Source organism: Nyctibius grandis, chromosome 30, assembly GCF_013368605.1.
Source record: "Nyctibius grandis isolate bNycGra1 chromosome 30, bNycGra1.pri, whole genome shotgun sequence".
In the NCBI taxonomy this organism is placed as follows: Eukaryota; Metazoa; Chordata; class Aves; order Nyctibiiformes; family Nyctibiidae; genus Nyctibius; species Nyctibius grandis.
In genome coordinates, this window is record NC_090687.1 from 5,507,883 (window position 1) to 5,772,653 (window position 264,771).

Genomic DNA, 264,771 nt, shown 5'->3' on the forward strand with positions numbered 1-264,771 from the left:
CAGACTCTTCTCAGTGGTGCCCAGTGACAGGACAAGGGGCAACGGGCACAAGCTGAAACATGGGAAGTTCCATCCGAATATGAGGAGGAACTTCTTTACTGTGAGGGTGCCAGAGCCCTGGCACAGGCTGCCCAGGGAGAGTGGGGAGTCTCCTTCTCTGGAGATATTCAAAACCTGCCTGGACACGACCCTGTGCAGCGTGCTCTGGGTGAGCCCGCTTTGGCAGGGGTTGAGACTAGATGATCTCCAGAGGTCCCTTCTGACCCCTAACCATTCTGGGATTCTGTGTGATTAAGGGACCGAAGCATCTCTCCTGTGAGGAAAGGCTGAGAGAGCTGGGACTGTTCAGCCTGGAGAGGAGCAGGCTCGGGGGAGGGGTGGGGTGTGGAACTGATGAATGTGTATAAATATCTGATGGGGGGAGTGCAGAGAAGATGGAACCTGGCTCTTTCCAGTGGTGCCCAGTGACAGGACGAGAGGCAATGGGTATAAACTGAACCCCAGGAGGTTCCCTCTGAACATCAGGAAACACTTTTTTACTGTGAGGGTGACCAAGCACTGACACAGGTTGCTCAGGGAGCTGGTGGAGTCTCCATCCTTGGAGATACTCAAAAGCCATCTGGACATGGTCCTGGGTAACCAGCTCGAGGTGTCCCTGCTTGAGCAGGAAGATTGGACTTGATGACCTCAAGAGGTTCCTTCCAACAACAACCACTCTGTGATTCTATCAGGAGTGCAGATCCTACTACTGTTTTTGCAGCTGTTCTCCACAGTAACTAATTTCTGTGCCTCAGTAAAGTGCAAACACTAGTATTTCCTTTGTCAACATCACGGCTGAAAGGTCATATGTACATTACAGACAATTTAAAAGACACTGAACTAACTCCCCAAACCTAGATCCAGCAATTGACTTCAGCAAGTGCATAACCTGAAGCGCTACAGCAGTCCAGAAGAAATCATGTGGGTAGTTAACATTCATCCTTCTTGAACTGAGGAAACATTTAAAAAATGCAACTGTGCAATAGCGAGGAAAGTCCTTGCTTTACTTTTTATGATGGATATTACAACTTTCTAACATAGACACCTACTTCTCTGTCAACAAAACCATAAGGATTTCAGTCCAGAAACTAGTAAGCCCTACCAGGATAGATCACTTAGTGCCCTGGTCTAGTTGACATGGTGGTGTCAGGGCAACGGTTGGACTCGATGATCCCAGAGGGCTCTTCCAACCTGGTTGATTCTGTGAATTCTGTGAATCAGTGCTACATCTGCCCTAGGACTCCAACTGTAGCAGAAGGAGAAGCTATTCAGGCACAGCGTGTGACCCTGCCCACTATCTGCAGTTCATTACCCTTTGATTCCCCAGGACCAAAACCCGTTGAGTCAGGAAACAAGACATACATGCTTGCCAAGACTTTGGGTATCTGCTTACAGACCTGTTGACTGTGAATTTGCCTGATCCCTTTTTGGATCAGCTGCTACTCCCTGCCTTCACAGCCCCCTGGGATAACAGCTTCCAGAAGACTGATGCCCCCTGTGTAACGTAGTATTTTCCCTTCATCTGTTTCAAACTGATCTGCTGGTGGTTTCATCGAGCTCCCCTTACTTCTCAAACTGCACTGAGTGGTGAAGAGGAGTTTTCACACTTACCTGATCCACGGCCCCTTCCCCCCTTTCTTCAGCAGGAACACCAGAACACCTGACTGTGCCATTTGTTATTTATTTATTATTCCCTGCTCCGTACTTAAAATCCGTTGTATGTCTGTTCTTGTTAGAGGACAGCCCGTGTAAGAAAACCTCTTCAATTCACGTGCACGTAACGCACCACTCCAGACCAAATCCCGTACGGCCTCTTCTCCTGCGGGCTCCAGGACGAGCCGTCTTAGGCACCAGTATTTCCATGGGTGGAGGGCAGGGTGCAAGAGGCAGCCCCCCAACCGCACCGCCAGCCCTCAGGCCTCCAGCCAAAGGGGCAGCGGCCAGAGCCAGCAGCGGGTCGGATCCCCAGGGACAGCCCGGGTCACAGCGGGGGGCAGGCGGCCCTGCCCCTCCCAGCCCGGGTGCCACGTAGCAATGGGACCCTTTGTGACGTAACCTCGTGGCAACCAGTGGTGCCCAGCACCGGCGCAGCGGCAGCCTCACACCATCCGGGACTCTCACGAGAGAAGGACGTGAACCGCGCGGCTGGTGCACGAGCCCCTGCGCACAGGGGACGCGCTTCTGTGCACATGGATCCCCAGAGTTTCCATGCCCCGCTCAGGTTCGGCGACGGATCCACGGCCAGGGTGTTTCTCCAACGCCCAGAAAGCCCTGAGCAATGCCAGGAGCAGAGCCACGACTTGGGCTCTGCCAGCCCCTGCGTACATGCGGAGGAGGACGAGAAGAGCCCCAGTACCCCTGGCACAAGTGGGTATCGACCCGACCCCAGGGGACCAGCTCCTGCCTCGGGGCACGGAGCAGGGCAGGCAGAGGCAGCGGGGCTGCAGGGCTGGGACCTTTCCAGACGGGGCACCCGCGCCCTGCCCAGGGCTTGCTGTGTGCAGGGCCGCGGGTGCAGGGTTGGAGAGAGGGCCCCTCTCTGCCCGCTACCTCCTGCCCCTGCCCACAGCTCTCCCTGCTCTTGTTCCGAATCAGGTGCTGCTGCCGCCTGCAGCCAGCCGGAGGATGAGAAGGAGGAAGCCCTCCATGAGGAGGAAGCCCTCCACGAGGAGAAGGAAGCTCTCCACGAGGAGAAGCAAGCCTACAACACCTTGTTGACCTTTGTCAACGCCACCGAAAGGGTAACCACAGCCCGCCGGGCTGCTGGCTGTGCGGCGCTGCTCCCCTCCCGGCCCCCCGCGCCCTCGCTGCAGCCCCTCGAGCCCCTGCTCCTGCTGGCTGTGCCTCTGCCCCCTCACCCTCCCTCTCTGTCTCTCTTCTCCCCGACACGCAGGACGAGCCCTCGAAGCTGCACTTTCTGGCCGCCATCCACCAGGTCTGCAGAGCCCGGCTGCAGGGCACGTACGTGCTTGGCTACCAAGCAGCACAGGAACTGGTGGATAAAATGGAGGTGAGGGGACCCCAGCGGGGCTGAGGGAGGGGGCAAAGGTGGCCGAGCACCGGCCCAGCGGTGAGGACAGCACTCAGGCGCCTGGGCATGGCGGGAGGGGGAGACAGGCCCCCGTGGGAGCAGCCCTGCCTGCCACGGGGTGCCAGTGCTGGCCCGGGTCAGCGCAGCTCTGCCCGCCCTGCACACTGGTGCCGGGCACTGGCAGGTCCCATGCCCCATCCCGGCCATGCTCTCCCCCTCCAGGTACTATGGCAGAAAGAGCCTCCTCACAGCGTGGATGCCGTGATGTGGCAGCAAGCCGTGCTGGCCGTCGCTGCAGTCAGGTACCTGTCCCAGACCCTGGCCAGGCCAAGGCCTCCCCACCACGGTGGCACCAGGCATCCCCCATCCTGGCAGGACCCTGGCGGCACTGTCTTTGGGCCTCTGCTCTCCCTCGTGCTCGGCCCGTCATTGGGCCGGGTGGGGGGTGCTCCAGGGCTCCCCGGTGCCTCCTGGCTTTTCCCCTGAAGGGAGAGGCAGGAGACGGAAAGGGCTTGGGGCTCCAGTGGCCGGGACTGCCCTCTGTCCCTGGCTCAGTGGCACAGGGGAGGGAGGAGGTGCCTCCACGCATCCCTTCCCCACCGCCTACGGGTACCACCCTGGGGACTGCCAGCCCCGACGTCTGCGGCCACCTTCCCGGACGTGGAAGCCCCGGCATCCAACCGGCACCTTCTCTCCTTGCAGCCAACAGAGGGAAGCCCTGCTGGACCAGCACCTCAGACCCTGCCTCGAAAGCATCTTCTGTCTTCCAGCGGCAGAGAAGGAACAGGACGGCCAACGTGCTGCACTCATCGCTGAGGTGAGCGCAGGGCGAGCTACGGAGAGCCTGCCAGTCGGTCCCCGGGCACGTTTTCCTTGCTGGCTGTGGCTGCTGGAAGGCGGCAGCAGAAGGAAGTGCGGGGGGACCCTGAGGCCTCTCCCGGGGGGCACCGGAGGGCAGCTGAGCCCGGCTCCAGTGCAAGGCGTTCAAGCCAGCTTCCTGCAAGGAAGAAGGGCCAGGGCAAGCGTGCCAGCTGCTGTATCTCCTTACAGATTCTGAAAGCTCTGGACAGCGTGCTGGAGGTGCTGCTGTGTGCTGTGATGCCCGTCTTCAGCATCCCCACAGTGGACAGAATCTTGAAGGTCAGGCGTTTGCCAAGAGCCGAGCTCACGCGGTCTCCTCCTTGCCTTGTCCTGAAGAGGCGCAACCTCCTGCAGCATGCACGCCCCAGCCCAGAACCAAAGCAGTGCGAGGAGCCCGAGTGTCCTTCTCAGGCCCCCTGCTCCGGCCGCTGCACTGCTGAGCCACTGCCCTCGCCGCCCGCCCCGGTCACGCTCTCCTCCCCAGGGCCGAGATCTGCTGGGACGTGGCCATGTCAGCCTCACTGGCTGAGGTTGCCCAGAGAAGCTGTGGCTGCCCCCTCCCTGGCAGTGTTCAAGGCCAGGTTGGATGGGGCTTGGAGCAAGCTGGTCTGGTGGAAGGTGTCCCCAAGGACAGGGGGGTTGGAACTAGATGATCTTTACAGTCCCTTCCAACCCAAACCATTTGATGATTCCACAGTGCAAGGGAAGTCCAGCCCTGAAGCTCTCTTCTTCTGGCCTCCCCATGGGCCGCAGCCCAGCCTTCCCGCTGCAGGCCTCCCTGGAGCTTCCTGTCCTCCTGGAGAGGGGATGAGCGGCCATTTTTGGAGAAGCATGTGGAAAGGGGCAGAGGTGTCTGGGGGGTCCCCGAGGTCATCAGGCGTCTGGACCTCGTGCCAGGCCTGCCTCCTGTCCAGGGGAAGCCTTGGCAGCACGTTGCGCAAACCCCTCCAGGTGCGCGACAGAGCCACCGCTCCGGGAGCCACCGTCCTGTGCCAAGGCAGACCAGCAGCTTTTCCCTTCTCAGGTCCTGCTGCCCTTCATGGCATGCTGCGACGTGGCGAGGCGCCGGAGGGCCATGGGGACGATTGTCAGCCTCAGCCGGTTCATGAAGGTCTCCTCCATGCTGGAGGTAAGGGGCCTGCGGTGGAGGCTACCTCTCGGCACCCCTCGCCCCTTCCTGGTGCCCCAGTGTAGCCGGTCGCCCTGGGCTCCCTGCGAGGGAAGCCGGGGCACCGGGCAGGGGATTCAGCAAGGCTCAGCCCTGCACCAGCGTCTTTGCCCCTCTCTCCGGGAGCTGCTCTCTCCCGCACCGTGCCTGTTCTCTCGGGAGCCAGCTCCGTCCCCAGCCACGGGAGCACTGGCTGGCCTGGCTCTGGCTCAGCCCTCCGGAGCTCTGGCTCACGCCACACTCGGCCCGGGGCCCGCTCTCGGGGGTTCAGCCGTTCGTCCCTCTGCCGCAGCTTGGCCCTGCTACCGCTCCTTCCTCTCTCCCGCAGGCCTTGCTCTTCACGGACAGCAACAACCTCTCTGACGACAAGCGTGAGCCGTTCCTGGGGCAGGTGATGGGGCACCTCGTCCTGTCGTGTGCTGAGGAGGACCGGGAGATCAGCTGCGGGGCTGCGGAGGCGCTGCCTGTCTTCCGCAGGTTCATCCTGCTGCGAGAGGGTAAGAGGCGCCGGGCGGGCTGGGGCCTTCCAGCCACAGGGGCCCAGGCGAGGCGCCGCACCGCCTCGGCCCCGCTCCTCGGCTGGAGGAGGGAGCAGCAAACTCCTGCGAGGCTGGAGCAGGGGAGCAGCCGCGCCATGCTGACCCCAGGGCCCAGGCAGCCTGCCTGGGAGCGGTGGCCTGGGGCCCGTCCCGAGATCCCTTGGTCTGGAGAGCCTGTGGCAGCAGCGTCCTGGTCGGGGCTTCTCTCCTCCTCCCCCGGGAAGCGGGCCCACTGCCACCCGGGCACGTCCCCGGCTCCCCGCAGAACGGAGAGCCAGGCACAGGGCTCTCCTCGGTGCCCTCGCCCGCTGTCTCCAGCTCTCCGCTGTTCCTGCCGCTCACGGTGTCTTTCCCCTCCCTCCCAGCCTGGCAGGCACCCGACAAATACCCAGAGATAATCATGGAGTGGGAACGCCCTAGCAAGTTCTGCCCCAAGGAACCCGCCAAGATGATGATGGTAAGGAGCTCCTCCCTTGCTGGGGCCTTGGCCGCCGGGCTGGCAGGAGGCTCGCAGGAACCAGTGCCTCAGCCATCGGCGGGGACGGCACGGCCCCCTGCCCTTCAGGCTGTGGGGTCCCACCACCTCTCCGCAGGGAGTAGCCAAAGGCTTTCACCCAGCGTCAGCGCAGCACCTCCGGCCGTCCCGGCCACCGGAGAGCTCTGTGTGCCGGCAGAGCCAGCACACGGGGACCCTGCCCGCCCACCCCCCTCCTTCAGCCCGCGGGGCAGCTCCCTCTCCACACCCCCGTGGCTGCAGTCGCCCCAGACCAGCCCCTGCTGCCAGCACTTGTCCTGGGGCAGGGGGCCAGCGCTGCCCCGGGTCTCTCACTCCAGAGCCGCCCCCGCTGCCCCGCCGTGCCCCACCACCAGGGCACTCAGCGTGACGCCTCTTCCCTCCCTCTCTCCCTCAGGTATTTGGGAGCTTCCTCCTCCAGACCGAGAGGACAGACTTCCTCCTCGCCGTCTTGAGCAACATCGAGCACCCCGGCATCTCCGACACCCGGCCGGTTGCCAAAATGCTGGAGGCGGTCTTGAGCGACCCGTGCTCGGAGCTGGACAAGGTAGGCGGCACGCAGCCGGGCTGCCCCGTGCACGTGCCCTCTGGGGCCGTTCCCCCCACCCCGAGTCCGGGACTCAGCAGTGCCCCACAGGGGGCCTTTCAGGCCAGCAAAGGGTGACAGGAGGGCAGCAGTCCTTGGTGGTGGCGGGGCCACGGCTGCGCTCCACCCTGCTCCACCCTGCGCCTCCCCCAGGTGCACGAGGTCGTGAGGACCATCCATGGGCAGCTGGCGCGCGTCAGCCAGGAGCCGCTCCGGGACATCCTGATGTGGACCCTTCTCCAAGCGGCCCGCCTGAACCCTCAGGAGGTGACCATGGGCCTGCTGCAGGCTTCCCCGCACTGTGACAGGTACGCGGCCCATCAGGCTCGGGGGCAGCTCAGCACCTCCAGGGCCTGCCCCGGCAGAAGGGCTGGTGGCTGAGGTGGCCCCGCTGATGGTGTGCTCCGGCTCTGCAGCGCTGCCCGGGCCATGTGGAGCACGTTGGCCTCCAAGCACGGCATTGTGACGGCCATGCTGAAGACGCTGCTGCAGGTCCAGCAGAGATGCACCAACAACTGGTGGAGGTGGAGCTCTTTGCTGGCCGTGAGTGTCTGGATGAGGCCTGCTCTGTCCCGCCTCGGGCTGCGCGCCGCTCTCCAGCCCTTCCTCCCCTCTCCACCTGCCCCCAAAACCCCACCTCCCCAGGGCGAGGGGACCTCCCCTCCATGGGGCCGCTGGGCTGCTCCCTCTGGACCGCCAAGGCTCACGTGCCCGTGCTGCAAACGGGAGCCAAGCCCTGGGCGCTGCCACGGGTGGGCTCCAGGCCAGGCAGCCCGCCCGGGCTCTGCCCTGGCATCTCCCTCAGCTCAGCGCTGCGCCCGAGCCCCCCAGCCCCGGGCACTGCTGCAGGGACATCTCTGCGGTGACAGTGGGCCCCGGGTGTTTCCTGCAGGTACCCTACGCCATGCACGAGATCTTCCTGGAGCCGTCCAGCCAGTGCAGCGTGCGGCTGCTTTTCGCTGAGCTCTTCATGGCCCTGGTCTTCCAGATTTCCTTCATCTTGGAGGGCCCAGAGCAGGGCTGCTGCGGATCTGGCAGCGAGAACAGCGGGGCCGAGCCCCCTTCAGTCTCCCCACTCAGGTGCTCTGTCCCCGCTCCCTGCTCTCTGCCCCGGGGCCGGGGCCGGGGCTCCACGTCTGACCGTGCTTTGCTCTGCACGCAGGGCCGCGGTGAGCGCCATGCAAGCTCTGTTCCAGTGTTTGGGTGGTGACTCCCTGGTTGAACACATTGAGAGCCGGGGTGCCTGGGACAAGCTGATGAGCTGCCAGACCTACCACAGCGGCATCACCGAGCTGACCAGGTGAAAGCCTCGTCAGGCGTCCTCATCGCCCCCAGCGTTCCTCCCCTGGAGAGGAAGGGCCCCCGCAACATCCCTTCCCCTGGGCGGTGGGGCGAGAGCGGCCAACACAAGGCGCAAACGCCGCCTTGCTCTGCAGGGTGACAGCTGGGGCTGGCAGTGCCGTCCCGCAGAGCTTTGCCTGCCCAGCCGGGTGCCGACAGTGCCTTCTTCCCCCGGCCAGGGTGCTGCAGCGTAAGGCACCGGACTGCTGCTACGCCGTGTCTGAGCAGGCGGTCCTGGGCCTCCACCAGAGAGAGGCCTACAAGGACACCAGCGCCATGATCGTATTTGAGGAGGTGGGGCTGGCGGCAAGTGCTGCCTCTCTGAGGGCAGGCGGGGGGAAGGTGGGCTGTGTGCGGGAGGCGGAGGGCAGAGGGGAGGCATGAGGGTCCTCTGCGGGCCCCGCTGCCTCCCGCCTGGGCTGTGACTGGCCCGGTGCCTTGCCTCAAGCCGTCCGGGAGCTCTGCTGCCTGTGCAGGACTCTCACTCTGCTGCCGGGTGCCTATCAGCTCCTCGACTGCACCAGCTTTGAGCACGTCGATGAACACGTCCTCCACATCCTCCAGATCCACCTGCAGAGCGAGAGCTTGGCGCTGCGCAGGAGGGCAGCCAGAAGCCTCATCACGCTGTCTGCGAGACCCGAGATGGTGAGCAGGGGCAGCGGGGCACAGCGAGGGCGTCCTCCCGGGGCCGGGTTGCAGGCGGTGGTGCACGCAGGGGCTTTGCCCGCTCGGGAGCAGGGGCTTTGCTTCGCTGGGGCTTTGCTTCGCTCAGGCTTTGGGAGCAGCGGGAACGGTGCCCGCTGCCCTGCTGCCGCATTCAGCGGCCCCTGAGCGCTTCATGCCGGGCCCTGGGCTGTGCCGCACGCAGAGAGATCTCTGCCCGGCCGGCGCTGCGCCCTCTGCACGCAGGCTGGTTTTGCCTCCACGGTCCTTGACTCAGTCACAAAATGAATTGTTGTTTCACGTAGGCAGCGACTCTGCGAGGCCTGCTGCCAGAGGTGATGCAGCGACTGCAGGATGGTGACTGCTACACTGCAATGGTGGCCCTGACTGTCCTCGGCAACACGCTCCGCCTGGAGGCTAGGTCCAAAGAGGGCCCCTTCGCTTGGCAGCTGCTTGACACGCTCCTCCCACTCTTTGACAATGTAAGGCGCGGGGAGAGCAGAGGCTTGGGTAGCGTGCCTCGGGGGGGCACGTTGTGTGCGTGGCCCGGTGCCTCTGCGCCTGCGCCTGCTGGCCCGGGAGTTCTCCTCACGGCAGCGGGAGAGCCACCGGTGTTCGCCTCCTCACCACGGGCTTGGAGGAGCCAGCACTGAGGTCCTCCCCTCCTCCTTCTCTCCTTGTAGGAGTCCAGCGACGTGCGAGTGCGCTCCATCCAGCTCTGGAGAGATGCGATGGCGGTTGCTGTCAGCACCGTCGACAAAGTGCAGGTAGGGAAGAGCAGCAGAACCACCAAACAGCAGTTGAAGAAGGATGTGCAGAGCAGCCTCGTGCCCCTGTTCTTCCACCTGCATGACAAGGACCGCAAAGTGGCTCAGGTGGGGATTTCTAAGCCCTTGCAATGTGCCTCAATCGGGGCCCAACCTCCGGAGCCCCTGAGGAGGGCTCAGAGCCCCTCCCTGCCTGCAGCCGCAGAGCTGGCAGCAGCTGACAAGGCGGGCAGGGACATTTCCCACTCCTGCCCTGCCTGAGCCGGCAGAGCTCAGCAGTGCTGCATGGCCACGAAGACCTGAGCCCTGGAGCCCCCGTGGGCTTCCCAGCAGCGCCTGCAGGCATCCGAGGCCAGGCTTTGGACTCACAATCCTTGCCGCCCCCCTGCTCTGCCCAGGGACCCCCAGGTCCTGTCCCCGGGAGGCACTGCCATCTCCCCGTCTCTGCTTCTCTGCAGGCCTCTCACGAAGCCCTTCTTGGAGCTGCCAAGGTCCTGAAGCAGAGGCGGCTCAGGAAGCAGCTGGAGAAGATGCAGAGATGGAAGGTCGGTGAGTGCCTGGTAAGGATGGCCGCCGAGCCCCACAGCCAGCCTGGAGAAGCCCCTCTCCCCTAGTGCACGGTGCCTGGGGCTAGCAGCCGTGCCCCTGCCCACTGCGGCAGCCCGGCGCTGCCAGCCTGCACCGCACACAGGCTCCCTGTCCCCCGGGGCGCCCAGGGGTGCCAACGGCGGGCCTTGGCTGCAGGGTGGCACCGCAGCACCCCAGGGAGCACCCTGCCCTCTGCCCCCTCCAAACCCCAGCACCAGCCAGACACTGGCTGGGCATCCGGGGTGTCCAGGCAGGGGAGGGCAGGGGCAGCCAGGCCTGGGCACAGGGGAGGTTCTGCGCCAACCCCGTGCCCTTGTGCTCTCTCCAGCTCGTGAAGGAGAGCAGCAGAGCAGAGGAGTGCCTGGACCAGAGCCTGCCCTACCTACAGAGTCCACAGGAGCCCTTGCGCGAGGTGGCCATCAAGTTCATCGGTGAGCCACGACCCCGCCGGGGGTCACTCCCTGCCCCGTGGGTCTCCCTGCCACCCTCTCCCATGCCTGCCCGCACAGGGGTTTTGGGGGGAGCCTCACTGGGTCCCTCACAGCCTTCTTGGGCTTCATGCTTAGGGACCGCCCTGGGCTCAGCCTTGCTTCAGGGGAGGAGGGCGTGGGGCTGGTGGGGGGAGCTGGGCTGCTGGGGCGGGCAGGCCAGCGGGATGTGTGATGGGCTGTGTGTGCCTAGGGCTCCTTGGGCGGCAGATGAGGGATGAGCACTCGGAGAAGCTCCAGGTCATCTGTGGGGGTGAGTGAGGGCAGCGGGCTGTCTGTGGGGGTGGCGGGGAGGAGGATGGACCTGGGTAGGGAGCGCCAGTCGCTGCCCAGGCCGGGGAGGGTCTGCTCCCTGCATGGGGGGCATCGGTGGGCAGCACCTTGCGGCTGGTGCCCGTGCCCCCACCTCCCTGCTGGCCCTGGGAAGAGCTGGGGGGGCAGGGGTGGCCCTGGCCGGAGGGGCTCCGGAGGTCCCCGTGGCTCCGGGCTCTGACAGCGGCTCTCTTCCTTCTCGTCACAGCCCTTCAAGAGGCGGAGAAGGACAGCACGCCCTCAGTCGCCTCCCTGGCCACCCAAACCCTGATGATCCTGAGGCCTCCAGCGGAAGAGCCTCCCTCCGCATTCAGCCTGCGAGGGCTGCGCTGCCAGCTCCGGCAGGCATGGAGGAGGAGGAGGAGGACCCCTGCCCCGGGAGACGGCGGCGGGAGCTGCGAGCAGAGCTGATCTCGGGGTGCTCTGCACACTGGCACCACCCGAGCAGCTGCACCTGCCCCCCTGCCAGCAGCCTGGGGCCGTGCAGGACACGGCACAGCCTGCATCGTGGCCCCGAGGCTCCAGCCACTCTGCCGGGCTGCGGAACCCAGAGAAGAGGTGAAGGAAAGCTTTTGCCCACCCTGCCCTCTCCAGCGAGTCCTGGCCTGGACAGGCGCCCACTCTCTGCAGCGCTCCCATTTCATGGGAAGGGGACAGGTGGGCCGTGCCTGGCAGCTCCCGTGGCTGTGCCAGCAGCTTGAAGCAGCAGCCAAATTCTGTTGCAGGGCAGTGAGAGGAACGCTTCGGATGGCGGCCCACGAAGGAAGCGGGCATCCTGCAGGCGGGAAGCAGAGGCCTCAGCGCCGCCGGCCTGCCTGCGTCTCCCAGCCATTCATAAAAAGACTCTGGACCTTCACGTGCCGTTTGAGCTCTTCTTCCTCATCGCGCACTGCCCTGCTCCCCCAGACACCCGCAGGGCACCTACTCTGCCGGGCCCCTGTCAAGAACTGATGTGGTTCCCTGGGAGGGGGAGGCTTTGTCAGCTACGACTGATCAGGCCGCAGCCCTCCTTGGTCAGCGCTGCCTGTACGGGTCAGAGCCCCACGAATAATTCACCACCCAGGATCCAGCGGCATCCCGCAGGTCCTCTGTCCGTCCTCAGCCTTCTGGTGGTGGGCTAGCACCGCGTCTCAGGGCTGCTCTTCCTTTATACCACTTAGATGAGGAAGTGGGTTCCCTGGTTACAGTTTTGCACATGCGCATACGTCCCATGCGCAATTCACACGATTTAGGTCCCGCTCATCACTGGGCCTTCGTGTGGTCGTCTACAGTAAACAGGATGTTCTTGGTGGGCTGCTCACTTATGGGATGGTCGAGGTGATGGTCGGCAACTGATGAGCACCAGAGCAGTGTGTTGCATAAAGCAGCCTGTGGGTTCCGCAGTTCCACCATCTTATTTGTCAAACCGGTGCACGCAAGCAAGCTTTGAGACAATCACTTTGTATTTCAGTCTGTCACAGCCCTGCACGAGGCCCTGCGCAGCCCTGCTGCCTCCCCGGGCCCCCCACGCACCCCTGCAGAGCCCTGCTGTCCCCCAGCCCCCCACGAGGGCCCCAGGAGGGTCCACACATGGCCCTGTGGAGCCTTGCTGTTCCCCAGACAGCTGGAGGGGCTCTGCTGGGCCCTGTGCAGAGCCCCAGGTAGCCGTGCTGCTCCCCAGGCCCTCGCAGCAGCCCTGCAGCACCTGCCATGGGGCCCTGCGAGGCCTGGGAGTGTCCTGGGGCTCTCTGGAGTGGCTGCTCGGCCCCACATGTGCCCCTGAGAGGGCTGGGAGAGGCCCTAGGGCTCTCAGGAGGGTCTCCTTGGCCCCACATGTGCCCCTGAGAGGGCTGGGAGAGGCCCTGGGGCTCTCTGAGGAAATCTTTGACCTTGCACAGGCCCCTGAGAGGGCTGTAAGAGGCCATGGGACTCTCTGAGGGGTTTCTTCACCCCGCACAGGCCCCTGAGAGGACTGTAAAAGATCTGGGACTCCCTGGAGGCTCTGCTTCACCCCACACGTGCCCCTGAGAGGGCTCCGAGAGGCTCTGGGGTCTCTGGAGGGACAGCAGGGCCCTGCCCGGGCCCCAGCCAAGCCTGGCAGCCGTCTCCAGCAATGAAATCAGCCGTGTCGGAGCCCTTCTGCTGACCACTGTGGCCCGTTTTCCCAGGTGCACGGGGCCTGCCTGGGGTGCAGTTCATTTTCTGCAGAGCAGCTCCAGTGGTGCTGTGGTCTGGGCTTGTGACCGACACAGCGCTGACAACACACTGATGCTCTGGCTGCTGCGGAGCAGGGTTTGCACAGCCTCGAGGCCTCCGCTGCGTCTCGCTCTGCCACCCCCGTGAACAGACGGCGGGGTACGCAAGGCGTTGGGAGGGGACGCAGCCAGGTGGGTGAGCTCAACTACCCAAAGAGATATTCTGTGCCACACCATGCTGTGCTGAGCCACAAGAAGCGTGGGGAGGGGGTTTTGTGAGGTTAGCCAGCTTTTGCCTGGGAACTGGCTGGGCGCAGGTCTACCCACGGATGGTGGTAGCTGCTTGCCTCTTGCCTTCGCGTTACTTGCTTTGTTTTACTCTAACTTTACCTGTTGGAGAGCAGCGTAGGGGAAAGGGACCTGGGGGTCCTAGTGGACAGCAGGATGACCATGAGTCAGCAGTGTGCCCTTGTGGCCAAGAAGGCCAATGGCATCCTGGGGTGGATTAGAAGGAGTGTGGTTAGAAGGTCAAGAGAGGTTCTCCTCCCCCTCTACTCTGCCCTGCTGAGGCCGCATCTGGAATATTGTGTCCAGTTGTGGGCCCCTCAGTTCAAGAAGGACAGGGAACTGCTAGAGAGAGTCCAGCGCAGAGCCACGAAGATGATTAAGGGGTGGAACATCTCCCTTATGAGGAGAGGCTGAGGGAGCTGGGTCTCTTTAGCTTGGAGGAGACTGAGGGGTGACCTCATTAATGTTTATAAATATGGAAAGGGCAAGTGTCAAGAGGATGGAGCCAGGCTCTTCTCAGTGACATCCCTTGACAGGACAAGGGGCAATGGGTGCAAGCTGGAATACAGGAGGTTCCGCATAAATATGAGGAAAAACTTCTTTACAGTGAGGGTGACCGAACACTGGCACAGGCTGCCCAGAGAGGTTGTGGAGTCTCCTTCTCTGGAGACGTTCAAAACCCGCCTGGACGCGTTCATGTGTGATATGGTCTAGGCAATCCTGCTCCGGCAGGGGGATGGGAGTAGATGATCTTTCGAGGTCCCTTCCAATCCCAACATTCTGTGATTCTGTGATTCTGTGATCTGTTTTTCATGGTACGGATGAGTCTCCAACCAGCGTAGCATTTGGCATAGTGGAACACAAGGTTGTGAGATTTGCTTATTTCCACACTACGTATACCAGTATTTTGTTTTTCTCTTCAACCTCTGATAGCCAGTCTGCTAAACTTACCTTGGTGGTTACCAGAAATTGATATTCGTTCACTCTTCATTTACAATATTGTTCTCCTAAAGTTATGTGAAAGATTCACATGGATACCACATTGTGGCCATATTCGTACACTGAACCCCTGGAAGTGGCAGAACATAGGACTTTTGAGTAAAATATATCATCAAAGCACGCCAACTACACGTTGTGATCCATCTGCTTAGGGCCTGGATGGCCAGCTAATAGCATTACTATTAATACCTTTTTGAAGATAGAAAAACAAACTAGAGACAGTTCTCAATTTTTGCAAGACATAAGGTGCATTTAGAAATGAACAGCTCTGAAATTTGTCTCTCTGGAATTTCTGTTGCAGGTGAAAGAAAGCACGTTACTAAGATACATTAAGAATGTGAAAATGCAAAGATGCAGGACACAGTGAAAAGAGTCTTTGGCACGTTGCTGATTGACCTAAGACTTTTTTGGGGTTTTGGTTTTTTTTTTGGACAATACAACAGATGTGATTTTGAGGAACAGAACTGAAGGACAACGTACCGACTTCGTGAACTCTTACGGGCAGAAATATGAGAGAATCATGAGAGAAATTACAAAGGAGCTGATGGGAAAATGGAAGTAATGAACAGTGTATTTTCTTTTTTCTCCTGTGAAGTTGTTGAGATGAACTCTGCTGATGGCCATCTTCAACTTGGTTCTTCTCACAGGATCAGATCACAGAATGGATGTGGGTGGACTGCACCTTGGGAGGACTCTGGTCCAACCTCCTGCCCAAAGCAGGCTCAGCCCAGGGGTCAGCCCAGGTGCTCAGGGCTTTCCCCAGCTGCAGCTTGAAACCCCCAAGCACAGAGATGGCAAAAAACTCTCTGGGCAACCTGCCCCACTGCCAGACTGTCCTCACGGAGGAAAGGTTGCCCCTGATCTCCAGCCTCAACGACTTTCAGCCTATGCTGTGTGCTTGCGGGGGCAGATGGCCCACGGTGACGTCAGCGAGCGATGCACTGTGACGTCAGCGAGCGATGCACTGTGACGTCAGCGAGCGGTGCACTGTGACCTCACGTCCCTCGCTGCTTATGTTCGGGCGCCGGCAGAGCCTGGGCCATTCTGGCTCGTGCCTGGGCTCCTGCCGAGCGTGCCTGCCAGGTGTGGAGGGTCGAGCCAGGCTGCTCCCGGTGCCGGGGGTGCTTTGGGGGCTGCCGTCGGCAGCTCTCGGTGCCCGTCGCGGAGCCGTCGCCTGTGTTTCCCCGGCCCTGCCTGCTTCAGGCAGCCGGGCACCGCGGGGCACGCTTGCAGCAGCGGAGGTGAGCTGTGCGGGGAAACATCCCCCCGGGGCGGGCGTGGAGCGGGTGACGGGGCTCGGGGAGCCGGGAGGGCGTCCTTCTGGGGGGGCCTGGGCGTTTCTTCCTCCCCTGCCCTCTCCGGGACAGCGACTGACCACGGCCTCTCTCCATTTTGCAGGGTGCAACAGCCTTTGTCAGCGCCAGCGAGGGGGAGCAGCTCCTCGTCCTCAGCTCCCCCCAGCTCACCGCAGAGCACAAACATGGCTGCAGAGGGAGAGTGGAGCTGCCCCATCTGCCGCGATGCTCGAGATGACATCGCTTACGCGCTGCCCTGTCTGCACCAGTTTTGCCTGCGCTGCATCCTGCGTTGGGGAAAGAGGAAAACAGAGTGCCCCCTCTGCAGAGGACCGATAGAGAGAGTCAGGCTTCCTGTTGAGGGAGATGAAGATGTAGAGTTCAAAATCAGATGCTCCATGCAGTTGCGAGATGCCAGCAGCCAGGCAGACGCAGCTGTGGGGACTGACGCCAGGCCTACTGTGGGTGGTCTCCTGCCCGAGGTCTGGGCAGAACTTTTCCATAGACAAGAGCATCTCCTTGACCCTGTGCTGCCTTGGCTGCGCCGGCAGCTGAAGGCAATATATGGGGCCCAGTGGTGGGTGGCAAAGTCTGCAGAGAGCATCATCGTGCACAAACTGTGTAACCTTGGTCCGGACAGGGAGGTCATGGTCCAGATGCTACAGCCTGTCTTTGGGGAATTTACAACAGTACTGGTCCACGGCATCGTCAACACCATTGTGTGCCGGTGCAGCGAGGAGGCCCAGAGGCTGCTGCGCTCCCGTGCTGCCGGCGAGGAGGACGACAGCCCTGCGGACAGCTCCAGCTCCACCAGCTCCAGCCCCACCAGCTCCAGCCCCACCAGCTCCAGCTCCACCAGCTCGAGTCCCACAAGCTCCAGCCCCACCAGCTCCAGCTCCACCAGCTCCCGGGAAGGCACTCCTGGATCCATCCCAGCCCCCTCCAGCAGCCCTGCAGGCCCCAACGTGGAGGAGGAAGCCGGCACATCGGAGGCTGCCCTGCGCTGGGGTCCCGGCCGCCCCCCGTCTGCGCCAGAAGGTCCCTCTGCCCCGGGCTGCAGCCGCAGCCCCTCCGCTCCCGGCCAGAGCAGGCACCGCTCGCACGGGGGGCCCCGGCGCCCCACACAGAGGAGGGCAAGCAGCCCCTTGGACTCTCCCCAGCCCTGCAAGAGGCCATGCCGCCGGCAGGACTAGTAGGGCTTCATTAACTTTTTATTCCAGAAAAATGAAATAAATTGCTGTTTGCATGACACAGTCTCCGGGTGCTACTTTCTCCCCCTCCTCCTGGTGCCTTTCCCTGCCCCCCATGCCCCACCATGGGTGGCACCAGCCTGCTGGGGGCAAGTCCAAGGGCCCCCGCAGCCCCAGGGCCCCCACAGCCCCAGGGCCATGTTGGCAGTGCCTCCTTCTGCACGAAATCCTGCTGTAGCCGCACACCCGCAGCGCAGCAGGTGCTGAGGGCAGAGCGGGCAGGAGGGGAAGCTGGTTTCTTCACAGATCCGATGCCCTCAGCCTGCATCCAGCCCCCCTCTCTGCCCAGATACCGACACTTTGCTCTGCTCTGGTTTCTCTCGCTGCCTGACGTTGGCCAGGGCAGCCTCGCTACGGGGAGGGTTGTCAAGGACGCATGGACAATGGGCAGAGGCATCCAAGCCAGAGGCAAGCCTTGGGGTAACAGTATTTGTCAGGTACAGAGTGATTTCTACCAGCTCCAGCCTTTACCAGGAAAAACAAGTCCTCCAGCTTTCACCTCACACAGGCTGGCATTTCGCTTCTCATTTGGGCAACAGAGAAAGTGATGAAGGAAGGTCCCAGAATACAAAACAACTCCTTCCTAGACCCGACACTCAGCTTCTGGAAGCTTCTGACTCCTATTCCTGGGTAAAGTGATTCATGTGTCTGATAAGAGCTCCTGAATAGGGAAGCAGAAGGCTTTCTTTGCATAGGGGTGGTGGGACCAGAGATATTTCCAACAGTTTGTATAACATCTCTACTCCAGGACAAAGGTAGAGTGAGAGTAGAAACGCAGGAACGCCACCAGAGGAGTGCGTATACTCTGTGCATTCACACTCTCCTAAAATCCCAGTTCCGGTACCAGGAGGGCTTTGGTAGGGAAGTATCATCATCTGGGCTGAATCCTATCAGCACTAGCTCTGAGAGAAAGCACAGTGGTGGTTCGGTTTCGTTGGGTTGCACTGGGCTGGGTTTAGCTGGTTTTTGACCCCAGGCTGCAAAGCTGTAGAAACCGCAATGCCGTCAACCCCGCTGTTGTCTTGTCTCTCCAGCCTCTCCAGGCTCATTGTGGGGGTATTTCTGGGGAGAGCTCTGCTGGGTTTTCGTCTTTCTGGTTTGCTTTTCAAAACCAGTGCCTGCAGACAGAAAGTACTTTCTCTTTGTAGCCCTGTAGGATTTGTCATCTTCCAGGGACTAAACACAACCATCTTCACTCCTGTTGCTTTCCCGCCAGCCTTTCTGTATTTATACAGTGATTCTACTGAGAGGTCTGCAGCAGCAGGGAACAACCTCTGCCCTGCTCCCCACTCCCATCTAACAGCCGGTTGACACTCTAAGGTGGTGCAGAGCCACGTCTCTCGCGCACCACTTTCCAGCAGGAACTCCGACTCTGTCACACTTCCCAGGAACACAAGGACCACCAGGCTCTTTCCACCCTTCCTACCTTCGGAAGGTGCAGGAAGGTCTGTTGCAAGTGCCGGATCCAAGAGCAGCCTGATTCCAAGCTGGATCAGACACAAATGCAACCTGCACTGTGATTAACCCTGCCAAGGACATTCATCTCAAAATCTCTGCTGGTCTAAAGAGCCTGCTTATCACCACTCCTGGACTCAAACAAGACTGCACTATTTCCATTCCTTTTTCCTCGTGGGTTTCAGACTATACGGTCATACGAAGTACAAATACTGCGCACAACAATATTAGTCCAACTCAAAGGGAGCGCTTACCACAGCATAGTTCAATCATTAATCTATAGTTGAGTTAAGTAGTGGAAGCACTAACTAGTCTGCTTACCTCTGGACAGAAGGCAGCTCCAGCCAGCTGTGTTCAGGGGAGAGTAGTGTCTCTAGAGTGGACACAGTAATTCAGTAATCCCTTAAAAGGAACATTTAAACCCTCCACTTAATGAAGTGATGGGTTGCAGGGATAACCGAGAGGAAGGAAGCTTTGAAATCTTGGGTAAGAGCTAGGCGTTTAAGGGTGCAATTGTCTTTAAGTCAAGATCTTCTTCACTAAACACTGAACTCGGGGCAAGACATTTTCTACTCAGAGGCTGGAACCCAGCCACAGACTGCTGTAAGGACAGGCTGTTAGGTGGGCGACAGAGTGAGAGACCTCCTCAACGTCTCAGGAGCAGCTGGGAAGCACGCACAGAGAGAAGCAGGGCTTTTATTTCCACGGGGCTGTTTCTGATCTAGCCTCTTTGGTGTCTGGGTTAATTCTTACAAGTAAAATCTGTTTCTACCTTTCGCTATGCCTGGTGTCATGAGAAGTGTCACAGTAACTAGCAAACAGCGCGAACATCTCTCAGACACATGAGGGGTGGAGGAGTGCCCCTCTCCGCTTACAGAGGTGGGCTTTGCATGGAGCTGGTGTGTACGGCACTCGCGGGCTTTGCAGTGGGACGGTCTGCACGGCAAGTTTGTCCGTGAACAGCTCCGGGCAGAGGCTCCTGAGCATGCAGCAGGACACAGGCCACGAGTGACAACGTCACGCTCACAGGCCTGTCTGTAAACGCGCAACGCCTGCAGCTCCGTCTCTGTGAGGGGCAGTGCTGGGTGCTTCAGAGGAAGGTGCTGGACCCCACCCCACCTGTCTGGTCCGTAAATGTAGCATCAGCCTGATTTCTGCGTAAGAGCAGATTGAGTCTAATGGCTAGATATGAGCTTAATACCTGAAGGTCAGGGTTTAACAAACCATGTAAAATTACTTAAGGAAGGAAAGTTACTCCAAAAGCAGTCCAAAAGTGTTATAAGAGAAATAGGAGAATATGGGAATAGGAACATGAGAAACAGGACTTCTGGCTGAACTTATGCATACCACCAGATACTAGATGACAGTGAACCTTAACGAACATACCTAGTGAAGATGCCTTGCCTCTCGCCTACACTTTTTTTCTAAAGCATTAAAAATCCGTGCTACAAATACAGAGCTGGGGAGATGAAAGCTAGTCTTCAAAGGCATTGGCGTCGTCTAGGAACCACGCCTTTATGGATTTCCATAAATGCTGCGTATCTATTCCATTCTCAGCTTTCAAAAAAATCCTCCCCATTAGTGAATAACGATCGCCCCTGAAAACAGACACCCCCAGAAATAAAGGCCTGTACAGAGTACTTGGCCTAGTTTATCCCAAGATATGTTTGAGCCTCAAGCAATAGCTCCATTTCATCAAATGCACTGTTCTTCTCCTCTAATTTAATTTCCAGTGCAGGTGTCCATCTAGTTCACATGCAGTTCATTATAGCTTTTAAATTTTAACAACGCTCTTGGGCTGGATGCGTGAAAAAGAGAATGGATAGGCATTTGTCGTTCTAGTGGTAATGGAAAGACTGTCCTGGCTATCCATTTTTAATTCATTTTTAAACATTAACGGTTTTGAAAAGAACAATTTGGCCATGGTTTATCTTCCCAGGTGCCAAGCTGGACAATCACACCATGTCTTGAAAAATACTTACTTTGCTTCTACAGTATGTGCACAACTTCAAGACTTGCAAGCATATGCTAGCAAAAAAAGGCCTGGGAAACTGCAGTTGCACGTAAGTACAGAGTTATCCACTGTTTTGCCTCTCAGAATGAAATGTTTTGAGGGAATGAATTACTAACCAGGGCCTATATCTTCTGAAGATAATTAGGAACCCGGTGCTGACTGACTTCAATGGGAGTTAGTCACCCAAGCATCTTTTAAGAATAAGCCATGATATGGCATTGCAAGATAATGTCATAAAATAATTGCATTTAACGCAGTTTGGCTTTGATCTATGTTTTCTGTGGAAAACCGTAGGCGTGCCACAGTCCACCTATGGGAATAATCATGTTGTGCTTCTGCTGGTTGAATGTGCAGGCAGAGACAGCAGGCAGAGACACGTTATCTCAGGTGCAGCGACAACACCTGAGATAACGTGATGCCAGTGGGTAATTCACTCAAGTGCTGGAGGGGATGCAGGAAGTGGGCCAGGTGGGTGAAAAATAAAAGAGAGAAGGCTAAGCTCATGTGAAAAATCACAGGAATTTCCATGAAAGTCAAAAATAGCTAACACTGACTCATACTCATCAACCTGCATGAACTTTCCAACAGGAGGCATGTTATCAGAGAAACAACAAAGCAGCCATTTGATTTCCAAACAGCAACCAAAAGTCCACTTTCAGCACAGTACTGAGACATTCAGGGTAAGGATTAAAATTTAATAAGTTCTGCATTCTGTTCTTATCTTCTTCCTGAAATGTAAGAAGTTGCTCTCATGGACAGAAGGGATTTTAAATTGTTGTGAGGGGACATCAATGTCTCTTTGCAAACTGATGCAAAATTTTCTTCCTTCATTGATGAATAAAAGAGACATCACATATGCTTCCTGAAGTTTGATAGAACTTAAATAGGATCTGTTCACATTTTAAAGACACTCTATCTATACAACAGAATCAGACAATACCAAATAATTTCAATACACTCTACCATATTAAAACAAAAGAACAATGATGACCATAGGATGGAGGTAACAGAGTGATAGAAAAACTGTTATTGTTTAGTCCTGGGTGCAGGTTAAATGAAGAGAAAGGGCAAGAACCACGTACAGATTTTTGGCCTACACTTCTACTCTGCTCAAAGGAGACTGAACTAGCTCTCTATTTTAATGGCAACTGAGTGTCGTGGGGGGAAAGGTATTGATTTCACTTTAAAGATCCCTCAAGCCTTTTATCACAAGATGAAAAAAAGCCATTGCTCATTGACTCCTAGAAGTATTGGTGACACAAAGTGTTACTTTGAGTTTTTTGCAAGCAAAAAGAGGAAGAAAAGTCCCACAAGGCCCCACTGAAGCACCATGATCACAGATAAAGCTTCAACAGCGATGGTCAAGCAAAACAAGCGTGAGTTTGCCTGCTCTGTGGGCAACACACTGCAGCAGTGTGGAACAGTCAGCTAGGAGGCATGGGTCCAAAGCAGAAATTCTCAGGATGAGGCAAAACAGATTCATCAGTGGGCAAAGGATTCACGTTGCCCCGAGTGTTGCTGCGTCAAGACCTGGCTGCAGGAACAGGTTTTAACAGAGCTCAGTCCTGCAGATATCATGAGCCTCTGGGAAATCACATTATTTCCAAATATCCTTGCTTCACCTTCTCCCCACCTCCCTCTTCCATGTAGTTTAATTTTCTTTGACCCCTCCAGGCCTTGATGTATTCACGGCTATTCCCCTGTGACTCAGCCTATTGTAAGATCTAGAGAAAGAGAGAACAGGGGCTGGGATGATGCATGGTTCAGGGAAGGTTGTGTGGGACAGGGTTCAATTTCTGCTCAGTAGGGCCTCTGCTGCGTAACTCAGCAGTACGGGCTTTCACCTCACTACTGCGGGAGGCGTAACCTTCTGGCTTGGAGCAGCTGGAAACGCAGCATCAACGTGGATGCCACTCAGAGCAATTGTGGCTGTGCAGTGAGGGGCAACACTTGTGTACAGTGGCAAGGAGTGGAGGAGCAGGAGCACTCAGAGAGTCAGACCCTGGACTTAAGTGGAAAACAGGTATGAACAGTCAACCGGCAGCTTAGGAGGCTGCTCCTGCCCTGCTCATGGCTCTTAATCACAGCCTCTCAAATAAGGGATGTTCGCGAGGAGCAGCACTGCAGCGACCGTCAAGCGAACTCAGATAGGGCCAAACACACCACCTAGACACAGCGTCAGCAGGGGGGTGGAAAAGACCAGCACTGAGAGGCAGATCTGCCATCACACCTGCTCCAGCCAAGCAAGCTGTGTAAAACATGCCCTTCCTCACTTTTAACTTGCACATACGCTGCTCGTCGCTTCAAAGTGTCGCAAAGAGGTAAAGTATCAGACAGCACTGTCTTGCAATTGGGTTTGATCTTCCTGCTAAGGAGGTGGGTAGAGACATCTCCAGTCCAGACGCTGACAAACAGAACTTCTTGTTTCATGCTCCACTACCCTTCTAAGTAACGTACAACATGGGGAGAGAGTTCAGGAGCTAAACAGTCACACAACCACCAGCTAACAGGTTTCCTTTACGGCCTTTTCAGAAAAAGGGTGGGGTGGCAGGGTGGGAATTTGAAAGGTTTAGAAATCACAGTCAACATCTGGACATACCAGTTTACCCTTGCTTCCCACCTTACCTCTCTCTTCTCTCCTGTGTAGTGAGATCATCAGTGGCTCTGAGGCAGGACTGGCTCCAGACCCCGGGTCTGACCAGCGTTGAGCTCCGCGCAGTTGCAGCAATACTGACAGTCAGCAGGCCCTGCAACAACATTGATAATTTTGAAGAAATGACACATGACAAGAGAGTAGTAACAGACACTTGCATTTCCTGCAGGTGTCTCAGTCATTTAGATAGCTGCGATACTTTGAGGTCGCGTGATGTATCATTTGAGAGGGAAAGCTGTTGAGCTGATGATTTCCATCTTTTCTTCATCAAGAAGCTAAACACACTTCCAGGGCTAAGGTTGTGCCAGCAAAGAGTGCTCTTAAATACTTCAAAGACTGAAGATTAATTTGTCTTAAAGAACAAAAAAATTAGGCTTATCTCTGGTTTCCCAAAGAAATTTTTATCCAGCATTGACCATATATTTCTCCCGCCTTGGTGTCTCTCTACATTTTCAAACTTTTGTAGTTGTGCATACTTCATTCCTACCACAGAGGAGCAAAACATGATGGAACCTATCACTGTCAGAAATAGAAAGGCTGAGAGCTAAATGAAATAGCTACGCAGAGCATTACTCAAAAACATAAAAAAAAAAAAAAAACAGACCAGCCATCATTTTAAGTAAAAAATAATGGAACCCTTCTTTGCTGTGCTCCTAATTTCTTGATCTCAACCAGCACGTGGAGTAACAAACATCTCTCTTTTGCAAGGCATTCCAGATCTATCTGAAAAAAGTAAGTTTCTCAGCCTGGTTGAACTCTCAGATTTCCACCTAGACTTGTTTAAGGTAGAAGAGTTAAGGGTTTAAAACCTTAAAAAAACCTTTTAAACCCTTGTTTAAGGGTTCAGACACAGGTCCACCCTTGCTCCTCTGTTTTGTCTGTCACGTAAACACAGTTTACTCAGTTTCAGGACCCATGAAATTTTCCAGGCTGGAACAGAGCTTCGGTTGTCTTTGCTCTCCATCTCTCTGGAGCAGAAGGACTGAATGTAGAAGGAATGCAGGAGCACCCTGGGTCATCTGCAGTAAGTCAAGTGACTGCTCCGTTACACTTCTCCTCTACCCATGCATGATACCTGTACAGTCCAATGCAAGCAAAAAACTAGCAACGACCATCTCTGAACACAGCCAAACACACGGCAGGAGGAACAGCCTGGCTCCCGTACCACTGGACCATTGTGGGCACAGGGCTGTTAAAGGCACCTCTTTTTGTCATACCGCAGCCTGTGCTTCCAGCCCTCAAGTAAGACAGCACAGTCTTGACACCAACAGCTTTGGTCAACAAGAGCTCTTTCAGTGGTGGAACACAGGATCGGACACATAAATTTTCTGCCATTCCTATCAAAAGAAAACTCAAGGTCACACTTGAGCAGTACAGCGGGAGTGTTGTTTTTTCCAATTACCATTAGAAGGCACAATGCCATCTACATCTGTGAAGCACAAACACCCCTCTGAAGGTTCTGGCACTCTCAACCAGCAAGCTGAGTCCTAGCTGGCACCCGCTCCTTGTCCTTGAATACCACCTATACCAGCCCACCTGGGTCTCTAAATTTGAAAAGAAAGCTAGACAAAGCACCTGACGGTGGGTTAGTGCTGGGCAGAAGCAATACACCTGGATTTTGGAAAGCAGCATAATGCACACCATACCAAGGACACAGCCACCAGTGGGAAGTAATGGACCTACTGACGTGCTTTAAGCGAAGCAGGAACGGGATGCGTGCAATGATGGTTGTTATGAAATCAAGGTCTGACCAGTTTCTTAACTGACAGCATTTGAATGTGTTTCAGATTATACATTAAAAGAAAACAGCATTCTCAGTATTTTTTACCAGAATTGAGGCATTTTCTTGTGCCTCTTGCCGAGAAGCTGAAACTACCTCAGCTTTCACTGGGTTTTGGTGGCAGGGTCTCCGTCCGCAGTTTGGAGAAGGGGACAAATGAAGGTAGAGTGCCAAATGCTGTAGCTGGAGACAGTGGGAGGTCTGTAAATGATGTGCCGAGGGGTATTTATTCCTCTGAAATATTCAAACAGAATAGGCTGGTCCCCTTAAGTCTGACAACTGGTCATTGTTTCCCAGCAGAAAATGACTCAAAATATTTGCCAGAAACCAGTTTAGTGGGGAAATAATTATCCTGCCTTATATTCTAGACAGAACTGCTTAAAGTTCTCTTTGACCTGAGATTTTTTTACTTAAACTCCTTCTTTATATGTATAACCTGGATGTCACATACACATTTACTCTGTGTCAAAGACGATCATGCATTCTCCTATTGCCTTCCAGCAACTATGGTCATTATTTTCTCTCATATAAAACTATAGCTATCACCAGGCTCAAACTTGCTTCCACTCCTTCTGTATAACTTGGGAAAAACTCCAGGAAAGGCTTATGTGCTTTTACCTTATAAAATTGATCTAAATGGAGACCTGAAGGCTGAGGCACACCACTACTCGTCAAAGAGTGTAAAGGTGTTGCCCATGCCCAACATGCTGAGCGTGAGGAGGAAATCCCCTTGCTCTAAGGAGCGTTGGCCCCTTCTGTCTATCAAATGGTGTAAATTTCAAGCAAATGTCAGAATGCACCAGCTGAAGGCAGCCCAACAATTACTGTTCTTAAGGAGCTTGGCAGCATATTCTGCAAACAAAAGGCATTTTAAAAAATGCTGGAAACCTGTGCTCGTAAAATCTCTTTATTCCCTTCCTAAAAAGCAGGTGTTTTATTCCCATCTTCTGCTCTTACTTTTCCCTTTCTGTTCTTGGGTGAAAAGTATGAACAATGTTTAGGATTTAGGTTCTCACAGAATACCACTGTTTTCTTGTTCTCCCTTCCTTTTCCATTTTCTTTTCCTATTCCTTTATGTGGCAGGAGGGGGACACTTTGCGATTTCTAGGACAGAAGCAAAAATTTTGAAATAACACATTTTTTGAAAAGTGTTTCACCGGGAAAGAAGAAGAGGAAGGAAAGTAATACCTTCAAAAAAAAAGTTCACATTTTTGCATTTTTGAAAACCCAAATGAAAAATATTTCAGGTAGCAACGAAACTACACGTAAAGGCTGGGTTGAGAAGTGGTGAGAAGTGTTCACCTACAAAATTCACTCCAGTAGACAAGTCCCTGTAGAGGGTTACTGCACCTCCCTTACAAGATGTGCTTGGGGGATTTCATGAACCTCTCTGTCTGCAGGTTACAGGAGAGAAGATATTTAGCTCCACTCTAGAAAACAGGAATGTTTTGTCATGAGATTCCCAGCTTAACCTTCAGTTCTTTAACGGTGACCTAACAAATCTTCATAATTCCCCTGAAAATTTTGTCTGTCAGATCAGGAGCTGACCACTTGAGACAAAGATAGAGCGTGTTGTTTGTGCAAGTTAGGTGTAAATCTGATCCTGACCACAAAATCTCCAAGTAAGTCCCACCTAAACTGAGATTAAAGGAATTTTTCCTTTTGTCTTCTTTCTAATCTCTGATTCTTGTTTCTTCCCGGGTGATTTTGATTAAGAACTGTAGCCAGGCAGAAGAGAACCCAAGGTTGCTGGATGGTAGAAACGCACCTTGGTCTGCAGTAGAGGCAGAATGGAGACCTCAGCTCTCATCTAAAACATGCAAATACCAAGTAAGCCTGGAGAGAAAGTATCTGCCACTTGGCTTTCCAGACAGAGGCAAACATCTTCAGGACGTACATGAGATCTGAGGACTTTGACATCTTGTGAAGCCCCCTACCTATTTGGAAGGTTTGCAGAACCTACAAAATGTCCTTCTGCTCTTTCCAAAATTCACTGCAACACCTCTAAAAACCTCCTAGTGTGTGATCTCCTCCTGCTTCCATTTCCTCCAGTGATGGCGCACCACCCAAAGGAGGGAGAGTCCAGCTGAGGACATGAGTTCTCCCTGATCAAACTCACTTGCCTGTATAGCCTGTTAACCAATTTAGTCTGACCCCTCTGCAGTCACCCTGATGGGCACCGTGCTTTGCAGTGCACAGCTGTTTGCAGGAACCTTCCTTCAACACTTCAGCCGTAAAAATAATGGACAGACTTCTCCTCCTGACGTGGGCTGCTCTTTCAGTGCTTCGTCCTATCTGCAGCCATTACCTTGGCCGTGAGATTGTCATGTACCGTTTTCAGCCTCCATCAAAGACTCAACAGGAATGTAATGTCACATGTTCTTGTTTATTTGTGTATCTGCCTCAGTTTGATGGTATTGACAGCTCTTTGAGATCACACGATGATTCAGGTCTGCCGAGTTCATTTGTGCATCCTGTTCTCCCAGCTCTTTTTTTAGGTCCAAAGCTTGATTCTTTGACAAAAAGACTACTAGAACCATAATCAGGGTCACACTCTAGAGAAATGGTACTTTTTGCAAGTGTTTCCTTCCCCAAGAGGGTTGATTTCAACCAAGATTTTTCAGAACTCACCCATGGTTTGGCTCCTAGACAATGTACTTTTTCAGGAAGTACGCTAAGCCACCTCCTCTGGGAATCCTCAACCACAGCCTGCATGAGAGCAGCCATACGTGTATTCACCATTGTATTTATTTCATCCTGTACATTTATGTGAAAGTAAATGCAGGTGGGTTGAACGTCTGAGCATACTGGTGAGGCAGGAGTTTTACAATTCCTTTACTGTTGTCTTCAGTAACAATGTTGGACTAAGATGTTCTTGCATGCACCGGTGCCTACTCACTAGCAGTTGGTGTTTCACACTAGGTGTTGCCCTGTACCACCAGTTGTGTCAAGAACTGACCATCAGGACATAGTCTAACCAAGGTCACTCAAATGGTTTGGCCTGGAAAGAGCACCAATTCTTTTTTCACAGAGTCACAGAATGGTTGAGGTTGGAAGGGACCTCTGGAGGTCACCTGATCCAACCCCCCTGCTCAAGCAGGGACACCTAGAACCAGTTGCCCAGAACTATTTCTGGGTAGCTTTTCAATATCTCCAAGGATGGAGACTCCACAACCTCTCTGGCTAACTTGTTCCAGTGCTAACTTTTTAAACAGTTAGTAGCCAGCATGACAGCATTAGGATAATTCTATCAGGATATCTTTTGGGGAAGAAAATGGTGGTATGGAGGCAAAATGAGTCACTACAAACACTGAAGGTTGGCTTTGCCACCAAACTGACATGGTGTGGAGCGATACTAAGTTTAACCAGCACTCTGTTTTTCACTGAGTTCTTATGTATGGATGGAGAATGAGGAAAACCAGATAGCAAGAAACATACACTTAAATAGAATATCTGACCAGCTACATTTCATGGCCCTTCAAAGTAATTTGCTTATCTACCTTAGTTCAGATAGGTTCTGGACGGAATTAATCAGACAGGTCTCATATTTTCAGTAGGAATACTGAAAATCACAAATTCATTTTCAAAGAGAGATAATTCACAGTCTGACTTCCTACTGTTTGTGGTTTGGGTTTTCTTTGCGCTGAGGGAAAAAACCTGAAGACAATGCTATGAACTATTCAGTAATACAGAAAACCATGCTGCAAAACTGTGATGAAGTCGTTTATATGCAGAGAAACAGCCCATATATGAAATAGTAGTTCTGCCTCTGCATGAGTGAAGGGCATCTCTCACAGCAGAGCTTCATTTCTATGCAGGCACTGAAATAAGAGACCAGCTTTTGAAAAAAGCTCGAGATAGTTAACCTCCGGTGAGTGGGATCTTCGCTGACAGAGGGGTACCTATGCAGGTTTTGAAGCGGATGAGAAATATTTTTATATCTCTGAGGACCTGCACTAGTCTGGTCATAAATTCTTCTGCCTAAAATACGTGAACTTCAGAAAATTCAGGTCTTTTTAGAATCTGAAAGAGGAACTATCTTTTGGGAAGACCTGGTTTGCATCTGAGCTAATTAGAAAAGAGTTTCAGACTCCAAATAGAACATAAAAAGTGTAGGATGAACTTTTAGCACATTCCATTTAACACAAGAATACTTTCTTTGCAGGCTATGCCATTCCCATGGCTGCTCAAAAATGACCTTTATTTACAAAACACCATTTCCTCTTTTTCCTTTTTCCTTCCAAAAACGGAGAAGATGTCACAGAAGATGCACATACAGGAAGTCTCTTACAGCCTAACAGGCATACACATGTACATATACATTATATACATCTACTTACACACACATACAGGATTCTTAGATAAGAACTGCAGCCACCTGAACATACGGCAAAGCCACGGGCAACTTTGCATTCAAAAGGAATGGAGGTCAGCAGAAAACAGAGCAACGCTGAGGGGAATTTTACAGCCTAGAGAACTCATCAGTGCCAAAGACAGCCTGCACCCACAGGAGAATCAAAGGTGTCTGCTACCAGTCACGACAAAGAAATTATAGATAGCTGGCTAACCTGGGAGGCAGTAGCTTGGGCAAGGGCACAGTGCAGCCCCATGCTTACGCCTGTGCCAGTTGTAGGAAATCCTGAAGGCAGTAAGGCCACTCATTAACGTCAAGTCAGATGGGTTTCAGCGCCTGGCTCACCCAAAGCCTGGAGAGTAGCAGCTGGTATGAAATGCTACCGTGCTCCTTCAAACCAGACGGGCAGAGCGCCAACAAGGTCATTTGATCAAAGGTACAAAGACAGCCAAGTGCCTTACAACTTACTCTCCACCATCCCATTTGGACACGGAGGCACCAGAGAACTCAGCCACCCGCGTAGACCCTTCTCACTCCACCAGTGATGGAGGCAGAGGGCAGAGTACAGCAAATTGGAGCAAGAAGTTATCACAGAAAAGTTTTCAGTGTTAAAATACTTGGAGAATTAAGAAATGCCAGGGAAATAACAATTCCACTGCTCGTGTTCTTCCTGCAGAGCTAAAAGTTTTATTTTAGCATCTTAAAATAAAAATGCTTATTCTCTTCAGGACTTCCTGTCAGCCGTTCCAGCAGTGGGAATAGAAAGCTGCTTAGAGCCCGGGTACGTTCTAGGGAATCCCTATAAAACCATCAGCAGCTAAGCTTTGCTTAGAAATGACAGTTGAGTGGAGCGGATGTGGTAGGAGTCACAGGAGTGTGAGCTTGGTCCTCCCCTCGGGGTGCTGTGCCTGAGATTATGGACCCAGGGAAAAAAAAACCCTTTGTCATTGCCTTACGTATTTTCTTGGAAGGTGCGTGTCCAATAAACAGAAAACAGATGCTGCTGAATATTTGATTACTTTTCTCACCCCTCAGCATCCACAAATGTTTTATAATTAATGGGCCCAGAAAAAAAATCTTTCTACCCCTGTGCTTTTGAAACAGGAAGAGATGGGTTTGTTTAATGCCATGTGACAGAGGACTTTTATAGGTAGAGTTCCTTTTCTTGAAAAGGGAAAAAAAAAATCTGTCTGGAAGCTCACTGAAGAAAAGGGTCACTAGGGAAGGATTCAAGCTTGAGGTTAATCATAACATTATGATTTTACAGGCTTGGAACTTCAAAAGTAGCAGTAAAAATGACTAAATGAATAGAATGAAAATGCTACTAGAATAAATTCTATGAGAAAAAAGTGCTGATAAGATTTCTTGTCTCTTCCTTTATTTTCATTTTGTTTGCTTATTTCAGTCTCTTTCTTCACAGAGTCCTCCTGAGCCTCTCTCTGACATTGTCACAGTGTCTCCCACAGACAGCACCCAACACTACACTCTCCAATCCCAGCAAAAAATTGCGACTTGCTAGTTTTGTAGAGAACACGCAGAGCCAGACTGCCACGAGACTGCAGCGTGCAGCACAAACGCAGAATCTATTGATCCGGAGGGACGTTCTTTTGGCAATCTGTGTTTAGCTGATCCATTCTGCTGCACTACTACGAGTGCGACACCTTACTGCGGAACGAGGCAGTGCGAAAACTTCACACTTTGCCAAGGAAGCAGATGCTAAACTGATGAGTGCTGTGGAAATAGAGAAGATGAAAAAAAATGGTATTTTCTTTTTTCTCCTGTGAAGTTGTTGAGATGAACTCTGCTGGTGGCCATCTTCAACTTGGTTCTTCTCACAGGATCAGATCACAGAATGGATGTGGGTGGACTGCACCTTGGGAGGACTCCGGTCCAACCTCCTGCCCAAAGCAGGCTCAGCCCAGGGGTCAGCCCAGGTGCTCAGGGCTTTCCCCAGCTGCAGCTTGAAACCCCCAAGCGCAGAGATGGCAAAAAACTCTCTGGGCAACCTGCCCCACTGCCAGACTGTCCTCACGGCGGAAAGGTTGCCCCTGATCTCCAGCCTCAACGAGTTTCAGCCTATGCTGTGTACTTGCAGGGGCAGATGGCCCACGGTGACGTCAGCAAGCGATGCACTGTGACGTCAGCGAGCGATGCACTGTGACGTCAGTGAGCGGTGCACTGTGACCTCACGTCCCTCGCTGCTTATGTTCGGGCGCCGGCAGAGCCTGGGCCATTCTGGCTCGTGCCTGGGCTCCTGCCGAGCGTGCCTGCCAGGTGTGGAGGGTCGAGCCAGGCTGCTCCCGGTGCCGGGGGTGCTTTGGGGGCTGCCGTCGGCAGCTCTCGGTGCCTGTCGCGGAGCCATCGCCTGTGTTTCCCCGGCCCTGCCTGCTTCAGGCAACCGGGCACCGCGGGGCACGCTTGCAGCAGCGGAGGTGAGCAGTGCGGGGAAACGTCCCCCCGGGGCGGGCGTGGGGCAGGTGACGGGGCTCGGGGAGCCGGGAGGGCGTCCTTCTGGGGGGGCCTGGGCGTTTCTTCCTTCCCTGCCCTCCCCGGGACAGCGACTGACCACGGCCTCTCTCCATTTTGCAGGGTGCAACAGCCTTTGTCAGCGCCAGCGAGGGGGAGCAGCTCCTCGTCCTCAGCTCCCCCCAGCTCACTGCAGAGCACAAACATGGCTGCAGAGGAAGAGTGGAGCTGCCCCATCTGCCGCGATGCTCGAGATGACGTCGCTTACGTGCTGCCCTGTCTGCACCAGATCTGCCTGCGCTGCGTCCCGCGTTGTGGAAAGAGGAAAACAGAGTGCCCCATCTGCAGAAGACCGATAGAGAGAGTCAGGTTTCCTGTTGAGGGAGATGAAGATGTAGAGTTCCACATCAGATGCTCCACGCAGTCGCGAGATGCCAGCAGCCAGGCAGACGCAGCTGTGGGGACTGACGCCAGGGCTACTGTGGGTGGCTTCCTGCCCGAGGTCTGGGCAGAACTTTTCCATAGACAAGAGCATCTCCTTGACCCTGTGCTGCCTTGGCTGCGAGGGCAGCTGAAGGCAATATATGGGGCCCGGTGGTGGGTGGCAAAGACTGCAGAGAGCATCATCGTGCACAGACTCTGTGACCATGGTCCGGACAGGGAGGTCATGGTCCAGGTGCTACAGCCTGTCTTTGGGGAATTTACAGCAGCGCTGGTCCACGGCATTATCAACACCATTGTGTGCCGGTGCAGCGAGGAGGCCCAGAGGCTGCTGTGCTCCCGTGCTGCCGGCAAGGAGGACGACAGCCCTGCGGCCAGCTCCAGCTCCACCAGCTCCCAGGCAGGCACTCCTGGATCCATCCCGGCTCCCTCCAGCAGCCCTGCAGGCCCCGACGTGGAGGAGGAAGCCGGCACGTCGGAGGCCGCCCTGCGCAGGGGTCCTGGCCGCCCCAAAAAGAGGAGGGCAAGCAGCGTCCAGGACTCTCCCCAGCCCTTCAAGAGGCCATGCCCTGGGGCCAGCTCCAGCTCCACCAGCTCCAGCTTCACCAGTTCCAGCTCCACTAGCTCCCAGGCAGACACTCCTCACTCCATCCCGGCCCCCTCCAGCAGATCTGAAGGATCCAACGTGGAGGAGGAAGCCGGCATGTCGGAGGCCGCCCTGCGCGGGGGTCCCAACCGCCCCCCGTCTGCGCCAGAAGGTCCCTCTGCCCCAGGCTGCAGCCGCAGCCCCTCCACTCCCGGCCAGGGCAGGCACCGCTCGCCCGGGGGGCCCCGGTGTCCCACACAGAGGAGGGCAAGCAGCGTCCAGGACTCTTCCCAGCCCTTCAAGAGGCCATGCCCTGGGGCCAGCTCCAGCTCCACCAGCTCCAGCAACACCAGTTCCAGCTCCACCGGCTTCTGGGCAGGCACTCCTGGATCCATCCCAGCCCCCTCCAGCAGCCCTGCAGGCCCCAACGTGGAGGAGGAAGCTGGCACATCAGAGGCCGCTCTGCGCGGGGGTCCCGAACGCTCCCCGTCTGCGCTTGCAGGTCCCTCTGCCCCGGGCTGCAGCCGCAGCCCCTCCGCTCCCAGCCACGGCAGGCACCACTTGCCCGGGGGGCCCCGGCGCGCCACAAAGAGGAGAGGAAGGAGCCCCCTGGAGTCTCCCCAGCCCTGCAAGAGGCCATGCCGCCGGCAGGACTAGCAGGGCTCCATCAACTTTTTATTCAAGAAAATGAAATAAATTCCTGTTTGCATGACACAGTCTCCGGGTGCTGCTTTCTCCCCCTTGTCCTGGTGCCCTTCCCTGCCCCCCATGCCCCACCATGGGTGGCACCAGCCTGCTGGGGGCACGGCCAAGGGCCCCCGCAGCCCCAGGGCCCCCGCAGCCCCAGGGCCATGTTGGCAGTGCCTCCTTCTGCACGAAATCCTGCTGTAGCCGCACACCCGCAGCGCAGCAGGTGCTGAGGGCAGAGCGGGCAGGAGGGGAAGCTGGTTTCTTCACAGGTCTGATGCCCTCAGCCTGCATCCAGCCCCCCTCTCTGCCCAGATACCGAACTTTGCTCTGCTCTGGTTTCTCTCGCTGCCTGACGTTGGCCAGGGCAGCCTCGCTACGGGGAGAGTTGTCAAGGACGCATGGACAATGGGCAGAGGCATCCAAGCCAGAGGCAAGCCTTGGGGTAACAGTATCTGTCAGGCTCAGAGTGATTTCTACCAGCTCCAGCCTTTATCAGGAAAAACAAGTCCTCCAGCTTTCACCTCACACAGGCTGGCATTTCGCTTCTCATTTGGGCAACAGAGAAAGTGATGAAGGAAGGTCCCAGAATACAAAACAACTGCTTCCTAGACCCGACACTCAGCTTCTGGAAGCTTCTGACTCCTATTCCTGGGTAAAGTGATTCATGTGTCTGATAAGAGCTCCTGAATAGGGAAGCAGAAGGCTTTCTTTGCATAGGGGTGGTGGGACCAGAGATATTTCCAACAGTTTGTACAACATCTCTACTCCAGGACAAAGGTAGAGTGAGAGTAGAAACGCAGGAACGCCACCAGAGGAGTGCGTATACTCTGTGCATTCACACTCTCCTAAAATCCCAGTTACGGTACCAGGAGGGCTTTGGTAGGGAAGTATCATCATCTGGGCTGAATCCTATCAGCACTAGCTCTGAGAGAAAGCACAGTGGTGGTTTGGTATCGTTGGGTTGCACTGGGTTGGGTTTAGCTGGTTTTTGACCCCAGGCTGCAAAGCTGTAGAAACCACAATGCCGTCAACCCCGCTGTTGTCTTCTCTCTCCAGCCTCTCCAAGCTCATTGTGGGGGTATTTCTGGGGAGAGATCTGCTGGGTTTTCGTCTTTCTGGTTTACTTTTCACAACCAGTGCCTGCAGACAGGAAGTACTTTCTCTTTGTAGCACTGTAGGATTTGTCATCTTCCAGGGATTAAACACAACCATCTTCACTCCTGTTGCTTTCCCGCCAGCCTTTCTGTATTTATACAGTGATTCTACTGAGAGGTCTGCAGCAGCAGGGAACAACCTCTGCCCTGCTCCCCACTCCCGTCTAACAGCCGGTTGACGCTCTAAGGTGGTGCAGAGCCACGTCTCTCGCGCACCACTTTCCAGCAGGAACTCCGACTCTGTCACACCTCCCAGGAACACAAGGACCACCAGGCTCTTTCCACCCTTCCTGCCTTCGGAAGGTGCAGGAAGGTCTGTTGCAAGTGCCGGATCCAAGAGCAGCCTGATTCCAAGCTGGATCAGACACAAATGCAACCTGCACTGTGATTAACCCTGCCAAGGACATTCATCTCAAAATCTCTGCTGGTCTAAAGAGCCTGCTTATCACCACTCCTGGACTCAAACAAGACTGCACTATTTCCATCCCTTTTTCCTCGTGGGTTTCAGACTATACGGTCATACGAAGTACAAATACTGCGCACAACAATATTAGTCCAACTCAAAGGGAGCGCTTACCACAGCATAGTTCAATCATTAATCTATAGTTGAGTTAAGTAGTGGAAGCACTAACTAGTCTGCTTACCTCCGGACAGAAGGCAGCTCCAGCCAGCTGTGTTCAGGGGAGAGTAGTGTCTCTAGAGTGGACACAGTAATTCAGTAATCCCTTAAAAGGAACATTTAAACCCTCCACTTAATGAAGTGATGGGTTGCAGGGATAACCGAGAGGAAGGAAGCTTTGAAATCTTGGGTAAGAGCTAGGCGTTTAAGGGTGCAATTGTCTTTAAGTCAAGATCTTCTTCACTAAACACTGAACTCGGGGCAAGACATTTTCTACTCAGAGGCTGGAACCCAGCCACAGACTGCTGTAAGGACAGGCTGTTAGGTGGGCGACAGAGTGAGACCTCCTCAACGTCTCAGGAGCAGCTGGGAAGCACACACAGAAGCAGGGCTTTTATTTCCACGGGGCTGTTTCTGATCTAGCCTCTTTGGTGTCTGGGTTAATTCTTACAAGTAAAATCTGTTTCTACCTTTCGCTATGCCTGGTGTCATGAGAAGTGTCACAGTAACTAGCAAACAGCGCGAACATCTCTCAGACACATGAGGGGTGGAGGAGTGCCACAAGTCCCACAAGCTGGTCTCAGTCACAGACATGCTCTTGCATGGGCTATGATACTCGTACAACGGTATGTTGAGCCAATAGGAAGAAACAAGCCCTAAGCTCACCCCTCCTCCCCGAAAAAAAAAAAAAGAATAAAACAAGCTGGATTAACTTTCTGAACTGTCTCCCTGCATGACTCTTAAGGAAGCAAAATATTCAGTGCAGTCACAGTTGGGGGGGCCAGGAGAGGCGCTGGAGAAGGGAGGCCCCTTGGCAAATCCTTGGTGAGGAGACCCATCACCTGGCCATCACGTCTGGACTGCTGCCGACCAAGGGAAGTGGGAGCCACCTACGTGCCACCTTTCTTTCACACAGTCCTGAATGCTTGTGAGGTTGAGTGATGGATCAGATCAGGAAAATGGTCTGGCTGACACCTAACGTTATTTGGAGAGTGTGTGAGGGGTGAAGGCAACTTCACACAGCGAAGCCAGGGTGAGAGGAAGACAGCACAAGTTAACCGGGCCACACAGAAGGTCCAGAGTCACCTTTGTCCCCAGGGATTGCTCCTAGTTGGTAGCACTGTATCCCATCCCTAAAATCTCTGCTGATTTTAGGGGTAGCATACAGTGTTTAACCACCTGCAGTTCTATAATAGTGTCTTAAAAATCTTATGTACACCAGGCAATGTAACATAAAGTAAATAGCTTTTAACTGGAACAGATATGAATACTGTAATTAAAATAAAGCCAAAACTTCCAGGGACTTCACGTAGGCAATGGCCTACCATTCACAGAAATGCAACAGCAGAAGCAGGTGGAAATCATTGTCAGGGTTGTCTTTGACCCGTAACTAATGCTGATCAAAACATTACATCCACTTTCCTACATATGCCCAGGTGAAATCAGGTCACTGGCTGAAATATTCATGAATACATTGCTCATGCCCAACGTGAACAGCATGGATTCCTCAACAGTCACAGCCGTCTTTCATTTCGGAAAGTACCATCATGTTTGTTGTGCTAAAAATAAGCATGTATTACTGAAAGGAATACGTGTCCTTTCACTGGATTATAAAGGATGACGTTTTTGTGCGGTGGGATATCAGTCTGGCATAAATAACAAAGAGAATGTGATGCTGTTCTGAACAAGTGGAGACAAGGCATAGATAAACTTACGTAGGATAAATCAATTACCCATGAAAAACCCTGTGTGGACATGCTGCAGTCAAAAATTTGCAGGAGTTGCCTCTCATTTCTTTTGGCAACAGAAATGACCTAAAAAATATATCTGAAGCCATAGGGGACATCTGCAGCTGAGTAATCACATGCTTTCCCTGTGCCCATAAAGCACTCTAAACCTGAGTTATCATTTCTGTGATGAAAGTAGGAGTAAAACAAACCATTTCAGTCATATCTAGTTATTGAGTGCATTTAACTGCTTCCATATCACCTTTCAGTGGAAATCCTTACTTCAAATTTAGTAAGCTTCAAGGTTTATTTGGGTATGAAAAACAGGATGTAGCTGTATTTTACCGAAATATTTTTATCCTGTTATTAGTTTAACAGTTTGGCAAAATACTTTTCAAATTCCTTTCTTTATAGGAGCTTTTAGTAGAGCAGTGTGCAAGTTAATTTGAGGAGAATTATATCCTGGTTTTAACCGTTGTATAGGGTAAAAAACGGTCAAGCTCATGACAATTTAGTTGGTGTTTAAATTAGTTCAGTACAATGATATCCAAATGTGGCAACGAACAATCACATTTACAACTGGGCCAGGCCATTTGAATGACAAGAAGGTACCGTCAGGGCCAATGAAGGATATGCACGTGGAGACAGCGCAGCAAACATCTGCAAACTGCTTGTTTGAAGTCACCAACACGCTTCTGTGCTCTGCTGGCTTAGCAGGTGTTCCCAGTGCTACTGTTACCCACAGAACCCCGAGTGTGTCCTGCTCTCTGTGCTTTGCTTACAAATGGGTGTATGTAGCTAAAATGTAGGGATGAAACTGGGTTGTCCTTACTATGATCGTACCTCTTTAGAATCATAGAATCATAGAATGGTTTTGGTTGGAAGGGGCCTTTAAAGGTCATCTAGTCCAACGTCCCAGCCCTCTTGTCAAATTAGCTTGACAGGACTCATTTTGCACATACTCATTCTGACTGGCACATTGGCCTTCTAACATGTTATTGGGAATTATATCGGATTGACAAAATTAAGTACCTAGGTCATCTCACAGAACTTTTAAAGTTGTGATAAAACCCCAGCTTTTCACTTCCAGGTCTTCCTCACTATTTCAAGACTTATCGAAAAACAAAGCTTTGACTTTTTCTCCAACTGTAGTTGGAGGGTAGTGAGGTGGATTGTGAACTGGCTGAAGGAAAGAAGCCAGAGAGTGGTGGTCAATGGGACTGAGTCCAGCTGGAGGTCTGTGTCTAGTGGAGTCCCGCAAGGGTCGGTTCTGGGACCAGTTCTATTCAATATATTCATTAATGACTTGGATGAGGGATTAGAGTGCGCTGTCAGCAAGTTCACTGATGACACCAAACTGGGAGGAGTGGCTGACACACCGGAAGGCTGCGCAGCCATTCAGAGAGACCTGGACAGGCTGGAGAGTTGGGCGGGGAGAAATTTAATGAAATATAACAAGGGCAAGTGTAGAGTCCTGCATCTGGGCAAGAACAACCCCATGTACCAGTACAAGTTGGGGACAGAGCTGTTGGAGACCAGCGTAGGGGAAAGGGACCTGGGGGTCCTAGTGGACAACAGGATGACCATGAGCCAGCAGTGTGCCCTTGTGGCCAAGAAGGCCAATGGCATCCTGGGGTGTATTAGAAGGGGTGTGGTCAGCAGGTCGAGAGAGATTCTCCTCCCCCTCTACTCTGCCCTGCTGAGGCCGCATCTGGAATATTGTGTCCAGTTGTGGGCCCCTCAGTTCAAGAAGGACAGGGAACTGCTAGAGAGAGTCCAGCGCAGAGCCACGAAGATGATTAAGGGAGTGGAACATCTCCCTTCTGAGGAGAGGCTGAGGGAGCTGGGTCTCTTTAGCTTGGAGAAGAGGAGACTGAGGGGTGACCTCATTAATGTTTTTAAATATGTAAAGGGCAAGTGTCAAGAGGATGGAGCCAGGCTCTTCTCAGTGACATCACTTGACAGGACAAGGGGCAATGGGTGCAAGCTGGAGCACAGGAGGTTCCACATAAATATGAGGAAAAACTTCTTTACGGTGAGGGTGACTGAACACTGGAACAGGCTGCCCAGAGAGGTTGTGGAGTCTCCTTCTCTGGAGACATTCAAAACCCGCCTGGACGCGTTCCTGTGTGATATGGTCTAGGTAATCCTGCCCCGGCAGGGGGATTGGACTAGATGATCTTTCGAGGTCCCTTCCAATCCCTAACATTCTGTGATTCTGTGAGTCTTGTTTTGGCTTTTGTGTGATTGGTTTGTGAAAATACAGCATGTGTGCCGTGCGGGAGAAAGAAATGGGAAGGGAAAAAAATCTGTTTCAGTCTGTGGTTTGAGACTGTCCTCCAATTTTTGCTGTTTCCATCCCACACAGAGACACTCTGCTGTGAGTGATGGCAACACCAAAGGGCAGGCAGTGCAGGTAGACATGAGTGGAGCTACAGGATTTTCAGTGCTGGCAACTGTGGCTGTACAGAGATGCAGTAGAGAAGCATCTGCGATGCAGTTTGGACCATCCTTCACTTCCACTTCCTTACCATCCCTGTTTTGTCTCTCTCAAACGTTGTTATGTGTTACACTAAAGGCCACCCCTCACCCAACGCAGCCCTCTCCAAAGACCACGTGGCTAACATGGCTCAGCTTCCCCATGCCACCTTCCTACCTCCCCTGAATCCAGGTACCCCGACTTGCCCCCTCAAGATTTTCTTCATAGAAAGGCAACATATAGTGACTGTGCTGAGAGCGGCAGATGGGACATGGCAACTCTTGGCGTTACTTTACTGATAACCCCAATTGCTAAGACAGAGCTGTAAGACTGTGCTGCATCTGAGCGCTAATTTATGGAAGTGGCATGGGAGGCATGAGTGTGAACCTTTTCATGTTTAATTTCAACCAGAGTCCCTCCATGGAAGTTCACCTCACACAGACAGAAGGTTTTGCTTTTACAAAAGATCCTTCTAGAATTGTCACCTTTCCCCAAATTACCAAGAAATTTAATTTTTGTTTGAGTATTTGCTGTGCCAGGTTTGAAAACTAAATTGAATAGCCCAACATAAGAAAGGCAGCTCATGCCTTGCCCAAACAAAGAACCTCAACTCAACGCTGCCTATGGAGCAAACGACAAAACCTCCGCAGCATGCTGCACACATACAGGAGGAGCCTGGGGTTTGTCTTCGTGCACACTGTCCTTCAGCCTGGTGAAAAGCAGATGTGGCCAACCACCGTTCCCATACGCCAGGTTTTTACACCCCGTATGAGCGGCTGCAAAAGCGATGGTGTGAATAGCTCTGTCTTCCCTTAATGGGTGACTGACTAAAAGGGCGCCTGAAAATGCTCTTAGTAGCCTCTCATAAATCCTGACCAACGAACCTAAAATTCTGCTGATGGCACGAATCAGTACACTCCACTTCCAGGCAATATTCGAAACAAAAGTAAATGACATAATAGTACCCCTGGGGAAGAACTTCATACTACCGGTGTGCTTTACCTCAGTTGTTCCTATTTTCATTTTTTCCCATCTAGCTACAGGGAAAACTAGTAGCATAGAACCATCTGCGTGTTTTCTGTCCGCTCAGAGAGCGAATTTTCGAAACAAGGATTTCTGTTTAATTTAAATAATTACGTTTCCTTCCAAAATTGATTTTGTATATAATAATTAAAAAAATCAAGATCTTTACGAATAAAAATGACAAAAAATTCCATTTCATCAAGGCACTCATTTCTAGTACACGTCAACTGAAATCCATGTATCCCTTCAGAAAGTTTCAGTTTCAAACAGAAGAGGAAAGTATTTTCTGAAGGAAAAATGCTGAAAAAGTTAAAAGCTTTTTAGATCCGCTTTTCAACTCCTTGAAGCATTTCAGGATTTCTTTTTATTAACCTCAGAGATTTCAAAATAATTTGAGCTAATGCTGTCTCTGCAGCCCTGGTCTTCCTCAGCAAGGGATTTTGAGGACAATAAGAATATTTCACCTTGAATTGGGAGCCTTTCACCGCTTTGTACTCGTACTTTCTTTCCTTTAATTCCTGAACTTTCTATTTTCCATGGTCTAAGAAACACTACACAGTAAATATCCTTCTGTCCAGTTCTTGCACAGAGGATGATTGTGCCTGGACCCCTAGAGACTTTCTTGTGAAGCTTTCCATTGCTGTTTCTCGGGGACCTGGAGCCTGTCGGGGGTATAAATCAACTGCATTTTACAGATTCCCAGACATCAGGGATGCAATTTCCAAGAGACAGGAGGGGGGGATGTCTCCCTTCATTTTTCAAAACCTTGCAGTAGAATATAGTTATTAATGGGTTTCCATTCCCTTTCATATTGGAAAAAGCCTTTAAAGAAGCATGTTTTGCATCCAGATTAGCACAAGATCTGTCATTAACTGGTATAGAGAAAGGCTGTTTTTTCAGTACAGCTGCTGTGGCTATTATTTTTAATTACAGTCCTGCTGTTGTAAATTGGTTGTGGTTTGTAACCACAATAATTTAAAATAGAAGGTGAGACACAGAATACACAGGGGTGCAAGAAAACACGAAGGGATTTGTATCAACAGGAAATAAAATGTTCTACCTGAAACAAGAGATTTGGTATTATAAAGGTGAAACAAACAGCACGTGAAAGCACCATTAAATACAGGCTAAATTAGAAATTAAATTATGCATGATGCGTGAGCAGGCAAGTTGTGGTACCTGCTGGATTTCATGTGCCTGAGAAGATAAACTTAGAGCCTGGTGACTGGAGACAACGCTAACACATCACTACACAAACCTTTTTTTCTGCGTGCTTTTGGAGCACATCTGAAATTGGATCAGTTCAATGTCTTTACCACTGGACATATTTTGGGAATGCTTCTATAAAAAATACATTGAGTGGTTTTGAGGATGAGCTTTCTGGATCATCTTTCTGGATTTTATGAGATCTGGATACCTGGTTCATGCAAGAGCACACTCAGGACCACAAAACAACCACGGGAAGTTCAGCCTTAAAAGAGACAGATTTTAAAGCTGTATGTTCAGCCACACCTGGAAGCAATGATTTCTGATACACCATACCTGCTACATTCTTATTTTCTGAATCACTGTTTAGAACTGGGAAAGGTCCAGCATTCCAGGAATTTTATTAATATTTTTTTCATTAAACTTCGTGTTATTCTTTCTTCTTGGAAGCACTTTACAATTGTATCATGGCCAGACATGACAGATTTTTTTTGTTTTGTTTTGTTTTAAATAAAAGGCTTTTTGACAGCAGACCTTGCAGGGAACCTCCCCATCAACATACTGGTCTTCAAAAGGCAGCGATGCTTCATCTCTCTCACTGAAGAATGGGCCAGATGAGCTTTTCAAGTCCATACTGGGTGAAATGAAACACAGATCTGAACTTTACAACACTATTCTCTAACTTACAGAAGGTTGGGGATTTTTTGTTCCTTTGTTTCACTATCTGTTCGTAGGCCCATTGACTCCAGACACGGGTTTGTCCTGCTGCTACCACAAGGAAGCTACAGCATCAGCTGCCCTAACAGCGGTCTCTCGCTGGGTACGTGCTGCATTCCTGTGGCAGAAGGCGGGTTATGAGAGCACGAAGGGACAAGCAGCCAGGTGTTGTGCTGTTAAATCAACCTCACGCTAACCCGGAACACGTTGCACTTCTCTTGACCACGCTATGCAAGCTCTGTTGGTGATAAACGTCCCTGGCCAATTTTTTTTCCATTTCTCTTTGCTTCAGTCAATGGTAATTGAATCTGATCAGTAACTGTCAGTCATTTCACCACCAGGCATTTATTATAATTTACTCTGTAAATACAGATGAGCAATGAACTGCAACACTGGATCCAATCACACTGTAACGCAGGAAAAGTCTAAATTTGATTCAGACTCTGCCACATGAGTCCACACGTACCACAATAGATATGTGCGATCTTTCACATCTGGCAAGGGAATTAAACAATATTGCTGCATGCAAAGTTTTAAGTCTCTAAGCTGGGGCCTGTGGAGTTTTCACTGGAATCTTTCTTTTCTTAAGAAAAAACTTTTACAAAATAAATCTTCCTAACACTTTCTAATTCTTCATAAACCAACAGTTTTTCTGGGAAGAAGAACAAAAGGTGTAAAATAAAAGATGTTGAGGTGTTGGAGCGAGTCCAGAGGAGGGCGACCAAGCTGGTGAAGGGTCTGGAGGGTCTGACCTCCGAGGAACGGCTGAGGGAGCTGGGATTGTTTAGCCTGGAGAAGAGGAGGCTCCGAGGTGACCTTAGTGCAGTCTCCAACTACCTGAAGGGAGGTTGTAGTGGAGTGGGAGTCGGCCTCTTCTCCCAGGCAACTAGCGACAGGACAAGAGGACACAGCCTCAAGCTTTGCCAGAGAAGGTTCAGGTTGGACATTAGGAAGCATTTCTTCTCAGCAAGGGTCATTAGCCATTGGAAGGGGCTGCCCAGGGAGGTGGTGGAGTCACCATCTCTGGAGGGGTTTAAGACAAGACTGGACATGGCACTTAGTGCCATGGTCTAGTTGCCATGGTGGTGTCAGGGCAATGGTTGGACTCAATGATCCCAGAGGGCTCTTCCAACCTCATTGATTCTGTGATTCTGTGAAAATTAAAGTGGCACTTTAGAAAATTAGGGGAGTCACGTGGGTAGGAACTGTTTTCCAGGAGTTATGAGCACACTGTGAAGGCTGAGAGAGGTGGCAGCAGTTTATTACCTGCATTGCAAGGAGCACAAGGCCCCTGTGACTTGCTCTGACACATGATGCTAGACAGCACGTGTGTCAGGGTTACGACGTTTTTAGTTCAGGGACTAGCTTTGCTTGTCATGCCAGCCACATCTCTCCTATACTTTAGTGTCCCTCGAGGCTGTGCCTACACTGGTGCACTGACAGTGATACCGTGCTGACAAATGTCCAGGACCTCTCCTGGCACAGGTCTGTCCTGCTCCAAGGAGCAGCCCTGCTGAGATGCTGCCAGCTCAGGCCAGGAGTGCTCCAGAGACTTCTCCCACTAGAGACATGGCATGCAGCTTAGTTTGGAGGTGAAGACTCATTTCTGGGGCGGGAGGCTGTGCTCGCAAGCAGCCCGCCTCCAGACCCAGCCGCTTTCAGTCTGCTGGTGAGGTGCAGTCTCAGTGATGAGCCCAGCCTTGCTCGTATGCATCTCAGCTGCTCGTCTCCTAACACAGCAATTAATAGCTGTGGTGTCACCGCATTTACAGAATCACAGAATCACAGAATCAATGAGGTTGGAAGAGACCTCTGGGATCATCGAGTCCAACCATTGCCCTGACACCACCATGTCAACTAGACCATGGCACTAAGTGCCATGTCCAGTCTTTTCTCAAACACCTCCAGAGATGGTGGAGAGATTGTAGGAGCTACTTTGCTCTTGAAGCTATTGAGCTTCTTCCTCAAATTTGGGAAGAAGAGTTTGAGTGAGAAGATGTGAAAAATGTTCTTTGAACGGAGTCTAGAACAAAATAGATCTGTGGAAATAGCTCAGGTTTGGGTATATAGGAATTGTCACGCAGTCCAGAAGTGGGAGCGCTGCCTTTCAGCTGCCAGAGGCAGCAACAGGAGAGGAGCCTGAGCTGTGCCTGAGCTTTGAGGTGGGTAACTACAAAAAAAGGTTCTGTTGGAAAAATTTTTCCTAATCCCATCTACCAGAACTTTGTTTAACTTGCAACACAAAGGGGTTGCCTTTTTGTTTTCCTTTCAAATATTTGGGGGGTTGTTGTTAGAAGGGTTCTTTGCTTCTTTCTTTTTTGGGATTTTTTTGTTCACCTTAATACTCCCTATGCAAGGATGTTCTCTCCTGCTGTGAAATTTAGCTCATTACACTGATGGCCATATATGTCAAGCTGTTTCTTCGTTTTTCATTGAGTCACTCTTACAAATTAGTTACATGGCATAGCACATTCGCCTAAGACCTGCTGTCACCACAATGAACAAGATGGGAATTTTCAGTCAAGATACGAGGCTTTTTGCAGTAAATTTACGATTTTCATATGACCAGATATGAGACCCAATGAGTTTCTCTTCCAGCTAAGTGTACTCAGAAGACTGTCAGTTTACAATATTTAATCTGGAAGACAATTCATAGGTCACAAGCAAGTCTTCAAAATAAACACTAAGATTATATACTGAAACTACCCCTGTGTTAGACTTAGGCTATAAAGAAACTAAAGAAATAGTCAAGTAGCGCTTACTCATTTAGAGGCAATAATAAACTATTCTTATGTCAGGGCAGCAAGGAGATTCCTTGGATTAAGTAGGTGAATTAGTAAATATACGAAAAGAAATTAAAGATCAAAAAGGTAGAATGGTTCTTTTTTTTTGGAAAGGGAAAGTGGAAGAGTTTATTCACTGAGAGGGGAAAAAGGAAGTGGTCAATATTCTTCAACTTAGAGAGCCACGGTGTCCTCTGGCATCAAAGTCTGCAGCCAACCTGTAGCAGGAAGCTGACACTAAGCAACTGTTTCCTTACACCTGCTGTTGATAACTGTCACCCACGTATCTAACCACTAAAGGGAAAAAATGTTAATCTTCTTAACGGAAGTGCCTCCTGCAGGCACGGCAGGAAACAAACTGCATCCCCTGGTTCAGGAAGGTCACAGGAATGCATTCCGAGGTGTGTTTTGTGGACTCTGGGTATGCCCTCCAGCAAAAATGGACTAAAGTGTTGGAGAGTCCCTCCCAGCTGAGCCTCTTCTGACTGGGAAGGGGGAAAAGGAGACATTCTTCCTCCAGAAGAAATCAGGTGGTCAAACAGTTTCCTTCTCTTGACAGAGCTGTAGGCTTTTTGCATGTCATGCCTGGGTTACACAACAAGGATGGACATAAATGCTCACACCCATACGCCTGCGGGGAGTCCAGGCTGGAGAAGTTCTCTGCAGGTCCAGATTCAGGTAGAAACCCAAAACATAGCATCTCATAAAGAGGAGAGACAAGGTTTGTCCTTCGATGCCCGGACCCCTGGAGTGCAATTGAGTCATGCTCACAAGTTCCAGTGTTTCGATCCAGCTACCCAAGGGTGGACATCAGTGATATGTCAGTTTGCCTGTATGACCCCAGATCCCCATCTCCAGCTGGCAGACACAAGATCCACATCATTTTGCAGCAGCAGCTGGAGGCCAGCAGTCCCTGATTGAGGTGCAATGTTGCAGCGGCATGGCACAGGACACCTAAATCAAGCCCCCAGGAATGCCATTTTCCCCCTGCTACTGAAAGTTAAGATTCTTTTAAAATACCAGTGCTTCATGATCTTGAAAAAAACAACTCTGTCTCGCTGAGAGACAGACAAGAGTGCGTCAGAGCTGACTGCAGGGAGGAAGAGACAAACATGTCACGGTGCAGCAGACAGTCCTGAGTCAGCCAAGATCTGGGCAAGTAAGAATGATGGCTGAAGAGGGGAGGAATCTGGAGAGAGTGATTTTGGGGAAGGACAGAATATTCAGTTGCATACGTGTGAACTCAGTGGTGGCTTTGGTGGAAGGCAAGGGGGAAGCAGTGGTGGGAATCCCGTGCTTTACGTGAGGGCCATCACAAACTACTGCAGCACAAAGAAAAGGTGCTGTTAAGGCACTGCCACATCGCAGGGGAAAGAATAATTCAGGAGAGCAAGGGGCAACCACCAGTAACTTTGGACCGAGTTAATTGCGTAGTAATTTGATGGACCATGTATTCGGGCAGGCTTGTTCTGTGCTGTCATGCAGAGACACAAAAAAAATATCAGAAATACAGAAACATTTCATGCGTCTGGAAGTGTCGCATCACGTGAAGCTATGCATAGCAGAGCAATTCAGCTGGCAAAGGCACAAAAAATGTGTCCACGTACTAATTCGCATAAAAGAGGGGGAACGGCGTACTAATTTAACTAGCTGGTCAGTAAGTTGGTAGACTGTATCTACCACTGGGGTTGGAAATGAAATATTTGAGGAAAGAGATTCCCTTCCAATGTACATCAATATAACAGACCTGAGGCAAAGACAAGAACATTTTGACCTGTCATTTTTAAGCCTCCGGATTGTATTCTTCATTCTGTATTTACACAGCCGTAAAAGCTAACCAACCAGAATGTTTGCAAAAGAAAAGTGTCTCCTCTTGAAAGTAGAGCAAACTGGAAGAGCAGAGGAGCTACTTTGTCTGAAAGCCATGTGAAAGATTCACATGGATACCACATTGTGGCAATATTCGTACACTGAATCCTGGAAGTGGCAGAACATAGTACTTTTGAGTAAAATATATCATCAAAGCACGCCAACTACACGTTGTGATCCATCTGCTTAGGGCCCGGATGGCCAACTAATAGCATTACTATTAATACCTTTTTGAAGATAGAAAAACAAACTAGAGACAGTTCTCAATTTTTGCAAGACATAAGGTGCATTTAGAAATGAACAGCTCTGAAATTTGTCTCTCTGGAATTTCTGTTGCAGGTGAAAGAAAGCACGTTACTAAGATACATTAAGAATGTGAAAATGCAAAGATGCAGGACACAGTGAAAAGAGTCTTTGGCACGTTGCTGATTGACCCAAGACTTTTTTGGTTTGTTTTTTTTTTATTTTGGACAATACAACAGATGTGATTTTGAGGAACAGAACTGAAGGACAACGTACTGACTTCGTGAACTCTTATGGGCAGAAATATGAGAGAATCATGAGAGAAATTACAAAGGAGCTGATGGGAAAATGGAAGTAATGAACAGTGTTTCATTGGCATGACAGAGTTGGGAATCTGACTTCTATAGACTGACGTGTATTGAAGTAGAAAAAGTGAGCTAATCAATAAATATTTTAGGCTTGTTTTCTTGGTGGGAAGTAGGAGAAAAATAGTTTTCAGCTCATTTAATAAGGATATGCTTTCCAACAGCAAACAACCGTGGTTTTAGACTAATACTTAAACCAGCCAGTTCAAGATAACTTGCACTCAAGGGTTTTTAAGCAGTTGGAGAAAAAGTCAAAGCTTTGTTTTTCGATAAGTCTTGAAATAGTGAGGAAGACCTGGAAGTGAAAAGCTGGGGTTTTATCACAACTTTAAAAGTTCTGTGAGATGACCTAGGTACTTAATTTTGTCAATCCGATATAATTCCCAATAACAGGTTAGAAGGCCAATGTGCCAGTCAGAATGAGTATGTGCAAAATGAGTCCTGTCAAGCTAATTTGACAAGAGGGCTGGGACGTTGGACTAGATGACCTTTAAAGGCCCCTTCCAACCCAAACCATTCTATGATTCTATGATTCTAAAGAGGTATGATCATAGTAAGGACAACCCAGTTTCATCCCTACATTTTAGCTACATACACCCATTTGTAAGCAAAGCACAGAGAGCAGGACACACTCGGGGTTCTGTGGGTAACAGTAGCACTGGGAACACCTGCTAAGCCAGCAGAGCACAGAAGCGTGTTGGTGACTTCAAACAAGCAGTTTGCAGATGTTTGCTGCACTGTCTCCACGTGCATATCCTTCATTGGCCCTGACGGTACCTTCTTGTCATTCAAATGGCCTGGCCCAGTTGTAAATGTGATTGTTCGTTGCCACATTTGGATATCATTGGACTGAACTAATTTAAACACCAACTAAATTGTCATGAGCTTGACCGTTTTTTACCCTATACAACGGTTAAAACCAGGATATAATTCTCCTCAAATTAACTTGCACACTGCTCTACTAAAAGCTCCTATAAAGAAAGGAATTTGAAAAGTATTTTGCCAAACTGTTAAACTAATAACAGGATAAAAATATTTCGGTAAAATACAGCTACATCCTGTTTTTCATACCCAAATAAACCTTGAAGCTTACTAAATTTGAAGTAAGGATTTCCACTGAAAGGTGATATGGAAGCAGTTAAATGCACTCAATAACTAGGTATGACTGAAATGGTTTGTTTTACTCCTACTTTCATCACAGAAATGATAACTCAGGTTTAGAGTGCTTTATGGGCACAGGGAAAGCATGTGATTACTCAGCTGCAGATGTCCCCTATGGCTTCAGATATATTTTTTAGGTCATTTCTGTTGCCAAAAGAAATGAGAGGCAACTCCCGCAAATTTTTAACTGCAGCATGTCCACACAGGGTTTTTCATGGGTAATTGATTTATCCTACATAAGTTTATCTATGCCTTGTCTCCACTTGTTCAGAACAGCATCACATTCTCTTTGTTATTTATGCCAGACTGATATCCCACCGCACAAAAACGTCATCCTTTATAATCCAGTGAAAGGACACGTATTCCTTTCAGTAATACATGCTTATTTTTAGCACAACAAACATGATGGTACTTTCCGAAATGAAAGACGGCTGTGACTGTTGAGGAATCCATGCTGTTCACGTTGGGCATGAGCAATGTATTCATGAATATTTCAGCCAGTGATCTAATTTCACCTGGGCATATGTAGGAAAGTGGATGTAATGTTTTGATCAGCATTAGTTATAGGTCAAAGACAACCCTGACAATGATTTCCACCTGCTTCTGCTGTTGCCTTTCTGTGGATGGTAGGCCATTGCCTGTGTACAGTCCCTGGAAGTTTTGGCTTTATTTTAATTACAGTATTCATATCTGTTCCAGTTAAAAGCTATTTACTTTATGTTACGTTGCCTGGTGTACATAATATTTTTAAGACACTATTATAGAACCGCAGGTGGTTAAACACTGTATGCTACCCCTAAAATCAGCAGAGATTTTAGGGATGGGATACAGTGCTACCAACTAGGAGCAATCCCTGGGGACAAAGGTGACTCTGGACCTTCTGTGTGGCCCGGTTAACTTGTGCTGTCTTCCTCTCACCCTGGCTTCGCTGTGTGAAGTTGCCTTCACCCCTCACACACTCTCCAAATAATGTTAGGTGTCAGCCAGACCATTTTCCTGATCTGATCCATCACTCAACCTCACAAGCATTCAGGACTGTGTGAAAGAAAGGTGGCACGTAGGTGGCTCCCACTTCCCTTGGTCGGCAGCAGTCCGGACGTGATGGCCAGGTGATGGGTCTCCTCACCAAGGATTTGCCAAGGGGCCTCCCTTCTCCAGCGCCTCTCCTGGCCCCCCCAACTCTGACTGCACTGAATATTTTGCTTCCTTAAGAGTCATGCAGGGAGACAGTTCAGAAAGTTGATCCAGCTTGGTTTATTCCTTTTTATTTTTTTCAGGGAGGAGGGGTGAGCTTAGGGCTTGTTTCTTCCTATTGGCTCAACATACCTTTGTACAAGTATCATAGCCCATGCAAGAGCATGTCTGTGACTGAGACCAGCTTGTGGGACTTGTGGCACTCCTCCACCCCTCATGTGTCTGAGAGATGTTCGCGCTGTTTGCTAGTTACTGTGACACTTCTCATGACACCAGGCATAGCGAAAGGTAGAAACAGATTTTACTTGTAAGAATTAACCCAGACACCAAAGAGGCTAGATCAGAAACAGCCCCGTGGAAATAAAAGCCCTGCTTCTCTCTGTGTGTGCTTCCCAGCTGCTCCTGAGACACTGAGGAGGTCTCTCACTCTGTTGCCCACCTAACAGCCTGTCCTTACAGCAGTCTGTGGCTGGGTTCCAGCCTCTGAGTAGAAAATGTCTTGCCCCGAGTTCAGTGTTTAGTGAAGAAGATCTTGACTTAAAGACAATTGCACCCTTAAACGCCTAGCTCTTACCCAAGATTTCAAAGCTTCCTTCCTCTCGGTTATCCCTGCAACCCACCACTTCATTAAGTGGAGGGTTTAAATGTTCCTTTTAAGGGATTACTGAATTACTGTGTCCACTCTAGAGACACTGCTCTCCCCTGAACACAGCTGGCTGGAGCTGCCTTCTGTCCAGAGGTAAGCAGACTAGTTAGTGCTTCCACTACTTAACTCCACTATAGATTAATGATTGAACTATGCTGTGGTAAGCGCTCCCTTTGAGTTGGACTAATATTGTTGTGCGCAGTATTTGTACTTCGTATGACCGTATAGTCTGAAACCCACGAGGAAAAAGGGATGGAAATAGTGCAGTCTTGTTTGAGTCCAGGAGTGGTGATAAGCAGCCTCTTTAGACCAGCAGAGATTTTGAGATGAATGTCCTTGGCAGGGTTAATCACAGTGCAGGTTGCATTTGTGTCTGATCCAGCTTGGAATCAGGCTGCTCTTGGATCCGGCACTTGCAACAGACCTTCCTGCGCCTTCCGAAGGCAGGAAGGGTGGAAAGAGCCTGGTGGTCCTTGTGTTCCTGGGAAGTGTGACAAAGTCGGAGTTCCTGCTGGAAAGTGGTGCGCGAGAGACGTGGCTCTGCACCACCTTAGAGCGTCAACCGGCTGTTAGATGGGAGTGGGGAGCAGGGCAGAGGTTGTTCCCTGCTGCTGCAGACCTCTCAGTAGAATCACTGTATAAATACAGAAAGGCTGGCGGGAAAGCAACAGGAGTGAAGATGGTTGTGTTTAGTCCCTGGAAGATGACAAATCCTACAGGGCTACAAAGAGAAAGTACTTTCTGTCTGCAGGCACTGGTTTTGAAAAGCAAACCAGAAAGACGAAAACCCAGCAGAGCTCTCCCCAGAAATACCCCCACAATGAGCTTGGAGAGGCTGGAGAGACAAGACAACAGCGGGGTTGACGGCATTGTGGTTTCTACAGCTTTGCAGCCTGGGGTCAAAAACCAGCTAAACCCAGCCCAGTGCAACCCAACGAAACCAAACCACCACTGTGCTTTCTCTCAGAGCTAGTGCTGATAGGATTCAGCCCAGATGATGATACTTCCCTACCAAAGCCCTCCTGGTACCGGAACTGGGATTTTAGGAGAGTGTGAATGCACAGAGTATACGCACTCCTCTGGTGGTGTTTCTGCGTTTCTACTCTCACTCTACCTTTGTCCTGGAGTAGAGATGTTGTACAAACTGTTGGAAATATCTCTGGTCCCACCACCCCTATGCAAAGAAAGCCTTCTGCTTCCCTATTCAGGAGCTCTTATCAGACACATGAATCACTTTACCCAGGAATAGGAGTCAGAAGCTTCCAGAAGCTGAGTGTCGGGTCTAGGAAGGAGTTGTTTTGTATTCTGGGACCTTCCTTCATCACTTTCTCTGTTGCCCAAATGAGAAGCGAAATGCCAGCCTGTGCGAGGTGAAAGCTGGAGGACTTGTTTTTCCTGGTAAAGGCTGGAGCTGGTAGAAATCACTCTGTACCTGACAGATACTGTTACCCCAAGGCTTGCCTCTGGCTTGGATGCCTCTGCCCATTGTCCATGCGTCCTTGACAACCCTCCCCGTAGCGAGGCTGCCCTGGCCAACGTCAGGCAGCGAGAGAAACCAGAGCAGAGCAGAAGTGTCGGTATCTGGGCAGAGAGGGGGGCTGGATGCAGGCTGAGGGCATCGGACCTGTGAAGAAACCAGCTTCCCCTCCTGCCCGCTCTGCCCTCAGCACCTGCTGCTCTGCGGGTGTGCGGCTACAGCAGGATTTCGTGCAGAAGGAGGCACTGCCGACATGGCCCTGGGGCTGCGGGGGCCCTGGGGCTGCGGGGGCCCTTGGCCGTGCCCCCAGCAGGCTGGTGCCACCCACGGTGAGGCACGGGGGGCAGGGAAGAGCACCAGGAGAAGGGGGAGAAAGCAGCACCCGGAGACTATGTCATGCAAACAGGAATTTATTTCATTTTTCTTGAATAAAAAGTTGGTGGAGCCCTGCTAGTCCTGCCGGCGGCATGGCCTCTTGCGGGGCTGGGGAGAGTCCAGGGGGTTGCTTGCCCTCCTCTGTGTGGCGCGCCGGAGCCCCCCAGGCGAACGGTGCCTGCGCTGGCCAGGAGCAGAGGGGCTGCGGCTGCAGCCCGGGGCAGAGGGACCTTCTGGCGCAGACGGGGGGCGGCCGGGACCCCTGCGCAGGGCGGCCTCCGACGTGCCGGCTTCGTCCTCCACGTTGGGGTCAGCAGGGCTGCTGGAGGGAGCCGGGATGGATCCAGGAGTGCCTGCCCGGGAGCTGGTGGAGCTGGAGCTGTCCGCAGGGCTGTCGTCCTCCTCGCCGGCAGCACGGGAGCGCAGCAGCCTCTGGGCCTCCTCGCTGCACCGGCACACAATGATGTCGACGATGCCATGGACCAGTACTGCTGTAAATTCCGCAAAGACAGGCTGTAGCACCTGGACCATGACCTCCCTGTCTGGACCATAGTCACGCAGGTTGTGCACGATGATGCCCTCTGAAGTCTTTGCCAGCCACCACCGGGCCCCATATATTGCTTTCAGCTGCCGGCGCACCCAAGACAGCACAGGGTCAAGGAGATGCTCTTGTCTCTGGAAAAGTTCTGCCCAGACCTCAGGCAGGAGACCACCCACAGTAGCCCTGGCGTCAGTCCCCACAGCCCCCTGCTCAGCTGGGGACGGCATCCTCTGTGGAGAGGACGGAGGGGACGCCACGGGGCCATGGGGGCTGTTGTCGGCCAGGTGGCTGGGAGCTGTGTCTGCCTGGCTGCTGGCATCTCGCGACTGTGTGGAGGGTCTGATGTTGAACTCTACATCGTCATCTCCCTCAACAGGAAACTTGAATTTCTTTAGTGGTGTTCTGCAGAGGGGGCACTCTGTTTTCCTCTTTCCCCAGCGCAGGAGGCAGCGCAGGCAGAACTGGTGCAGACAGGGCAGCGCGTAAGCGACGTCATCTCGAGCATCGCGGCAGATGGGGCAGCTCCACTCTCCCTCTGCAGCCATGTTTGTGCTCTGCGGTGAGCTGGGGGGAGCTGAGGACGAGGAGCTGCTCCCCCTCGCTGGCGCTGACAAAGGCTGTTGCACCCTGCAAAAAGGAGAGAGGCCGTGATCAGTCGCTGTCCCGGGGAGGGCAGGGGAGGAAGAAACGCCCAGGCCCCCCCAGAAGGACGCCCTCCCGGCTCCCCGAGCCCTGTCACCCACCCCACGCCCTCCCCGGGGGACGTTTCCCCGCACTGCTCACCTCCGCTGCTGCAAGCGTGCCCCGCGGTGCCCGGCTGCCTGAAGCAGGCAGGGCCGGGGAAACACAGGCGATGGCTCCGCGACGGGCACCGAGAGCTGCCGACGGCAGCCCCCAAAGCACCCCCGGCACCGGGAGCAGCCTGGCTCGACCCTCCACACCTGGCAGGCACGCTCGGCAGGAGCCAGGCACGAGCCAGAATGGCCCAGGCTCTGCCGGCGCCCGAACATAAGCAGCGAGGGACGTGAGGTCACAGTGCACCGCTCGCTGACGTCACCATGGGCCATCTGCTCCTGCAGGCACACAGCATAGGCTGAAACTCGTTGAGGCTGGAGATCAGGGGCAACCTTTCCCCCGTGAGGACAGTCTGGCAGTGGGGCAGGTTGCCCAGAGAGTTTTTTTGCCATCTCTGCGCTTGGGGGTTTCAAGCTGCAGCTGGGGAAAGCCCTGAGCACCTGGGCCGACCCCTGGGCTGAGCCTGCTTTGGGCAGGAGGTTGGACCGGAGTCCTCCCAAGGTGCAGTCCACCCACATCCATTTTGTCATCTGATCCTGTGAGAAGAACCAAGTTGAAGATGGCCATCAGCAGAGTTCATCTCAACAACTTCACAGGAGAAAAAAGAAAATACCATTTTTTTTCATCTTCTCTATTTCCATAGCACTCATCAGTTTAGCATCTGTTTTCTTTGCAAAGTGTGAAGTTTTCGTACAGCCTCGTTCCGCAGTATGGTGCCGCTCTCGTAGTAGTGCAGCAGAATGGATCAGCTAAACACAGATTGCCAAAAGAACGTCCCTCCGGATCAACAGATTCTTGTGGGGTTCCCACGGGACAACAGTCAAGTACTGAACGAGCTATGTCCAGGCATGTCCAGGGGGTGGTAATGGGGTTGTGATGAACTAGCCAATCATAATACAGAACAAGGGCCTTGGCTATGAGAAAAATAAGATATAGGGAGGTTGAAAAATAAGAAAGAATGCTGCACCTGCAAGATATAACTTTTTAGCATAAGCCAATCAGAACTAATATAGAGGCGTGTGAACAAAGCATACTAACCAATCACAATAGAAATGACATGTACACAGAGCGTGTACAAAAATAGAATAGTATAAATGTACCCTCAGATACGTAAATAAAGGAGATCTGCTTAATGATCATATTGGTCTGCGTGCAGTGTCTCCATGCCCTCTCGCGAACACTGTCAAGTGGCGCCCGGGACAGGGATTCTTCGGCCCGGAGACTGCGGAGAAGCAGCGGACAACGGACCGAAAGGGGGATGGGAGGAAGCCAGCTGTAGAGTGCTGCCCCGGCACTGGATTTTCGCACCGGGAAACAGAAACGGATGCGGTTCGCACTGGCAGGAACGGATGCGGTAAGCCCGAGTTTTGCTAGCAAAGGAAAACCTGGGTAGGGCTTCCCAGGCAGCTGGGGAAGGAATGGGGTCTACCCTGACCAAGGCAGAAGTGGCAGTGGTGAAACTCCTCCAACATATACTCTCTGTGAGAGGAATTAAATACGACGAAGCTGCGTTAAAGCAGTTACTCTCTTGGGCAAAAGATAAAGGACATTTTACAACCTTTAATGATGTCTTTGAAGTGCCTTTATGGGAGAAGATTGGTGACTCTCTCTGGCATGCGGTGTCAAGTGGTGATAAGGAAGCCTTTAAATTGTCTGCTACATGGAGGCTGGTTAGCAAAGCGTTAAAAGGAATAAAAGCAGAGAGAGAAGTCACATATACAGCTTTTATGGCTTTAGGACCACAGACGTCTACTACCCCCTCACTGTTTGCGGGACCAACACCTCCCACGGCCCCAGTGGCTGTACCAGTGGCAGCTCCTTTACCGCCGTGGGTACAGACAGCTCCAAAAAAAGCTCAGGAGGGGGGAGTGAGTGAAATAGATACAGATCCATCAGAACCGGTAGTGCGCCCTAAAACACGAACTCGATTTGGACTAATTGATTCAGACGCTGAACAGGAGACTTGGCCGAAACCCCTTCCGAAACCCCCTCCTCTCATTGATCTCTCTACGGATGAGGTTGAGCAGGAGGACAAGAAGGAGGGTAAACCTGCTTCATATCCACCTTTACCGGATTCGCTGTTTCCTGAGTCTGTGGAACAAAGTTTACATTCCGGCGCTAAACGACCACCCTTAAAATCGCCATTTACGGAGTCAGCAGTACCAGAGTCACAAGGACTTAAAGGACCGTTACCATCACGAAATGGACACGAACTTGACATGACAGAGCTTGGTAGAGGACTGGAAGAATTAAAGACGGAATTGCAGCAGCATCGTTCAGCCAACGCCTCAGGACACGTGACTATGTCTCCCCCAAACCCCCCTCTGTGTTCGGGACAAGTATTAGAGCCACCTCAACCTCCTTTACAATTCCCTACTCCACCTTTAGATCAGGGCTGGGGGGGAGGTCTGTGTCCATCTGGTAATGTGGGAGGTGAGGGAGAGAGTCAGCATCCGCCCGCGTATACAGGGGAAGAGGAGGGAGGAGTGAAAAGGAAAGGGATCATTCAAGATGCGTTATTAGAAGGAGTTATAATTCCACAAGTGTATCCGGTGATTGTGGTTGCAGGTCCTAAGGGAAGAAATATTTGGCAACCATTAGACTGGAAAATTGTAAAAGAAGCGTTGTTGTTACAGTTAGCGAGGGACAACACAGATGAGGACTTCAGGAGAGTCGTTGCAGGGATGGCGAATTGTGGCCCCACCTTAACCGAGCTAATGGATGCTTGTGGGAAAATAGGAACCACCACATTTCAGATGGAGCATTTAGCAAAAACTTTTGCGGCAGCAGTTAAGGTAGCTCATCGTTGTTACACATGCGAGCAAGAAGGTCACTTTAAGAAAAACTGCCTTAAGAAGTCGAAGCTGAGTGGGAGAGATAACTGTGTTTTGATGTATCATTGCTGTGGGAAGCTGGAGCATTTTGTGAAGCTGTGCAGGTCTAAGTATAATGCTCAAGGTCAGCTAATAACAACCAGCTGCAGAGTGCAGGGAAACTGGAGAAAGAACGCGGGGAGGAACTGTGTGCTGACACAAATGAATCTTCCCAACCAGTTCCAGGCCTAAGCAGTCAACTCGCAGCCTCTATTCCAATTGTTAGCAGGGGACACAAAATTAACAGCACCACGACAGACTACTGCAGAAGTACAGCAACTGTTTACAGAAGTAGAAAGCAGGCTACATTCCAAATTTGTACATCGTATTGATTTGAATCAGGAAATACAAATTATCACTTTGTTTGATAGGCAAATTCCGTATGCAATAATTGGTCAATGGAATTCAGAATGATCAGAATCGTTACAGAGCTATTGGCACAGATTATCATCAAAGGACGGATGCGATGTTGGGAGCTTGTGGCCAGAGATCCTGCATCACTAACCATTCCTATTGCAGCTCAATATTTTGAGTGGTGTATGGCTAATAGCTTTGCTTTACAAACAGCTATGGAGAATTTCTCGGGACAGGTTGTTGAGTGCGGAACTTCCAATTGCCACGGGAGTGTGGTGTACAGACACTCCCATGGATGGAATTACCATTTTTACAGATGGATCTGGGAAAACAGGCAAGGTGGGCCTTGTCTGGTATTCTGACGGCAAGTGGGAATCTATGGTAGTACAACAAAAGGGTTCACCTCAGGTGGTAGAATTACGAGCTGTATTAGAAGTATTTCAGAATTTTTCCATTCCCTTTAATTTGGTTACTGATTCAGCATATGTAGCTGGCATTGTAAAGCAATTGGGTAGATCTGTTATAGAGCATACATGTAATCAGTGTGTTTTTAAATTGCTGCGAGCTCTGTGGCAAGAAATTCAAATCCAAACTGCATTGTTTTATGTTTTACATGTAAGAAATCATACTAATTTGCCTGGGTTTATTGCAGAAGGCAATGCTCGAATGGACTCTCTGTTTTTTCATCCTAAAACAACAATTTGTACCAGAGTGGAAGCAATAGCACAATTGCTTGACAAAGTGCATAAAAGAATTACAGACATTACCGGACTAGGCTCAGATGCTATCTATTTACCTATTAAGAAGGAATATCTACAGTGATTAACAAATCAGTCAACTATTTTTCAAGTGGCCTTAAAGGACTTTACTGGACAATTGTTAACACATTTGCCAAAAGATAAAAAGCTACAGTTTATTTACAAACAGGATTGGGAAGAACAACCTATCAGATCAGTGATACCTGTGACTGGACTAACTGTTTTTACTGATGCAGGAAAGCGATCACATTCAGCAGTTATTACTTGGCAAGAGGATGGACAATGGAAACATTGCAAATTCTCAGGACAAACTGAGGACTCATTGCAGACACTTGAACTTTTTGCAATATACTAGGTCTTTGTAAAATGGAAGGACTTACCTGTAAATATTGTAACAGATTCTCTTTATGCAGCAGGCATTGTAAATCGAATTGAAAGAGCTTTTATACAACCAGTGAAGAATTTGCGACTTCACACCATTTTGCTACAATTGCATCAAGCAATAAACCTCAGAGAGATACCTTATTTTGTTACTCACATTCGTAGTCATCAATTTGATCAAGGTTTGAGCATTGGAAATAATAAAGCAGACACACTTGTGTCCTATACGCAAATATCACCAAATTTATTCGAACAAGCTCGCCTATCCCATCAATTCTTTCATCAATCAGCGAAAATGCTAGTGAAACAATTTCACCTCACCATGGCACAAGCACACGAATTGGTCAGTGCTTGTCCTAGTTGTCAGAAAATTGGCATGGGAATTGGAATAGGGGTAAATCCTCGAGGACTGAGTGCGTTGCAACTGTGGCAAATGGACGTTACACACACTGCAGAATTTGGAAGGCTCAAATATGTTCATGTATCTGTTGACACGTTTTCACATGTAATATGGGCACAGCACAAACTGGAGAAACAGGTTGTCATGTCAAACGACATTTACTTGCTTGCTTTGCAAGTCTTGGGGTTCCACAACAACTGAAGACTGATAATGGACCAGCATACTGTTCACAGACTTTTCGTCAATTTTGTCAACTATGGGGTATTACACATGTCACTGGGATTCCGCATTCGCCTACAGGTCAGGCGATTGTGGAACGTGCTCATAGTACATTGAAACAGCTTCTGCAAAAACAAAAAGGGGGAGAGGTGACTGAACCTTCTGAGAGACTTGCAAAAGCTGTTTATGTACTCAACCATTTAACTTTAGCAGGAGATAAGGAGCGACCCCCAATTGTAATACATTGGGAGGCAGTTCGACAGGGAGCAAGCTATGTGCAAAACAAAGGCAAAGTGTGGTACAGGGAACGAGGTACTAATGAATGGTTGGGACCAGGGGAACTATTACTAATGGGTCGAGGTTATGCTTCTGTCTCCGCAGGCACAGGAGTACGTGGGTTGTGTTAAGACAATCAGTGAGAAAAGTATATGGAAGTAGTGAGATGATAAATCTAACTACTTCCAAAGGGGGAAATTGATACCAGATGGTTTAGCAACGGTTTAGCAAGAGTAGGCCTCAGAGTAGGCTCTAAAAGGCCTACTCTGTGTTACCTTTACACAGAATCAGCTTTCCTGTCAGTAATTTTCCTTTCAGCTGGAATAACAGAGAATAACAGTGTGTTCTGAAGCAAACTGCATGTTTTGTAGATAGAGTCTGCTTATGGGAATGTTTATAATAGGCATTATCCTACTTGTGTTACCCTGTTTGTTTGCGTGCTTGCAGAGAACTGTGCAACGAATGGTCAATACAGCCTTTTTGGCACAACAACAGAGAGCAGATTTATGGGTAAGCAAGGCTGGGATTCTCTGACCGGGCTTTGCAAGACACAGGGAACCGGGTTTAAGTAAGAAACAAAAGCAAAAAGGACGAGACAGGACATAGCTCGTTCAAAAACAAAAAGGGGGATTTGTAGGGTTCCCACAGGACAACAGTCACGTACTGAACGAGCTATGTCCAGGCATGTCCAGGGGGTGGTAATGGGGTTGTGATGAACTAGCCAATCATAATACAGAACAAGGGCCTTGGCTATGAGACCAACAAGATATGGGGGAAGTTGAGGACCTTGGCTATGAGAAAAATAAGATATAGGGAAGTTGAAAAATAAGAAAGAATGCTGCACCTGCAAGATATAACTTTTTAGCATAAGCCAATCAGAACTAATATAGAGGTGTGTGAACAAAGCATACTAACCAATCATAATAGAAATGACATGTACACAGAGTGTGTACAAAAATAGAATAGTATAAATGTACCCTCAGATATGCGAATAAACGAGATCTGCTTAACGATCATATTGGTCTGCGTGCATTTATTCTGTGCCCTCTCAAATTAACGGACTCACGATACCATAGATTAAATACTGTAACATACTACACCATCGAATAATTACTATACCATACCGTACACTACAATACAAACCATACAATAGAATACATACAATACAGTCCAGTACAAGAAATACCGTACCCTGCCATACACAGAGTGCACAGTCAGATGCACAGTACAACACAAAGTAGAATACAATACAGAACACAAACAGAGCACACGACACAATTCAAACAACACCCACAATACAAACAATACTTACAATACAGCGAATACCAACCACACAGTGCATGGGATTCCAGACCATACACGTCGTACCGTACCACAGGGTACAAAACACAACACATTCCAGACTACACAGCCAGAACTCTTTCCATACACACACGCCCTGGAAAGCACCAAGCTGTTCATGGGAGGCGACAGAGGCGCATGCTGAGGGGCTGCAGCTCCAGCGTGCCGCTGCGTGGGTGCAGAGGAGCAGCAGGGCCAGCCGGGCGCTCACCTGTGCTCGGCGGGGTCGGCTCCCGGGATGGGCTCAGCGGGGTCGGCTCCTCATTTGGGCTCGGCGGGGTCGGCTCCCGAGAAGTGCTGGCTGCGGGAGCCTGCTGCGAGGTGGCCTTGGAGCTGTGCTGGGGGCAGCAAGACATCATGGTGCTGCCGAAGGGCTGGGCAGTGCCGGGCCCAGCTGGGGCTGCCGAAGCTGTCACCTAGCAACGGGGCCAGGGCGCTCGCCATTGGCTGTGCCCACAGTCATCAAGTCCGCCAGCCAATGGGGTGGCGCTCTGCTGCAGGAGGGAGAGGAAGAGGCGGTGCCCAGGGGTGCCCGTGCCCGCCCTGCGGCGGTTGGGGGAGGCCGGTGTCTCCCTACACGCAGCTGGGGCTGCTGAGCTCCCCGCCTGCCGCCGCTGTGGCAGAGGCCCCGCGGGAGAAGCTGCCCTCGCAGCGGGGACGCAGGGCCCGGCCTGGCACGGCCGAGGAGAGCCGGCCCGCAGGCCGTGCCCAGGGCCTGGCTGGAGCCGGGCTGTGTCAGGGCAGAGCCGCCTCAGCGAGCCGTCCCCACGAGGGGCCGTAGCAGGTCTGTACCGCGGGGCGGGGGCGTGCTCCAGGCTTGGCTGTGGGGGGGGTTTGGCCGGGGCCGGAGCTGAGGCGAGGGGCCGTCGGGGCTGGGCAGGGCTTGTCTGCGCTGGGCTGCCCGGCTGTGCCCCCGCGGCCGGTGCCTGCGGCGGGCTCTGCCTTGGGCACAGGGTGAGGTCCCGGCGGTTCAGAGGCAGAGCACTGGAGTGGGAGGCTGGGAACCTCGGGTGCTGCCTGTTTCCACTTCACCAGAGCTCATTGCAGCCGCCCCACCTTGGCACTGGGGAACTAACAGAGCCTGGGTATGGTTGCAGCACTGGCACAAAGGGCGGGTAGGAAGGTTCATAACCGTGAGCATGTTCAAACCCTGTGTGTCAGACAGGATTATTCATGTGGAATAAATGAAGCCTGGCTCAGGCACTGAGCTACACCTTGTGGGGTGGGGGGAGGCAGAACCCAGCCAAGGGCTTTGTGCTCAGGGAGCTCCAGTCCTCCTGTGCTGGGCATGGGGGAGAAGGGTCCTGGCTTGGGAAATACCATGGCCACGTACGTCACCCCTGAGCCAAGCAGGAGCTGCCTGAGCAGGCACTGATATTGTGTAAGTCTGTAAACACTGAGATCTGTATGTAGATTTCTATAAAGTACATACAAAGACTTTTCTGTTTAGCTGGGAAGGGGGTTGTGTCTGTACCAGGTACTGCCCAAGAGTGTGACCAGTTCGTTGAGTTCCTGGGTGCCCTCAACAGCAGGGTGAAAGCAACTTTAGCTGAATGGGGCTGGTTCTTCCTCCTGGGGGAGAGAAAGATGGGGGGAGGAACTTGAGCTGAACATGGGCAGCTTTCCCAGGAGGAGCTGTCCTGTGTCTTCTCCCATGCCTGCCAGCCCTGTGCTTTCTAGAACTGTTTTACTTGCCCCATGTGGCCTCAGGTGGCTTCAGATGGGAAGACCTAGCCTGTAAACTCTGCCTTCATTTCTGTTTCCTGTCTGAAATGGCTTTAGTGTGCCCTAGACTTGCCATGCTTTAGCTCTGTAGAAGTGATGGAAGGTAAGGGTTGCTGCCTCCTGCAAGTCCCCTGATGTCCTAGTAGCTCCGCAAACGCTTTTGCAGAGCTCTTAACGTGAGCAGTGGCCGGTGATGAATAGGGAGAATACTGGGGTGAAATGAGAAATCTCTGGGGATTCGTAGAATGGGATCAGTTAGGCAGGTCCTCCTGAGGCCATCTGGTCTGATTTTGTGCTCAGAGCGAGTCCAATTAGATCACGTTGCTCCACACTGTGTCCTGTCGTGTTTGGCGTAATTCCAGGGAGAAGCGGCATCGTCTCTGGGCAACTTGTTCCAGTGTTTGGGCACCCTCGTGGTGAGCAGCTTTCTTTGTCTTGAGTCAGAATCTGCAGCTTGTCTGTTGCCCCTTGTCCGTCCACTGTGCCCCGCAAGAAGAGTCTGGCTCTGTTTCCTCCAGTGAGGGAGAGAAGTGGGAGTGACAAGTGAGGCAGACACCACCCACTCCCTTGCCCCCACACCCCTGTCCCACGTAGCATCTTCTCTAGCTTTTCCCCTGTCCTTTGCCAGGAGATTGCCTTCCTGTTGACCAGTGGCTTGCATTTCCCTTAGCCTTCCTTCTGCTTCCAGTAGCCTTCCAGAAGCCCTTCCTGTTGTCCTTCATGCACAGAATCATAGAATGTTAGGGATTGGAAGGGACCTCGAAAGATCATCTAGTCCAATCCCCCTGCCGGGGCAGGATTGCCTAGACCATATCACACAGGAACGCGTCCAGGCGGGTTTCGAATGTCTCCAGAGAAGGAGACTCCACAACCTCTCTGGGCAGCCTGTTCCAGTGTTCAGTTACCCTCACCGTAAAGAAGTTTTTCCTCATATTTATGTGGAACCTCCTGTGTTCCAGCTTGCACCCATTGCCCCTTGTCTTGTCAAGGGATGTGACTGAGAAGAGCCTGGCTCCATCCTCATGACACTTGCCCTTTACATATTTATAAACATTAATGAGGTCACCCCTCAGTCTCCTCCAAGCTAAAGAGACCCAGCTCCCTCAGCCTCTCCTCATAAGGGAGATGTTCCACCCCCTTAATCATCTTTGTGGCTCTGCGCTGGACTCTCTCTAGCAGTCCCCTGTCCTTCTTGAACTGAGGGGCCCACAACTGGACACAATATTCCAGATGTGGCCTCAGCAGGGCAGAGTAGAGGGGGAGGAGAACCTCTCTTGACCTACTAACCACACCCCTTCTAATACACCCCAGGATGCCATTGGCCTTCTTGGTCACAAGGGCACCTTGCTGGCTCATGGTCATCCTGCTGTCCACAGGGACCCCCAGGTCCCTTTCCCCTACACTGCTCTCCAACAGGTCTGCCCCCAACTTGTACTGGTACATGGGGTTGTTCTTGCCCAGATGCAGGACTCTACACTTGCCCTTGTTATATTTCATTAAATTTCTCCCCGCCCAACTCTCCAGCCTGTCCAGGTCCCTCTGAATGGCTGCGCAGCCTTCTGGTGTGTCAGCCACTCCTCCCAGTTTGGTGTCATCAGCGAACTTGCTGGCAGCGCACTCTAATCCCTCATCCAAGTCATTAATGAATATATTGAATAGAACTGGTCCCAGTACCAACCCTTGAGGGACTCCGCTAGACACAGGCCTCCAACTGGACTCAGTCCCATTGACCACCACTCTCTGGCTTCTTTCCTTCAGCCAGTTCACAATCCACCTCACTACCCGATCATCCAGACCACACTTCCTCAGTTTAGCTGCGAGGATGCTGTGGGAGACCGTGTCAAACGCTTTACTGAAATCGATATAGACCACATCCACAGCTTTACCATCATCTATCCACCGGGTTATGTCCTCATAAAAGGCTATCAAGTTGGTTAAGCATGACTTCCCCTTGGTGAAGCCATGTTGACTGCCCCTAATGATCCCCCTATCCTTGATGTGCCTAGAGACAGCACCAAGGACAAGTTGTTCCATCACCTTTCCGGGGATGGAGGTGAGGCTGACCGGTCTATAGTTACCCGGGTCCTCCTTCTTGCCCTTTTTGAAGACTGGACTGACATTCGCTTTCCTCCAGTCCTCAGGCACCTCTCCCGTTGCCCACGACTTAGTAAAGATGATGGAGAGTGGCCTAGCAATGACTTCCGCCAGCTCCCTCAGCACCCGCGGGTGCATCCCATCAGGGCCCATGGATTTATGGACGTCCAGATTGCTTAATTGGTCCCTGACCCAGCCCTCATCTACCAAGACAGATTCCTCCTCTATCCTGACTTCTTCTGGGGCCACAGGGGTCCAGGGCTCCTCAGGACAGCCTCCAGCAGTATAGACAGAGGCAAAGAAGGCATTCAGTAACTCCACCTTCTTTTTATCCTCTGTCTCCAGGGCCCCCACCTCATTCATCAGTGGGCCTACATTGCCTCTAGTGTTGGCTTTACCTGCAATGTATTTGAAGAAGCCCTTTCTGTTGTCCTTGACCTCTCTTGCAAGGTTTAATTCCAAGGAGGCCTTAGCTTTCCTAGTTGCCTCCCTACATCCTCTGACAACAGAGTTATATTCCTCCCAAGTGGCCAGCCCCTCCTTCCACGATCTGTACACCTTCTTCTTCCACTTGAGTTTGCCCAGCAGTTCCCTGTTTAACCATGCAGGTCTCCTGGTACCCTTCCTTGACTTCCTACCTGCTGGGATGCTCTGATCTTGAGCTCGGAAGAAGCAGTCTGTGGAGGCTTGGTTAAGTGAGAGGGGGCATGATTTCATGCTTCTGAGCAGTCTGAGCAATCCAGGCTCTGAGCAAGAGTTAGGCCCGGAGCGAGTCACCTTGGACTCTCCTTGAACGCTGCAAAAATGCAACAAAACAAGAACTTGGCAGTTGTAACAAACAGATAAGAGAAACAGGAAAAGGGGAGGGGGTGCTCATCGCTCCGTGTATCTAAAACTATAGACCAATCGTATATGCTACTAGTACGCGTGGACAGCAAGGCTTTACCAATGGAAACGCGGGCTTTGGTGCGTGATCAGCGTGCTCTCTGCTTAGAGTCTATATATATCCTGTACGTATAATCATTAAAGGGAGAACTTCCATACTCATATTGGGATTGTGTCGTTACTCTGGGACCGTCGCCCAGCACCCGAGAGCCGCGCCCTCGACTCCCCCTTTTCTTCAACTGGTAGCAGAGGATGGTTTCCACGGAGCAAAAGGACGTCCTTCTCGCCGCGAGCTCAATTCCATAACTGCGGTAGGCAGAATTTTTGGAGGGTGCTGGGAAAGAACGGCTGGGAGGGTGCTGCTTGAGTCCATAAGGCAGAGCAGACACTGGAAGAGCTGATCACTCCACTCCCAGGAATAGGTGCTGCTTGAAAGAAAAGGTGGAGCAGACACTGGTTGGTGCTGTGCCGGCAGACAGACACCAAAACGGGGGGCAGCTATGGAGATAGAAGATGCCTCCGCGTTGCTCATTATTATCTCTCTAAGAGAGGAAATGAGACAACGATAAAACAACTAATTAAATTGATAAAGCTGTGACAGCGCTGGGTGCGTTTTAAGGACACGGCGCTTGTATTCTCTGTGGAGGAATGGAAAAAAATGGGGGATGTGATGTGGAAAAAGACTATTGATAAAGATCCTGAAGAAAAGGAGGTGAAGGAAGTGAGCAGATTGTGGCAGAATGTGATAGAGACTCTTAAAAGCATGAAGGCAGAGAGGGAGGTTGCCTGTGCAGCAGCTCAGATGCTGACAGTCCCTACTCCCCCTTTTCTTCACAGACTGAAACTAGAGGAGTTATCGGCCAGTTTACAGCTCAGGCCTTTACCTCCTTTGAGGCCTGCACAAAGCTGATACCAGACGGTTTAGTAAAAGCAAGCCCCAAAGCAGGCCCTAAGAGGCCTGCTCTGTGTAACCCTTAGACAGAATCAACTTTACTTTCAGCAATTTTCCTTCCAGCTCTAATAACGGGGCGTTCTGAAGCTCACGGCATGCTTTGAAGACAGGGTCTGCTGCTGGGACTCACAACACTTATAGTCGTCGCTGACTCTTGCTTGCGCTTAGTCTTAGAGAATCCAAGGGGTAAATCCCTCACTAATTACAAAGAAGGGCCAGAGATAAGCAAGACTGTGAACAACATCTCTGCAGTGTCCTAACCGACTTGATTCACAGCTCTGGCGCCAGGAGTAGAGATGGATCCTGTAGGAACCAGCACAGGATCTTCTCCTTGGAGCCACCTGCATGTGTCAGCAGAAAGGCCTCCACCACACTTGCGCAGAAGCGGGGTCACAGAGGACAGCATCACTATGGGGGGTTACGGCCACCAGAGACCCCCAGAGCCCACCCAAGACCCCTTCCCCAATCTAGTACGCATGTGCAAAGACGATTACATATTAGTATATGTGTAAGGTTTCTTGGAATAGGTGGGCTTTACTCGGAATTGTATGAATATTCATTTTTCTACAATGTATATAACGAGTGTGCTTTTGTCCCTGGGGGTGCATGCCAGGAGGAGAGATCCCCCGTGCACCCAGCGCTGCAATGAACCAATGTTGGGTTTCTAAACTATCATTGGGGTCAGAGAGTTTTCTCCGTTACTATTTTCCGGTAACAAAACTACCACTAATTTGGTTAAGGAGGCCAGTGCATGTGTCACACACTCCTCCCACCCCAAAATAAATTAAAAAAAAAAAAAAAAAAAAAAAAAAAAAAAGCAAGCACAAAACCCACCCAGGAAATCAAAATAAGCACTGCAAGAAGTTAAAAAAAAAAATAAAAAAATGGTGGGAGAAACAAAAAGCAGCCCCAAGAAGTCAAAAGACAGATCCCACAAAAAAGAAAAAAAAAAAGAAAATCACTCCGAAGAGATTTAACAATAAAACAAACAGAAAAACAAACCCAAGAACTTAAAAAGGAAAGAAAAACCCAAAGCACTAAAGGGAGGCGGGGGCGGGCGGCGCACGGGGGGGGGAAGAGCGGAGCACAGAACAGCCAGCCCCGCCGCTCCCCTCCGACACCCCCCCCTCCGGCAGCGCCGCCGCCGCGCTGCCTCCGCGCATGCGCCAAGGAGCGGTGGGAGAGTCCCGCGTCAGTGGCTCCGGGTGGAACCCGCGGCCCCCGCACCGCAGTTCCGGGACGGAACGGAGCGGGAGGGGAGCTGCGGGGCGCACGGGCGCTGTGGGGTTGCTGTGAGGAGGGAGGCTGCTGTGGGGCGCGGGGTTGCCATAGGACTGGGGCTGATATAGGGCTGCTGTAGGTCAGGGCGTTTCTAGGGCGTCGCTATGGTGTTGCTATCGAGCACGGAGCTCCGGCGGGGGGGGGCTCACGTGACCTTCCCACATGACCCCCCCTCCCGGTTCCGGTGCTCACAAGATGGCGGCGGCGGTTCGGGGACGGCGTTTCAAGTGGTCGTTGGAGCTGGCGGCGGCGCCGGGGGGGCGGTGAGGCCCGGGAGAGGGGTGGGATTTGGGGGTCCAGGGGTCTCCCCGGCCTCACCTGCCCCCCCTCTATCCCCCCCTCCCCTCAGGCCCCGCGGAGCCGCCGAGGGCCGTGGGCCGCTGGGGTTCGCCGAGCGGCAGCTGGGGGAGGGCGGCGTCCACGAGAGCGACAAAATCCTCATGGAGAAGGTGGGCAGAGGGGGACTGCGGGGGGAGGGAGCGGGGGAGGGACACCCCGCGGGCGCCGGGGTTCTCCATGGGGAGGGTGGTCCCTGTCCCACATCCGTGGGTCCCGTACGAGGGTGGTCCCGGACGCCCGGGTCCCATCTTTCCCCGCAGCGCTGCTGGGACGTGGCACTGGCACCGCTGAAGCAGATCCCCATGAACCTGTTCATCATGTACATGGCCGGCAACACCATCTCTATCTTCCCCGCCATGATGGTCTGCATGATGGGCTGGCGCCCGCTGCAGGCCCTGATGTCCCTCTCTGCCAGTGAGTACAACCCCACGCTACGGCACCGCACAGGTGACAGCCCCCCATGGCCATCCCCTGCCTTGCGACAGTTGTCCCCACATATTCCCCAACAATCATCTCTATAACAGCCCCTGCCACGCATGTCCCCCTGCAACAGTTGCCCCGCTGTGAGATGCCCCCACGCATCCCCCAACAGTCGCCCCTATGACAGTCACCACCATACCAGTTTCCCCACGTATCCCCGAACAGTTGCCTCCATGTCAGTTGTTCCCGTGCACGCACCAACAGTCACCCCCATGTCATTCTCCCCCCTGCATCCCCCTACAGTTGTCCTGATGACAGTCGCCCCCATGTCAGTCACCCCTGTGACAGTCACCCACATGTTCCCCCAACAGTCGCCCACCAGCCACCCCCGTGCCATCTGCCCTGCTCTCCCCCCATGATACTCCCCTGCCACTCCCCGCCCATCATCACCCCTGGTCCCCCACAGTGCCAGGCGTGCAGTGTGTGGGTGACAGTGACAGGTCTCCCCATCCCACCCTTTTCCCCCACAGCACTGAAGGCGCTGGAGAGCTCGAGCCGGCGGGCACTGCAGGGGCTGGTGTTCCTGGTGGGCAACGGGCTGGGGCTGGCGCTGGCCCTCTACAAGTGCCAGGCCATGGGGCTGCTGCCCACCCGCCCCTCCGACTGGCTGGCTTTTGTCGCCCCGCCACAGGTGTGCCCAGACACTGGGGTCCCCTCGCCCCTCCCCTGCTCCCTCGGACGCCAGGGTCCCCCCCACTCACCCCTTTTCTCTCTCTTCTCTCGGCAGCGGATGGAGTTCACTGGGGGGGGCCTGATCCTGTGACCCAATGCGCTCACTCAACAATAAAGGCGATGGCAGGCTGGTGACGTTGTTTTTCCGGGGAATTCCAAGGGTTTGGAGCGAAAACAGTTTATTGGTGGTGTGTGCTGGGAGCACTGGGGCCTGCACTTGTAGTACTGGGGCTCATACTGGGAGTGTGCTGGAGGAACACTGAAGCCCCCTCTCAGGGAGTGCCCTGGGAGCCTTGGGACCTGTACTAGGAGCCTTGTGGGCCACACTGGGAGTGCACTGGAGCTGCACTCAAAGCCTTGAGGCCCATACTGGGAGCACTGGGAGTGCACTAGGAGCCTTTGGGCCTATAATGGGATCATACTTGGAGAGCTGCAGCCCAGGCTGGCCCTGTACTGGGAGCACTGGGGCCATACTGGCAACATTGGGGCTCATACTAGGATCTTACTCTAACTGTAGCTTAGGCTGCCATCATGCTGACGGCACTGTGCCCACACTGGGAGTGTTGGGGCCATACTGGGATCCCACTTGAAGAGCTGTGACCTAAACTAGCACTGTACTGGGAGTGTTGGTGTTATACTGGAAGCACTGGCCCCATACTGAGAGTGTGGCCGCCCATACTGGGATTGTGCCTGAAGACCTGTGGTTTAGGCTGGCATACTACTGGGAGCACTGGTGCTATACTGGGATCATACTCTGAGAGCTGTGGCCCAGACTGGCATTGTACTGGAAGCATTGGAGCTTGTACAAGAACACAGAGCCCATACTGGGATTGTGCTTGAAGACCTGTGGCTCAAGCTGGCATCTTACTGGGAGTGCTGGGCCCATACTGGGATGGTGGTGGGCAAGCCAGGGCAGCATGTGTGCGGTACTGGGCCATACTGATACGCTTAGGGGCTGGGGGGGGCCCTAGCGCCCACACCACCAGCCCCAGCCCCTCTGCCTGACCCATGGCTGCCCCTCAAGTGCCCCTCACTGCCCCATAACTGCCCCCAACCCCCCCAAGTGCCCCATAAGTGTCCCTTAGTTTGCCCCACAGCTGCCCTTCCTGCCCCATAACCACCTCCAGATACCCTCCACTGCCTATTTTTGCTTTTTTTTCCCCTGTTTTGCCTCAGTTTTCCTTGGGTTGCCCCATTTTTGCCCAGTTTGCCCTGGTTTTTTTGCTTTTTTGCCCCATTTTTTCTGCATTTTGCCCATTTTCACCCCGTTGCCTCCTATTTCGTGTTTGTGTTGATCCACTTTTTCCTGCTGTTTTCACCTGCTTTTGTCCCATTTCCCTCATTTTGGCCTGTTCCCCCTGTTTTTGCCCCGACCCCCATAACTGGTTGGTTTCACCCCATATTGCCTTTTTTTTTGCCTTTTTCCCTGGTTTTGACCCATTTTGCCTTGTTTGTGCCCTGTTTCCTCCCTCCTGTTCCCCAATTTTTCCCCAGTTTTCCCTGTTTCTTCTGTTTTCTATTATTTCCCTCTCTGTTTCTTCCATTTGTTCCTGGTTTTGCTCCATTTTCACCATTTCTCCCATTTCCCCACATTTTTCCCCACTCTCCCACAATTTCCCCCTGTTTTCTCTCTCCTGTTTTCCCCTGGGTTTTGCCTGTTTCTGCCCCATTTCACCCTGTTTCCCCCACCCCGTTTCCCTTGATTTTCTCCCCACTTTTTGCCCATTTGTGCCCCATTTTTCCCCATTTCATTTTTTACCCTATTTTTGCCTTTTGCCTTTTTTTCCCCCATTTTTGCCCCTGTTTCTTCCCCCATTGCCCCTATTTTCCCCCAGTTCCCCCACCACTTTTTCCCATTTACCTGTTTCTCACATTTTTCCCCAGTTTCCACGTTTGCCTCCATTCCTTCCCCCATCCCCTCATTCTGATTCCCCCCTTTTTCCATTTTTTCCATGTCTTTTTCACATTTTCCCCGATTTTCCCCTTTTTTCTCTGTTTTATCTCCCATTTTTGCCCCACTTTTTCCCCCATTCCCCCCATTTTTGCCTGTTCCCCGTGTTTCTCCTCCCATGACAGCCCCCACTGTTATGTTCAGCCACTCTGCCACGTGTATGTGGCATACATTTCCCCTTCCCCAGCACCCACCAGTATGCACCAGTGCCCACTGGTGCCCCCCCCAGCATTTCCCCTGTCTCCCAGTATGGTCCAGCACCATTCCAGTGCAGCCCAGCACCTTCCCAGTATGGCCCCAAGTCTCCTAGTGACTGCCACTACAGCCCAGACCTCCAGAGCCTTGCCTTCCAGTATGGCCCAGTGCCCTCCCCAGGCCTCCCAGTATGATCCAGGACCCCACAGTGATTCCCAGTATGGCCCACAGCCCCATCCCAGTATATCCCACTGCCTCCCAATACACCCCACTGCCCTCCCAGTGCTTCCCAGTACACCCCAATGCCTCCCAGTGCCCTCCCAGGCCACCCCAGTCCCCGCAGTGGCACTCACAGGATGTGCCCCCCCCCTCCTCTTCTTCCTACCCTGCGCTGGGAGCCTGTGATGGGGCAGGGCCTCCCTCTGACATCATCAGCAGGGTCACATATGATGTCATGCCTCATTACATCACCCCTGCTGTGGCATGTCATCGTGTGTTACTACATGTCACATGTGTGTGTGTCCCAGGACCTGGAAGCGTGGCAGCCCTAGGTCGCTGCCTCTCCCAGGTGTGATGTCATGTGATGTCATCTGATATCATGAGATATCCCCTTCCCCCCACCCCATTGCACCGTATGCTGGGGTCCACCTGCACTCTCCATGGTCAAGGCCATTGGTGGCGATGGCACTCAGGGACAATCGGGGGGAGGGGGGTGCAGATGCAACCTCTGACTCTGCCGTCACCCCCAACCCCTCCCTGGTACCACCAAGTGTGACCCTAGCTTGACCCCAGGCCTGACCTGTGACCCCCCCCCCCAGAGTTATTAGGCTGGTTCAATGCAAATGACACCAAATGACACAACAGGACAAGAGGACACAGCCTCAAGCTTGGCCAGGGGAGGTTCAGGTTGGACATTAGGAAGCATTTCTTCTCAGCAAGGGTCATTAGCCATTGGAAGGGGCTGCCCAGGGAGGTGGTGGAGTCACCATCTCTGGAGGGGTTTAAGAAAAGCCTGGACATGGCACTTAGTGCCCTGGTCTAGTTGCCATGGTGGTGTCAGGGCAACGGTTGGACTCGATGAGCCCAGAGGGCTCTTCCAACCTCATTGATTCTGTGATTCAGAGTTTTATCCAGCCTCGTCTTGAAAACCTACGAGGATGGGGACTGCCCACACTGGGAAGAGCACCCCATTAGCAGAAAAAAATGTCCTTTAAGATGAGGAGTAGGAGACCCAAACTTGAGATGAACCTGGGAAGGATTTGTGAGTAGAAGCCTAGTTAGTGCTGGCAAACCATACAGAGCTTCTGTATTTATCGGTCTAAAAGTACTATGATGGTAAGGTTATTTTAGAAAATGCCAAGACATTGAAATAGCTCCTCTGAGGAGCATGAGTGCGTGGAAATGTCATGTTGATGTGGTCGCATGCTGGGCTTAGGAACATCTTCTTTTTCAGTGTTACGTCCTTTACCTAAGGAAAGCCTGCACCCTGCTTGCATCAAGTTAACTCCAGTCAAATAGGTGAGGACTCCACACTGAGAATTTGAGACAGGCCTAGGCTGTCCCCAACACTAGGACTTGCATCACAGATGGATGATGGAGGTCCCTGAGACAAAGCAGAAAGAAAATTCTGTTACTAAGAGCCTAGAATGTGTCTTCCTCCTACTGCCAGTAGTCATAAAGTGGCCTGAGAAAAGGTACCTACAGAATAACCTGAGCTCTGAGCTTCATGGGGACTTAAGATCTACTTGTCTTGCTATCTTGACCCTATACTTGACATAGGCACTCTACCTGAAAGCAACTTCCTGGGAGAGTCTTCAACAGCTCCCAAGAGCCAGTTTGAACCCACTCGAGCAAGTACATTTCTTAAGGATTAGAGGTACGCAGAACTGCTGACAGGTCAGCTGTGTTAAGCCTTGACGTGTGTTTGCAAGTGGACAAAAATGGGTGCCATATACATGATTTTAAGGATATAGTAAAGGGAAATTGGCTTGCTAGAAACCCTCATATCCCTACACTTCCTGAGGCTTCTGCTGCCTTACCTCTGACCCTGCACAAAGGCCCAAGACCAAAAGGGATACCAGTGTCCTATTCTCCATAGCTGGGCAGAGCCAAACTCTTTAATTATCTCATTACTCCCACCATCAACCAGTTACCTGCTGCATTAATTTGTCGACTGGATAATATAATCCCACAATTTATTCAATTACACTTGTTCCATTTTACAAAGATAGCAGAGTAAATGAGCTCAGAAATATCCTGGCTTTCATTCTCAGTAAAATCCAGAGAATTAAATACGACTGGGTTATTTTGTTTGATTGCAGTGGGCATCCAAGGCTCCAGGGCCATGTGTCAGCTCTGGTAAGAAGTCTCCAAATTACTTGGTTATGCTTCCAAATCAACACCCCCTTTTCAAGCCTGCCATTCATGAACTGCACTTTCAACCCCTGCCTGTCTTGGGAATGGGTACTCAAGGGGCCTTTTCACAATACATCAGGCCTGAAGCTAAGAGGCAATATACAGTCATAGAATCCCAGACTGGTTTGGGTTGGAAGGGACCTTAAAGCCCATCCAGTTACAACCCCCCTGCCACGGGCAGGGACACCTTCCACCACACCAGTTTGGTCCAAGCCCCATCCAACCTGCCCTTGAACACTGCCAGGGAGGGGGCACCCACAGCTCCTCTGGGCAACATGGGCCAGGGTCTCACCACCCTCACAGCAGAGAATTGCTTCCTGATATCTCATCTAAATCTCCCCTCTTTCAGTTTAAAACGGTTCCCTCTTGTCCTGTCACTACTTGCCCTTGTAAAAAGCCCCTCTCCAGCTTTCCTGTAGCCCCTCAGGCACTGGAAGGTGCTAGAAGGTCTCCCTGGAGCCTTCTCTTCTCCAGGCTGAACAGCCCCAGCTCTCCCAGCCTGTCTCCAGAGCAGAGGGGCTCCAGCCCTCGGAGCATCTCCGTGGCCTCCTCTGGACTCGCTCCAACAGCTCCGTGTCCTTCTTCTGTTGGGCCCCAGAGCTGGACGCAGCACTGCAGGGGGGGTCTCCCGAGAGCGGAGCAGAGGGGCAGAATCCCCTCCCTCGCCCTGCTGGCCACGCTGCTGGGGATGCAGCCCAGCACACGGGTGGCTTTGGGCTGCCAGCGCACGTTGCCGGCTCATGGTGAGCTTCTCGTCACCCATCACCCCCAAGTCCTTCTCCTCAGGGCTGCTCTCAATCCATTCCCCACCCAGCCTGTCTTTGTGCTTGGGATTGCCCCGACCCATGGGCAGGACCTTGCACTTGACCTTGTTGAACTCCATGCAGTTCGCACAGGCCCAGCTCTCCAGCCTGTCCAGGTCCCTCTGGATGGCATCCCTTCCCTCCAGCGTGTCACCACACCGCACAGCTGGTGTCGTCGGCAAACATGCTGAGGGCGCACTCAATCCCACTGTCTGTGTCGCCGACACAGATGTTAAACAGGACCGGTCCCAATCCCGACCCCTGAGGAACGCCACTCGTCACTGGTCTCCACTTGGACATCGAGCCGTTGACCATAACTCTTTGAGTGCGACCACCCAGCCAATTCCTTATCCACTGAATGGTCCATCAGTGTTTGTCCCCAGTCCTCCCTTACCTGTCCCTCCTCCAGCTTCAAACCTACATATGCCTCAAGAACAGCTCTCTGCAGACAAGCTCAAGCTCTGGCCAGAGCGGAAGAGTGGAAGTTTCCAAGGGTTAGTCCCTCCAGTGTTCTTAATTCCTCTCTTCTCTGATGCCAGCCAACAGTAAAGTCTGCCCCGTGTGTCTAAACTGACCTAACAATCTTTTCCTCCTTGTTTTTCATAGAACACTTTGTGATCACAAGATTTAGGCAAGCGTTAACAAATACTCCACCATGCTTCATACAGGTACCGTGCTCTCAGCCAAGGGCACAGTAAACTGGAGGAAGACATTCTTCCTTCAGCTGAGGAAGCGAGCAGTAAAAAAGAGCCAGCAGCGCCTTGGCTGCAAGTGGCTCTGCAGCACTCCCCTAACACCAGGTGGAAATTATTTCAAGGAGTTAAGTATGAGTCTGAGAAACATTTAAGTCTCTCTGGAGATGCGGCGTGCAGCTGATCTAAGGATATCCTGTCAAATCCGAAATATATCTTTTAAGACCTAGCGAAGTAACCCAAAATGGCTGAAAAATCCAACTCCTGCTTTGGCAGCTCAGTTCAGGGTAGTCTTAAACCGATGCATACGAGTAAGCATCAGCCCCAGAGCTTATGAAATCCCTTTCGGAGAGGACAATCACAACCCTCTTCACAAAGCAAGCTGCTTCTCTAAGGAAATACTCCCTGTTTTGACATCAGCGTAAGCAGTATAAGGTAAGAACATTGCAAGCAGCCTCCAATTCAAGTAACACTCCTGAACTACTAGAATACAGCCATTTGTCATGGTAAAAAGAGCTCAATTCAAGACATGACAAACCACTACAAGTAGCAGGCATTGTAAAGGGTCTGCTGGTTACAATTCAGTTACTAGCTCACAGCAGAAATACGGCGTTGCTCGTGCTTTACTTTGCATAAATTCAAGATACAGGAGGCTCTAATGGAAGGGGAAACTGGCATAGGCCTGCCAGATAAAGCTGAGCCCCCCTTCCCCCTTTTAGTTGTCTTCAGTCTTGACTACATGTTCATGTGTCACAGCTGAGCTGCTACACATCTAGCGACCTGGAAAACACATCATTGCTGTGGTTTTTTTCACTCTCCTTTGCTTTTCCTCAATACGAGTTGATTTTAAAGGTGGAGGAGAGAGCGAGCTTAAGACAGGAGCCAGGGAAATAATACCAGATGTCCTCCAGTTTAAGTGATGATTGTTAAAAATAAATAGCTAACAGAGTTAAGTGACACAACTGCTCTTCCATTTATTTCCAATCAAACTGCTTGTGAGCTGGATTCATTAAAGACTTCATTTTTCATACAGACAGGTTCAGTAAGGTTGATAGCCATAGCATGTGGCAGTTCAGAGGTAGCTGCATAACAAAGCAACTCGCTAGCACGTAACACTTCGTACAACACGGAGATGGACTTTTTTTTAAACAGTACAAGAAATGTTCCATCACAAGTCATTGCTCGATGATACTAGGGAGTATTCTGTGACCAGAGTTCACCTGGGGGGACAACAGACATCTTCCCCCTGTTCCTAACTAGGCTATCATTCTCGAGTCAGACAGACTTAAATGAAACATTTTAGAACCATTTAGTACTGGATGTCTGCCTCTGGCACAACGTTTAATCAACAAATGGGAAAGCGGCTACAGTCCATTTTACGTTTTCATATACTGAGTCTTCTGAAGTGTTCATATACTGTCCAGTTTCTTCAGGATGAAAGGAGCTGAAAAGAGAAAATAAAGCAGCATGAACTTAACTGAAGATGACAAGTCTGCAGGGAGTCTGTGATGAAACTGCAGAACATTTATGAAGCATCTGTCGTTCGCCCAAGCACAGGCGCTCTGAAAGCACCGCTGGGATAGAACCATCATACAATCACAGACTGGTTTGGGTTGGAAGGGACCTTAAAGAACATCTAGTTCCAACCCCCTGCCACGGGCAGGGACACCTTCCACCAGACCAGGCTGCTCCCAGCCCCATCCAGCCTGGCCTTGAGCCCTGCCAGGGAGGGGGATGCCGAGCCTCTCCCACCCCCCCGGGTACGCGCCCAGCCACCGGCACACGGAACCAGCAGAGGCGGTCGCGAAGCTGCCAGAAGCAAAGCCGCCCCTACGGGACGCGAACCGGCGGCCAGGCCGAGCCGAGCCGTCCCCGGAGGCGCAGACCCCCCGGTCCGGGCCCGGCCTCCACCCCACCGTGCCCGGCGCCGCGCTGCCCCCAGCACTTACTGATCCGCAGCAGCGCGACGTAGATGAGGAAGTTGCGGACGGAGGTGAGGACGTCGCGGCGCATCTTGCGCTTCAGCTCCTCCGGGTCCATCTTGGGCCCCAGGCCCTCGATGCGGAACATGACGGCGGCCGCGCGCACCCCCCGCACCGGCGCCGCTACGGCTCGCGAGGAGGGACACGGGCGGGCGGGGAGGCGGCCTCACGGGGCGGGGGCGGGCGGGGGCGGCCGCGCATGCGCAAGGCGGGGCGGCGGGGCCGCGGCTCCGGAGGGAGCGGGGCGGCGGGGGGCTGGGGCCTCCCCCGGGCCTGGGCCGCGGGCGGCGGGCAAGGCCGGCCTGACCGCGGCCCGGCCAAGGCGGAGCTGTGGCCCGGGTTTGCAGCCTGCCTCTCCCGAGCGGTGCTGGCCGTGGCTGCACCTGCTTGTGCCAGGGCGAAAGCACAGACGTTGGGTGTGACCGGGGGACTCGGAGGGTCCCCGCAGACAAGAGTTTCTCTGGTCGTTTCTGGCACCAGCAGTATGTGCCTCTCTTGTTCCTGCCGAGTTCACAGATCACAGAATGTTCGGGATTGGAAGGGACCTCGAAAGATCATCTAGTCCAATCTCCCTGCCGGAGACCATATCACACAGGAACGCGTCCAGGCGGGTTTTGAATGTCTCCAGAGAAGGAGACTCCACACCCTCTCTGGGCAGCCTGTGCCAGTGTTCGGTCACCCTCACCATAAAGAAGTTTTTCCTCATATTTATGTGGAACCTCCTGTGTTCCAGCTTGCACCCATTGCCCCTTGTCCTGTCAAGGGATGTGACTGAGAAGAGCCTGGCTCCATCCTCATGACACTTGCCCTTTACATATTTATAAACATTAATGAGGTCACCCTCAAGTTGCAGATGGTAGTGCGCCGTTTCTCACGGCAGAGATGGGTCTGTGATGGGGAGCCGTGCCACCTGAGCTGCCACTCCTCCAGGGCTGGGTGGCAGCTTTCTGCACCCTGGAGTTAAGACTACAGCAGAGCATAGAATCATAGAATGGTTTGGGTTGGAAGGGACCTTAAAGATCATCTAGTTCCAACCCCCTGCCACACACAGGGACACCTTCCACCAGACCAGGTTGCTCCAAGCCCCATCCAACCTGGCCTTGAACACTGCCAGGGAGGGGGCAGCCACAGCTTCTCTGGGCAACCTGGGCCAGGCTCTCACCACCCCACAGGAAAGAATCTCTTCCTAATATCTAATCTAAATCTCCCCTCTTTCAGTTTAAAACCATTCCCTCTCATCCTGTCACTCCATGCCCTTGTAAAAAGCCCCTCTGCCGCTTCCCTGTAGCCCCTTCAGGTGCTGGAAGGCTGCTAGAAGGTCTCCCCGGAGCCTTCTCTTCTCCTAGAAGCTGCCTGGTCTAGTTGCCCCGTGGGTGTGAACTTGGGGAGGCTTTGTGCAGGCAGCACACTGGCATGTATGTAACGGGTATGAGGGTATGGAACAGGAGTCCTGGTTAAACATAGCTGTCACGGAGGAGAATCGTGCAGACTACCAGGAACTTCTCAGCCCAGTGCCTTCCGTTAGAAGGTAGGGAGCAGACATAGAACAGCACTACGTGGTAAGGCACAGAGAAACTGTACAATGCCTGTCAACTCTGTTGCAAGTAAATAGTGCTTGGAACATCTGTTACCGACCAGGTCTGTGACTGGTGATGGTCCCGAGGAGCTGGAGTTATATCTCAGCAATGGGTACCAGATGCTTGTCTTGCAGATGGGAACGCATCATATGGCTCTGTTGAGGGAGGTGGACACAGATGCAGAGCCTGCTTTTGCGGATTACACCTCACGACACTTCAAAGCATGTCACAGGACAACAGCCTCAAACTCAGCAGCTCTGGCTGTGTCATCACAGCCCCTGCTGCAAACCCCGCTGTGTGAGGTGTGCATGAGAACACAGTCCTGAAGAGCAAACTAGTCTTGATGTGCTTGATCACTGGGGAGAGAAGGTTATAACCACACCAGCCAGGAGCACCAGCTTGCCTTGTTGGCCCCTCTGAACTTTTCCAAGTGCCTTCATTCTGGGAGATCTATTTACAATGGGAATTAATAGATACCTGTTTTTCTCTAACTGCAGTAAAGAATTCATGTGACTGTGAGTCAACACGCATCTGGCTCTGCTCGCTCTCCTGAACTGTGCACTGTCCCCTGAATTATGCACCGTTGTCTTTGGTACCACTGCTGATCTGCAGAGTTTGTTACTGCTTCAGCTAGTAACTGACTGTTCTGTGCTGCTTTGTTTAGTACAGGGGACTCTTCACCCCAACACAGAACCCCATTGTGCAAGGTCTTGTACAAAGGCAAGCCCCATTCCCAAATGAGACCAGGAAGGCCACTGGAAGTCACTGGTGTCCACTTGGACATTGAGCCATTTACCATAACTCTTTGAGTGCGGCCATCCAGCCAATTCCTTATCCACTGAGTGGTCCATCCGTCAAGTCCATGTCTCTCCAATTTAGAGACAAGGATATCGTGCAGGACAGTGTCAAATGCTTTGCACAAGTCCAGCTAGATGACATCAGTTGCTCTTCCCCTATCCACCAGTGCTGTAACCCCGTTGCAGAAGGCCACCAAATTTGTCAGGCACGATTTGCCCTTAGTGAAGCCATGTTGGCTGTCACCAATCACCTCCTTGATTTCCGTGTGCCCCAGAATAGTTTCCAGGAGGATCTGCTCCATGATCTTGCCAGGCACAGAGATGAGACTCACTGGCCTGTAGTTCCCCAGGTCTTCCTTTTTCCTCTTCTTGAAGATGATGGTTATGTTTCCCCTTTTCCAGACAGTGGGAACTTCCCCAGACTGTCACGACTTCTCAAAAATGATGGATAGCAGCTTCGCAACTTCATCCACCAGTTCCCAGTACATTCAACCCTTCCATCTGCCAGTCTTCTGGCAATTCATCCCCTCTCCTCATTTCTGAGGCAGGTAACATCATCCCCATCTCACTGGAGAGAAGAAGTCTGCAAGACAGGCACCTGACTATACACGGTTAGAACTTGCGTCTGACTTCACCAGGTCTGAAGTCTTTTCCTTTCAACTAATTCCAGCCAGAAGCTCTGGCACGGATTGCAGCAAATGGCAGCTGCTTGGGGCCAGGGAAGCCAGCAGTGCCAATCACACCTTTCCAGCAGGACTCTGTGACTGTGCAAGGGGGAAGACTCTCTGGAACAGATAACTCTGTTGAATAACAGACTCCAAAATTGAAACTGCATCTACTCCTTCTGACATTGGGCTGTAGCAGAGCTGTCAGCTGGACAGCTAACCCAAGGGGGAAGCAAAATGGCAAGGAGCTTCAGCAGAGAAAGATTTTTAAAAACAGATTGCACTGACCTCTCCTAGGAACAAGGTAGGAGACCATGTATGTTCTCATGCAGGGGTACCTTCAGCATAGTACTGCTGGGGAGAGTGACATCCTTAGCTGACACTAGGACTGTGAGAGAGAAGTTATTTTTCTGCAGAGCGAGTAACAAGAAATAACAGAGTGTTCAGGCCCACAGGGTATCCTGGGGATTATGTAAACTGGGTGATAAAAAGGGGCAAACCCACACCAGAGCAGACACTCCAGCAATGTAAATCCACATCGTGCTGTTAAAACACAGCAGAACAACTCCACGGCAGGAAGACTCATGCCCTCACATCACCTCTGCATCGCTGTGGGCACAGTGAAAAGGCACGGTGGGGCCCAGAGAGATGCAGTGTGACGAGACGGTGCCAGACACACAAATGGCTGAGTCCTTAGGGCACCTTGGGCTGGAAGTCTCCCACTTCACAGCAGTGTGGTGCTTCTACACAGCTCCCTGATCCCCTTTGCTGTGGGACATATCTCCCCAGCAGCCTCACCAGCTACATGCTGCTTGGTGGGGATGTGGGGCAGAAAGACAGTCCCTGGTGTGTAGTACAGAATCACAGAATCAATCAGGTTGGAAGAGACCTCTGGGATCATCGAGCCCAACCATTGCCCTGACACCACCATGGCAACTAGACCACGGCACTAAGTGCCATGTCCAGTCTTTTCTTAAACACATCCAGAGATGGTGACTCCACCACCTCCCTGGGCAGCCCGTTCCAATGTCTAATGACCTTTTCTGAGAAGAACAAGGTAGTAGGACGAGAAGGAGCAGCATGACAGTGCTCACTCAGAGCACCAGCTCACTCAGAGGCTGGTTTTGTGTGATAGGATTTCCTCTACCATCAGAGGTCACCATCCCATGATGCATCCCCAGGTCAGCAACCTGCCAGCCTTGTCCCAGTGATGGCAGCTCCGTGTATGACACTGTGGCTTTAGTCCACCCCTTTCCTCGCTGCCTGCATTGGCAGACAGGTTAGCGCTCAGGCAGCAGAGCTGAGTTTGCTCCTCCCAGAGGGAGCACAACCCCAACAAGGGTTTTTTCTGCTTCTCTTGTCACCTCCATATGCAATACCCAGGCCACCTCTGGCTCTTCTGTGAAAGCCTGAAACTATACCTGTGGTGGTTGCTCCCAAGACCAGCACAGCAGCCTCAAGCTGCAGCGTGGAGGGGGCTAGTGGCAATGCTCCAGCCTCCCCTGTCTGGTTCTGCCAGACTGCTGTTCTCCCCAAACCATGTCAATGCCCGCGTTTCCCCACATTTGGTTCCTCCCCAGGCATCCTGTAATACGCCTTGTGCAGTCCTGGAATACTCTTCACCTGCACCCCACAGCATGTCCCATACCCCTGGCAGTGACCTCTGGGTCTGTGAGGTGCTCGGGAGAGGGTGGGTGTCCCCCAGCCCATGGGGCTGAGCTCCCCTGGGACGGGGAGCTCATGGCTCTGAGGGTGTCACTGGGGATCTTCTGCGGCTCGGGGCTCTTCCTGCATGCACAGATGAGCTTTTGATCACCAAAGTTGGCATTCTTGAGCTGTCATCTTCCTTCTCTGAGAGAGGCAATACTGCAAGCAGTGTTATTTGACCAGTCATATTGGAATCTGCCTCAGTCAGACCACGTGAGGCCAGGCAGTTTGAAATCACCCATCAGTTCTCAATTCAGGCATCCCAGGGATGTCCCCAAGACTCCAGGTCTGTTTTATCACCCTTCAGCCAGTCCTATCGTTCTGCTGTGGTCTGGAACTACAGCACAAAGGGCTCAGGGTACCCTGGCACTACAGACACTCCAAGGCAAGATTTTTCTTCTTGCTGTTTCCCTTTAACCTTGGGAGGAGCAGACTGTGGCCCTGCCAACAAGTGGCCTTGCTGCTCATGGAGCTGCACAGGCTGTTGCCCGACCTCCTGTGCTGCTTTGTACACTCAGGTGGTGAAACCAGCCCTAAAAGCTTCAGCTGGAAGTAGCAATTGCTACTCTAAGTAGAATTAGAGCACGTAGCAGAATATTATGCTCCCTGTCTGTGCAGTTTGAGCAAGTTCGAACCTTCAGGAGAAATGTTTTCTGGTCACATCATCAACAGAAGTGTTCCTCTTGTCACACTCTCTCCTTTTTGCCTTCCAACACAGATAAAAAAATTGTGGGTTCCTTTTTGAGCTCTCTGTCATTGAAACACATTGTCAAAGACATAAGAAGGAAGATGATAGGAGTTTCAAGGGCAAATTGTGGACTGTATAGTTTGGGTCTCATGTATTTGAGCTCTTCTGCTTCATGGGTTCATTTGTCCATTCCTTGCTCAGGGATCTGAAAGTGTTTCCTTAAAAGCAGCTTGGTGAGGAGTGGCTGCACAGCAGGCTTTGGAGCTTCTCAGCACTGTCTCTTGGCCTGGTTTGCTGTCCACACTTAGAAGCCGGCTATTAGCAAGAGCAGTCAGGATGAGCTGTAAACAGGCAGGACATGCCCTTCTTAAGCAGCCAGAGGCAGGCACGCTGCAGGAGGGATTCAGAGAGATGCCCTGGCTCGACCTACAACTTGGCCTGCAGGACAGGTTTTCCCACTGGCGAGGGACAGCTAGTGCACACAGAAAGGCTTGGATGGAGACACACCATCCTCACAAGTGCCATTGCTCTGGATGGGCTCCAGTGCAACCACCTCTGCAACATCTTTCTCACCTCTTCTGAGCTGCTCTGTCTTCCTCTGGTCACACGTGCCGTGTTGTATTTTAAGAAGGTACCCTGGGCGGCATCAAAAGAAGCGTGGCCAGCAGGTCGAGGGAGGGGATTCTGCCTGTCTACTCTGCTCTGGTGAGACCCCACCTGCAGTGCTGCGTCCAGCTCTGGGGCCCCCAACACAAGGAGGACACGGAGCTGTTGGAACGGGTCCAGAGGAGGGCCACAAAAATTACCAGAGGGACGGAAGACCTCTCCTATGAAGAAAGGCTGAGAGAGTTGGGGCTGTTCAGCCTGGAGAAGAGAAGGCTCCGGGGAGACTTTCTAGCACCTTCCAGTACCTGAAGGGGCTACAGGAAAGCTGGAGAGGGGCTTTTTACAAGGGCATGGTGTGACAGGACAAAGGGGGACGGTTTTAAACTGAGAGAAGGAAGATTTAGATTAGATATTAGGAAGAAATTCCTTCCTGTGAGGGTAGTGAGACACTGGAACAGATTGCCCAGAGAGGTTGTAGATGCCCCATCCCTGGAAACATTCAAGGTCAGGTTGGATGGGGCTCTGAGAAACCTGATCTCGTTGAAGATGTCCTGGCTTATTGCAGGAGTGTTGGACTAGATGACCTTTAAAGGTCCCTGCCAAGCCAAAGCATTCCATGATTCTAAGGTAGTTTGGGTCACTCACATAATGCTCAGTGACCTTTGATGGGTCAGACATCATCAGACAACTGGGCTGGGCGGCAGCAGCAGAATGGCATGGCCAACCACACAGAGGGGGCTGAAAAATCAAGGTGTGCCTTGTCTGCAGCTTTATCCTGCAGAAGGGCAGTCAGAATGTCAGGGGACGTGAGCTGTTCCTGCACAGCTCATGGAACAAAAAACCTGCAGCACACGGGCACTCAAACATGGCTGGGCAGCCCTGCCACATCCAGGCTAAGGAACTCTGAGAGAGAGGCTGACTAATCCTCTAAGCTCAATTTTTCAGATATGTGAAATGCAAAGGTTTGTTCTCCGTCATGAAATCTTAGTCATTCTTCTTCAGCAGACGCAACTTTCTGGATCCTTAAGCCTGGCCATTCCAAAGCAATTATCTGGATCACAGAACATGGAGATGGCTTCACAGGTTCAGCTCATGACTAGGATGAGCTCCCAGAGGTTTGGTATTCTTGCATTCATCATAGAAACAGCTTGGCAGGCAAGCTGCAATGAGTTGGGAGCTTCCAAATGGTTTTGGAATATTTCCCCAGATAGAAGGCTTTTACAGGTCAGCTGTGACATGATCAGAACAGGGGTAATCAAGAACACTATTTAGAGACAAAATGTCTCGTAACTTTCTGTAGGAATGTTCCCCGGGCTTCTGAAACTTAGAATAATCAGAAGAAAACCATATGCTCAGTTCCACCACACACAGGTACAAATTAATACATTTGGTAGCTTGGCATGAAGCTCTGATTTCTCTTGTTAGTGGATACTACTGTTAATCCCCAGGAAAGAGAACTATGGCTTAATTTCTTTTTAATTAGGCTTCTGCTTCCTGTGTGGATTGCTTTGAAAACAGCATCCAGGGGCACTGGTAGGAAGGGAAATGTGATACAGATTGTCCAGGAAAGCTGCATGAGTCAGCAGTTGATGCAAAACCTTTTCCTGGGCACTGTTTAATGTTATATTAATTACACATGTCAGTCCCCAACCTAATTTTTGGTTAAGTTCAGTGACCAGAAAGTAGTACTGATCATGAAATGTGCCTGACAAACTCAGCTTTTACATCAGCAGAAAAGAAACATAACAGTTTCTGAGGGTGAGTTGACTTGAGAGAAGAGCAGTCCCTGAAAAAGGAGCAGGAAGAGCAGCAAAGGTGAAGGCAGAAGGACCCGCAGTGCAGAAATACCCTGGGTAATTAGGGAGTATGAAAGAGCAAAACCAGAAAGGCACAAAACAGAAAAAATCAATACCTTTCAGTCAGTGAGTCTTTGTTTCCTGACCAGCCCTGTGCTAAATAAAGAGCTGCAGACAGTTGCAGAGGAGTTTAAACACGGAGCAGGGCATTTTTACAGTGAAGTGTGGTGTCAGAGAAGGAAAGAGAGAGCTGACACAGTGGATGTGGGTTCCTGTGTCCCCATTTGCACGGTGCCTAATGAAAGTCACGCAGTGACAGGCAATCTCCAAGCAGCCTTGCACCCGCTTTCTTTGCCTTAGCACCACCATGCCCTTTATGCCCAGGGTACCAGGAGCAAGAGCACTGCACACTGTGTTACGTGATAAAAGCAGCCCTGCACACCCACGGAGGAGCACAGAGAGGCAACGGCAGGGTGGGAAACGCAAATAATACCCTGCCCTGTCTACTCCCAGGCCCATACAGCCCATCAGAGGCCCACCTCCACAAGCCCAGAGGAGCACAGGGTCACAAAGGCAGTTGGAAACACAAACTAGGGACTCAGAGGAAGGGAAATCCTGTTCAGGGCCCTCCCAGGGCTGTCCCAGGAAAGGCTCAGCCCCACAGTCCAGGCATGAAACCTATCAAAAGGAGTCAACATCTGAGCACCCTTGGGACCAAGGAAGGTCCCTGCCATCAACATCGGACACGCTATGGGGTGCAGGGGAAGAGCATTCCGGGATTGCACAAGGCGTATTACAGGATGCCTGGGGAGGAACCAAATGTGGGGAAACGCGGGCATCGGCATGGTTTGGGGAGAACAAATGTAGGAAAACAGAGGGAGAAGGGGATACAAAGGGCCAGCAGCATACCAACAGTTCTCTGGTCAGGATGCTTGTCTGGCCATGCCCTGCGCTGGGTCAGTGCAGTCTGTCCTGCTGCCATACTCAACTCCACTTCCAGTGGTTTTCCTGAGTGAGGGACTCTTTGTCTGGTGTGTGCGTGTGTGTCGGAGCAGCCCACGTGCCAGTAGTGCAGCACCTGGAGCAGTGTGGGTGTGCAAGTGAGTGTGCGAGTCCTGCTGACGATCCAGACGGATGAGCAGTGAGGAGGTGATGTGGCCAGGGAGCTGGGGGTGTGTGGGTCTCTAGAGGCGAGACCACCGGAGGAGCTGGCTATTGGGGAGAGCAGGGTAGTCCTGGGCAGCTCTGTATGTCTGTGTGTCTGTGCTGGTGTGTGCAAGAGATGTGATCCAGCAGCTGGAGTGGGGCCATGGCCAGCAACTGGGGAGACTGGATCCCAGGGGCAGCTACCAGGCTGACAGTATCTGTGCCTGGCTGCTGGAGGGACCCACGTTGTACACACACAGGTTTAGACTGGATATCAGGAAAAAATTCTTCACTGAAAGGATTATCAAGCATTGGAGCAGGCTGCCCAGAGAAATGGTGGAGTCACCATCCCTGAAGGTATTTAAAAGACGTGTAGATGTGGTGCTTAGGGATATTGTTTAGTGGTGGGTTTGGTAGTTAGTGGCGGACCTTGGTTAGGTTAGTGGTTGGACTTGATGATCTTAAAGGTCCTTTCCAACCCAAACAATTCCATGATTCTATATATATGTGTATATATTTCCCCCTAAGGGACTGTAACGCTGATCAACCAGAGAGCAGAACAAGTCGAGGCTGCTGGTGCTGTTTCTGTCTGTGTGGTTGCTGAGCGCACGTCAGCGTTGCTCTGCGTGGACGGCCGTGTAGGTATGTGCTGTAGGTGTGTGGTTTTGTACCTGTCGTTGGGGAACGCATTCTCAGTCTCATTGCTGGTCGGACCTGGGGGCGAGGAGGCGCAGCAGCTTCACCTCTACCACGCCGCCTGATTTGGCCTCTCTAAAACCCTGCGGAGGCTGGGAACGCCTGGAACTTCCTTGGAAGTGTGGTGTAAAGTCAGAAAGAGCTGCTCAAAGCCAGCGCGGGTGCAGCAGGTGGTGTAAGGCCGCCTGCGGGGCAAGGCGGGGTGAGGCCGGCTGCGGCCGCACGCACGGACCGCATCGCTCGGCCGCAAACGGCACCGCCTTCATTGCCTTTACCGGCGCGGCTGTGGTGGGTCCACACGCGAGCTCTCGTTGGGGACACACCGGCGCCGAGGAGGGGGGAGCAGAGAGCCCGACGGGGCGGGGGGGCGGCCCCGGGGGGGGCGGTGCGCCGCGCCCCCCCCGACCCGGCCCCGCCTTCCCGCACCGCGGCCGCACCTGCCCCGCCGCCGGCTCCGCGCTCCGCTCCCGGCAGCAGGTAACGGGGGAGCCCTTCTCTGCAGCGGCGGCGGGGTTGGGCGCGGATCCGTTCCTGTCCCAGGAGCCGCGGGACCCTCCGGTGGCTCCGGGCCCCTCGGCCAGGCCGCTCCTGGAGGCAGAGCCGGGGGCACCGGGCTGGACCCCCCGCCTCGGGGCTCCCCGGGCGGGTGTCCCGGTGCCGGACGGGGCGCTGGGGGCCGCGGGGCGCCTGGAGGCGGCCGTGGAGCTTGTCCCGCTGCGGGAGCGGGCGTGCGGGGCGGGCTGGGTGCCGGTGTGTCCCGCTGCCGGCGGTGCGGAGTCAGCTGAGACGGTGGAAGCCGGCTGAAAGGGGTGTTGCAGTCAGCGCTGCTGCTGGTTTCGCTCCGCATCGAGTGTTTTCTCAAAAGCAACGTGGAAAATTGCTTTGCTACCGGCTCCAGGGATGTCTGCCCCAGAACTGGCTGTCCTCGAAGAAATGAGTGTTGCCGCACTGGCTTAGCTGGTGGTGACCGGGCTGATACGGTGGGAGAGATTGTGCCAGGCTTACCCGGGGGTCTACCAGAAAGCTGGGGGCTCTGAGGTTTGGTCTAGTGCGCTGCTGTATGCTTTTATCCAGAAGTACCTGCCTCGCTGGCTGGCAGCTCCTTCTGCTACGTCTGTGTGAATGAAATGTTCACCGCCTTGAATTTTCTGTGCCTCTCTTTTCATTTAGGTGACTTGTTTAGTGGTTTCTGTCCTGATCTTGCAACAAATGCTGTGAGCTGATTTTCTTTTTCGTGGGTGGGAACTATACTACCCTCCCCAAACCAACAAAACAAGCGAACAAAAAAAAAAAACCCAGCACCTCTCTGTTGTGGAATTAACAGTCAATGATTTTGGCTTTTTAACCACAATGGGAGAATATTGTGAGAGAAGTTTCACCTGAGCTTGAGGGAGCAGAAGTCAGAGTGGCTTTAACATGCCAGCATCAGGTGCAGCGCTCTGTGGAGAGCTTCTTTATCACCAAGGGTGGTGGCCGTGCTGGGTAAAGGCAGGATCTCTGCGGGGCAGCTGGAGCACAGAGTTCAGAACTCTGTGAAGGACAGCAAATAAGGTCTGTGCGGTAGCGTGTGTTTGTTCCGTGGCTGGCCAAAGTGATTGGATTTGCTCCGTTTGTATGTGCTTATGGTGGCTATCTAACCCCTGAAAACACACCTGCAGGCTTCCGCCTGGGTCACCTCTTCTGGGTGTGCGTGCTGATCTCTACCTCTTGAGCATCGTGCGTTTTTGCTAACTCTCTGCAACAGCTTGTTGTTGGGCTGGTGGCCCAGAAGAATCTGCAGAATTGGGGACAGAAATTACAGTCATGTTAGATAGGAGGCCCTCAGTGAACCATTTCTGCCACGTTATCTCTTTCTGCGGTGCTGTTCCCACTCCCGTATGGGGTTCTCTGTAGCAAGGCGGAGAGAAAAATATTCAGAGGGCTGTCATACAACCCGATAAAAAAACAAGCTGGAAAGAAGAAAAAACTTGTGGAAGTCTGCAAAGCAGCGTTTCATTCTCCCTGCATAAATTCCAGCTGACATCAGCTGGAGAGGCACCTAACCCTTGCTCCATCCCTCCATTTGTGAATCAGCCTGTGCAGCTCTGGCAAGGCTGATGAATAACCTCTGGGACCAAATAATTGGGTGGGAAGGCCGAAAGCAAGGGTGCACTGGAATGATTGCAAGGATGCAGCACAGCTCAAAGGAAGAGGCTGGCCCTCTGTCCAGCCCCATGATACTAAATTCTGGCTAAGCAAGCTGCTAGTGTAGAGAGCAGTGTGTTTAATGCTGTCCTCTCAAAGAGTCTGGCATTGTTAAGCTGAAGAGAAGCTCTTAGGCTTTTGTGAACGGCTTTGTATGCAGCATGAAATTCCCGAATCGGTATTTTTCAAGTGCATGTATTTTCCCTTTCTTTATTCTTCCTTTCTTGGCGTTTGCCAAAAGGCTGTGCCGAAGTTTTTTCCCAGCACATAGTCTTCAAGCTCGGTGAAATCTGAGGTGCATGTAAAGAGCATCTTTACTAACGGGTATTAAGGAACCTGTTGTGTTATCTGCCCTGAACTTCTACGTGCTGAGGTGAGTTTTCTTCTGTGTAAACGATACCAGGAAGACACTGGAAGTATTCCTGAGTGCCTAAATTTACAGGCGTGTTTCTTGGTTCAAGGTCTGCGCCAGGACATGGATATCAGTGCCAATATGTGGAGTTCTGCATAGAATCTTTTTTTCTTTTTTTTCCAGTTGTGCAAATTGCAAGTGCCATGAAAGTGTTGCTAACGGGGTGAGCTGTTTGATTTCATGGCACTGTGCACACAGGGGCTGAGGAAGAGGATCTGACTAACACGCTCAGAGGCAGTTCTTTTCATCACCATGAAAAGAAGTTACTCTTGGAAAGCGAAGTCAGGAAGTTAGAGGGGAACGTTCCTTCTGTGCTGGCAGTTCTTGTCCAGAGAGTTATAGCTGAAGGGATGACAGTCTTCACACACTTCCATGCAAGTCTATTTTTAGAAGTGAAAGCTATTCAGGAGGGGAACTATTGATTTTTCTCCTTTCCACCTTGAACATTCTGTTTATCATTTTCTTCAGTTTGTGTGTAATGGACTGTACACAAAGCTATTCTTACTTCTCCCCTTCTGCTCTAAATATATGAGCCAGGCAGGATGTAGGGCCTTTCCTAAAATGATTTTTATTTGGTGCCTGAAATCTGTGCATGCTATGTCCAGAACCTCATCTTTCAAAACTAATTCAGATATGAAGCCTCTTATGTCCGCAGGAAACCAGAGCACAATGAGGGTGTAATGATACAGGCCAGACTTGCAAATGATGTCAGAAAGAAAGCAAACAGCTGGCACTGCCCTGCAGATTGGCTGGGGACAGCAGATTGACTCAGAGATGTTTTGTCCCCAGTGACATGCACCTATGAAGATGCTGCGGTCTGACAGAGCCAGAGTGTGTCCATGTAAAACTGACCACTGCTGTGAGAAAGAGGAAGGTTGGAGAACTCGGGCAGTCGGAATGTGCGAGTACAGGCAGCACAGCTGGTGTCTCTGGAGGGGACCCTGCTGTTCCTGGGGAGCCTCATCTGTGTGCAACGATTGCATCAGGCAGGGTTCATCAGCACCATGGCCTGAAGCAGAATCTCTCCTGTCTTCCCCAGGTTGCTAAGTGCTCAGAATTCTCCTGATGACTGTTTTTGACTCATGGCAGGTGGAAAGTTGTGGGTTTTTTATGGCTTTCTTACCACTTGATATGCTACTTTCCTCCTTTAAGACTGGAGGATATAGTGCGTTGTGGGAGGAGTCCTGTCAAGGGCTGTGACTTCTGAAGTAGCTGCAGGAGGCATCAGAAGTGACACTGCCTCAGGCTGCTGCGGTCTCCCTGGTTCACGCAGCGTGAGTTCATTTTCCCGGGGTCAGAAGCTGCCCTGGCTCTGGGGACGGGCTGGTCAGTGGGCATAGTGGTGGCTGCCACTTTGGTGCTTGAGCTGTGATGAGCTACTCAAGGGCAAAGTCCTTTCATTCTGCAGAAACAAAAGCCTAAAACCCAAGATGCATTGATGGCTTGATGAAAAATTAAGTCAAACTGGTGCTTTTGCCTAAGGTAGTCAGTGACAACAGCTGAGAAGCCAGAACGTGCTCACCTGCTCACTGAAAACACAGCAATACGACGTGGTGGCTGCTTTCTTGAATGAGAGAAGGCTTGGACACAGTGGCACTGGAATGGTGCTGGACTTGCCTCATCTTGCTTGGCAGACAAGGTCGTGTGTTTCTGGCACAGCACAGGTTCTCTTTCTGGCTGTCAGTGGCAGTAGATGAACCAGAGAATGTACAGAAGACTATGTAGGGTTGTGCTGGTGTGCTGCCTCCTGACCAGATGGAGGGATGTGGCTCGTATTTCTGCACAGTGCTTGGTCATGAGCTTGCTGACCCACAGGCTGGTGCTGTAGGGCTCCTTCCCCTCTTAACCAAGTCAAAGCTACTCATTTTCTGGGTCCCAGCTCAGCTTCCCTAACATGGAGAGGCTGGGCTGAAGAGCTCAGGTCTGTCATGTGGTCAGAGGGACATCAGCTCGGCTGTGAGGTCCTTGTTAAGAGAGCAGGCCATCCTGCGGTACCACAGTGATTATAACTCGGGCCCCAGAGGTGATCAGACAAGCAGCTGACATGACAGTGTGGAGGATAAACTCTGCTGAACAGACCTCAATCCTATTAGTGACATCTGGCAATATTGAGTGGTGTCATGGGAGTGTTCTCCTTGTGAGGAGAAGCAGTGCTGCTGTAATGGGTGAGGGGATTGACATCATGACACGCAAGGAAGTTTGTGGCCATGTGTTTGCATGGAGATGAGCCTGGGGAGGGTCCCAGGGGATATGGAAGCTGGGAGGCAATGGGTGAGTGCTGTCTGCTGAGCTGCACTTGTGGATGCATGCCCTGCCTCCGTGACCACGTGGCATCCAGCTGCTCCTGCGTCCGGTTAGAACTCAAACCATGAGTCTGGGCATCTCAGTAGCATTTCAGGGTTGGTGTCTTGGGTAAAATGTCTCCTAAGAAGAGGAGAGCCCTTGTGGGCCAGGTGCTACACAAGCAGAAACATTCTTGGAGGGGTTTCTAGTATCATCTTCCCAGCTGGGATTTGCTCACGTTCTGGTGGGAGTGCAGGTTCCCATGGAGGCTTTAATCGTGGTCTTCTGGCCCAGCTATCTCCCTTGATCATATCTCAGAGAACATCTTTAGAAGCTACTATGTGGAAAAACTGTAAATTACTGTTCTCTTCCGGTGTCTGGTCAGGGCTGGAAAACCATCAAAACCTTTGCTGCAGAGATGCACAGTCCTGCCAAAAGTGAGATGCAGCCCGTGCTCACTATGAACTATGTTAATCAAGAATGAGCTCAGTTTTCTGCTTCCTGTGTAGGAAGCAAAGAACGTGCTTACTCTCTGGTGGTACTTGGACAAGAAGAACCTGAGGTGCACAAGTCCATGGGACCTGATGAGGTGCATCCACGCATCCTGAGGGAACTGGCGGATGAAGTTGCGAAGCCGCTATCCATCATGTTTGAGAAGTCGTGGCAGTCTGGGGACGTTCCCAGTGTCTGGAAAAGGGGAAACATAACCCCCATCTTCAAGAAGGGGAAAAAGGAAGACCTGGGGAACTACAGGCCAGTGAGTCTCATCTCTGTGCCTGACAAGATCATGGAGCAGATCCTCCTGGAAACTATTCTGGGGCACACGGAAATCAAGGAGGTGATTGGTGACAGCCAACATGGCTTCACCAAGGGCAAATCGTGCCTGAAAAATTTGGTGGCCTTCTGCAACGGGGTTACAGCACTGGTGGATAGGGGAAGAGCAACTGACGTCATCTACCTGGACTTGTGCAAAGCATTTGACACTGTCCTGCACGATATCCTTGTCTCTAAATTGGAGGGACATGGACTTGACGGATGGACCACTCAGTGGATAAGGAATTGGCTGGATGGTTGCACTCAAAGAGTTATGGTCAACGGCTCAATGTCCAAGTGGAGACCAGTGACGAGTGGCGTTCCTCAGGGGTCGATGTTGGGGCCGGCCCTGTTTAACATCTTTGTCAGTGACATGGACAGTGGGATTGAGTGTGAACTCAGCAAGTTTGCCGGCGACACCAAGCTGTGTGGTGCAGTTGACATGCTGGAGGGAAGGGATGCCATCCAGAGGGACCTGGACAGGCTGGAGAGCTGGGCCTGTGCGAACTGCATGAAGCTCAACAAGGCCAAGTGCGAGGTCCTGCACATGGGTCGGGGCAATCACAAGCATAAATACAGACTGGGTGGGGAATGGATTGAGAGCAGCCCTGAGGAGAAGGACTTGGGGGTGATGGTTGACGAGAAGCTCACCATGAGCTGGCAATGTGCGCTTGCAGCCCAGGAAGCCACCCGTGTCCTGGGCTGCATCCCCAGCAGCGTGGCCAGCAGGGCCAGGGAGGGGATTCTGCCCCTCTGCTCCGCTCTCCTGAGACCCCCTCTGCAGTGCTGCGTCCAGCTCTGGGGTCCTCAGCACAGGAAAGACATGGACCTGTTGTAGCAGGTCCAGAGGAGGGCCATGAAGATGATCAGAGGGATGGAGCACGTCTCCTATGAAGACAGGCTGAGAGAGTTGGGTTTGTTCAGGCTGGCGAAGAGAAGACTCCGTGGAGACCTTATTGTCGCCTTTCAATACTCAAAGGGGGCCTATAAGAAAGATGGGGACAGACTTTTTAGTAGGGGTTGTAGCAATAGGACAAGGGGTAATGGTTTAAACTAAAAGAGAGTAGATTCAGACTAGATATAAGGAAGACATGTTTTACAATGAGGGTGGTGAAACACTGGAACAGGTTGCCCAGAGAGGCTGTGGATGCCCCATCCCTGGAAACATTCAAGGTGAGATTGGACGGGGCTCTGAGCAATCTGATCTGGTTGAAGATGTCCCTGCTTACTGCAGGGGTTTTTCTTAAACCCCTCCAGAGATGGTGGGTGACTCCACCACCTCCCTGGGCAGCCCCTTCCAATGGCTAATGACCCTTGCTGAGAAGAAATGCTTCCTAATGTCCAACCTGAACCTCCCCTGGCCAAGCTTGAGGCTGTGTCCTCTTGTCCTATCGCTAGTTGCCTGGGAGAAGAGGCCGACTCCCACTGTGCTACAACCTCCCTTCAGGTAGTTGTAGACTGCACTAATGGTACATTACAATTGACCACGTGTCAAAAGAGAGATTTGGTTCTGAGGAAAAGCAGAGGGGACCAGCACAAAGCACTGTATTTACCCTTCGGGCCATGGCACTCACTGCCATTGAATCTTACTGCCTGTATTTTCAACACCGTAAGTTTTGACTGCGAGCCACAAGGCTTTTCCAGTTAAGGGAGACAGATGTTTAGAACTTGTAGACACAAGGAGGCAAAAGGAATGGTCTCCTCCACAGCTGGTGTGGAGGTTGCTGCTAGCTTTGGGGTCCCTGGCATGTTAGGGTGGACAGAGGTGGGCTTTGTGTCTTCCGTGATCAGACAACCTTGTTGCACATAGCGAGGCTTCCTGTGAGGGCTGCGTAGGATTAGCTGGAGCTTAGAGGCCAGAGCTGGCTGCTCTCCTGATTATCTCCGCTGTCAGCATTACTGCAGAGAGTCTGGGGGGCTGACTCGAAGATGGGAGGTGGAGGAAGACTGAAAGGCCATTTACTCCCTTAGAAGATTCACATGTGAGGCAGGAGTACTGCATTACTCTCTGCGTAGCTGCACAGCCTCCTGATACGTGCTCCTTAAACCCCACAGAGAGCAAGTTGCAGTAATTGGGTACTTGCTGCCAAGTCTGGCTTCATCTTCCACTGGCACCATCAGCAGAGCTGGCAGCAACAGTGGTAAGGCAAATGCTGATCACCTGCTTTTCAGGTAGAAAAGTGTATTTTGTAAAGAAGAAAATGTAGGTGTTCTGTGTCTGCTATAAACACACGTATTCTCACAGTAATGTTTGTGTCATAGCTGCTGATTCCCAGTATTTAGAACAAATCAGGCCCCAAACTTCAGGAAATTTAAAACAGACAAAAAAACTTGAATTCCTCTCCTTTTGCCTTGTGAGGATGCACCTGGGATTATGTATCAAGGGTGATCAAGGGTGCTTTTGTGGCCACTGTAAAGGTCAGGTACTTCACTCTCATGGTAAAAATCAAACCAAATCTGAAACTTCCACCCATCAGTATAACTGTAGAGCAGGGGCTCTGGGAACACCAGTATGAGGGTGGCTGGGCTGTGATGAATTGTTAGTGCTGATGTGAAGATGGAGTGTTGCCGAAAGATCTTGTACATTCACCCTCTGTGGTGCCTGCAGCTGGGTGTCCTGCCCTGCCAAGTCCAGTGGGTTTTGGGAGCTTTGCAGGGAGGTGCAGGTGCACGGGAGCCCATAAAAGCAGAAGAAAGGAATTTTGGCCTGGTGCTGTCTCAGCAATGTGTGCTCTTGCGAGGCGCAGATAAGGAAAAAGTTGCAGCAGATGAGCAAGGATTGTGTTCCCACAAACTGTTATAGTCATCTCAGCCTTGCGGGCTGCTTGCCACGTGCACGGTGGTCCGTACGTTGAAGGCTGGCTGCATGGGCAGTGAGCAAGTGAATCATCACCCAGAGAAGGGCTGAAGTGTCGCAGCTCTTTGTCAGTACACATTATTGTACTGTGCTTTGGGAGCTGGGGGAGGACAGGGCACATTATACACTATTTGGATTTTATTACTGCTTTCCTTGAGATAGCACACTACTGACTGGCATCTGTTACAAGAAGTACTTAGAAAGATGCTTCCAAAAGCCCAGATGAGTGAAGGTATGTGTGGACCACATCCAGAGCTGTTTTGTGACAGCTTATTGCAAATATTTCTATTCATGCCATTCTCTGCCATCAATGAGTGAGAGAGACCTGCTGATCCTGACTACTGCTCCTGCTGCTACATTTTGATGGTAGTGAACACTACTGGATGGGTCAGTTAGCCATGCAAATACCTAGCAGGTCTTTGTTTCCTCTGACAGACTTTAAGGATCTTTGTGTATTAGGATTCCAGCCTGCTCAAGCGGCTTAGTGACGTGCTCAAGGGCTCGGCTCAAAAATAGTTGCACAAGGGTACGTGGGAGAAGGACTCAGGTCAGAGCTTTTGTAGGACATCACTGAAGAAAGGAGGAGGTGCCAACTGCACATGCATGAGGGGGCCTGTGCAAAAGGCTGGATAATTCTGTCCCACTCAGCACACGTGCAAGTGCCTGTGTGCCCTGGGGACACCGTGAGGAAGAAGGCTGCTGTCTTGTGTTTTGCACTATTATAAGGAAATATCTGCCAAAACTGCCTCATCTAAGATGCCTCTTGTTTGGCTCAAACATTCTGGTTTACTGAAAGGACAATGTGGGGTTTTTTTCCCCCTTTTGGTATTCCATCTGTGTTTTTCAAGCATTTATGTTTGTTCTTTAAGCTTTTCCTCCTTGTCCTGCAGGTAAAGAGACTTCCTACAGAAATTCTGTTTTGTGAAGCACAGCAGAAGCATAGAAAGGAAAGGTTGCCCTTTCTCCAAACAAGTAAAAGATATGGGGCAGGGGTAGAGGGTGGAGCTGCACATGAAGGAAATGAGAAAGCACCAGAGAACAGCTGATCACAGAGTCACAGAATCAACCAGGTTGGAAGAGCCCTCTGGGATCATCGAGTCCAACCATTGCCCTGACACCACCACGTCAACTAGACCAGGGCACTAAGTGCCATGTCCAGGCTTTTCTTAAACCCCTCCAGAGATGGTGACTCCACCACCTCCCTGGGCAGCCCCTTCCAATGGCTAATGACCCTTGCTGAGAAGAAATGCTTCCTCATGTCCAACCTGAACCTCCCCTGGCCAAGCTTGAGGCTGTGTCCTCTTGTCCTGTCGCTGGTTGCCTGGGAGAAGAGGCCGACTCCCACTGCGCTACAACCTCCCTTCAGGTAGTTGTAGACTGCACTAAGGTCACCTCTGAGCCTCCTCTTCTCCAGGCTAAACAACCCCAGCTCAGTGCATAAGTAACTGAAGCAGGTGACCTCGAGGCACCTGAACAGAGCCTCTTGGGAGGAAGGACCAGCTGCAAGCAGGGCTTGCCCCGTGGCTCAGAGGGGAATGTTAGAGCATTTGAAGGGATGTACAAAAACAAAGTTATGCTACTAAGAAGAGAGATTAAGTCAAAGCCAGAAGATGGTTGCAGCCATGCTGTTCCATGAGTGTTAGTGTCTACGGAGCTGATTGTCAGAAACAGTGAAATTCTGAGACTGAAAGGGAACATGCTAAGCACAGATGATGGCTGCTCAGGCCTTGGTTTGACATGTCCTATGCGTGTCTTTCAGGCTGCAGAACTGCCTAAAATTCTTCTGCTTGTTCTGTGGTTACTTCCCAGTCACCCTCTGGAAAGGGAGCAGATTTCCCGTCGTACAAGCTCTAGTTTCACAGAATCACAGAATGGTTAAGGGTCGGAAGGCACTTCTGGAGATCATCTAGCCCAATCCCCTGCCAAAGCAGGTTCACCCAGAGCACGTTGCACAGGGTCGCGTCCAGGCGGGTTTTGAATATCTCCAGAGAAGGAGACTCCCCCCCTCCCTGGGCAGCCTGTGCCAGGGCTCTGCCAGCCTCACAGTAAAGAAGTTCCTCCTCATATTCAGATGGAACTTCCCATGTTTCAGCTTGTGCCCGTTGCCCCTTGTCCTGTCGCTGGGCACCACTGAGAAGAGTCTGGTCCCCTCCTCTTGACACCCACCCCTAAGGTGTTTGTAAGCGTTGATAAGATCCCCTCTCAGTCTGCTCTTCTCCAGGCTGAACAGACCCAGCTCTCTCAGCCTCTCCTCATAAGAGAGCTGCTCCAGTCCTTCAGAAAACACTGCTTGCTTGCAAGGGTACTCGGTTTTTGTTCAGAGATGCTGCTCAGAGGCAGATATAGGAGCAGTGTGACTGAAGGAGCAGTTTTGAATCGTGTTGCGTAAGAAAGAGCAGCCAAGAGAACACTCAGTGAAAGAACTCCCGAGGGGCTGAATGTTATGTCCCTCTTTTCTATCCATTGCTACACAGGTGGGTAGTGAAATGGGACAGAATGGCTTCCTGGGAGGGAAAGAGGCATCAACAAATGTTGGTCCTGTCCTCCCATCCTTGTTAGAAAAGATGAGTTAGGGGGAGTGTTGTGAGTTGGGAGGGTGCTGAGGGGAACAGGTCCAGTTCATGTTGAGACAGAATGTTTTGTGCCTCATTTCCATTGGCTTCCAACCATCTCTTTTGTATGTTGTTATTCTGAAGTTAACTTACTAATATTTCTGCTACAGCAGAGCTCCTGCTATGGACCAGCAGCCTGCTGTCCTGTGCACTGTCCCAGCATAACAATGTTCCCGATGCGCAGAACTTACTGTCTGAGCAGCAGACACAAGAGGAGCTCAGGACGTATGAGTCTTGCAAGCTGACCAGAAGACACAGTGTGAAAGGTGGCTATAATAATTCTGTTTCCTTGCTGAAATACAATTGAAAATTTATATTCTTCATGACTTCTTGTAGATGCAGACATATTTTCTGTTTCATTTTGTGTTTGGTTCACTTGCAGCTCACAGTTCTTTCCAGTGTTTGAATGAGTAACAAAAATGGTATGTGGCTCCAGGCTTTCTGTATCTTGGAAGGCACCATGTTAAAGTGGCAGATTATCTGGTTTGATAGAGGAATCATGGATTGGCAGGTTCAGTTTGGGGTCTGGAAGCTGACCTAGCCTTTGCATCTTCAAAAGAAGGAATGTTTTTAGATGCAATTGAAGTCATGATTAATTAACCAGATCTGAGCCAAACCCTTCTAATGCCACAGTTCTTCAGTTCAGTACTATCCTATCAACAGCACCAGGAGCGGGTTGGGTGAGTTACCAGTTTCATATTGTTGAACTGGAGATTTTAAATAGAAGATCCAGGATGAGCCACTCACTTTACTGATTTCTGGAACCACATATGTCCGCAGAGCTCCAGGACTAGTGAACATCAGTACTCTGGGCTAGTTTTATCAGAGACAAATTTGAGCTTATGACCTTGTTTTAGAGACTGCTTCTGCTAGTGCAAACAGTAGCGTGCAGCAGTTTGCACTGGCCACTCAGTTTCTTGCTTCATTGCTGCTCTCTGTAGAATTTCTGGGGCTGTATTAACCTGAGAGGAAATCTGTCACAGGGAGGAAATACACCAGCTCTCTGCCTCCCCAAGGCAGCCAGGAGTTGGCTGTAAACTTCACTGTCGTGCCCTGAAGTGTTTGGACCGCTGAGGCTGAAGGCTGTGGACTTGTCTCTGAAATGACGGTCAAAGGAAGAAGTGTGTCTAGTTTGGATCAGTGTACAGATGGGTGTTACCAAACTTACCATTCAGAGATCCCAGATTAAAATAGAGAAGAGCTTTCCTATAACTAGGTACGGCAGCTTTCTCTTGTTGAGAAAACAGATCACTGGATACAGAAACCATGAAAAAGGAACAGAGAGGTTACTGGGTCATTCTCAGCCATGAGAAGCTGACGTACTATAATCACCAACACACACTAACCAAAAGCATGAAGCAGGGGAGACAGGATGGGCAGGAGGAATCATCGTAAGCATTACAGATGTTAACGTGCTCTGTGGTCTTCCCGAGGTGCCAATGGATCTCTTTATTACAAAAGAGTTGTGAGTTGGTGTTGGTGACTCTGAACAGCATCTAGAAAATTTCCTCAGTCTTTTATTGTGCTGTTTTCCTGTGCTTTCTGTCACTTTCAGGTAAATGGAAGATTTGGAGACTAACTTAAACCAGACACGCAAAGCATGTAGAATAGAGCAAATGGTAGCAAAATGGCTTCATCGCTCTCGGGATGGTGCATCCAGGTAACGTGTTTTTTGTGAAAGGAGTATCTGTTGATTACCTTTGAGCAGAGACAGCACAAGCTTGTTCCAACAAACAGGGACAGTCACAGGTTGCAGATCTTACTCATTGTTTCAGTTGTTCTTGGGAAATATGCTGTCACGGTTTAAGGCTGGGCCGGCTATTAAACCTGTGGCAGACCTTAACCTATTAACCTTCCTCCCCCTGCCCCAGAAGGGGAAGGGAAAGAGAAGAGGTAGAGAGACTTAGGATTGGAAAGTTAAAACAGTTTTAATAAACTGCTGGGGTGGCTAAAGAAGTTGTGGTTACAACCAGCTGGTGCCACTGGTCTGATGTCTTCAGCGTTCTGTGGAGCCTGGGGGATCACTGCTGGCCTGCACAATGCAGAGCTGCCTGTGGGTACCCAGAGAAGTGCTGGCCTCTCTGTGTACTGATGCAGCCCACTGAAAGTGGGGGTATGTGCACGTGTATGGATCTGTGCCCCTTCGATAAAGTATCTTCTGAGTATATCTTAATTGATCACCGGCTTCTTGTCTCACAGGGGCAGAGTGTCTGTGACAGACAGCACCAGTGATGGCAGCGGCCAGCCTGCCAGCCGTGTCAAAGTCACTGTCACAGTATACAAAGATTTGGTCCTCCATCACTATGGCTTTGAGATTTGTCCAGACCTTCCTCTTACAATTGCATCTGTCACTGCAGGTAAGCACCATTTCCTTCTCCCTGCAATCACAGGCGTGAGAAGCTTGAACTATCCCAGCTGGCCTTAGTGATAAACTCTTGCCAGGTACTTATGAGTTTCTCAGGTACCTCAGGTTGGCATGTGATTCTTGAATACTGAGGGCAAAAGCCTGCATGCCTGTGATGTGCAGCGTGCTTGAATATCTAGCTGATTCTGATGGCATGGAAGAAATCTAAGCCAATGGCAGCTTCACTGCTAGTCCTTCGCCTGCACTTGGACGCAGCTGACCTTCAGGGATGCAAAGAGCTGCTTCAGAGCAAAGTTCCTTCTGGTGTTTTATCTGAAGTGCAAAGGAAGAAATTCATCTAATCTTAGAGTTCTTATTCTGCAGTGGCCCTGATGATCTGTTGTGGAAAATGCTCTCTGAGCTGTAACATGGAGAGGATCACCGCTAGTTACAGGCAGCCCGGCTGATAAAGTCAGGCAGATTAACTCTTCCAGTTATGAAAGAGAGGGATATAACTCTGCTTTTAAGGTAGCTTGTGGGTTTTGAATCAAAAACTGTGCATCTGTTTTTTATTTACCTTTTATTTTTTTAATGGGTACACAAAAATGCCTGCTTTTTACCTGTCGGTGTGAGTGTGACAGCCAGAGAAGGACTATGCCCGAGCTGGGCAGGTGGGTGTTGTGGGGAGGGTGGCTGGCCTGGGCTCTACCTCTGCCTGGGCACATGGGCTGTGGCATCCCCCACCTGCCTGGGGGAACAGCCTGTCCAAGCGCTCGTGCTTGCAGAATGTTTAGCATGAAGGCACTACAGTATGGTTTCTGTCCTTTCACAGTGCTTTTAAGTGAAATTTTCTCTTTACGCCCCTTCCCATGTGAAATGTGGCTAAATTAGCTGAGAATCTTAGGGTCTAAGAAGTGGTGAAGGAGGTTTTTGCATACACTTTTCTTTTTTCCTAATGAGAAAGAATCAACACTTCATTAAAAATGAGGCACAAAGAAACCTGTCCTTTTAAGTCCTGTCCCTTGCTGTGGCAGCCCACAGCTAAATGCCCTGCTTTTAATTCCAAATGATTGTGTTTTGCCTTTCATGTATGCTGGCTGATGCTGGGTTCTCCCTGAGGGACAGGTGGTGGGTGCTAGGTGGGTGCATGGGCAAACCTATCTGGCAGAGAAATTCAACAGCGTGCCTTGGCCAGCAGGCTGGCTGTGGTGGAGCAGGGGGCTACATGCTCCTCCTTCTCAGACCAGACATCCACCTGCTTCTCTGTTGGAAAGCAAAGCTCAGAGACCATCTTTTTCCCTTGTTGTGGGTCCTCCCAGCAGACGGCATGGTTAAGGAGACCTCCTCCACGTTCTCCTGAGTTACAGAGGGGAATCACCACGCTGGGCATCCAGCCCACATGTCCTGGGGACTGCTGCAGCACCTTGGTCTGGATGGCAGCGTGCCGGGAGCGCTGAGCCCTGGCCTGTGTGCCATACGTGGTCAGCCGCTGGGATGTAGCCAGCAGGGTCAGGCCAGGGTCCTCCACAGGCCCAGGGCTTGTGGGTGGGCGAAGGGCAAGGCAGTGCTGCTACTCTCCCAGTCTTCATGTCATTTCCTGAGAGCCCTCCTGCTGCACCTTGGGCAGGCGGTGTTGGAGGACTGTGTGGTGGGCTGTGACAAGGGAAAAGACATGTGCAAGAGTGATTTTCTGTGGTGCAGGGGCAGCTTGTGGGGCCAGAAGACAGCCTGGGTGAGGTGGCATGGACACAGGCAGTGGTACACCAGCTGGCATCAGGGCTCAGCATCCTTTGGCCCCTTTTTCTTTTGCCATCCAGAGGCAGTTGCTGAGGCAAGTAGGTGCCAGGTGGGAAGAGAAGCTTGCAGTGAGTGTCCCCGCTGGGAGCAGGTCTGCCAGCGTGGCACTGTCATGACTAACCGTGTGTCGGTCACCTGCAGGGAGCACTGCCGAAGGGAAGCTGCAGCCGGGTGACCAGCTCCTCCTGATCAACTCTACTGCTGTGGACAACGTGTCTGTCGAACGAGCGGCCGACATCATCAGGTGTGGTCCCGCGTGGCCCGTGGGGACGAGGTGGCAGAGGGTGGCATGGTCTAGTTGACATGGTGGTGTCAGGGCAATGGTTGGACTCGATGATCCCAGAGGGCTCTTCCAACCTGATTGATTCTGCGATTCTGAGAGGTGTGGGTACCAGGTCTCACCAGGGGCTGCAAAGGTGCACAGCTGTGTGGGACCGGCCTCCCCCATGGAGGAGGACCTTGCCACCTCCCGGGGTGCCCCACAGGGACGAGTCTGCCCTGCGGCCGAAGGGCACAGCAGCCCAGGAGAGAGGGGTTCCCCTGCTTTCCTGCACCATGACACTGCTTGGTGGGCTTCACCCTGCCTGGCTGAGGGGCCAAAGGCCTGGCGGGCGCTGTCTGCCGTGACACTGGGGAGGAAGGCGCGGGCAGCTGCTGACCCTGGCTGACTGCATGTCTCTGTTACAGGGAGGCCGGTGATGAGCTCCTTCTAACTGTCCTGCGCTGCACGTCGGTAAATGGCCTTTCTTCAGCCCTCTCAGCACTCCCAGCAGCACTGCCCCGGGTGGCCGTGGCCAGCGGTGTGGCCCACAGCCGGGCTGGCATGCAGGATGCAAGGGCCCGACCGAAGCTGTGAGGGAGCTGCAAGGGTCCTCTGCTTTCACACGTGCCCTTTGAGGGGGTTTTGGGGAGAATCTGTGGAGAATCTCACCACTATGAGGGTGGTGAGACCCTGGCCCAGGTTGCCCAGAGAAGCTGTGGCTGCCCCCTCCCTGGCAGTGTTCAAGGGCAGGTTGGATGGGGCTTGGAGCAACCTGGTCTGGTGGAAGGTGTCCCTGCCTGTGGCAGGGGGTTGGAACTGGATGAGCTTTAAGGTCCCTTCCAACCCAAACCAGTCTGTGATTCTATGAATCGGTGGTAACTCCTCGCAGCTCCCCTGGGCGCAGGGCCAGGGCAGCTTGCGGAGCCTGTCGCATGGAGAGGCTCGCTGGGCGGTTTGAGCCTGTGCTCCCTGCAGCTGGAGGCTCCATCAGGAGCTGTGAGGGCCCAGCTGTGAGGGCCAGAGGCCACAACAGCTGGGATGCAGGCAGGCCTCCTCAGCAAGCTGGGGCCAGTCCACCCAGACCAGCCTGGAACGCTCCCCACATGCTGGGGCTGTCTGGGCCATGGGGACCCCCCAGCCACGAAAGGCAGGTGCCAAAGCTGCAGGCCCAGCATCCGCACTAGGTGATCCTTGGAAGCTCTTGAGGTTTTTCCTTTCTGAGTGCTGGAAAAATTTATCTCTTTTTTCTCCAGGCTCTATCTGGTTAAGGGCTGGGACGTGGGTGTGGATCATTGGGAACAGAAGCAAAGTTTTAGTATGAAACTTTGGTGCTGATTGCCCATTCCTGTAACATGAAATTCCCCAGAAGGCATGTACTGCCAACGTGATGTTTTTATCCATACGGATTTCAATGTGTGTAAAAGCTGAGCTGCAAAGCAAGGACAAAATTGGGTTTGTGTGCTTTTCGGCTTCTTGTGATGTATGAAAGTGGCCTGAGGGGGATTTCTCCCCTGCCCTGCCCTGGAAAGCATTTTGGGAGTGTTTTTCATTTGTTAGGAGGTTTTTTTAAATTTTGATTTATTCTTAGAAACAAGAATGATGATTCCTTCAGAAGAGTTACTGGAGCTCTCAGGCTTAAGGTCATGAGATTTCTTGGCCATTCAGTAAAGGTACATTAAAGAGAAAAATCTCTTAAATATATTTTTCCTGCCCAAAGTTTCCCAGGTGTTGGCATTAAACAGATGTGCACAAAGCCAAAAGAACCAGAGAAACTTTAAGCAAACCCACTGAACAGTGGCTTCCCTCTTTTGTTAATCTGATCTCCCTTGCCTAATACATTGCCTGTCAGTCTTGCCAGTGCTTGATCTGGCTCTGGAGATTAAGGAAAAAAATGAGAGTTATGTTATGCAAGACCTGAATACCTGCCAAAAGGGGGAAAATGCAATGGCTTTTCAGAGAGAAAAGGATTTGGAAAACCCTTTATGGGGTTTGGAACACCCTTCACAGGCCTTCATGCATTGTTGAGAAGCAAATGGGGCATGAACCCATTTTTGTTTTTTCCTTTGCAGGTCACTTTAAGGACACCTCCAAATACAGCCAAGGCTGATCTTGATTTTGGGGTTGGCTCTTGGCCCACTCCGAAGGCAGCTGTGCTTAGAGCTGAGAGGTAACGCCTCCCATCAATGGATACCAGACCCTCTGCCGGGGCTGCTCTGACCACACGAGAAGGGACGTGGGAGGCCTTGGCCCTCCTCAGGGCAGCTGCGGGGCACGATGCTCCATACAGCCCGGCAGTCTCTGGAAGGGCACAGAGACTCCTGCCTGCCTCCCTTCCTCTGTCCTTGCCAGATGGCCTGGGGGCATGATGGGGCTGTGGCAGGCTGGGAGGCACCTGCGCCTCTGGCAAGAGTGTAGGAATTGCTGTACCTCGAAGCTGTCTGGAAGGATACTGAGGGATGGTCCCTCTGTCCTTAGGGCATATCATGCTTTACAAGAGCAGGATATTTGGGCACAAGAACTGAGTGGTTCCTAGGCTCATGTGGTGTCTTGTGAGCTTGGTAGGCCCCCGTCACAGTGAAAGCATGGTTATATATGCGATGAGGTCAAGTTGGCTTTTTAGCTTTGGGCAGTTTTGTTAAACATTTGCAATATGAGAGTCTCCTCTAGAAACCCCAGCTGAGCTGGAAAGTGCTGCATACGTGGCTGTGTTCTTCTGATATGCTGACATGGGGTTTTGTCTGTCACTGCAAGGCACTCTGCATGTGTTGGTTTATGGTCACTGTGTAGCCCCACTGCAAGCCAGCTGTTGGTAGATTAACAGTTGTTCTGCAGGATCCTGGCTTCATTGCAGGAGCTGAGGAGATACCTAAAGACAGTAAGCAGTAAGTGGTTAACTTGCAGTGAAATTAGGCGTGTGTACACCACGTGTTGCATGGGTTTGGGTTCAGCAACTGCCCAGATAGGTCAAAAAGTCCTGTAGCAAGCCTGGAGGCACCTGTTCCTGTAAGTGTGAGGCAGTGTGGTGTGAGCAGCTTCAGCACGGACTGCAGTCGCACCCCTGCCCATACTGCGGGCCTCTGCCTCTCGTACGTAACTGCAGCAGGCCGAGATGCCAACTGAGTGCTGTTACTTTTTCAGGGCGGGCCTAAGTCGTCGTTTCTTACTGCAGAGAAGAGGGCAAGGCTAAAAACAAACCCTGTGAAAGTACGGTTCGCAGAGGAGGTGCTGGTGAACGGACACACACAGGTCAGTGGGGCATGGCTGCGGCCGGGCACCGTGGGCACTGCCTGCTGGCAAGAAATGAGTCGCTCCCACAGACATTGCTAATCTCTCCATAGTAAATCTAGACTGAAGTTTGGGCATGACAAATCCTAACCCTAAAGATGAGAGGTGAATGCTGCTGTCCATGCCAGGTTTATTTGCTGCCACAGTAGCTAGGGTGTCTCTTCCTGGCCTTCAGCAGCGTTCAGAGAGTTTGCTATTGGTGACTTTGCTTTGCTGTTAAATTTGATGTGTGTTCTCTAGCTGATAGGGTGACAGCTTGTTGTGTTTCACATCCTTGCAGAGGGTTCCCACAGCTGTCTCCATAATAGACTGTCTGTAAGCTGAGCCAATCTGTACTTAACGTGAAACAAGATCAGGACTCATGGGAGGAATGCCGCAAATTTATCACAGGGTTTCTAGCACTGATAACAAATGAGCTGGCTAGGTTTGGGTCTGCCTGTAGTAGAAAAGGACAAGCAGTGAGAACACTTGTAGCTTCCTGGAAGTGAGAACAGCTCTTAAGTGTTTCCTTTTTCTTTCTATGTAATTTACTAATCTCAGCGTGGTTGGGATGGACTGGGGTCAGTTGGGAGTCTTTGACTCTGTTGAGTTTTCCTTTTTCCCTTTGGAATGAAAAATTTTGGTGGTCAAAATCCCCCACTCCTGTCCCCTACTCATCAGTGCTGTTCAGTTGTTCAGGTCTGACCAAATCTTGCTTCTTTGCGCTTTGGAGTGATGATGAACCAGCCACTAGGTCCTCCTCTTCTAGGCTGTCTCTTGTTTCCCATCTCTGGTGGTAGGGAGCTCTCCTGACCCAGCATAGGCAGAGCCTTCCCTGTGGCAGGTGTTTCCTCTTCCCCTCCGTGCACTGGTGCAGCCAGAGATGCCATGGATGCCACCAGCCTTTTAGACAGGCACAGTGCAAATGCTTTGGCACCCATGCCTGACTCCAGGCGTGTTGGGACTCCTGCTCTGGCCTGCTCTCCAGGTCAGGTGTGACTGCTGACGTGTTTGCCAGTCAGTGTCTCTAGACTCTGGGATCCTTTCCTGCCTGCCAAGTTGTTGCCAGATGTGCTGGAGCTGCTGCAAGGCTCATCTTTGCTCTACCAAGGGCTGTTTTCACATCCCTCAGATCTTAATGTCAGCTCTGAGATCCTGCCTGTGCATTGTAGCAGCTGGGCTACCCTTCCTGACATAGTAGCCAGATACTGGAACCCTCACATGGTTGGGAGACGCGACACACAGGCCACAGAGCTCACAAGGCAGGGAATGTGGAAGAGGATGTTGTCTGGAAGTGGTCCCAGGCAGAGATGACTGAGAGGTCTTGGGCTAGGCTGGTCGTGGGATACAGCCAGACCTGGAAATGCCAGCAGCCTCTGCTTTTTCTTGTAGCTGGAGGTTCACAGTAGTATCTGCTTGGGAGCTTCCATGGAGCTGTTTCAGCCAGAGGTTGGGCACTGGTGTTGCAGTGCATGGAGGTTTCAGATCTGTGCCATTCACTTACTGATTGCAAGGTAGGTCTTGAGAGGCCTGAAGAAGGCACTTCCAGAGGGAATGCTGTACTCTGCGGTTCCTACTAAGCCTCTATCAATATTCTGCTTAACTAAGTTAATCATACCTTTGCAAGTGCAGAGGAGGGACACAATCAATAGAGTTTGCCATTCATTTAATGAAAAGATAAAGGTAAGAGAAATTCATTCGGGTGTTGGGGTCCCACTGGTGTTAGCTTCCCTTTTCACCAGTTGGATATGGACCTTGTTTTGAACAGTAAAACATTAGCACAAGGGAAGAGTAAATATATTTGTTGCACATTTATGGCTTCTTTCTGGAAAATCACTATTCACCACAGAGAGCAGCTACTCTGCTTGAGTGTTTCAGAGCTGCTGTCCTTTCAGCGGGCTGATGTATTAAGACAGCCAAAGTGGCTATTACAGCCCTGCAAAACTGCAAAGCCTCCTTTTTCGGTAAATATACTACTCTTGTCATCTTAATGGAGCATTGCTAAATGATCTTTGTGGCAACTGGAAGGAACTCAGAGGCTGCCTTCTGCAGCTGAAACCTGAAACTCCAGTTTGGGAACATAAATTGTTAATAAGCCTCAATGCTATCCAGCCTCCATTTTCTGTTGCGAACTTATTATCTATTTCCATATAACTGAATGATATACAAGAGAGAGGTCCCTCAGGACAGCATCAGTCAGTGTATTTTTATAAGCTGTGTGCCCAGCTGTAACATGGAGTCAATCAACCTTGCACCAGGCAGAACAGGAGGGGTACAGCAGCTTAAGCCATAGCAGAAGCGTTCAGAATTAATTCATGGTAGTCTGTTAGAACCTGCACAAAAGGAGAGAAATCCCATCTGTGTGTTCTGGCCAGCTAATGGGGTCTGACCAGGAGAGTGGTGATACTTAATTTGTGTATGAATTTCCATATAGATTTCAAGTTCTGCTGTGTGCTGGCTGTACAGGGCCGCATTCGTGTGATAACCTGTGGCTGTGGAGCTACCAGGAAAAATGTGCAGTTGGTGTAAACCAGCATCACTTTGCTGAAACTGATGGAGGACCCAAAGCCTGTCAACAATGTGATGTGCTCGTGCTACTTAGCACGAATGAGTTAGAGTTTGGGCTCAGGCATAGTGGCAATATTCACTCTTTTTTCTCAGCGATGACTGTGGGTATCTTGAACCCCACAAAACAGGGAGAGTAGGAACAAGGAACAAGATTCAGAAGTGTTTTATGTTGTGCTTGTTCTCGTAGTACTTCCAGGGTATATGGGCTCTCTATCAAGAGGGACCAAGGTTGTGAGATTTATAAGGCATTGCACAGCAAATGAAGCATAGGAGAGATCATCTTAGAAATGTCATTCTCAACTTTGAGACTGTCATGATAACTACTTAAACTCTTTAAGATTGAAGGAACATGCTGGTCCAAGAACATAAGAAAGATATGCTGGATAGGAAGTCCAAGAGTGGAGGAATAAACCTTCTCAGCACGGAACAAGAAGAATAATAAGGCTGAAAACAAGAAGGAAGATTCAAATGAGCTCTACTAAAGGACTAAGGTGGAAGGCTGAAAGCTGCAGCTCTAGACAGCCCCAGGAGGACAGAGGCTGAGTTCCCAGACCCTTCTCAGAGCACCCAGTGGAGGTGCCTTTGCTATGGGAGTCATTGCCTTGTCTAATCCATTTGAGACCTATCTCAGCAAACTCTGGTGACATCATCTTCTGTTTGGGAAGCCCCAGAGTCACAAATCTTAGAGAAGTGCTCAATAAAAGTACCACTGCATGTTTAGCTGAATCCTACAGCCTTCCTGTGGTGTGCAAGGTCTATTCATGATAGCATGGAGGGTTTGGGTAGCCCTTGAGTTGAAGTCATGGCAGCTGCCAGTGGGAAAGTGCCAGTGTGGCAGTGAATGCTGCCTGCTGCCTGCTAATGGGAAGATGTCTTTTCTGGCAGACGTTGCTGCTTTTCTGGTGATGAGCAGGGAGGATGACTCTCAGCTTTCAGTAACTGCCAGATCTTCTTGTGCCATGTGGGAACTGAACAGTGGGCGTATCTGGGCCACGTGCAGCTATTGCACTGGCTGGAGTTTTATGGTAAAGGCATTTGTTATGCTCTCTTTCCCTTGTTCCGTGCCAGCAGCATAATCAGGGAATAAAGCTTGGTGCCACAGAAGAGGATTGCAAAAGCAGAGAAAGATTTTCATTTATACCAGGATGTGCTGTGTCAGGCAGAGCAGCCTGGTGCCCAGAGGCTTAACGTCCAAGGATTAGTGCTGTTGCTTTTGTTCTGCAGGGGAATTCACTTCTTTGTATGCCCAACGTTCTCAAGGTATACTTGGAAAATGGACAGACAAAGGCTTTCAGGTTTGAGACGAGCACTACTGTGAAGGTAACGATGCTTAGTTGTCTGTCTTTGTTCGCACCACCTGAATTCAATCCAGTAGCCAAGGTGCATGCAGTGGAACTTGTAACCTCTTGGTTGCATTGGCCAGCTAGTGGGAACTGGATTGCTGGCTGATGCTGAGCATGCTGCATTTTCCATGCCCTTCCTGCAGAGGAGGTGTTGCTTTGGTTCACCTCTGTTTTCTTCTCAGCAACTGATTTTCACAGAACTTGCAGGAACTTGTCTATGAGACCACTACAGCTTTGTGAAGTCTGATGGAAGTTGGGCAAGAGGACAGGTTGGTGAGAGACTGGCAAATCAGCAGCTGTCTGCACAAATGTTGCTTTCTTTGAAAACCACACGGCAGAATACAGAGGAGGTTGTTTAATATAGCAGTGACAATGTGCACCACTGAGAGGGAGAAGGAGTCTCCTGGCTTGGGACCTGGACAGTGGAGTCCGGGTTTGGGTATCATGTGAACTTAGCAAGTGCAATTGTGCCAGTTGTTACTTAAAGTGCCTCTCCATGTTCCAGCCTCATTTCTGCAGCGGTGAAAACATTTCCCTGAGGAGACATGAAAACGGATTGACCCCGTGAGATGGAAAAGCAGTACCACCTCCCTAGGATCACTAGTGCTTGGAGGCATTATAGACCAGTTACCATCATTCTCTTTAAAATAAAAGGTGCTGGTCTCCAGAGCCATTCATCTGGCACTTCCCATAACTGCCATATTGAGACATAGGTGTACAAACGTTGTTTTTCTAGCCTGATCTTTAGAGCTGCTCAGTGTTTATGTTGGGAGTTAATAAGATTTGCCTGTGCACAGTGATTGGAGGCCATAATTTCTTTAAAGGCTGTATGATGTCCTGCAGCAGTGCAGTTATTATGGAAAAGCTGCATGATGGACAGACGTTGTGGAGCTATTAGGCTGAAAGGATATTAAGGGGAAAAGCAAGGAGATTTTATTTACAATGCACTGAAAACTTTCCTCAAAAAGCAGGAGTTTATTGTAGAATTCATCCAAACTTCACAAAACTGTTGTCGGTCTCTCATGCAAGTAAGTCTCTGCAAGTCTTGTGCCTTGCAGGGCAGAGAAAAAGAAAACAATGAAATAAAGAAAGGAGGTGGTAAGGAAAGGGGAGATGAGTTGTAAAGAGAGATTTGAATGCCCACCTGCAAGGGATTAATTTCTAAGAGATGCATTAGCTGTTCATGTTTGACTTGAGTTGCTCACCTCTGACCTGGAACTAAATTTTCCCTGCTGTAGTTGAGTGCAACCCTCACCAGCATCCTCACAGAAACACTCAAATGGGTAAAAAGCTTCCTCAGTTAGATGTTTTCAAAAGTTCCTCTGCTATGTGAGAGATCCTTGCTTAAAATTGAGATGAGTCAAAGATCTCTGCTTACCTCAAGAGGCTTGAGTGAGTCAAAGGAATTCTCTTCCAATTTGTACTCAGTCAAGCCTTATGTAATGTTTTCTGTTTGCCAAAAATAAACCTAGTTATTTCCATGACAATATTCCAACAGAATTCTCCATACAACTGAAACACAAGTTTCAGTCAAATTTGGTAAGATTTTTACAATTATGCCCTGAAATTATTGTGTTTTGCTGGGGAGAAGTGTTTTTCACCAGTTCTTTGTAGTTTCTTCAAAAAAAGTCGTAGAGTTCTAGAAAGCTAGAATGGTTAACAGCAGACATTTGGATCGAGGGTGACTGAAAGTGCTCAACACAACCAAACTTAAAACTGTGAGGCCAAAACTTCCAGCATGAAGCAGCCCAGGACATGCAACTCTAGGAAATGGATTTGATGTGTATTACACCTAGAAGTTTACATCTTACTGCACTCCTACCACAGCAAGCTGCAGTTTCCCTACCTTGTCCTCCTGATCTACTGAAATGTGTTGTCCTCCCTTTATCTGTGCTTCCCCTGCAGTTCCTTTGGCTCCCTTCCTTACCAACTGGCTGGCGTCGGTGGACATGGGTGCCTCTGACCACCGTCCTGCTGACTGCCTGGCTGGCATATTCTTTTGCTGCTCAGACATCCAGCTGGGATAGCACAGCAGCTAACTGCGAGGCTTCTGCTTGGTGTCCCAAAGAGGTTGCCATCTCCTGTACCTCCACTTCTGATGAACTTGCAGGCTTTCTCTAACCTTGAGACCTCTGTGGTTTGTCTAGGTCAATGTGTTCAGAAGTTGTCAGGGAAGAGGGAAAGGCAGTACATCATAGAAGCACTGGTATCCTGTGAAACAGCACTAAAAATTTCGCTCTGTGTTGCAGCACCAAGCATGTTCTTGGCTGCAAAGAATCTGTGTCTGGCCACTGCCCTTTCAGTGCTGTCCCACACGGCTGCCGGTGGCAGGCTAGAACCATCCACATTCATGAAGCGAGCTAGCAGTGCTCATCAGCTGTGTCTACATTCTTCTTGACCATCTGTGTGCCTCCCCTTCCCAGGACATTGTCCTCACCTTGAAGGAGAAGCTCTCCATCCGGAGCATTGCGCACTTTGCCCTCGCTCTGGAGGAGCAGTACAACGTGGCGAAGATCCACCTGCTGCATGAGGAGGAGCTCATTGAGAAGGTGAGGAGAGCCCCTCGCATGCCCCTGCAGCCATGCTGGGAGCGGGGGGGCACCAGCACCGATCAATTGTGGCTAGTGCTGTGCAGAGAGCTCTGCTCTGCAGGTGTCACAAGAGGCAATGAGCTCGGCCTCATCTCCAGAGGTGCTGTCCTCTTCTCTCTGCCTGTTGCATGTGTTACCACTGCATTAACCAGAGGCCCTGGAGAAATGGCACTTTCAGAAGTGTCTTGCTCTGTTTAGAGAGCCCACAGAGCAATACCCATGGGCTGGTACTGCTTGGACCGTGTAGAGCAATTGGGGATGAGCATGCTTTGCCCCACCTGTCAGGTAGGCCCATCTGTAGAGGACTATTTGAGACAGTCTTAAAACAGCTGCCCACCCAGTTTTTACAGTTCCCTGGATAGTCTGAGAGTTAACCCAGCCAGGTGCTGCTTTATTTACATTCTACATCAAAAGTCTGTGTCCTGCAAACGTGAGGTTGGCTCTGTTAGTAATTCTGTTGCTTTGATAGTAATTCTGGGCTAGTCTAATTTGTGAGAATGTGCCTGCTTAGGAGTGTCATCTCCATGCTGTTGACTTTGTTGGTTGGTGATCCACTGTGATGCAGAGAGGTTCAGTAGCTAACGCTGTCCAACTACCGAGCACACATGCCTGAGGACTTCTGCTTTGTTTCAGTTGGTGAGCCTGTATGGGATTTGCCCAGAATAAAATATGCTGATGTATAACCCAGGGGTCTTAACATTGTATTGACATTATGGTGATGATCTGAGTGTCTGTTTAGGGCTGCTGTATCTTATGACTGAACTTAAAAGCAGAGAAGCTTGCCCCTTGCTCTGTCATTATCGTATGGCCTTGAAGCCTCTGTCCTGGTTATACTGCAAGTACATGAGATCAGTGGATACTTAATGAAGTTTTGCTGTCAAAGGACTTCCAAGCTACCACAGGAAGAAGCAAAAATCAGAAAAAGAATCCAAGATAAAACTACAAACACTGGCAATGTCCCCTTGTATTTGCTAAGGACACGGCTAATCTGCAGCCATCCCACTTGCCAGTAGCTTTCAATTATTTCTGTGAGTTCGTACAAGCCAGAGGCTTACTGTGCATTTATGAAGGGAGGAACTACAGCAGCAGGTGTGGCATGATGCTGTTTGTCTGTTGCAGGTGGTCCAAAAAAGAGAATCTCATGACTACCGGTGCCTCTTCAGAGTTTGCTTTGTCCCAAAGGACCCCTTAGACCTCCTGCAGGAAGACCCAGTTGCCTTCGAGTATCTCTACCTGCAGGTGAAATCAAGGCCTTCTGTGCTTCAGGATCTCTTCTCACCCAATTCTCATTTCTGCTTTAAACCAAAGCGTACTTCAGGCCAACTCCAGTTCAGTTATATGAATGTGAAATGCAGAGCACTTAAGAACAGAGCATTTGTATTCAACTTCCCTTAAATTTTTGAATCAACTTAAACGCTTGGCTTTTCAACAGAATGAGATTGAAACGAGCTGGGTGGCTCCCTGTATTTGACGGGTGGTAGTCGTATCAGAGGTTTTATCCTGACTCCTTGAGTTCCCATCCTCATGCTAACTCAGCTCTGTTTGTTCCAGAGTTGCAGCGATGTGCTTCAGGAAAGATTTGCTGTGGAAATGAAATGCAGTGTGGCATTACGTCTGGCTGCTCTGCACATACAGGAGAGGATCTATGCTTGTGCTCACCCACAGAAAGTATCCTTGAAATACATTGAGTAAGTTCCCAGATTTCTGTGTTATGTTGTAACCAAGTCTAGCAAAAGAAGGAGCCAAATAGAAGTGGCATCAGCTCTATGTTTGCCCAGTGTTTAGCTCTGGGTAGAAGACTGTCTCTGACCCAAAGAGACTACAGTCTCTTGGTTGTGCCAGTCATTTTAGGGCAAGGTGGCTTCAGGAGCCTCCCTGTCTTTCACCTGCTGAGCTGCTTGAATAATATGGGCAGTACAATATCTGGGCATGTCCCTAAGCAGAGGGAGGTTTTGATCTGTAGCTAGAGCAGGGACGTGAAAATGAAAATCTGTCACATAGTTCTGGTTACCGAGGCTGCTCCTGCCAGTATACTAAGATCTGCATGCTGTAGTTGAGAGAGAGGATAATTATCAGCTTTGCACATCTAGTACTTTACATCTCTTCATCCACCCGAACTATATCAGAAGTATCTAATTGCAGTACAAGTGATAGATCCCGTGAAGTAATGGGATCTGGAAAAAAAACACAGAAAAATGCTTTCACAAGCAGCAGGTGTGCTGTGCTGCCTGTCAGTGCTGTTAGACCACGCTTGCCCTAAGGAACAGCCCTGCTTCAAGAACTTGTGATGGACCAGTTATTAAATAACAGACATTTGTGGGGCAACTGCGCCATTAAGCCTCCGCCAGCCCACACAAGCACCACTGATTCCTTGCGTACAGTCAGACATACCCAACCACATACAGTTAGCGGAGAGTGAGAAGCAACTGCAGACAACTGCAGTATTCTTAGTTCCTGGATATTTAATGCTTGGGCTGAATAAACTCTTCAGCAGAACAGAGAGCCCACATTTTTGGGTCTAGGGAACTGGAGATGTTAAAATGTAATAATCTTGTAACCAAAGTAAAGTGAATGGAAAGACAGAATCTTCGTCCTTTGGGTGGCAAGGACAGATTGGGACCATTATGCTGACTAGGCTTGTGGATTGTCTCCTGTATAACCATGTAAAAAGAGGCATTCTGCATGAAAGCGTGTGTTGCTCCATCCCCACCTCCTGACCCAGTGGCAGATGCACATAGCAGTGAATTCGAGTGAGGCAGACGTGTTGCATGAGCCATCCAGACACGTTACAGCACCCTGAGGCTCGATGCGTCCTGGACTGGCGTGGTTCCTTTGCCCTTCTCTGCCTCTGGCCATCTGCCCTTCTGCACATTCCTGTGTCGCTGAGGGGCAGCACAGCGGGGACCCTTTTTGCTCCCTTCCCGTCTTTCTGGCAGGAGGGACTGGGGAATCGAAAACTTCATCTCACCAACTTTGCTTCGAAACATGAGAGGGAAGGATATCAAGAAAGCCATCAGCTACCACATGAAGCGGAACCAGGTGCTACTGGACCCTCGGCAGAAGGTAGTGTGTGTCCGCTGGGCTCAAGGTGCCTCCCAGGATGGCGGCAGCATCTCTCAGAGCCAAAGAGGCGATGTCTTTCCTCTGTGGGTCTCCTCTTCATGGGACCACTTGGGGCTTTTCTCCTATCTTTTCCTCTTGTAACTTCCCCTGCTGCACACTCACCCTAGCTCCCCTGCACAGAGTGTTGTGTTCCAGCTTGCTTGTGGGGTTGCCAGATGACAAATGTGGCAATGTGGGATGGTCCTGTACAGATCTGTTGCCTGTCGAGACCAAGCTAGATGTGTTGGTCAAATATTAAGTCCTGTATGAAAAGAACACCTTATAGCCTCCAGGCTACCCATCAAACCTTATTCGTCTGTCATGTTTCTAAACAGTATTTCTTCTCTTGCAAAATGAAGCATATGCTCGCAGCAGTCCAGGTGCGCCTGAGTTACCTGCAAATACTGGGAGACCTGAAGATGTACAACGGGAAGATCTTTAACGCCACCCTGATGGTACGAGTGCTGTTTATTTGTGGAGTTGGGTTTTGGCATACTGCCTTATTGCCTTGCTTTGTGCAATCTCTTATGGCAGTGTACTTGGGCAACAACTGCAAAGATAGGGCACAAGAAGCAGTTTTAACCCTTTTTCTTCACCGGTGGATAAGATCATGTCTTAACCAAAGCAAACTCTATCTAAAGCAGAAATGTTTAAATATTTTTTCTAAAATGATTGTGGATGTGAGACAAGCAACCTCTTACTGAGTCTCCTTCCCTGTCTTTGCTTTGTGGCTCCTAGAAAACATAACATTAGCTCTGGTGATGCTGTTTCAGCCAGCTCCAGTCATACCACTTTTCCCTGTCCTGGGACATCATGATAAATATTGGTGAGGGACTCTGCTAGGGTAACTCAGCATAGTTCCATTGAGTGAATAACATTCACGATAATTATTAAATATTGTGAATTATAAAAAAAGCCTACACAATAATTACGCGTATTTTTTCTAATTGAAAGTTGTGACTCTTGCTTTTCAGACGAGCTCTGTCTGGATTTTGTATGTTGTAAAGTACTTAAAAGATCTGTGGAGGTTTCAAAAACTCTTGAAGGGATATTTGCCACACTTAAACTTTACTGTAAAAAAGCACACTGCTCTTTTAACAAGAGGTTTCTTGGGGTTTTTTTTTTTTGCCTGTCTCCACTTGGATCCATACTGAACTGTGGACCACAGAGAGCTGAGCAGTGTAGGCAGGTCTGTACCAGAGGAGGACCTTACTGATGGCTACAGATTTAACCTCTCCCCCTACAGCTACAGGACAGAGAATCATACGTTGCCTTGCTGGTGGGTGCCAAGTACGGGGTGAGCCAAATTATCAATAATAAGCTCAACATCATCACAAGTCTGGCAGAGTTTGCAAACATCAGCAGGGTGGAGCTTACAGAGGAGTCTGAAAAAGTGAGCATGGTGAAAATCTACCTGCAGGATCTGAAGGTAAGCGGTGCTTTCATGATGGCCAGCATGTGGCTGTGTCAGGGCCAGGGAACAAGGAGGGGAGTCATTCACAGCATCTATTCTTTTCAAAATCACGTGGTGTCATCAGTACAAAAGGCTTAGAACAGACTCAGAAGGGAAAGCTTGTAGGAAGAATACAAAATGACTGAAAAAGATGTGATTTTTTCCTGTTGTCCTCCATCAGTGAGACATATCAAAGAAACAAAATGCAAGAAAAAAATGTCTCTTCTTTCTCTGTGCCTCATGCAAAAACAGAGTGCGCTGCAATGATGGCAGTATGGGAGAGAGGGAATGTCTTTTCAGTGTGCAGCATGTTCCTGCAGATTGTGGTACAAGCAATATTTGTCTATTCTAACATTTTTTTACTGTTTCTCCCCTACCTCCCCGCCCCCCCAAAAAAAAGCTGCTGACTCTGCTGCTGGAATCAAACAGTGCAAAAGATCTTGTCTGCCTCATCATTGGCTATTACAGACTGTTCGTGGATGCAAGTGTCTCCATATTTACCTGGGGAGAGAATAAACAGCAACTGCACCGTGTCTCAGCTGAAGAAGGTTTAAAAAAAACAGCCTTTTTTTTTTTTTTGCCAAGGATGGGGAGAAAGTGGGTGGATCCTCCACCATTAGAAGTGTTATTCTCTGCTGGGAGTAGCATCACACTAGAACAGTAGCCCAGGGGTGTGCGGTGGCATCTGCAAATTGTTAAAGCCTGCCTTGGTGCAGGCATTGCCAGGTTTCCATGAGCCCCAGACGTGTGGAGCAGGGGAAGAGCAGCAGTAATTGTCAGCTTTTCCCAAGGAGTGAAGGCTGAGTGCCTGCCATCGAAATGGCAAACCTGCCACTGAGCACTTGTGCTGTTTTACCAGCCCTCCTGAACAACCTCCCCTCTGCTGGCACACCTCAGCCAGGAGAGAGAGGATCTGTTCTGTCCCTCCTCAGGGTAAGTCCAGCCTCACAGGGGCTGCAGGCTGAGGCTTTAGGCAGCGAGTTAGCTGGCTGCTGTTCTGCAGCTCCATCTGGCACTGCTCTGCAGTAAAACCAGGCAAAGCAGGCGGGAGGGACCAAGCCTCCACTGACAGGTTATGGCCCTGCAGGTCAGATTGCATCTTCACCTTGTTTGCTGATGAGCACGCGAGGGCAGAGCTCTCTGGCTGTGCAGACAAGTTCATAAGCCTTGTCTGGCTGTTCCTCCTTGCCACTGGAAAGGACAGGCTGATAGATGTGTTTAAATCCCAGGGTACGAATCTCGAACCTGCAGTGACTCTGAAGACTCCTGGGAGCTGGATTCCTCCTCAGAGCATTGCTTGGATGCTCCTACAGCATACAGCAGCGCCCATCCTGTGTGCAGTGAGGAGAAGCTGGGAGAGCTCCACAGCCTGGAGAAGGACAGCACAAAGTCCCACGCTGGAGGGAGTGACCAATGCGATGGGGGTGACAACGCAACAGACAGCACATCTGAGGCTTCGGATTCAGCCAACACCGAGAGCCGAGGGTTTAAAGCAAGTGGCTCCAGTGACTCTATGGATGCACTGGAGGAAGATGAGTTGGAAGCTTGCTCTTCCTCCAGGGCGGAGTTCTTCCACTTCTACACACCAACAGTGCAGGAGATGAACAGCTCAGACAAGAGCTTCTTCCCCATTTGTGCTGCTGGAGGCTCCAGCAGGGCAGAAACCAGAGACTACTTCTGTTTCTTGCAGGTGCCACACGCAGAGGAGCCTGGGTGTGAAGACAGACTCTATGAGCAGAGAGGGGAGGGCATTGGTGCGTCTGTGCTTGAGACCAAGCTGTCTGAGAGAAACACCATGGGCTATTACAGTCTGTGCTACAGCATATCCCCTGCAGGCAGCGTGGAGAGGAGCAACATCAGTTGCAGCCCTCAAAGAAGTCCTTGGAAAGATGGATCTGCCCAGGAAGAGGCACCATGTGGAGCAGAGCAGACGGCAGAAGAGACTGACCTCATTTTGGAGCCACCTCCGGGCTTTGGTGATACCAGCTCTGAGGAGGAGTTCTATGACGCTGCAGACAGGCTCAGCCCTCCGGATGCCCTGGCAGGTAAACCCTCATCCACTCGCTGCAGGCCATGTTCCTTCCACCCCCTGGGCTAGGGTGTTGCTTGTTCCCAGTGTCAGTCTTCCTGGAGGGATCATCTTTCAGCTTTTCATAGTTTTCCCAAGATTTTTGAAGGACCTTGGAACACCCAGTCTTCGTAGGCCACTCTTCAGCACAAATGGATGTACATATAGGGGTCAGAGCTGCAACTTTGCAGGGAGATTTGCCCTCACATCCAAGTGTCGGATCCCAGAAAAAGTCAGTTTTCAAATGAGTTTGGCATTCTGGGAAGTCCCTAGGTTTCTGCAGGAATTCCAGAATACTGACCTATGGCTCTGCCTGATCCTGATGCTGCATTAGTAAGTTCTGTTCATATATGTAGGCTGAATAATCTGTGATGAAAAGAGTGATGAGTCCCAGAAACAGAACACAAGGAAGGTGTGTGTCCTTGCACTGATGGGGAGCTTCATGGCAAATATTCCCATGGCCAGGCAGTACCTTCGCTCTGCTGACTTTGTTCAAGCTGAGGAGAGCTAAAAGCCACGAAACATCATTGTTTTGTGCACCCTCAAGATCAAAAAATAATTTTTGGGTCAGGGGCATGTTATGTAACTGGGTCAAGGAGTCCTGTGGCTGAGCAGCTCCCTGGTAGTTTTATTTTCTCAGAAAGGAGAGGATTCTTGTTTTGGAAAGAATCAGCTCTTTCAACATTAACTGAACTTCTTAAGAATTTGTTTTGTGTAGTTAGAACAATTTTGGCTTTCGTGTTCATGCGCAGTAACAATACCACGTTCAGGCACAAAATTGTAATCTCTGGAAATTTTTATCATCTAAATATCCAGGCTGGGAATTTCTGATGTTTCTATTCAATGTTAATAAATCTACAGCTGTAGGCAGTGCTCTCTGTGGCTGCTGCCAGTATCACCAAATTTAACTTGAGAATTATAGCTGTACCTGCAGACAGATCAAGTGACTCCAGTAAACAAGGGCAGAGACTATCCAGCGCCCTTCATCACTAATCTGGGGCTTCATTCTTTGTAGCCACAGGCCCAGACTCTTTGTTTGTTCTTGACGTAGCTGATTCCAAGTAGATGCTTGATCATAACATAATAGACGGTTTCCTGTGGTGCCTGGGAGCCAGGCTTTGCTGCCAAACATTTATGTCTGCAATTGCAGGACCTGCGTTAAGAGCTTTTTGGCCCGCTGCATAGATGGATGGACGGATATTCTGCTGCCTGGGGCTATTTCCTGACTTGTGTGGGTTTTTTTCTTGCCAGCAGGCTACAACATGACGTCCTGGGAGGATACGGACAACTCCTCCTGCAGCCTAAAGAAACCAAGGTGTTACAGCTTGAGGGAAAACCTGATGACAAGGCAGACAGCAAGGGAGAAACACAAAAAGGAGACGGAGGTGACGTACGCCAGGAGCCTGAGGAAGAGGAGATCTTTCCTGAAAACCGATTACACCTCGCAGGTCACTTTCCCCTTGGCTTTGCCAGGCTCTCTGCAGAGCTGCGGCTCTTGGCCACCCCCCGCACCGCTCCTTGCTCAGCCCCCCGCTCCACTCTTCTCAGAGAACACCGAGAAAGATGCAGAGCTGGGACCTCCTGCTGCCACCCAGTTCCAGAGAGACGCTGCTAGCACAAACGCATCCTCTGACTTGATGGAAATGGAGCCCGACACCATGGAAACAAAATCAGTGACGGACTCGGTGGTTTCTTCCATTTCAGCTGTTCGCCTGCAGGGCGACCAGCACAGGAAGGGGAGTGCAGGCACTGCCATACCTGCGGATGGTGGCTTCCAGCCTGCACGTGCTGTGCATTCACCTTTCCTGTCCCTGGAGGAAGCTGTGCCCCTTCCCGGGGGACAAAGCAGAGCTGCTCAGGAAAGTTCCTCCATGAAGACAAATACTGGGTGGCCGACGGAGGAAGGCTGTGTGGCCACCGGCGGCTGGCTGGCCCAGGTGGCACTGGAGGAGGTGGGTGAGGTGATGGCAACCCCGCACGAGGCTGGTGACGTACCCCCATTGCTGGGCCAAGAGGTGACCTGCCCTGCTAGCGAGCACCCACTGCTGCCATCAGCTTATGGCCCCAGCGTGGCCACTCCCCATGAGGTGGCCCAGGACCAGGAACTGCTCCCCACTGCTGGGAGGCAGGCAGCGTGTGAGGAGCCTGTCCCAGCTCCCTGTGAAGAAAGAAAAGCTCATTGTGACAGCTGTGCTGAAAAGAGCAGTGACAGGGCCGTGTCACAGGCAAAAAGCAGACAGGTGGTGAACAAGGAGGCCTTGTGGAAAGTGCGTAATAAAAGTTGTGTGGGTTTTCCAGATGCAACCCAGCTCTTAACAGATTGCAGCAGCACTTCAGGGGTTGTAACTCGCCTCTCCTGGCTCTCATTTGGAGTGAGGACAGACCTCACATCACCCAGCCCACCTCAGGAAAGGGCAGATATCCCACTAGAGCTTTCGGCCTCTCAGAAGACCAGTGGGTGCTTGGGGATGATGCTGTCCAAAGGGAGGTGCAAGCATCTCCTGCTGGACCACCCTTTGAGGAAGAGTTGGTAAGCATCCAGGGACTGGATGAAGGAGAGCCCAGAGAAGACACAGGAAATGTGGCCCACAAGCAGCTGTGGCCTGTTCAGACTCCTCTTCCCAGAGAACAGGCTACTGAGGTGGGCTCGTTGGGAGAAAGAGCAGGAGACCATGGGGCTGCAAAACACTCCATCCTCTGCTTTAACCACAAGAAGGATGAGCAGACCCTTTCGGACCCCATCATGACCAGGTCCTTGGATTTTTCCACAATGAAGAAGACAACACCACAGCCTGGGATGGACAAGTGCAGCTGCCAGCTGTCCTATATCAGCTGCTTCCCCAGGCCTGATGACAAGGGGGAATGTGAAACCACCATCCCCATGTGCAGCACGTTCCTGGGGCCCCTCACCACTCCACCATCCAGCAGCCGCAGTCTTCCTGGGACCCCTGTGGGCAGTTATCCAGTCTCCATTACAAGGGATGTGACATGGTGGGACCCTCACGTCCAAGCCCTCAGCCAGCTGAAGGACCAAGCACGGGTGAGCCCTGCAGATTTCTCCTGCTTCCTAGCCTACACCACAGAGCTTCAGGAGGTTGTGGGGAAGCTCTCCAGGAACCAAGCAACCCACCTGCAAGATCAATGTGCAGAGCAGGGCACCGAGAGCAAGGGTGCCCTTGGCTTAGCCTCCCGGGACCTGCTGTCCAGTTGCGAGGAGCTCCTGAAAACAGAGCAGCCCCTCAAAGAGCTGCAGGATGCTCTGAGGGTGACGTTTGACCACCTGGTTCAGCTGGCAGTGGCCTGCTTCCAGGTGACACATTGCCAGCTGTGCAGACAGAGGCAGCAGGAGCTCGGGGCTGCGCTCGTGGATGTGGTGGGCACCTACCACCAGCTCGTGCAGGCTGTTCACCAGCAGTTTCGCAGGCAAGGCTGCCCAGATCTGGGTGCCAAGCTCCTTGCCCGCCAACACACAGCCCTTACAGCTGCCATGTTTTGTCTCCTGCAGCAGTTCAGGGTACCCCCGTTGTTGTGATGGGGCTGTTTGGTAGCACTGCGTGGGGAAGAGCCCAGCCATGTCCCCTCTATCCACTACCAGGCTCTTCCCCACAGGAAGTTTAGCCCCACAACTTGAGAATGGTCACGGAAGGATGTGTCCATGCGTGCTGGCTTAGCTCCACCAAGAGCCACCCTGGCTAGGGGGTGGTCGTGGGGCAGGACATAGAACCCTCCAGCCTAGCTTTGCCTACGTCTGCATACACAATCCATATGTAGTATGCGAACTCATAGATTACTTCAGTGGCTTATGTATCTTGCCTGGGGCTTGTCCCTCACCTCCCAAAGGCCTTGCAGGTGTCCAGTCTCAAGGTGTTGTCTTAGCCTTCTTCTGTCGCCTGTGGAGAAAGACAGGAGCCTTTTGGCCTGCCTTTGCTCCCGCTCCTTACTCTCCAGGCAGACTCTGAAGCAGAGTGACATCAAATCCCATCTTGGCCTGACATGAAGGAACTGAGCCACCTTGTGTGGCTGAGGATATGTCTGGACTTGTAATGGAAACCTCTTTGGGAACAAAGCTATGCTATATTTAACTGCTTTTCCTTGCAAGGGCTGACGAGAGGGTTGTCCCAGGTGAGGGAACCAACACCATACCCTGCTCTTCTGATATGGTTTCTGTGTGTCAGCCAGCTCTTCTGTTTGTGTTTGCTGACGCTTGAGAAAGTCCCTGATTAACCCTCCACGCTACTTACGGATCCAAGTCTTCCAGAAGGAATGAGTAAGCCCAGAGACTGAAATGCCACCTTCACAGCTGTGGAGGTGACCCATTACGCTGGCCTCTCTAGGAGAGGGCAAGCCCCTTTTCCCAGCCTCGTCAGTAGCTCTTCTTCCACCACGTGCAGTATATCCCTAGCTATGTATGAACTGTTTGCCCTTAAAGGTCATCTAGCTGTGCACCCACAGTGAACCAGCACGACCTCGGCATCCTCTGAGTAGGAGGGCAGAGGCAGGTCCCTGATTGCTGGTGACTGACTTAGGGCTCCCTCTGAGGGGTGCCTGCAGCGGGTGTGCTGCATGATGAGCTGTTGCTGCAGCAGCATGCTCAGGATGGAGGGGTCTGCACCAGACAGCAGAGGAGCACAGGCAGGCCACAAGAGGTGGCCAGATCCCCCCGTGCACACCACATCTCCACAAGCAGCAGGGCAGCGTGGGGACAGGATTGTGCTGTGGCTCTGTAATATCTGAGGGAGGCCACCCCCCACTTTTTCCTCATTCTTTAATGCTTCCAGAAGGAGTAAAAGGCAAGTCATTGCAGCTGAACCCTGGTGTGGAAGAGGATGACAGCGGGGGCAGAAGGAAGTGCTGCAGCACCCCTAAAAGATCTCCCTAACCAGGCACTCTTAACAGCCAGGCAAGCAATTTGATGCAGGAATTGGGCAACCTTTAGCAGCCCCACAGCAAATCCCCTACAGCTGCTGCTCTCACAGCGTGCCTGCAGGCAGCAAGCTGGCTGACCAAGGGCAGTCTGCTTTCCTGGCCGAGCAGGGACAGGGTGGCCACTGGGGAGGGCAGCACTGCCAGGTGGCTTGTGTTAGTGTATGCTGCTGCCAAGCAAACTCCGGGGCTCAATCTCGTACACTGAAGCCCAAGTTCAGACCTCTGACTACACACCAATGGCTGACGAGCAGGGGGACATGAAGAGTAAGAACTGGAAGAGCCCATGGGACACCAAAAGAGCCCACAGGGCACAGCGAACAGGCACTGGCAAGCACAAATTCAGCCTGTGTGGGGAGCAACACCCTGTGTGCACCAACAGCTTCTGCTGCAGCAGGCCCTGCTGACACTGGCTCAGGGGCACTGAATTCCAGGTGTTGTAAAACGCTCTTGATGTGAAGGAGAAATGAAAACATGTAAGCATATGGGGATAGAAATTTACCTCAGGAGACCTTCAAGTCCTTTCGTTGGTGGTTAGACATACTCATTGACCATGAGGGGGTTTTTTTAGGTTTTTTTTAATTTTTTTTTTTAGCAACAATGGCTGAGGTAGCAATCCGACTTAAGATGCATCAAAAATGCTTTATGGTCACGAAATACATCACCGCTCTTTGAGCAGGGCACAGTCAAATCCCAGGTACCTTTCCAGGAGGAACATCAGAGTTCGTGAACATCACACATCAGTGTGTGACATGCACCATGCATGCACCAGTAACTGTAAGGATGCAAAGGCAGTTTAAACATTTTATTTTAGATTAGATGCACAGGATTAACTACAGGCTTCAACAACTCACCAAGTCTTCAACTAGTTTGACGTTGTTAGGACACGGTGCACCTGGGAACTGTTTCTCCACTAGGGAATCACTTCCCATCTTGTGTTCCTCAACTGGAACAGCACTGTCCTTTTCCATGAGAAGAACTTTCCTCACCAGTGAGCTTTGCAATTCTAACTTCACCTTACTTACTGTTGAATCAAGATGAAAGAAATACCTTAAAGCTCTCCTCCCTGCCCCAGAACAAGTGTAGATGCAAGTCAGAAACACTCTGGCAAGCATCTGCAAAGAAGCAAAACTGAATTCCTGTCAGTTTTTACTTGTTCCCAGGGCTCCATCAGCTTTTGTTTTCTGTTCAAGGGGAAAACTAATTTCTAGCATTGTACTGCTGAGGTAGAATGTGTCACTCTTGGTAAGGTCCTTAACAAGATTTAAGCAGAGTTCTTTTCTCTATGCACATTCATGCTGGTGCCTCTGCTTGACATTTGGAGTTTGCCTCTCTTGTCTGCACAGCTCCTCACCATCACAAAATAAAGAGTTTTCTTGTGCATTGTCATGCTGAGTTATTTCCATTTATTTCACTGCCATCTGGTAGCACGTAGCCTTTTCCTGAAGAAACTCCAGCTTTCAAGGCTGCTGGCCAGCTCCGGGTCTCATAGTAAGTTGATAAGACATCAAACACTGTCAGGAAGAGAGAGATGTACCGTGCTGTGATACCAGTATCAATAGCAAGGTCTATAATACACACCCCACTGGCTGCAAAACATCAGGAAACAGTAACAGCCGATGCCAGAGGAGGTTGGCATGGGCTTTGCATTCCCTGTCATTTAAAATCTGATGAGCAAGTGTTTGAGGCAGCTCATCCAGGAGCAGACAACTCTTTTGAGGATGACTTTGGGGAGCTCTGGCTAGGAAAAGCAGAGGCTGTGCCAACTAAAGCAGGGTGCCCCCCAGTCACCATTCTGACTAACCTGTGCTGCCCATCTGTGCTGCTGCTGACAGTACACCCATGGTGGGTCACACCTACTGTGCTTCCACCATTGCTTCTCAGATGCTGTGTCTCCACGTCAGGGCTACCTTGGGACACACGGTCGTCTCTAGCAGCTGGGCTCAGTGCTCTGCAGAGCCCTCTGCCACCTCCTCTGTCTTGTGCTGATGGAGATGGCAACGGAGTCCTTATGCCAGCAGTAAGAACTTACTAGAGAACACGAGCCCCTCCATGGTCCCTAGCAGAGAGGTGTTCACAATACAAAGCCCCAGACTGCCAGCAGAGGTGGAGGAGCACGGGCACATCCACTGATGTGACCAAGGCACCCAGCCCATGGTCAGGACATGGAGCCACCAGTGACACAGCACACGAACACCCCACCCTGCTGTTGTGAGTCTTGCCTTTATTGAGCCTGACACAGGCCTGACAACTTGCCCTTCTCCCTTGCCTAGGACCTTGTGTGACTTGTAGCAACAGCAGCCTCCTTGCATCTCCCCCCACTGACTGTTCACTGCTTTGTGCAAAGCAAGACCGATGCAAGTCCTGCTCGTCTGAGCATGGGCTGATGCAGAGAAGCACACAAGACCTTAAAATGGGGGCAGCAGGAATAAAACCTAGTAAGAGAAACTTCTGTTCCCAGTGTTTCCCCCATCACTCAGCACCAGGCCTCCATTCTGAAAACTCTGCTGCTTGATAGCCTCCCCTGTCCTCCAGCCCAGGCAAATGACAGGACATGTCTCAGCCTCTCACCTTGGTTAATTGCCAGTGTCTCCGAGTGGTAGTTCTTGGCGTTGAAGGTTTTCACCATGTACTCGCGAATTGGGAGGCGGGCTGTTTGCAAGGACTGCTCTTGTGCCCTTTGCAGAGTCAGCTTCTGCAGGGAAACAAGGTGCCCACTGTGCACACACTTGCACATGCATAGCATGCACATCCTTTGAGGTACAAGCAGCTACGAAGCCAAAAACTGTCCTGGGACTCATTTCACCTAGGCTGCTGCAGTGTCTCTCAGCCTGGTGCTGGATCCAGGCAGAACCTTGAGGAACAGATGGTGGCACAACAGCGATGTCTCAAATGGAGGCAGCAGCAGTGCTGGGCACTACCGATGTCTCTGCTCTCATGAGAGAATGGGGCAGACAGCACCTTCAGGTTCCCACAGGCTACTACCCACCTTGTGAATACTTTCATCCACCAGGCCTCCGAGGACGTACACTTTATCTGGGTCAATATCTTGAAGGACTAGAAACAAGACACGCACTTGCTCACCACCAGACAGTAAAATCCTGCACTACACCATTCCCCAAGCAAGACCCCACTTCTATGAGAAAGCTGTGGCCAGAGCCACGCTTCACCGTGGAGCCTCAGGCTGTGAAGGAGGCTGAGGGTTCAGTGTCTGCCTGAACCTGCAGGCAGACTGAAAGGGGGAGATCAGACATAGGCTGAAAGCACAGAATGCCAGAAATACCACACGCTGCTCCCTTTAACCGTTGTCTGTTCTGAGATGTGGCTGATTTGGTCAGTCTGATCCCAACCTGCTCTGCAGATGCCTCCCCAGTGTCAAGGTCACCTACAAAAACCTTCCTGCACCCTTACCATATTCTTCATCAGAGTAAAGCACTTGCATCAAATAAGAAAGGGATCTACGTCCCCAGGAACATGCGGCCAGTTAGAAATGAAGAGGAGAAAATAAACACGGCAGCAAATTAGGCAATAAAGGGAATGTTGTAGCTGCTGCTGCATTATTTCAGAGAAAGATGTAATTTAGACTGCGTTCAAAACTGCTACAGCATCTCCACTTTGTCACTCGTAATGCTACAAACTGCACGGGGTCTACACACGGGTTTGAAGTTGTCTGCTGCACATCACACACAGCCTTGACTCGAAATCTCATTCCCTGTCAAAACAGATTGAGATAGGAGTGGATCTAGCATCAGACCTAACTACACTGTATATCTCATGCCATTTGAGACAGTGAATGCTTGGAATTCAACCACCTGAAGTATGAAACAGTCTCGAAAAGAAAAGCTTAAAAATCAGCCTTTTGCCTTAGTTCCCCTGCACCTAAAGCAAGTAAAATATATACCGTTCTCAGAGTCAGGAGTGAGATAAACAATTGCATCTAAAGGAAACAGGTCCAGGTAACTTTCTTGAGTTGTATCCATCTGAAAAATACAAGAGAGGAAGAGAAGCAGCCCATTAGCCCAAACTCCATCTGCCACAGCAAAACCCACTCTCAGACACAGAAATATGCCAGAACTAACACCACTGCCTTAGGTGCTTAAGCTCCTACAGATAAAATGTTTTTAATTTGAAAAGTGTTTCTATATGGGCACCGAACAATACGTATCTCAAAACCCATTAAATTCTCATCAGAATCCCTAGATGTGTTTTGAGGAAGGGAGATCAGCAACAATTACCTAATTTTAAATGAGATTCTAATTCTTGACAGATTTAGGAATCTCCACCTCAGGTAGTTTTCTCCCCTCACTGTTACCACGTGCAGCCCCACGTGTGCTGTAGAACACACGGCTCAACGTCACTGCCAGGTGTATGTGTGGGTCTCATGCTCAAGTTATACCAAGACTGGTACAAACTCAGGACTGGAATGCACGACCTGCCCCCTGACCAAGCTTATGTGTCTGCCTGTCCCCAGTATCACAGGTCTCTTTGCAGAAGTAGCATCTGGAGAAGCAATTCTCCTCCTGCAGGCAGGAGGCACATGAGCTCTAACTGGAACACCTTTCACATCGCCCCGTTATCTGTCAGTTCTTGTCTCCTGCCAAAGGGCAAGAAGATCTGATCTGAACCACAGTCACTGAACTGCATTCCCACCACTCGAGCCCACCCCAGCCTGTCTTAGGTCAACACGGAGGGAAAGCACTGCGGTCAGAGACTCTTACCAAATAATTGGAGAAGCCGTCGTTCATGCGAAAACATTCCTCATAGATCAACGAGCCCGCCACAAACTCCGTCAGACAGAGCCAAAACGGCTTCTCAGCCCGCCTGTTTGCCCCGTAGAGTCTCCTGATCTGGGAGGCGAGGCGGCTTGTTTCCTTCCAACAAATAACAAGCACAGTGACCCACGAGTCTAGGGGCAGGGGGTAACACAGCTCCGTTTAGGGCCTGCAGACATCACACCCACGTCACCAGCCGGCTGCTGAGGCTCTGGAAAGGCTGTTCCTTGGGAGCACAGCTCAGCTGCCTCTGGGTCTCAAGGGAAGCCTTGAAGCTGGGTGTGCAGCCAGCCAGTGCTGGAGACCGGGCAGCCACGGGCAGGATGGAGGGACACGCAGAGATGGGGGGGGACAGCATCGCCCCAGCCTGAGCTCAGCACAGCTGCTGTGTGCGCACCCTCGCGCATCCAGGCTCCGGCCGACATGGAGGGTTTCTTAGTGTTTCCCAGAACAAACGGGTGACCTGCCGCAGCCAGCTCCCCTCCCTCGGCCCCGTTTCGGAGCGCTGCCCTCAAACAGCACGTTCCAGAGACAGGACGCTTTGAGAGCAGCAGCAGAGAGGGGCAGACATGAGAAAAGCAGCCACCGGCCGTGTTGAGGCCATGACAGGGCACGTCCCCAGGGTCTCCGGGAGTTCCCAGACTCCGGAGAGGGACCGCGCCGGCAGGCAGCGGCGGCACCGGCAGCAGCAGCTCCCTACCTTCCGTGTCATGCGGTCGGCCACGCCGAGATCCACGCAGAGCCGGGGCCCCGACGCCCTGGCCTGCAGCAGGCGCTCCTTCGCCACGGCGGCCAGGGCCCTCCCGCCGTCCCGGCCGGCAGCCCCTGGGAGGCAGAGAGGAGAGAGGGCAGCGCAGGCCCGGCGGCGTGCCGGGGCCTCGGCCGGGCCCCCCCTTCCCCCGGCCGGGAGCCCCTCGGGGGGCCGCGCCGCGCCCTCACCTGGGCCCCGGCCCCGCCGCGCCCTGCTCCTCTCCCGCTCCTGCCGCCGCTTCCTCCTCCTCGCCGCCAGGACCCGCTCCCAGCGCCGCCGCTTCCGCAGCGCGTTCCTCTGTGTGAGCAGCGGCGCCTCAGCGCTGCGGGCCCCCTCCGCCGCCGCCGCCGCCGCCCCCCGCCCCGCCACACCCCCCACCGCACCTACCGAGCACCGCGCCGCGCCGCCCGCCCGCCCCGCGCCGGGGCCGACGGCCGAGGGCTCGATCCGCAGCAGGCGGAGGGCCTCGCAGGCAACCGCCGCCTCCCCCTCGGACTCCGCCGACGGGCACCCGCCATCGGCGCCGCCGCCCGCCATCGGCGCCGCTTCCCCCACCGGGAGGGAAGGGGGCGGGCGGGGGCGGAGCCGCGGCGCGGGCGGCCCAACGGCGTCTGGCCGCGGAAGCAGCGCAGCGGGGCGGCCGTCCCGTGGGCCTGGAGGGCCTCAGGCGCCCCGGAGCGTCCCCACTTCAGCGCCGTGGCGGTTTCCCAGCGTTGAGTGCACCGTGCCGGGCTGCGGTCTCGGCGGCCCCGGCACCCCCGGGCTCCTAGCCGGGTCCTCCGGCCGCTGAGGCTGCGGCCCGCGAGGGGAGGACGGGCCATGAGCGGCTCCGTGCTGCGCGGCCTGCGGCTCGCCTACCGGCCCGTGAGTACGAGTCGGCCCGGGGGGGAAGCGAGGGGCGCTCCGAGCGGGAGGGGCCGCCCCGGTACTGTGAGGGCAGTGATCGCCCGCCCGGCGGCCCCCGGGCGCTGCCGGCTCCTGCCCCGTTCCCCGGAGCACCCCGGGGCGGCGGCTGGCTTCGGTGCCTGCTGAGGGACTCGCCCGCGGCGGCGGGGTCCGGTCAGGCTCGCTGGCCACGACGGCTGTGGCCACCACGGAACCGTCGCCTCTCACCGAGGCCACCGGCTCCTGCCCCTCGGGGGTTTCTCCCTTTCACTCGGGGCATCAGGCGGCATTGTGAACGGAGGGTAAATCTGTCAGGCACTCGGTGTCCTCTCTCCATGAAGCCGCTGCCCCGTGTCCTCCGGTCCCCAACACTTTTTCTTCCAGTGATAGAGAGGAAAACCTGCCAGACCTTTGTGCTGATGTATACAGGTTTGCTCTGGTTTTGAACCAGGTGCGTGGCTGACCGATGGGAGCCCTTGCTTTCAATGGCCCTAGAGCTTGTTGCACCCCGGTGTATTTTTGCGCTTATCCTCGGAAGTTTCATTTCTGAGATAATTTTCCTGTTTATACCTGCTCTAGTGCTTTTCTCATCATTTTTATAGGTGGTACCTGGATGCGTGCTGGCACATCGTGCGTAGCTGTTTCACTGTCTTCCTCACAGCAGCAAGCTGGGGTGTCTCTGCCTTCGTTACCGTTGTCACTTGTTTATGCCCCTCCCTGGCAGTGTTCAAGGCCAGGTTGGATGAGGCTTGGAGCAACCTGGTCTGGTGGAAGGTGTCCCTGCCCGTGGCAGGGGGTTGGAACTGCATGGTCTTTAAGGTCCCTTCCAACCCAAACCAGTCTGTGATTGTATTCTATGTTGCAGTAGTGTGTTGGCGTTTCAGGCCAGAACTCAAGGCTCAGAACCAAGCAAGAACACTCAGAGAATGTGTGATCCAACAGGTTTAGTCTTCACCACAGAATGGTGGGGGACACCGTGCAGTGGTGGGGGTGACAGGGGATCATGCAGCGTTCCTCAGAACATTCAGAACTGCTGTGGTGCATGCTGGAGAGAGCTGGGAAGACGCTCGAGTGAAGATGGCTTTGCCTGGAGCAGGGCAGATTGGCTGAAAAAAAAGGCCTTGAATTTGTTCTTCGCACTCCTTTGTTGAAGGAGATCTATTAGGGCCATTGCTGTGATGTTGCTGTGTGTAGATTGGTGGGAAACACCTTTTAAGCTTGGGGGATGCCGCAGGTTGAACGTTGGTGCAGATGGGCTGATCCACGGCTGGTGAGGGCTGCAAGGAGCAGCAGCTGTGGCCTGCAGTTGAGATGGTACAAAGGAGGGGGGCAGGGGCATGTGATGCTTGCCGGCTGCCCACACAGCAGCGTAGGGCTACAGTCAGGAATGGGACTTGGGTTTCCTTTCCCAGAGCACCTGCTGCCCTGCTAATGGAGCAGCGAGTGGCTTACAAGGACAGGGGTGCCCGAGTCCTGTCAGAAAAGCAGGAGTAGCTGAGGAAGGGTTCTCCCTCCCCAGCCTGCTGAGGTGATACATGGCCTTCCAAATAACAAACTTTCCTCCCTCCTTTCTCCCCAGCTTCTGCCTCTCCTAGCCTCAGGGGACCTCCGGAGGCAGCCCCAGGTGGCATACAGCACCAAGGAAGAGAGTGCTGCAAGACCTGTTGGGCGGTATCCAGTACCCAATAAGAAGGACATGCCGTATGACATCGTGGAGCTCATGGAGGAAATAGAAATGAAGGTAAAGGAGCTCTGCTGCAAAACTCTTGCCAGTGGAAAGGGTCCAAAGTCTGAGCAGGTCATACAGCCTAAGGAAGCAGTTCTGGTCCAGTCAGGTTGAACGCAAACCTGACAGGAGACTGAGGTGAGCAGCACTTGCAAAGCTCCTTCCAGTCTACAGGATGAGGATTTTACTGGAAATCCTGCAGCGTGTTGGCAGGATTGTAAATCTCCCTGGTTCCAGGAGACTTGTGGGTTGTTTCAGGTGGCATCTCGTGCTCGGGGTTAGCTGGAATACTGACATGTATTTGTTTTTCTGGGAGAGCATCTGTGTTTACTTGAGACTCTATTAGGAGTGTTTTTAATGCTTTTAGCGGAGGAAAAATGGGAGGAGCTGTTTTGACGACAGTATTAAAAAGCTCAGAGAGTATTTCTGCTTTTGAGCTTTGACTTTTTCTCTCCAAAGCTAAATGAGCTGCACAGTGGCAGAACAGTAAGCCTAATGCAGAACTGTGTACAAGGGGAAAAAGAGGGAACTGGACAAGGGTCTTCTTCCCTGCTGTTGTGGAGAAGGAATGCCACAGTCCTTCCTGATGGCTAAAACACTCTACCAGCCAAGCTCTGTGGAGACTTCTCTCTTCCAAGATCCTCCTCTCAGGGGAGTGCTGGTCCATCTCTCCCTATCTTTCCTGCCAGCCTGTTGAATCTGTGCTCTGAAACCGTTGCAGTAGCCTCAGTGAAGTTTGCGTAATACTGACAGGAGCCAGCAGACTCGAGGGTAAATATGCTGTACAGAGGAAGAGTCAGCCCAGATTTCACGTGCTGTGACGCAAACCCCCGCGTGTCAGTGCACTGGAAGGGTCAGCAAAGACGTACGTATGAGATCCAATCAACCTAGCAGGCTTGGATATCCAAACAGTGCTGCTGAATTCTGTTGCCAGAGGTTCCTAAGTACACTAAAGGGTTGTGGACGAGGAGGGAAGAGCTTCCCCATGGTTAACTAACACAAAACAGATGAGTGAGACAGGAGGAAGGCACAGGCAATTGTGGGGCAGTGGAGGGAGGTTGCCAAAGGGGTCTGTGGCACCTGAGCTACTCTCCTTTTCCATAAACACCCTTAAGAACAGCAGCTGGTAAGCTGATGGAGCCTGTGGGCAGTTAGCACAATCGCAGCAGCCCAGGGTGTTTACAAGTGCGGTGGGCAGCCAGGCACTGAGGCTGAACCCCTGCTGATGAATGCCCACTGCTGGGACCCAGGCACCGGTGGGTGCTGCACTGGCTGATCCAGCACGTGACAGGCAGCAAGCAATTCTGTGAGTCCATCACAGAGATGGGCTGGGCAGTGGCAGTTATGGGGGGCAGAACAGGGAGAGAAGCAGAGCAGCATCGTTGAGCCAGTATATACATCCACTGTGTGCCAGCACCTCAAACAGCGTGCTGCTTGGATTGGGCTGGCCCTGTCTTGCATCCTGTAAGCTCAGAGGGAAGAGGAGAGTTACAACATCTGTGCAGGGAGACCAAGTGGAGACAGCCTCTTGGTTTGGAAAGGAGCTTGCTGATGTGACTGGTCGTTACTGTTGTGGCTGAAGTGCGCAGGGCAACGCGCCGTGCTTTGAAACTGCAGCAACACCTAATGAAGAACCATGTCATTACATGTTGGGTCATATGTATAAATGGGCTCAAAGGGCAAGAGAATGGGTCTGCAGAGGTTCCCCAGCACTGCTGTGCTAACAAGTTGTTCTCTGAGCCTCGTGCATTGATGTCGCCCTCTGTGCTCTGTGTTAAGTTACAGTTCTTGTTCCTCTTTCTCCTTGCACAGACTGGATTTCTGCCCAATGTGTTCAAAGCCATGTCTCACCGACCTGCTGAATTCAGAGCTTTTTTTGCTTATTACAACACCATTATGAACAAAGACACAGGTAAGCCATACAACCACCTCTCAAGACTGCCCTTCCCTTTGTAGATGTGAAAAGTTGCAAGAAGCAACATTTCTGACATGCTCAGATGTATTGCCAAGCCGTGGCTTCTCCCAGCCCATAACAACAGCTGGCAGAGGCTGGAACTGTGCAGCTGCTTCTGGCTTTGCTCGTATTGCATACAGCTTCATACTCCTTAGCTTGTGGTTAAAAAGCAGCTGTCAGGCCAAGCTCTGCTGCCTTGCTGCACCGTGCTCTGTGTCACAACACAGAAAGAACAGGCTGCTGCCGAAGGGAAGATGAGCCAGGAGCTGAGTGTGCTGGAAGGTCGCAGGCAGAGGCAGTGGCTTCATGGGCAAGGCTCCAGGCCCACACTACTGGAGCAAGGTGAGCAGAGTAGGTCTGGCAGTGGTGACCAGGGCTAGCCAGGAGTCTAGATTTCCCAGGCAAGTCCCTGGGGATGAGGCAGATCCAAGATCAAGCGAGGAGGTTGGCCTGAGGGTCAGCCAGGTTCCAGACCGGCAGGATTACATAGCCAGGCACCACAGCCACAGCGTGGCTCAGGTGGGGTCGCAGCCAAGGGCCCAGCATAAAACAGCTCCTAAGGGAGGGTGAGGTCCTTGCTGAGCCTGCCTGCAGCTCTTCCTTCACAACAGTTCTTGGCGAGGAGCTGCGTATGAGCAGCGTGCAAAATTTCTGTGAGGGAGACTCTGCCCTCTGGGCACAGGGACTTTGAACCCTGGTGTGCCTGTACTCTGCAGCAGAGTTATTTTATTCTTAAAATAAGTTGTCGTGTGTAGACTGCTCCTCCTGCTTATGGGAGATGAGGGCTCAGGAGGAGTGTCTTGGCAGCGAGGAGAGCAGCCTTGTGCCTCTCCCACATGGTACATGCAGTCTGTGTGTGAAGCTTTCTGCTCTGCTTGTGCTGCTGGAGTGAAGCCATGCCCCTCGCTGTACAACGATCTGTTTTTCTCTTCTCATTCCCATACTTCCTTTTTGCCTTGAAGACTAGGACTATTTTGGATCCCACCCTTTTCAGCATGTCTCGTGCAGTGTCATGGCGTTGCTGCCTTCTGGCACTGAACCAGACCAAGAAGGCCTCTTCTGCTGACTCCTCTTTACCCAGGGGGTTTTAGTAGTGTCTTTCATGCTCCTAGAAGACACTGGTTTTATGGAAATATTTTCAAAGTCCAGTAAAGCAGTAGGTTTTGTGGACAGCAGGAGGGACCCTGACCTTGCCTGTAAAAGCAGCAATAAGGAAGAATAGACAACACCCTCCCTAGCCCTTTGCCTCTGAGATGTACATGGAGAAGTACCAACCCAGCTTCGTACTTGGTGAGCAAGTAATTTTGCTCCTCTGAGTTTGTTATGTAGAATTGTTGTTTCCCTGTTGACCAAGTATCATGTCCCTCATCCTAATTAGGTGCCTCGCAAGCAACTATCCAGGTAAATTTCCCACACAGAATGGTTTGGGTTGGAAGGGACCACTTCAGGCGTGGGGCACTCACAGCTGCTTTAGACCACTTGTCCCAGTGTCTCACCACCCTCATAGTAAAACATTTTCTCCTTACGTCCAACCTACACCTACTGTCTTTAAGTTTAAAACCGTTGCCCCTTGTCCTGTCATCTAGGAGCTTTGGTTGCATTGTTTCCCTGCATGCCCGCTGGTCCTTTGTCTCCTGGGCTGTACTGAAGAGTCTTCCCCTCTCTGTTTCCCCAGTGATCCTTGCTGTGGTGGACATTTCTAACACTAAAGTGTGCCAAATCTTTTGCTGTCCCTGTAGGGCGACTCAGCAAGGCAGACAAAGAGCTCATAATCGTAGCTACAAGTGTTGTGAATAGATGTCCCTACTGTGTGGTTGCACATGGAGCACTTCATCGGATATATTCCAAGCAGCCAGCACTGGCTGACCAGGTCAGTGGGGTTACAACAGCGTGTGCCAGCGTGGTCCCTTGGGAGGTGGGAAGGGACCTCTCATGTGTCTGCTTTCTCACCTGAAGTTTTGATTGTTAATCTGTATTTTGAACCTTGGATCTATGTGGTTCCCTGTAGTCTTGAGTGATTTTGACGTGTCTGGGGCCCTAACCCAATACCTGGGCTTGATAGGTTTATGGGTGAGCAGTCAGGCCAGTAGCCAGTGTGGGTAGGACCTCCGGGTGGGGGTTTGTGTATGCCCATCCACCTTCCAAGCGAGATGCGGGGAGGGATGGTTGACCTGCAGAGCATTCATCCTGCTGCCCACATTCTTTGCTGTTTTAATCTGCTCTGTGGAGGAACTTGCTACCAACGGGGAGCTGCAGCATCCTGGTGGCATTGGGGCCCTTTTCAAGAACTCCTCGATAGCCCGCTCAGCAAAACTGCCGCAGTCCCCGCGATGAGAAGGGGGGTAAAATAGATGAGTCTTTTTCTCTGATGGTAGCCAGGACATCTGGTTCAGGCGCTGAGTGGGAGCCAGTCAGGCTGTTTGCTGGGTCTGCGTGCGCTGCCTCTGGTTTCTGCCTTCTTACAGGTCATTGTGAACTGGAAACTGGCTGACCTGAGTGACCGGGACCTGGCAATGCTGGAGTTCGCTCTTGCGGTCTGTCGAGCTGATAACATCACTGAAGAGCATTTCCAGAAGCTGGAGAAGCACGGTTTTGACCGTGAAGACGCCTGGGACATAGGCATGATTTCCGCTTTTTTTGCTATGTCTAATCGCATCGCTCATTACATTGACCTGCGCCCAAACCAGGAGTTCTACACCATGGGCAGGACACCCTGTGGAGAGGAGGAGGCAGCTGAGCACGCCTGACGCGGCGCTTTGATGCCTACGCGTCTGAAACGTTGACTAAGCTCTTAATTTTCAAGCTCTTGTGGCTTATTTCTGAAGGTGTAAGAGGGTTAAAAAGTTAATGCCAGATTGTAGCCACGAGGGATGGCGGGCTCCCCTTTTCCTCAGCGTTTGGGCTGACTCCTGGTACCGCTGGAAGATGGTAGCGTCGCTCCCGGCACCAGCAGCGCAGGTAACGAGCTCGCTGGGTCACGGCGTGACCGACCACGAGCTGTTCCGCCGCGTTGGCTCTGCGGTGTGAGACCTAATACACTTCGTTACGGCCCGGTGTTGTGTACGTGCTGCTGGCGGCTTGGCGGGGGGTTTGCGGGCTACCGGGGGGTTTGCGGTTCTCCAGTGGCCCTGGGACGAATGGGGGAGGACGTGGGGACGGGCGCTGCGCGGCCTGCGCCCTGCGGTGCTGTCTGGGCCGCCGGCCGTGAGCGGGGCCGCGGCGGGAGGCCCAGGCCCGGCGCCCGCCGCCGGTGGCGGGGGGCGGCGGTCACGTGTCGCGGACGCACCGCGAGGGGCGGTCGCGCGAGAAGGCGGCGGCGGGCGGGGCGGCGGGCGCGCAGGCGCGTTGCCGCCGGCGGAAGGCAGACGGAGGCGCGGCCCGGCGATGCCGGCGCCCCGGGCACGATGAGCGCGAGGGTGGAGGCCCCCCGGGCGGGCGGCGGCCCGGCGGCCCCGGGGCCCGGTTCGCCCGCCAGCATGGAGCCGGCGCCGCCGCCCGCTGCCCCGCGGGCCGTGCCGGGGGGCGGCCTGTTCGGGTGGCTGCGCGGGCGCTGCCTGGGCCGCAGCGCCGCCGTGGACCCGGCGCGGGACACCTTCCGCGCCATGACCGGGCTGTACGGCTCCATCCAGCCCGCCGACTCCGTGTACCTCAGCACCCGCACGCACGGCGCTGTCTTCAACCTCGAGTACTCGCCCGACGGGTAGGGGCCGGGCGCGGCTCCCCCGACTGCCCCGCGGGCTGCGCCCGGCGGCTCCGCTGCCCTCGCTGTGCGCGGCCGGCCCGCCGGCCTCCGCAGCGCCGCGCTGGCCCGGCCCCCCGGGCGGAGCGGAGCCGCGGTGCCTGCAGTGGGACGGTGCCCTGCCTCCTGGCTGCTGCCCGCTGCAGAGCACCCGGCTCGGCTGCGCTGGCTGCGGGAGGGCGCGGGGTGTCCCGGCCTGCAGGGGCCGCGGAAGTCCCCCCACCCCCCCGGGTGCTGGGCAAGGCCCATGGCGGAGGGGCTGTGAGGGATGAGGTGGCTCAACACGGGGGAGACGGGGCTTGGCCGGGGGGGCCCGGTGCTGTGCGTTCCTGGGCCATCGCGCCGGGCACGGGTCACGCTGTGAGCCAGCCTCTTCTCCCGGGCAACTAGCGATAGGACAAGAGGACACAGCCTCAAGCTTGGCCAGGGGAGGGTCAGGTTGGACATTAGGAAGAATTTCTTGTCAGCAAGGGTCATTAGCCATTGGAAGGGGCTGCCCAGGGAGGTGGTGGAGTCACCATCTCTGGAGGGGTTTAAGAAAAGCCTGGACATGGCCCTTAGTGCCCTGGTCTAGTTGCCATGGTGGGGTCAGGGCAATGGTTGGACTCAATGAGCCCAGAGGGCTCTTCCAACCTGGTTGATTCTGTGCTGCAGGCAGGCAGGAGGCATGGAACAGCACGGGTGGAGCAGGAGAGTCGTGACAGAGAGGGCTCCCCAGGACGGGGTGCTATTCCCACTGCCCGGCTCCGTGGCAGTTCTTCCTGCAGGAGAAGGGGAGATGATAATCTGAGGCACAAGGTTGAGAACAGGGTGGTGGAACCGTTTCTTTTAACTCAGAGAAGCGTTCATGTGAGATGTCCTCAGAGCACTATGTTTAAAATGCAATACTTTTATTTATTCATTTAGGGTTCCCTGAATTCTGTGGGTCTGCACTGGCAAACGTGTCCTGCTGCACACTTGTGTAACAGCGTGGACAAAAGCAAGTGACAGTTGGACTCATTTAGAGTAAAAGATGTGGCACAGACACCAGCTCAAAGCAGAGTGAATTCAGTTCAGAGATACCTGCATATTGGTGTCTTGCAGTGTGCTTGTGTGTGAAGTCTTCTTGGCAGAAAGGCCTTGCAGGCTGGGGTGGTCTCAGTTTGGCTAGTCAGGATTGAAGTCTTCGTTGCCCTTGATGGCTAGTCTGCTTTTCTGTTTTCAGTGAGTTTTCATCAAAACAGAGTTCTGGTTTCTATGAACATCTGAACTGAACAATTTTGCCGTGGTTGTGCTGTAGAGCGAAGTTTCAGCTCCGTTTTTGTTCCTCCGTTTTTTGAAAAAGACAAAGTTAAGCTCTGGAAACTGTCAAAACCATTCTCAGGTGACTGTTGCTGGAAAGTGGTTTCTTTTGTAGATCTCCAGCCAGGTGTGTTTGAGGTTCCTGAGGCATAGGGTCCTCTCAGCTGTACGTAGTGTGAAGAGGACGGGTGGGATCGCTCTACTGGCTTAGCTGCAGTGACTAAATTGGAAAAATACCCACACATGGGTGTTCTGTACTGGTGTAGAAAGCCTCAGCTGCAGCAGCAGTACAACTGGGCTGTGGTTTAAGAATATTTGTGCAAGTTTCTGGCAAAAGGTGTTGTGTATTCCTCCTACCTCTCTCGTGCCTGATGCTTGTGAGGCTGCACAGTGAGCTAAAGCAGGGACCTTCGCTCTCCAAAAACGATGCCAGCAAAGAGGTTCCCGTGTCAAAGGGATGCATCCATGGACCTGGTGTTGCGTGTGGCTGCAGTGCTTGGCCCAGCAGACCACAGGGGGTGTTGGGTGTAGGTTAGGACCGTGGTGCTGAACCTTGGTTGCCTTAATACCAAATGAAACACTTGCTCACTTCTGCGTATTTCTCTGCTCGTTAGGCTCGGCTTAGAGCACACTCAGACCTGACCTAACTCGCGCTGGCCAGACCAGTCCTGTGCAGCGGACACTTATGGTCACTGGCAGTCAGGGGTGCTGCATCCCTGTTCCTTGCCCCTTCTGTCAGCTTCTGGCTCCTCAAAGCGCTGTTCTGGGGCCGCGTTGGGGATCTTGCCTTTGTGTGCTGCCAGTTAGGTCTGGCCTGCCTGTGGGGACCTTTGATTTTTTTTTTTTTCCTTTTCTCTGAGAAAAGCAGTAAATGGATACGCGGGGGTCTTCGTTTGGGGAAGAAAAGGTGCTTTTTTTTTTAAAGGAGGTAATGTCCTTGAAATCGTAGTTCCTAGAAGTTGTTCTGGATTTGGCAAGTGAATTAGGTGATACAGTAAGATACTAGATCTTGCTCTAGACTTTTCTGTGTCCTCAGAGTAGTAGTGGTAGCATGGTTTAATGTCTGTTGTGAAATTAATCTCAAAAAGCATGGATAACAATTAGTCGTGTTCCCAGCCTGAGTCTCTGCTAATGCACTGGTGCCAGTGCCTTGCTGTTGCTGCCTTTGACAATCACTTCCATAACAGCACTACTGCATTTAGAAAACAACACCTTCTGTCAGAGAACTCTTTTACTTTGTGGTTAATAGCACGTGATGTCTGATAGTATTCCCCTGGCTTCTTACTATTTCAAAAAGTAAAACTTTTAAATGTAAACTTTATAATATAAAGCTTCTAGTGAAAAAAGGACTCCATTGCAGAAAGGCTAGATATTTTAAATAAACCTTTGAATCAGTCTTATTTCTGCCTTTAGCATTTACTGGCTTCATGCTGTTCTGATACAGAAAAATGCAGGCAGTCAGCAGAGATGATTGAGGAAGGGTGCTATCCTTTAGAGTTTAGTTGAAAAATTCTACTCCTGAATATGCAGCCTGGATGTCACCTTTATGCTGCCGTTGGGTGGATGCCAAACTAAGCAGCCATCGAAGTCAGTGTTATGGGAGAAGGTGAGGAAACTGTACGTGCGTACCCCGAGGAAGTGGTTGCAGTTCAGCACTGGCTGCCTGTTACGAAGTGGTGGTGCAGCTGGGGTAACATCTGGAAACGTCTTGGGGGAATATTGTCGTAGTTGATAAGGGAGGGAGGTTGGAGGGGGTTGTTCCCGTATGCAGTCCTCTTTAAAGAAGGTTAATGCAGTGGCAGTGTAAAGGGCGGCTCGCAGCTGGGTGGTTCACCTGTATGAGCAGACTGCGCTCCCGTTCTCAGCACAGCCTCTGTCAGACCCTTGCGCTTTACAGAGCTCTGCAGCTGATTGTCTGACACCCTGAAAAGCAAACTACGGTGTCTCAGAACCCCCTGAAAAGCGTAGCCAGTGAATGGAGAGAGGGAGACCACGATATGGGCACAGTCGTGTGTGAAATCTACAGTAGAATTTCAGGGTAGATGAAGCCTTTCTACTCACTCTTGGGTGCTGTGGTCTTTTTTTTTTTTTTTCTTTTTCCTGCAACATTGAGCAAATATCCTCACATGAACAAAGCAGTGAGTTTCATGCCAGAGCTTGATTATTCTTTTTTCACAGACAGGAGCCACTGAGTCTGTGCACTGCACTGCAGTGATGGGACAAACCACTCTCAAGTAACTTCTAAAAAAACCACTGATGTAAATACACTTAACTGTGTGATTTAAATAATGCCGTCATAGGATCTGTGAAGTACATAGCTGTTATAAGGGTGGTGAGACCCTGGCCCAGGTTGCCCAGAGCAGCTGTGGCTGCCCCCTCCCTGGCAGTGTTCAAGGCCAGGTTGGATGGCGCTGGGAGCAACCTGGGCAGGGGGGTTGGAACTAGATGATCTTTAAGGTCCCTTCCAACCCAAACCAGTCTGTGATTCCATAAAACAACCACCTTGCATGTTAAAAAAAAAAAAAAAAAGTTAATTAAAAGGTCCTGTGGTCTGTCCAGTGAATGCACCAGCAGGGCATTGATTATGCCAACAGCCAGGCAGGAGAAGAGTCGTGGGTTTTCAAAAAGGAATTAGAGAAGTTAAATTCTCCAGAATAAAACAACATGCTATTTTCTTCTACGTTTTTTGTGTATTAGGTGCTTCAGAACAGACATCTGCAAGAAGGCAATAAAAAAAATATAAACACTTCTGCAGATTCCGTGCAGTGTAAACAGAAAACCAAGCTGAGTAACGGTGTAGCTGTGTTTCTGTGGAGACAGGGGATGGAGGTTAGCTGGGTGTAATTTATTTTACTGAATACAAATGTTTCTGCTTTGCACTGCTCCCCTGCAGGTCAGTGTTGACTGTGGCTTGCGAACAGACTGAAGTACTGCTTTTTGACCCAATATCTTCAAAGCATATCAAAACCCTCTCTGAAGCTCATGAAGACTGTGTAAATAATATCAGGTAGGTCACAAGGAATAAAAGTCCTCATCTTTTGTCTTTTCTTATGACGGCGTGGTAAGTTTTTGTTCTGTGCTTTCTTGGGGAGAGTGGGTTTTGTGAAGCCATTAGGCTGCAGTTTGCTTTGTCCCATTTTCTTTCTCTTCAGTGTTGGAGGTGGAAAGGGGAAGAGGAGGAATCTGAAAGTGGTGGTGGTATGTAATGCTGGCAGGTGGTTTTGTTGATGGAGGAGCTGCAGTTTATGGGAGAGGAAGAGTGTTAATGTATTATCACCTGCTTTAACTGGCCTCTGGAATGCCCTGAATGAATGTGGTAAATCAGACCGTAACACGTAGCGTGTGATTTACGTCTGAAGTGCAGGTCTGAGACTGTAGCAAGTTCAGACATTTATATGAATATGTCTGGTATTTTGAATCGTAAGAGTAATTGACACAGTTCATAGAAATTTCCAAACAAAGATTGGCTGCTTTAAATACCGGTGTGATATAGAACAGGTGGGAAAGCGAAATGGCTTCCCCAGTTCAACGTAAACTCAGTTTTTATGGTTTAAGTCTTTCGCCTGTTTCTCAGGGTGAAGTGGGAAACAGCAAGTGCAGGAACCTAAATCGTCGGTATTTTTTTGTGTAATGTTTTTCCTTTTAAATTCTATTATTTTTAGCTGTTCTGGGTCTGAGGACAGACTTTCACACATGAACTTAAGACACTTTTTAACCTTGTGGACAAGGTTGCAGCCTCTCTTCACTCAGATTCTCAAAGTAAAAGAAAGCCAACCTGAAAACCAAACACAAACCAGAAAAACCCAAGAAAACTAGAAGCAATCTGAGCATTTCCCACTCAAAATTGCTGAATAAAATGTAGGGTGCCAATGTCTTTACGTGTTCTTCAGATAAATTGATGTTTTTCACAACCTGCCTGTCCTCTGTGGAAGAGACTGAAGTTTTACATCAGTTGGATGTCTTTCAGGAAAGCTAAAGTAAAAGCTGGGGCTAGCTGACACAAATAGAAGAGGAGATGTTGAGAACATGCTTTACTGTAAGGGTATACAGCTTTTCACACATCTTGCATGCCAGTGGTTGTCCTTTAAACATGCGTAGATTGTAGATGAAGCTAGGTGAGAAATAAAGCCATGTTATCAAGATACCAGAAGGCAAAGGCAAATGGATTTATTTTGATTTTTATACATCCCTATTCAATATCAGACCCTTGCATTCAAACTGCTCTTGCTAGTTTGAATGTGAGTTAGTTTCAAGTGAGTTAGTCTGGATTGGGCTTTACAAAGAGCATTCTGTTGCAGCCTCCTTGACCAGTTGTCTGTCTCTGTTGCAATCAGCTGTGCTGGTCTTGAAAATTTATCTCATTCCTTGGTTGAGACCAGCATTGAAACGTCCTGCCACTCTCTTCTTATTCAAAGGATCTCCTTTCTTTCTGCTTTGTCTGTCTGTGAGGCTTTGTAAGTCTGTTCTTGGTCCTTAAATGTCTTTTCTCTATGTAGTTTGATTTACATAAAAACACCCATACTACCTACAAGCAGATAACTCTCAGATCGACTGTTAATCACCAGACTAAAGTCCTTCGTAGCAATGTGTTGTAAACTTTCTGCTTTCCTTCAAAATGCTTCTTAAAGGTTTATTTTGTCTTTGTAGGATAGTGGCATCTTTTTCTGTGTTTGCCTGCATGTCCCCATTTGTTTGTTGTTATAAACTTAGTTACAAGGAACTTAACTATACTCTGTAATACATGGTTAGTACAGCATTACCCGGGGTATTGTTTCTGCTTAATGAGCAGGACTCCAGGCACTATACTACTGGAGAAATTCCTTGTAATAAGCACCAAAAATAAATACCATTACTGCTATTACACTATAGCAGGTCCCTCAGAGGTGTATGTGAACAGGGAAGCATGTGTCGGTCAGTTTTATATGCCTGAGTCATATGCACCTTCAATTAGCTGATTTTCAAGTGAATCCTAGTCTACTTGGTTGTTCCCTGTGTGAAAGCTGTTCAATACCATTTGTATCTCCCTGTGTATTTCTTATCAAACCTGTTTGTGGTGGGTGAAGCAGGGTTGCCTGTAGCATCCAAGATAAAGGCAAATGATGGATTTGTACAGACAAGAGGTGTACTCTGTTTTACTTACGCCCTGGTAGTCTGAAATGTTGGATTCTTCCCATTGTAGCTGGTTATTTTTCATTGAAGTTGTTGCTATTTTTACTCGATGTAGCCTGGTTCTAAGTCTAAAAGATAAAATGCTCTTTCTTGGGGTAACTTAACCACATGTCTCTGTGTAGATCGTTCTTGCCTTAGTATTCATGTGAAGCTACTTCTTGTGTTTTTCGAGTAGGTTTTGTTTTCCCTTTGTGTCAGGTACAGCTTTTTTTTTCCAAATGCCTTCATCAGGCATGAATTCCAAACATAAAGCAGTATGCTTTCACCTCCTAAAAGCAGGGGCGTGCATAAATGGCGGTGGGAATGGAGTATGAAAAACTTTGGTCTGTGTAATGCAAACTAAATTTTATCCAGTGAGTTTCTCAGTGAATCAAGTAACTTGTCTAAGTATGCTTTCAAACAAGGTGTTGTCCTCACTTGGTGTTTCTGAAAAGTCTTGCATTTGCTTCAATAACCTCCAGACTCAATTTATGCAATTTATTTCCAAGCTGTGCGTTTTTAGTGCTGGTTCCAGCCCTTCCACCCACTTCTGTCCGATGGAGTGTTTTTACATCAGATATTCTTTCCTTCTGTAATCACTTGAAGGTGATCAGGCTGCCTCATACTACTTCAGGCAGGAGTGATCCATACCTTAAATTTTGGCTGAAGACCAGAGATTATCATGATAAAGAATTACCACCTGAGCAGGCTAAGTACTTAACCCAATCGATGTAGTAATCCAACTAGTATGACCCATATTCTGTACCACTTTCCCATCTTCTCCCAATATGACATCAGTGATGAGCATGTCATCTGTTAAGAGAGCAGGAACTCAAGGCCTGCTAGGTACAGAACATACACAGTGTGGATGGAGCACCGTGGATGTGATATAAATTCCCTGCTGCATAAAAGTGTGCTGTAGAACTGCAGATCTGTAAATACCTTGTGAACTGCAAGGCAGTGGGCTTGCTCGTCTTGTAGCAGTTGAAGTTAAACAGAATTTCATGTTGTATTGTGATTCAAATCCTCCAATGCATGTCTGTATTGAAGGAGTCCATAAATTTGGGTAGCAAATCTGGCAAAAATGGGGAAGGTAAAAGGCATAAATCACAAACAATCTGTGTTATCAGACCTCTGTTGCAGGCTCTGCCAAAGCAGTCAATAGGAATATCTTGCCAGTGGTCTAAAAGCTGGCCCATCCTAGGATGTTTTTATAACGACTTGGTAAGTTTAAAGCTGAGTATTGTCCAGATGGGTAACTCTTTAGTTACCACAGGGATTCTGTGGGAGCATTTGTTCCACTGGTCATTTGGTGGTTGTGTGATCTTCACATGATTCGTTAAAAAAAACCCAAAACCAAAAAAAACTTCTGCTGCACTTTTGCAGATTTACTAGTTTGCTACTACAGAGGTACTACTGGTTTGTATACCAACAGTACTGTTTATTAATGGAACTATTTTATTGGCAAATATTCTGCTGTATGTTAATTTTTTTTGCGTGACCACTCTATTTCTGTGTTAGCTTAAATTCCTGCTGAAGAATATTTAAATTAGAAAAGGCACTAAGCAGCCACAGTATTTCTCTCCCTTTTTCAGGTTTCTAGATAACAGACTGTTTGCGACTTGTTCTGATGACACTACCATAGCACTTTGGGATTTGAGAAAGCTGAACACAAAAGTGTGCACTTTACATGGTCACACCAGCTGGGTTAAGAACATCGAGTATGACACCAACACGAGATTACTAGTAACGTCAGGGTTTGATGGAAATGTGATCATCTGGGACACAAACAGGTACGTGGCTGTGTTCCTGCTGTTCTAGAACACACAAGGATAGGGTTCTTCTGTACCAGACAGAAAACCTGCTTCCTTGAGTGGTGCTATAATGCATTCCTAGATACTGTGATTAGTTTATAGCCCTTACCAAGAGCTTGCATCACCTTTATATGGTAACACTCCAGTAGCTAAAAAGAGAGCTTTTCTTGCTGACATGCCAAAATGTAGTTGTTCCTTTATAAAAAGTTCTGTCTTCATTGTTGTGGTGGTATGAAAATGTGACTTCTGCCATTTCATCTGATTTAAGTAGGATAAAGACGGTGCTCAAAAGAAGTTTTTGGATGAACAAGCATGCTTGGCACATCTTGGATGACTCTGGACATTATTAAGGGCTTGAGTCGAAGCTAATTGCAGCCGTTTCTTGTGCTTTTTTTCTGCTGTCCAGGTGCACAGAAGATGGGTGTCCCCACAAGAAGTTTTTTCATACTCGTTTTCTTATGCGGATGAGGCTGACGCCAGACTGTTCCAAAATGTTGATCTCAACCTCCTCTGGATATCTGCTGATTTTGCATGACCTTGACCTAAACAAATCTTTAGAAGTTGGCAGCTACCCAATTTTAAGAGCTAGGAGGACTACATCAAATTCAGGTGAATGCTTGTGGGAAAGTCTGTGGCAGCTTCTGTGTCAGAGGTGTTTTATGGGAGACTCTTAGCTAGCTGAAGAAGGCAGAGGTGGAGCTGGAAGGATTCTGCCAGGGAACTCTTTGGCATGGTAGCTGCTCTGTTTTTCAGGGGTCCTGCACATCTGTACTGTTGAGTGGTATGTTCTGACTCAGGTACAGTGTCTAGGGTGATTTTTGGTATCAAGACTTTGGCGCTATAGGATATAGTGCCTGTGGAATTTTGTCACCTCAAGCTGGCAATCTGTAGTTTTATTTGTCTACTGTCCTTGGTCTTGTAATAAAAGAATGTTAACCCACGCTGAGTGGGCTGACTGTGTGAGCTCCAGCGACTACTAACGACTGTTGCGTAGTGGTGTGGTTGCTCTCCACAGCAGACCTGGAAGAATCACGTGCTCTGAAATTTCACTGCTTGCTTCCTCCTGCTTTGTGGCAGTAACAGAGCACATTACTGACAGAAACTCTGTGATTGGGAGTGTCAGGATATAAAGGGAGCGGCCTGGGGGAAAATTCATACTCCAGCTCCTAGTAGTGACAGTGCATAAGAAGGAAGGAGTGCAGCTCGCCTCCTATTCCCAGTAGAGTTTGTTGTGCTGGCAGTTTATTTGTATGAGGCACAAACAGAATGGTACTTTTAGACTATAAACTGATCTTGGAGAAGTGTTTTCTTAGCAAGATGCCATACCCTTACCCTTAACGCTTCAAAGGAGCGTTAAGTGAGGGACGTGCATAGTAAGCGGGCTGTGCTTAGCTGTTACGTTCACGTGGCTGATGCTGTTTGCAGACATAACGTCATCAGGTTCGTCTGGTCCTCGAGCTGTTGGTTCACCAGGTCACCAGAACGATTCATGTCCACTGTCTGAGAAACACATGTCACGGTCTTCCCAGCGAGAAGGTAGGAAAAGATTTAAAAAAAAGAAAAATCATGGACTTTGACTCATTGTATCCAGAAGGGGCCAGAGGATAATAGTGAAAAACTGTGGTTGTGTCTCTGTGACGTTTAAAAGAACAGTGTTGCTATGACTTCTGTTAAACCAATAAAATACCATTGCACACCATGGTCTGGAGATCTAATAATTTTTTTTCCAATAAATCTCATAACAGCAACAAGTTCTTTATTTTATATTAGTACATTATTGTTGTTACGGAGAGGTGCTCGCTTTTCCTTGTGGTTTTTTCCTCGAACAGAGTTTGTATGAATGACCTTTAGGGGAAAAAAGAAGGAAAAAAACGGAGCAGAACATAGCTATGTTTTGCTTTTTGTTTTTCTTAATGATGGGAATATGTATCTGCTGTTTCTCCATGAGGGGTCAATAGCATGGAAAAAGAGTATGCAAACAGGTCTTAAATGTGGGTTACAAACCAAGTCCTACCTAGCTACAGAGCTATGAAAACTGATGCTCCTGTGGTGAGCCAGCTTCTGTGAATCCAGGGTACGCTTTCAGAGTGTCAGCATGAGCTTGGCAAACCAGTAAATACTTTGTGAATCTCATGCAATTTAAAATAAGTGTAATGTTAAGTTTTAACTACTCATGTTGTCAGATCCTCAGGCATACTTATGAAAGAAGGAGGCTTATCTGGATGCCTGGGCATGATTTACCTGTGAAAAGCTTTCTAGGGGTCGGGGAGGGGATGGGAGGCCGGCTGCATACAGCTGAGCAGAGTTTGGAAGGAGTTTGGAAAGGACATCACACACGTTTGAGAACCAGTAGTTCTTACAAAAACAACACACTTTAGACTTTAACGATAATGAAGAGCGTATGTCTGGGAAGTTAACTCTGACTTAGCTCACAATATGAGGTGATTTAATGCAGGTCTTGGAAGGCAAATTTCAAAAAAGAAGCTCTGAAATCAGGACAGCACATTGGCATTAGCTTCAGTTGTTCATATAACCTCTTTTGATTGATCCTTTCATAAAGGTGCGTTTTCTTCTAGCAGTGTTATGCAAGTGTCATGTGTTTGACCTAGTTTCAGCAGGAGACTGATGAGAGAGAGGTGAAGATCAATGTATAGATGTCATTGAGACTTACAGTTGACTTCCCCTTCTAGGTGGATCACCTAGGAATAGTCTGGAGGTCTTAACACCAGAGGTTCCTGGAGAAAGAGATCGAGGCAATTGCATTACATCACTACAGCTACATCCAAAAGGGTGGGCTACGCTTCTTCGGTGCTCAAGTAACACAGATGACCAGGAGGTAAAACAAATATGTTTTTTTAAAAAATACATTGAGTAGGATGTATCAATCATACAACTATATCAAAATTTCCTTGTTTTGGGGTAAATTTGCATATGAATAAATTGTGCACGCAGAATATTTTGAAATACCTGAGATTTCATAGTAAAAATTGTAGCCTTTTAATACAGTATAGGAAGTATCAAAATTGCTTTGAACTTAAAGTCCAGCCAGAGCCTTCAGAACACCTGGATTCCCCCAGATGATCCTCTTGCAAACAAGTTTTTTTTACCCAGTGTTATTTCAAAATTATTGCTGTGACAGTTGTGCAGACCACTCTGTTTTCAAGACACAGAGGTTTTGCATTTGTTTCCCAAAACCACAAACAATTCCTTGAATACTTGACCAATAATAAACAGTTTAGTTAATTTGATAGCTGATGTCAACTGGGGTTTGTTTGGTGGGGTGTGGGGTTTTTTTTGTTGAATTTTGGTGGGTTTTTGGGGTGTGGTGTTTTGTTGTTGATTTGTTTGGGTTTTTTTTTCTTAAGAAAGCCACTCTTTTTAATAGTAATTTCTTACAGACGTGTAGAGGACTGAATGGAAGCTTAGCAGATTTGCTGTAAATTTTAATGCTCGTTCTGTAAACTTAAAATGTAACCGCTATACAACACTGAATTTTTTTGAAAATGCAAATATTATGTTGGGTTAGTTGATACTGACAATTGACCTAGTTATAATTTCCCATTGTCCTAGTGTCTGCCTTTCTCTCTTCTATTAATATTCATTAGTATTCTTCCCTTTGTTTATTTCAGTAGAATACATAGAACTAAGAACACTTCTTTTGTCTTGTGGTGGAAATTGAATCTTTCAACACGATATAAACTTTGTCGTAGAGCTCCTTCTTGTATTTGGCTTGAGATTAAATAATTAGGTTACACGTTAAAATCTCTGGCTGTCTCACAAGTAACAAGATGGCTATAGAGCTGTTCATAACATTCCTTCAAAAATATACTTCCCTCTTGTTTCAAGATTTCTTTCCTTTGAAGTTAAGGGCACAAAATGCCAGCGGTCAATTGTAAATCACAGTAGGCTGAGTTCTACTTTATTGTAGTTTTCATTTAAGTGTTTACCAGAGGATTAGGCTTTGCTCTTCCCAGATAAAAACTAGATTTAAAAGATTATATCTAGCATCCATTTAATTAAAAAAGCAGCTGTGATGCTAGACAGCTGTTTTGCTCAGTTAGAAGCAGAGGAGATGCTGAGGAACCGGCTTGTTTTCAGTGTTTCATAGTAGATGCCTATCAAAGAGAAGTTTAACCATAGCATTGGTCATCCCTGTGTTACTCATCACGCAGCGGGCGGGAGGGAGTATTTTCAGTGCTCTGCTTTTCTTTCAGTGTTCCTTTCTCTGCCTCTCCCTTTAGTGGACTTGCGTGTACGAATTCCAGGAAGGAACCCCTGTGCGCCCCGCCTCGCCTCGTTGCTCCCTGCGATTGACTCATTGCATTGAAGAAGCCAACGTGGGCCGGGGCTACATCAAAGAACTTTGTTTCAGTCCCGACGGCCGGATGATTTCGTCCCCGCACGGCTTCGGGATCCGCTTGCTGGGCTTTGACGCGCGCTGCAGCGAACTTGTCGACTGTTTGCCCAAAGAAGCCAGTCCCCTGAAAGAAATCCGTTCCCTCTACTCTCACAACGACGTGGTACTGACAACCAAGTTTTCTCCAACGCATTGTCAGATTGCCTCGGGGTGCCTTAGCGGACGTGTGTCTCTGTATCAGCCAAAGTTCTAGGCACATCTTGCATCAACAGGACGTTCAGATGTTTGTGGTTTTTACTTCAGTTTAGTTGAAGTGTGTTCTTTCTGAAATCTCCGAACCCAGATAAGATCATAGTTACTATGATCTGTGAACACAGCAGTGGAACGAGTTTCCAGCCCAGCGCTCTGTGCGTTCTCACGCTGCATCCACAAGTCTGCTCCCACGCGCTGTCTTTCCAGCCTCCCAAGCAGACCTGTGCTCCTGCTGATCCTGTGCCATCGAGTCATTGTTCTGGTTTGTTTGTACCGTAGTGGTTGTTGATGATTTCCTTCAGTACAACTTGAAGTGGGTTATTTGAAACACATGTGGAGTGCGCAAGGGTAGCAGCTCAGCCAAAAGCCGCCCAGGCTCCCGGGGCGCGACACCTCCTTGTTCCAAAGGAGTTGGACCTCCTCACATACGCTTCCTTGGCCTTTTCTGTTGCTGAAACTACTATTCGGTGATTATTAGATAATGAGCTGCTTTCTGTGTAACTAACACAGTTAGTTACTGTCGTGAAAAGAAAATAATATTTTGTTTTCGTTTATATATTAATTTGGTTGGTTGTGATTGGCTAGAAAAATGAGTCCACTTCCTGTAATGTTTTGCTGCAGTTAAAACGTTTGGTTTTCTGTGATTGCATATATTGTGTTTATTGCCAGAAGGAAGAGGTTCTGGATGCAGATGTAGCTGCACTTTTTCCTCAGAGAATTTAGTAGCAAAAGACTGGGGCAGGAAGGCAGGAGTTGAATGTGTGAAGACCCTGCTCTGTAATCACTGCAGACGAACTGTTTGGATGTTTCATACGATGGAGGTGTCCTTGGTCGGCCTCTCCTGGGCAACTTTGACTCCTCAGTTGTTGTAGGGAGCTTTCCACATCAGTAACATAAACCTTCATCCCACGTTTGAAAGTTAAAAGTGCAGATGTTAAGGCTGTGTCCCACCTGGCTGTTGGTCCACACCTCGCCTGCACCATTGCTGTGAGAGGAATTCATCCAGGACGTGTCCCTAGCATCACCAGATAAGCCTTTCTTCACATGTACTGTCAGTTTGGGTTTAAAGCATGCCTGTCTACAGTGAGATCTGTTTGGATTTAACCGGGCTTATCGTAAGATGTGAAAAATGTTCACCATTAAACCACATATTAAGTACAAATGCCAAGTTTTAGCCCTCAAGTTAATATAGCTCACCTTGTAAATGCACCGTTATTTCAGTCTCATACTTCCATATCAGTTTATAATATTCTCATCGCTTTCATATTCCAAGATCTTTTTTAGTATTTCACTAAGGTGTTGCTGACCAGTCACACACTCAATTGAACAGGAAACTTTACCTAAAAAGGACTGGTGTATTTTGGTGTTCAGGTTCACTATCTCTGCCTCGACAGAGCGTGCTTTTTAAAAGTTGACTCTTATAAAGAGTGTTTGGGGAAGAAGATGACATGTGTGAAGATGAGATAGCTGGAAATATATAAACCTGGTGATCCTCTTGTAGTTTTGAATTTGTGTAGGTAGCATGCTCTGGGTCTTGATGGAGATGTTGTTGAAACTTCAGGCTCCTCTGCATTACGAGAAAAAAAAAAATCTTAAATTTCCTCTTTTGGAGAATTTCTTTAGTAATGCAAAGCCTTCAATATTGGGTATTTGGTAATCTGAGGATTAGTCAGTTACTTCTGTATTGGGTTTTCATCACCTCTGGCAACTGTCTGCTGAAGGACTACATTCAAGTAGTCAAGTATGCACAGCTGCCAGACTTCCTACTGTGTGGTAAAACTCCTAAACTTTCTTTTCTCATGGGTTTTTAACAGAATTATTTAGTGTCTCAGTAGAGTACCATCCCAGCTGGAGGAAGAAGAATTAATTTTTAAAGTAAATATACTCAGTTAACTTAAAATGCAAATAAACGCCCATAGTTTTCTCAGACAGCAACTTACAAGCTGAAAGGATCCAGGGCATATTTTCTGAGCAATTCTGTTGTTGCTGAAACTATTGTCTTGAACTCCAAAGCAGACTGATGAAATCGTAAGTGAAGAGAGGTGCCCTGTTTTCTAAAACAGACTGCTAACGAAGTTTCCTGTTCCTGAAGAGTTTTGAAACAGAATGTAGTGAGGCACTATGAGCCCTTGCATTGCTCTGCACTCTCTCCGTTCAAAGTTGTGGCCTGTTAGTAATAAACAGGTCCTCCCTCCGTTCCTGCACTGGGCCATGATGGCTTTTTCCCCAAGCACTCAGTCTCCACGCTTCTAGGCTGCTGTTTTCTCATCTTAATGTTTCACTAAACACCATTAAAGGGACTACAGGTGACGTTTCGAAGAAATCTTAAATGCTTTTCTCACAGGCTTGAACCACATTCGTTCTGGAGGGAAAGAAGCACCTGTGAAATCAAAGCAGTTCTTGGGTCTGTCTGTTTGTTTGTTTTCATAGCTGGTTTTGTTTTTTCCTCTCAGAAATTCCTTGAACTGGCAGATTGCTTGTGACTTTAATTCTATGCCTGTTAATATGCACTGAGTGTTACTTTTTTAATTCTACCTCATGATACGCTGTTTTTTACAAGAGTATTGTGCTGGAACGTTGGGCACTAACTTTTTGTATAAAGAACTGTTACTCCAAAGCAACACACATCATCACATCTTAGATACTACCTGCGATGCGCAGCATCAGGAGTGGTGGGTTGACCAGCCCTGCCCAGCTCTGGAAACCAGGGCCACGAGCGTAGGACTGATGCTAAAAGCTGACCTGGTTCAGGGGTTTGATCATATGTCGATGCTTTTGTCGTGTGTCTGGCAGATGCATTTTAAGACAGATTCTGTCCATGTATGCTGTAGAAATGTTACCTAGTTCTTCTCATTACGTTTGTAATAAGTTTGAATTAGAATAAGTAGGTAATCTTAGATTTTGATCATTTGATTCCTCCTTTTCAACAGTACTTGGAAATTTTCAGTGAATGTTAATCTGTTTTTACCTGTGAAGTTCACGTCACACTGAGACACTGTTCAGTAGCTTATAACTGATACGCCTTGCAGTTGCATCTTGGTGGAAGGAGTGATTTTCAGTTGTCTTTCTGAATAATATTACTGAATTCATGGAGTAATTTGTTGGTGAGCTTTGGATTATTTCTAGTTAGGCAAAAAAAGCTTTCTCGTACTGTTGTTTCAAAAGATGAATTCTTATCCTTCGAGAACTACGTAAAACTCTCTGAAACAAATAAAAGGAAGTGTTTCAAGTGGTAGATGAAAGACTGCACTGACAGCAAAGTGTGGTAGTGGCTTATACCAGAGGTTTCTTTAAACTGGTTTACTTTCGACCGCTCAGGTGTTACATCACTTGATGAATTTTACAGTATTTCTGCTGAAGACAGAGCTCTCCGTTTGATTGCAAAGCATACAGTATGTTTTTTAATTGCATGGTTTCATATTCATCAGCTTCTGTAGTAAAAGACTTCTCCACTCACAGCATGGCTGATCAGCAGATGAACTGCAAAATTAAGTTCTTTATAGGAATGTCAACGTACAGCAGCGTCTACAGGAACCAAACTAGTGTTAGAAGCTAGTAATCCTTCTGTGATAGTCCAGTGACCATGTTGTGGGAGTAAATGCATTTTCTGAGTATTCCGTTAGAGGTCAGTCTTTAAATCACTGCAGCACTGTTAGACATTTGTGGGGAGGGGGAGAGAAACTACTAATGGGACTATACAATGACACTCATGTACATGTACTTTCTCTGTACGAGGTGTGTGTGTGTTTATTTCAGTATATATACAGCCACGGGGCGTCAGTCGACTTGTCAAACGTGGGGTAGTTCAGGGAAAAATGTAACCTCCAAACAGAACTATTAGGGATAAGAAAAGCACAGTGATACAGACACACACACACACGTTTGTTTGCACTCTTGGAGTCTTGGTAAGGACAGTTTGATTGCCTGCGACCACAATTAGAATGTAAACATCAGGGTTTTCTGGGGTTTGGGGCGGGAGGTGTGTTGGTTGATTTTGGTGGGTTTTTTGTTTGTTTGTTGGTGGTGTTTGGTTTTTTTTTTTTAATTTGAGTAAGACTGAGGTGGAGAAGGTCCTGATACCATAAACCATGGGTCTGTTGCTCTATGAAATGTGAACTCTTAGAAAAAAAGAAATACACTTGCCAAATGAAAGCTTTTAAAAAAAATCTAGTTTACGAGATTCTAAAAAAGTTGGAGTAAAAGGAAAAAGTCAACAGCCCGTATTTTTGTCCTGCAGGAAAAAGAAACTTCTCATTTCTTGATCTTAGTCAAAGGTGCATTTTCTTAAGCACTAAGTATCTTCAGTTAAGTATAAGGTTTTTACTACAAGAACAAATTGTGCATGTAGAATATTTTGAAATACCTGAGATTTCATAGTAAAAATTGTAGCCTTTTAATACAGTATAGGAAGTATCAAAACTGCTTTGAAAATATTGTACTTGCAGCCGTACAGTAACTTACTATTTGTGGACAGTTTGTCTTGCTTGCATAATAAATTAAACAGTTAATAATTCAATGAATTAAAATCTATTTTAATGTATTTATCTTACACTGACCTCTGTTCTGTAATGCTGAGTGGTTGTTGTCTGCTCCCTGCAACTAAGAGGAAAAAACTGCTTAGAGCAAAGCAAACGTGCATCCAAGTCCCTTTCCCCCCGTGGGTTTCTTTCCTACAGGCATGCTTGTGGCTCACGAAGCCTAGAAAGCAGGACAGATGTTGGGGCTAGTATGATAATTACAAACTAAGTGTAATTAACCATTCCATTGCCTGAGACAGCACCTGTAGGGTAGAGAGCCACAGCATCACCTGAGGAGCAGAGGAACGTCACAGTGTCACGCAGGACTGATGGGGCACTGCACGCTCGGGGCACGTTGTGCACGTCACCTGGTTATCTGCTGATGTGATTCCTGTAAACGAGGCCTCAGCAAATGCAGCAGCAGCACGACATCTGCGTTCAAATCAGAAGGTGGATTGGAGTTGTGGCAAAGGAATACAACCTAAGCAGCTGAGGGAGTGAGCACACTTTGTTGTCCCACTTTGCTATGAAGGTGGTTAACACTAAGCTGCTGCCGCAGGTCTCAAGCTTGTGTGCTGAAGACCCAGCTGTAGTGCTTTTTCCATCAAGTTTTCCTGAAAAAATGAGAGTCAAAAATTTGATTCTGAACCTCTGATCCATAAACCAGCCCTGGTTGATGCAGACCACCAGAGCAGGCAGTGGTAACAGTCTGGACCCTGCCTGAACTAATAAGCTATATCCAGTTTACCTACCCTGATGCTGCAGAAATGCTATTTGGGATTGTCAGCGCTCGTGGCTTTCTCTTGTCCCCTCATACACGGCGTAATAAGTAAGGGGAAGGCTGTCTCTCTAGTTGTTAGAGATGTGATGGCGTTAGTTTCTATGAGAAAAACCTAACTGGACTATCACAACTTGACTGACATGATGTTGGTTTCTCATTGCTGTTACTGAAGCCTCTTGCCTTTCCCCCCACGCTGTCATTTTAGACCTGCTGAGAGCTGTTGCCTTCATGTTAGTTTACTTTCCCATGCAAAAGCCTGTGTTCTCACAGAATCACAGACTGGTTTGGGTTGGAAGGGACCTTAAAGCTCATCCAGTTCCAACCCCCTGCCACGGGCAGGGACACCTTCCACCAGACCAGGTTGCTCCCAGCCCCATCCAACCTGGCCTTGAACACTGCCAGGGAGGGGGCAGCCACAGCTGCTCTGGGCAACCTGGGCCAGTGTCTCACCACCCTCACAGCAAAGAATTTCTTCCTAATAGCTAAATCTCCCCTCTTTCAGTCTGAAACCGTTAACCCTTGGCCTATCACTACATGTCCTTTAGCTGGAAATGATTGTTGTAGCACACCAAGAAGAGCAACCAGGGCACCAGCAATCCTTTTTAAAACTCTGCCTTCGAGGTTGGTCAAACCTTGCTATGAGTCCCAGCTGCATGTTTTTAGGGAAGGGAGCAACTGAGGCCTGGCCCCTCTGGCTGTTCAGGCAATGTCCTGGTTTAGTTCCCCCCGTGTTTGTACCAATGCAGTGATGAGACAAGGCAACAAAAGATTAAGGATCCCACTCCTGAGCTGTCCCATGGAGAAGGGTGCTAACCCATCAGGGAAGAGGATAACCAAGGCCACTTCTAACACACTTCCTCCCTCACACTACCTGCAGTAACCCTGTCCTGCACACAAGACAACATACAGCAACGCTGCTAGCTGGGCTTGAAGATCTCCTCTTCCCTGATGCTAATAGTATCACTTCTATTCTTAAATTGCAACTGCATTAAGTACAGAGTTGAGGCAGCCTGGTTAGAGCCAGGCAGCTTGTTAAGGCTGCAAACAGTCTTGAAACTCGCCGGAGCAGAGCTGTTTTCATGTTAGTTGAAGCATCACAACGCCTTCTGTGCTCTCTTCCCAGACTGGAAACACATCTCAGTAACTTGTGTAGAACTCACTGGACCCCTCTCTTCACTGATTACGGGGATCTGCTTACCCCCAGTGCTTCACGTTTCCCAACATCAGAGAAGTACATAAGATCTTCCACGGAGAAACAGGATGCAAATTTTTTTTATTCCATCAAGGAGTGATTACAAAACACAGTACACTGGTAAAAATCAGATTTTTTCCAGTAACAAACATTCAGTAAACATTTTACTTAAATGCAGATAATCACAACATTTGGATACAAGAATACTCACTTGTGCCTAGCCATTTTTGACTGTGAAGCTAAGGACTGTACTATGATAATAACACACTGATTAGAATCAGTTTAGCAAATGGAATTCTCAAATTAAAATAATAGCCACTCCAAAACTTATGAAAAGACCAATTCAGATCAGTTTCTGAAAGCTTTCTTGCCCCCTCATCAGCCAAAATAATTTGTTTTGTATATATAGTTTCATAAAATGAAGTTCCCTAAGAGAATCAAATGCTTTTTGTTAAGACCCTTATCTGGTTTATGGCTATGCTGCTTTTCTGGCCCTTTCTCTAAGGCCTGAAGGCTTCTCTCTCTCAACCCCCAAGTCTGTAAGACACACAATCCTTCATTTTCCTCTAAGTCTTTTTCAGTACTCACCTACAAAAGTCCTTAAACACGTCTCCAAATGCTACACACTCTCCTACCTACCTGCTTCTAAGGCCATCTTTGGCTGTCTCTGCTACACTTACAGACCTCCACCGAAGTGGGTAACACCCAGAAACCTCATCTTGTCCGTGCTGCTCTACCATTCTCTTACAGAACTGGTCAGAGTACCCATCAAGCAGGCCCAACTCCAAGTGTCGGCTACAAATATCTTGTTGTGATCCACTATTCCACAGCCCAAATGAAACAGAAGTAATTTGCAAAAGACAAGATGCCTCAGTAGAAAAATGCTGTATTTGTGCACTACCCTCACAGCTGCGGTAAGCTGAACTATTTAATGAGGATTATGGAAAGAATCATCTTCTTTCTGGCACCACAGCTGTAAGCAACAGAAAAAGCAGCAATGCAAAAAAAAAAATAAAAAATAAATCCAACAAAACTTTACAAGTAGAAGGTTTTTTTAACAAGGAAGGACACTTTAAAGCTTTAGTACATTTGCCATTTTGTTCCTTCCGCTTATCCCTTTTCCACACGAAGGCACACATGTACACACACGGACACAGAGATCCCCCTTTCAGCGGGAGTCAGCTTACACTGAAGTCAAACATCCAGAAATGTTCATCTTAAAGCCACGCATCGAAACAGCTGGCAGAAGAGTTTGCGTAGGCTGAGCTTAAGCTTGAAGTTCTAAACTTCACTCATCCTCATCTGGATCTGTCCTTTCACCTTTATATCATCAGGAGTACTTAGGACCCTAAAACATTTGGAAATGCAGTTCTTAAATCAAGATTTTGAAGATTATCAGGCAAGGGAATCAATTTTCATCAGCCCCTCCTTGATTTTCACGTTCTACAATGTGGAGAGCGGAGCACATTCCATCACGGAGCGTTAAGAAATTCTGGGAGTGATACAGAATAAGCAGCTGGACTAATATAGGTCTTTTTTTTTTTTAAAAAAAACCCCTTGTATTTGTCTAGTAGCTCCATTATGGGTAAACTCACCTGCCAGCAAATAAATAGTTTAAAGTTAATCTTAATTGCACCAAGGTTTAGATGCATCACCATTCACTCCATAAATATTGAAGGCCAACACTAATTGCCTTTCACACTATGCAGGCACTGTTCCCTGGGAGTAAGTGACACCACGTGTGCTAATACCCAAATGAACAGCTGGAAGATAGTGGTTTTCACAACAGCTTCAGCAAGAATTCATAGGTTGCATTGATGATGCCCCAGGACAGGAGAGAACGATGGTAATTCAGATGGGCTCCTCTGAAAAGGTGGATCAGTTTTCTATCACGTTCCAGCCAGATCTTCACAAAAACTTTTGGGAAGGACTGAAATTCACCACCAATCTGAGCTTGCATTCGAGTTTTTACAACATTCACCGGGAAAAACAAGAACCCCAGCATGGCACCCAACAGCCCTCCACAGATAAAGTCATTGATCAAATGAGTGCTGGAAGAAGTTGCTTCAGGCAGACACTGTTTGATGGGTCCCCGTAGGCCAAAGAAGAGTGCGTTACTGGGTCCATTTCGGAGCAGAATAGGCACCAATCCCCGATAATATTCTCTCATCCCATAGACTTTCAGTACCTTGAAAGCCTGGTAAGTGTTTGTAAATTTATCGTGGTGTTTGTAGTCCTGAAGCAAAGTCTGAACTCGCTCGAAAGGTGTAAGGACAGCTTCTGTGGTCCCCGCGAGCACTGCTGCCATGCTGCGAGTGAGAAGTTCAGGAGCACTCGTGTGGCTGTGGAGCAGGGAGGAGAAATCTTCGTACAAGCCGAACATCAGCGCCAGCGTCGTCGTTTTCTGCATCAACGGCGGAAGGATGCCACGGTAGAGGTTTCGAATTCCATCCTTCTGCAGCTGATGCACTGCGTCCTTCGTCTTCAAACCGTACAACTGCTGCCGAAAGAGGACCTTCTGGATGGGGAAAGTGACTGCTATATTGGTGAAGGCTGCACAGTAGCCACAAAGATAATGTTTACCAGAGGTAGCCGTTACGTCATTGCTCAGACACTCCTCTGAAGTCGTTGGGGCAGAACCTTCTGAATCCATCATACTGGTTTTCTTACCGTAGTATATCTCAGTTCTCCTTCCCTACGTCAAAAGAAGAAAAGAACGAACGTGAGCAGAGCTGCAGGTGACACTGCAGATTTTTTCACACTAGTGGATCATTCAAGCAACACCTGGTATCTCACACCCGAGGGAAGCCCGTGAAGTTGGAAGGAGAAAAGCAGCAAATGCCAGATCTGACAGACGTTGCATTGTTTTCTACTCAAGTCAGTGCCGGGTCCTACACTTGGGCCACAACAACCCCATACACTTCAAGAGAGATGTTGAGGTGTTGGAGCGAGTGCACAGGAGGGTGACCAAGCTGGTGAAGGGTCTGGAGGGTCTGACCTACGAGGAACAGCTGAGGGAGCTGGGGGTGTTTAGCCTGGAGAAGAGGAGGCTCCGAGGTGACCTTAGTGCAGTCTACAACTACCTGAAGGGAGGTTGTAGTGAAGTGGGAGTTGGCCTCTTCTCCCAGGCAACTAGCGATAGGACAAGAGGACACAGCCTCAAGCTTCGCCAGGGGAGGTTCAGGTTGGACATTAGGAAGCATTTCTTCTCAGCAAGGGTCATTAGCCATTGGAAGGGGCTGCCCAGGGAGGTGGTGGAGTCACCATCTCTGGAGGGGTTTAAGAAAAGCCTGGACGTGGCACTTAGTGCCCTGGTCTAGTTGACATGGTGGTGTCAGGGCAATGGTTGGACTTGATGATCCCAGAGGGCTCTTCCAACCTGAATGATTCTGTAATATTCTGTAACACAGGCACTAAAGCACAGCAGCTACTTGGTTAGAATTTAGCATAAAACACTTCTCAAAAAAAGCGTAGAAGTTTTGTGTCAATGGCATTGCCTATACACCCACCCCCCTGAGGCTTCTGCAACGTTCCACTGACACACACAAGTTCCCCTCAACCCAGAAAGCGATTTCAGAGTGCTCTGACCAAGGGGGCACACGCAATCCTTTCTGCCATCACGTTCCCTCCTCCAAGGTCAGGTGCCTGCCACTGTCACCATCTCGTGGTACGCACACCTAGTGCTTCTACAGAAGGATTTCAACCCATTCACCTGCCTGAACAACCGCGGCCTTCAACATGCTGGCGTGCGACCCACTAGGGCAGGAAAACACAAGGGAAAGAATAAAGGAAGGGATGTTTGTTATCTGATATTGCATTATATCTCAGAGATCGCAGTGTTTCTCGTCATCCTGACTCCCGTGGAACGAGGGTGCTGCCCAGCCCAGCCACAATTTAAGACTACTCTGGGAGCTGAACGCTCGCTCAACCATCAAATCAAAGCAACACTCCAAACTCACACTCTTTTGTCATCAACTATGAGAAATATTCACCACGACAAACCCACCAAATCCTGCAGACACGCTGCCGCATCCGTTAACGCCGCTTTACGGATTCATCCGTGTCTCCAGCGGATCACCCACCGCTGTCACGCACACCGATCACCGACCCGGGGCCCGCCAGCCCGCGGGAAGCACCGAGCGCTTACCGGAGCACGCTTCCAGGCTCACCGCAACCTCGGCCCGGGCGGGGCCTCCCGCGGTGCAGCTGCCCGGGCCAACCCGCCGCTCCGCTCCCGCCGAGACCTCACTGCTCCCGGCGGCGATGACTGGGCCGCCCGGCCGCGGCGCCGCTGTGCCGGGGACTCTCGGGAGCGATCGCAACCCCTCCGGGACTCGGCATCAGGCGACCTGAAAGCAAACGGGCGGGCAGGGGTCAGGAGCGCGGCAAAGGCGCAACCGGGGAGGCCGCGCCGGGACGGCAGGAGGCAACACCCGCCCCCCCCCCGCGCGGGCGGCGCGGCGGACAGCAGCGCGGGGCGCTCCGGGCCGGGGCCCCGCTCCCCGCCGGCCTTCGGCGCCAGCGGGCCGCGCTCAAGGTCAGGCCGGCAGCGGAGCGCGGGGCGGCGGTCCGCTCCCGGCGGAACCGCCCGCGCCCGCCCCGGCGCGCCTGCGCGGCCCCGCGCCGCGCCAAGTCGGGCCGGGCCGGGCCCCGCCGAGCCAAGCCGGGCAGGGGGGCGGGGGGGGGGCCGCGCTTCGGGACTCACCTGCTGCCGCTGCCATAGCGGCGGCGGGGCGGGAGGCGACCGGAACCCTCCGCCGACAGCCCGGCCCCGCGGCCTCCGCCGTGCGCGCGCCGGCGAGTGACGCAACCGCGCCGCCGGACGCACGGCGTGACGCTGGCAGGGGGCAGGACGGAGGACACCGGCGCCCCCCCGTCACGTGATGCGGGAAAGGGGCGCGGCGGCACCGCCCCCCCGCCTCAGCCAACCAGCGAGCGGCGCGGGGCGCCACGCCCCCCCTATAGCCCCGCCCCCCGGCGTGCCGCCCCGGCCCGGCGCGGGGCGCGGCGGGTCCCGCTGCGGCGGGTGGAGCGGGGCGGAGGTGAGCGCCGGGTGGGGGCGGCGAGGCGGGCCGGGCAGGGCAGGGCAGGCTGCGGCGGGGGGTCCCGAGCGGCGGCGGCGCGGGCCGTCCCGGTTTCCCCTTTCTCCAGCTGCCCGCAGTGCCCCGGGTTTGTGCCGACCCCGCGGCCTCGCTCATAGGGACGCGAGAAGCTGCTCCAGGAGCAGGTCCGTCGTCTCGGAGGGGTGGTCCCGAGCAGAGGAGCGCGGGCGTTTTCCCACGGCAGGGGAGCACCGGGGTGATCCCCCGCCGCCTGCGGGCACTGAGGCTCGTGGGGACCGGGGCACTCGGTCCCCAGTGGCTGCGAGGCTGGTGTGGAGCCATCAGCGAGGCCTCGGTGTCCTTTGAGAAAGGCAGCACCCTCTGGGATCGAGCTGGGCTTGATGTCGGTATCGCCTCTCGCTCGGGAGGCGCTGGAAGATGGAGCGCGCAGTTTTATTGTTGTTTTTTTGTTGTTGTTGTTGTGGGGTTTGATTAATTTTAGTAGTTTGGTAGCGAATAACAACGGCTCATTTTTATTGTAGTGTTTGTATTGCTACCACAAAGTTTAATGGTAAGGCTTTAGCCCGTAACGATAAGCCTGCAAAAGGGAGAGGAACAGCAAAGAGAAAATGCTGAGCTGTTTTCTTGCTTGAAAGGGTGTGAGGCTAAGTCTTCCCCCCCAAGTTCTCCTCCAAACTCTCCCTCTCCCAGTGTCTGGTTTCCACAGCATCGCAGTGCCCACGCTGGAGAGTCTCAGAGCTGCCGAGTCATGAGGGACACGGCCCTGCTTTCACCAAACCTCCCTTCCCCGCAGGCTGCGTGGGATCTGCGTCTCTTCCAGCGAAGCTGAAGCGTGGCATCCCCCACTGGGTACCCAGGCGTTGTGCTTCGGTGGGAGTGCTGGTGGATAGTGGAGCTCCCCGTTTTGCACTGTTGTTTGTTCTGGATGTGATAATAACACCTGTACTCTCAAACACCAAGTGGTAAAGTTAGTGAACTGCCTCCCCGTTTAGGGAAGCTCCTTGTGCGGTGCTTTGTGGAGACGGGTGGGAGGTCGCCAGGCACGCGGGGTATCGGCAGGCTTGCCGGCCGCTGCGTCCCAGCGTGGGAAGAGGAGGCTGAAGTCCTGCAATCAGGAGAGACATCGTGCCATCGGCAGCCACCGTTCCTCAGAGAGGGACATGGGGAATGACGCTGGGCAGGTGGTGGGATGAGCTGGAGCAGAGCGGCATGGTCTTGCCCGCCCTCAGCAGCAGCGGCCTCGTGCCAGGGTGGGGTCAGGGGTCCGTTACGAGCCGTGCCCGCTTTGCTGGCGGTGTTTTGCCAGCAGTCACAAATGCTTTCATCTTCTCGATCCCTCTTCTGCTTGGAGGGTTCCCCCTTGCTCCCAGGGCCTTGCTTTGTGCCGCCAGCTCCAAACGGCTCTGAGGAGGCAGAGGCAGGGGCTGGGACCCTCCGCCGGCCCCTCGAAGAGGCCCGTGTGCTGCTGAGCAGTTGCCCTTGGCTCTGCCAAGAGAGGTGCTCTCGTGGTGATACCAGAAGGTTTACTAAAAGCAAGCCCCAAAGCAGGCCCTAAGAGGCCTGCTCTGTGTAACCCTTAGACAGAATCAACTTTACTTTCAGCAATTTTCCTTCCAGCTCTAACAACGGGACGTTCTGAAGCTCACGGCATGTTTTGAAGACAGGGTCTGCTTCTGGGACTGACAACACTTACAGTCGTCACTGACTCTTGCTTGCGCTTAGTCTTAGAGAATCCAAGGGGTAAATCCCTCACTAATTACAAAGAAGGGCCAGAGATAAACAAGACTGTGAACAACATCTCTGCAGTGTCCTAACCGACTTGATTCACAGCTCTGGCACCAGGAGCAGAGATGGATCCTGTAGGAACCAGAACAGGATCTTCTCTTGGAATAGGTTTCTTGGAATAGGTGGGCTTTACTCGGAATTGTATGAATATTCATTTTTCTACAATGTATATAACGAGTGTGCTTTTGTCCCTGGGGGTGCATGCCAGGAGGAGAGATCCCCCATGCACCCAGCGCTGCAATGAACCCATGTCGGCTTTCTAAACTGTCACTGGGGTCAGAGAGTTTTCTTGGGTACCATTTTCTGGTAACACTGGGAAGCTTTGGCCTCACCTTCACCCGGCGGTCTCCATGCAGCTGCTGGGGTGACTGGTGAGACGGGCTGGGGACCAGCTGTCTGCCCAGGTCTGATAGAGGGTGGCGGGGGGAAACCGCGGCAGGGCACTCAGCAATGCCACGGCCTGCCGGGGGCAGACGAATGTGCTCGTTTGTTGCACGGCCTTTGGGCCTGTTATGACCTGGTCGCAGCTAGTTCATAAATCCCTTGGGGTAAATTAAGGTGAAACGACACCAAATAACTGGTATGGAATTAAGAACAATTTATTAATACAGGGAAAGTGGCATGGTCGTAAGTGTGTTGGGTTTCTAAAGGCACTGAGAAAAGAGAGAAAAGGAAAAGGGAGAAGGGAGAGAGTATAGAGAATATGAGAGAGAGGAAAAGATTGATCACCACCCTTGGATCCAGCGATGTAAGCTGTCTGTAGAGTTGCTCCTCTGATAAATCGCTCGCAGGATGGGTCCTTGGGGCGGGGAGGGGGGTGGGAGCCCACCAGCATTCCAAGCAGAGGTTCTAAATACTTCAGGTCATCTGCATGTGAGATAGGAGAGGGTGGTAACACCCCTCTTGTCTCCCCCCTCCGCTCGCTTCCCATGCTAATCGGGACGCCTGCGCTTTGTAGTCTTAGATTGTTCTCAAAATGAGTCGGTGGTCCCCCAAGGGGTGTCTGGTGGTTGTGATCCCCCCTAGTTGTGGTGTCCGCTGTATGACCCCGCTCTGCACAAGCGTGGTTGATGCCTTGCAAAGTTGTTGCATATGTAGGCTGGCCCCAAGGGAAAGGTACCATCCGGCCTCCACAGAACTTACCTCTTCCTCCAGTCAGAGTTGTAAATCACAACAATTAAGGCACATCAAAGGTATTGTTCTGTTCCCAAGGCCCTTATCTCTTGCCAGACTTGCAGACCTTTGTGGCACCCATCCCCTCCTCCAGCCAGTTGTCAGACAAGTTGTTTAAGGCACACAAACTGTTGTCACACCCCCGTGCCCCACGAGCTCTCGGGGCTCCCCGCTGACGCTGTGTTCGTCCCTTGCAGGTGCTGATGGAGGTCGGCGGCCTGCCTGTGGAGCTGTGGCAGCTCATCTTATCCTACCTGCACCTCCCTGACCTGGGCCGCTGCAGCTCGGTCTGCAGGGCCTGGCGCGAGCTCGTCCTCAGCCTGGACAGAACGCACTGGCGGCAGCTCTGCCTGGGCTGCCTCGAGCACAGACACCCCAACTGGCCCAACCAGCCCGGCGTGGAGCCACGCTCCTGGAGAGAGGCCTTCAAACAGCACTACCTGGCCTCCAAAACCTGGACCAAAAACACACAGGACCTGGACTCCTCCAACTGCCTCTCCCTCTTCCGGAGGAGGAAGGGCCAGCGCCGGCTCTGCGTCGGCACGGGGGGTGAGTTCGGTAGCCTCCGGGCCGCCCTGGCCGCCGCTAGCCCCTACGACCGCCTCGTGCTGCTGCCTGGCCTGCACGAGGAGCAGGGCGAGGTGCTGCTGAAGGTGCCCGTGGAGCTTGTGGGGCAGGGCAGGCTGGGGGACGCGGTGCTGATGGCCAGCATCGACCAGCACTGCCCCACCGCCCGCCTCTGCAACGTGGTCCTTATGCCTGCTCGCTTCACCTCGCTGCTCTACAAGGTGAGGCCTGGTGGGGATGGTGAGGCCACCAAGGTGTCACGACCGAGGTGGGTCTCCAGTCTGGTGGGTCTGGAGAGCGTGACCGAGGGTTTGTGGGACTCCCCAACGCACGGGGGCTCGGGGGATTTGTCCTCTGAATGTCTCTACTTCATTACAGATCACCACAAATGCCACACAAATCATAGAATCAGAGAATCACAGAATTGTTTTGGTTGGGAAGGACCTTTAAGATCATCAAGTCCAATCGTTAACCCAACACTGCCAAGCCCACCACTAACCCATGGCCCTCAGCACCACATCTACTCATCTTTTAAATCCCTCCAGGGATGGTGGTGCCACCACTGCCCTGGGCAGCCTGTGCCAGTGCTTGACAACCCTTTTGGTGAAGAAGTTTTTCCTGATCTCCAATCTAAACCTCCCCTGGTGCAACTTGAGGCCGTTTCCTCTCATCCTATCACTTGTTACTTGGGAGAAGAGACCAACCTCTGCCGCTAGCAAGCCTGCCTTTGATTAATAAAGCAAATATATATATATCAGGCTATTGCACATTACTATCAGCAATCAATAATGCAGTATCAATAGTATGGCAGCATCAGTAATAGAAACAATCAATCGCATAGCAACAACCAATATTATAGCAACCACCAATAACAGCAACAAACAAACAGATATATAATCAAATTACAATTAAGCAATAATTGAATGGTTAACGAAACACTGATTTAAATTATATTTAAATGATAATTTAGACGGCAGTCAAACACTCTACTTACTACTCTTCCAACCCAAACCATTCCATGATCTTGGCACATCTAGGCCCCGTCTGCTCCTGTGCATGACTGCTGGGCCTTGCTGAGGCTGCAAAGCTGTGTCTGGGCAGGGAAGTTAAGGAAACATTGCCAGCAGGGAAGAAAGTCAGTAGGTGTCACTTGTTGCAAGATACTTGCTGCCTCGGCTTGCAGTGCTGCATCTGTGCCTGTGTGAGCTTTTTTGCGTCTGTGACACCTGAATGCATATTGCGTTTGTGAGCGTGAGCTTGTTTCCTGTGGAAGGGCTTCATGGCACGTCCAGGACTGCTTTTTCTTGCTTTGTGCAACGATCTCACCTTGTGTTTACTCTCTAGACAGCCTCGGGCTACGTCCAGTTCGACAACTGCAGCTTTGAGAGCGGACAGCTGCAGATCCACGCGCCAGGGACGTGCCAGGTGAAGTTCTGCACCTTCAGCCAGTCCAGCATCCACCTCCGCAGCGTGGGCCTCTCCGTCCTGGAGAACTGTGAGTTCACTGGCAGTGAGAACGCCTCTGTAACTGTGGAGGGCTGCCCGAGTTCTGACCATAACTGGGCCTGCAAGCACTTGGCCAGGCTGGCCAAGTCTTGCACAGCGTCCGCGCGGGAGCCTGAGCCAGCCGGCTGCCCCGTAGCCAAGCAGGACGGCTGCAGGGAATCGCTGCTGGGGCCAGTGAGAACGTGCGAGATTGTCATAGGGGAAGAACGAAGCAGCTTCCTTTCTGCTGCGGGTGCTCAGGCCCTGCTTGGCTCAGCCCAGGAGGACACTGAATCCAGAGAGAACCTGCGGGCAGCGAAGGAGGAGGAGTACCCAGCCCTCGAGTCAAACTCCAGTGACAGTGATGTACGCAGCGACGACGAAGAGGATGCTCACGCTGCGTACAAACTGCCCGGCCAGGCCCACAGTCACACGCTTACCCACAGCAGGCTTGAAAGCAACAGGCTGCACGCTGTTCAGAGGGACCTTAAGATCAAGTCTCTGCAGCAGGAGCTGCAGCAGGACAAGGAGGCCCAGTCTTTGGCCAACTCTCTGCAAGGCTGCATCATCCGACAGTGCCTTTTCAGGGACGGGAAGGGAGGAATATTCATTTATTCACGAGGGCAAGCAAAACTGGAAGGAAATATCTTCAGGGATCTGACCTACGCAGTGCGCTGTATACAAAACAGTAAGGTGCTGTGAAGACTGCTGTGAGCCCTCTTCCCTCTCCCTCCTGCTCCACCAGCTCCTTTCCTATCAATAGCTTGGGCTAACCAGCCCAAACGAAAGGCAGGTCACCTGCAGCTGCCTGCTTTCTGCATGCAGTAATGTCGTGATTGCAATTGGAGGCGTTACCTTAGCGGCATGTCGGGGTCGTGTAGTCAGGCCCGCTCTACCTGTACATTAAGCTCTCACCCTGTAAAAGTGCCCCTGGTTATCACCACCTTTGCTGCTCCCAGCACAGCCCATACCACAAACACAAGGACTTGGGGCTGCGGTGTCAACTCCTGGTCTTGCCCCTCGCCATGGCCAGTCCTGGCTGCTTCAGGAGAGCCTGCAGGGGTGGGTCGCTGCCGCAGGCGGAGGTGGGGTGTAAGGAGGGATTTTGGCCAGGGACGCGTGCTGGAGGCTGAACTGAGGTTTTCCCTCAGCACAGCATCATCTAACCCTGCGGCTGCCCAGAGCTCTCCACTTGTGTCCCTGTGCTCATCTTCAGGCAGGATGGTGGCGGCGAGGGCTGGGGGGAGAATCACGCTACCAAAATCCCCAGTGCTGGTGGTGTCAGGGGGGCTCAGGAGGCTCCTCTCCAGCCACCTGCCCAGAGCGAGACCATCCCCACCATTTGGTTGGGGCAGACCAGGATTTGGGCCCGTTTTTCAGTCTGTTGCTTTAAAAGGCTGCAAATAAAAGTTTTGTGCAGGGAGAGGAAGGGGAATGTTTTTCCACCCGGTTCTGGGAAAGGGCTTTGCTGCGATGGTGCCAGCTCCCCATCTGCAGTCCCCACAGGACTGTTGCCTGTGCCCTGCAGAAACACTTTGCTTCTTGGCCGTGGAGGACGGCTTCTTTCTTTCCGAGGGGTACCCATGCCAGAGGCGCCTTCCCAAAGGCCACCCCACGGACGCAGAGCGGTGGCAGGAGGGGGCAGAGGCACCTCTCACAGCTCTACTCAGCTGCTCAGCCCCTGTGAGCTGCTCGGGGGCTGTTTTCACAAAGGCAGGCCCAGCACTTTGGACTGCATGCTGGTTTTATTTCCCTCAGGTTGCTTCCAGTTCGCTCAGCAGCCTGGTTTTAACTGGTAGCAAATGGGAGGGAGATGAGGCCAGCCCAGCTGCTGCTCTCGGTGAGAATTTGCTCAGCTAGGAATTAACACAGAGGCTCTTGTCAAGAGGTGGGTGTCAGAGCATCAGACAAGGGGAAACAGTGGAATGCTCGGCTGTGAGACGGGGGTAAGGTGCCAGCATGACAGAGCTGGCAAGGGCTCAGTGTCCTTGCACAGGCAGGACCCTCCGGTGCAGGGCAAGCCTGGACCAGGGTCTGGTGGGTGTGTGAGACCCATCTGGAGTGGGTGCCTGCGCTTCTTGCCTCCTGTGGCTCCCTCCCTGGGCAGCCAGGCGTGACTGGTGAAGACAGGCGGCTGTCAAGCCCTGCTGAGCTCCACGTTCAGTCGACAGATTGAATGAAGCACCTTCCTGGGATGAGCAAATAAAAGGAAGTATAATTTAATTACCTTCTGATCTATGTTACTCATTGAAGTGGGATATGTAAAGGCCATTTGTAGATTGTTTCTTAGCACTCGTAAGACATGGGTTTAAGACATGATTTTGTTTGGCTGGAAAATACTAAAGATTAGTGCTGCCTAAATATTTAACTACTTATTTGCTTAGAGGAAACTGGGTTATTATGAGTGCATAATTCCTCATCCCTCTAACTACAGGTGGTTCTCCTCTTCCCTGCAGGTTATCATGCTGAGGAATGACATCCACCATTGCAAAGCATCAGGGATATTCCTGCGCCTGTCGGCAGGAGGCCTGATTGCAGACAACAACATCCATTCGAACTGTGAGGCTGGAGTGGACATTCGTAAGGGAGCCAACCCCCTTGTCCTGGTACGTACCCCTCCGAGCTGTTTCTGTTGATGAATTAGACTACAGCTAACCCCAAGGGTTAGTGCTGCCTGATGGTACACGAATGGCCTCCTGCTCTGTTTGATGGTGTCTTAAAATTGCTGTGTGTAGAGGGGAGGGGAGGGGGATGTTCCCCCATCAAATAAACACCCCTGTGTAGTGAGTGAATTTGTGCAAGCGAGGTAGTAAATCGGAACTGTGGCTGCGAGATACCAGCCTGGGACAACTGTCCTGCTTAGAGGGTCCTGCTGCACTCCTGTCCTCACAGGAGATGCTGGCCCCTGTTGTGGAGAGAAGCAGCTGTGTGGCTGTTGGCAGCGGTCATTCAGGCTGTGCAAAGTGCCTTGACTGTTTAAGAGTGATTCTTTGCAGCTGGATTAATTACCCTTCTGCCCTTTTCCCCCAGCAGGGTTGGGCGCCGTTGCTTCTCTCTGTGGTTGCTGTCTCCTCTTGCTTACTTTTATGAGTGACCTTCCTTCCTTTTGCTTTTGCTCTCTCTACATGTGCAAAAATAAAACTCTAGTGCAATAAGATACACAGTGGCCTTCGCTCGGGCATCGTCGTCGTCGGCAACGGGAAAGGCATCATCCGTAGCAATCAGATCTATGGGAATAAAGAAGCTGGCATTTATATTCTGTATAATGGGAACCCTGCTGTGAGGTATGTTAGCTGGCACTGACCTCTTTCTCTCTTCCTTGGTGTCTTTCTCTCCCACTGTGCACACTTTTTATTCTCTTTTTTCCTGTCCCCACCATAGAGCAGAGATAGGACCACAGTGCGCTAGTGACTTTCTGTGACTTCCCTCTCTCTGCTTGCTGCACCCAGGTCTTTGCCAAGTGCCAGACCTGAGGTTTCCCCCTGGATCTGAGGAGGGCAGAGGCAGTGTTCAAGATGAACAACTCGAACGTGTCAGGGTGCTTTTTGTGGGAAAGGGAGTAACGGACCTTGGAACTCCAGTCATTGTTACTCCAATTCACCTTTCTGCTTTAAACACCTGGAGCTCCTGACTTGTGTGTGTTTAATACCATTCGGTCTAGGTGTTGGTATTGGTGTCTGGCAGGCTTTCTTCAGGTGGATGCCATCAGCTCTGCCTGGTGGTATCAACTGGTAGCAATGAACCCAGAAATGAGATCGCAGCTGGAGCACAGTATTGGCTGCAGATGTGAGGGGCATCTTGTCTGTACTGCCACCCCTTCCTGCCTCTCGCCGTGCCTGTGGGTGATAAGGGACAGGCGTGTGACTACCACAGTGCTGTAGAGCAGGGTGGGCCGCAAAGGGAAGAAAATGGTTGCCCTGGATCAGCATCATAGCTAGGATGTGAGGATTCGTGCTGGAAGTGTTGATAATTAACAGTGCTTCAGCCTCAAGTCCTGCTCTCCTAATGAAAGTGACTTCTTGCAGGTTCATGATCTGTGTGCAGAGCTGGTGAGGTTTAGAGATGGAGAGATTCACTAGATATCCTTCACTCTGTACTGCCCTGCAACATCGTTTGTGACTGTGACACCCAGCTTGCACCTCGTGACTGATGTGTGACCGTCCGTGCTTGCTGGCATGAAGGAGGTGATGGGGAGGCAGGGCTGGCAGAAGGTTTTGGTAGGAGTATGTCCTTTGCTGGGTGCCTTTTCCAAAGCTGGAAACAGAATAATGTTTTGCCCATCCCCGAGAGCTGCAAGCCCAGCTCCATCCCCTGTCACTGCCTGCAGCTGCCTGGCTGGGGGACAGGTTTTGGTGGGGTCTGACCTACGAGGAACGGCTGAGGGAGCTGGGGGTGTTTAGCCTGGAGAAGAGGAGGCTCAGAGGTGACCTTTAGTGCAGTCTACAACTACCTGAAGGGAGGTTGTAGTGAAGTGGGAGTTGGCCTCTTCTCCCAGGCAACCAGCGATAGGACAAGAGGACACAGCCTCAAGCTTCACCAGGGGAGGTTCAGGTTGGACATCAGGAAGAATTTCTTTACAGAAAGGGTTATTAGACATTGGAATGGGCTGCCGAGGGAGGTGGTGGAGTCACCATCTCTGGAGGGGTTTAAGACAAGCCTGGACATGGCACTTAGTGCCATGGTCTGGTTGCCATGGTGGTGTCAGGGCAATGGTTGGACTCGATGATCCCTGAGGGCTCTTCCAACCTCATTGATCCTGTGATCCTGTGAGTGCTGTCCCGCTCTGAACCTCGGCAGCAAGCCCGAGTTTGGGGTCACATAGTGCAGGAGGAGCTGGTGGTGGGCTCAGGGCTCCTGGGCTCCGTTCCTCCTGACAGGCGGTAGGTGGGAGCCCAGGGGACAGCGGGTGATGCCTCTGCTCCGGCATCGCAGGGCCCGTGCGTGCTCTCCAGGCCGTCGTTCCCAGTCTCCCTGGGACGGTTCAGGTGTCCGTAGCTCTGCCCTGCTTCGCCTGTCCCTTCCCCGCTGTGCTCCCCTCTCGCTGCCCTTCACCCTGCGGCTGCCCCGTGCCCGGCTCTCACTGCCGGGCTGTACCCAGCCTGTGCAGAGACCTGCTGTGCTGGCATCGGTGTAAACCACGAGCAGCCAACACTGCTGCTGGTAACGCTCTTTTCCTCTCCTACCTCAGTGGGAACCGTATTTTCCAGGGACTGGCTGCTGGAATAGCGGTGAATGAGAACGGGAGAGGCCACATCACAGGTATGGGAATGAGAATGGTGCTGTTGTGCCCAGACCATCTCTCTCTTTAAGCTCTGTTTGTTTGATTTCAAAATGTATCTTGTTACGGTTCTTCGGTGACTTTAGGTGCAATAATCCCCTGGTTTGCGTTTCCTAGTTGACATTTCTTGCCCTTGATGGAGGAAGTATATCTTTCTGTAGCGTGTCCTCCAAGTTATTGTTCCCTTCGTCTCTGGCCCAGCTGGGACATGGAACTGTGCTCCAGAGCATTTTTTCCCTCCTGTGCCATCCAGTTTATAAGCTAAAGGTGTCAATGACATTTTCCTGCTGTCACAGTGGTTTTCCACTCTGCCCTACACCTCGGAGGACAGGGAGGTGGTGGTTACTGGAACTGCTAATGACCGGTGTCCAGCTTTGCTGGGGGAACTGGAAGCCCCTGAGGCTTGTGCTCCCCAAGCAATGGGAGCTTTGTGGTGGGGCCAGCACTCAGCTTGCCAAGTCTCCGTGCTCTTCTGTGGGCAGGAGGCTCGTGTGGTCACCTCGTCCTCCCTGCCTGGCCCTAGGGAACGTCATCTGCGAGAACCAGTGGGGTGGGGCGGACATCCGCCACGGGGGTGACCCCGTCCTCAGGAACAACCTCATCTCCTGCGGCTACTCGGACGGCGTGGTGGTGGGCGAGCGCGGGAAGGGCCTCATCGAAGGGAACGCCATCTACGGTAGGAAGCAAGCTCGGGTGGAGGACGATCCCCACCTTCTCTCCTGTCCCCCCATCCTCTTGGGCATGCCAGGCTGTCCCCTACTTCCAGTGCGCTCTGGAGCTGCGGTGGGTGCCCTGGAGGGGATGGTGGTGGGTGCCCTGGAGGGGGCTGCGGTGGGTGCCCTGGAGGGGGCTGCGGTGGGTGCCCTGGAGGGGGCTGTGGTGGGTGCCAAGGAGGGGATGGTGGTGGGTGCCCAGGAGGGAGCTGTGGTGGATGCCCAGGAGGGGATGGTGGTGGGTGCCAAGTAGGGGGCTGTGGTGGGTGCCCAGGAGGGGATGGTGGTGGGTGCCAAGGAGGGAGCTGCGGTGGGTGCCCAGGAGGGGGCTTCCAGCACTGTGGCTGCCTCTCTGCGGTGAAGCCGCCTGCCCATGGAGCTGGTGGACAGGGCTGTGCCTGGCCATCCCGCAGACCCCCAGGGCAGTGAGGGTTTACCTCCTGCTTGCCTGAGATAAACCAGGGGACCTGAGCTGGGGTCAGAGCATGGTCAGTGCCAGGAGAGGGTGGAGGTGGGGAAACGTGGGCACTGAGCTCATGGGCTTGAGTCGTCGCAGCAGGACCACGTCAGCGCCAAAGGATGGCTGTGAGCCCCTGGCATGCAGGGTGGCATTCATGTGTGCTCAAAGAGTAGGGTCACCTCTGTCCCACCTGCACCACACATGGACTACCAGCCGCCTCGGGGCAGGGCCAGGGTCCTCCAAGCACTGCTGAGTTGGTGGGCTATGCCGCCCCACGCTGCAGGCAACAAGGGCTGCGGCGTGTGGATGATGTCCTCCAGCCTCCCGCACCTCATCAACAACCAGATCAGCCACAACAGCATCTACGGGGTAGCGGTGTTCTGCCGCAAGGACAATGCTGGTGACTTCCCCCCTGGCCAGGGGGCCAGCGAGAGCTTCCAGGAGGAGAGGGATGGTGCTGGCGGGGAGAACGACCCTGACAGCGAGGAGGAGTACCCGGCTGCCCGGCGTCCCATCAGTGTGGCACTGGTGGAGTTGAACAGCATCAACCACAATGGAGGTGAGCTTGGGGCCCGGGGCTCTTCCCGGGCTCCAGAAGGGGTGGACGTGCAGAACGGTGTGTTGTCCTGGCCCACCAGCGCTGGGGTCTGCCACAGTCTTCCTCAGCTGCCATCAGGCCAGGAGCAACCTGGAGAAACGGTGGGCCGAGACCTGACTGTGGTGGGTTTTTGTCCTTAAGGATGATGAAGGGACTGGAACACCTGCCTTAGGAGGAAAGGTTGAGAGACCTGGGGCTTTTTAGTCTGGAGAAGAGAAGACTGAGAGGGGATCTGATTAATGTGTATAAATAGATGAGGGCTGGGTGTCAAGAGGAAAGGGGCAACCTCTTTTCACTTGTGCCCTGCGATAGGACAAGGGGCAATGGATGCAAGCTAGAACACAGGAAGGTCAACCTCAACATGAGGAAGAACTTCTTTACTGTAAGGGTGACAGAGCACTGGAACAGGCTCCCCAGAGAGGTTGTGGAGTCTCCTTCTCTGGAGACTTTCAAGCCCCGTGTGGATGTGCTCCTGTGTGACCTGCCCTAGATCGGTCCTGCTCTGGCAGGTGGTTGGACTCGATGATCTCCAGAGGTCCCTTCCAACCCCTGATATTCTAGGATTCTATGATTAAGCTCCCAACCAGAAAGTCATATTGTGACACAAGAAACTGAGGAGCTTTGAGAAATAACAGAAATCCGTTGGTGTTCGTCACGGCTGATGCCGCGATCTCCTAAGCGATAGCTCTTCTTCCTGGTCGGCAGCTGCCGGGTTGCACGTCAAGAGCAGCGAAGCGCTCAACGTCGTCGCCAACGTGATCCAGGCCAACGGCGCGGGCGGCGTGGCGGTGGCGCAGAGCAGCCGGCTGACGCGCATCGCCAAAAACCGCATCGCCCGCAACGGCCGCGGCGGAGTGCTGGTGGAGGCCGAGTGCCAGGTGGAGCTGCGCGGCAACGGCATCTACGAGAACAGCAGCCATGGCGTCGTCTCCAAGGGAGAGGGCGTCATCGCGGAGAACGACATCGTCGGCAACCGCAGGTGCGGCCTTCGGCTGCTCCGGGCAGCGGACATGAAGGTGGGTCTTGCGGAGAGCTGGCGGGGCACCGACTCGTGCGTCCCCCAGAGCCTGCTGCTGCTGCTGCCCTCCCTCCCCGGGCGAGGGGGAGCCAGCAGGCCCCCGGCTGGCAAGCAGGACAGGAGGGACTGCATCTGGGCAAGAACAACCCCATGTACCAGTACAAGTTGGGGACAGACCTGTTGGAGAGCAGCGCAGGGGAAAGGGACCTGGGGGTCCTAGTGGACAACAGGATGACCATGAGCCAGCAGTGTGCCCTTGTGGCCAAGAAGGCCAGTGGCATCCTGGGGTGGATTAGAAGGGGTGTGGTCAGCAGGTCGAGAGAGGTTCTCCTCCCCCTCTACTCTGCCCTGGTGAGGCCACATCTGGAATATTGTGTCCAGTTCTGGGCCCCTCAGTTCAAGAAGGACAGGGAACTGCTAGAGAGAGTCCAGCGCAGAGCCACGAAGATGATTGAGGGAGTGGAACATCTCCCTTATGAGGAGAGGCTGAGGGAGCTGGGTCTCTTTAGCTTGGAGAAGAGGAGACTGAGGGGTGACCTCGTTAATGTTTATAAATATGTAAAGGGCAAGTGTCAAGAGGATGGAGCCAGGCTCTTCTCAGTGACATCCCTTGACAGGACAAGGGGCAATGGGTGCAAGCTGGAACACAGGAGGTTCCACATAAATATGAGGAAAAACTTCTTTATGGTGAGGGTGACCGAACACTGGCACAGGCTGCCCAGAGAGGTTGTGGAGTCTCCTTCTCTGGAGACATTCAAAACCCGCCTGGACGCGTTCCTGTGTGATATGGTCTGGGTAATCCTGCTCCGTCAGGGGGATTGGACTAGATGATCTTTCGAGGTCCCTTCCAATCCCAACATTCTGTGATTCTGTGACTGCCCTGGCATTGCGAGCAGGAGGAGCGGACAATCAGGATCGCGTCCTCCACCCTGTGATTGGAGGGGGTGTAATTTCCAGGCGACGTTACAAATGTCTCCAGCTGATTGAGGGAAGTTGTCACCCATCTCCTTTGCCATCGGGAGGCTGCATCTGAAATGTTGTGTCCAGTTTGAGACCTTAAGGTCAAGAGGGAGGTGGAGAAAAGGGAGAGGGTCCAGTGCAGAGCTACCAGGATGGGCAAGTGCCAGGACACAGGACTGATGAGACGAGGCAGAGGGAGCTGGGCTTGGTTAGTCTGGCAAAGAGGAGGCCAAGGGGGAGCTAACAGCAGCCCACAGCTGCCTACGTGGCAGTCAGAGCCCAGCCCTTCTCAGCAGTGCCAGGCAGTACAAGGCTCAAGAGCACAAGTTGTGGTGGTTCCTGAACCATGGGAGGTCCACATGCGAGACTGGGGGTCTCTTGCCTTGGAGAGTGGTGCAGCCCTGGGACAGGTCGCAGAGGTGTGGGGTCACCATCCTTGGAGGTGAAGGACGAAGCCAGGGCTGCCCTGATCTGGTGCTGTAGACAGTCCTGCTCCAGAGCTCCCTTCCACCAGCGCTCCTTAACTCCAGGTTTTTCATGGGCAGTCACTGGGCATAGGCTGGGGGGAAGTTGGCAGAAATTGAGGGAAGATGTAGGTGGGAATTAAGTAAGCATTTGTTTTTAATAGGGCCAGCAGTGCAAAACTAGAGTGCACTGCTCAGAAGAACGTGACATTTCCATCCCTAGTGGGTTTGAAGTGTGTCACGTCCTAACATCTATCAAGAGAGGTTTAGAAGTGCTCTGTAGGGCCCAGGGGGAGGAGGTGAGGTCTCCCCTAGCCTCAGCATTGCTGGGTCCATGCTTATTATTGCCCTGGAGGGCAAGGAGCAGCGGCAGGTTCATGTTCAGCAGCATCTGTGCTTGTGTTTCACCACGGGGTTGGTTACCAGCTGCAGTGAAACATGTGGCATCTGGCATTGACAGCAAGTGAGCTGCCATCTGGGGCCACCACTAACGTGTGGAAGGCTTTGGGAGGGCTTGTGTGTGCATGGCTACGGCACATCCAGCCTGAACTCTTGGTATGCTCCCAAACTGTCAGGGAGCCTGCGGGAGAGCTTTGGGATTTGGCTTTGTGTTGATGGAAAAGCCCTATGAACAATGTCCTTCTGCTGGGGCCATCCTGTCTAAAGCTTATTTTGCAGGTGACCAAGAACAGGATCCAGTCCTTTCGTGACTATGGGATTGCTGTCTTTGATGAAGCCAAAGGCCTGGTTCAGGAAAACCTCATCTTCCAAGGGAGATCCAAGAAATCCATTTTGCGACCGATGTCAGACGCAGAGGATTGCATCATCCAAAACAACGTGCTGCTCACCTTCAGGAAAAGGTGAGGCCCCTGGCACCATGGGGTGCAGTGCGAGCTTGGAGGGCTCTGCTTTGCAGCTCCTCCTCCCAGCTTCCCACGCCTGCTGACCCACGGCACCAACTCCACGTGCATGGAGAACCGTTGCTGGTGAGGACTGCAGGTCAAGCAGAGCAAAGAGGTTCCTCATGGGATACCTCTAAAGCCAAGTGAGGGGCTTGGGTTATTCCTTGACACGCCAGTGTGGGCCTTCACGATGTCTGTGAGCACAGGGATGTTAGCGGAAAATGGTACCCAAGAAAACTCTCTGACCCCAATGACAGTTTAGAAAGCTGACATGGGTTCATTGCAGCACTGGGTGCACGGGGGATCTCTTCTCCTGGCATGCACCCCCAGGGACAAAAGCACACTCGTTATATACATTGTAGAAAAATGAATATTCATACAATTCCGAGTGAAGCCCGCCTATTCCAAGAAACCTATTCCAAGAGAAGATCCTGTTCTGGTTCCTACAGGATTCACCTCTACTCCTGCAGCCAGAGCTGTGAATCAAGTCGGTTAGGACAGTGCAGAGATGTTGTTCACAGCCTTGTTTATCTCTGGCCCTTCTTTGTAATTAGTGAGGGATTTACCCCTTGGATTCTCTAAGACTAAGCGCAAGCAAGAGTCAGCGACGACTATAAGTGTTGTCAGTCCCAGCAGCAGACCTTGTCTTCAAAACATGCCGTGAGCTTCAGAACATCCCGTTGTTAGAGCTGGAAGGAAAATTGCTGAAAGTAAAGTTGATTCTGTCTAAGGGTTACACAGAGCAGGCCTCTTAGGGCCTGCTTTGGGGCTTGCTTTTACTAAACCATGATTTAGTTACCCTGGTCTTTGTGCCAGCGTGGCAATGTGTCTTCTGGTGGTCTTTGGAGGTACTGCTGTAGCTGCAGACCTCTAACGGGTGTTGCAAAGCTCTCCTTAGCTGCTGTCACCCAGATCTCAGTGACTCTCATCATCATAGGCTTTGTTCAAAACAGGCCACTCTAGACCAGGACTCTGCAGCAGATGCCTCAGGAGGGAAAGCTGGAGCCCCATCACTCATACAAGGGCTGGATATTCAGTGGATTGTTCTTTTTAGCTAGAAATTTGACCTTGACTCTTCTCTCTGGGTCACAAATCTTGGTCCAGGGTGTGGGAAGAGGACACACTGGAAGACTTGCATTACTGGAGGACGGTTAGGCCATGGGGTCTCCCAGGCTGATGATGGTCTCACCTGGTCCTGCAGACGCCCATAGCATGGAAGGCAAGTGCACTAGGGAGGACTCAGCACCTCCTCCAGTGTCCTTAGCCCCAGTATTCCTCCATTAGGTTTTCAAATCTGGGCCCCTTTAAGCAATTCTTGGGAGGTCCCAGCACTGACTCTCCCTCTGCAGGCTCTTGCCCCATCACTTGGAGGTGTTGACTGTGAAATCACAGAAATCAGTTTTTGCAGTAAAGCGATATGTTTTGTCTCAATTTTCCAACCATTTCTGTGGTTTTGGAACAAGTGTCATGTGTTGTGCCGCTTGCCAGCACTGCTCTGCCCCTTTCCTCCTCAAGGGTGAACCTCAGGGGAGCGTTTCTAAGGCTGCTCTGGAAGCACCGTTCCACCCTGCTCACGGCCACGCCGGGGCTGTCTCTCCTTTTCCAGGTTTGATGTGGAGTGCATGCTGATCGACCCCCCTGCACGGCCTCACATCGAAGGAGGTGACCCGGGCTCCTGTGTGGTGGCTGGTGGCCAGAGGGTTTCCAGCATAACTACCAGGGTGGATGGGGGCTGCCACAACCACGGGAGCATCTTCTGCACCGTTCTTTGACCAAGGAGGAGGTTTCTTCAGCGGTCTCTCTGCCTGCCTGTTCTCCAGAGCGGCTGCTGGGAAGCTCTCACAGCTCAGGGACAGGGAACCCCGTTGGACTGTACTCCGTTTTTCAAGAAGGATTTTGCAACTAAATAAAAAATCGCTGGGAAAACAGCTGTGAACTTCTTCCTCTTTGCCCACTGAGATCACTGCTGGGGTAATTTACACGCAACCAGTTCCTTAGATGAAATATGCTCCTGGCGGGACCACTGGTGCACCTGGCCGGGCCTCCCCTCCCCAGACAAACCTCTGTCCCCGTGGGGCCTGCAGCATTATTTATTTGGGAATCACTTGTTTTGAAGCTGCTTTGTCAGTGACCAGACCAGCATGTGTCCTTGGCCACCTGTTTATTTACACACAATGTGCTGCTTTGTATCCCCTTTTCCCATGTTCTCCCCAAACCATGTCGTTGCCCGCGTTTCCCCACATTTGGTTCCTCCCCAGGCATCCTGTAATACACCTTGTCGTATTACAGGAATCATAATGCCGTAATACAGCTGGTCGCTGTTCCCTGGGCAGCGTGGGAGGAGACGTGCACAGCACAAGGAGAGCCAAGCATGGGGTGGTGTCTTGAGAGAAGCGTGGCTGAGCTGAAGTAGACCTAGAGAAATGGGAAGATGAGACCCACTGGGGCATTGCAGGGCAGTCCCTGCAATGTGGTGGTGCTACTCGGGAGAAGATAGATAAACTTTGGGGAAGGAAAGCTTGTAGCTCCTAGCTGAGACCACCCTCCAGGTGATAACAGAGTTGGTTTGCTTGACAGATGGTCCTGGAGGAAACAGCCTCAAGTTACACCAGGGAAGGTTCAGGCTGGATCTTAGGAAGAATTTCTTCTCTGAAAGAGTCATTAGACATTGGAAGGGGCTGCCCAGGGAGGTGGTGGAGTCACCATCTCTGGAGGTGTTCAAAAAACGTCTAGATGTGGCGCTTCAGGACATGGTTTAGCAGGCATGGTAGCATTGGGTCGATGGTTGGACTTGATGATCTTTTAGGTCTTTTCCAACCTTAACAATTCTATGATTGTAAGTGGTAGAAGCTGGCAGTGGTAGTGGGGGAGATGCCAATACACAATATGGCTGTACGAGCCACTTGGTAATCAGCAGGAGAGGAACGAATGCACAGGATGGTGTGTGGGAAGGATGGGAGAACCCAAATTCATGCTGCAGGGCAGGAACCTGAAGCCCCAGACTCAGTGTAGCTGTCTCTGCAGTACTGCCTGCCTCGTGCACAAAGGCACGAATCCACAGCCTTGACTGGGGGGGGACAGACATGACCTTGGGGAGCCTTTAGAGATGGTAGAACTGGGAGAGGAACGGTGGGCTGTACGTGAGTCAGAACAGAGCCACGCTGCTGGCACACAGAGAGAGAGGGATCCTGGTAGTGTGTTTAACCTGGGAGGTGCCAGAAGCTTGGCATGCCTGCAGAAGCACCTGGAAATGTTCAGTGCTGCTCTAAAAATGCCTGTAGGGAAATAAATAGCACCATTGCAATAGATGTGGAGGCTCAGACTGCTCACAGCGGTGGTTACTGGTGCACAGAAGCTGGCGTGGGCTGCACTGGCACATACCTCTAAGCCAATGCTGAGAATCTCAAAAATAAGATGGGGAATCTATAATGCCTGGGGCTGCCTGCAGTGGCCTGAACCCTGGGGTTTAGGAGAACAACTCTGTGTTCAGGCACTTCCCAGAGGCTTCTGAATCTCATCTGCCAAACAAACACAAGCAAACACCAGTGAGATCTGGGCTCTTTACAATAGCTTTATTTTCCTCTTCATTCTGTGCTTTTTGCACTTCAGGGCAGCAAAATGCACCATGGAGGATCCGCATGCTGTCAAGCAGGCACACAGAAAATTGTTCACAAAATGCATGTAGTTTAACTCACTTCACAGAGCAGAATATGAGCAAGCAGTTAATTTCAATATATGGAGTAAGACCTCGAAGAGATTATGTGAGCAAATATCCTTAAACTTTCAACAGGTTGAGCTGGAAGTACAGAGTTCAAATATTGTCTTAAATATTAATATTTATACGTTCAATTACTATGGAAAAAAAAAAAACTCCAAGTGTTCATACTGGCTTCATCTTCACAAAGAAAGCAAAAATAAAGTTTGCTTTCACAATTAATCTTTCAACTAAAGCCCTGTGCTCTTAGGTGTGAGAAGGAGCCTGCACCCAGCCTGTTTCATGGAACCTTTTGTCTGGTGGCCAGACACCTTACCAAGAGGACTATAATGCTATCTGTATACTAGTGAAGAGCTAAGGTGACCTTGGGGTGGTGGCAGAGGAGCAGCAGGGAGAGCTTCTCGTCACCTTCAGACCAGGCAGCTGAGCCACCCTGCTCCCGTGGGAACATGCTCCCACTCCGACAAGGACAACGATGCAACCTCTTGTAGGTCCCGCCTCATCTGCACTGGTGCGGCCTCACCTTGAGCACTGTGTGCAGTTTTGGGTGCCACAGTATAAAAAGGATATGAGGATACTAGAGAGTGTCCAGAGGCGAGCCACAACGATGGTGAAGGCTTTAGAGGGGAAGCCATACGAGGAGTAGCTGAAGTCACTGGGTCTGTTCAGCTTGGAGAAGAGACGACTCAGGGGAGACCTCATTGTGGTCTACACCTTCCTCACAAGGGAAGTGGAGGAGTAGGCGTTGACCTCCTCACCCTGGTGACCAGTGACAGAACTCGAGGGAATGGCAGGAAGATACGCCAGGGGAGGTTTAGGTTGGATATTAGGAAAAGGTTCTTCACCCAGAGGGTGGTGGAGCACAGGAACAGGCTCCCCAGGGAAGCAGTCATGGCACCAAGCCTGACAGCATTCAAGAAGCATTTGGACAGGGCCCTCAGACACATGGTGTGAATTCTAGGGCTGTCCTATGCTGGGATGGGAGTTGGACTCGATGATCCTCATGGGTCCCTTCCAACTCAGGACATTCTATGATGCTATGATTCTACGACCTCCTTCTGTGCTGGCTCAGGCGTGCCAACGCTGTCCGGCTACGGCACATGCTTGCTACGACAGCAGCCATGGGCAGGGGTGGCGTGTTTGCAGCTTGGGCTCAGAGCTGTTCGGTGGCAGTCCAAGGAAAGCCACAGCCGTGGCCCTCCTGCTCCCAGCCAGCCTGTCCTGGTATCACCGTGCTCTGGCAAGGGCTAGCGTGGCCCAGCCTGCGGCTGCCATGCCCACCAGTCCCCCACAGGGCAGCCTGCAGAGACATGCATGGCCCCTCTCTCAGTCTCTCTTGCACTCTCAGTGTCCAGGCTGTGCTCTCAAGTAAGGTGACCCCAGAAAGTCGAGCAGAGTGTTAGAAAACCCCACTTCCAGCAAAGCACCTTTCCCCACAGCTACTGGATTTCTCCTTTCAACCCTTCCTGCTGTCTCCCAGGGACCAAACCATCTACTCACACTCCCCTCTCCAGTGATGCAGACAGGGACAGGAGCACTTGACTGGGGGCTCCGAGTCTCTAGGCTACCCACATCCATGGGACCTGCCTGCCTCAGTGGGGACTGCCCAGCACTGGGGAGCATCTCTCTGGCCACAAGACAGGATCTTGGGTCCCCTTCCCCCCCTGCCACATCCCTGCCTTGGCACTTCTGTATAGTGAAGAACTCTACTGTGTTATCAGGAAGGCAAACAGTTGCCTTCCAAAGTGCAGCAGCTCATAGTGAAACACACGGTCGATGAGTCATTCTCCCCTTCACACTAAATTAGCACTCGTTTTCCCCGAATCAGGGGTGCTGCTCTCAGACCTGCTCACAACAGCCTCGGCTGCACACAGCAGTGATGTCAAGGGAGGCTATTAACATCCTCATCTCTGCTGCGAGTGGCTCCAAACCATGGAGGAGAGCATCCCTTCTTGCTCGGTTGGTCGGGCAACCACCTCTGCTTTCTACCTGACACGCAAAGCAGCTTTGCAACAGCAGTTAACTATTTCATCCAAAAGCCCACAGCATTGTCAGGGTGATCCACATCTGCTCTGCTTCTCATGCCCTTTTCAGCCATCTGAAACACAGCAGCAACGAGCTAGGGAGCAACCCCGTGCACCAGGACGTGCTGGGGGCTGCCCAGCCAGAAAGCAGCTTGGCAGAAAGGGATCCTAGTGGACACCAAGTTGAACATGAGGCAGCAACGTGCCCTCGCAGCAGAGGGTAGCGCTGTCCTGAGCAGCATTAGGAGGACCATCTCCAGCAGGTCCAGAGAGGTGATCCTTTCCCTCTGCTCAGCACTGGTGAGGGTGTACCTGGATTACTGTGACCTGTTACGGGCTCCCCAGTACAGGAGAATCATAGATACACTGGAAAGAGTCCAGTGAAGGGTGACTAACATGCTGAAGGGACTGGAGCATCTCTCCTGTCAGGAAAGGCTGAGAGAGCTGGGACTGTTCAGCCTGGAGAAGGCTCAGGGGGATCTCATCCACGTCTATAAATACCTGCAGGGAGGGTGCAAAGAGGACAAGCCAGGCTCCTTCCAGTGGTGCCCAGTGACAGGACCAGGGCCATGGGCACACACTGAAACACACAAGGCTCCCTCTAACCTCAGGAAACACTTCGTTACTGTGAGGGAGACCAAGCAGTGGCACAGGGTGCCATGGGAGGCTGTGGAATTTCCATCACTGGAGGTACTCAAAAGTCATCTGGACATGGTCCTGGGCACCTGGCCCTGCGTGGCCCTGCTTGAGCAGGGGGATTGGACAAGGTAACCTCCAGAGGTCCCTTCCAACCTCAACCCTTCTGTGATAAAAACATTCCTCTCTATTATCTGCAGCCTGTAATTCCCATGGCATTAATTATCCTCTAGCCAGAAAACTGGATGTTTGTGTCACTTCTACTGAGAGCTGTGAAGAGTGGGTCATTAAGGCACGTAAGGAGTTACCCCTTAACCCCAAAATGATGTATTACACCCAGATTACTTCCTATGCTTTCTACTCTGCATGTGTGGAAAAGGGGCACAACGGGCCACGAGCCAACAGGTCACTGCCAGAACCAACCAGGCAGTAGTCAGTGGAGGACTTGCAGTTTCAAACCGTGCTCTCTTGCTCCAGCACAACCTACATCCTTCTCCCCTCATACAGACAGGAAAAGACAGATGTTTTGTTACAGCTTTTGCTACGTAAATAGAAAAAAGAAGCAGTTTAATGAGGTGAACGTCTGTTCCAGCTCATCCTCCAGACAGATTCAGCAGGGTCACGTGCTGATGCTGAACAGCAGTTGAGAAAGGAACCGTTTCGCCCCTGCTCAGACCTGCCAGACATTTTAGTTCATTTTCTTGCGCTTCCGTTGGTTCCCTGATGCCTTCTGCACAGGCAAGGGGAGAGACAGAGTGCCCAGCTTGTGGTTCTGATCATTCTCAAGTCCCGGCAGCCCCTTTGCCTTGGAGACCTTCAGCCGCATGGCCTTTGCGATATCCAGCATCCTGGAAAACACCAGAGAAACACTGTGTCAGCAGGTCTTCTGCAGCATGACACTGCACGGAAGATCAACAGCCTTTTGCCTCAGGGGAGAAGCTGGGAGGCACCAGAGAGCAGGATGTATTCTCTGCATCTCAAGGATACCATGGAGACAGAAGCTGGAGGTATTCAAAGACTACAAGGCAGAGCTGTCCTGGGGAGGCCAGAATGCCACTGAGCTGTGCACCACCACCTCCGAGAGCGTTATAAGCCCATGTGGTCTTACTCAATGACCAGCTGACTTTAATTCAGCACTAAAATTCAGCATCCTTAGCCATAAGGAAAGGGGCTTGTTTGAGACACACCTTCTTGCCCAAGCTCTTCACCCTGCACAAGCCAGAACACACCTGGAGGCTTGTCAAACAGAGAGAACAAAGTGATCTGAAGGGAAGCTAGCAGGGAAACACATGTCCTGGCCTCAGCTGGGGCCCTGAGAACACACAAGTCCCAGAATCCTCCCAGCTGAGTTTACTATCTTTGAAATACAGATTCAGTTGGGAAGGGTTCCTCAGTCAAGCCTCCCACTCCAAGCAAGGATTATCCCATTAGGTGGCTCAGGGCTATGTGTCTCTCCTCAGTTTTTCCAACAGGTCCCAGCCTCCTCCACCCTTTTCCCAACAACATCTCGTGCCCTCTGTTTCCAGCCCCAGTACAGCAGTTAAGAACAACACCTGGGCATCAGCTGCAAAAACCAACACGGCTTCCTTAAAAAGCTAATCAGTCCTGTCAGGACAGAACGACGTGACTGAGTCAGGAAGCACATGCCCTGGGCATCACCGTGGCCCACAGAACAGGACAGAGATACTAACGAGCGTGGCTGAACAGTCACCAACGGGGCCACCTGACCCTTTCCCAGAGCGTTAACAGCTCCTGCTGACTGACCCCAGCGAGCACAGTGGGCTGGTGATGGGAACTGCTCAGTCCCTGAGATTTATTCTGCAGGGGCCAGAGACAGCAGAGCACAAACAGCTCCTGGAGACGAGGAGCTGGCAGCAGGCTCCAGCTAACACCTGCTGGGAGAAGCAGGGCTTGCAGCTGGCAGCAGGGGCACCACACTTGCGTATTCTCCCGTGGAAAATTAAAATCTAGGGAACAACTGCGCCCAAAAGCTAACGCAGCAAGGGTTGTTTGCCCTGTAGCTTATTCTGCGGGCTGTTTTCCAGCCATTCACTTACCCTGATTTGGAAAATCCTTATTTCAAATGCTATGGCCAGCAGTTCTGCCCGCAGCCTTTCCTGTGATGCTTTGCTGAAAAGTCCCCCCAAGGCCATTAGTACTTCAGAAATGAAAACAATCTCCTCGGTGTCAAGCCCAGAGTGGGCAAATTTCAGGGGCCTGGGATTCACAGAATCCATCAGGTTGGAAGAGCCCTCTGGGATCATCGAGCCCAACCATTGCCCTGACACCACCATGGCAACTAGACCATGGCACTAAGTGCCATGTCCAGGCTTTTCTTAAACCCCTCCAGAGATGGTGACTCCACCACCTCCCTGGGCAGCCCCTTCCAATGGCTAATGACCCTTGCTGAGAAGAAATGCTTCCTAAATTCCTCCACATAAACACCAATTACACGCTCACAGTGCGACTGTGAGAAAAAAAAAAATCTGTTTCTATTTTTCCTGTTGCAGTCAGCTGCAAACCTGCACTTACACCCAGACTGGAACCTAACAGGGACTGGAGCTCTGCAGAAAGAAGGGGCAGAGGACAGAAAGGTCAAGAGTGATGTGATTTGGTAGGCAATGAACGGGGCTGGGTAGCAGTGGGTATGTCTTGTCCTGGAATCTGCCCTGGCTGCCCGTTTTGGTGCTGCCTGACTCAGCTTCCTTCCCTGCAGAATAGCTGAGGAGCCTCTTAGAACCATAGAATTGTTAAGGCTGGAAAAGACCTAAACGATCATCAAGTCCATCCATCGTAAGAGGTCAGTTAATTCAAGTTATGGCAGTTTTCATACAAAGACATCTGTCCACAGGAACGAAACTCCTTTTATATGGGCCACTATAGCTATCAGAAGTTAATGACTATCAGTCATTGCTAATCTGAACTGAAATGGAGCCACTGACCTCAAGCTGAAAGAGCCTTTTGTCTCCAACCAGTACCACGAGCCATATGGTCCCCTGCCCTTTGCCTCTTGTATTTTAAATAATCATCACTAATTGCACAATTGTTTGAAAATATGGGAGATTTGTGGCAAGTCATGACCAAGTGGTGTTCTTTTATAATTAACAGCCTCCAAAGTGTCAAGGTCTTGATGCACCTGAGGACCTCTTCGCCTAAGTGCCCTTTCAAAGTTTGAGACATATAACCACCCTCCTTTACGAGCATCAAGGCTTCAAAATAAAGCTTCACCACCATTATAAAAGACAGAGTCCAGTTACAACAGAAGGGACTTGCTAGCAGGTATCACTGTACTACCCAGGTGCCAGCGAGGCTCCAGAGCTCTCTCTCCCCAGGCGCTCGCTGTGGAAGGATCACAGCATTTCTTAGCAGGTATGAACAAACACAATGACTCACCTGCTTTCTGTGAGCTTCATGTCATTCTGCAGGATGGTGAGGTCTGTTTGGAAGTTGTTAATGTGAAGAGCCAGCGCGATGACGTATGCTGCGATCTTCACCTTCATCGATGCAGAGATTAAATTCTGGACACTACACGGCAAGAGGGAGAACACGTGAGATGTGGAGCGTTTGTGACTCCAAAACACAAGCCCATGAGGTGCAGCCAGAACTGGAGCCCCCGTTAGACATAACTAACTGTTTCCTTTCCTTTTTCCTTCTTAAGGCTGCAGCCAAGGGCTACCTGGTCACAGGCAGCCCCCAACAGCTGCCTGAGGCCCTCCCTGCAGTGAGACAGCACTCAGCACCACACAAGTGGCTTTAACACTGCTGGAAAGGAGGACCTTGTGGTAGCTTCCCAGCCTCTGCTCCAGTCACGGGGTGGTGGCTTCTCCTGGCTGACCTCCATGGTAGGACCAGACCCATGCCAAACTTTGTCACTGCTGGCAGTGCAATGCCTGAGCAAAGCTGAGGCAGAGCTCTTTGGCCTGTACACCACACCTGGGTGCAGTGGTGTGGGTGTTGGCCCAGCGCGAGTTAACCAGGGTAAACCTTTATGCAGTTTTGTCTACGCAGGTTTCAGTGGAGAATGGACACGTAAAAGCTCCTGTTACGCTCATAATTTAATGCACTACCTCTGTCCTGACCCAGTCTGGAAGAGCTGACACATCCATCTGCCACTTGGTTCACAGTGAAAATGTACACGTGGACCGCTGTCCGTTTAGCTGCACAGTCAAGAGTCAGCTCCAAAGCAAGCAGCCATTCCACCATCCTGCATCCAGAAAGGGTCAGGCAGATGGTCACACTAGCTAAATCCACAGGTGCAGGTTTGCTTTTGTGCACGTGACCCTGCTTCTCCCAGTTACATTTTAGACCTGCACTGTCTAAAATGGACTATCACCAGCCACGACCCGATGTTCCACAGGGCCAGGGGTGTGAAGCAAGAGAAGCTACTGCCATCTTCCTTTGTGGTAGGAGGTTTCCTGATGATGTATCCATGGCCCTTCAAGCTGAACTCTGCCGTATCTCTGCCTCAAGAACATCAAAGCAAACATAGTTCCTTACCTGCCGTTGTTGTAGGTCAGTGAAGTGAAATTCTTCATGAGCTTCCTGCTAATAATGTGTGGGCATTCAGGACCCATTGGATCTAGGGACAGAAAGGGGTTTTGCAATGGAATGAGAAACACACGCTCTTCCTTGTACTGCCCACCTTCAGCTGGTAATAAATGTTCTAATAGCACTGCTGACATGACATTTATCACCTCCTCCCAGGAACACAGAGAACTTAAAAGGAACCTGGGCACTTGGCTTCTAGGTCTCATCATTTTTTCAGGTCAGAGAGAGACTCCTAACAGCTTTTATTTTCTTTACAGATGGGTTCTCCTACATAATCTAAAATGTGTGCACGTGTGTCTATGCATATATTCCTGTGTCTCCAGCAATGGAGGAAGATATTTACAGACAGGCTACCCATTTCCTCCTCCATCACACCCCTGCCACTGAAAATGCTAACAATGACATTTTCAGCACGGACAAGGAGACTCAGATACACAAGTTCTATGGAAGACAGCAAGTCTCGAAAATCTCAACCAAAACATTTTGTCCAGCGCTTTTGAGAACAGCAGTTCCTGCCATTTTAAAAGTAAGGTTCTGAAGACAACAGAGGTATGATCACTGTGATCCACACATCCAGCTAATACGCAAAGGATGATTAAAACATTCTCAAAAGCACAAAAGGAGAGATAAAGGATGCATTGGGTACTGTATGCCTCTTGCACCTGGAATATGGAAGCCGGATGAGGGAGAGAGCTGATAGTTTCCAGCCTCTTGCCTTAGGACTGAAGTGTGCAAATATAAAACATTTATAAGTACAGAACTATCAATAAACTAGAAAGTAACTCAAAATTTCCAATCTAACCTACCCTGTCTCCTACCAAGAGGATCTCATGGTGCCACCCTGATACACAGCAGTTACAAAAGGAATGAAAAAGATTAGACATATGTCTCCCAGCAGACACAGATCTAACAACCCTCAGCAACACGGAAATCTTCAACGTCAGCATGAAACAGGCTGAAAGCAACTGCTGCAGCTAGCTGTTTAAACACAGCTCCTTCTGGGCAGCTTTATTGTTTTCTACTGCAGTAATTAAGAACCAAGTCTCAGCAGGCAGCTTAAAAGTGTAGGAGCTGAAAACTCTCTTACGCTTCTTCTTGATCACTTTCAGGTAGCTGAACTTAATAAGGGTGTCCAGGAACCAAAGGCATCGGGCTTTGTGATCTCTGCTCTTCTCATCAGCAGGCAGGAACTTCAGCTCCTCTAGAACAAAGGAGCAATGGCTGAAGGAGAAAAAGGGGGGAAGATGAGGCTCAAAGAACCAGGAACAAGTTTACATCATCAGGAGGAGAGGACACACCTGTAACTTCAATGCTCAGCTGTTTGAGAAGAGTTCCCTGGACACCTATAAAGGACAGCCCAGGAGGCTGCTTTGTGAGCACGCTTTCCTGCCCATGTTCACCACGTTCAGCCAGCCCCTTTCAGTGTGCAGCTACTAAGAAGGTCCCTGCACTGCAGAAACTGTGGGCTCTCAGCATGGCACACAGACACACTGCTGCTCCAGCACAGGCAGACAGGAAGCACAGGGAGGGGCGGTTTGTGCTTTTCCTGCTCAGCCCCTCAGCACAAGAGCTTAACAGCTCTAAGTGTACGTCCACGTCAGCTTGCCAAGCCACAGCAACTTCCACAGCAAGTCAGGACTTGGCTGGGACAGTGCTCAGCCACAGGCATACTGTGCTGAGCACAGCTCTGTGGTCCCCCTTCTAGGCACCTGCCTTCAGACCCCACTTTGGGTTTCTCCACTCTCTTCCTCTGCAACCAGCTCCCCAAAGGGCAGCCACACTGCTGTGCACACAACTTCCTCACCTGTAAAACTGTACCCCACATTCCCCAAGGCAGCTGTTGCTCAGCTGTGCTTGGATCAAAAGCCCTCCCTCTGCACTGAAAAGATCAGCTTGGGTATTGTGGAGCTGGCAGCAGTAGTCATCCTACCCCCCAGGAAAACTAGTTCCACAGGGCCCATCTTGACTACTACAAGGCTGTTTGCAGCAGCGTTACCTTTTGTCTTCTGTCTTCTTGGTGACTTCTTCTGGAGTGATGTTAACAAAGACCGCTGCTGGAACCTGCAATGCTTCATACTCTGCTGGGGACAGAACTGGAAGGATTTTAAAGAAAAGAACAAGCACGCCTTTGCTCTCCCTTCTGGTCTGAACAGCCTGCAGTGAGAAAAGCTCTACCCACTCTTCCTTTAGGAGGTGTGGGGCAGGGAAGGAGGGAAGGAAATTATAAATAGGTGGGATGTAACGACAAGACCAGGAAGGTGGCCAGTAACAAAGGTCTCTAAAGGACTGTGGCTCGACCACAAGTCACTCCTCCTGCATGGCTGACCTTGTTACTATTGCCAGTCGAACTGCTGCAAACAGCAAGGCACAGTGTCCTGCTCTGTGTAGCAAAGAGGCAGAACATGGGACTTGCAGGCCCAAAAATCTCAACACAGCATGCCCCTGCTCTCAGCGTTTGGCTTGTGAGGGAAGAAGGCTTTCTCATTCACACGCCTGGCAGCACTCACTCCCACGTGCCAGACCACTGACACCGAGCCTTACAGGTGCAGGAAACCACTCTGCCACAGAAAAAGATACTGTCCTCAAACTTGTAAACATCTTCTGGTTTCTCAGCATCTTCATTACACGGTGGGAGGAAGGTGGAGATGTTCTGTACATCATCTTGGGCAACATCCTGAATCAAAGCTTTGGAAGGAAGCAGGGAAAGAAGAGAGTATTTGGACCATGCAACCAAAAACACAGAGAACGTGACCACAACCCAAATCCTTCCTTTAAACACAAATCTACTCAGTGGTGGTTCTTGGGTCAACGCCAGTTGAGTCACAGCTGGAGTTTTAAAGGCTTGAAACTCCAGTTCAGTTTGTCTCACTTGGGACAGTAATAAGAAAAAGGCTACAGCTACAAACTGGCTGCAGCTGCTGCACCTCTTGCCTGCAGGGTGGACAGAATATGGTTTTGGCACCCTGGGTTCCATTGGACATCCATCTGGCACAAAGCAGCTTTGAGAGCACAGTCAATACCCAACCTGGAACACAAGGGATGAGAGCTGAAGGGTTCTATCATCAACAGACATCTCTCCCGTTCATAGCCAATGAAACTCAGAATCCCAGAAGTGCTGGTGGCAAGAAGCTCCGGAGGTCTCCTGTGCAACCTCCTCCTCAGAGTAGGACTGTCTACAGCACTGGATCAGGGCAGCTCTGGCTTTGTCCTGCCAAACCTTGTAAACCCCAAAGGATGGTGACTCCACACCTCTGTGACCTGTCCCAGGGCTGCACCACCCTCCAGTGCAAGAAGGTTCCCCCAGTCTCCCACGTGGACCTCCCAAGGTCCAGGGACCACTGCAGCTTGTGCTCTTGAGCCTTGTTGGCACTGCTGAGGATTTGGCTCTGCCATTCAGGTAGCTGTGGGCTGCTGTTAGCTCCCCCTTGGCCTCCTCTTTGCCAGACTAACCAAGCCCAGCTCCCTCTGCCTCTCCTTGTCAGCTGTGTGCTCCAGGCCCCTGCCCATTCTTGTTGCCCTGCCATGACTCCTCTGTCATTTCTCCATCTCCTTCTTGATCAGGGCAGGGGCGCAGGGTGGGTGGCACAGGCTGGACAATACAGATGCAGCCTCACCAGTGGGGTTATCAACTCTCCTTGAAACATCACCTCAGTGTGATGCTTTGAAGAGTGGACTTTTCTTGCAGTAGTGACAATAACTAAGGCCACAGCCTCTTTGCTGCAGGCTCCTCCATAGCAGAAGCCTAAGTCCATCACCCTGGCTCACAACAGCGCTGGGGTTGGCACTTGATGGGGCTGGGGCCTTGTTCAGGGCATGGACCATTTTCCATAGACATGTCGCTGCGAAGCCAGGGTACAGTTCACCTTAACGAACGTTCAGGGTCTCAGTTCAGACCAGGTGAATGTACTGCCTTTATTCCAGCAAACTGATATCCAGGGATTCCCAGAAGAGCTCCCAGCAATGGGCAGGGACGGACACTGATGGCACAGGGACCTTCCCTCATTCAGGCAGCTCCCATACTAAGTCTAGCAGGATCAGAAGGCAGAACATTCTTTTTCCACCAGAAAGATCTGCGAGTTCCTCCACATGTGCCCTCCTCAGCTGTTAGACCAGCTGCTTCCTTGGTCACCCAAAGAAAAACCCTTCCTTCTTCCTACCATACTTGGCAAGAACAGACAGAAAAAGGCACTTCTGATTGCCTCCATTAAACCCCGAGACAATACTCTTACCTGTTACTCCTTTTGCATCTATAATGTTTGCTGCTGCTTTCGTCACAGCAGTATTCAGAATATCACTGCCCACTGCATTCATCCGCCGAGAGCTCAGAGCTCGCTTCTGCTTGCTGGTACCAAAGGCCTCAATGCACAAATCCATCTGTGCAAAAGAGAAGCACATTAAAACACGCTGCTGAACAGAAGCCACTTTGCATGTAAGGGGAAAACTCAGCTAGCCACCACTTGCTCCACATTCACATTCTCTAAGAAAACCTCAAACATTTCACTGGGCACAATCCAACCACACAACACGTACTGATCTGCAAGGGGGCAGGAAGTAAATGGGATTGTAATCAAGTCTGAAATAATTATGAAAATTGTGCCAAGTTAAGCACTAATAAGATGCTGTCTCATAGACCTCCAAGGCATTGACAGAGTGCTGAACCTGCACAGGTTTACCCTGCAGTAAACCAAACATCACAGTCCCAGACAAGGATCTTCTGCCACTGCTAGCTGGATAATCACAGTAGAACATTATACAGGGTTTCAACTTTACCTTCTCCCTGTAGGATTTATTCTGATAATCCTTCGTATCGTCAGGTATTACATTATCTATAAAAGAACAAAAGTTAGTATGCTTGGCTTGCAGCAGCCAGGACAGCACACATAGTTGGTACCCCTTTGGCTCTAATCCATTACTGAAAGACTTGGCACAACACTTCAAGATGTCCTCCACAGGCCTTTGTCAATTAAAGCACACACTGAATATAAGAGTATGTACCTAAAACAAAAAAGGAAAAGCAGGCCAATTTTTGCTAAGAAGCTCACGAGCATAAAGCAGGTATTGCAGCAACATCCAGGAAAAAATAAGCTCACAAGACTATTCTTTAGGTTATCCTCCTGGGTCCAGTAACAAAAAGCAGTTCTGCTGAAGAAAAGCTCTTCTGCTTTTCAGTGATCCAGTCCCTTGACCTGACAATTCCCAGGTTTCCCTCTGCAGAGCGTACCTAGCAAGGCTGCACTTAACTCTGAACAGCGACAACTTGTTACTGACTCCAGCACTTCCACCTTCCCACCCCTAATGCTCTCTCCTTCACCACCTCCCTAAATTTCACCTTGCTTCCTTCTCTGTTTTTCACATCGTGCAGTGCCTTAGGAGGAGAGTGTAACGTATTCTCCTTCCTCCACGCTGAGGGAACAAGGCAGAAATGAGGAAGAAACAGCAGCCAGGGAGACAACAGAGAGCACTGCTGTCAGCAACCAAGCAGTCGATAGCTGGATGCATACACAGGTCTAGCAGGCTGTGACTGGTGCTGGGGTTAAACACAGTATCTTCCTACCTGACAGCAAGGGCTGCATGTTGAATATTTCAGCATTATAGACATCCATTTGCCCAGAGTCCTTGTCCAGCACACCAACAAAATACCTGGGAAGAACAGAGGCAAGTGATGAGCGAAAGACAGTCCAGTGGAAGTGATGTTTTACAATACACGGTGCAGAGCCACGTGTACTCCCCATCCCCTGCCAAATCTTTTGCCTTGCAAATACGAGTTTTCCAAGCACATTCAGAATGTCACAATAAAACAAGTTACCTCCGAGGCATGGGCTGTATATATATATATATATATATAGATACATATAAATAGAGTTGTTGCTCTACATAAATGTAGAAGCCTTAAGACAACTAAATTAGCTCCAAAACGCACAAAGTCTAGGTGCCAGAGTGCTCTCTGCTGTTCTCTTTTGCCTTTTTTGATGTGTCAGGACCCTTGGTTTCTCAGTGCTTCTATGCAGTTTCCCGTGATTTTAAAACTTGGGTTCCCTGTGGCCAGTTCTCTGCTTAGTACAAGTCACTCTAAGTCTTCAGAGTTTGTCAAAATTGTGACTTTGCTGTCTCTAAACCAGGATATTTTCTCTTAGGTTAATTCCTGCTCAGCCCGCATTTCAGAGGGGCAAGCCCAAATGGTTTGTGCTGCTCCTCACCATGTCTCGTGACCCACCAGGAACAGGCTGTATGTCACCCCTGGCTGAAGCTGATCAGGGTATCAACTGCATCAGTATCTTATCCAGACAGAAGAGTTCATCCCACATGATCCCTTCTGACTGGTGCCTGAACTTGCTCTGCTCCGTAACACATCTCCCTAAAACTCAAGACACAGTTTTTGAAGTTAAAACCCGCCTGCACAACAGGCTGCTTGTTGCAGCAGGAGCAATATTCTCTATCCAACTGCTCTCAGAGGAGCTGCCCGAGTACCGTGGGGATCACAGCACCCCACTGTCCAGAAAGGATCTCTGGGCAGTTCCTGCTGCCCCAAGAAGCCCAGAGGTCTGGCAGACTCATTGACTTTCCACTCAGAATAAACTGGGGTGTTTGCTCAGAAGTGGTTTCTGCTCCCTGTTACACCCACATCAGCAGTTGTGAGTGCACAGTTTGAGGCAGACAGCTGCCAAGAGCTACAGGAATGGATCCACTGGAGGAAATCCTCATGCATGCAACTGAAGACAGATGTGTGAGGAAAGGGACAGAAGGATGGGGTGGGAAGACTTGAAAGAAAAGCAAGATGTGACTTAACTGATTCTTTCCTGCATCTCTGGAGATCCTGAGGCATGTGCACACAATGCAAAGCTAATAGCTGAGGCTGAACATACATCAGCAGCTAGCTTGCCTTGTTACGTTTCTATAGCTCAAGATCTCCAGAGGCGCAGGCAAGAACCACTTAAGCCACTAAAACCATCTCTTCATAGAATCCCAGACTGGTTTGGGTTGGAAGGGACCTTAAAGATCATCCAGTTCCAACCCCCTGCCACAGGCAGGGACACCTTCCACCAGACCAGGTTGCTCCAAGCCCCATCCAGCCTGGCCTTGAACAGTGCCAGGGAGGGGGCAGCCACAGCTTCTCTGGGCAACCTGGGCCAGGGTCTCACCACCCTCACACCAAAGAATTTCTTCCCAAGATCCAATCTCAATCTCCCCTCTTTCAGTTTAAAACCGTTCCCCCTCGTCCTGTCACTCCATGCCCTTGTAAAAAGCCCCTCTCCAGCTTTCACGTAGACCCCTTCAGGTACTGGAAGGCTGCTAGGTCTCATCAACCATCACCCCCAAGCCCTTCTCCTCAGGGCTGCTCTCAATCCATTCCCCACCCAGCCTGTATTTGTGCTTGGGATTACCCCGACCCCCGTGCAGGACCTTGCACTTGGCCTTGTTGAACTTCATGCAGTTACATCTGAAGGTCCAGCTCTCCTCTTCACTTCTCAGAAAGATGAACAAAGATTAGTATTAGCATGTTTTGACAGACTATTTGCAGAGGTGAAACCAGTTCCTTTTATACAATTATAGAACTGAAGAGTATTTCAGTTGGAAGGGACCTACAATGGTCATCCAGTCCAACTGCCTGACCAGTTCAGGCCTGACCAAAAGTTAAAGCAAACTGAGGACGTTGTCCAAATGCCTCTTAAACACTGACAGCCTTGGGGCATTGTTCACCTCTCTAGGAAGCCTCTCACAGTGTCTGACCACCATCTCTCTGTGAAGAAATGCTTCCTCATGTCAAGTCTTATTCAGAACATAGGACCACCATGGCACTAATATCTGCATGTACCTCCTAACAGTTTTACACAACTCAGTTTCCTCTTCACTCCCTCACCCCACCTGTACTTTAACTAGTCAGACAGGATCAGGTCAGTGCAGTCCAACTAGAGAGATCAGCTACGAAAGCAAACTGCACAGGGCAACTGGAGAGGATCTATGGAGCAGAGCACTTGGTACCAATAGCCTGACACGCACATGAGATGCATTCCAGCATTGTGTAGTCTAGCAGGAGCAGTAATGTTCGTCAAAGGAGAAAAGAAACACCTTTGGGTATAACAAGGCAGGAGTATTTCACATTGGCTCTCCGCCCATTTGGTGCTTCTCCTACTACAGAAAGAGAAAGATCTCGCATCAGAATACTTCTTAGGAGGCCAGTGGGATCTGCCCCGATGCTACACAGGTCACACTCTTAAACCAGGACATGTAAAGGGATGTAACGTGCACAAACAATGCAGTGTCAGGCGCTGGAGTCTCCTGTCAAGATCCTCTTGACTCAAATCCAGCCTCAGTGGTGACTTGCGAGCCTGCTGTAAGAAAGGCTACCAGGAACTTTGTATCTGAGCAATTCCTCTGCTTCCACCGCCACCTTCCTGCCCCCATTTCGCCAGCAACCCGTACCTGCATAGGGAGTTACACTTCATAACCCCGCTGCCAAAGTTATTCCCCACATAAGAAAGCCTTTCCGTTTCTGAGACCTGAAAAACAAAGAAAAATTACTTGAATACAAGGCTGTGAAAAATCTTCTCTGCATCTGCTTTATCTTCCTTGGTGCCACAGAGCTCTACATTCCCAGGCACTGGACACTAGTCACGTGTAGGCAAACTTCACTTTGCCCATTTTGGGTACGTTTTGCATTTGGTCAAAATCTTTAGAAGACAGACAACATTTCTTGAAGCTGAAGCTACTGAAACTAAAAAAATATATAATTCTACCTCAGCTTTCACTGGGCCAGAAGATGAGGAACCATTGCAAAGCAATCATGGTAATCATAATTTAGCATTGATCAGTGTAGCAAAACGCAGTTAAAATGCCTCACTGTGTTGACGACCAGACTTTAATCCAGAAGCAAGAGTTTGTGAAAGAAACTGGGTTTACTCATGAAGTCACCAGTGAAGAGAGATCAGGCCTTTCTGCCAGTCAATTTGAGACACTATTTCCAGTGCTTTAGGGTTGTTGACACAGCTGCTCAAAGCTTCTCCAAGCTGTCAGCCAGGACAAACCTTACAGGTTTCAGCCTGGGTCAAAGGCACACGTTGGGCAGAGACACTATTACAGGTGAGGGGAACTCAGTTTAAAATGTAATTTTCAATGATCCATTTAAAGCTCTAATACTGCAAAGTGACTACAATGCACTCACTAAAGAAAGGGCTAGCACTACCAGCAATGGCTCAGTCACCTAAACGTGTTTCAAAATGTTTGTATCTCTACTATACTGTAATATATTTCCCCTGAAGATTTTGGCTGAGAAGTCATTTATTCCTTCAGTGAATCAGGCATGTAAGCAGCTGTAAACCTTAACAATAGCAGCAGAAACCACCTTCTGACTTTACCTTGGGTCTCTCTTCACTGAAAGAAATAGAAATCTCCTTATAATGTAATTTAACAGAAAAACACTTTGGTAAAGAATTCACTGTGTTCACCGTGTAAACAGAACAGATTTTGTGAGCAAAAGGATCTGACTAGCTGTTAAGTAACAGCTTTTAATTTTCAAACATTATTTCCCTTTTCGTCATTAAAATAAATCATGAACACACACAACTTCAGTAAATCAACCTTTGCCTCACGGCCTCAAGTTGTGCCGGGGGATGTTTAGATTGCATATTAAGAAAAATTTCTTCACTGAAGGGGCTGTCAAGCAGTGGAACAGGCTGCCCAGGGCAGTGGTGGAGTCCCCATCTCTGGAGGGATTTAAAAGACAAGGAGATTTGGTGCTGAGGGATATTGTTTAGTGGTCGACTTGTCAGTGCCAGGTTAACGGTTGGACTTGATGATCTTAAAGGCCTTCTCCAACTAAAATAATTCTATGATTCTATGTATTAATCAAAATCTTTCAAATAAGCATGTATTGAGTTCTGATGGAAAAGTTACTAACTCTCTCACGTCACTCTCAACATCATTAATCACTGTCCCACGCTGCATTATTCAGGTTCCTTTCTGTCCCAAAAGTCAACCCACGACGCCAAGCCCGAGAGGGCGCAGTCTGACCCTGGCTCGCTCCGCTGAAACCACCGTGCCCGGACACTCGGCAGGGCTGCAGGACTCACACCCGCTTCTCCGGGGCCCACGGACACCTCGTGGGTCTCCACAGAAGTGCAGGTGGCCTCGGCGGGGAGCCTGGCTGGCCAACAGAGCGCTCTGCAGGGTACGGAACGGCTCTCCCCTGCCCACCCCCGGGCAGGGCTTCCCTGAACGTTAAGCGCTTCCTTGTTCTGCCATCCCCCATCATGTCCACGTCCATTGTGGCGGCAGCCCACGGAAAAAGTAGAACTTCCTCTGAAATCCCAGAGATTTTGTGACATGAGCTCTTCTCCCAGGTAACTAGTGAGAGGACAAGAGGACACAGCCTCAAGCTTGACCAGAGGAGGTTCAGGTTGGACATTAGGAAGCATTTCTTCTCAGAAGGGGTCATTAGCCATTGGAAGGGGCTGCCCAGGGAGGTGGTGGAGTCACCATCTCTGGAGGAGTTTAAGAAAAGCCTGGACATGGCACTTAGTGCCCTGGTCTAGTTGCCATGGTGGTGTCAGGGCAATGGTTGGACTCGATGATCCCAGAGGGCTCTTCCAACCTGGTTGATTCTGTGATTTGGAACACAAGTTCTCTCCCTCTCACAGGCTGGGGCTAAACTTTGATTATTTCATCAAAAATTTGCTACAAAGCAAAGCTCCACGCGGATTTCCTGAGCCTTGCTCACCACACGGCAACGAGAGCAGCTGGAGCAGGGCAGCAGGCAGCAACCCGGAGAGGAACAGCAGCTACCCCGAGACCCGCTGGCGCAGCCCGTCCCGGGGCAGGCGCAGCCCCGCCCGCCCCCGCTGCAAACACGAGGCCCGGCTGCAGGCGGCCGCTTACCAGGATCCGCCGGTGCTTCTTCCGGGGATGGGCCCTGTCCTTGTTTCGGTACACGGTGAAGCGCATGGCGTCGGAGCGCTGCAGCCTGCCGTTGGAGAACTGCACTGCAAGGCGACGGCGAGAGCCCGTGAGCCCGGGCGGCAGCCCCTGCCCGCGCCCCCCGCCCCGCGCCTCACCCCGGCCCCCGCCTCACCCAGCACCGCCGGCTGTTCCGCCTCGGGGTCCCCGCGGTAGCGCCAGGTGGCGGCAGCGGCCATGGCGAGGTGCGGCGGCGGCGGGAGGCCCCTCCCGGGGCAGAGGAGCGGTACGAGGGGCGGTACGCGAGGGGCCCACGGCAGAAAAGGGGCCGCCGCCGGCACCGGGCCCACCCCTGCTCCTGCTCCTCGGCCGCGCCGCTCCCGGGCGTGGGGGACAGCGAAACCGGCGGGGAACCGGGCTCCGCCCAATCACGGCTGTGCTTATTGCCGAGTCCCGGGTAGGGCGGGGCGCCGTTGCTTCTCAGTAATGAGACGGCTGATTGGTTGGCGGCCGGGCGGGCCGCTGCGCGATGGCGTCACTTCCGGCCGCCGTCGCGGCCGTCGCGGCCGCCGCCGCCGCAGCAGCGCAGGGCCCGTGGGGGCGGAGCCGCGGGGACGGGGCCGCAGGGCCGAGGACGACGGCAGCGCCCGGCCCTTCCCGCCGCCCGGGGCGCCCCGCCGCGGCCCTTCCCGCCCGGAGAGCAGAGGCAGCGGGGGGCGGGGACCGCAGGTGAGCGGCGGCCGGGGCGGGCCCGGCGGGCGGCGCCGGCGCCAGACAAGGCGAGGGCGGTGGCGGGTGACGTGGGGGGCCGGGGCCGGGCAGCGCGCCTGCTCCGAGCGGCCGCCCCTTCCCGGCCCCCGCCACGGGCAACCCCGCCGGGCCAGTTGAAAGCCCCGCGGGGAGGCGGAGGTGCCCGGGAGGGCGACGAGCTGCGGGCGGGACGCCCGCGGCCCCGGTGCTTGCGGGAGCGGGCGGCCGCCGGCGCGGCGGGGCCTCGCGGGCGGGGGGCTGCGGGTGGCCGCAGCGGTGGGTGCCCCGCCGGGTGGCGGGGCCGCCGTTGCACCCTTGAGAAGGACCCGCGGCACAGCACGCCTTCCCCCGCCGGCGGGGCCCTGCTTCTCCCGCACCTGCAGCTCCCTTTGCGGGGTTTCCGTCCGCTGGGGACTCGGCGGGTCCTGTTGAGGCCCGTGGACTTGTGGCAGCGGGGTGACACCGGCCAGCACAGAGCCCCTGCGGCAGCCGGGCGCTGCTTCTGCCAGGATCCGGTGGGACGAAGCCGGCGCTTGGCGTCTGTGTCGGGGCTCCTTGAAGCGCGTTTGGGTCTGGCCTGGTCAAGACACACGGAGCTGCGTTGGTGGGTGTGAGACGCTGCGTTTGACGAGGAGCATCTGGAGGGCTGGTGTGTGTACGGTGATGCCTGTGTACAACACAAAATTAAATATCTGGATGTGTTCTGAACGGCTGATGATGGGAGGATGGGATGTAGGTGCCATCTTGAGTCTTGAGAGGGACATAAAACTTGGATATTCCAGGTGATGTAAAAAAACAAAAGAGAAGAAAAAAGGTACGACTCAATTCTTCAGTCCAGTGCATTCAGCAGTGAGCACAGGAACAACAGCCCTTCTTATCTGTCAGTTGATTTAATGTTCTGGAATTTCCAAATAAACATCTCTTCAGATTACATGGTATAAATTAGGTTTTACTTTCTTGCACTTGAGTCGTAGTTCGTCTTGTGGAGGGTGGCGTGCAGGTGGAAAGGCGTCACGTGCACCGTTGGTGTATGAAAGTTGCGTGCGCACCGCGTGCTTCTCTGGGTTGTGTGTTTTGTGTCTGTGGCGTTGAGCTAACTCGCTGCAGGTTTTTCTCGTGGTCGTGCTAACGAAGGCAAAGTCTGCAGTGATTGAGCTGGTAACCACGTCTCACTGCTGTAAACCCATGTGTTATAAAGGGGTGGTGTCTGTGTGAAAACAGAGAGGAAGTTACCATATTTGAACTGACAAAATCTGCTTAATTTCTTCCTCCGCCTTTCAAAATTTACTCAGAAGGAATTTAGTTAATTCACCATAATAGGTTCAAATCGTGTAAATTGTTACCCTCCAGTGTGACTTTTAAACTGTGATTAAGCCAACATTTTGTTTTTAATTCTTTGTTAGCACGTGCTTGATTGGGTTTCACGGCACAGTTTTGGCAGTGGGGGGGGACTGCAGGGGTGGCTTCGGTGAGAAGACATCAGAAGCTGCCTCATATCAGCCAGAGCCTGTTCCAGACGGCTCCAAGATGGACCTGCCACTGGCCAAAGCTGAGCCTGTCGGCGATGTTGGTAGCACCTCTGTGAGAACACATTCAAGGTGGGGTAAAAACTGCTGCACAACAGCAGCCGAGAGAGAGGAGTGAGAATATGTGAGAGAAACAGCCCTGCGGACACCGAGGTCGGTGAGGAAGGGGGGGAGGTTCCCCTGCAGCCCCTGGGGGAGGCCGTGGTGAGGCAGGCTGTGCCCCTGGAGCCCATGGGGGCCCACGGTGCAGCCTGCGGAGAGCCTGCGTGGAAGGAGGCTCCTGGCAGAACCTGTGGCGCCGTGGAGAGGAGCCCACGCTGGGGTGGTTCTGGAAGAACTGCAGCCCGTGAGAAGGACCCACACTGGAGCAGGGGAATAGTGTGAGGAGGAAGGAGCAGCAGAGGTGAAGCGTTGTGAACTGATCGCAACCCCCACTGCCTGTCCCCCTGTGCTGCTCGCAGGGAGGAGGTAGAAGAGCTGGGAGTGAAGTTGAGCCTGGGAACAAGGAAGAAAGGTGGGGGGAAGGTGTTTTTAGTTTTGCTTTTCTTTCTTTCTATCCTGCTCTGTTATTTATTGGCAATAAATTAAATTAATCTTCCCTAAGTCCAGCGTTTTGGGTGGTAATTGGTGAATGATCTCCCTGTCCTATGTCAGCCCACAAGCTTGTCATCGTACTTTCTCCCCCATCTTGCTGAGGAGGGGGAGTGAGAGAGCAGCTGGGTGGGTGTCTGATCAACCCGCCACAGTGCCAAAGTTGACAGAGCTGTGCAGAGCATCCATGTAGATTGGTTTTTTTTCCCCTTCTGAGGGTAAAATGATAATGTTAGAAGATGAGTTTTTGAAACAAGTTTGGCAAGATCAGAAGCAGGATTCAGCAGTTCTCATTTGAAACACAGGAGTCATCTGTTGAATCAGTTGTGTGGATATAGGTATTTGCTTAGGCTGAAGATGTGTAATACTAATGAATCCATTGTGGTGGTGGCAAACTAATATGTGTTACTTCAATCTAAACCACTTCCTGGCAAAAGTTAACCCTGGTTTCACTGGGGTTAAAAGCTTGGGCAAAGGAATCACCAAGGAAGGTGGTTGCACAGGGCTGTTTAAAATTCTTGAATCTCTGGTAAATAGCGCAGCTGAAGAGCGAGATTTGGAAACGATTGCCACACTGAGCGAGAAGACATCGTGCTGGTGCTGAGCTGTGTGTGGCTGCCCTCTCCTCGGGGATCCTTGCCTGCAGAGCTTTGGTTCTGTGTGGTGGTTGTGGTTCGATTCATGAACTGGGGGCGATGGTAGGCAGGAGAAGCTGGCAACTAAGTTTTCTTTGCAGTGCTAGGCATTCTTGTGAGAGGAGGATGGCAATGACAGAGACTGCCATGGTACCATGAGTCTCAAGAGAGGTTTTCTGAACTGGTAACATAACTGTGAGTTCAGATCAGTCCTCGTTGATGGCAGTTTGTTTTCTGATGCCCTTAGCTGTCTGTCTTGCCAGTTCTGTGTAGCAGCGTTCTCTGCTTTTCCCTTTGTAAATAAATCAAATTGTGATACTGCCAAAACACCTTTCCTCAGGTGTTTCACTGTGCAATGCCTAAAACCCCGTTGTGATCTTGGGAACAGCCGTTTTCTCATATCTGGATGCAGTTCTTTAGCTTCATAAGATCAATAATAGAATCCATGATCTTCTTTTACTGTTTCTCACTGACACCTAGAAAACACTGTGCTGCTGTAAGTTGACCAGAAAAGTGTATGTCAACTCTTTTGAGAGACTGATGCCTGTGAAAGCTGTGGCACTGGCCTTGAAGCCCAAGGGGTGATGAAGAGGTTAGCCAGGAATTACAGTGTTCAATCTGTTCAGAATATACAGCAGTGCAGGTGTGTTAAATAGTGGGATTACAACAAAGAAACTAACCCCCTGGTGACAAGCTGAGATGGCACATCAAAATGCCCGAGTGTCACATTTCAGTCTCCTCCTGCGTCTCTTCCTCTGAACTGTCACACTGTGCTGCAGGATCCAGAGACCAAGAGATGCATCACAGGGCCAGGAGGAGGTGCGTGGAAACGAGAGGAAGCAGGAGGATGGCCGTGTCACAGCGTAATTTCTGCAGACAGCTAAGAGTGTCTAAGGAAAATCTAGCCTTTTTGAGGAAGCTTCTTGTTGCTCTTTTCAAAGATGCTCTTTGCAGCTGGCTGGCTGTGCTGTTACTGTTTATTAATGAGTTGGTGTTGCCGTGGGTTGGACTGTGTATTTGCAGTACCTTTCAGATGATGAGAAAATACGAAGCCATACGCTAATCTCTTTCTCTTCTCTGGAGGGCTGATGCAAGCAGCAATAGCTTTTGCAGTGCAGTTTATCCTTTCTGATTCTTAGACAAGTTGTAACTCATCCTCCCTGACAATAGAGAGTTGGGGCTCCTCAGCCTGGAGAAGAGAAGGCTCCGGGGAGACCTTCTAGCACCTTCCAGTGCCTGAGGGGCTACAGGAAAGCGGGAGAGGGGCTTTTTACAAGGGCATGGAGTGACAGGACGAGGGGGAACGGTTTTAAACTGACAGAGGGGAGATTGAGATGAGATCTGAGGAAGAAATTCTTTGCTGTGAGGGTGGTGAGAGCCTGGCCCAGGTTGCCCAGAGAGGCTGTGGCTGCCCCCTCCCTGGCAGTGTTCAAGGCCAGCTTGGATGGGGCTTGGAGCAACCTGGTCTGGTGGAAGGTGTCCCTGTAAGCTCAACTGTCAGTCATCAAAGTCACTAGTTGCAGCTACTTGTCAGGCACACACAAAAAATGCCTTTCATGGCTGGCACTGTAGTCACGTACATGAAAGCAATGTAACACTGGAGTCTGCTTTAGTTGTACGGGGCAAATCCAGAAATCATTTTAACTACTGTGTCCTGATTTCACTGGGATGGAGTCATAGAATCAATTTACTGTTCAGAAAAGCTGGATTTTTGAGAAGACTGCAGCACATGAACAAAGTTGATAAGACACTGTGCTTTAGGTTGTGGCCAGCCATGGTTATGTGGATGCCCATGGTGATCAAGGCTGTGAGCAGTTCCGAGCGATAGGACAAGAGGACACAGCCTCAAGCTTCGCCAGGGGAGGGTCAGGTTGGACATTAGGAAGCATTTCTTCTCAGCAAGGGTCATCAGACACTGGAAGGGGCTGCCCAGGGAGGTGGTGGAGTCACCATCTCTGGAGGGGTTTAAGAAAAGCCTGGACATGGCCCTTAGTGCCCTGGTCTAGTTGCCATGGTGGTGTCAGGGCAATGGTTGGACTCGATGAGCCCAGAGGGCTCTTCCAACCTCATTGATTCTGTGATTCTGTGTGTGTTAGCCAGGTGCTACAGGCAGGAGGAGTGAAAGCCAGGGCAGCTGGCCCAGGCTGGCCAACAGCAGTATTCCATACCATAAATGTCATGCTCACTGTTAATTGGAAAGTTTGCTGGGATGGCCCCTCTCTTCTCAATGGTCACTGTCCCTGGAGGGTCTCGCCTGTCACTCTGCTCCCAACACCTTCTCTCCTGTTCATTGTGGCCATCGTGGTGGTGCTGGCAGTGTTTGACACCCGGCATGTGCTGCTGGGGGTGCACAGCTCACAACCACATGGGCCGAGTATAACTCTGTGTATTTAATATTGATACTGGTTTTCTTATTTTATTAAATCTGTTCCCATTTCAACCCACCAGTCTCCTTGCTTTTCCCAATTCCCCTTCTTGGCTGGGGTGGGGGTCACTGGGTGATAGAACAGCTGGGTATTGTTTAGCTCTGGATGTGAGCTAAACAGAGACGTACTGTTAGCTAAAATTCCACCATATGATCAGTTTGAAGACACTCTCAGAGCAGAGAATACACACCCTCTGTGTTCCAAACTGTCAAAGTTTGTCAAAATTGTCAAAGAAAGTGAAGACTTCCATTTCTTCCTGCCCCTACCCTCCCACCATCCCGCTGACTTGTTAAAACAACAACATAACTGATAGTAGGAAGTGTTTTCTAAAATAACACTTGTATCACTGACTTGTATCTAGATTTATGCTTGCATTTCAGGCTTGAGGGGAGCTTTTTATGAGAAACATTATTTCAAGCACCATGGTTAAGCACAGTACAAGTGTACTGTAATGTTTTGTAAAATGTAATTTAAGGTAAGAGGCAAACAGTTATTAATATTGTATTGGCACGCTCTCAAGTTTTGGCTATATGCCATGGATTCCTGCAGGCTTGGTACCTAGAATATCAGATGCATTTAAATACAGATTGTTGGGAATGGAGTTTGAGGTGCAAGTGATAAATTGTCCTCTGTTTATCTGATAAGGAAAAAACAACTACGTAGTCTAAAGTTTTCAGTAGCGTTGTCCACGTTTAGCCTGCACCCGGGGCTAAACAATAAGCAGTTTTTTTATCACCCAGTGTCCCTTCCCCAAATGAGGAAGGGAACTGGGAAAAGGAGGGAGACCTGTAGGTTGAAGTTGAACAGATTTAATGAAATGAAGAAATCAATGTAAATGACAACACAAAACTATACTTATCTACAAAGCACTGGCAAGTTGCTCCAGGAATCACAATGAGAAGGAGAGCAGGAAGAGCCCCACCTCTTCCCAGCAAACCCTCCCTTTTATAGTGAGCTTGGTGTCAATGATATAGCACACACCTGTGGGCCAGCCAGGGTCCAGCTGCCCTGGGTTTAACTGCTCATGGCCCTGATCACCATGGCTGGCCACACACTCAAACCAAATCCCATTGAGACCAGGACAAGTGTATTTGTCTGTGAGATTTCTTCTGATGTCGTTCTAGTGAGTGGTATAGTTGAGGCAGCTTTTGTTGTTGGTTTTAGTAACACAAAATCAATTAGTTTCCAATCTATTAAAAGCTTCTTCAGGGGAAACTTGAGGTTGCATTTGATTTTTTTTGTTTGTTTGACTATGTACGTTTAACTTCTTGACAGTGGCTCAGGATTGCAGTGTAATCTAAACTGTCCTTTAGTGTTGGACATAGTAATAAAATTTTAAATAGATAATTTTTCAGAGTTATTTTTCACACTTTTATAGTGAGATAACTTTAAGGTTTTTTTAAAGAAGCAAGGGAAAAGTTTTTGATTCTGCAGTAGTGTCAGTGCAAGTGTACTTAAATACTTGCCTTGTCCCATCTTGCTGCAGCTTAAGTGTTAGAGCAGAGGGATTTGATGGAAAAAGAGGCTGTAAGTCTATGTAGTATTATCAATGCTAATCATTCAAGAAATAGAAACCATATGAAGAAATTTTTACCATTAAAAGTAGTAGAAATATGTGCTAATAAAACCTGAATTCCTCTGGAAAAATCTATAGTTTCCCTTTTCCTGCTGTGTGATTATGTTATGAGCCATCCCTTGTGTTTCCTACCTGCCTGGCTCGGGCGAATGGCAGCACGAGTGCCTCCTTCGTAGCTGTGTGTGCAGACTGGCCAGGTGGCTGGGTTTGGTTTGGGGAGTTTTGTGTTGTTTAAGAGAATAAGGGAATTCCTTATGACTCTGTGAGAAGTAGTCCTTATAAATTTGGCTTCTGTAACCAGACACTGACAAAAAAATGTGGGACTTCAGTATCTAATCTCCTCTGTTAAATTTGGTTGGAGTTGACAGGGAGACTCTTGAGGTTGATAACTAATGGGAGATTAATAAACAGACTGTGTAAATTGTAGGTCCTTTTTTTCCCTAGAATTTCAAAACACTTGCACATCATCTTCCCAGTTAGGTATTTGTAATCCTGACGCTTTCTTAAGAGGGAAGGCTTAGTTTTAGAAGTGTAAGCCTTATGTTCATCTGCATATAGGAGGAATATTTTTACATGCCACCATGAATGTTTGGTTACGCCATCAAGCTCCTCTGCAAAGCCCCGAGGGAGCTTGGAGAGGCAATGGCAGGAGGGGGACCTCAAACAGCACCCTGCGGGGCTGCTCCCAGGCCCATCCCTGGAGCCAGCCCATCGCAGGCCCAGAGGAGCACAGGGGTACAGGTGGGAACCCAAATCAAGGACCCCGAGGAAGGACAGTCCCAGCAGAACCTCTGCCCAGTGTCCTGGTGTGACCCATCAACGGTGTCACAGAGCCCTACACCTGATCAGCATCGTCTGTCCTGCTCCTAATTAAATTCCCTCCTGGCTCTGTCCTGGGTGAGGGCTCTCTGGCTGGTGTGAGTGCAGCCACGGGGGTCAGACACAGGGTGGTGAGTCCCTGTGTCCGTGGGGCTGTAGCTGGTTCGTGTGCGGGTGTGCGAGTGTCTGATGGCCAGCAAAGATCAACCTGGATGAGCCGGTGAAGTGACCTGGCAGCAAGGGGGGTCCGTAGGTCCCTGGGGGCAAATAAATAGCAAAATAGCAAAGCAAGCTACAGAATTGAAAACCAGAGAGGTGAGTGTATGTAAAACTACGCTTCCAGTGACTTGTGGTTTAGTGCCTTCCCCAAGAAGAGGTGGCAGCTGAATATTTAGTAGCTCTCAATTGATTTTTCTTCGATGAATCAGTAGTGGCTGTTGAATTCATGTATACTTGCCCATGGCAAGTTCTGTAGCTTTACTGCATTACATGAAGGAGTGTTTCTTTGGTTCTGACCCTGCTGGTTTCATTTCATAGGCCTTGGTCCAGGGACAGGCAGAACGGTTGTTTTCCAGTCAGGATTTCGTAGGTGTTTTTTCTTTGCTTGCCCTTAAAATTTTCCTGGCTCTGACCATTTGTATTTATAGTAAAAGTACTTGTAGCTAAACAATTTGGTATAGTGTCTTTTCTCTTGTGCTCATTTGATTGTAGAACTAAGCTGTTCCCTTTCCTGCCGCTCTCCAAAAGGCCGCTGGACTCGATGTCTGCTATTTGTGCCACTGCTGCCTCCCCTGAGTGTGGATCTGATTCAGCAGAAGATTTCAGCTCACGTTCCCTGGGTCCCCAGGATGTGAACTGGAGTTGGCTGTGAGCCTCACGAAGGCAGCAGAGACTGGCTGCCGAAACCACTCGCCGCTCAGCTGGCAGCCTCTCTGTCCCTCATCCAAATAGGTGTTCACACACCGTGTGATGGGACGCCACCCGTCACGTGCTGGAGACCTTGGGTCATTTGGTAGGGGAATGGTGGGGACGTGCAGCCCGCGGGTGGCTCGGGGGAGTCTTTGTGGCGAGCTGTTGCTGAAAGGAGTCACCGAAGCAGGAGGGGAGGACAGACCAAATGTACGTATCCAGAAATAAGTCACTCATGTCTATTTAGATGTTGACTTGGATGCATTGCATGTATTTGGTAACCTGAAGTAGCTGACACCTCACCGAATGCGGTGTGTGACTAGTACGCAACGTATACGACTCAAATCCAGTTTTACAATTTTCAGTTGATCTTGTTTAAGATCTCAGCTTCACTGTGGGGTCTGTTTGTTGATTCTGGTTTGAGGACTTCAGCCTTTGTCATGTAGTAAAAGTTAAATACCAAGCCAAATTAATGTTATTTGAAGCAATACTGGGGGTTGTCTTGTTTTCGGTGCACAAAGGACGCCATCACTTTTGGTGACTGTGAGCAAGGACTGTCTCTGAATTCTGAAATTCCAAACCATTGGTCAAAAGGACAACTCTTGCTTTTTTCTCTGTGTCGAATACGTATTGCTGCCTGGGCAGAAATACCGTGGACCATCCCTGTAGCCCATCTTCCTTTCTGCAATCCAGCTTCATCTTTTTACTGATGTGAAATCATGTCTTCGTGTGGTTTGGCGTTTTCCTCCTCCAGTCTTCTCTACTTATTGCTTCGAATGCGTTACTGCAGAGTCTTCTGAAGTACACCACCTCCTGGGACTGGCTGGGTAAGGGCAATGTGTGAGCTCTCAGGTATTCTACATCTTCTACAGTGCGTTTTCTGAAATGACCTAAAGCAGTGCACAGACTGGGAACGGCTCGGGTGCTTGTGGACAGCTTGCTTCTGACGACCCTTGAAGCTGGAGCAGTCTGCTGGGCCCTGAGCTTTCTGCAGTGAAGGTACAAGTGGAACTATCTTGTTCCTGGTTGCAGGTGGGTCACAGCAAAGTGTTCTCATCTTAGCTGGCTCTGTGGGTGGTTATGGTTCAGCACGGCTGCATTTTGGGAAGTCACTGTAGTCAATACCACGGTGCCCTGCAGTTCTAGTCCTTAGGGAAAGGAGACCCCTTGGCTCTCCTGGTGTGGTGGGTGCCTGGTGTTTTCCAGGGAGTCTGCTGGTGGGCTGCAGCGTTGTACACTGTGCGGGTCAGCCCTGCATATAGCCGTACACCTGTGAAATGGTTCCTTGGAGCTGTCACTCTTGACTGGGGAGTGGAGTGAAAAGGAAGTCAACCAACATCCAGGCCCCCAAGAGCACACCGATGCTATAGTGATGGTTCTCTAAACAGACCAAAAGAGAGTGTTTCTTTGTTGCTCTGGCAACTGTTGCACCCCCACCCCCCCATCTCCTCCTCCTCTCCAGATTCCCCCGAGATCTTCCTATATTTTAATCCCGTGAAGCCAGGGGTAGAGCGTCATCTCTGGCATAACATCTAGCCCATCTCAGAGGCGAGCGAAAGAAGATAAACGAAGAATTGTGTGGCAGTCCCTTCAACTTCCCATGGACACCTGTCTGGAGGGCAGCTTTCCTTACAGAGGAGGTTGTCCCTGCACGGTGTTCGCTGGAACAAAGGAGGGCACGAGTTTAAGCAGGTGTGTCAGAGCAGCAAAGGCAGACAGCAACACAGCGACGTCGCAGCACTGCTCACGGAGCAGCCCTGGCCTCTGCCACGTTCCAGACCATTCCTGCCCGGACCTGTGGCTCTTGTCACAGGCTCGCTGTCTTCCTTTTGTCCTGCTGCCTGAGGTCGGTGAGTTTCAGGGTCTGCTCTTTTGTTCCTCCTCCCTTCTACAACCACCAGGAAGCATTTCCTTGCTTGCTCTTGTGTTATACACAAACAAACCTGTACAATTCCAAAGTTTGTCTTGCTTAACATTTTTTTTTATTGAGAATGTCATCTTATTTTTGCTGTCAAATACGCATTGGTAGTGAAAGACAAATAAAATCACCTATTACCTGTATTCCTATTTCTTACTTTAAAAAAGCAGCAAACTCAGATTCTTCTGTTTTACTACATAACTTCATTTATATAGATAAGGGAGACTCTGACACAGTACTTAATAAAATCTCATGACAGTGCTTAGTTCGAGCATTCAGGGGTCATAGCCTTAGTGCTGCCAGATTAGGGGGGTTTTGATGCCGTGGTAAGCCTGGACCCTCACCATTGCTGGAAGGTATAAAGTGTAATTTATTTCTTTCTTCTTTTTAAAATACACAGGAACCAATTACGGTTGGAGGCAACAGATTTTTGCCAGCAGAAGTTTTGGCTTCTCAGTGTTTAGGTAAAACTGTGGTTCTTTGCAAGCCTTTCTCCTTTGGAGAGGATCCTTGTCCAGGGACTAGGTGGTGAAATCGTTCTCCAGCAAAGACCTGCAGAGCGTATGTTGTGTGCCTCAGAGGAGGAGGAGGTGGGTGAACGCCGGCTGCCTGTCCACTGGGGAACAGCAGCTGCTCGTAGGTCAGCTCCAGCCTGGCAGCTGAGGCAGTTTTGTGAGATTTTTTGGTGACCTGATGGTTTTAGTCTTCATGCTTTCACGTTAGTTTGCCACCTCTTCTGGCATGAATTCAGATCTCTTCGCCTACCGTACTACCAATTCATGTAATTTTATGTAGCCTGATGTTAGTCCAAGCGAGCAAAATCTGCAAACTTGAGCAGGTCCCGTTGTTTGTCCAGGTTGTCCCTCAGGGATTTTGAGTGAAGAGACCAGTATTCTAAGTCCAACAAGGTTTATAGCTGTGGGCCGAATAGAGAAGAGGGGCCTAGCTTTGTACCCTTGCTGGATGGAGGACCCAGCATGTGTTCAGCTCGTGCTTGTTCTGCTCTGCCAGCGGATGGTGTGGTTGGGAAACCTCGCTCAGCCCCAGGCCCAGCCAGAGCTTCCTCTGGGGCCTGGGGGAATTTGGTCTGATGGGGTATGGCATGGGAGCAAGCCCAGTTATTGTGCAGGGAGCAACGGCACGCACAGCATCTGTTAACGTCGTTTCCTACTGAGAAACCGAATCTCATGCTGCTTGCAGAGTAACTCCTCAACTAGTTCAGAAAATGTGTATCCTTTGTAAAAGAGGATCAAGAACCCTTCCACTTCCCCTTGACACGTCTATGGTGATAATCCAAGGCTGGGGAACATTGCAGGTGCGCTTTTCTAGTTGGAGCCGAGTTGCTGCCGGAACCCCATGGATCTTTCTAATTCTGCAGCTGCCTCTTTGCATCTCTGGGGTTTCGCTTTTTCAGCTGATTCTTCCAAGTAAATAGTTAATCTGTGTCCATCCAGGTGAACAAAACCGCAGGGTAATTAGCAATCTATATCAACAACTGTACCTGTTTTCCTCCGAGTGAATGTGTGTACTTGGCAGCTGCTATCTCTGGCCTGGGACAGCATTTCTAAATCAGCAGACTCACATTTGATCCCTCTTCAAAAGTATAGTTCTTTCTGTGTGGCCTTTTATTTTAGCTGCTTTACAGTCTTGTTGTGCCACATGGTACTGTGGTATTGCTATTGAAAAATAAACGTGAGCGCAGAAGTGTGTGTGTGTATGTGTGTGTACACACAACCGTTCTGTTCCCCAAATCTTATACTTTGTTGATTTGTCATGAGAAGAAGTAGAATTGTCACTGAAAGTCACCTGTTTAATCTTAAAGTGAGTCTGCTAAGATTTGACTTATGTTCTCTTAACAGGAATTTAAGAAAAAAGCACCTCTGAGTTTGTCTGCTTGTTGAGTGGTGCATCATTGTGTCAAAAGCTTCCCATAACTTCCTTATGGACCAGGAAGGCTCATAAGGAATAGCAAGTACGGAGATGGCTCTGAACGTTGGCCAGCTTTTCTCTCTTCCTAGCGTTTTATTTATTTTGTGGGAAAAACAGAGGACTTCCAGTGCATCCCAGCTGATAAACTAGCAAATAAGAAAATTGTGTTGCACTTGTGATAGCTAAAGGTGGCAGGTTGAGATAAGAGCTGACCACTTGTTCCGGTGCAGAAGTGTCTCCCTTCTTTTCCATTAACTCTCTTTTCTGTGTTTCTGTGTGAAAAGCAGGTACTTGAATGACAGTCCTGCACAGGAGCTGAGGAACTGTGCAGAAAGTCATTTGCGGAAGGTGAAGCTGGATTAAATGAGAGTTACAGTTCAGACTTTTCAGTGGAGGTTTATCTAATAACGTGAGCAATTTATCAAAGGGTACAGTAGATTTTTCGCTGTTAGATTTTCTTTTAAAAACCAGGATTAAATGCTTTACTCAGTAGTGTGTTTTAGTTCGGACAGGAGCTACCGGAGGTGAAATGACCTGTGTTACAGCAGAGCTGCCTGTGACACGTCTGATGCTGAGGCAGCTGTTACACTAGGTCAGCTCCGTGGCAGAACCCGTGTTTTCTTACTCATCCTCCTCCACAAGATTGTCAGCTTCGATGCAGCACCAATGTGGCAGTGGTAAATTAAGATCAGTTATTGTTCATCTGTCTTTCAGCCATCATCTGTCATTTTTAAACCGGGTTTCGCTGTGGTCCAAATAGCACTTCAGCTATTTTTAATATTATAGTTTCTTCTGTTTTGTTTTATAGGATCATGGATTTTCCGGGACACTTTGAGCAAATCTTTCAGCAGCTCAACTACCAGAGGCTTCATGGCCAGCTTTGCGACTGTGTCATTGTGGTGGGAAACAGACATTTCAAAGCCCATCGCTCTGTTTTGGCAGCATGTAGCACGCATTTCCGAGCCCTGTTTACTGTAGCAGAAGGAGATCAAACTATGAATATGATTCAGCTGGACAGCGAAGTGGTGACAGCAGAAGCTTTTGCTGCTCTGATAGACATGATGTATACTTCCACACTAATGCTTGGGGAGAGCAACGTTATGGATGTCTTGCTGGCTGCTTCTCACTTACATTTGAACTCTGTTGTTAAAGCGTGCAAACACTACCTTACTACCAGGACGCTGCCGATGTCTCCACCAAGCGACAGAGTTCAAGAGCAGAATGCGCGCATGCAGAGGTCCTTCATGCTCCAGCAGCTTGGGCTGAGCATCGTGAGCTCTGCGTTGAATTCCACCCAGAGCGCAGAGGAACAACCAAATACTATGAGCTCCTCGATGAGGAGTAACATCGAGCAGCACACTACTTTTCCTATCCGTCGTCTGCACAAACGTAAGCAGTCCTCGGAGGATCGGGCCAGGCAGCGCATCAGGCCTGCCATGGATGAGCCCGTTTCCGACGTGACCGCAGAGAGCGGGCCCTCCGTGGTTCATTCACGGGAAGATTTCTTCTCGCCCGATTCACTGAAGATTGTGGACAACTCTAAGGCCGATGCTGTGGCTGATAACCAGGAGGATAACACTATTATGTTTGATCAGTCTTTCAGTGCTCAGGAAGATGCTCAAGTGCCCAGCCAGTCTGACAACAGCGGCGGAAACATTTCACAGATGTCCATGGCGTCCCAGGCGACGCAGGTGGAAACCAGCTTTGACCAGGAAGGTACTTCTGAGAAGAACAACTTCCCGTGTGAGAATCCAGAGGTTAGTCTGAACGAAAAAGAGCACATGAGGGTGGTGGTGAAGTCTGAGCCCTTGAGTTCCCCAGAGCCTCAAGACGAGGTGAGCGATGTCACTTCCCAAGCGGAGGGCAGCGAGTCTGTTGAAGTGGAAGGAGGAGTGGTGAGCGCAGAGAAGATAGAACTGAGTCCCGAGAGCAGTGATCGTAGCTTTTCTGACCCGCAGTCCAGTACTGATAGGGTGGGAGACATCCATATTATGGAGGTGTCAAACAACCTGGAACACAAGTCTACTTTCAGTATCTCAAATTTCCTAAATAAAAGCAGAGGTGGTGGCGGCTTCGGTGCTAGTCAGAACAGCGACGACAACATTCCAAATACCACCAGTGACTGCAGAATGGACAGTGATGCCTCTTACCTGGTGAGTCCCGAGTCGGGGCCTGCTGGTGGCCATTCATCCGCCACCATCTCTCATGTTGAGAATCCGTTTAGTGAGCCTGCAGACTCTCATTTCGTTAGATCAATGCAGGATGTGATGGGTCTTCCCTGCGTACAGACTTCTGGGTACCGGGCAACAGAACAGTTTGGCATGGATTTTCCACGGTCAGGCTTGGGCTTGCACTCCCTATCAAGGGCAATGATGGGGTCGGTAAGAGGTGGAGCTAGCAGCTTTCCTGGCTACCGCCGCATAGCCCCCAAAATGCCTGTGGTGACCTCTGTCAGGAGCTCCCAGCTGCAAGATAACTCATCGAGTTCCCAGCTGATCATGAACGGGACCACTTCCTTTGAGAACGGGCACCCATCGCAGCCTGGTCCGCCACAGCTGACGAGGGCATCTGCAGATGTCCTTTCAAAATGCAAGAAGGCCTTATCTGAGCACAACGTCTTGGTGGTAGAAGGCGCGCGCAAGTACGCGTGCAAGATCTGCTGCAAGACGTTTTTGACCTTGACGGACTGCAAGAAACACATCCGTGTGCACACGGGAGAGAAGCCTTACGCCTGCCTCAAGTGTGGCAAGCGCTTCAGCCAGTCCAGCCACCTGTACAAGCACTCCAAGACAACCTGCCTGAGGTGGCAGAGCAGCAATCTGCCGAGCACTTTGCTTTAACCTCCTCCATCCCGGGCCTGGAGGAGAACGCCAGCGCAGACGTCCAGCTCCCTGAGGCACCGCAGGAACACGAACACTGTTTTCTTCCAGGCTGCAGGCTCGGAGGCTGCTGTTACTGGTCAGTGAACACTTAACGTGTGATTGTGCCACGCACGCAAAAGTCGTGGCTCTGTCGATTAGCGATATTACTGTACCTACCTCACAGGGGTGTTGTGAGGCTTAAACAGCTGCACGTGAAGAACTTGGAGGTCCTTGGAAGGCGCACTGTAGACGTGTGAAGTGTTACTGTGATGTGTTTTCAGGCTCTGGGCCGACGGGGATACAATCCCTAAAGCCAGGCAGTTCCTTTGCAGGGCAGAGGGGTGAGACCGTAGTTATCTCGTGAAGTAGCACGTTTCAAGAATGAGAAACTGAAGTGCAAATTTCCTCTTTCTTTTTTTTTTTTTTTCCCTAAAGTATTTTGTAACAGTGAAAGCATTTAAATAAATGACCTGTAAAACAAGTTGCAGCATTATGTACGGACAGTACTGCAAGAGCTGTTTACTGTAACTCACGCAGACTGCGTATCTTTAAAAGAGAAAAACAACTTCGGATGCACCTGTCTGACATAATGCTTTAAAATATGCTAATTATAAAAATAGTTCTAGGGTTATGAATGTATGTTTGGCTGTTTTGTAGTAAAGGACACTGTGTAATGAAGGTGCTTAAATTAAATCCAAGACAAATAACTTTTGGACTGCCAGATGTAGATATACTTTGAATACAGCAAGATCTGGATGTTTGATTTTTTTTTTTTTTTTTTCTGTAGAAACTTGTATTAAGTGATAAGTGAAGTACTGTTTCTTGTTTGTGCTATTCTTAGCAGTATTTTAACCGATTTGTATCTCCTATGTTAAAATTCTATACACCCAGAAGTCTGAAAAGAGCTTGTCTTTGTCTGCTTTGTCATTTTGAAGGAGCGAGATAATTTGTGATGGCTTTTTTTACCATGTAAGAGAGTCCCTTGCTGTTTCCAGATGCTGATAGTCAATCTGATCCCCATTATTGCATAAGCATATTGTCCTTTTCTGACACTCTTATCTTCAGGCTTCCATTTCCTCCTCTGTACACTTACTTATCTTCCTTCACAACTATGGATTGTTCCTCAAATCCATCTACAAGTCAGGAATGATCCTCACTTGCCATATTTATTTAAGTCTCTCTATAAAATGTAGTTGTCAAATCCAGTCGTTCCACTTCAAGTAGTGTCGTAAATGTACTTTTCCACATAAATTGAAACAATCTAGCATAAATTTAATTTAAAAAAAAATAGCACTGTACACTTTGTATAGCAGAAATTCAGTGGTCGTTATTCTGCAAGTGAATCATGTAAATCTTGTTTTAATTTCCTGTTCTTTGATACCATTATAACTAATACTGTCTGCAGTCTCTGTGTTAAAGATGCACGTGAACTAACTACTGGTGTTCAGCATATTAAGTTTCTAAATAAAATTTTGGAGCACTTCTGCTGATAAATGTTGCTCTGCCATCTAGGAGCTGGGTCAGGGCTACAGCATGTCCATGCTGCTCAGGAGAGACAGAGGATTTGCATTTTCTGCTATCAAAGTCACAGAGCAACAGCTTTCCATTAATAGAAAAAAAATCTGCAAACTTTCCCCTCTTTCTTGTATTCTGTCTAGCAAATGTATCCTGTGTGATGATATTCAGCAGTTTTATGGAGTTTGTGCTACCTAATAGTTAGCCTTCTTAAACATCTTGGGCTTGTGTTTGGATAAACTGAAAATAAAATCCTAACCACAGTCCTGTAGGTCATTTAGCAGGATGAACTGCCGAAACTGTTGAAGCACAGAAACCAAACAGTCGTTGTCAGACCAAAGGAAACACGGAAATCTTTCTCTACTTGCCTTGACATGAAACAGTAGTCTGCTAACGAAGAAATGTGTCTTCATCTCTAATTATACCGTTCCACATTGAAAAAAAAAAAAAAGCCAAATGTCTGTCAACGTGTCATTTGCACCTTGAGCATCCAAGGCAGACAGAAACATGGAAACATAGTGAATGGTTGGATTAGCTCCTTTAAGGCGTTAAGATTTTGCTACAAGATTTATTTAATAGTCATATTCTGGCTCTTGATTTTATAAGCATTAAGGAAATGTGCTGCATTTTTTAAAGCATTAGGACATGCCACATTGTGTTTGATAATCGTTTTGATATCAGGGGACTAACAGCATTGAGCTATACTAAACAATCTCACCAAAACATCAATAAAATGGAGTATTTTGTACTTTAATATTTTCTTGTGTTGCCTTATTAGTAACGTTCTGATTGTTCCATCTTCCTTGCATTTCTAGTGTTTTGTTGTAAAAACAGGGGTTTTTTACATTTTCTGTCTGTTTCCTATAGCACATCTGAATTCCTTTTGAGCTCTTACGATGCATAGGAATAAAGCTTCTATCTGAGTAAGGAGATTAGAGTAATTAAGAACTAATATGAGCACATAAACATATTTAACTAGTTTTGATCTGTTTTTATCAAAATTTTAATGTCATTGTGAAATAGACCTTGTGCAGGGGGATTTCTGTCTTCTTTCTCTAAGAAAAAAATAAATTTGGAGCATTTTTGGAAGTAGCAACGTTAAATTACGTTATTCATTGACATCTACTGCCTCTGGAGGAGCACACTGCAAAGCCAGGAGCCTGTGGCCGGCTTGTTGCTTTCCTAGTCTTCCAGTATGAAGCAATATCTCAGACTGGCATCTCCACTTAGCTGTCCCGTTCTGTAAAATGGGGGTATCTCATCTCAAAGCCTGGTAGCAGCGTCAAAGCACTTATCAAAGAGCTTGTTCAAAATTTAACTTTACAAACGCTACAGTGAAATCTCATGTGAAGATGTGAGTATGTTTGAATTATCAAACATCTGAAAATAAACCCTACATTTTTGTGCTGCTGTGTCTGACGTGATTTACTCGTTTACGTTATCCTGGTGTCTCTGCCAACAGCGTATAGTGGATTGACTAAACAAGTAACGCTTCTGTGTTAGCCGTGTGGGCTCTTTGTGTTACTAGACCACTTGGCAGTGCAGAATGATCCCATTGAAGTGCAGGCACACGTGTAGGCATCTGTGTCGAAGGAGGCCAAGCACATCGTGCTGCCCGTGGCCGGTCTCCTGCCGAGGCTTTGCCACTTTTGAGAGGACATGTAATACCTAATTAACAAGAATTGAGTCTGTATCTGAGCCAGTATAAAGTCTTGAAGGACTGGGCTGTCCCACCAGTGCTTTGTGAGCTGCTTTGAACCAGCAGAGCGCAGCAGGATTTCACCATAGTGGCTTTCATCAGGCTCAGGGTGGTTTAGGTGACACTGAAGATGTTTCCTGCAGGGTGTTTGAGGTGCCCTGCGACTCGCTGACCTGCTTGCAGGGATTTTTGCTGCTGCCACAGCCTTGATGGGAAGGGACACATTGCCTGCATCTCCCTCATCAGATGAAGGCTGAAAGCCTTGGGATTCTGTGAGCATCCCCACTTGTGAATCAAAATTATTGTCATTTTTTTCCGCTGTGTTGGTTCCCTGGTGAGTTCACTTTGCAACTGTGCAGGTGGCAAGGGAGCAAGGATAAGCGACTGGGTGATGGCTCGATTGTCTTTGGTAACAACACCTCAGTGCCCCTCAGTGACCTTCCAGCTCTGCAGCACAAGACAACTAACAAAGGCTGCTTTGGTGACTTGCTTAATAAAATGTTCTAGTGCTGACGAGACTAAATTACATGACATGATAGCACAATTCATGTCTTTGATAGACCTCAGGGTAGTTAAATAGAATCACAGAATCAATGAGGTTGGAAGAGCCCTCTGGGCTCATCGAGTCCAACCATTGCCCTGACACCACCATGGCAACTAGACCAGGGCACTAAGTGCCATGGCCAGGCTTTTCTTAAACCCCTCCAGAGATGGTGACTCCACCGCCTCCCTGGGCAGCCCATTCCAATGGCTAATGACCCTTGCTGAGAAGAAATGCTTCCTAATGTCCAACCTGAACCTCCTCTGGCCAAGCTTGAGGCTGTGTCCTCTTGTCCTATCGCTGGTTGCCTGGGAGAAGAGGCCAAAATAGATTTTGAAAAGGCGTAAGCGCAGCAGTCTGTAATTTGAATGCTATATTGCATTCTCTTAATTTTTCTTAATAAGATATGAAAACAAGTTCTGTCTGGAGCTTCCCATAAAAAGGAATTGCCCTGAACTAACGTAAGATGTCAGTTGGTAGAAGTCATTTGTAGGAGTGTGTGCTTAGGTGAGGCCTTGTGTTACTTCACCCACCGCAGGGTGAGTGCAAGTCCCCTTGTTTGCATCGGCACCATCTGCCACCTCACCGCCAAAACAGGCCACTCGAAAGGCACCTGCGAAGTGAGTATTACTCTTTATGCCTGCCTGTAGAGGAAGTTGTTAGCAAAAACTAATCGTAAAAGCCTGTACTTCACTCAGTTTTGTTCCTGGTAGAATGTACTCTTTATAAGAGCTCATTATTGTGGTGGTTACTGAAATAAAGCGAATATCCACGCGACATCCGTAGAATTGTTGACGCTGTTGCTCTCTGATTTCTTTGTGGGAAGACCACAGAATCACAGAGTCGTTTTGGTTGGAAAGGACCTTTAAGATCATCGAGTCCAACCATTAACCCAGCACTGCCAAGCCCACCGCTAACCCATGTCCCTCAGCACCACATCTACATGGCTTTTAAATCCCTCCAGGGATGGGGACTCCACCTCTTCCCTGGGCAGCCTGTGCCAGTGCTTGACAACCCTTTCCGTGAAGAAATTTTCCTTGATATCCAATCTAAACCTCCCCTGACACAACTTGAGGCCGTTTCCTCTCATCCCATCACTTGTTACCTGGGAAAAGAGATCGACCCCCCCTCGCTACACCCTCCTTTCAGGCAGTTGTAGAGAGCGAGAAGGTCTCCCCTCAGCCTCCTTTTCTCCAGGCTAAACACCCCCAGCTCCCTCAGCTGCTCCTCATCACACTTGTGCTCCAGACCCTTCCCCAGCCCCGTTGCCCTTCTCTGGACTCGCTCCAGCACCTCAAGGTCTTTCTTGTCGTGAGGGGCCCAAAAACGAACCCAGGATTCGAGGTGCGGCCTCACCAGTGCCGAGCACAGGGGGACGATCCCTGCCCTAGTCCTGCTGGCCACACTAGCGCTGATACAAGCAGGATGCTGGTGGCCTTCTTGGCCACCTGGGCACGCTGCTGGCTCATATCCAGCCGCCATCGACCAACACCCCCAGGTCCTTTCCCGACAGGCACTTTCCAGCCGCTCTGCCCCAGCCTGTAGCGGTGCGGGGGGTTGTTGTGTCCCAAGTGCAGGACCCCACACTTGGCCTTGTTGACCCTCATACAGTGGCCTTGGCCCATCGATCCAGCGTGTCCAGACCCCTCTGCAGAGCCTTCCTGCCCTCCAGCAGATCAACACTCCCACCCAGCTTAGTGTCATCTGTGACCTTGCTGAGGGTGCGCTCGATCCCCTCATCCAGATCATTGATAAAGATGTTGAACAGAACTGGCCCCAACACTGAGTCCTGGGGAACACCGCTGGTGACTGGCCACCAACTGGATTTAACTCCATCCACCACAACTCTTTGGGCCTGGCCATCCAGACAGTTTTTTACCCAGCGAAGCGTACACCCGTCCAAGCCATGAGCAGCCAGTTTCTCCAGGAGAATGCTGTGGCAGACAGTGTCAAAGGCTTTACTAAAGTCCAGGTAGACAACATCCACAGCCTCTCCCTCATCCAGTAAGCGGGTCACCTTGTCACAGAAGGAGATCAGGTTAGTCCAGCAGGACCTGCCTTTCATAAACCCACACTGCCTGGGCCTGATCGCCTGGTTGTTCTTCTAAGCAGGGGCAGAAAGATAAAGTTAACATTTTATCATTTACAGTTTTCAAAGTATTCTTAGAAAGCAAAATCTTTTCAGTAAGGGCATACTGATGATTTCTGTGGCTGGCAGAGCAAAATGTTTGACAGCGGCAGAAGGTACTTGTCTTGAAGAAACTCCAAGATGTGACACCCGAAATGTGCTTCGGCCACTCTGGCAGCCTTATTTACCAGTTCGTGTCTATTTCTTAATATACTCGGGGAATCAATACAAGTGCTCAGGTACCAGTTCATTTGCACTTATTTATTTCTCACATCATTATGGGTCACAATAACCTCGCGAATATTTAATCAACATCCTTCAGCATTACAGAAACTTCACCAGTACCAGAATCTTTAGTGTCAAATCTCAAAAATCTCACAGGCCAGCAGAGTAACCTGACGGGCTTGCGCCCGTGTAGTACAGCCAAGGTTTCCACACTGAAGTAAATCCTTCTGATTTATGTCAATTGTAAACTTTCCAGCCACTTGAGATGCTCAGGAGCCCCCCTCCCTTCCTATTTACCACCACGGCCACAAACCTTTCCTTGGTCAGCAGAGGTCTCATTAGAAACTTCCTAAACACTTTCTGCGTCTGATGGGCAGGCATACAATAATCAGCAAGCCTTGTAAATCAAAATGTATTGATAAACATGTCAGATACTCTCTGAGGCATGAAGCAAAGGTCTTCCTTTAACTAGCCAGTGTCAATAACTAATTAATGAACATCTTCTAATGGCTATTATTGCTATCAGAGCATGGTTCATTTAACAACAGGAGAAATTCAAGCAGAGGGTTCAGCATGAGGAACACTTGCCATGGGACAGAAAGAATCACACAGAACCACAGAATCAATGAGGTTGGAAGAGCCCTCTGAGATCATCGAGTTTGAAGAGAGCAACAGGCTTGAGCTGGCTCCAGCCTACGTGCTCCCTCCCGGCAGCTGGGGACACCCAGCATGGTGACGGCGGAGCATCCAGAGACTGGTGGTGGGCGTCACGGTTCTGCTGCAATCCCACCGTGTATCACAATTTCAGCACATTGCTGTATCACTCTGCTAAATCAAAATCCAACGTAACACCAAATGCCCTCAGAGAAGTCAATGTGGTATGAAGCACCAGACCCTCCTTGTGTGGATTATCTAAATGAATGCTCTCAGAGGGTACCGGGCTCTGGCAGGCGCTGGGCCGGGGCTGGGGGTTGAGTGAGGGCACTGGTCAGGAGATCACGCTGGAGCCCACATGGCTGGAAGTGGGTGCTTGTGCCCACACACCCCACACCGAGCGGAAATCCCAGGGCTTTGGTCTGGGGCGAGGACAGCTTTTCAGCCTTGCTTCAAACTGTGAGCCACTCTCTCTAATCACGCTCAATCCCGGTAGAAGGTGGCTCCTCCAAAGCCATGAGCTCCTGTGCTATGTTTACGTGTTGTGGAGCACACGGTGGGTTCCTGTGCCAGTGAGGCCAACAGGGCTGCTCCACTCTCGGCTTCAGAGGAAACACAGGATGGAGATGACCCGGCAGCTGCCAGTGGCTCGTACTGGTGCTCTGCTGCTAGCAGAGCTCGTTGCTGCTTGGCAGCTTCAGCCCTGCCCTGGCTGGATGCACCGACCGTGCTTTGTGTTGTGTCTGTGGGACAGATTCCCCTGGGGTCAAGCGAGCCAAAATGTTCACTTTCCTCCTCCTCCTCTCCACACCTCCACAAGGCTGTCCCTCGTTTCATGCACTGCTCTGAACGCTGAAACCTGGGGAGAAGAGTGACGAGGCTGGGAGAGGCGGATGGGTGACCAAGAGCTCATGGGGAACCAGATGAGTCCAGATCTGCTTTTCACCGTGTTCCCCAGCACAAGGAGTGGGCGCACATGGAGCTGGTTTAAAACTGGTGCGAGCGATCCCCACACCACGCAGCAGGGTCACCGTGCAGCTGGCCAGGGCGGGTGGCACCGCGTGGCCGACAGATCTGTGAACAGATCCTGCAGGCAGGGCTGTCCCGTCTGCCTCGTGGCGGGAGGGCACGAGGGGATGGGACCACAGCAAGGCCCACACGTGCCCCCAAGCAGCCTCGCCACCATCAGGCAGGGACGGGCCAGCCAGCCCCTGGTCATGCCCCCCACCAGCCCTAGCAGGGTGCACTTGCCAAGGCTTGCCCACCACCTTGCAGAGGCAGAGCACACAACAAGACGTTAAATTGAACTGGTTTCCTCATCATACGTGTGTTCATACATGGAGGAACACAAACTCGCAATGCGCAGATGTGTCCAGCTGTGGCGGGGCTGCCGCTGCAAGGTGGCACAGGACAAGGCTCTGGTGGGGCTCCAGCAAAGAAGAATTGATGACCGGTGGCTAGAGGAGGATTGGGAAAGAATGCCAGGGACTGATAAAGGCTTGAGAAAGAATGTCAGGGACTGAAAGCGGCCCTGAAGAGTCAACCTTGCAATGAACTTAGAGAAAATTCTGGTGACACACCAACTGCCGGATCAAGCAGCTCAGAAGTAACCCATCCTCATTATAATGTAATTATGGTGGTAAAAGTAACACCCCGTGAGAGCAGAACCACCCCCCCACCGCACCCCCAGCCTCTAGAGCGTGCGTACCATGTATAATGTTAATAAAAATTTATAACCAATTTATAACCATGCGCTTCAGGACATGGTTTAGCGGGCATGGTGGCATTGGGTCGATGGCTGGACTGGATGATCTTTTAGGTCTTTTCCAACCTTAACAATTCTATGATTCTATTCTATGTTTTACCACAACTAACCCTCCGTTTTTTGAACTGTAAACCGTGCTAGGAACAAGAGAAGCCGCGCTGGCTCTGTGGAATCACCACCTCGCACCCATCTCTGCGCAGACATGAGACAAATCAAACATCTCGACGCTGTGTCTTGATCAGCTTTTTGCACACCGAGTGAAGGACCCTGATTTGGGACAGCAACGTGACTGTACTTGTTTAACACACTTCGCTGTTGATTTCAAAATGCAACAATCCTGTACATCAGATCCTTGCCTTTTATTCTGAAAATCCCAGTTGGGTATGGTGTAGCGACCTTTTCAGAACTGCTCCCCAAATGCTGTCTGCACAGGAGGACGGGGAAATTGCTGGGCTAGACCATGAGGCTGTGACCGCAGCTTCCAACCACAGAAGGCTCCCCAGGGACCCCAAAGGGCTCGGTCCCCATCTGAGGAAGAGCAGACCCTGGACCTGGGCTTGCTTGCAGCGCACTGGGAAGGTCTGCCGTGGCCGCAGGGGACTCTGAGGAAAGCTGCCCCTTTCGGGCAAGCTCCCAGAGGCAGTGGGTGACACTGGCAAGGGGCCTTATTCTTGGGAAGAAATCTTGGCAAGCCCACAGCCAAGCTTCTCCCACTGAAGAAAGTAAGAACGAGCTGCTCCTGTCCTCAAGAGCACATCTGGGTGCTGCGGTGCTGTGCCCTCACCATGCAGGGTCCTGCTGCAGATGGCTTATGGGCATGCCCCCCCCAGAACTGGGTGTCTGCCTTCTCAACCCCTTCCACCCCTGCAGCAGGAAGGTGCTCAGGGATCACACCCAACACGCACGCATTCAAAGCAGGGTCTCTGAGAAGCTTTAAACGTGGCAACTAGCGACAGAACAAGAGGACACAGCCTCAAGCTTGGCCAGGGGAGGATCAGGTTGGACATTAGGAAGCATTTCTTCTCAGCAAGGGTCATTAGCCATTGGAAGGGGCTGCCCAGGGAGGTGGTGGAGTCACCATCTCTGGAGGGGTTTAAGAAAAGCCTGGACATGGCACTTAGTGCCCTGGTCTAGTTGACAGGGTGGTGTCAGGGCAATGGTTGGGCATGGCGAGCGGCACACAGGAGCAATCCAAGGAGCACACCTCACTGGTTATGTCACCCGCTGGAGCAGAAGCTTGCTGGGCTGGACTGGCACGGAGAGATGGGTTCCAGCCCCCGTTTACAGAAGTGGGATAGTCGCTGCAGGAGATGGAACCCCCAAAGCCCTTGAAATGTCCTCATCCAGCCTCTCCTGGCAGCTTGAGGCCTGGCACCCACTCACATTTTCCTTGGCACTGGCACGTGTCATTGCATGTCTGGGAAAAAAACAAACTGGGGAGGGGAGTTGAGGCCAGAACCAGTGCGGGGGCTGCAGAACCTCCCCACGTGAATTCGTTTGCAACCCACTTCAGAGCCATGCCCAGAATCAGTGACAGACACAAAAGGCAGAGCTGGCGCTGCCAGGGGAGCCACGCCAGCCTTTTTTGCTTTTCTTTAGCACCTGAAGAACAGAAACATCACACCTTGGCACCGACTCAACCAGGCCTTTTATCGCGTGCTTGGCAGCGGGCTGTCAGCAGCTCCCTTGGCAGCGCCGACTGCACCGTTACCTGTCCTCCTCCCTGGCTGGGAGCTGGGAGCTCAAGGTCTGAGCTGCCCAGCCCCTCGCTGTCACCCAGGAGCCAGGCTTTGAGGACAGGCACTGCAGCAGCAGCTCCCTTACAGCACGATGTGCTGGCTGGCACAATACACGACAGTCCTGACGCTGCCACCAGGACCAAACACCACCCACCGCCTGCCCAGTGCTGGGGTGCCGTGACCGTGGGACCCGCCGCCCCACCGCAGCCCCGTGTTCCCAGGTGAAATGAGCACGACACATTCACAGCTTCTCTTTAATGGCTTCGGTGCAGTTCCTGCTGCAGAGGCGAGCAGGCACGGGCTGGTCCGCGAGGCTTCCCCAGGGCAGGGTGACGCCAAGCCCTGCCGCCCGGCAGCAGCGGGGCTCCGTCTGTCACAGCAGCAGCTCGTGGGGCATGGGCTCCCCCCGCAGCCCCGCCAGCAGGTTGTTGGCCGCCAGCACCGCCATGGTGCTCCTCGTGGCGTACGTGGCGCTCCCGATGTGCGGCAGGACCACTGTGGGGGACAGGCAGGGCTACTTGCTCGTTTCTTACCTTACAGCCTCTCTCAGGGGTCCTCCGGGGGGGGGGGACACACACACAGCCCGGGTCCTGCACCAGCTGCCACTCCACCAGGCGCTTGTATCAGACGTGGAGCATGAAACAAAACCACTGAGGACTGGAAAAGACACCTGGTAAATGGCTAACTGAGCTATTTCTTAAGTCCTCCAGGCCAAAGGCAGTCAGCCCGGAGCGGATCGTCCTTTCTGTGTTCAGGCTTGGTACTTAGCCATTGGAAGGGGCTGCCCAGGGAGGTGGTGGAGTCACCATCTCTGGAGGGGTTTAAGACAAGACTGGACATGGCACTTAGTGCCCTGGTCTAGTTGCCATGGTGGCGTCAGGGCAATGGTTGGACTCGATGATCCCAGAGGGCTCTTCCAATCTCAGTGACTGTGATTCTGTGATTCTGTGATACTCACCCTCCTGCATGGACTTAGAACTGGTGGTAGATGTAAAACACCACCCGTGTGGCAGGCAAACACGCAGTGAAATCTGCACGCTGTTGCCTGACTGCCACGCAGGGTTAGGAGGTTCTGCTCACCGACGGGCATCAACCAACACATCCCCGGGCAAAAGCCTGAAGACTGTTGTGAAACATCATGGTTTACAGACCCCTGGGTGCGCTGGAAAGGCAAGCGTGGGGCAAACGGCCCCCGCCAAACCATGCTGGCACGCTGTAGCACAGTCAGGGCAGGGATTTTATCCAGCTGCTTTTACACAATGCAAAGCAACGAGCCAAAGCTGCTTTACCAGTAAATTATTGGTAAAACATTAGTAGTGGAAAGTACTTGCCCAAGGTATGGGTAACAGCTTGCACTGCATCTGTTTGCTCTACAACAGAGGGCACCTACAGGCGGTGCAGAAGGATGAACGCCCACACGCTGCTGCCCTGGGGAAGAAGGACCGTGGGGCCACGTAGGTCCTTTCTGCCTGAGTCGAGAACCAGCCTGAAAACCATCCAGCTGCTGAAACTATCTGGCAGTTTTGGGTGAAATCTGTGAATAGTTTCAGACTCATCAAAGCCTCATTTCTCTACGTATTTATGCATGTCTTTGTTTTTGTCTTGCTTGGTGTTGTTCCAGAGCTCTAAGATCTCTGGAGCCCTGCAAATATTTCCAGACAGACTCTGCTTTTATAATTTCTCACACTGTCTACTAGGGGAACCAAAGCAAACAAATAAAAAATAACTTTTAGCAAAAAAGATAAAGCAACAGCTACAAACTTGTATTTCAGAAACGGACACCCAGTCATGGGCAGCTCCAAATTTTCATGGATGTCTCTACGGTTTCTTTTTTGGAACAGACTTTTCCTACTCCAAAAACCTCTTTCCCGGAGAGAGGACTCTGGTACTTTGCCTGTGCCAGTGCAGACACACACACCAGATCTCGTGCTTGGGGTGCAGCTCGAGCAGCCAAGGCACCCAGCAACACAGAGGAAGCTGCTCTGGCCTGGCTGGTGCCATCAGCTCTGATCAGCATCAGCTGCATTTCTGTCCCCTTTCTGCCTGGAGGGGTACAAGCGAGCGTGTCTGGCTTGTGTCTGAGCCAGTCCCGCTCAGTAACAGACCCACACACTCCGTCTGGAGGAGAGGGAGGCTCCTGGCCCTGCTCATCCCACAGCGTGAGCACTTGCTGGGCTCCCCAGCTCGGGGCTGTCTGCTTTGCTGACATGAAACACGGATGTAAGGACAAGGCCAGCAATTAAATGAAGTGTGCTGATGAGCACACCCGTGCTGGCCCTGCACCTGGCAGCCCAGGCTCGCACCTCGCGAGTCCTGCAGCCGCTGCAGCGTACCCAAGGCTGAGATTCCTCTAGGCAGACTCAGCACCCAGCTTCTCAGCCACAGGGGAAGGTTTTTCCAGCAGAATACAAGCCCAGGAGCTTACAGAATACCAGAGCCTGGCAGGGCACGAGCAGGGATTTCATTTCTCATTCAGGCACTCCATTAGTGGTCAGTCACAGAATCATAGAATCACAGAAGGGTTTGGGTTGGAAGGGACCTTAAAGATCACCCCCCCGCCACGGGCAGGGACACCTTCCACCAGACCAGGTTGCTTCAAGCCCCATCCAGCCTGGCCTTGAGCACTGCCAGGGAGGGGGCAGCCACAGCTTCCCTGGGCAACCTGGGCCAGGGTCTCACCACCCTCACAGCAAAGAATTTCTTCCTAATATCTCATCTCAATCTCCCCTCTTTCAGTTTAAAACTGTTCCCCCTTGTCCCATCACTCCATGCCCTTGTAAAAACCCCTCTCCTGCTTTCCTGTAGCCCCTTCAGGTACTGGAAGGCTGCTATGAGGTCTCCCTGGAGCCTTCTCTTCTCCAAGTCCTCCCTTAATTTCACCCCATGCCTCGGCCCATCGAATGGGAGATACATCAGGAAGGTGTTAAAAAAAATGAGCCGATCTCAGCCGCTTTCTGGAGAACTAAAATACCTCCCACGCTTGTTTAACATCACGTTAATGAGGTCTTCCCCTCTAGCAGCTCCTGCATTGTGCAGGGGCTACCTACAGTCTGCTTAAATACACTCAACCTTCCCGTCCGTCCACGCTTCAGTGCTTGTTCGCACCGGTGGGCTCGTGGGGACAGGGGATCCTCACGCCAGCTGGTGGGTGCCCATCTGTGGGCACACGAGGCACCCGCAGCGCCAGCTGCCGGGGCAGCGCGGGGGGCCCGGCCACTCACCGCAGTTCCTGAGGGAGAGCAGGGGGTGGTCAGCGGGCAGCGGCTCCGGCGTCGTCACATCCAGGCCGGCCGCCGCGATCTGGCCGTGGGCCAGCGCGTCGTACAGGTCCTCCTGGTTCACCACAGCCCCCCTGGCAAACACAGAGGGAGAGGCCCGCGCTGCTGCCGAGGGGTCCTGCAGGCTCCCGGGGGCACGGGCCACGTGGGACAGCCTGGGGGTGGCACCTGGGTCCCCAGGGCTGCCCCAGCAGGGGTCAGAACCCCCCCTCCGTCCCAAGAGCAAGGCTTCTGGCAGTCGCAGCCCTCTCCTGGGCACTCCCTTTGCTTCGCCCAATGGTCACCTGTGCATCCACCCACCCAGGGCAAGACACAGGGCCCTGGGGAGGCGACAGAGGCTGTAGCCCCCTGAACAACTTAACCAGCCTTTGGCTCGATCACGGGGAGCTCGGGCTGAAGGGAGCAGGCCACGTGCTGGGCACAGCCCTGGCAGCTGCAGCCGTGAAGGCTGGACATGGAGGACCACATCTCGCAGCCTACTGCATCCCCCCTGCAACCCCAGCCACGCAGGAGGCGGGGTTGCAATTACCTGCTCGTGTTGATGAACACAGAGGTCTTCTTCATTCTGCCGAAGAAGTCCTTGTTGCACATCCCCTGGGTGGCCGGAGTCAAAGCGCACGTCACCACAACAAAGTCCGACTCTTCTGCCAGCCTCGTGAGCGGGACTGAGTGGAGAAATGCAGGTCACAGCTCTGCTCGGGGACCTCACCAACCCTCTTATCCCTGTGATCTGCCAGCAGCCTCTCTGCAGGGACCTGTCTGACCCTTCTCCACAGACAGGGAGACACAAGGACCAGCGAACACCAAACAGGAACCACGCACGTTCCTACAGACACTACTGCAGTGTTTTGCTTCACTTTTAAATTAAAATCAAGCCAAGGGGGAATCTAGTGATGCTTCAGCCGTCTGGCCCAAAAGAGGCTCTGGTATGTATTTCACATTTAGGCAGCAAAATATGGCGGCAGCAGTTTATGCCAGCATTAATCCCTCTATATGGTACCTCCAGATAACGGCTTGTGCCACTTCCACTCCTGGAGGTGAGGAGAGGAAAGCACAAGGAGCAGGACAAGGTCTGCTAATGGCTTTGTGCGAAAAAGTACCAGCTGGAAATGTGCTGGCTTTGGGTTGAAAAATTAGCACTTGATGCAAGTCTCAGGATTCTGAGAGGCCCACAGAAAAGTCCCCCTCAGCAGCCAAGAGACATCCCCGTGCTTGGTGGGACTGTGACACTCAAAGGAGGAGGTTAAAGCTGATGTTTGCTTCCAGCAGCCAACATCGACTCACAGCGAAGACCTGTGGTCAGCCTCAGCCTATCCCCTCCTCCCTGCAGGACATCTTGGTACCCATCCCACGGGCAAATGGCCCACAAGACACTTCCCCTCCTCCCAGGGGCAGCTACCACTTTCCCCTCCCTGTTCCCTCACGTTCCACTTCCTTGTGGGAATGAAACTAACTGGAAATCACAGATGGACGGACACAGGGGGACGGTGAAAGGCAACAGGAGCAGAAACACCCTCAGTCCATGGTTACGGTGGGTGGTCAGGCAGAGCCCAGCCGTGTCCAGCCTTCTGGAGGCTCAAGGAGGCAGGACTCACTCCCTGCCACCCCCGCCACCGCATGGGAGGGGTTTGGATACACCAGCCCTGGGGTTGGAATCATTTGGGTTCCCTCCTCGGGTGGCCCACAGCAGTTCACGCCAGCTACACGGAGGAGATGCCCAGAGCCTCCAGCTCACTGGCCCACCCCTGTGGAATGGCACCTCTGGGCTGCCCTGCTGCGGGTGACCGACCTCCATCCCTGTTCCTGGCCCTTCTCTTACCAAACTCAGCTCCAAACTCTTCAGCACTCTCTGGTTTCGGGCCACTGCCAGTGTACAAAAACTTCTTGACCCCAAATGGCTTCAGGCGGCGGGCAACTGCCTGTCCTAGGAGGGAGAGAGAAGACCATCCAGCCGCCGTGCCAGCGCCTGCACGAGGCGTGCCACGCAGAGAACGACCACGGGGGTCTGTCCGGCCATCCAGAAGGTCCATCCTCCGGCGAGCTCGCGCTCGGTGCAGCAGCCAGCAGAACACATCACTCGCTAAAGGGTCGCTGTGGTGGGACCGCTCCTGCCAGGCTGCTTCCAAGCCCGGAGCACGGCAGGCACGGGGCGGGGGGGTGGATGTCTTCTGCTGCTCCTCACACGAGCAGGAACAAACCCCCTGCCAGTGTGGAACGGTGGAAAGGGAGCCACGGGACGTTAAACATGAAGCTACCCTAGGCAGCAAAGCAAACAGTGAGGGAACAGCCATCTGCTGACAAAGTCCACAACGGAAAGCACGTCACCTTGGACTTTATCAGTTTGCTGTAGCATTCAGATATAGTGGATGGGTTTGAATGCTTTAAACTTTGAAGGTTTAGGCCTGATGAGTCAAGATCGCTGTTCAGAGAGGCTCCCCACAGCTCTCCCTGTTGTTCTCGTAGATTTTAAAGAGGTGAGCACTGGCCTGAACCTCCAGAACCACCCTGCCATCGCTAGAGACACACAAATTTTGTGCCTGACCTGCACTTACCTATTCTCCCCAGACCTATGATGCCCACCGTACTGTCGGACAGACCGTAGCCACACATCCACAAGGGCTTCCACGTTGTCCAGCCACCACTAGCAGGGAGAGCAAGACAGAAACAGATCTCAGAGAGCAGCAGGGGAGAGCCTGCTCAGAGCCCAGCCCAGCATTTGGGCCAGGGAGCACAACCCTGCGGGTGGCCAGACCCTTTGGCACACACAGATGACCTTACGACCAGGTTCTCCAAGGCTGCTGCTTCAAGTGACCCTGGTGGTCTCCTGCAGGAACCTGCTTGGACCTCAGGTGCACAGCAGCAGCCTTGGGACTGATTTTAGTTTAGGCAGCACTAACTACAGCCCTGGAACGACTGCCAGTTAGTGAGCTCTGGCCACAGTATGCCCTCCTCGGGGGGTCTGCGCTGGCCCCGGGTGCCCTCTCCTGCAGGTGCTCTGCCTAACACACAGAGGAGAGTTCTGCCCCTCTCTCAGCCCCTGTGCAGCACGTCTCCAAACAGTCACGGAACTGCAGGGGACTCCACCTTGGCCTGCAAGATCTTTGGTGCAAGCCGGGTGAAACACGGGCTTCAGCCCCGTTTCGTCTGTGCAGCGTGGCACGCTTTCTCCTGCAGCTCTCAACCGGGGGCTGCCCGGCTCAGACACCAGCCCTTGCTCCAGCGATACTCACTTCTTCACCTGCTCCACTGCCTCCGGCAGCCGGCGGCACACAGCCAGCAGCAAAGCTACCGAGAGCTCTGCGGTGGCATCGGTCAGGACGTCGGGGGTGTACCCCACGCGGATCCCTCTGCAAGGCAAGCACAGGTCTCTGGGGAGACGCTGCCAGCTCTGGGGTGCTACCTCAAAAGTTCTGGGCAACCTGCTGATGCTACACCTCTTCACAGAACCACAGAATCAATCACGTGGGAAGAGCCCTCTGGGACCATCGAGTCCAACCGTTGCCCTGACACCACCATGGCAACTAGACCAGGGCACTAAGTGCCATGTCCAGGCTTTTCTTAAACCCCTCCAGAGATGGTGACTCCACCACCTCCCTGGGCAGCCCCTTCCAATGGCTAATGACCCTTGCTGAGAAGAAATGCTTCCTAATGTCCAACCTGACCCTCCCCTGGCCAAGCTTGAGGCTGTGTTCTCTTGTCCTAGCGCTGGTTGCCTGGGAGAAGAGGCCGACTCCCACCCCACTACAACCTCCCTTCAGGTAGTTGTAGACTGCACTAAGGTCACCTCTGAGCCTCCTCTTCTCCAGGCTAAACACCCCCAGCTCCCTCAGCCGTTCCTCGGAGGTCAGACCCTCCAGACCCTTCACCAGCTTGGTCGCCCTCCTCTGGACTCGCTCCAACACCTCAACATCTTTCTTGAAGTGCGGGGCCCACAACTGGACACAGGATTCAAGGTGCGGCCTCACCAGTGCCCAGTACAGAGGGACGATCCCTTCCCCAGACCGGCTGGCTACACTATTCCTAATAGAGGCCAGGATGCCATTGGCCTTCTTGGCCACCTGGGCACACTGCTGGCTCATGTTTAGCCAGCTGTCTTCCCACTCTTCCCACCCCACTCTGGGTGAGGGGTACCCCAGGGCTCCTCCGACCCCAGCGGGGTTGCGGGTGACCCTAGCTGTCCCCAGGCAAGAGGGAGGTGTGGGTCGCAAACCCCACCCAGCCCCACGCTCCGCCAAAGCCCACTCGCCAGGCCCGACCCGCAGCTCCGCCGTGTCACGAGCGGGGCGAGCTCAGCGCTTCGCCCTCCGTCCCCGCCGCCTCCCCCGGGCCGGGCCCGGTCCCTCGCGGGGCAGGGCGAGGGGCAGCGTTACCGCTTCTTGATCTCCTCCAGGGCGAGGTGGTCGAAGCCCACGGACATGGTGCTGATGACTTTCAGGCCGGGCCCTGCAAGACACCGTCAGCGTGCGGGCTGCCCAGCGGGGTGGCGAGGGGCACCGGGCCGGGAACGGGAGGGGAACGGGAGGGGAAGGGGGGGGGAGCGGGAGGGGAACGGGGGGGAGCGGGAGGGGAACGGGGGGGAGCGGGAGAGGAACGGGAGGGGAACGGGAGGGGGACGGGGGGAGGACGGGCCGGGAACGGGGGGGGAACGAGAGGGGAGCGGGAGGGGAACGGGGGGGAGCGGGAGGGGAACGGGGGGGACACGGTAGGTCGGTCCGCGGTGCCGCATCCCGCACGCACCGGCGGCCTCCAGCACCTCGCGGTCGATGCGGTCGGAGAGGAGGCAGAGCAGCCCCCGCTTCCCCGCCACGCCCGCCAGCAGCTCGGCCCGCGGCACCGGCTCCTCCGAGTCCCACTGCTGGACGCGGCACCTGCGGCGGCAGCGCGGACCGTCACCGGCGCCGCCGGCACCGGGGCTGGGACTGGCACCGCCACCCGGCCCGGCCCGCCCCGGCCCGGCTCCGGCCCCCGGCCCGCGCTCACCCGCCGGCCTGCGACAGCACCCGCAGCCCCTCGGCCGGGATCCGCCGCGTCACGAACACCGCCATGGCCGCGCCGCCGGCCCGCCGCAGCGACCCCTGGCGGCCGCGCCGCGCCGCGCCGGCCCGGCCCCGGCAGCGCCGCGCTCTGCCAGCGGCGGGGGGTGGCACCGGGGGGCTGCAACGGGGAACGGCGGGGGGGGACAGCGAGGGGCGGCGGGGGGGGGGCACCGGGGGGGGGCGGGGGAGGTACCGGGGGGTGCAACGGGGAGCGATGGGGGGTGGCACCGGGGGGGTGCAACGGGGGGGCACCGGGGAGCGGCGGGGGGGGCACCGGGGGGGCACCAGGGAGCGGCGGGGAGGGTACCGGGGGGGTGCAACGGCGAGCGGCGGGGGTGCCCCGGGGGGGGACAGCGGGGGCGTACCGGGGAGCGGCGGGGGGGGGCACCGGGGGGCGGCGGGGGGGGCACCGGAGGGGCACCAGGGGGCGGCGGTGGGGGGGGACAGCGGGGGGGCGCGGCGCGGGGTGGCACCGGGGGGGGGTGCAACGGGGAGCGGCGGGGGGGGCACCGGGGGGCGCGCGGCGGGGGTGGCACGGGGGGGGCACACCGGGGAGCGGCGGGGGGGGGCACCGGGGAGTGGCAGGGGTGGCACCGGGGGGATGCCCCGGGGGGGGACAGCGTGGGGGGGCGGCGGGGTGGGAGGCATCGGGTGGCACCAGGGAGGCACCGGGGGGGGCACACCGGGGGCGGCGGGGGATGCGCACCGTGCGCCTCTGGGGGGTACGTGAAGACGCCTCATGTTTTTAGGCACGTGTTGACACAGAACAACAGACAGGGAACACAGAAATCACCAGCGGTTTGGGCAGCGAACAGGAAAACCGAACTGGTTCTGGGTGAACCCAGCTGAACGCCTCGGGAGAGCAGCTCTGGGCCACGCAGGTGCTTGTTAGTGGGAGAAAAATTAATGTGGAAAGCTAGCGGCGATATAAAGAAAAAAATATATCTACGTTCTGAAAAATACAGCTACGTTCTGGGCCCCCCCGGTTCAAGAAAGATAGGGAATTACTGGAGAGAGTCCAGCGGAGGGGTACGGAGATGGTCAGAGGGCTGGAGCATCTCTGCTACGAGGAGAGGCTGAGGGAGCTGGGGCTGTTCAGCTGGAGAAGAGTAGACTGAAGGGGGATCTTATCAACACTTACAAATACCTCAGGGGGGGTGTCAAGAGGATGGGACCAGACTCTTCTCAGTGGTGCCCAGTGACAGGACAAGGGGCAACGGGCACAAGCTGAAACATGGGAAGTTCCATCTGAATATGAGGAGGAACTTCTTTATGTGAGGGTGGCAGAGCCCTGGCACAGGCTGCCCAGGGAGAGTGGGGAGTCTCCTTCTCTGGAGATATTCAAACCCTTCCCACAGTGCTGCTGCTCCTGGCAGCACCTGTCGTGCTGCTGTGGGTGCTTGTGTGGGTGGCAGGACCCCAGAGGGAGGAGGAGCCAGCAAAATCCCTGCCCCATGCCAAGTCCTGCAGGGGCTGCTGGTGGGTCTCCCTCAAAGAAGCCACTCTGCGTGCAGCCTGCCACCCCCTGACTTGCAGAGCACAGACATCCCCAAGTCCTAGTGCTGGCTGCAGAAGGGAAAGGCTCAGAAGCACAGAATCAACCAGGTTGGAAGAGCCCTCTGGGATCATCAAGTCCAACCATTGCCCTGACACCACCATGGCAACTAGACCAGGGCACTAAGTGCCATGTCCAGGCTTTTCTTAAACCCCTCCAGAGATGGTGACTCCACCACCTCCCCAATATTGCGAACTATGACACTGAGCTCTGCCCGTCACCATGGTGATAATTTCATACCTTTGTACAAGAAGTGCCACTGCAATGCTATAATGTGTGATGCTATATAGTATCATCACCAATCAGCCAAGGGCCTGGTGCTCTAAGTAAGCAAGGTGGGGTGGGAACTACATCAACCAGCTTTTAGATGTGGTTTTGTGCCGGTGTCATTAAAGCTGGGCTGGTGATGACTGATACAACTTTTGCTGGGCGATGGTGGGTTTCTGGACCAGCACAGAGGGTGACAGGTCCTCCCAGATTCTGTTTTGCTGTGGTCACCCAACCTGGTCCCTCACCAGAACTGTTTCCTGAGCTCTGATCTGTTTCACTTCTGTCTCCAGAAGCATCATTTAAGCACTTCTCTGCTGGCTGAGGAGGTGTGGAGGAGCCATGTACACCCTGCTGGGACCCAACCTCTATCTCTAAGCAGCATATACCTACTCCAAAGCAAGAGTGAGAACGTGCCAGCCAAGAGGAACAAGCCACCCAACTTGCAGCTCCAGGAGTAGCGTTCATCTCCTGAAGGTCCCTCTGTCCAGCTGCTTGAAGAGACACTACAGAGCAGCTTGGTACCGACACATCACCCCCACAGCAAGGGTCTAGGCTGAGCTGGTTGCCTACGTTTTATTGTTGGAGAAGGACTGCCACCTCTCGTCGGCAATTGATGCTACAGGTATTGGATAGTGTTTTAGGATGAGAGTTTCCACCTCAGAGCCTCCAGTGACTCCTTTGGGAGGTTTCCAAAGGCCAGAGATAGACAGGCGGAGTAAAGCCTCTCCCAGTGCTAAACAGACTTGGCTTGTTAATAGCCAGATTTAAAGTTGCTGGAGACCTGATCTGGATCTGCTTTATGATCACAAAATGAACACAGCTAGGTATAGCGGGGGAGGGGGGAGGAAAAAAAAACCACAAAAAGAAGACATGAGCTTGTCCTTGTATAGGAAGGTGGGGTGCGGTGTGACCACGGGGCAGAGCCTGGTGGGGTCACCATGGTTCACTGTGGCGGCCCTGCTGAGGAAACAAAGGGTCTGTCCGCTACGGAGCTGCTTCCTTGTCGTTGCCCTACGTGTTACGAGCCTTCATTGTCCGATGGACGCTTTAACAAGAGGGATGGAGAGCACCGGCGTGCACACCCGTCTGATCTTAACAGGAGCTTCACAGCAAACTCGGAGGCCGGTACTTGCAGTACTTTTCTCTGTGCTGTACGAGGTGTCACCTGATCTGATGAGGCTGTACTGTTCTGGTGGGATTTTCCTTTATCGTGATGCACGTCTGCTCCCACCGTCAGCACGCTGTCAGATTATGCCAGCAGAATCCATTTTATTTTTTAATAATTGCTTGAAAGTTTATTTTATTTTATTGAGCTGGGTTATCGTTAGAGCTGACGTCTTATCTCCCTCCTGATCACGTGAGGATTTGTGTCAGGAGTATATGCTCTCCACCATGACAACCCCGTGCTAATCTCACGGCGCAGTGGCTGCGAGGGTTTTCCTTTTCCCTCTCCTGCTGCCCTCCCCTGCTCGTCCAGGTAAACACGGAGGTGTTGCTCATTAGGGAGAGTGCACCGTGGCTGCCTGGCATCTGAACGCCTGGCCAGTTCCTCCAGTGGCACCAGTACACGCAAAACAGAGACCCCCAGGGAGGATTTCTTTACAAAACAAAACACACAATGCTGGCAGAAGTGTGGCTTTTATCGATACACTTAAATGCACAGAGCATCTATAAGCTGTCTCCTTAGTTGTGTGGCTTCAGACTTGAAGTCCTTACTATAAATGTGCAGAAACCCTTTCCTCGAGTGCCTTGGCTTGTCATCACCTTCCTTGGACACTGGCTCCAGCCACAGGTGCAGCTCAGAGCCACAGCATCCTTGAGGCTGGGGGCACCTCCAGAGCTCACCTTGTCCAGCCCCGGGCTCAAAGCAGGGTCACCTGGAGTCGGTTCTGTGGGGCTGTGTCCAGCTGGGATTGGGGTATCTCCATGGATGAAGGCTCCATGACCTCTTTGGACAGCCGGTTCCAGTGTTCAGCCACCTTCAGAGGGAAAAAGTGTTTTTCTTCTGTGTCGGTGGAATGTCCTGCGTCTCAGTGTGTGCTCATCACCCTGGGCACTGCTGAGAAGAGCCTAGCTCCTGCACCTGCATTCCCCCACCAGGTAGTTATACACAGGGATAGGACCCCCCTGAGCTTTCTCCTTCCTCACTCCCGCACTGGTCACAGAATCACACAATCACACAATCACAGAATCAATGAGGTTGGAAGAGACCTCTGGGATCATCGAGTCCAACCATTGCCCTGACACCACCGTGTCAACTAGACCATGGCACTAAGTGCCATGTCCAGTCTTTTCTTAAACCCCTCCAGAGATGGTGACTCCACCACCTCCCTGGGCAGCCTCCTCATTCAGTAGCGGGCCCACGTTTTCCCTAGTCTTCCTTTTGCTGCTGGTGTTCTTGAAGAATCCCTTCTTGTTGTCCTTGATGTCCCTTGCCAGGTTTAGTTCCAAGTAGGCCTTAGACTTCCTCGCCGCATCCCTGCACGCTCTGACAATGTTCCTATGTTCCTTGTTTCCTTCTTTAACTTTAGAGAAGGACGAACTCTAGTTTTATTTCCACTTTCTTTTGAGTCGCCTGGTCTAAATCCATTCTTTTTGAATTAAAAACGCATGAAAAGAGACACCCGGGGGATGCAGATTAGGGATCACTTTCAGCCTTTCAGAAGTGAGGGACAGGACAAGGGGCAATGGTTTTGAAGTAAAGCAGCGTGGAGTTAGCTTAGCTACAAGGAAGAAATTCTTCATGATGAGGGTGGTGAGACACTGGGACAGGTTGCCCAGAGAAGCTGCGGATGCCTCGTTGTGCTGGTTTTGAGTATTAAGCATCTCTCTTAATGTGGGCAGACCTGCTGTCCTTCACGGGCAGAGAGCAGCAGCTTGACAGCTCCATCCACTCCCAAGGCTGGCCCAGGCTGGCTGCTTCCAACGTTTCGGAGCACAAGTGTCAGTAACCACCCCAAGAAACAATCCCTATTAATTAGCACCTTTTGCAAAACATGGGCAGTGACTATTTCTGAGCCTGAACGGTCTCTGTATGGAAAGGACCATTCGGTCTCTACGTGACCCCTTTGTTGCCTGGCTCAAGGGCATGCCACAGCCGTACGCAGAGAAGGAGCTATCTCCTCTCCTTGGTTTGACACTTGATGCCATTCAACACAATGTTCTCTTCTTCTTCTTCTCCCATGGGACAAACTGCATGGAAATTCTTGGTTTCCCATTTCAGTGTTTTATAGATGAAAGGGGCCTACAGGAAAGCAGGAGAGGGGCTTTTTACAAGGGCATGGAGTGACAGGATGAGGGGGAACGGTTTTAAACTGAAAGAGGGGAGATTGAGATGAGATCTGAGGAAGAAATTCTTTGTTGTGAAGGGGGTGAGACACTGGCCCAGGTTGCCCAGAGAAGCTGTGGCTGCCCACTCCCTGGCAGTGTTCAAGGCCAGGCTGGATGGGGCTTGGAGCAACCTGGTCTGGTGGAAGGTGTCCCTGCCTGTGGCAGAGGGGTTGGAACTGGATGATCTTTAAGGTCCCTTCCAACCCAAACCAGTCTGTGATTCTATGATTCTATATAAAAACCACACGTGCACACACACGCAAAATTTAAAGTTAATATTTTTATATTTCCTCTAATTCCCTTCTTTTGGAGAAATGCCAGCCTGTGCTGCCCCTGTCTGCGGCACAGCTGTCCCGCTGCCTCTGCCTGCTCCTCATGGCACCCACCGCTGTCCTCCACCACCACCACTTCCACCAAGCCACCTTTGCTGGCTCCCCCTCGCCTGGGGATGCCTTGCAGCCCTCCCTTGCTCTACCGTGCTTTGCTTCACCCTGGAGTTTCAGATCATTAAAGTAATTAACCAGTCTCTCATCCCTGACCTGGCTTCTTTCGTGTTATCTGGACATCCTCGTGAAAAATGAGGTGTAAATTTGGGTTTTGCCATCTCACCATCTCACCCGTGGGAAACTCAGCAGAGCTCTGCAAAGCCTTTCTGAAAGCTGAAATGAGAGAGATGAACGGATGCCACGTCTTCTTCTGCTCGCTGGCACGTGGTCAGGCTGCTGCCAGAGGAGTGGGGACACTGGGTGCCTCCCAGCCACATCCAGGGCCACCTTTTCTTTCCTCCCGTGCGGACTTTCCCAGGGGTTTATGTCAGCCTGGACTAGAAAAGCACCTGCCAGAGGGCTGGTGGTGGGACCAAATCCAGCCAGACGTCGCCCACCACATTCATTGGTTGCTTCTCAGAGCAAAGCCTATTTGATGGGATGCAGCTCGTTAATTAATAACCGCCGTGGGTCATGGCTGTGTTCCCATTGTGGGATGTGGTGCATGTCTCCAGGGTCAAAGCTGGGCACAGCAGAGCAGGAACTCATCGGTCAGCCTCATCACTGCACCCACGGTCACCGGCTGAGCAGGTGCCACTGGCCCTTTTATCCCATAAATGCCAGATGCTGGGTAGGGTGAGGGCTTGGCAAAGCCATCTGAAGGTGTTATGGGCCTTGTCAGGGCAGTGGAGAGGCAGCACGGAGGCAAGGATGCACAGGGGCGCGCTGGGAGAAGGGGCTTTTTGCTCCATCGGTCAGTCTCCCTGTCATCGCTGCTGACGGGAAGATTTTGATCTGTGGAAGGGCTTTGTGCTGTGGTCCCATGGGCCCTCCTGAGACACCGGTGCTCGTCTTCTTCCCCCCAGCCTGAGGCTCCAGGCTCGGCCCTGTGCTGCCTCTTGGCACCTGCACGCGTGGCAGTGGGGCTGCGGTGGAGAGCAGAGCCCTTTGGGGTGGCTCCTCCGGACGCGCTCACTTCCCACTCTCCTCACCTTCCCTGGGTCTCCAAGACTCCCTCCTTGTCCAGAGGCACCTGGAGCTGCACGTGGGAGCACGCTGCCCTCCCAGCTGGGGCCTGAGGCCAGTGGGACCCCGGCTGTGCTCACCCTGTCCTGGCATGAGCTTCCTTCCGTTGCCTCCCTGTGTGCCCATGTCGCGTGTCCCCACTTGCCTTGCTACATGCCCATGTCCCCCATCCCCGCTGGCCTCGCTGCGTGCCCATGGCCCATGTCCCCACTCACCTCTTCTCCTTCGTGCCTTCCACAGGGCCAGGGATTAGGGACTTTGCACGTGGGCTCTATGCGCAGGGCGCCGCCGTTTCAGACCCTGACGCTCAGAAGTCCATTAGCCAGATGACAGTCTGCCTGTACTGGAGGGCGAATGTGTACTTAGGCTGTTAGACTATTACCACGAGATTATTTTTAAAGCATTTTCAGAGGTTTCCCGTAGGGAAGAAAAACATATCGTCTCCATTAGGGATTTCAACCACACCAGTTTCCTTAATCTTTCTTAAGGGGTAGCTGGGATGTTGTATTTAGGAGCAACCAAAACCTTTGAACAACGCTGCTCTGAGGAGCAATATTTTAATTTTCATTTCTTAAAACACACAACTGCCATCTTTAAAAGGAGGCTCAGAGCTCGACCTGGAGAGAATTCACAGCAGACACAAGCTCAGCACCGGTCGCCTTTGTGGGTGGCCTGGCCGGGCTGGGTTGGCTCTGCCCGGCATGGCTCCCCACCCTGCCCTGCGCCTGCCTGGCATGCAGGGAGGGCATGAGGCCACCCGGGCACACGGCCTGTGGCCACGGCCCCATGGCTCGCCCATCCCTGGAGCTCTCCTCCGCTCACCCCTTGCCCTTCCCCAGCCGAAAGCTGCTGGATGAGGCCGGGTTGGTTAAGATGGGACTACGGCTCCCAAGATGAGGGAAGGTTTGTTAATTCCCAGACTCCTCCTAAGCAGGCTGCAGTGGTGCTGATGGCACCAGGACCACTTTTTGGTAGATCTTGTCACAGAATCGCAGAATCGATCAGATTGGAGGAGCCCTCTGGGATCATCGAGTCCAACCATTGCCCTGACACCACCATGGCAACTAGACCAGGGCACTAAGTGCCATGTCCAGGCTTTTCTTAAACCCCTCCAGAGATGGTGACTCCACCACCTCCCTGGGCAGCCCCTTCCAATGGCTAATGACCCTTGCTGACAAGAAATACTTCCTAATGTCCAACCTGAACCTCCCCTGGCCAAGCTTGAGGCTGTGTCCTCTTGTTCTGTCGCTGGTTGCCTGGGAGAAGAGGCCGACTCCCACTGCGCTACACCCTCCCTTCAGGTAGTTGTAGACTGCACTAAGGTCACCTCGGAGCCTCCTCTTCTCCAGGCTAAACAACCCCAGCTCCCTCAGCCGTTCCTCGTAGGTCAGACCCTCCAGACCCTTCACCAGCTTGGTCGCCCTCCTCTGCACTCGCTCCAACACCTCAACATCTTTCTTGAAGTCCGTCTTGTCCCCCAGTTGCTTCACCCAGGGCAGTGTTGCTGGATTTGCATCACTGATGTTGCTTTCCAGAGGTGTGATGGCTCCTGGAGGATGCTCATCTGGAGGACCCTTGGCTCCTGTGTTTGCCATTTCTATTACACACTGACCCCGAGGTTGGTCTTTGGCTGCGTTGTGTGGACAGTGCCGTGGTCTAGTTGCCATGGTGGTGTCAGGGCAACGGTTGGAGTCGATGATCCCAGAGGGCTCTTCCAACCTCAGTGATTCTGTGATTCTGTGTGATTCTGTGGTACCACGTGTGGAGAAACGGGCAGCTTTGCCCCGCTCCGTCCCTCGCGCGGAGGCAGCTCTGTGCGGATGGAGAGAATCCTCTGAACGGGAACAAAACGAGCAGCGTGATGAGGTGGTGTTTGCCGTGCGTCGGTACCAATTACCCACACAACCCTTACCTCCTTTTGATGCTCTCTCAATAAAAATACAGCGTCGCGCTCAGGGTAACGACCTGCAGCGGGGTGAGGGGGAGAGGGACTAAGTGCGGCGAAGGAAAGCGGCTGCGGTGAACAATGGAGCATTTAGAGAAAGGAGAAAAAAGGCAGGCAGATGGCATGAATATTAGTGCATGAAAATAACTAACACTCTGAGAATTTCCCAGTGTACTGCTGACTGGTTTGGGCTTGCTTTTATAATTAATTTATGGAAAGCACCTAAATTGGGAATAAACACAATCTCGCAAATCCCTTCTAATCTCTGCCTGTATTTTTGAAACGATACCCTGAAGGTATAGTTTCTTACAATGATTAAACTGTTTCCCTTTTAAGAATTAAAAGGGACTTTTTTTCACGCGATTGTGCAGAGCGTTAGTGGTCAGGACCAAACTCAGAACTGTTTTAGATGCGATCTATTGTTGGAAACGCCTGGATGGGGGCATTTCCCCACCGGACCACCGGATGATAAATCTGCCAATATTTTAATTTTGGATTCATGTATTTTAACGCAAATATGACCCGGTGTGTTGTCAGCCACCTAATGACTCAGAAATGTTCTGACATTAGCATAAATTTGGAAACTTCCTGTAAAAGAAAAAAAAAAATTGTTTTTCATTAAGTTCTGCATCTCTCTTACAATAAAAGCAAAACTCCCTCCCTCTGGCAGGACGTGCAGGAAGTGCTCGGGGAGGTCGCATAGCGTGACCAACGGGGGATCTGTTGGGATCGAGTGCACCCTCAGCAAATTTGCAGATGACCCCAAGCTGGGTGTGAGTGTCGATCTGCTGGAGGGTAGGAAGGCCCTACAGAGGGATCTGGACAGGTTAGAGAGATGGGCCGAGACCAACGGCATGAGGTTCAACAAGAACAAGTGCCGGGTCTGACACTTGGGCCACAACCACCCCATGCATTTCAAGAAAGATGTTGAGGTGTTGGAGCGAGTCCAGAGGAGGGCGACCAAGCTGGGGAAGTGTCTGGATGGTCTGACCTCCAAGGAACGGCTGAGGGAGCTGGAGGTGTTTAGCCTGGAGAAGAGGAGGCTCAGAGGTGACCTTAGTGCAGTCTACAACTACCTGAAGGGAGGTTGTAGTGGGGTGGGAGTCAGCCTCTTCTCCCAGGCAACCAGCGCTAGGACAAGAGGACACAGCCTCAAGCTTGGCCAGGGGAGGTTCAGGTTGGACATGAGGAAGCATTTCTTCTCAGCAAGGGTCATTAGCCATTGGAAGGGGCTGCCCAGGGAGGTGGTGGAGTCACCATCTCTGGAGGGGTTTAAGAAAAGCCTGGACATGGCACTTAGTGCCCTGGTCTAGTTGCCATGGTGGTGTCAGGGCCATGGTTGGACTCGATGATCCCAGAGGGCTCTTCCAACCTGGTTGATTCTGTGATTCTGTGATCCAGGGTGCACCGGCGGTTCTGGGGCTCTGGGTGCACGCGGGAGCAGCTGCTCAGTGCATCTCCTCACATGAGAAGCCGTTAGAGACACAGGCTTTGCTCCGCCGTCACCGCTACCTGTGCTTGGGTTCCTGCTGGTCCTCACAGGGGGTTTCTGCCTTGCTGGTGGGACCACACGACTCCCTGCAGAGGGGAGAGGCAGGAAGGGGCGGACAAGCACAGTGGTGACCTGGGTGCCCTCCACGGGCTTCAGTGTGATAAGGGTCCCCAGCCCCCGGGGAGGTGCAGGGCAGAGGAACTTGCAGGAGCACCGGGGTCCCGCAGACCCCTCTCTGCAGGGCACGTGTGATGTGGTGGGAGGGCTGGGGAGAGCCAGCCTGCCGGAGGGCACAAAGGGGTCACTGGGGGAGAACCCACCTGTGTGGGGGAGACCCTGGCCAGAGAGGCTGGAGAGGAGAGGGTGGGCATGGCCTGCTGCAGCCGTGGCTGCTGACAGCACAGCTCGCTGTGTCCCATGCGGGTACGCAGGGTGGTCCCTGCGCCTTGCCGTTAGAATCGCTTTGGATGGAAAGGACCTTTAAGATCATCAAATCCAACTGTTGACACAGCACTGCCAAGACCACCACTGAACCATGTCCCTAAACACCACGTCTATCATAGAATCATAGAACAGTTTGGGTTGGGAGGGACCTTAAAGACCATCCAGTTCCAACCCCCTGCCACAGGCAGGGACACCTTCCACCAGACCAGGTTGCTCCAAGCCCCATCCAACCTGGCCTTGAACACTGCCAGGGAGGGGGCAGCCACAGCTTCTCTGGGCAACCTGGGCCAGGGTCTCACCACCCTCACAGCAAAGAATTTCTTCCTAAGATCTCATCTAAATCTCCCCTCTTTCAGTTTAAAACCGTTCCCCCTTGCCCTGTCACTCCTTGCCCTTGTAAATAGTCCCTCTCCAGCTTTCCTGTAGCCCCTTCAGGTACTGGAAGGCTGCTATGAGGTCTCCCTGGTCTACTCGTCTTTTAAACCCCTCCAGGGATGGTGACTCCACCACTCCCCTGGGCAGCCTGTTCCAATGCTTGACAACCCTTTCAGATACCAATGCTTGATGACCCTTCCTCTGCGCCGCTGCGCATCGAGGCTTTGCTGCACCTCTGCAGCTGGCCATGACCGCAGCGGCACGTCGCTGGCGTGAGCCAGGAGACTTCCCCCAGCCTGGTGGGATCTGCTGCTGTGGGCGTAGACAGCGCTGGTCTGGGCAGGGAGGGCACGTCACTGAAATTTTGGTGGTGTGGGTCCGGCAGTGAGGACACGAGGGTGTGGGAAGGAAATAGGGTTTTTATTACATGGCTTATCGTGTTTCAACAAGGAAATCAAGGTAAGAACTACCCAGGGCACAACCTGTCCCTTTGATTCGGCCTTTGCAGCTCAGTCATGCATAGGAGAAGCCTTTCCCTTGTTCCCTCCAGCAGCATCTCCTTGTAACGGCTAATGGGAAAATATCGCGGCGGTGAAAAATTCTCTCCCCTCATAAACACGGTGACAAGGCTAAGTGATCCATCTGCGGCGCGCGCGGGGCACTTGGGCGGCACGTCTCAGATGAATGCTTCCCATTTCTCAGGCTGTTTGCATGTGCTTTATGAGCTCAGGCCACGGCACACGCTGCTTTGCTCAACAGTTCCATCCTGCACGTGGGATCGCTGGGTTTTAACGTAGTTTTCCTGTTCTTTGGGGAAAAAGAAGAGAGAGGGAGGAAGGCTGCGATCTTTGTTTTCAGGATATTACTGCGGTAATTAAAATGCTCGGGAAGACGTTCTGTTCCCAAAAGTAATAAATAGTTTTGAATGTTTTGCCCCATTAATTGCATATTAGTTAAATACGTATTTTTTATAACGTGTGTATTCACTCACCTGCTTACTCTGACAGTTAAATACATATTTAAATATGCATTATACCCTTTAATGCATAGTAATTATTTGGTAGAGAGCGAAGACTCTTTCTGAGCAGTCCCTTTCAGGGGAGTAGGTGTTTGTGTGCGCCAGCTGGGAAGGGTCCAGGGAGCTCACTTGGATTCCTTTTTCTCCTCCAGATCTCAGCCAAAGAGGTGCCAGTTTCAGGCGCCTGAATCCAGAGCAGGCTCCGGGCCTGGAGGACAGCTTGCCAAAGGGGCGGCTCCTGGGAGCTTCAGCTGGGCGCTTCGTGCTGTCGGGTTTTGTCAGCAGTCCTGGCTGACCGGGGAGGTCCCAGGGGACTGGAAATTAGCAAATGTGTTGCCCATCTACAAGAAGGGCCGGAAGGAGGATCTGGGGAACTACAGGCTGGTCAGTCTGACCTCGGTGCCAGGGAATTTGATGGAGCAGATCATGTTGAGTGCCATCACGGGGCACGCACAGGACAACCAGGTGATCAGGCCCAGCCACCATGGGTTTATGAAAGGCAGGTCCTGCTGGACTAACCTGATCTCCTTCTGGACAAGGTGACCTGCTTACTGGATGAGGGAGAGGCTGTGGATGTTGTGTACCTGGACTTTAGTAAAGCCTTTGACACTGTCTCCCACAGGATTCTCCTGGAGAAACTGGCTGCTCATGGCTTGGATTGGCGGATGCTTCACTGGGTAAAAAACTGGCTGGATGGCCGGGACCAAAGAGTTGTGGAGTATGAAGTTAAATCCAGTTGGTGGCCGGTCACCAGTGGTGTTCCCCAGGGCTCAGTGTTGGGGCCAGTTCTGTTTAACATAGAATAGAATCATAGTATCACAGAATGGTTTGGGTTGGAAGGGACCTTAAAGCCCATCTAGCTCCAACCCCCTTCTATGGGCAGGGACACCTTCCACCAGACCAGGTTGCTCCCAGCCCCATCCAACCTGGCCTTGAACACTGCCAGGGAGGGGGCAGCCACAGCTTCTCTGGGCAGCCTGGGCCAGGGTCTCACCACCCTCACAGCAAAGAATTTCTTCCTCATATCTCATCTCAATCTCCCCTCTTTCAGTTTAAAACCGTTCCTCCTCGTCCTGTCACTACACGCCCTTGTCAAAAGCCCCTCTCCAGCTTTCCTGTAGCCCCTTCAGGTCCTGGAAGGTGCTAGAAGGTCTCCCCGGAGCCTTCTCTTCTCCAGGCTGAACAGCCCCAGCTCTCTCAGCCTGTCTCCAGAGCAGAGGGGCTCCAGCCCTCTGAGCATCTTCGTGGCCTCCTCTGGGCTCGCTCCAACAGCTCCGTGTCCTTCTGATGTTGGGGGCCCCAGAGCTGAATGCCGTGCCCCAGGTGGGGTCCCACAAGAGTGGAGTAAAGGGGCAGAATCACCTCCCTCAACATCTTTATCAGTGATCTGGACGAGGGTATCGACTGCACCCTCAGTAAGTTCACAGACGACACCAAGTTGGGTGGGAGTGTTGATCTGCTGGAGCGTAGGAAGGCTCTGCAGAGGGATGTGGACAGGTTGGATCGATGGGCCAAGGCCACTGTATGAGGTTCAACAAGGCCAAGTGTTGGGTCCTGCACTTGGGGCACAACAACCCCATGCAACACTGTAAGCTTGGGGAAGAGTGGTTGGAAAGTGCCTGGTGGAAAAGCACCTGGGGGTGTTGGTCGGTGGCGGCTAAACATGAGCCAGCAGTGTGCCCAGGTGGCCAAAGCGGCCAGCAGCATCCTGGCTTGTGTCAGCACTAGTGTGGCCAGCAGGACTAGGGCAGGGATCGTCCCCCTGTGCTCGGCACTGGTGAGGCCGCACCTCGAATCCTGGGTGCAGTTTTGGGCCCCTCACGACAAGAAAGACCTTGAGGTGCTGGAGCGAGTCCAGAGAAGGGCAACGGAGCTGGTGAAGGGTCTGGAGCACATTTTGGCCACAGCAACCCCACACAGCGCTACAGGCTGGGGGAAGAGTGGTTAGAAAGCGGCCCGTCGGAAAGAGCCCTGGGGGTGCTGATGGACAGCCGGCTGAACGTGAGCCAGCAGTGTGCCCAGGTGGCCAAGAAGGCCAATGGCATCCTGGCCTCTATTAGGAATAGTGTAGCCAGCCGGTCTGGGGAAGTGATCGTCCCTCTGTACTGGGCACTGGTGAGGCCACACCTTGAATCCTGTGTTCAGTTCTGGGCCCCGCACTTCAAGAGAGATGTTGAGGTGTTGGAGCGAGTCCAGAGAAGGGTGACCAAGCTGGGGAAGGGTCTGGAGGGTCTGACCTCCGAGGAACGGCTGAGGGAGCTGGGGGTGTTTAGCCTGGAGAAGAGGAGGCTCAGAGGTGACCTTAGTGCAGTCTACAACTACCTGAAGGGAGGTTGTAGCGCAGTGGGAGTCGGCCTCTTCTCCCAGGCAACCAGCGATAGGACAAGAGGACACAGCCTCAAGCTTGGCCAGGGGAGGTTCAGGTTGGACATTAGGAAGCATTTCTTCTCAGGGTCATTAGCCATTGGAATGGGCTGCCCAGGGAGGTGGTGGAGTCACCGTCTCTGGAGGGGGTTAAGAGAAGACTGGACATGGCACTTAGTGCCCTGGTCTAGTTGCCATGGTGGTGTCAGGGCCATGGTTGGACTTGATGATCCCAGAGGGCTCTTCCAACCTGGTTGATTCTGTGATTCTGTGTGGCAGCAGAGCTGTCCCCGCCTGGACGCCCCTCGGCAGCGCCGTAGCTGCGCCCCGTCCCCAGGAGCTGCGGGTGGCCCCGGTGGCATCGCCGCTCTGATGTGGCCGTGTTCCCAGCAACGGGTCCAGCTGCAGCCTGCCTGGGAACAATGCGCTCCTACTGTACGGTACCAGATTGTACATCAAAACTATTATTTCCAACATCTCTGGCTTAATTGTAAAACTATAATACAAATGACATTGGGGGTTTGCTGGAGTTAAATTTTAATAGCAAGCCAGCGCCCTTTTAATGACATTTTATACATTTAAATTGGGCATGATCCCTTTGGGAACAGTAATTTTATTCATGGAGATTATGTCTAATTTGAATATAAAAACACCAGTAAAAAGATATTGGATTTGCTATTTTTTCACTTGCAGGAGCTCCGGAGTCCAATCTTCCCAACTGACTGGGCTTTGGTGGATTAAAATAAAACAACAACCCCCCGCCAACTTCCACCCAGCGAAGGGCGGTGTAGAAATGGATGTCTGTACAACTGCTGCCCTGGCCAGTCCAGCACGGCCAGCCCACTGCTGCGGCCGTGGCCACCGCCTGCCCCTCACCAGCTCTGGGCTGGGCACAGCGGAACGAGGGGGAGGAAGCCACAGGGTGGCCACCTGGGATGGGCTGTGGCCATGGCCAGAGGGTTACTCCTCTGGAAGCAGCTCTGCCCAGCTGACTGGCCCCAGTCGCCTGTGGCAGCCACGCTGGGTGTCTGCCAGAGCTGCTGGGGATGGTGACCACCTCCAGCGCCACAGTCTTGCCCTGTCCTGTGCTGGAGCTGGCCAGAGCCTCCGAATTTCAGCACCAAATTCCTGTGACTTGTGTCCAATGGGCAGGTCGTTGACCCGCTGAGGGCAGGAGGGGTCCCAGCTGACACCATCCTTTGGTGGCAGCAGCCTACAGGTGAAGGTCCTCGGGGGAATGTCACCAACCCACACCCACCGCCACTGCGCGTGAGGGACCCTCAATGGCTCGTGGACACTTGCACACAACCAGCACCGAGGTTCACAAGGACACCTGGACGGCTCCTTAGCGGGAGGATGCTGAGCAGAACGGTGCCAGCTTTGTAAGAAACACCCTTGGCTCCTCTCTGTGGGTCAGCACGTGGGGCTCTGTGCCACCCTCCCCGGCACGAGCCGTGCCCTCCAGCGCCGCGGGGCCGATAACGGTGCCGACGCTGATGTGCGCCTGCACAAAGCTGCAGCCTCATCTCTCCGAGACAGGATAAACTGTTTGGCCTTTGGACAAGATTATTTCTGTTCAGAACAGGATTGTTATCACTTAATTGAAAATAATTATCCAATGCAAATTGGCTTAAGGTTGGCAGGCTGAGTTGAGAGGAGAGCGCCTTTCCAAGCCGTCCTGAGGAGAGCCGAGCGCGGCGGCAGGGCGAGAGGCTGGGCCTGTCCGTGGGGCTGGAGGAGGACAGACGTTCCTTCTGCAACACCCACACCCCACACGGAAGATGGGGAGGGCCCTCCAGTTCGCCTTTGTAAAGCTTAGACAAGCTTTGAACGTCCCCCGAGAGCTGGAGGCATCAGTTCCTCAGCAGGCAGCCCCGGTCAGCACCGCCCTGCTCCCGTCTCCGACAAGCCAGGGGCAAATGAGACGAGATGCAGCTTTGGCCCAGGGCTGGCTCAGAGCTACACACCCCCACCAGCCTGCTGTGCACCGCAGCAGCCTGGCACGTTGTTGGGTGGCAGAGGGATGGGGGAAGCCATGGTGCCTACACAGCCCCTGTGAAGGCGGTGGGAGAGTTGGCACCAGAACCAGCTTCTTGAGAGCCCTCCGCTCAAGTGTAATGGGGAAGATGGTGTCGAGCCCACGCCCCACCCTGGGGGGGTTCACACCTGGGATTTCATCACATGAAGGATGCAGCTCTCCTGCTGCAGTCGTGTCCAAGGGGTGGAGGCAGCTGGTGCCGTAGAGGGGCTGGGCCACAGCCGGGACATGGAAACCTTCGGAGAACGCAGCAGAAAGAGACCCTCTGGTGCTCTGACCTATGGGGGCACCTAAGCCTCGGCTGGGCTTGTGCCTCTTCTACTGAACCTGTTCTTGCTATGCACGAGCATCATCCATCATTCAGAACATCACCTGCATCGGCATGTTCTTGCCAGAAAACTTCTTCTAAGGAGAGCCAGAGATCCCTACGTGTCCCTGCGAGATTTCCCCCTCACCAGCCCCCTCAACACCTGCTGAACCTTCCACTTTTGGGGTCCCTGTGGCCACCCTTGTCTGCAGGGTGGAGAGCCTTTGGGCTTCCGTTACGACGCAGCGGTGCTCTCCCTGGAGAGCTGGAGCCCAAGGAAGGGCGCAGGGACTCCAGTTGTCATCTGCACCAGCGGGACAAGCCCTCCGTGGTGAGCAGACCCTGGGGCAGAGCCCGGTTCTTCACGTTCCCCTTCAAAGGGAAACGCAGAACCACCCCACCTCATCAGCTTCCCACTCCCATTCCCTGCCCCGCGTACAAGGGGGCACCCCTCACCCACGCCGGGAGGGCTGGCAGAGGAAAGCAGTGGCAGATGCTGGCTCAGATGAGGCATCAGCTGGATCTGGCCAACGTCTGCACGTCTGTGGCACTGTCCCGTCAGCGAAGACCCGCACCGGGGTCCAGGGGCTCTCTGCGGCCGTTCTGCCCTTGGTGTTTTCTCCTCTCCCTTTTTTTTCTGCCTCAGCGGGTTTGGATTAGAGGAGACCTTCCTGAGTGTACACAACGCCTCTGCCAGTGCACAAATACACAAGAGAATGCTGAGTTTCCACAACAGTTTTTATATGATTTGACCAGACCGGTACAAGGTTAATTAAAAAAAACCCCAATGTTTAAACGCAGTTTCATCAGAAGAAGTGTAAAATGCTTCTGCAAGAATCTGTGTCAGGACTTTTCAAAGACAGTGTACTTTACCCAGCAAAGCACAATTAGACACAGTCAAATATTGTCCCGGTTAAATACTATTAATTTTCCTTACATTTGTCATGAATTAATTTTTTCTGGCTGTATCAACAGTGTTTCCTTTACAAATACAACTGGCTCCTTTACATTGAAAAATTAAATTTGCTTTGATAATGAACTGAGGTGCTAATAATCGTTTTGCAATGCAAAGAAGTGCAATTACTGGCTGCCGTGCCATGCAGAGCCACAGTCAGCTGCAACTGTCTGAAAGTCTGCATTGGTACTGGTGAAGGAGTCAGGAGCGACTCAGGGTTGCAGGGACAAACCCTGGGCTGGCAGGAGAGCGGAGCGGTGCCATGGGGCTGCGGGTGCTTGGCTGGTCATAGAATCATAGAACTGTTAAGGTTGGAAAAGACCTAAAAGATCATCAAGTCCAACCATTGACCCAATGCCACCATGCCTGCTAAATCTAGACATTTTTTGAACACCTCCAGAGATGGTGACTCCACCACCTCCCTGGGCAGCCCCTTCCAATGCCTAATGACTCTTCCAGTGAAGAAATTCTTCCTAAGATCCAGCCTGAACCTCCCCTGGTGTAACTTGAGGACATTTCCTCTCATCCTATTGCTGGACGTCCTCATCCATGCCAGCATGGCAGCGGTGAGGGGCAGAGGGGACATGCAGCCGCCGGCTTGTGGCTTCTTGCTTCAAACCTCTGCCCAGACTGAGGACAGAAGCAGGACTGGAAGCTCTTCAGGCCCCCGTGCTCCTCTGAGATACTCCTCCTACCTGTCAGGGCACGCACAGGTTGGGCATGAGCCTAAACGCCTTTGGTTTTCTCTCACCTGCGTAGAAGATGGAAAAGCAGAGGACTTCAGGTGCCAAATCAGTGCTCTAAAGATGATGTTGTGGAATCTCCTTCTCTGGAGATAGTCAAACCCGCCTGGACACAACCCTGTGCACCGTGCTCTGGGTGACCCTGCTTTGGCAGGGGGTTGGACTGGATGATCTCCAGAGGTCCCTTCCAACCCTTAACCATTCTGTGATTCTATGATGAGAAGGGGTATGATCCACGCACAACATCCACTTCAGGTAGCTCTTCCTACCTTTAACTGAGGCAGTTTTGCTAATATATTCTAAAAGTTGAAAAAAAAGCCCAGAATGTGTGAGTGTGTGAATTTTTAAAAATATATTACTTTATGGCTTGGTGTTGACTTTGTTCTTCTGTTGAGTGTAAATCATTAAAGGAAAAATTACAAGACAAAACGGAAAACCACGACGCATAGGAAATCCACCAGGAGCTCAACAGAAACCTCTTGAGACACGAGCAAAGAGGAGGAGGAGGAGAAGGCTTTGCTTGGCCTGCTTCAGCCTGTGCTGAGTTTCCCAGCAGTGGGGTTCTTGGAGCTTATGTTCTGCCTCAGTGCTAAAGAACGGGATAAAAATGGATTTTTGCAGGGCCCAGTGATGAGGGAGCGGTAATGCTGGACACCCTCTGCCAGGACAGACATCTACCCACAGCAGCAAACACCGGCGCTGGGGCCTGAGCCCACGTACGTGGGGTGGGTGTGCGTGGCGGAGGCTGCTCGGGCCACCGCAGCCACAGAGGGGACACGAGGTCCTGCGTGTCTGGCAGAGACCAGGGGTGGTAGTCCTCTTCCCAACTGAGACCGGGGCTGCTGCCTCAAAACAAATGCCACAGGGAGCTCAGGAACCCCCTGATGCCGTGGGGAGCTCAGGAACCCCCTGATGCCACGAGGAGCTCAGGAACCCCCTGATGCCACGGGCAGCTCAGGAATCAATGATGTTTTGCAGCAGGGACCCCCTGGGGCAAACACCTTCACTGGCTTGCTGACAAACCACGTGTCAGCCTGGAGAGCTCTGGCATCCAAGCCAGATTACCTAGTGCTGCTGGCACCGGAGCAGGTAGCACGGGACCCTGCACCTCGGCAGCAGCGTTGCCTGGTGGGGGAAGCCCCGAATCTTGGCCCTGCCATCAGCAGGACGCTGCGCACGCCTGGTGCTTCGCTGATGATCTGGCTGGAGACCCGCGCGGCGTTGGCGACGTGGGAGCAGATCACCGTGGGTTTCAGACCTCTCCCACGGGGCTGTGCCAGGGCTCCAGGCTGGGACACAGCCGCAGCCCCCCAGGCATCCCTGGCTGCGTGGGGGCGGCTCTCGGCGTCTGAACCGCTGGTCACTGCTCCCAGCGGCACAGCGTGGCCGTGTAGCTCAGACACGCTTAGTTAAATGACTTTCCCAGCAGATTGTACAGTAGCTCCTGCCTTGAGAGAGAGATGTATGCGATGATATTTTTAGGCAGACTTTAGGGAAAAGAAAGCTTCAAGGAGGAGCCAGCCCTCTGCTCCACGGTGTTACAAAGACACGTTTAATTCCTTCCCAGCGCACGCCGGGATGCTGTGGAGATGCACACCTCAAATCACAGTATTCCTTCCTTCCTCAACCCTGCTGTGTAGTGGCTGCAACAAATGATAGACCAAATACTCTCTTCTCCCCTCTTCACTCCTGGGACAACTGCCCCCATTATCAAACAAGACTCTGACCTTTCGATCCATCCATCTTGTCTCCTCCACAGAGTCTGGGCTGAGCTACGGCCCTTTATTTATTCACGCAATGTAGGTTTCCTCATGCTGCTTCACCAGTGCACATCAACTGTGACCTTGCGACACTGTCCTCTCCTGGGATAAGCATGTTTTTCAGTCCCAGGCATCTCTGGAGTAAAAACTGACAGCTCTTTAAAGGAAGGGGAAAAAAGCAGGTGGGAGGAGTGACAGGCTGAAGTACATTTTGGTTTAATAAGATAAAATGGAGCTTGATGAAAGTAACTCTGTCTGCAAGTCACCTGGTCCAGAACAGGATTTTAATGCAGTGCTTTCCTTTAGCTAGTACCTGATCTGGTGATATTTTTGCTGGTAGAAAATGCATTTTCACCATTTTCCTTATCCCCTCCTTCTCATCTAACGCAAAAACATCTCGCACTGTATTATTTTGCACTAAGTTCTGTAAAATTCATCAGCTGCTAGACAGAAGCCTTACTGGTAGCACTGGGAGGCACTGGTTATTGGCGAGAGCCTGCTGGTGCCGCACACAACCCGCTTTGTTTCAAGAGGCCCAAGAAAGAGACCCGGGAGCGGAGCCCACCGCATGGGTACACACACCAGGTGCTTGGTTCTGCTTCTCCAGCAGGTAAATGGAGATGATTTCCTGACTGGTCGATGCAGAGTTTACTCATCTGGGGGGAGAAGGTTCGCTGACTGGGTGTACACTGTGGGACTCCATCTCCGGGACTGGAAACGTGTCTGCAAGTGAGGGTCCTGCTACAGCCTTGCTGGCTGGCAAGAGACAAAACCGTGTTGTCTCGCTGCACCTCGCCACTCCCAGCTGCAAGAAGGCTCCAGCACCTAGTCTGAGGGAAGGTTTTGCAGCTGGAGTGGAGTACGATGGTTGTGAGATGTGGTGCGCTGAGTTTCAGGCACCCAAGCACTACCCCGGACTGGGGAGCAATTGCTGAAGACAGGGCAGTCCCATGCAGCCGGTGGGATGTAAAAGTCTTGGTTCTCCTGCTCTGGATTCCAGCAGTGCCTGGCCATGGGCATGCTGGACCTCACTCTGCCCAACGGCAGCTCAGGGCACTGCTGCTTGCGTGGGAGGGAGGGCAGGATCAGGGTGCTGAGACACCACTGAAGAGAGGGACCTGAGCAGCCCATCCACTCATCGCTCGCTCAACCATCTCCACCATCTCTGGCAGATGTTTGCTCTACTCTTCCCTGAAACCCACCAGCAAGACTTTCCTTGCTAGCTGCATTATCTGGACCCTCCGATCCTTCTCCGAATTCCCTGGTGGGTCCTCTAGAGCAGATTTGCTCTGTCTTGATGTGCAAAGCCTGACATAGGTCAGTATTTGAGCTCGTGTCTTAAGCTGCCACGACCTAAGTGGGCTTGTGGTTAATGCTCCAGCTTGTGCAGGTTGCTGCAGCATCTTGTTCTACCACAGCTCTGCTGCCCCATGTTCAGCTCGGGAGCTGCCCTGCAACACTGCTCCCCAGTCGGTCAGCTCCTGGCCTTCACCTAGAAGGCTGCTAGAGGAAGTTCCTTCATCCTGCTCCAACCTGCTTCCAAACGTGGCTGTTTTATCTTTTTCTCTTCCCATTTCCCAAATACCCTGCTTTCTCTGTGCTTCTGCTCACTGCCCAGCAACCACAAGCAACAGGCATCTACCAGAGCAAAAGCCAGGTTAGGTACCTGCAGGACTGGGCGGCTGCAGTACTCAGAGGGAAAGGCAGAGACATTTCCACCACAAACATCATCTGGTGCTTGCAACAGTCACTGCCAGTGACAGGCAGAAGCCACAATCTACAGCCAGGCTTCTGTGGGTTTCATCCAAGCACTTGTGAAAGTTACCTTGCCTGAACTTTCCACCATCAGCTTCCCAAGACAAGGCAAGCTTTTGCTCACCAGCACATGGTTTTGCAGGGTCCAAGGTGAAATACTGTTGGCTTAAGCCACTGAGCATCAGAGAAACAAGTCGGGACTCCTGGCTGGCTTCACTCCTGCCACAGTGGCCAGACACCGTATCTTTAGAGCAGGAGTTAGGTAAAGACTCAGAGAAGGTCTCTGTGGGGAACTTCTCCAGAGCATCCTCTGGAGGCCATCAGAATAACACTCATCTGGCCTTCATGTCTAAGAGCAAGTGCCTTATTTCTTTTATGGCACACCACACAGCACCCACAAAACACCTCAGAAACACTGATGGCTCAGAGCCATCTCTCGTTAGATGCTCTTGCAGTTCACAGTTTTCTCCTTGGCCTCCTGTGTTGAAAACACAGCTGCTTCAGTTTTGGGGGAGTGAAGCAGAAAACTACCTGCTCTTGATGTTCTTCAGTAAATGACAGTCATGGAGGATCTGGAGGATCTGCAAACTCCCCTCTGCAGTCCTCACCGCACTACTGTACAGTGAAGAGAATGGTGAGGCCATCATTTCACTGAGCCATTTTTACCGTAAAATACCCCAGAACTTACTGAATATTACCTTGAAAAACAGTGGAGAAACAGTTCTGGGAAGCAAGATACCCTAAAATCTGCCTAACCGCAGGCTAGGGGTGTTGTCCATTCCCTGTTTTTGTATTGAGGTGCTTCCTAGCTATCCCTGGAGGTAGAACAGCCACTAGGATGCAATCCTCTGAGAGCAGTCACACTGTCACCCTTTACGAGGGCAGAGGCTTTCCATCCCTGCACGCTGTTCATGTACAGCAGGTACAGGCTCATCACGTACCCCCAGACAGTGGTAACTCCTGACTTCTGTCCAAGGAAGTGTTAGGGGACACGAGAGCAAGAACGCAGCCTCCTGAGCTCTTGGTGGCTCCTTAAAGAAGGGTGCACCTCCTGGAGAAGAGATTTACTCACCCTTGACAGCTTAGCTGGCCACACGACCAAACAGATGCATCAGAAAAGTTGGAGCTGACCTCAACACTTAATCTAAAACAACGCTCCTTCCCCATCTGCCAGCCTACACGCTGGTCCAGCTAAAGGCTGTTGGAGACTTTTATTCAACCAGAGCCAGGTATTGGTAAACAAAAAGGGACATAAAACACAGCACATGGGAAAAGACGAGTTTCAGTGTTAGGGGCAAGTCTCTTCAGGAGCTGAATTAATTTAATTTTTTTTTTTTGTTAAGGCTAAAATGATTTATTTTTTCAATTTCACCAGGAACTTTTCAATCAAGTAATCAATGACTTTAAGCAAAAAAATAAACCATCTCAGTTGCCAACTTAAGCAAAACTGGGCATTAGGTTCCCAAGTCTTAGGCAGGCATAGCTCTACTGGAAACACCTCTCAGATGAGGTGATACGGTCACTGAGGTACCCGTGTTCTCACTGGCGACCTCACCAAACAAAAAGCTGATGAATTTAGGGAGTACCAGCATGGAATACTACTGGAGAATGATAGCCCTGAATTTTTTTCTAGTGTACCCACTTCCCCTCGTCAGATACTCTCGCATTGGCACAGGTGACAAATACTTTCAATACTTTCTAATTTTAAAACACAACCACAGCCAAAGGCCTGTTTGTTAGTAAGAACTGAGAGAGGACAGGAGCCTTTATGCACTTGTGCTGTTAGTTACTACCAATTGCTTCGCAAAGGGAGTGGTGTGGCATAGAGTAGGTCACGAATGAGTAGAGTATAGATTATTTCCTTTGCAAAATCAGAAAAATCTCTTCCCAGAGGTGGTGTAGAAAGAGAAGCAGACACTGGTTTTAACTGTGCTTGGAAACGCAAGAAAACATAGCACAAAACGACAGTTTTTTGATATCCCTCAAGTAAAGTTTTATTTGGGTTGTTCCTTCGATGAAGCATTTATTCTTACAAAGCTTTTAACAACACACTTGATTAATTCCAGTGTACAAAAATAACTGTCTTTAAAAAAATCTACTAAATTGTAGCACAGTATGTCTGGAATCAAGAACATTTTTCATACTCTGCTATCTTTTCCCTAAAAACAACTTCCACATCAAGAGAAGCAAGGACATATTTAATTTGAAATTTAAACTCTGTTCCATTTCTCATCTGCCTTTTCCTGCCGTGCTGACTACACGTACAAGGCAATGGCTTTGCAGCACCTTCCAGGAGGGACAGAAGTGAAGAAGCGCCCAGCTGCGCTCTGGAGAGGACTGAGTGGCTGCGGGGAATGTGCTCTACCCGCATGTCCCTGGTCTCTACCCTGACTCCTCCGAATGTGAGAGTCTCTCCAGAGTCAGCTCCAAAGGCACCGTGCTCCCTTGCAGCGGATCCTGCTCTGACAGGCAGAGCAACATCTCACCGGTGAAGAAACAGAACCTACCAAACCCAGCATGGCCCCCTTCTCCCTCCCCCTTCCACCCCCCTGCCAAGCAAAGAAAATAAACTTACAGCCTACTCTGGGACTGCTGAAGAGTACAGCCATCGCACGCACGAGCACTCAGTGCCACCCGCCACGGGGACGGCGCAGGACAGACAGATAGAGGATCCCCTTTGAACAGGGATGGACGTTGGGTGGGTGACCGGTGCCCGGGCATGCCCGCCCGGGTTCAGGGACGGACTCGAATTCAGTGTGCTAAGAGAGGGACAAAAACAAACAAAAGGCAGAGCCGGAGGCAGCGAACGCCTGTGCGACCTGTCTGCTTCCTCATCACCAGGATTTCTGTTTGGGCTTCTTCCTCCTCTGTTTTATGAGGAATAAACTCTCACTGATGTCAGGACTAGCGTCTTTCTGCTTTCTCCATTTCTTCCTCCTTCTCATGCCTTCCAGAGGCTCCTGCATGTACGCGGTCTTGCTGCCTGGGAACGCCTGGAAAACAGACTTGTGGAGGGTTCTGCTGCCCTTACACGCCTGCCTTTTGCACCCCCTAGGGAAGTCCTCCCCCAGATGGCCGATTTCAACATCACGTCGGTGCTTCTCTTCTCTGGGTCTCTCTGCCTGGGACATCTTCATCTTTTTGTGACGCTCGCCGTATTTGTGGTGTTTCCCATATTCTTTCCAAGGCTTGCTCTTTTTCTTGTGGCCGTGCCCCCCGTGTTTTTCTTCCTGCCATGGTGTCTCTGGCTGTTCTGGCAGAAGGCTGGCTTCCTGTAGTTCTGTAAAACACAGCAGTTTATTTCAGTACACATGAAGGAAACCTAAAACCTGGTGACTGAGCCATCACAGCTTTCCTATGTATGTATGAAGTGAGGAAAAAATCTCTCTCCGATAAATCTTTTCATAGTGTTTTTTTTCTGTCAGCAGTCTAGGATCCTAACAAATTACAGTTTAATGCTCTTCCTGCTAGTTTATACCATTTTTAACATCAGTGGATTTCTCAGAATTAAAACACCTGACAATGCCCACCTAGTGCCTTTGACACAATAAACTTCCATGACAGACACGGATGAATAAAGTCACAAATCTTTTACTAGTCAGACTACCTGTTCAAATCCCTGTAGCTTTTCCCAACACAGGAAAATAACCCCACAACATTTCTAAAAGCAGCAAGCACAGAAGAAAGGATTTCAAAGAATTGAAAGGCAGGAGGGATCTCACGAAATACACTGTACCTGTGACCTTTCTTTTTAATCTGTTCGCTCTTCTCTTGATGTCGTATTCATCGTCGTAGTAGTAGATGAACGGAGAAGCAGGGAACATGCTCCCACGCATACGCTTTTCTGAGCACTCCTGCAAAACACAATTCCAGTCACCAGAAGTGGCCGAGTTGTGGTTCTCCTGGAAGGGAAATGGGTCAGAATCTGCAGGTGCTGCTGTGTACCTGTGGAGGATGGGGCCAGCCACTCTTTAAACACTGATAATTTCATCACCATCCAATCACCCTGCCCGCGGGCACAGGAGGAACCCCGTACCTCCCTGCGACTGCTGCACATCTGCAGCACTGCTGGAAGTGCAGAGAAGTGGGTGAGCACGAGGTAAGTACGGGGCGAACCACAAACAAAGCTGTTGGATCTGGGGAAGCGGGCTGTCCCCCCACCTGCTTTCACTGCTGCTCGCTGCCTGCTCCAGTCTCCCGGCACAACCACATGCCCGGTCTCCCCAAGGTACAAACACTTGTAACAGCAGGGGAGTTTTTTTAGCCCGGATCATCTGGGGTGACAGGCTGTGCAGAAACGTGGCTTACTGAAAGGACAGGGTGGGCTGAGGGAAGGAGCGAGCAGCGATGAGGAGCCGGGGCAGCATCCTCCCCACACAGCCCGCCTGCAGCCAGAACGGTGTGTCTGACTGTGCCATTTCCTCACAGACACAAACCAAGAGGAAATCCTGCAGGAGTCTCTGCCGTGCAAGCACATTGGACCTGCAGGGAAGAGGAAGAGAGCCCTGAGCAGTTGGCTGTGGTGAGGATGGGGCTGGCTCTTGCACCGTGTGTATGCCAGCCTGTTTCCCAAACACTGGATTCAGGAATGTGAGTTTTTTCACTGCTGTGCACAAAGCTTTAGCAATGTCTTGCGAGCCAGGCCAACTGGGATGCTTCCTGTGATTCTGTCTTTTTTTTCAGGGTACCACATGGTATCAGCTGATGCTTTCTTCTCCTTGTAAATCACTTGTTACCTGTTGTGCTTTGCAGTATCTTTCTGCTTCTTGGACACTGCCCAAATATAATGAACTCTGGGCCTTGCCATTCTCAAGAAACTGTCAGGAGCTTTTGCTCACCCTGATGTCTCCACCACAAGCTAAGCAGCTTTCCTTCCTGCGTTTGCTATTTCTGACGCTCAGTGCCACCTCTACCACCCCCTTTCCCTGCGTGCCCTCCTGCCTCCTACCCTCTCTTTTTTAAAGGCAGAGTACATCAAAGATGCATTTCGTATGCATTTAATATTTGTCAGCTGGTATTTGGTCTTTGCTTGGCTGAAATTAAATGAACAATGAGGTTGTTCTCCGTGTTGTCCTCCAAAAGGGCACCATTAGGTTGTGTGACAACCGGCTCGTCTCCACGTGCACGGAGGAGCGCAGAGGAGCAAGGGCAGCTCGTAGCTGGAGCCTACCCAAGCCTGAGGGCTCAGCCTTAACCCACTTCGAAATCAGGCTGAGAGGGACCTAGGAGGGGGCATGCAAGTCCATCCGTTGCCTGAGGCCATTGTTGGTAGCTGTTCATCTGAGATATGTGTACGTGGGAAGACAGACGGGATTTCACACTGAACAGCCAGCTATGGCCCCATAAGGAAACCTCCTCTCTCTCCTTTCCCAGGTCCTCCATCCACCTCCCTCAGATTTAAGAGAAGAAAAAAGCATAACAGAGAAACGACACTTCAAATACCCGTGCTTCACATGAGTGAAACCTAGGAGCGGCCCTTAGGCAGGGCACAAATCTGCCTGCCCATCTGCAATAAAGGGAAGAAAATACTATCCCTAAACATTGCCCTCATTCACTTGCCCTCCCTCTTAACTTTCCTACGGGATGCTGCTTAAAACGAGCACGTCTTTGTTGTGGACCATAAGAGACAAAGTTTTGGATGTGTGGACTGCTATGGAATGAACTCTGATGTGAAGTCTACTAAAGAAAATAAGATTTCTTGTCCTTATTAAATCAGTTTACATAAAAACATGACTGTCCTAATAAACACAACAGCCACCTGGACAGCCTAATAAACACAACAGCCAACTGTCGGAACCTCTGACAGTTTATGTCTTATTCCCATTCCTACAAACAACAAGTGATTTGCAATGACCTCCTTGCTGGAACCGCACGGTTAACTCTGGGATTTGGCACATTTTTTGCTCTTGCCTCTGTTTTTGGGAAAGGTCTCCCCAGACCTCTAGCAAAGCAAAGGAAGTTCAGGTGTTCCTAAACTAGACTAAATGAGACCACCGACTCATTTTGAGAACCATCTAAGACTACAAAGTGCAGGCGTCCCAATTAGCACGAGAAGCGAGCGGAGGGGGGAGACAAGAGGGGTGTTACCACCCTCTCCTATCTCGCATGCAGATGACCTGAAGTATTTAGAACCTCTGCTTGGGACGCTGGTGGGCTTCTGCCCCCCTCCCCGCCCCAAGGACCCATCCTGCGAGCGATTTATCAGAGGAGCAACTCTACAAACAACTTACATTGCTGGATCCAAGGGTGGTGATCTCTCTTTTCCTCTCTCTCATAGTCTCTATCCCCTCTCTCTTCTTCCTTTTCTCTCTTTTCTCAATGCCTTTAGAAACCCAACACACTTACGACCATGCCACTTTCCCTGTATTAATAAATTGTTCTTAATTCCATACCAGTTATTTGGTGTCGTTTCACCTTAATTTACTCCAAGGGATTTATGAACTAGTTGCGACCAGGTCGTAACATGTGTCTATACAAAACTAACCCCAGCCTTTTCTTCTTGTTGAGTTCGTTATTCCTCTAACTGCTCAGAAAAGGCAATAGAGGAGGTTTCTATCCAAGTAATTGCTATCAGCTCCTCCCACGTATTTACTGATTGTTTTTACAGCAGCCGTGTTTGTATCCATGTATGGCTGCCTTCCTCGAATGCCATTTTTTGGCAGTTTAGTAACACGTCCCTTACCCACTGCCAGCAGTCAGTCTCACTCCTGCAATCCTGCCACTTCATGTTTTATCGTCTGTGTTACTGGCAGGGGCTTCATTCTGGTTGTGTTCAGCAGGATCAGCTTCAGTGCTGCTTTCCCAGGTTTTACCAGCTTCAATCCCACGCAGCAGGCAGAACCAGCTCGTGTGCGTGGCTCTGTGGCTGAGGCCCCACACCGCTGCCACACGCGTGGCTGTGCCTCGAGCAGACGGCTTGCAGGTGAAGGCACGGATCCGGACCCCTGTACCACAGCCGAGGCAGTGCCTGTTGTCCTGCTGTGCCAGGGGGACACGAGACTGGTCTCTTGCCCAGTGTGTATTGCAACAGCTGCTTGTTTCCTGCCCCTTCCAGCCTGGCTGTGCAGGCAGCAGCGTGTCCTGGACATACGCGATGGCCTCAAGGCACCGCTCACAGAGGAAAATGTTCACTTGTCTCCAAAGACATCTCGGCACTAAAAATCTTCTGTTTGTCGTGAGAAGATCCCAGCGAACCTGCCCCACCTGTCCCGCTATTCCCCACAGGGATTAACCATTTAGCTGAAAACATCAGGGAGCTTGTAACGATACCTCACCCTAGTTGTAGGAGTCGACAGAGCACGCGGGAGAGAAGGAAGGGATTTGCTGGGAAATCTCCAGATTGTAGGAAATGACAAACTTAACCCATCCAATGCATGAGTACATTCATTTTCTACAACACTTGTGGTTCCTGGACTTACTCCATAAAGGAAAAGAACTAACATTTGTTTGGTGTTGATATTTGCAGGTAGAGAGCTGCCCTTGTCACGACAGGGGGCTGAAAAAGGGTCATCAAGCAGTGCTAGGAGATGCAGCACACCTCCAGTTTTCACTGAGGCCACCTAAGGCTCATCACCTCCTCCTTCACCAGGCTGTGTACCTTACGGGAGGACGGTGTCAAACTTAACTCAGATGTTGCATTAAACTAAGAAACTACAAATAAGGATCATCAAAAAGCAGGCAGAAATGGAAAATTCCTCAGACAGACATTGAAACTGTTGGGCTGGCTGTGGTGAAAAACCTTACATGATATTGAACACAGCAGTAAGGCACTAATATTTCATCCCATGAGCCACGGGAAAAAAAGCAAGCAAGAAAAAAAAAAAAGCTCTGTTCAGCAACTGTTTGTTTTCCAATGAATACTCTCTCTCCCAGGCAGTCTCATTTTGATTTAGGATTTAAAAAACAAATCAATAAACCTGCCAAGGAGAGAGAGCAACTTTTCTTTTGCTGCGTATCTTTAAATTAGGCAGGTGAGGTCCCTTTACACACTGGCCTCCACTGACTGCAGCAGTGCTGCACAGTCACAAACATTCCATCAGAGCGGCCCTTCGTAGAGCATTAGCTTGACTCCTCCAGCTCTTTTCTCCAGCCACACACCGTGGTAGGGAGGAATTTCTACCCCAAGGACATACTCAACACGGAGGCAGAGACTGCTGTGACTTACATGCCCGAAGTGTCCCTTCCGGGAGCAGTTGTAGCAGTACGCCAAAGCAGAGCGCTCGGGGTGAGAACCGGCCGCCTTGATTGGTCCTGGCTTCGTCTGAAAGATGGGAACAGGCAAGAATTAGGTCTGGCAGTTATTCCGAATGCTGAATTAAAAATAAATTAAAATCACATAAATATAATTTTATTATGCTTAAATCAATACAGTCCTGCTTGCTGCTGGAATATTAAGTCTGAAAAAGAAGCGAGTGGCTCGTGTTACTGTAATTCTGCAGAGCCTCAGCGTCTCAAATGAGGTGGGAAGAGGCATCCCCAGTATCCATTCCACCTGGCCTTGTCATTTCAGCTCTGAACACGAGAAAATAGTCTGCTGGTTTATCTCTCTCCCCTCCTCCTTGCCTCCAGCACGCTCCCCCTCTCACAGATGCCCCACCATCCCCTGGGACGGACGGGGCCATCAGATCCTGCATCCACCAGCTGGACGGGCACGTTTGTGTACTGCTGAGCTCGTCTCGCTTACAGCAACACGGCAAAGATCTGGCGGAGACACGGGGCCCTCACCCGCCACGTTCCCAGCAGCGGGGCCCGTTCCTGGAGAGCTGGGGACCTGGCTCTGCTCCCCGCGGGGGACACGGCGCCGTGGTCCGCGGCGGCTCTGCGAGCTGGTCCAGGGCGAAGGCAGGTGTGCCACGCTCTGTTGAATTCGGGGGAATGGGCAGCTCTTTTTCTCTCCCTCATCCAGCACTACGAAGCGGAATAGGTGAACGTATCATCTGCTCCTTTACTGTTCACAGGCGCAAGCACATTCACACCCTGGAGAAGCGACTGCCGCGGAGCCCGTGCGAACGAGGGGCGCGTCAACGCTGGCTGGAGAGCAGCGGGGCAGAAGAGCGACCTTACTGCTGCCACGTCCTTCCCTCTGTCACTAAAGGAACACAGAAGGGGGGCCCAGATTTCACAGAAATTACAAGTACTACTTGGTAAAGCTCATTACAGGAATTGCTTTTTCCTTCAAATCTGTATCACCACGCTCTTCTGGCGTTGGAGCCGCCGTGTTCCCCGGCGCAGCCTCCACAAGGATGACGGCACTGCTTGTAAAATGGGCAGAAACAACAGAAATCTTCCAACGCCGTTTTTTATGAATCTGATCACACTTGCAGGGTCACCTTATTTTGAACCTCGTCAGCCTTGGGTTCGATCGAATGTTTCAGATTCGTGTTCCTCAGTTCACACTCACTCACCAGAAGGAGGCTAAAGGAAGTGACACATCCATCAGCGATCCGTGACAAAAGGCGGGGAAACAGGGAAAGGAAGAAAGCCCCCACCCATAAAGCAATCTGTGTATTTCTCACCCATGTCTTACAGCAAGAGCTCTTCAGCTACCACCAGGGTGTAAGTGACTTACTAAGTCGGCGTAGTTTTTCAGGTATTCTTTTATCA

General features: G+C 51.5%; 12 protein-coding genes across 21 annotated transcripts in view; 6 read left to right on the plus strand and 6 right to left on the minus strand.

Moving 5' to 3' along the window:
* Positions 1-67,896: 67,896 nt before the first annotated feature.
* On the plus strand, positions 67,897-68,881 carry EMC4 (ER membrane protein complex subunit 4). Its single transcript, XM_068420250.1, has 3 exons — positions 67,897-68,008; positions 68,545-68,705; positions 68,802-68,881. Exons 1-3 carry the CDS (start codon positions 67,897-67,899, stop codon positions 68,835-68,837), a joined length of 309 nt encoding a protein of 102 aa, XP_068276351.1. The 3' UTR covers positions 68,838-68,881.
* A 6,870-nt stretch (positions 68,882-75,751) lies between these two features.
* TOMM5 (translocase of outer mitochondrial membrane 5) lies at positions 75,752-76,954 on the minus strand. Its single transcript, XM_068420272.1, has 2 exons — positions 76,752-76,954; positions 75,752-76,246 (listed from the first exon to the last, which is right to left on the minus strand). Exons 1-2 carry the CDS (start codon positions 76,870-76,872, stop codon positions 76,212-76,214), a joined length of 156 nt encoding a protein of 51 aa, XP_068276373.1. The 5' UTR covers positions 76,873-76,954; the 3' UTR covers positions 75,752-76,211.
* Positions 76,955-99,182: 22,228 nt separating this feature from the next.
* Positions 99,183-121,947, plus strand: FRMPD1 (FERM and PDZ domain containing 1). The gene is given in 16 exon segments (XM_068420276.1): positions 99,183-99,283; positions 99,823-99,980; positions 101,906-102,008; positions 102,452-102,497; positions 105,165-105,272; positions 109,083-109,178; positions 111,625-111,750; positions 112,912-113,031; positions 113,344-113,480; positions 114,729-114,855; positions 115,254-115,349; positions 116,141-116,323; positions 116,748-116,895; positions 117,577-118,392; positions 119,667-120,881; positions 120,884-121,947. Coding segments are annotated over 16 exon segments (4,644 nt in total).
* Positions 121,948-124,128: 2,181 nt separating this feature from the next.
* TRMT10B (tRNA methyltransferase 10B) lies at positions 124,129-129,446 on the minus strand. Of its 2 annotated transcripts, none has more exons than XM_068420133.1 (8): positions 129,249-129,446; positions 129,050-129,158; positions 128,811-128,935; positions 128,057-128,185; positions 127,240-127,318; positions 126,328-126,395; positions 125,910-126,033; positions 124,129-124,852 (listed from the first exon to the last, which is right to left on the minus strand). In XM_068420133.1, exons 1-8 carry the CDS (start codon positions 129,396-129,398, stop codon positions 124,725-124,727), a joined length of 912 nt encoding a protein of 303 aa, XP_068276234.1. In that variant the 5' UTR covers positions 129,399-129,446; the 3' UTR covers positions 124,129-124,724. The 2 variants fall into 2 exon arrangements, with proteins under 2 accessions (XP_068276234.1, XP_068276233.1); XM_068420132.1 differs by having other exon boundaries at positions 128,057-128,209; positions 129,249-129,445.
* Positions 129,447-129,449: 3 nt separating this feature from the next.
* LOC137674630 (uncharacterized) lies at positions 129,450-136,477 on the plus strand. Its single transcript, XM_068420134.1, has 5 exons — positions 129,450-129,725; positions 131,326-131,487; positions 133,285-133,384; positions 135,166-135,296; positions 135,892-136,477. Exons 1-5 carry the CDS (start codon positions 129,681-129,683, stop codon positions 136,171-136,173), a joined length of 720 nt encoding a protein of 239 aa, XP_068276235.1. The 5' UTR covers positions 129,450-129,680; the 3' UTR covers positions 136,174-136,477.
* A 353-nt stretch (positions 136,478-136,830) lies between these two features.
* DCAF10 (DDB1 and CUL4 associated factor 10) lies at positions 136,831-154,572 on the plus strand. Its single transcript, XM_068420226.1, has 7 exons — positions 136,831-137,126; positions 141,340-141,453; positions 145,190-145,387; positions 145,815-146,017; positions 146,834-146,944; positions 148,099-148,244; positions 149,650-154,572. Exons 1-7 carry the CDS (start codon positions 136,831-136,833, stop codon positions 150,016-150,018), a joined length of 1,437 nt encoding a protein of 478 aa, XP_068276327.1. The 3' UTR covers positions 150,019-154,572.
* Positions 154,573-156,569: 1,997 nt separating this feature from the next.
* On the minus strand, positions 156,570-161,317 carry SLC25A51 (solute carrier family 25 member 51). 5 transcript variants are annotated; one of them, XM_068420141.1, is made up of 4 exons: positions 161,213-161,317; positions 160,655-160,856; positions 160,096-160,263; positions 156,570-159,202 (listed from the first exon to the last, which is right to left on the minus strand). In XM_068420141.1, the coding sequence occupies exons 3-4, from the start codon at positions 160,123-160,125 to the stop codon at positions 158,288-158,290; spliced, it is 945 nt and encodes a 314-aa protein (XP_068276242.1). In that variant the 5' UTR covers positions 160,126-160,263; positions 160,655-160,856; positions 161,213-161,317; the 3' UTR covers positions 156,570-158,287. The 5 variants fall into 5 exon arrangements, with proteins under 5 accessions (XP_068276242.1, XP_068276244.1, XP_068276243.1 ...); XM_068420143.1 differs by lacking the exon at positions 160,096-160,263; XM_068420142.1 differs by lacking the exon at positions 161,213-161,317 and having other exon boundaries at positions 160,655-160,953.
* Positions 161,318-161,486: 169 nt separating this feature from the next.
* FBXO10 (F-box protein 10) lies at positions 161,487-178,899 on the plus strand. Of its 2 annotated transcripts, none has more exons than XM_068420166.1 (11): positions 161,487-161,549; positions 164,726-165,316; positions 166,440-167,273; positions 169,037-169,186; positions 169,728-169,864; positions 171,769-171,839; positions 172,382-172,534; positions 173,315-173,590; positions 174,335-174,645; positions 176,750-176,931; positions 178,580-178,899. In XM_068420166.1, the coding sequence occupies exons 2-11, from the start codon at positions 164,732-164,734 to the stop codon at positions 178,743-178,745; spliced, it is 2,865 nt and encodes a 954-aa protein (XP_068276267.1). In that variant the 5' UTR covers positions 161,487-161,549; positions 164,726-164,731; the 3' UTR covers positions 178,746-178,899. The 2 variants fall into 2 exon arrangements, with proteins under 2 accessions (XP_068276267.1, XP_068276268.1); XM_068420167.1 differs by having other exon boundaries at positions 164,726-165,077; positions 166,444-167,273.
* Positions 178,900-183,872: 4,973 nt separating this feature from the next.
* POLR1E (RNA polymerase I subunit E) lies at positions 183,873-199,197 on the minus strand. The gene is made up of 12 exons (XM_068420284.1): positions 198,962-199,197; positions 198,769-198,872; positions 196,318-196,394; positions 193,451-193,536; positions 192,667-192,722; positions 192,126-192,270; positions 190,474-190,581; positions 189,893-189,989; positions 188,984-189,117; positions 187,846-187,927; positions 186,742-186,873; positions 183,873-184,196 (listed from the first exon to the last, which is right to left on the minus strand). The coding sequence occupies exons 1-12, from the start codon at positions 199,023-199,025 to the stop codon at positions 184,037-184,039; spliced, it is 1,245 nt and encodes a 414-aa protein (XP_068276385.1). The 5' UTR covers positions 199,026-199,197; the 3' UTR covers positions 183,873-184,036.
* Positions 199,198-199,393: 196 nt separating this feature from the next.
* On the plus strand, positions 199,394-217,638 carry ZBTB5 (zinc finger and BTB domain containing 5). Of its 3 annotated transcripts, none has more exons than XR_011049844.1 (2): positions 199,394-199,515; positions 199,920-200,467. XR_011049844.1 is itself a non-coding variant. In XM_068420268.1 (2 exons), the coding sequence occupies exon 2, from the start codon at positions 212,678-212,680 to the stop codon at positions 214,703-214,705; it is 2,028 nt and encodes a 675-aa protein (XP_068276369.1). In that variant the 5' UTR covers positions 199,394-199,515; positions 212,674-212,677; the 3' UTR covers positions 214,706-217,638. The 3 variants fall into 3 exon arrangements, 2 of the variants coding, with proteins under 2 accessions (XP_068276369.1, XP_068276370.1); XM_068420268.1 differs by lacking the exon at positions 199,920-200,467 and adding an exon at positions 212,674-217,638; XM_068420269.1 differs by lacking the exons at positions 199,394-199,515; positions 199,920-200,467 and adding exons at positions 210,342-210,526; positions 212,674-217,638.
* A 7,594-nt stretch (positions 217,639-225,232) lies between these two features.
* Positions 225,233-233,329, minus strand: GRHPR (glyoxylate and hydroxypyruvate reductase). Its single transcript, XM_068420188.1, has 9 exons — positions 233,251-233,329; positions 233,008-233,138; positions 232,641-232,713; positions 231,501-231,617; positions 230,823-230,911; positions 230,090-230,194; positions 228,800-228,935; positions 228,214-228,344; positions 225,233-225,487 (listed from the first exon to the last, which is right to left on the minus strand). Exons 1-9 carry the CDS (start codon positions 233,313-233,315, stop codon positions 225,366-225,368), a joined length of 969 nt encoding a protein of 322 aa, XP_068276289.1. The 5' UTR covers positions 233,316-233,329; the 3' UTR covers positions 225,233-225,365.
* Positions 233,330-257,727: 24,398 nt separating this feature from the next.
* The window catches only part of ZCCHC7 (zinc finger CCHC-type containing 7), a 113,320-nt gene continuing 106,276 nt past the window's right edge, over positions 257,728-264,771 (minus strand). For both annotated transcript variants that reach the window (XM_068420212.1, XM_068420211.1), the window contains exons 9-11: positions 263,333-263,428; positions 258,905-259,022; positions 257,728-258,448 (exon numbers count right to left, since the gene is read on the minus strand). In XM_068420212.1, coding sequence (XP_068276313.1) covers positions 258,003-258,448; positions 258,905-259,022; positions 263,333-263,428 — 660 coding nt within the window. In that variant the 3' untranslated portion in view covers positions 257,728-258,002. The remainder of the gene's footprint in view (positions 258,449-258,904; positions 259,023-263,332; positions 263,429-264,771) is intronic.

Coding starts and splice junctions, on each gene's coding strand:
- EMC4 (XM_068420250.1), top strand. CDS start 67,897: ATGAACCTGTTCATCATGTACATGGCCGGCAACACCATCTCTATCTTC. Junction 68,009..68,544: donor CCTGATGTCCCTCTCTGCCA/GTGAGTACAACC, acceptor TTTCCCCCACAG/CACTGAAGGCGCTGGAGAGC. Junction 68,706..68,801: donor CTTTTGTCGCCCCGCCACAG/GTGTGCCCAGAC, acceptor TTCTCTCGGCAG/CGGATGGAGTTCACTGGGGG.
- DCAF10 (XM_068420226.1), top strand. CDS start 136,831: ATGAGCGCGAGGGTGGAGGCCCCCCGGGCGGGCGGCGGCCCGGCGGCC. Junction 137,127..141,339: donor CTCGAGTACTCGCCCGACGG/GTAGGGGCCGGG, acceptor GCTCCCCTGCAG/GTCAGTGTTGACTGTGGCTT. Junction 146,018..146,833: donor GAGGACTACATCAAATTCAG/GTGAATGCTTGT, acceptor TGCTGTTTGCAG/ACATAACGTCATCAGGTTCG.
- LOC137674630 (XM_068420134.1), top strand. CDS start 129,681: ATGAGCGGCTCCGTGCTGCGCGGCCTGCGGCTCGCCTACCGGCCC. Junction 129,726..131,325: donor TGCGGCTCGCCTACCGGCCC/GTGAGTACGAGT, acceptor CTTTCTCCCCAG/CTTCTGCCTCTCCTAGCCTC. Junction 135,297..135,891: donor AGCCAGCACTGGCTGACCAG/GTCAGTGGGGTT, acceptor GCCTTCTTACAG/GTCATTGTGAACTGGAAACT.
- ZBTB5 (XM_068420268.1), top strand. CDS start 212,678: ATGGATTTTCCGGGACACTTTGAGCAAATCTTTCAGCAGCTCAACTAC.
- POLR1E (XM_068420284.1), bottom strand. CDS start 199,025: ATGGCCGCTGCCGCCACCTGGCGCTACCGCGGGGACCCCGAGGCGGAA. Junction 196,395..198,768: donor AGAAGCACCGGCGGATCCTG/GTAAGCGGCCGC, acceptor TTTGTTTTTCAG/GTCTCAGAAACGGAAAGGCT. Junction 189,118..189,892: donor AAGAAGACAGAAGACAAAAG/GTAACGCTGCTG, acceptor TTTCTCCTTCAG/CCATTGCTCCTTTGTTCTAG.
- TRMT10B (XM_068420132.1), bottom strand. CDS start 129,398: ATGGCGGGCGGCGGCGCCGATGGCGGGTGCCCGTCGGCGGAGTCCGAG. Junction 126,396..127,239: donor CACTCCTGACTCTGAGAACG/GTATATATTTTA, acceptor TCTTGTTTCTAG/TCCTTCAAGATATTGACCCA. Junction 126,034..126,327: donor TGGATGAAAGTATTCACAAG/GTGGGTAGTAGC, acceptor GTTTCCCTGCAG/AAGCTGACTCTGCAAAGGGC.
- SLC25A51 (XM_068420141.1), bottom strand. CDS start 160,125: ATGGCAGAAAGGATTGCGTGTGCCCCCTTG. Junction 159,203..160,095: donor GGATTGCGTGTGCCCCCTTG/GTCAGAGCACTC, acceptor CTTTTGACGTAG/GGAAGGAGAACTGAGATATA.
- FBXO10 (XM_068420166.1), top strand. CDS start 164,732: ATGGAGGTCGGCGGCCTGCCTGTGGAGCTGTGGCAGCTCATCTTATCC. Junction 171,840..172,381: donor CGGGAGAGGCCACATCACAG/GTATGGGAATGA, acceptor GCCTGGCCCTAG/GGAACGTCATCTGCGAGAAC. Junction 172,535..173,314: donor CGAAGGGAACGCCATCTACG/GTAGGAAGCAAG, acceptor CCCACGCTGCAG/GCAACAAGGGCTGCGGCGTG.
- TOMM5 (XM_068420272.1), bottom strand. CDS start 76,872: ATGTTCCGCATCGAGGGCCTGGGGCCCAAGATGGACCCGGAGGAGCTG. Junction 76,247..76,751: donor CGTCGCGCTGCTGCGGATCA/GTAAGTGCTGGG, acceptor TTCTCTTTTCAG/CTCCTTTCATCCTGAAGAAA.
- GRHPR (XM_068420188.1), bottom strand. CDS start 233,315: ATGGCGGTGTTCGTGACGCGGCGGATCCCGGCCGAGGGGCTGCGGGTG. Junction 231,618..232,640: donor CTGGAGGAGATCAAGAAGCG/GTAACGCTGCCC, acceptor CTTGCCTTGCAG/AGGGATCCGCGTGGGGTACA. Junction 230,195..230,822: donor CATAGGTCTGGGGAGAATAG/GTAAGTGCAGGT, acceptor TCTCCCTCCTAG/GACAGGCAGTTGCCCGCCGC.